The following is a 236,426-nucleotide window of genomic DNA, read 5'->3' on the forward strand; positions in this document are numbered from 1 at the left end:
TTTTCAGCATTTATATGGCATATTTTTTCTGGCAACTGTGCTTCAGTGGCTGCGACCAAAAAAACTGGGCAAACAATGCCTACAAGGTCAACGTATGGCAAAAAATGACTATTTTCAGCATTTATATGGCATATTTTTTCTGGCAACTGTGCTTCAGTGGCTGCAACCAAAAAAACTGGGCAAACAATGTCTACAAGGTCAACGTATGGCGAAAAATTACTATTTTCAGCATTTATATGGCATATTTTTTATGGCAACTGTGCTTCAGTGGCTGCGTCCAAAAAAACTGGGCAAACAATGCCTACAAGGTCAACGTATGGCAGTTGTTTAAAGAGAACAGTAGATTACTAGCCAGCAAAGCTACCTAAGCTAAAATGTCCCTCAAATCCCTGCAGACTTCTGTCCCTCCAATACAGAGCAGTATCAAGCAGATTACTAGCCAGCAAACTTACTATCATCTGTCCCTGAAATCACTAACAGCTCTCCCCCTACACTATCTCTTCCAAGCACACACAGGCAGATTTTTCAGATACATTTTTGCCCTTGATCCCCCTCTGGCATGCCACTGTCCAGGTCGTTGCACCCTTTAAACAACTTTAAAATCATTTTTCTGGCCAGAAATGTCTTTTCTAGATGTTAAAGTTCGCCTTCCCATTGAAGTCTATGGGGTTCGCGAACCGTTCGCGAACCGCTCGCGTTTTTGCGCAAGTTCGCGAATATGTTCGCGAACTTTTTTTCCGACGTTCGCTACATCCCTAAGGCTGACATACTGGTACAATTGGAGATGAAAAAGTGCATAAGGTAAGGCATAGTCAGTAGGGACAGGACTAAGCTAATTTTCTTCTGCTCCAAAAGGTAGGCTCTTAGTTTTTAGATTTAGAGAGGATTTCTTACAGAGGAATTCAGGGATAGAATACCAGAGGTAAGGAGCAGCAAGATAGAAGGGTATGAGATGAGAGGTGGCAGTGGATGTGGATGTTGTGAAGAGAAGGTGACTCTGAGAAGAGCGGAGAAGACGACCAGGAATGTATAGTGAGACGAGAGAAGAAATGTAGTGAGGAGCAGAGAAGTGAAGGGCTTTGAAAGTAAGCAGAAGGATTTTATATTCTATTCTTTGCTTAACAGTCAGCCATGCTAAGGATTTTAGTTGGGGTTGAGCAGGTTCCCTTTTAGGAGAGATCAGAAGGATCCTGGTAGCAGAGTTTAAGATTGATTGGAGTGGAGAGAGATGGGAGTCAGGAAGACCAGTTAGGAGGATATTGCAATAGTCTAAACAGGATAAGATAAGGTATTGCAGTATGAGACTGGGGTGTGAACCCCAGTCTGGGATTCTATAGGTAACAATAAAACAACACAATATTTCTTGTCTTTCACTTGCCAGTGAAGAATTATTGCCCCAAAATATCAGATCATAAAATTAGTCTTGAATCAGCTGCACATGGAGAATGGAAAGTCCCTCTCATCATCTACGAAGGAAAATCAAAGAACTAGACCATAAAACCTACACAGATTGTGTCTTCACATAAAGCAGCAATACATGGGCTCACATACCAGTAACATATATGAATGATAGGCCCATGGGATTTGAAGGAAGTAGCGTGACAGAACAAGGGCACCTTGGGCCCTCAATAATTCCCTCGTGGTTCCAGAGGTTGATTTGGGTGAAGTGCAGGGAGGCAGAGGTTTGTGTTGCTGCAAACCCCCTGTCTGGAATGATCTTTCACAGCGCCACAGCCCTGTCAAATCGCACAGCCTGAGACATGAATGACTTTGATGTTAGACTTAGACCTTGGACATTAATGGATTAGAATGTCAGTTCTGTGGTATGACATAATGTGCAACTGATCTCCACCCTCACCTTCTTTTCTAGCTTTTGAGTCATCCAGCTGCCTCTCCTTTGGTGATGTCATGGATATCCTGTGTCAGCACATGTGCACCTGGGACCTACAACTTAAAGGAGAAGGAAAGGTTAAAACGAAGTAAGTTTTATCAGAAAAGTCTATATAAATACACCAGTAAACACTCAAAGTAATGCTGTTCTCAGTCCTCTGTCAAAAGAAACATCATTTCTTTCCTTTTATTGTGTACTCATGGGCTTCTGTATCAGACTTCCTGTTTTCAGATTAAACCTCCAGGGCAGGGCTTGGGCATGCTCAGTTTGCTCCTGTCCCCCTCCCTCCTCCCCTCTCTGCTGTAATATAAGGTATGAGTGAGCAGGGAGAGACTCAAGCAAGAAGTGATGTCATACCAAGCTAATATGACAGCTGCTGTCCAAAACAAACAGAGAGAGCTTCAATAACTGTTTACTAAGGTATGGTAAAGCATTCTACAGACTAAATATAATGTTCTAGCTTGCACTATTGTGGCTAATCTTTTGACAACTGTCTCTGTAGCTTTCCTTCATATTTAAAGGGATGGTTCACCTTCAAGTTAACTTTTAGTATGTTATAGAATGACTAATTCTAAGCAACTTTTCAATTGGTCTTCAGTTTTTTAATTTCTATAGTTTTTTAATTATTGACCTTCTTCTTCTGATTCTTTCCCAATTTCAAATGGAGGACGCCCATCTAAATAACAAATACTCTGTAAGATACAAATCTATGGTTATTGCTACTTTTTATTACTCATCTTTCTGTTCAGGAGCTCTCCTGTTCATATCCTGGACGACTCTTGTTCAACTCAATGCATGGTCGCTAGGGTAATTTGGACCCCTAAAAAACCACAAATAATAAAAAATGAAAACCAATTGCAAATCGTCTCAGAATATCCCTCTCTACATCATACTAAAAGTTAACTCAAAGGAGAACAATCACCAGGTAGGTGATTGGCAGATGCAGGCTAGGAAGTGGAGCCTAACATCCAGACCTGAAAGGCATGCAAGCAGGGCTTATCTATACCTGTTACAGTCAGGGCCATTTCTGGTTAAGGAGCTGTCTGAGCCGGTTTCTTCATGGCCGCCCCCAGCCAGGGCTGGGCCGCGCCGCACAGGCGCCCAAGGCAAGCCGGCGGACGCGGCGCCGGCTTAGCCCAAGTGTGCATGCGCAAGGTGTCGCTCGCGTGCGCATGCGCAAGAAAAGTGGTAGTTTTTACTTCTTTTGCGCTTCTGCGCATGCGTAAATTGGCGCGAATGTGCGCATGCGGAAATTTCCGAGAAATACATTCGCGTGCATGCGCAGGAGCGCAGGATGACGTAAAAACCACAAAGAGTCGGGCACCGGACTGGGGGTAGCCGACAGAGGAGGTGCGTGCCTAACGCCCCCCCCAGCTTTGCGCCCTAGGCACGTGCCTACTCTGCCTACCCCTAGTTCCGGCCCTGCCCCCAGCACTTCCCTTTCTGGTGCCGGAGGTGGTCAGAGGGTGCCACATCTCTCGTGCAGAGAGCGCAATTAATCACATTTTCAATTTTAAAAAAAAGCATCTGAGAACAAAAATGTTCACATTCAGGAGTCCAGAGACCCAAAGCCAAACCCTAATGATTCACTGTCCACTGTCTTGCCAATAGGAAGCAAGTACATTAGAACCCCCATTTCACGTTTTTTAAGGGGACCAGGACAAAAAATGGTGTAAAAGACTGACCACAGTAAAATACGGTCAGACCCTGTTCGGGGATTTACGTTCTCTTCAACTGATTATTACAAGGATATGGAATTGAAGCAGGTATGGATTATAAAATTGATTCCTGTGGGGCTTTGTTCCAGGTATTTTCGGTGGCACAGCCTGAGGTGTATTAATAGATTGTGCTGCCTAAGATGTTTTTTTGGAAGGTGCCGCCTCTATGGGAAATATGCTGTAAAATCCACCCGTTCTAGACACACAAAGAAACCTAAGCCATATAGTTTAGAAATAAAATGAATTTATCATGCTGGTGTGACTATTTCTATGATAAACTGGATGTGTAGTTTGTCAGCAGATAGTGTCAGTGTGAGAACACATAAAAACCGCAAAAGATAAAGGGAAGTGCTACACATATATCAGTGGTGTCATGTGGTCTCTCTTCTTTTTTAGTTTGTAATCAGCACCCCCACTGGAATTAGCATATGAATTTAAATGCATATGTATTCAGTGCTGCTACCTGGTACTTACATTTGCTATCACCCATCGGGCTGACCCTGCCCAATTCAATTTTGTCCCTGATCCACACAGTTAGGGCAGAGACACACAATGAAGATTCGTGGAGATTTAGTTGTCTCTTCTTTGGGCAACTAATCTCCCCCAAAAGCTTTCTCGACAGCTAGAATCAAAATCGCCGGCGGGATGGCACTCGGAGAGCTTCGTTTTCCGAAGTTGCCTCACAAGGAAACTTTGGGCGACTTCAGAAAACGAAGCACTCTGAGTGCCATCTCGCCGGAGATTTAGATTCTAGCCAGCGGGAAGGCTTTTCGGGGAGATTAGTCACCCAAAGAAGAGGTGATTTGTCTGCAGGCGAGCAAATCTCCACAAATATTAGCATGTGCCCTTACCCTTAGGGGCAGATGAATGTCTGGATTTGCCCTGTCCCTCCCTAGAAACTTCCTGGTTCCACCCATGTCCCGCCCTGCCCCAACTCCAGATCCCTCTTCCCAACAGCCGAGCCCCTAATTCCCATGGGCACCGGGTGACTGCCTTGATAGGCAAAATGGGAATCTGCCACTGCACCCAATAATTCCCCTGACCCCATAGACTGCAATATATGTTCCTGCCAATTGCTACCACCATTGTATCACCCCCACAACTCTTTACATCACTTCCCCTGTCTCTTCAGGTCCAGGCCGAGGTTTCCACTTGGCATGCCCCTTATTTGTGCATCATTTATTGGTACAGCTGTGGAATGCATTATCCAGAAACCCGTTTTCCTGAAAGCTGCTAATTACAGAAGTGCCATCTCCCATAGACTCCATTATATCCAAATCTGTTATCCGGAAAACCGGTTATCCAGAAAGCTCCCAATTACGGGAAGGCCTTCTCTCAAAGACTCCATCAAATAATTCTAATTTTTATAAAATAATTTACTTTTTCTCTGTAATAATAAAACAGTAACTAGTACTTGATCCCAACTAAGATATAATTAATCATTATTGGGAGCAAAACCAGCCTATTGGGTTTATTTAATGTTTACATGATTTTCTAGTAGACTTAAGGTATGAAGATCCAAATTATGGAGAGATCTGTTATCCGGAAAACCCTAGGTCCCGAGCATTCTGCATAATAGGTCCCATACCTGTACAAGCAAGATTGCCCCTGGACACAAAGTTAATCCTTTGCACACCAGCCTGTATTAACTCTGGACATTAGTTTTCCTTTTAATAGTCAGTTGCAGAGTACAAATATGGACTTCTTTGATCATTCTGACTTGAAAGATCTGCCCTTTAGTAGGTGAAAGCATTTCAGCTTTATTAGTAAAATATTTATATGTGCTTAGATGCCCCTGGTTAAGTGCTTGTAAATAAATCCTATTTGTCATCTCTGCTCATGACAGATTCCCTGACCCATCGCTCATCTTTATGGCTCTTTCACTTTATCATAGCGACATGGGAGGAATCTGTTCTGCAGTTCAACTGAGCTCACCAGCTTTACTCTTGGCATCTAGGAGACTGGCAATGAGACGGATAAAGGGATTGCATCCAAGGGTAGGTCTACACAGGAGATTTTGTCAGATGTAGGACAACAGATCACGTTGTACAAATCAGATGTAGCAGCGCATGTTTAATTACAATGCAACTGCCTGGCTTATGATGCGCATGCTCTTGGTCGGGTCCACCGACACATCAACACCGGACATGTCACATCTAAAGATGGCTGCTGCCAACCCCACTGCTCAGTTCTGCATATGGATTCCTGGTACGGCGGCATCCAATTCGTACCATCCAAGCTGTAACTTTGCATAGGCAAAAGGGTTTATTGGGTGGACCTAACCTGCAGACATGCCAGCTCCCCTCACCTGGTCACCCACAGTAACAAGGCCATCACCCACTGTCAGTAATTTGCACCCAAAACAGTCAATCCATTAAAATGCACTGAATGGTCACCCAAAGGAATCTACATTTGCTACTCAATGCTTGCATTTTCCTTTGCCATGTTTATTATCCGCTGCCGTTTTTTACTACTGGTTTAGAAATCTCTCAGCAGGGTTGAACTGGGCCAGGTGGGCACTGGAAAAAACCCAGTGGGCCTCAGCCCTTTTGGGGACCTGCCAACCCAGATCTGCTCCCTGGCATTGACAATGAACAATGCTTTCTGACCTCCCACCTTGGCCCAATCTCACTGCAAGAGGAGAAGAATGAAGCCCTGGTGAGTCCTGGACCCCACATTCCGATACTGTCTCTAAGTGCCTGCCCAGTGAATATATTTTATATAGATATATATATAATACCCCCGTAGTGTCTGCACTCTCGAAAAATAGTTAATGTGCCTGGGTGCAGTATCCAACGTATCAATCTATTCCAATATATATATATATATATATATATATATATATATATATATATATATATATATATATATATATATAAACAGGTTATTTGTTTTCCAAGCTTTTGGAGGCATTTCTCTTTAAGTTTGATTCTGGGTGAGAAGGTCTGTAGTTACCTTAGTAATTCTGTGCTATCAGAGCAAATCTCATCTGTAGCTTTCACACGCCTGGAGCCCAATAGTTAATCAATAACCGCTTAACTCGTATTACCATTAAATACATCCCATACAGTGCTGCAGTATAATATGATTATAGGGCAAAGTGAGTTGCTTTGGAGAAAAAAAAGTGTGCTTTGCCAATTGCTGCCGTAGCATTTTACTGTTTAAGGGACCCTATTTCCAGCTATATTTCCTGCAGAACAGGTCAGTACAGGCGGGGAGCAGGGATTCCTAACCTGTGGATCACTGTGATATTAAAGATGGATCTCCATGATCCCGTTCAATCAAATGAAATGCTTTTCTATAAAGTCACAAGGTACATATTTGGTTCAATACCCAAGAATCGCCCAAGAGAATAGAAACACTGACCTTGGGAGTTGTCCCTGGTATAGAGAGTTCTATTTACAGTGCCAGTCAAATCATGCCACTCCCCTGGAAGCCTGGGCATTTCTGCCATGAGGTAAGGCAGCAACTTCACCCTTAGCTTTGAGGGAGGATGGGCTTCTTTGTTGGCCACATGCAAGACTTTGAGGGGCACTACTGTGCATAATTGTCATCCTTATAGTGCCAGCATAAAACAGAGGTTATACATCATTCACATGAGCTTACAATCCATGGACTCAAGTTGTACAAGGCTAGCCAACGGACATGGCACCTCCCTACTCCTAAAAGAGTAGGTAGGTATCTGGGGCAAGAAGGTGTTATAATGCCCAGTGCCGGATTTATGGCCCCAAGGCCATTATCAGCCTTCAGGAGGCCCTGCGCCACAGGGTCCTAGAGCCCGCTAATGGCGCGCCGCTGAGTTCTAGTGACCATAAATGTCATGCGCAACCCCTCAGGTGCGTGTGTGCACAGGCAGGTGGCTGCCCCTACAGTCTTGCCGCCCTAGGCCCGGGCCTATGTGGCCTCGCCACGAATCTGGGCCTAATAATGCCATATGTACCCAAGATTTTAATCTTCAAAAAAATGGGACAATCTAGAGACCAGTGGTCCCCAACATGTTGCTTCAGTGGTCTCAAAGTAGGTGCTTTATATTCATTCCTGGCTTGGAAGCAAGTTTTTGTTGCATATAAGCCAGGTTTATGGCCAAACAGAGCCTCCTGAAGGCTGATAAACCATATAGGGCTACCAAATAGCCACAGCCCTTTTTTTGGCACCCCCAGGAACTTTTTTTGTGCTTGTGTTGCTCCCCAATTCTATTTAGATTTGAATGTGGCTCATAGCTTAAAAAGGTCAGGGACCCCTTACCTAGACCATTCCTCAAATATGCCTGAATCCCAACCCAAATCTCTTGTCATTTGGGGATCAGGGATTTGGGACAGGCTTGTTAGATTGGGAATATTAAAAAGTATGTATGATACTTCCTATTGCAGCCATCTGATCTGAGCCTCCTGCTGAGCATCATCAGCTATGGCAAAAGGGTACCAACAGGCACCCCCAGTATTGTAATATAATTCTAACAAGTACATGAGACAGGACAGGACCGTTCAGGGTGACCAGGGGTCCCAATGCCTTGGCCATCTATTCTGAGATGTCTATCAACCCTACTGTAGTAATCCTTAGGGTTGCCACCTGGCCATTATTTTACTAGCCTGGTTGGTAAAAATGATGGTTGATCCCAATGTTATTAATAGGGAAAAAAGATAAATATATAGGAAGGCCAGTATTTTTTTTCAGAAAAGGTGGCAACCGTAGAGAGAGATATTCTGAGACACTTTGCAATTGGTTTTCATTTAGCTTTTTTTATTTAGAAGCTCTGCAATTTCAGCAATCTGGTTTCTAGGGTCCAAATGACCCTAGAAACCATGCATTGATTTGAATATGAAACTGGAATATGAATAGGAGAGGGTCTGAATAGAAAGAGGAGTAATAAAAAAGTAGCAATAACAATACATTTGTAGCCTTACAGAGCATTTGTTTTTACATGGGGTCAGTGTAACCCCGATTTGAAAGCTGTAAAGAGTCTGAAGAAGAAGGCACATAATTCAAAAACTATACACAATAAGTAATGAAGCCCAATTGAAAAGTTGCTTAGAATTAGCCGTGCTAAAAGTTAACTTAAAGGTGAAACACCCATTTAACCAATGACTTTTATACATACAAACCATTTATAACAATTATACTGTAAGTTTGTATTGTGATAAAAGTGCCAACTTCATGGGCAGCACAGATAAAACAGAACAGCTAGGCATAGTCTTCAGCTGTTGTTGATCGGTGGAACGTGCTACGGTCTCAGGGCACCTTCACGGGCAATGTTTTACCCTGGTTGCCCAGCAATAATCCTCTTGGGTATATGCGTGTGCATATCAACAGTGCAAACTGTCCTTGATTTCAGTTGCAGGATCCATTCCAGCTCCGTCTGTATTTAATCCAACCTGTGTTTATTTCGCTAAGGGGATTTGCAGAAAAAAAGTGCCGTAAACCTTAGGCTGGAATAGATTTAAAGGGCCAGCAACCTACACCAAAATGATGCACTGAAATGAAATGTCTGCATTGAAGGCAACATTAGATTGGAGTTAGGAGATTTTTAGAAAAGGGAGATTTTGTTTGCTAATATGTCGATACTTGTTTGTTTTATTTGCCCTTTATTCTTCCTCTCAGCATTGGGCTTGCACAGACACCCTTAAGCCTACCTAGGGCCTGGGTGCCATTAGAGCAGGGGTTCAAGGGCCGGGTGTAGGAATTTTTATGATTCAAGTCTACCCGATGGCTCTATATACTTCTACATTGACTTCATCCTATAAACATTAGCTGTATTGGATATTTGGGCCACTTTGTCTAAAAAGTTGCATAGCAGTGTCCTAGGAGCTGAATATGTTGAATAAAAAAATGGCTACCACTGATATACAGTGTTGCAAACTAAATATCTACTGTACCTGTAACTAACTGACCCAATATCTTGCTTTTCAGGTCACCAGAAATAATGGAGCACAATACATGGGTAGCCCCTCAACCGCCAGTGATGACTGTGCTCCTGGCACAAGTTATGTCTCTTTATGGCACTGGTACCCAAACTCTGAGGCTGAGATCCTTGGATGGGGGGCCCAGCTTGAAGACCAGTAGAGGTGAGATTTAGAATTGTTTTCCATTGGCCCATGGAAAAAACTTCCTCTCCTATTCATATTCCAGTCTCTTATTCAAATCAGTGCATGGTTGCTAGGGTAATAAGGATTCTAGCAACCAGACTGCTGAAACTGCAAACGGGAGAGCTGCTGAATAAAAAGCTAAATAACTCAAAAACTACAAATAATTAAAAATGAAAACCCATTGCAAATCGTCTTAGAGTATCACTCTCTACATCATACTTAAAGGCAATTTAAAGGTGAACGACCCCTTTGAAAATAAAACAATATATCTTCCTTGTTGCCGTGACATGAATAAACTGTCAGTTGAGCTGTGTAGAATCTAATCTCACCTGTCTGAGTGCCATTTCTTAAGGCTGGAATGCTGGTATTTGTGTTGCCTGAGAAAACATTCATTTCTATCCTATAGTCAGATCTACTCTCTAGTATATATAGTCTGTCTTTGGGGTGTTGTAGGGTGCCAGTCTGGGGCCTTGATAAAGCAATAAATCCTGCAGCACTCCGATATGTGATTCAATTATTTATTCATGCCATTAGCAAAGCAACGTTTTGGGCTATTCCAGCCCTTTAGCTATTCCCAACATTTGAAAAATAGAAAGAGGGAGAAAAAGATCTGCCGCACGCAGTCCGACAAAAATATTTTGACCATGCCCATTTTATGTCCACACCGCCTAAATACAGCATCCATTGTACAAAATTTGCCAGTTTATGGAAAGTTTCTGGACACATTCCTGGGGTTTTTAGGGTCAGGTTTTATGTGTTGTTACAGTTTTTCTAATGAAGTTGAATTGCCCTTTAAGCTGTAAGTTACAGTTTCCCCAAGAGACTTATCTTATTAGTTACAAAAGTGCTGGTGCTGAGTATTCTGAACTCTCTGCCAAAAAGCCTCTTATTTAATTACATTTCAGAAACATTGTATCTTTCTGGACGTTCAGTGCAGGAGATCAAACAGAAACTCGAGACATTTCAGTAACAATCCGGGACTGCCGGTTTTGCCGCGAAAAACGGTATATATGTAATATAGAAATTTTTGTGAGTAGCAAGACGCCAGTATAATCACCTGGGTTTCCAGCCGTGTAGCTGACAGTGACATCTTGTGTTCATCACATGTATGACCGCTTTGCTTCTCTGTTCCATGATTTAAAGGAGAAGGAAAGGCTTGGTGCACTTGGGGTTGCCAAATGTTAGGCACCCCCAAGTAGGGTTGCCACCTGGCCGGTATTTTACCGGCCTGGCCGGTAAAAATTATGGTTGATCCCAATGTTATGAATAGGGAAAAAAGATAAATATATAGGAAGGCCGGTATTTTTTTCCAGAAAAGGTGGCAACCCCGCCCCCAAGTGATTGTATTGACTTACCTGAAACCCTGGGCTGGTGCTCCTATCAGCAGAAAACTGTACCGGCCCAGGGTTATACCAGCGAGCACCACGGAGAGATCTTCTTCTGTCTTCCTCTTTCTTCGAGCAGTTGAACGAAAAGCCAAACTTTATCTAAAAAGTCGGCTATTTCATTCAACTGGGCATGCGTTTGTCCCGGGAAATTTGAAGAGAGAAGAAGACGATCGCTCTGTGGTGCTCACTGGTATAACCACGGGCTGGGCTGGTGTTACCCTGGGAAAGAATCCAGTGGGCCTCGGCTCTCATGGGCCCCCGCTGGCCCAGACATACTCCCCGTTTGGCTGGGCCCATAAAAAAAAAACAAATTGTGGGCCAGCATCCACACATATGCACTGGCATCTGTGCATGCGTGCCGGCGTCCGTGCATGCATGCATATGCAGCTGCATTCACGCATGTGCACACGTGCCATTGTTCGCGCATGCGTGACACCATGTGGGGGAGCCCCTGAGGTATGTAACCCGGCGGGCCCCCAAGGGTCCAGTCCGACCCTGTTCAGGCCCATCTCCTATTCATATTCCAGCCTCTTATTCAAATTTGGACCCTAGGAACCAGATGGCTGAAATTACAAACTGGAGAGCTGCTGAATAAAAAGCTAAATAACCCAAAAAAACACAAATAATAAAAAATGAAAAACCAATTGCAAATTGTCTCAGAATATCCCTCTCTACATCATACTGACAGTTAACTCAAAGGTGAACAATCCCCTTTAATATAGGGAATACTGTACCACTTGTCACAAGAGTCATTATATTTGATGTGACAGAAACATAATTTACAACATTTCTAGCTACTTCTATAATTAGGCTTTAGTTCTCCTTTAAGCGTTGAATCATACTGCCTGTATAGCTGGATTTGTCATGGAGACAAGCATAAATAAGCACATCTGTACATCTGTACAGAGACACATAGTTATTCTCATTAAAATAGGTGTAATAATAAATCAATATGAATGAGTGGTAAGTAACTGAAGCAGAGGAAGCATACACAGCACTGAGAACATTATGATTGTATCGCAGACACCATATACTGATAGATTCCTCAAGCCTTTTCCTCTTCACAGTTTATCCAGTAGCTTAATGTTGTCTTGTAGGCACTTAAGTGGGTGGTGATTTAATATCAAGGCCCTCCCCGCACCCCCTGCCTTGCTATAAACATGCAGCTACGGCATTCTACCTGCTCTGTACTCAATCCCAACACTATGGAACTGCACTTCTCTTTCCTCATGAGCTCCCTCGTGCTGGTGTCCTCAGGGGGCCCTCGCCAGGTAACGTTATTATACTAAGGGCAGACATCAAGCCCTAATGGGAACCAAATGATGAATGCAATTTATTCTTTTATTTCAGGTCCCACCTGAGAGAGCACCTGGTTCAGGTAAGTGCTGTCTCGACATAATAAATGTCACAGATTTTTGAAAGTCACTGGATATTCAGCCTCTTCTTTCACCCCAGCAGGTCAGACTGAGGCCATGACTGATGTGTTCTCTGAGATTCTAACGTCCAACCAAGGTAATAACCTTCTTGGGTACAGGTCAAACAACGGCTTTTGGCATCACAAACAATAGGGAAAGATAACGTGTGACCGGTCTTCCTAATGAATCAATATAAAAGAAACTAGAAGTGCTTGGGTTCCAGGGTTTGTCCCAATCCCAGCTCATCCTCAGTATGCAATTGGATGCAATGTTTAACACAAGACTGATGTCACTGTGATGAGGTCATTATCAAAAGGTGGTATGAGACTCCTACATTTATTTGCATCCAGTGCTACATATAAGGGATAGTAGCCCTCTTAAGTCATCAAAAACCCTACACAGAGATCTCTGATGTCTCTACCTTCTTTCTCAACAGGCACTTCAAGGTTTATGATCCAAGGTGACATCGCAGTCCAAAAAAACAGGAATGCTCTAAGGTGCCCTGGAAAGTCTTGTCTCTGGCCAAGAACTGGGAATGGACTGGTACTTGTACCCTACACCCTGTCCAACAACTACAGTATGTTTACCTTTATTTCCTTGCTGGTGCAACATAGATGCTTTTCAACAAGTGGTGGTGGGGCCAAGGGCAAATCAGACTTTAAATAAGGTAGAGCTCACCTGTTGTCTGTAGGTGCAGGGAGATGTACAACAAACCAAAGGGGTGGAGGGCTGTGCATTCAGTGGGATCTAAATTTACTCTTAACACCATCATAGTCCTCATTCCTTAAACTAGTTCCCCTGCAGATGTATTAACGTTTAGTCATTTGTCTGCTATCAGTTTGGTGTCTACCTGAGCATGGCCACAATCAAAAAAGCAGAAAAAAGGCAGGGAAGGGTCAGACAGGACAAAATGCTTTTGTGGAGAGCACGGGGAATCAATACACAGAGGAAAGTGAAGACCAACAGGGGTGGGTATGAGAAAACAGTAGAAGAAGTGGGGGAGGATAAAGAAGTAGAGACTAACAAAGAGGAGATCAGAAATGTAGAAAAGAAATGGGGGTAAAGGAGATTGTGGCCAGGAAGCTGGAGAAAACAGAAAAGTCAGAGTAGGAAATGAATAAAAAAAGAATTAGGAATGGGAATAAGAAGCAAAAGCACTGAAGAAAAGAGAAGCATACAAAACAGGATTACATATTAACTGAATGAAGAGAGAAGGTAAATGGAAAGAGGGGGATGAAGAGAGGTTGCTGAACCATGGGTCTAAGACACTAGACTCTTAGGGGATTATATCATAAAATGTGAAAATGTTCATACTGGTCCAGCATAATTACTGAAAACTAACATTAGAGGACATTATAGACCTAGGACACTTTATGCCTTTCATTTCATTATCCTACTTGGTTTCTTGGAGGACATCTGCCACCCCAGTCAGACACAGGACATACTGAGCATGTTATTGTTTGGCCATGTACCAGCCTCTCTCAAATGAGCTAACCCACTGTCTATTCCATTTGGGATTCTCCAGCTTGAGGTTGTGGTCCTCTGTCTCTAAACCCTTTCCCCCCCCATCCTTTGTAAACATACCTCTGGCTTGTGCTGCAGCTTCCACTGAGAAAGACATCATACGGGCAGCCATGGAAGAAGTGATGGGCCTCACCTGTATACGATTTGTGGCCCGTAATCATGAATACGACTACCTGAGGATCTGCCCCTATGATGGGTGAGTAAGGTGATTATTTTTGGGTATAGTGTAGATCAGTGGTCCCCAACCAGTAACTCGTGAGCAACATGTTGCTCTCCAACCCCTTGGATGTTGCTCTCAGGGTCCTTAAAGCAGGTGCTTATTTTTGAATTCCAAGCTTGAAAGCAAGTTGTAATTGCATAAAAACTGAGTATAGTGCCAAGTAGAGACTCCTGTAGGCTACCAGTCCACATAGGGGCTACCAAATAGCCAATCACAGCCGTTATTTTGCACCCCAAGGGACTTTTTTATGCTTGTGTTGCTCCCCAACTCTTTTTACATTTGAATGTGGCTCACAGGTAAAAAAGGTTGGGGACCCCTGGTGTAGATACTGTACCATGTATTATAACTATGTATAGCTTATTCTACATGCCATAAACATATCTACTGTTTCTTTTTTCTTGATGCATTGCCTGGGGGGCCCTACTTCTCCTTATTTGCCTATTATTATTTTTAGAATTATTAATTGATTTCAGATATCTTTAGATTGGCATCAGGTTTCACTGTGGCAATGAATAGGTTGATCTGTGAAGGGCAGTCTGGCAAACATCAGGGTCAGGCGTGAGTTCCCTTTGCTTCGCTGCTCCCTTTCTAAAGGACATGATGTCAATATCATTATATTAAGGGTGCGTGTCATTGCATCTCCATCATACAACAAAGACTCCCACTCACTCTGCCTTCCCCTCCCTTATGTAGGGTGGACGAGAAGGGTCAGAGCTCTCCTCTTTCATCCAGTTTAATAAACAGACTTTCATTTCATAACAGAAAATTGGATGCAATCATTGTCTGAAAGATTATTTTAATTATCATATGAAAGCAAGGCTGGTGGGCCCATCTGCTTGTTACAGATTCTTTCAAGGGACGGGGGTGGGGGGGAGGAAAAGTACAGGAGATCCAATCCATAACCAAAATGCATTGGGTTTGTCCAAAAACATATAAATCAGAACCAGGAACAAAGCCATGTATTAGTTGAGAGCTATGTTGAGCGATCAACAATCTGCCCTTTGCTCTTGGTTTAGTGACCTTGTTTTAGAACAGTAGTCATCTCTGAACTGCAGTTTTGTACTTTCAATTAACTACAGCTACAAACAGTGTCTGACTGGGGTGTCCGGGGCCTCCACCTCAAGAGCTCCACCATCCCCACACCCCATTGGGAACTCCTCCTCTCAAAAACTTGAAACCTCTTTAAAACCGTCAAGTGGGATTTGCAGATCCCCTGGCAAGCAGCAGTCCTTGGTCAGCAAGGCCCATGAGGACGGGAGCCACTAGGTTTTCTCCTGGTGTCCCGACAGTCCAGTCTGACCCTGGCCATATCCAGAAGATAGGATTCCAAAATACTCTACATGAGAGTGACATTAGTGTTTGGGGAGGCTGCTAATAGAAGGCTTTCCATTGGAGAAGATATATACTTCGTTATCAAATAATATATGGTTCACCATCAGAGGAAGGCACCGCCAGACCTTTAAACCTTCACAAATCGTAGCTATCACTCTGGGGAACCAATTTCTTTGATCACTAATCACTAGAGATCCTTCCTCAGGTGCTTATACATGATTGGAGAACCTTTATTTTTATATATATACCAGTTGATTTCTTTTAGTTGATGCTAGGCCTCCCTAAATCTTTATTATTCTCTGCTTATGCTAAAATGCCTAAATTATAGAAATACTGTAAAGAACACAGAAGTGCCATTGGAGTGCACAAGGGCTTCATCAACAGCAGCATTGGCCCACTGCTTGCACTTGAATGTCCATTTCTACTCTTAAAGGTGCTGGTCATACATTGGGCGGATTAGAGGGACCCAGGACGTGTCGCTTATGAAAACAGGCTGCCTGCACCATGGGGTGATACAGCATGAACTGCTTCATTCACTGGGCTTCCAACATGAGCAGTGCAGGAGCGACAGGGACAACTATATTCACATCAACTGGGATAATATCAGCCAAGGTAAGTAGAGTGCTGCTCGCATGTTAAATCCATTCATGTATAACAGTCTGTTGCACCTCCAAATTTACCCATCACACACAAGGAATCACCCATCCAGGCCCAGACTGGCAATCTGTGGGTTCTGGCAAATGCCAGAGGGGCTGCTATAAGGTCCCATAGAAAGTCAGTATTTAGTGGACTGGTGGGGGCTGTTTGGGCCTCTATGTGGGCTGTTTGGGCCTCTGTGTACCTGAAATGCCAGGGCCTATTTTAATTCTCAGTCCGGACCTGCACCCATCTCATCATGTTACAATAAATGAGACTTTCAGACCTGTACCACTTTTCTGCCTTGACTAAAAGGGTCATCCATCATCTGGTTACCCTAATAAATACAGAATAATCTGCTCACCAAGGGATCTAGGGAATGACCATTGCTGTTGCATTGCACCTACTGAAATAAATAGTAAATACCTCAATTTACCATATTCATGTAAACAATGCCCCGTCCGGTGCAAGTCAAGTGTAGACACATTGGAAATATCTCGATCCATCACATTGTCAAATAATAAATACTGAAACTGTAAATATAATTGACTGTAAACAATAATGAACAGATATATTTTCCTAGCACCAGGAGATCACTGCCAATGGTATACAGAAGTGAGTTTATATACCCTTGATTATATTGTTTAGAAGTAAGAGGGGTCTGGCCCAATGTAAGAATGCAAAGCCATTTTCCTGTAGTTCCCTGGATACCAAAAACTAGGAATCAGCATTTAACCTCAAATTTCACACTAAATGGCCTACTGACTGGGGCTGTGCTTTAACCAGTAGGGTTCCATCCATACAGTCTGGAAACAACTGCTCCATAACTTCCACAATGCAGGGATTAAAGGTTTCCGAATTGGTGATAAATAGTCTGATATTAATATGTTAACTGTGTAATAAGCTCTTCTAAAAAATGAATCGGATCAGCAACCTGCAACACCCTGATGACTATAAACCTGACCTTCAGTGGATCACACACACCCTAAACCAGTGGTCCCCAAATAGTGGCTTATGAGCAACATGTTACTCACCAACCCATTGGATGTTGCTCCCAGTGGCCTCAAAGCAGGTGCTTGGAGACAAGTTTGGTTGCATAAAAACAGGTTTATTGCCTCCCATAGGTTACCAATCCACATAGGGGCTACCAAATACCCAATCACAGCCCTTATGTTGCACCCCGGGGACTTTTTTCATGCTTGTGTTGCTCCCTAGTTTTTTTAACAATTAAATGTGGCTCATGGGTAAAAAAGGCTGGAGACCCGTGCCCTAAAAAGCATAACACGCTTATCTGTCTGATGTCTTCTAACCCAAGGGCAGGCCCAGACTGGGCATCTGCGAGTTCTGGCAAATGCCAGATGGGCTGCCATGAGATGCCATATAAAGTCACTATTTAGTGGGCTGGTGGGGAGCTGATTGTGTACCTAAAATGCCAGGGCCTATTTTGACTCCTAGTCCAGACCTGCCCAAGGGTATCCACCACCAGGCCACCGTACTAAAAACAGGCCAGTGTTTCCATATATTCCTCCTAGAGAACAAGTGTGATATTTTGTGACTTGGGCAACTTGACTTCTGGCCTCTGCACTGGTGGGGAAATCATGGCCAACTAAATTGCAGCCCCAGAGCCATCAGTGTGAACTAGTCCTAAGTCCTAACCTTACTCCTGGAGCAGGAGAACCAAGTCTTAGAGGCAGTTCTATCCCATCATTGCTACTATATTGTATTACAGGGCACGCTTCCCTGCTCTATGAACAAATTCATTGTTTTTATACCCAGTTGTTTCCCTCTAGATAAAGAGCGTAATTTCCTCAAGATGAACACACAGAATCTAGGGACACCATATGACTACCTGTCTGTGATGCATTATGGCAAGTATGTCTAGTCCAATCCCTTGCTTTTGTTGACTTTAAGTGGTCATGACCTGTACAAATTGGGGGGGGGGTAAAATGTATCCCTTTTTAATGGAAGCCAGGGTATGGCAGTTTCCACATTATCCCTTAATAACCTTTAGCAAGTCTAGGGGGTACTACTGATATTCCAGTCTACGGAGGATGTCCCAGGTGAGTTGAGTAGCGTTCCCCTAATGAACTATTTGACTATAAAATGACTATTATAACTATTTGCCGATGTCAGTATGTCCCCCCTCTTTCTCTTTGTTGCTCTCAATAACAGATTTGCTTTTGCTACTAATTCTGGCAAGCCCACGCTGGAACCGAAAAGGAATCCCACTGCTATGATTGGTCAGCGTGTTGGCCTGAGTTCCCTGGACGTGGAGAAGATAAACAGACTCTATCATTGCAGTTAAGTTTTAAGAGGATCAGGACCACCTTTTTTGGACAAAACACTGGCTTTCCTTCTTTTTATAGGTCTTTCCTATTAACAATATGGCAGTTGGAGTGGGCAGCTATTAGCATAGGTCGACTGAATGGGGCAGATCATTATTATCATTAGGATGCTGCGTATGGGACGCTGGCTAGCAGTTCCTGTGATTGGTTTGAGCATTCATGGCTGGATACATACCCCATCTTTGTTTTTGTTACACTGTAGGTGTGTGCGGTTACCTGTTGGCGGATCGACGGGGTGACTTCTCATGGAATTCCAGGCTGCATCCGAACAAGTCTAACTGTGTGTTGCTGATCCGTGTCCCAGAGGGCAAGGTATATAGAAACTAATAACAACACAAGCAAGCACAATGATGACCTGCCACACAAGAGGGGTCATTTAAAGGAGAACTAACCCCCTAAAAATTAATATGGTTAAAAATGCCATATTTTATACACTGAACTTATTGCACCAGCCTAAAGTTTCAGCTTCTCAATAGCAGCAATGATCCAGGACTTTACTGCTAAAGGGCTGTGGTTGCCTTGGGCTGGTACAGAAGCCCAGAACATAACGTTTCTAGCTACTTCTTTAATTAAGCTAACAGAAAAAGAACCACATTGTGCCATTTGTTATAACTTTGCACGCTGGCTTCTTCCCCTTATGAAGGACAGAGAACTGCGACTGCCCTGATAATTCCAGAGGGGTGAGGAGTGGCCTGTAATCCCTTACTGCCCCTACCCATTTTCCAACTTGCATATCAGACACCCAAGTTAGGGAGCGGCAGTGGTGGGTGGAGGCTGCTACGCTGTGCTCTGCACATTGCTCCAAATTTTATATCCTGCATGAGGTGCAATGATACCTGGGTAAGGAGTGCTGTGTAACAAGCATGCTCTTGAACCCCTTAGTGCATTTGCTCTTCTTTCCCAGGTCTCCCCAAAATGTAAATTCATATGAGTGGGAACTATTTACTATTATGCCTATGGGGTTAGGAACCTCATTAGACATCATGGGGCCCCATACTGTGTAGTTAGCAGCCCTGCATGGGGCATTTTAATCACTGCTATGCTCTGGCAAAAAAGGCAGCAGTCATAATGTCCATGCCATTCACTACTTCCCATAGAGATATATATAGGAATTATACTGTCTATAGCAGTGGTCCCTAATAGTAATGTGCAGGTCAAGAAAACATGGACCCGCACCTGTCCTCCCCCCTCCATTTATAGACCCGCACCGAGACACCCCGCAGATGACATCACAAAAGGGGCAGGGCATGTGAGAGTCTATAAAACAGGAAGCTGGAAGTCAGGAGCCGGCAGTCTAAGGTTGGGATGAGCAGGCAGAAGAGCTCAACCCAAACCTACCCACCCGTAAATCCGCAGGTACCATGGGTATCAGACTGGGCCACACATCACTAGTCCCCAACCAATGACTCGTGAACAACATGTTGCTCCCCAACCCCTTGGATGTTGCTCCCAGTGGCCTCAAAGCAGGTGCTTATTTTTGAATTCCAGGCTTATGCTGCATAAATACCATGTGTACTGAGAAACAGAGTCTCCTGTAGGCTGCCAGTCCACATAGGGGCTACCAGATAGCCAATTACAGCCCTTATTTGGCACCCTTGGAACTTTTTTCATGTTTGTGTTGCTCCCCAACTCTCTTTACATCTGAATGTGGCTCACGGGTAAAAAAAGGTTGGGGACCCCATGTCCAGTGTAAAGGTACAGGACCTGTTATCCAGAATTCTCGGGACCTGGGGTTTTCCACAATTTGGATCTCCATACCTTTCTATTAAAAAAATAATTTAAACATGAATTAAACCCAGTAAGGTTCCGCCTCTAATCAGGATTAATTATATCTTAGTTGGGATAAAGTACAAGGTACTGTTTTATTATTACAGAGAAAAAGGAAATCATTTTTAAAAAATTAGGATTATTTGATGGAGTCTATGAGAGACGGCCTTCCCGTAATTGGGAGCTTTCTGGATAACCAGTTTTCCGGATAACAGATCCCATACCTGTATGTGAAGCTCAGTATAGGTATACTAGTAGCTCGAATAAGCTCTTAAATAAGACCGACAACCTTTTCTCTCCAGGTATTCCTGCAGTTTCATTTGTTCAGCTTTCCCCCTTCCCCAGCCTGTGTCCATGGCTCAGTTACAGTTTACGATGGACGAAGCAGAGAATCTCCGGTTCTAATCCCAAAGATTTGCGGGAAAGCACAGCCACCGGGCATAGTGGCTTCTGGGAACATGGTTAGAGTTGAAGTTGCCACCGGTGCACTGGGAACGAATTTTAGGGTGCTGTACATTTCCGGTGAGTGGAAGAAATTCAACAATAATAAAAACAAGACAGGGACTGGTCCAGTTGGCCCTTTGTAATCCAGAAGGTATTACCCCTGTCCCCCTTACTCACAGACAACTAATTCTATTTTGCAGTAAAATGTGGTGGCTCCTTTTTTGAGCCCTCTGGAAACTTCTCGACTCCCAACTTTCCTGCCAAGTACCCCAACTCCACAGACTGTGTGTGGACCATCCTGGCACCCACTGGTTATAAGGTCATTTATAATATTAGCTATGTAACTGATGCTTGTGTACCCCCTACTTTAATGATAAGGATATTAGAAGTCACTGAGGGGTTCTGTGACCATATAAAGGCACAAGGCTGCAGGCTGAGTTATACAGGGAACTCTGAGTATCACTCATGTATTATAAGGGATAATGTACCCCCTACTGTAAATGATAAGGATATTAGAAGTCACTGAGGGGTTGTTCTGTGACCATATAAAGGCACAAGGCTGCAGGCTGAGTTATACAGGGAACTCTGAGTATCACTCATGTATTATAAGGGATAATGCACCCCCTACTGTAAATGATAAGGATATTAGAAGTCACTGAGGGAGTTCAGTGACCATATAAAGGCACAAGGCTGCAGGCTGAGTTATACAGGGAACTCTGAGTATCACTCATGTATTATAAGGGATAATGTACCCCCTACTGTAAATGATAAGGATATTAGAAGTCACTGAGGGGTTGTTCTGTGACCATATAAAGGCACAAGGCTGCAGGCTGAGTTATACAGGGAACTCTGAGTATCACTCATGTATTATAAGGGATAATGTACCCCCTACTGTAAATGATAAGGATATTAGAAGTCACTGAGGGGTTGTTCTGTGACCATATAAAGGCACAAGGCTGCAGGCTGAGTTATTAAGGGAACTCTGAGAATCACTCATGTATTATAAGGGATAATGTACCCCCTACTGTAAATGATAAGGATATTAGAATTCACTGAGGGGTTGTTCTGTGACCATATAAAGACACAAGGCTGCAGGCTGAGTTATACAGGGAACTCTGAGTCTCACTTATGTATTATAAGTTGTTGTCAGGGGTTGTTTGCTCATGTCCAATTCCCCAGAGAAGCCCCTTTCTTGTCACTTACTCTGGGATATTCGTACTCTTTGTAGCAATCCTAAATATCCCTTTCCATTGCAGATAGTACTCAGTATTGCTCAGTTTGACCTGGAAGCATCGCGGGGCTGCTCAGATGACTATCTTGTTCTCCGAGACAGCGGAAGACTACAAAAGAAATGCGGTGTTATCCCTCTGCTGAACTACACGTCGCATGGACGTTCTTTGACCCTCTATTTTCACAGTGATGTGTCAGTACAGGCTGGAGGCTTCCGTGCCAGTTACTACTTTAGTAAGTTATAACAGGACCCTCCAGCACACAAGTCATATATTTTTCATTATCATATTCATATCATTATATTTGTGAGATGGAGGGATATGGAAACCAAATGCAAGCCTTCTCCAGTTCCTATTTACAGGACTATAATGGGAGTTATTTAGCTTTTTATTCAGCAGCTCTTCAGTTTGCAGTTTCAGCAATCTGGTTGCTAGGGTCCAAATTAGCATAGCAACCATGCATTGATTTGAATAAGAGACTGGAATGTAAATAGGAGGGGATGTGAAAAGAAATATGAGTAATAAAAAGTAGCAATAACAATACATTTGTAGTATTAGAGAGCATTTGTTTTTTAGATGGGGTCAGTGACCCCCCATTTGAAAGCTGGAAAGAGTCAGAAGTAAAAGGCAAATAATTTAAAAACCAATTGTGAAGTTGTTACAACTAGTGCGGGTTGAGTTTTTCTCGACCCACACCTGCCCTGCAACCTCCCAACCCTAACCCAGCCCACCCAGCTAAGATCCGAAACCGCGGTGATGTCATGAAAGGGGTGGGTTTGAGTCTATAAATTGACAGGATGGGAGCAGCGAGAGGTCACGGGTGGGGATCGTGGAGAGCTCAACTCGAACCTGCCTGCTAGAGTCCTGCACTGAACCAATTTATAAGACTTATTTGAGGATAACTGCCGGGGTGTAACTATAGATATCCGCACCCGGGGGGTCGCAGATTGTGCACAAGGTGGAGGCGGGGGTATTTTGAGTTCTATTAAAGGGCTTCTCTCTATGCAGGGTCTGCTGCACCTCTAATTACACCACTGGGAACATACATACTACTTATAAACTCAATATGCTACTAATTAAAATGGGAATATGCAGTATTTTTTATAATGTATATGCACCCTTTATTGGCGTATTATAAATACTTGTTATTGATTATAATGTTTGGGTTTTTTTCCAGCTCCTTAAAAAGCATCCTTAGCTGCGTGTCCTGTTACTGAAAGCTGCAATATGCCCCATGGACAGTAGAGGGCAGGAAAGATCTCAGAGCAGCGGTATCAGTCAGGTTGTATTAGTGAACAAATGGTGAACCAGTGGTGTTAGCTGCACTCGTCTTCTTTTTCACAAGCCATTCAATGCCACCAGCACTTGTATAGAACCACACATTTATTAGTGCACCAATAAAAACAATGTAGACGGTACTATATGAGATGATTTGTGTTTTTTTGGGTTTTTTTTTAAATGTTGATGCTTTTTAAACACAGCACATGGGCAGGAGGTGCCACACTGTTCCTCATCCGAACAACTAATTGATCTCATACATAAACACAAGTAAAATAGTGATGGTGTGTCCCCCAATGTATTAAAGGGGTTTAACACTTTTCAGTTTCATATAGAGAGTGATATTCTGAGACAATGTGCAATTGGTTTTAATTTTTTATTATTTGGGGTTTTTGAGTTATTTAGCTTTTTATTCAATTTGCAATTTCAGCAATCTGGTTGCTAGGGTCCAAATGACCCCAGCAACCATGCATTGATTTGAATAAGAGACTGGAATATGAATAGGAGAGTCCTGGATAGTAAGAGGAGTAATAAAAAGTAGCAATAACAATAAATGTGTAGCCTTACAGAGCATTTGTTATTTAGATGGGGTCAGTGACCCCCATTTGAAAGCTGGAAAGAATCAGAAAAAAAGGCAAATAATTCTAAAACAATAAATAATGAAGACAAATTGAAAAATTGCTCAGAATTGACCTTTATATACCATAGTAAACGTTTAAACTGTGAAGCACCCCTTTAAATAATTCTCTGTATAATAAATCTCTGCAAGTACTGCAGCCTTACCATTACACATCCAAGTTCCAAAGTCCCCTAGCAAACATGCATTGATTTGTATAAGAGACTGGAATATGAATAGGAGGGGTCTGAATAGAAAGATGAGTAATAAAAAGTATCAATAACAATACATTTGTAGCCTTATAGAGCATTTGTTTTTTCAGATGGGGTCAGTGACCCCCATTTTAAAGCTGGAAAGTGTCAGAAGAAGAAGGCAAATAATAAAAAAAACTATAAAAAATAAATAATGAAAACCAATTGAAAAGTTGCTTAGAATCGATAATTTACTAACAGCTGAGTTCTGACATGGTCGGAGCAGTCACTTACAAGACTGGCCTGAAGATGGAGCCAAGACACTATGAAATGACAAGTTATTAGTCACTCTCTCAGGCTGCGCCAGGCTCTGGCGGGATATACAACAGGTAAATGCTCTGAAAGCAGCAAGATACAACAAGAAGACATCCGTGTTTAATCAGAACCATTCAGACGTGAGTACTAAAATAACATTTTAAAAAATGCTACTCCGAGCAAACAGGTAAAGAGAGAGAAAGAAACTGCTGTTCTGGGTAAACAGACAAAGACACTTTATTCTAAAGCGGAAAATGAGGTGGATTGTGTGTGTATCGTTGGTGGTCCTTAGGGGCTGCAGGCAGGTAACTAGGATACTATTTCAGCCATTGGATGTAACATTACTTCACTCACTTTAGTGCTCTCAGTTTCACTAGGGGGCGCCAATGAGAGCAGGACAGCAGCAGGCGAATGTAACTCCGATAGGCTACTTATAAACAAATTATGAGCATATAATCACCATTAATGAGTCAAGTACAGGGGGTTATATCTCTGTATTTAATAATAGTAATATAAAAAGTTTGGGCCAAACTAAAAAAAAAAAAAGAGATTTCATAGCTCCAGCAATAGCAGGACTACAAATGGACCAAGGGTTGCCATCGGGGGGGTTTAGGGGTTTAGTGGTTACTGCGGGGCCCAATGGCAGAGAGGGGGCCCCAAGATGTAAAAGCGTGATTTGTGAGTCATGAAGGAACAGGGATTGTGATGAGTGAATGGGTTTTGGTAGGATTGTGGGAGGGGTTTGGTATAATTGGGGAGTGGTCAGGTTGGGTCAGGGGAAGGGTTTGGAATAATTGGGGAGTGGCTGGGAAGATAAGGGGAATGGCCATGCATTGGGCATTTTTTTTCATTACGCCCAATTTTACTTGTTGACAGTGCCAACCACCCAGAGGGGGCCCAGGTAACCAGGAGGCATAGTACTTAGTAGTATGGGGCCCCAGGATTACTAATGGTGGCTATGAATGGACTACTTCAGTGGGGTAACTAGCATTGGTCGCCACCCTCCCCCCCCCCCGCAGATGTGCGAAATGTAGTGTGAACCCAGGTGTGCTCAAACCCTGTGCACCCTAGTAGTTACACCACTGCATTAATGACTTGATCGTCTAAAACAGGGGTCCCCAACCTTTTTCACCCGTGAGCAACATTCAGATGTAAAAATAATTGGGGAGCAACACAAGCATAAGTTCCTGGGGGTGCACTGCCAAATAAGGGCTGTGATTGGCTATCGGTAGCCCCTATGTGGACAGGCAGCCTACTTGAGGTTCTGTTTGGCAGTACAGCTGTTTTTTATACAACCAAAACTTGCCTCCAAGCCTGGAATTCAAAAATCAGCTCCGGCTTTGAGGCCACTGGGAGCAACATCCAAGGGGTTGGGGAGCAACATGTTGCTCGCGAGCTACTGGTTGGGGATCACTGGTCTAAAAAGAGCTAGGGAGGGTTCCATCGCAGCCCCATTTAGTAATAAAGTCGGATCACACACAGACCAAATCATCTTCTAAAACAATAGGAGGTCCATGGGCAGTGATATGGACAATGGCTGCCTAAGCAAGGTTAAAAAAAACCTGCATTCCAAAGACTGGGAGGAAAAATCAAAAAGAAAATACTACGTCAAGCTCTTTTGTGATGGGTTGGTGAAATTCACTTTAAGACCTCTTCCAGGTGTCCCCTTGAGTCAACAATACCCCGAGCAACACCCCTCCCCCAAAAGCAAAGACCACCATTTAGTAAATGTCTTTCAAAGTATAGAATGGAGTTGGAAAACCCTTAAAACGACACAAATCTTGAAAAAAAAGAGTTATGTTCCTTTAACTCAACAGACACAATAAAAATGAAGATTGCTAGAAGTTAGAACACTCATTATACATGGGCATTATAAATAAGGTCCGGGAAACAGGTCATGCCTTTTAGACAAAGGGAGGTAGGTTCATGGGAAAGTCCAAGCATGGAGAAGGTTCTTGGCAGGGTTGAAATCTCCGACTGAATGGATATATGGAATAATGAAACACTTAACAAATATCTGTTAAATATATGCACTAGACAGAAATTCCTCCTCTCCAATTGCCTTTGTCGTTGGCCTGCACCATGGTATAAAATATCATTAGAAAAATAACATCTGAAACCCCAGTCCTGTCAACACGAGCTTGATGAGCATTCAAGGCTCTTACGTGTGGTCATCCCAACGTCAGAAACATTTCTATGGCCATGAGCAGAGCTTCTGACTCTCCCACCAAGAGTCTTAGTCATTGGACCAATCTGATGCCTACAGAATGAAGCTGGCACTGGAATCACTGGGCAGATACGCAGGTCATCACGTGGTCCTGGAATTTGCTTCAGTATAAAAACATCTCCGGCGTCCGGCGTCCTCACACAAAGCCCGGTTTCACTGAGGAACGGCGGCAATTTGGGCAGGCTCGAGTTCCATTGGTCTGAAGGCACCTGTAAGGATGATAGAAGACACCTAAGTAACTAAAGAACAAGTGATGAGGGGATAAAAAAAGGGACTCACTAATAATTATTTAAAGTACAAGTCTGGTCTGGCTCTTGTGGTCTGCAATGCTGAAATATTAATTGGTGGGAAGGGACATAGATAAAAAGCAACAAATGAGCAGATGCACCTCATTTGTAGGATGCAACATAAACCTGCACCTTAAACTTCTTACAGTGCCCTGTACTGATACTTATACTTATACCTATACTTGCGCTGTCCATAAGTCCATAAAAAACAGTTGGAATGCTACATGCAGCCCTGGGGCTTCCAGTTGGAATGCTACAGCCAACCCTGGGGCTTCCAGTTGGAGTGCTACAGCCTTGTTCAAAATTAGAAACACCGAGGGCAGAGTGGCAGTCCAGTTTTCCTGGATTCTGAATTGTTATATAAAAAATGGAGCTTGCAATGTTTTCTTATGCCTTGGACCAGTGTCAGACCGGAGACCCAAGGGCTCACTAAAAAAACCTGACCTCCAGGGCACCTCCAAAGACCACCCCTTAATGTAAGCAACCACCCCTCCTTCCCTTCCAAAGGTGCAGCTCCCAACCACCAATAACATTCTAACATCCTCCACCCCCCCATCCCACTTCCACCCCTGTAGAGAAACTTGGCCCACTAGAGTCAGGGTCTACTTGGATTTCTCCCAGTGTCCTGGTGGGACATCTCATTGTTGCCTCTGGCGCTACCACATAGCTATTACTTAAATATTATGATGGTAAGCTTTAGTAACCACTCTTCTCGTCTGATTCTTAGACCACCTGTTGTGCTTCATGTTCTTTCCTTCTATCGTCTTCACCACAACAAGTAAATTGTAAAGAACTGGTACTTATTCCTCCGTGATTTGATTTAAGTATCGCTGCACCTTGCTTCCATCCAAAGCCAGTAATAGTGGTTCAAAAGTAATAGGTGTCGATACAAAACAGCGCAGAGGTTCTGCTGCAAAAGTGCCTTTATTAACACGACATGTTTCGAGCACCAAGGCTCTCGTGTTAATAAAGGCACTTTTGCAGCAGAACCTCTGCACTGTTTTGTATCGACACCTATTACTTTTGAACCACTTCACCACAACAAGGCATGGAGGGGACTACTGCATGTTTTTGGAATATGGAAGGAAATCTGCCCTCACTGGAATCGAACCTGGGACCCTAGCACTCACACCATGGGGCCAGGTAGAATGATCATGTAATCCAGGCCTCACTTCTGCTGACACGGCTGTAAATTGAGTTATCATGGCACCATCCTACTCACCGTAGATGAAATACATGGGAGCATGGAAGTGCTTGAAGTTGGCAGTTTTTCTCCCCAATGGACTCCCCACACATCCCGCAGTATAACTCCATCTCCTCCACACATTCATGAAATCGCACCACATGGGCGCGGAGCTCATGTTGCTGCTGCTTCGTCCGGTATATAATCTCACTCAGGCAGTGAACCTTCAGCAGGCAGAGCTGGGGATTAACAGATGGAAATTGGGTGACAAAAAGCAGGAATGTTGTGAGCAGGGAATGAGTATGGGGTGCCAGGGACTTGGATTGTATTGTGTGTGGACAATGTTCATTGTGGCCATTTGTGACCATGACCACAGCAATGCCAACCTGTAATATATACATAATATAAAATTCTAATATCCTTATAATTTACTGTAGGGGGTACATTATCCCTTATAATACATGAGTGATAATCAGAGTTCCCTGTATAACTCAGCCTGCAGCCTTGTGCCTTTATATGGTCACAGAACCCCTCAGTGACTTCTAATATCCTTATCATTTACAGTAGGGGGTACATTATCCCTTATAATACATGAGTGATAATCAGAGTTCCCTGTATAACTCAGCCTGCAGCCTTGTGCCTTTATATGGTCACAGAACAACCCTTCAGTGACTTCTAATATCCTTATCATTTACAGTAGGGGGTACATTATCCCTTATAATACATGAGTGATACTCAGAGTTCCCTGTATATCTCAGCCTGCAGCCTTGTGTCTTTATATGGTCACAGAAAAACCCCTCAGTGACTTCTAATATCCTTATCATTTACAGTAGGGGGTACATTATCGCTTATAATACATGAGTGATACTCAGAGTTCCCTGTATAACTCAGCCTGCAACCTTGTGCCTTTATATGGTCACAGAACAACCCCTCAGTGACTTCTAATATCCTTATCATTTACAGTAGGGGGTACATTATCCCTTATAATACACGAGTGATACTCTGGTATCGAGTTCTGGCCACAGAATCCCTTAGTGACCCCATTTGTACATTGTTTTGTGTTGGCTTTACCTTATATCCAATATCTTCCGCCAGCTCTTGGGTCTTTTGGAGACCATCCAGAGCCTAGAAACATAATACAACGTGAGGCAGAGAACCAACATCCAGGTCATGTAACTTTGTCACTTACCTCCATAATTATTTAAATAGGACATAAGCACCTACCTTGCACACTCCCAATCTATCGGCATAGAATTACACTATCACTAACTGCTCCCATATGATCAAGAGCACAGTCAGCACAGGTATGATCAGTGCAGCTACATGTTCTGCCTCTGAGGAGCAATACGAGAGCCTCCTGTTTGCAGGAACACGTTGCTTATACACAGACTTCAACAGATACTCTCATCAAAATTGAAAGGAGTCGATTGTGTTGGACAACTGCGTGTAGCACTGTGTATAGCCGGTCAGTTCTCCAACAGGAGTAATTAATCTTGTGCAAGACGTGTATGTATATATACATGCCTTCATTTATCAACACTGGGCATATTTTTCCACGGGTAGAAACCTATAGCAACCAATCAGTGATTGGCTGTTATTCAGCTAGCTCCGGGGAGAACAATGAATGCAACATTTGATTGGTTGCCATGGAGGAGGTAGATACACAGTGACATTACAACCTGTCCAATGGGAGGAGGTAGGTACATTGTGTCATTACAGCCTGAGTCATGGGAGGAGGTAGGTACATGGTGTCATTACAGCCTGTCCCAGGGGAGGAGGTAGGTACATTCTGTCATTACAGCCTGTCCCAGGGGAGGAGGTAGGTACGTTGTGTCATTACAGCCTATTCCAGGGGAGGTGGTAGATACACAATGTCATTACAGCTTGGGAGGAGGTAGGTACATTGTGTTATTACAGCCTGAGTCATGGGAGGAGGTAGGTACATTGTGTCATTACAGCCTATTCCAGGGGAGGTGGTAGATACACAATGTCATTACAGCTTGGGAGGAGGTAGGTACATTGTGTTATTACAGCCTGAGTCATGGGAGGAGGTAGGTACATTGTGTCATTACAGCCTATTCCAGGGGAGGTGGTAGATACACAGTGTCATTACAGCTTGGGAGGAGGTAGGTACATTGTGTCATTACAGCCTGAGTCATGGGAGGAGACCCTGAATATCACCAAGACAGACAACAATAAATCCAGGATGGAGGCAGCCATGTTCACCACTCACCTTGTCCATCTCTTTCTGGTGGAGCCAACATTTCGCCACTCCCATCAGCACATGGGTCTGACCCAGGCGATTACCGATCTCGGTCATGATACTCATGGAAGAGTCATACCGTGGAATAGCTTTCTGCAAAGAAAAGTCACAATGAATGCCAAGCTCCGCCCAGTCTGCCTACCTACAGTATGCTTTTTACCTTTCTATGAAGGTTGCTGGGCCCTACAGCAGGATCTTTTTGGGGGCCCCAAAAACATACAGCGAAATACAAGAACGAAGGAAGGAGGCCACTCCAAGGGTCATAAATTAGCTACATGGGTGCTATTCTAAGCATTTTTATGTTGTGCATTCATTATTTCTTTTATACCAATAATATGAAAGAATTTTGTTACAACATCGCCACCTGCTGGTCATTATCTGACCAGTCTGACCACCAAGTAGTCAAGGAAGTTGTCAGGAGAAAGAAAGAGGCTGCTCTGATGTTCTTCTGGTAAGGAAAGATTTGAGAAAATGTTCTAATTATTTTCCTAAGCAGAAGAACATCAGAGCAGCCTCTTTCTTTCTCCTGACAATTTCCTTGACTACTTGGTGGTCAGACTGGTCAGAAAATGACAAGCAGGTGGTGCTGTTGTAACAAAATTCATTCCTATTAACAGTACATGTATCCTTTAATATTTTGGAATTAAAAAATGTAAAGGTTTTAAGGTTTACTTATTATTAAAGTAACTTGACCAAAAAAACTCAATTTGTAGAAGGACCTCTATGACCTGGGCCTAGGAAAGCAATATTTTAGGGGTTGCACCTACTGGTTGCATCTGCACAGGTTTGGTAAATGTTTACCGTTGTTTGAAACATCACCCACCCACCAAGTCCCCATTGGAGTAATGTGATGGGATGGGGGGGATCGGTGGTGTGAGTTGGGGGAGAAGTTCAAGTGTGCCTAGGGCAGCACCACATTCTAAACAGGGTCACGTGAAGTTGCCATAGGGATCAGAACCTGGTTCTCCAACACGAGGTTCGTCACTAAAGGCAGATCATGTAACCGCACCTCCTCCTGGATTCATCTACAGATTCATGGGCTCACCTCAATGTCACCGTGACTTCTGTGGATGTCGGCAAAGTTGAGCAGACAAAGGGCTTGAAGTGGCCGGTCTCCATGTTGAAGAGCGATCTTCATTGACTCCTGAATTGGCCAACGATCAATAATGAAAGGGACATATACTATTAAGGGATAAGTAAACCTTTAAAAGAAGTGAATGTAAAATTGATGAGGGTGCTAATCTAAGAGTTTTTACAATTTACATTCATTCTTTATTTTCTTTTTTTCCCAAGATATTAAGGGATACATGTACTGTTAATATGAATGAATGAATTATGTTACAACAGCGCCACCTGCTGGTCATTTTCCCACCAGTCTGACCAGCAAGTAGTCAAGGAAGTTGTCAGGAGAAAGAAAGAGGCTGCTCTGATGTTCTTCTGCTTAGAAAAGTTTTGAGAAAGGTTTCTATTTTTTTTCCTAAGCAGAAGAACATCAGAGCAGCTTATTTATTTCTCCTGACAACTTCATTGACTACTTAGTGGTCAGACTGGTCAGAAAATGACCAGCAGGTGGCGCTGTTGGAACAAAATTCATTCATATTAACAGTACATGTATCCCTTAATATCTTGGGGAAAAAAGAAAATAAATAATGAATGTCTTAGAATAGCCCCCTCATCAATTTTACATTCACTTATTTTAAAGGTTAACTTATCCTTTAAAGCATAAAATAGGAATAAATCCGTATAATGATGATAGTATTGTATGATCTGGTCCTTACCTCACAGCACTCCATTGCGTCGGCTAAACGACTCAGTTTGCGGTAGGCAACCGCCATGTGGTACTGACTCATCGCTCTGTATTTCAGGCTCCACCCCTTCCCGTAATCGTTCACCAGCTCTGTTGCCTTGCATGGGAAAAAGAGTGCCTTCTCCAAATCCTGTGTAAAGAATGGCGACACGGGATTTATTTTCCCACAATTCTCCTGACTAAAGGACGCTGACATTATCAGATACAATTTTATCACTACTAATATAATGAATTTGAAACAACAGCACCACCTGCTGTCCAGTTCAGGCAAAGAGTGCTCTTCTGAGCACATTTGCAATTTACATTAAATGGGTTGTACACCTTTAAATTAACTGTTAGTAGGATGTAGAAAGTGATAGTCTGAGACAATTTGCAATTGGTTTTAATTTTTTTATCGCTCTGCATTTTAGCCGGCGGGGAGGCAGTTCGGAGAGATTAATCTTCCCCAATCTGCCTGTTTGCCCTGACCCTTACAGAGCATTTGTTTTTTAGATGGGGTCAGTGACCCCCATTTGAAAGCTGGAAAGCCTTAGAAGAAGAAGGCAAATAATTTTAAAAAACTGTTAACAATAAATAATGAAGACCAATTGAAAAGTTGCTTAAAATGGGCCATTCTATAACATGTTAAAAGTTAACTTAAAGGAGAATCACCCTTTTAACTAAGATTTCATGCTGGGTTTTTTACACTAACACAATGAATTTGAAACAGAAGCCCCACCTGCTGTTCATTTTGGAGGTCATTATACATTGAATAACGGGAATTATGCCACCTAGCATTTCATTGGGTATCTTGTTATCTAGCATAGGGGGAAGTATCTTGCAATTGGCTGTTTCAGAGAATCTTATTGTGTTGCTTTGCTTTAAGGTTACAGGGCTATGCTTCCCAACAAGCAACCTTTAGGTGTATTCTGCAAGTTGAAGTTCAGCAACTACAAGTCCCAGCTAAGTTAAAGCCTGATGGGAAATGTAGAGGGTTGGTCACCTGTAAGTTACCTTTTAGTATGTTATAGAATTGCTAATTCTAAGCAACTTTTCAATTAGCCTTCATTTTTTATATTTTTTGAATTATTTGCCTTCTTCTTCTTCTGACTTTTTCCAGCTTTCAAATGGGGGTCACTGTCCCCATCTAAAAAAGAATGGCTCTGTAAAGCTTCACATGTATTGTTATTGCTTCTTTTAATTACTCGTCTTTTCTATTCAGGCCCCTCCTATTCATATTCCAATCTCTCATTCAAATCAATGCATGGTTGCTAGGGTCATTTGGACCTTAGCAACCAGACTGCTGAAATTGCAAACTGGAGAGCTGCTGAATAAAAAGCTAAATAACTCAAAAACCACAAATAATAAAAAAATGAAAACCAATTGCAAATGGTCTCAGAATATCAGTCTCTACGTCATACTAAAAGTTAGATTAAAGTGATACTGACACTAAACATTTCCTTTTCAAAATATGGGCAGATTTACTAAGCTCGAGTGAATGGTTCGAATGTCAAAAAGTTCGAATTTCGAAGTCAATTTTTGGGTACTTCGACCATCGAATAGGCTATATTCGACCATTCGACTTCAGTTCGAATGATTTCGAAGTAAAAATTGTTCGACTATTCGACCATCGTTAATCAAAGTACTGTCTCTTTAAAAAAAACTTCGACTTCATACTTAATTACCAAATTAAAGCTACCGAAGTGCAATGTTGGCCTATGGGGACCTTCCACAGCACTTTTCTAAGTTTTTTTTGGTCGAATAGAAATTCTTCGATCCATATCTAAAAATTGTTTGAATCGTACGATTCGAACGATTTTTATTCGACCGCAGGATTGCCAAATTTGTTGAAAAAACGTCAAATTCGATATTCAAAGTTTTTTAATTCGATGGTCAAATTTCGAAGTTTTTTTGTTTTTTCGACCCTGAGTTAATCTGCCCCTAAAAGTTGCGTATGGGTCATGTTGATCGTTTTTCGATAATTGTCCTGATTTTGTAAGTAATTGCTATTTGAAGTTCCTAAACCTGACTGTTTTGCCAACCTGACTGTCTCTTCTCAGCCTGACAGTTGGAGATTCTAATGCTAACGGATTATTGCTGCACAAATATGGCAGCCGCCTCATAAAGGAACAAGGGGGTAAGAAAGGTAATGTATAAGCATCTCACACATATACTTTTATGGCAAAATTATAAATAGCATTCAAAAACAATGTTATGACAAATATAAATTTTTTTTTTTTTTCTGGTGTCTGGGGGTCATTTATAAAGACTGGGCAAATTTGCACCTGGGCAGTAACCCATAGCAACCAATCAGATGATTGCTTTCACTGCTCAACCTGCAGCTGGATGAAAAAAGCTAATCACTGATTGGTTGCTAAGGGTTACTGCCCAGGTGCAAAATTGCCCATTCTTTATAAATGAGCCCCACTGTATCTCTTTAAAGGTGAACTATGCATTGTGTTCCCTTTCCCCGGCCCACCGTCACTGACCATAAGCTGAGTGTAGAGACCCCCCAGGCTGCAGCACACCCTGCACTCCAGCATCTTGTCGTCGTTGTTGTGAGCGTAACGCAGGGCCTTCTCGAAACATTCCAGGGCTTTCTGGAAGACGCTGAGGCCCAGGTAGGCATTGCCCAGACTCAGACACACTTGCCCGTTTAGCTGGAGACTGACCGAGGTGCCCTGCATATTGAGACAAGTCTTGCAGTAAGAAATGGTCTTCTGGAACTCGCAGAGCTTCTCGTTGCTACGGGCCAGGTTCAGGTAACTCTCCGTCAGAAAGTCCGGCTCCTCCAGCTCCCGAGCCGTGTCGATCTGGATCACTGCAAACTGGGAACACACACACACGTGTATGAACATGCGTCCTGGACATACTCCATGGGTCATACGTGTAGAACAAGAAGATTCATTGACATCAGGCAAACTCTGCCCCAGTGCACCAATCAGAGAGTCCCTTATATCATAATTCCTGCATTCAGTGGATCAAAGCTAATTGCTAATTGGTTGCTATGTGTTACTGCAGCTTTAAATTGATTGGATATCACAGGGGCCCTTAGAAGCACAAAGGCATACCTCCCAACATTTTGGAAATAAAAAAGAGGGACAAAATGGGCGTGGTCAATTTTGTGACCATGCCCATTTTCGTGGGGATACCCCCTAATTACCAAACAACCAAACAAAATTTGGCAGGTTATTTCTGTGTTTTTTTCCCCAGTTATTACAGTTTTGCTAATGAAGGTGAATTGCCCTTTAAAATATATATATATATATATATATATATATATATATATATATATATAAATACAGTTGCCTAGCCAAACTGGACTGAAACAGTGATGGCCTGTAACGAGCCTGCAGTACGGTAATGGGGCCTTTTTGTGACCGTAACCCTCCTGCATGTTGGGGATTCTGCGGGTAATCTACGCACCTGACGCAGGAAGCTACGAAAAGTTACCAAAGACGCCAAAAAGGTGCCCCAGGCAAAATTCTTTTTTTTCTTAACCAGAATTCAGCTCTTTCGGTGCATCAGAAAGCCCCTGGATGTAGAACAGGGTTCCCCAAAAAACGTATGAAAAGGCGTTCAGTGTTGAGCGCAGTGCAATGAAGGCACGAAACGCGTTAGGCTTTGCTGTGATGTTTATGCCTAAATAAATACTTTTTTACTACATCAATCTTTGGAGTCTGGTCTGGAATGTGCAACCCTTCATTATCTATTCACAGGGTTCCCCAAACCCATGAGCCACAATCAATAGTATAATGGATTGATTGGATATATCCTTTATAAGGAGGCTTGGGGGTTTAGCCCTTTATAATTCAAAAAGGAAGAATAAAAGGGAAAATGCTGTAGATATTCCATTAGCCTGGAAGCCTGATGGGATATGAGTTAATTCCCCCCGTATACAGGACAGGAGCAGCATGTAGCCTGGGTATAGTTTCCCTTTAGCAGAGGAAGCCGTAACCTATAATGAGCTCTGATATGAAGGCAAATTGCGACATTGACAGACGGATCGCATTTCCATACCACAACAGATTTCTGGGATACTCGGAATGACGCGCATTGCTATTTGGGAGCAGAGGAAATGATTCAATAGCGCCCGCCTTATTGTCAGTCTCAGGGTAAATGGTTTTCTATGCTCCTGCCCCCAGCTGTTGTGCGGCGCTCTTTATAGAGTGTAAGCTCTGGGATCAGGACCCTCTCATTCTACTCCTCTACTCAGTAACCCATTGCCCTCTCCCTGTCCATACGTCAGACCATCCAATTGCTCTGAGCCTCATAAGGATGTCACAATGGGTGTAGCTGTAGAGTAGGGAGACCCTGCAGGGGAGAGGCTTACTCTTTGGGGTGTTACTCACTGGGTGTCCTTAAATCTTTAGGATTCGCCTGGGAGGTACTGGGGTCCTGATATAGGTTTAATATGTCTATGATATTATCAGCACCCAACATGCTTGGGTTCCAGTGTTGGACTGGCCCACAGGGATACCAGGAAAACACCAGGTGGGCCCAGGTGTCAGTGGGCCTCTTCCTTCTAACCATTTGGCCTATTTCAAGGGCATTCCCTATTTCTTTATGGGAACAAAGAGGTTTAATAATGGAAGAATAGAGTATAGTATGTAGAGAAAAGATACTAGGAGAATAAAGTGGTTTAGTTAGGAGAGGAGGTATACATTTTGGAAAGCGGGCCCTCAACTGGTGGGCCCCTGGTATCCCAGTCCGACTCTGTTGGGTTCACTTAGGCTTAGGCCCTGTGTGACCTTATGTGGCCCTACAGGTGGCATGCAAGGGCCAATAATCCTGGTTTCATGGCTGCAGGAACATTAGATTCTCAATGGCATTGCCCCACACTGATCCCTGGTTTAAAGCAAAGAAGAAATGGTGCCCTGGAGATGGCAGAGTCCCTTCTTAGATTTGGGAATCTAAGAGTCAGAGGTCCCATACTGATTACTCCCCCAAATGCAACGTGATCTTTAGAATATAAATGAAAGAATCACTGGTTTTAATGTGCCAATAAAATGCCCCTTCAGGCCTATGAAACACATGGAGATTGGTCAGCCTAATGCTCGGTCAGGCCTATGGCATACATGGTGGTTGGACAATATAGTGCCCCTTTGGGTTTATGGGACAGTTCATTGGTCAGCCTCATGTCCCTTTCTCTAAGGCTCTTTCCGCGTTTCACCGCCGGCGAATAAATATGAAAACTGCGGCGAAAATTCACCGCTTCAAAATTACTCGGATGCCCATTGACTAATGCAGGCGTCAAAATGTGCATTTTGAAAAATTTTCGCACGGGAAAATCACTAATTTTTCGGGCGAAGTGGGACAAATTCGCCCTTCACTAATGACAACAGATTAAGATGGTAGTGTCAATACCTATATTCAATCCATGGTTGCCACGTTTTTTTGAATTGGGCGTGTGTATCTAGGGTTATACTAGTAAGCTTTACATTGACAAATATCTAATTTCACTTTCATGTTGGGAAAATTGATAGTGTTCTGCTTCCAGGATTTGTCTTGCTGCGAATAAGATGAAATTGACTAAGAGTAACTGAGCCCAGGTTAGCATATCTGGTTTTTCTCCAAGTAGTTTTTCCTCAAATTCACATGCAGTACTGAAAATATTAGGTTATATACTCAAGCCCAGCATCGAATTGCCTGGGGGCAGGTCCACCATTTGTGTCCCATTGTGAATAGTTCAGGGCAGCCTCGAAAACAGTTGCCGGGAGCTGTTGGGGGGAATTTTACTATATTATAATTTTAATTAAATCAATAGATCTATGCTTGTTTTATAACAATATATCTGCAATGGTACTGTTCTTAGGGAAGGCGTTTGCTTTGCACCCTCCACTTCCTGTTCTGCAGAGCAAGACGCCACCTCCTGTTAGGGAAACACAACAAGGTATGGCTGGAGCCTAACGCATTCAAGGTATTATTTACCTTTAACATATCCTTGTACCTTCCCATCTCCGAGTGGGCCGTGATCAGGCAGCCAAGGACCCGGAACCGGCCGGCCGCATCAGTGGTCTTCTCCAAGACTTTAATCCAGATCTCCAAAGCCTTCTCTGTCTGGTTGGACTGATACATCTGAAGGCCCTTTTGGATCTGCTGCTTGGTTTGGTCCTGACCCATCGCAGCACCAGAAAGTCTCATATAATCCTGGGTATGCGGAGGCACCGGAGAGCCCGTGTGGCTTACAAAACATTAGGAAGCTCAGCGTCCAAAGAATGGAGGGTTTCACTGGAGGCTTGGCGTGAGAAGCATAATAACAGGTGGTCCTGTTTGGGAGATGGGCAGCTCAGGAGCCAGAGCGGTAATTGAATAGGGAAGAGAAAACATTGGGGAAGCCAGCTTGAAAGTCAGAAATTCACACTACTGGTTTGGGAGAGGTGTCCCTGCCCCCACCCATGGGCAACAGCTGCCCCTGCCAATCTCAGGCTCATCTCTTCAAAGGAATGCCAGTCCCAGTGACTCAAGGTCAGAGAGAGCCCACCCCTCTTCCCATTAACAGAAACATGCTGCAAGATCCAAATTTAAAAATCCCCCCATCCCGCACGTCATTTTGTCCCCCTCTCAGAGACACACATGGACCCCTCCCAAGGAAAGAGGAGACACATATAAATACCCAAGGCAGACAAACCATCAGCTGGAGAGGATGGAAGAATTTCCGGGGCTTAGATAACCCCCCTGTAGCAGCACCAACTGTCTCTCTTCTTTACGGGATACCAAGGAACTAATGATCACTACTGGAATTTATTTTTGGAAGGTTAAGCTTGCTTAAACCAGCAAGTAAAGAAACCGAGAGGGTAATGAATATTGTGTTTATTTTTCAAATACAAAGGGAAACATGATAAAACAATAGAATAGTTGCCCTTTCAAGGCCAAACCCTAAATATGAAAATATGGAGAGATGCTGAACTGTACCAGCCCAGAGGTTCAGGAGCCATGTAACAGCCATGGTTTATACCTCCCCATCATATTGGGCTGTCTTTAGAGTGTCAGTGACACTGCCATGTTGGCCCATTAGCAGTAATTTAAGATGCCGGTTTGTTGTTGGTTAGGAGGTTGCTGGTGCCCAGTCTGAAGGAAGCCTTCAGTCCCAAATACATATTGTACGTTGTGTAGTCAACCTTCCTACAGAAGTGCAAGGCTGTGACATTGCTACCACTAACCCAATTGGATGAGGTTCTTTTCCTAATGCCATCATTACACTAGTCCAGTGTTTTCCTGGATTCTTCAGCTCAAACCCACTTTGAGGTCCAACAACTGCCTAAGGCCTCCTTAGCCTACAAGGAGGTAAGAGCTACAGGAGAACATTGGTGTATCAACCATTGTATCAAGAGTAGAACTGACCTTTAGGTAGGGACCCCCCCCACAGCAACTGCTATATTCCTCCCTAAAGAGGACAAGCCCCACAGTTTGTGAACAATTGCCTTGATGTGCCCGTTTCCCAGAGTAGCATTCAATGGGTTGTGTTGGCTGAAAAACTCAAGCTGGTGATACATGGTAAGTTCTTTTTGCAAACGAGGGCATCTTTACCTGATATGGCCACCAATTTTGTTTGGCAGATCAGGATGATCCAAACATTCAGCTTCTTAGCCAGAAATCAGATCATAATGGGAAGCCTACAGAGATCCATTGGGGGAGGACCACTTTAACCCGACAATGCTGCCCTGGTCTGATGGGATTTGCAAACATGATGTTCAGTATTTGGCAGGACATCCCCAAAGGTCTCATCCAGTGACCAGTAAGCTACAGACTGAATTGTAGGGGTCATATATGAGCAGATTTATGCAGAGATGAGAACCTTTAAGATGTTTTGTGTATAGAGTTTGGGCTGGGTATAAATGTATGGATTGGGGTCAGTGGCACTGCACATGCTCAGTGTGCTCAATGCTCATTAAATATAACCTCAGCAGAAGGAGAGGGTGTCTTTAAGCAGAGAGTCCTGGACATTAATGGAGTTCTAGTTGGGGACAAAGGGCAGCTATTGCTTGGCAGCTGCCATGACACATGGGCACAGCAGATTGGACAGTATGACCAATGACACCTACCTCAGCTGTGCACCCATTGGAAGAGGATACCTTTTGTCTGGCAAGACCAGGAAAATGGACTTCTTAGCGCTTAGGCTCTGTTGCCTCCATTCAATTGCTTTGTTGAGCTGGTAGAAACAATACACATATATAGGAGAGCATAAGCCCAACTGGATTGGCCAGTTCATGCTTGAACTAGAGCACATTGAAGAATAATGGTTTGCCAACGTGATGCCCATTACATCAACATAGTTTGTAGTAGCCGAATTTAAAGCTACCCAACTGGTTTACTCAATGAATCCCTTAGGAAACAGCTGGTCCTTCTCCAGTTGTCCATCCCTAGACATAATGCCCTCCCTTCTAAACTATACAAAGGTTATGAAAGTCTGAGTTGAGTTAAGGGGTAGTGTTGCTCGAATGCACCCCCCCTCCCATTCAGCCCCATAGACTTACCTTTAAGGAGTGGGCATGGCTTGAGAATTCAACTGCATAGCTGACAATGCCAGTTTATATGGATGGGCAAATTAACTGGATCATTACTGTGTGAGCCCCATGCAGTTCCAGGTCTGCCAACAATCTCACAACCAAAATGAATCATCATAGGCAGATTGTCAGACAGATTTGGGGGTGACTAAGCAACATCGATTAATTTCCTACAACACCCAGGATGGTTATTTTATATTGATTAAGCACTGTATTTATCCTGCCATGTGTTCTGGGGTATTATATATGGAATTGGCGCTAGATTTGTGTTCTGGGGCATTATATATGGAATTGGCACTGTATTTATCTTGAAGTGTTCTGGGGGCATTGTATATGGAATTGGAGCTACAATTATCCTGCCGTGTTCTGGGGTATTATGAATGGAATTGGCACTGTATTTATCCTGCCATGTGTTCTGGGGTATTATATATGGAATTGGCACTGTATTTATCCTGCCCTGTGTTCTGGGGTATTATATATGGAATTGGCACTACATTTGTGTTCTGTGGTATTATATATGGAATTGGCACTACATTTGTGTTCTGGGGTATTATATATGGAATTGGCACTGTATTTATCCTGCTATGTGTTCTAAGGGCATTTCATATGGAATTGGCACTGTATTTATCCTGCTATGTGTTCTGTGGTATTATATATGGAATTGGCCCTGTATTTATACTGCCATGTGTTCTGGGGTATTATACATGGAATTGGCACTGTATTTATCCTGCCATGTGTTCTGGGGTATTATATATGGAATTGGCACTGTATTTATCCTGCCGTGTGGTCCTGGGGCATTATAGAATATAAATGGTGCTGTATTTATATTGAAGTGTTCTGGGGGCATTGTATATGGAATTGGAGCTACAATTATCCTGCCGTGTTCTGGGGAAATTATATATGGAATTGACACTATATTTGTGTTCTGGGGTATTATAAATGAATTGGCACTGTATTAATCCTGCCGTGTGTTCTGGGGTATATGTGAAACTGGCAATGTATTTATACTGCCATGTGTTGTGGGGGCATTAAATATGACACTGTTCATCCTATGTCTTTTGGGAGCATTATTATTATTAAATATTTTTTTTTATGACCACTTTCTATTCAGGCCTGTACTACTTCTCTTCCCACCAATAATCGTTTTAACATGTGGTTTTTACCGATGCCTCCCCCCGACCTCGGATTATGTACTTTTTTTTTATCTGCTTCCACTGCCCAGGAGGGTGTCGGGGTCTTTTTTACTAAAAACATAAGACCTGGTGAAACTTTTTTTGAGAGATCGCTTGCTTTCTGGCACGCTGCAAATAAAAGACAAAACGTACAAAAGTAAAAAAAAAAAAAAAAAAAAAAAAAAAAAAGACAAATCAGCTCTTCTCAAACAGTTTAATAGCAAACAAACAAAGGAAGGTACCACACTGTTTACAAAATGACTTCTAGTCAGTACGTGTGTGTGTGTGTGCGCACAATTAAAACATCGGTTAAGTACCGGAGGGACAGAAAAAGGAAAAAAAAATAAAAAAAATCAAAGGTTACAAAAAAGTTAATCATTTAAACACAGAGGCTGGTTTCAAACTTTAAACAGAATTATTTTTTAAATCCACAAACTGAGCGCTAAGCTATGCCGTAGTGGTTACCTTTTTTCTTTTCCTTATAAACCATTAAAGAAAATTCAAATTTTCTACAAATTACAACACAATTTCACACAGGAAAAAAAAACAAACAAACAAAAACTTTGCAAATCATAAACAGAGGGAAAAAACCCCCCCAAAAAAAATAAAGAGGAAAAAAAATCCATGATGGGTAAAGGGAAAGCGTCGGTGGAGGGAGGGTGGAGATATTAGAAGTCCTGTTACGGCAGCACAGAAGGACGACTTGGTCATATAGTGGCATTTTTTCATCTTTTTTGTGTCTTTTTTTTAAAATTTTTTTTTTTAAGTTCACATTGTGAAATAAATCACTTTACATGTTTCCTAGTAGAAAAAGGCAAAAAACTGTACAAAACCCTAGTGTTAACTACAATCAGTTTGTACCAATATAAAAGCCCACAGGTTTGTCTTCAAAAGTTTTTTTTTTTTCCGCTCTTTTCATTTATAGAATTATTCACAAAAAGCAGGCAGAGAAACAGGAAGGCGGAGGTAACAACATGGCAATGCGTTAAAATCACCACAAAAACGTCTTTAAAAAGTAGTCAGAAGAAAGCCATTTGGCATTTTTTTGTTTGATTTTGTTTTTATCCAAAGAGGTTTCTGCAGAAGCTTCTCGAGTGAGATGTGGGTTTGTGAGGAAGAGAAGGGAATTGTCCCCCTGTGAAGGCTCATACGGTTATCAGCCAGAGGTGGCGCTGTGTTAAGACTGTGCTCTTGCATTCAGACCGTTGGTACGATAAAAAATGGCCACACGTTGTGCGGTACCCTGTTAACAGCTTACCTACAGAAGGCCTTGGGTTCATCGTTGAATTGTCTACTACCTACTGGTGACCATGACCTAACCATCTGCCTACAAGACTCCCTCAAAGTCAAAACAATGTCCCTCTCTCTGGTGGCCTAAAGGTTTAAGCCTACGCCTCCCAGAATGCTTTTGGAAGAGTAATGAAAGAATATGATGGCTCAAGTTTTAAGTTCCATGAAAGGTTATAGTGGTTTTTATACATACCCATGGGTATTTCTATCTACATACTTCTCATTATCAGCCACCAATTTGCAGTCATTCTAACTTTCAGATCTTCTTACCATGAACTTGGATGTGCTTGTGAAATGTCTCTATCCTGCTCCTTAAATGAGCCATGAGCTCAAGACGCCTCCCAAGAAGTCTACGTTGACTGTCCACCATTACCTTTAAGGTTGAGGTTGCAGACGGTAGAGACTTCCGTGTTAAAGGGCAATATCTAATCTGAGAATCGTCTCTCACCTACTGGTGACCATGACCTAACCATCTGCCTACAAGACTCGCTCCAAGTCAAAACCATGACCTTCTCTCTGGTGGCCTAACGGTTTAAACCTATGCCGCCCAGAATGCTTTCGGAAGAGTAAAGAATATGATGGCTCAAGTTTTAAGTTCCATGAAAGGTTTTAGTGGTTTTTATATTTATACCCATGGATATTTCTATCTACATACTTCTCATTATCAGCCACCAATTTGCAGTCACTAACTTTCAGATCTTCTTACCATGCTCGTGAAATGTCTCTATCCTGCTCTATAATGAGCCATGAGCTCAAGAGGCCTCCCAAGAAGTCTACGTTGACTGTTCACCATTACCAAGAAGTCTACGTTTACTGTCCACCATTACCTTTAAGGATGAGGTGGCCGACGGGAGACACTTCCGTGTTAAAGGGCAATATCCAATATGATCCAGTGCCGAAGGCTTGTACTGAAAATGTGCTCCGTTTAAACAAAGAACAGCAAGTGCATTATGGTTTCATCTTTATCCCCCCCAACCCCTAGAAGAAAAAATAAATGCCCCAGTGTGCTATATTTTCATGCTATTCCCACTGATTATTGTGGGAAGCAACCAACTAACCTCTCTCTCTAGAGCAGGATCCCCAATCTTTAGAAGCCATGAGCAACATTCAGAAGTAAAGAAGTTGGGGAGCAACACAAGCATGAAAAATGTTCCTGGGGTGCCAAATAAGGGCTGTGATTGGCCATTTAGTAGTCCCTATGTGGATTGCCAACCTACACTTTGGCAGTACTGGTTTTTATGCAGCCAAAAATGTTGCTCACAAGCTACTGGTTGGGGATCACTGCTCTAGAGAGTTTTTAATGAAACAACTGCCCTGTGGGACATTGTCCTTATATAATGATAATGAGTTCCTATCTCCGCCCACCCCTTCTTGCAGGGATACCGGAGAGGAGATTATTATACAAGAGGGAGGAACAATCTGATTGAATCCCAAAACTGGAGGCAGGAATACATCTACCAGCCAGCTTTCGATTACACTGTTCTGCACGATTCAATCAATTAACAGCGCCGGCCTTACTGATTGGGCTCAGCTTATTTATAATAATGGCGGAGGACTTGAATTGCAAAGCACAGTCCAAACACACAGCCCGAATGCCTTAGACAGCATATCTATTCACAAAAACATTACAAATTAAAAAAGGACACGGCTAAACAAGCTTTAAAAAAAAAAAAAAAAAATGACGTTAACACCCCCTGCTTTGCACATTTACCTCTAAAACACGTAAATCGATGGTCTCAGCAAGTACCTGGGATGGGTAGACGTTGCGTTATGATGAACATACAAGACATGCACAATTTGGCACAAATAAAGTCATATATGAGAGGACAGACGGGTCACATTTTGCTGGGGAGATGATACGCGGATTTAGGCGGCAAAGTTTGACTTTATCCTGAGGCCAATTTTGGATTATGGAGGGGGGGGGGGGACATCTCCACAAAATACATAAAGAAAAAAAATCTTTCTTGAAATCAGGGCAGCAAAATGCGACTCTCTCTTTCATAAAGAGATAAATATTCCACGGCTGAATAAAAACTAACTGCAGTAGAAGGAGACCGACTTCATTTCGTAGATCGTGACACAGACATTAAACACAGTGCGCCATCTAGGCCTGCTCAAAAGATAGGTACAAAGTAGCGTCGTCCCAAAAATTAAGTGGTTACTATGAATTTCTAGAAAAATAGATTTATATCGTTTTTTGGTTTTTTTTTTAAACTTTTTTTTTTTTAATAATCGTGGTTTAAATAGTGTCCCTCTTCGCAGTCTTTGTAGCAAAACCAATTTGGCAACACACACACAAAAGGAACATATAGAAAGAAAAAAAAACAAAAAAATCATTAAAAAACAAAACAAAAACAACAAAAATACACATTAGCATCAAAGGTCAGCACAAAATTCAGAGGTGAGAGTTCAAGCATCAGAGAAGCTGAAGAAACAAGGATTTGGACGATGTACTTGAACGCCACACCGACATGCTTTAGAGGCACAATGATGGACAAATGGCAGGAAGGGATCTAGAAAACAAAAACAAACCAGAGAACCAGGAAAAGCACTGAGTTACACAACGCAAATACATCAAATCACAGAGAGAAAGACAATGCCGGGCGCAAGGCCCAGTTTAGAACAGACATGCGGACAATGAAGGTCCAAGGGGATGACTTGGAGGCCCTCAGTGTCTTGAAATGAGACAACAATAATGTCACACACATACACACATAACTTTGAGGTTCTGGAAGGGACAACACCCACAAAACATAAAAATTAAGAGACTGGAATCACCATGCAAGGAGGAACCCAATAGAGTGAAGGATGCGGCTCCGCACCCAACATGAAGACAGCTGAACACCCTAAGCATCTACTGAACGTGCCACCTCTCCATGGAAATGGGGTCTTATGTGGTGGAACTTGCTTTTTTTTAGCACCACTGAAGAACTAGTAATACATTATAAACATAAACCCAATTGAATTAAAGTCTAAACTCTCCTGCCGAGTATTTTCTATGTAGAGTTGCAGTCTCCCTAGAAGGGAACATGGGATGTTGGGTAAGGGCTTGTTCCTAAAGAACCGGCAAGACAGAATCTCGGGACCAAAGAACCAGAGCTGTGGAGTCGGAAGCAATTTTAGGTATTTGGAGTCGCCGACTTCATCTAACAACGTTAAGGGCAGAGACACACTGCTGGGGCAACTAATCTCCCCGAACTGCCTTCAGCCGGCTAGAATAAAAATCGCCTGGCGGGATGGCACTCTGAGCTCTTTGTTTTTTCGAAGTCGCCTCACGAGGAAACTTCGGAAAATGAAGCGCTGAGTGCCATCCGCCCGGCAATTTTCATTCTAGTGGGCGGAAGGCAGTTCGGGGAGATTAGTCGCCCTGAAGAAGAGATTTGTGGCCGGGCAACTAATCACCCCGAAATCTGACCGTGTTGTCTCTGCCCTAAATACATGCACTGGAAATAATCCAATCAGATTTAAGAGCTTCTATGGAGGAGGATATGGCAGAAACAATTTTGAGTCTAAGAACAATACTTTAGTTGATTTTGGATTGTATTTAGCAGCTATATGCCACATTACATTCATAATATATATAATATAATATTTATTTATTGTTTTTGGTTCATGTAGTTAGTAGCCAACCTGTTTTCCAGTGAGCAGATGGGAGAAGAGGCCAATGATATTGACCAAATAAAGGAGGTCAGGTTCTCAATGTAAGAAGAAAGATTTAACAACTCTTCTACCACCCGACTACATCAGATGTTTCCCCAATGTGGGTGTTACTATATATTTTACCTTCTGAAAGAAGCAAAAGTAGGTTGTTTTAAGTCTTCCCTAGTGGAGCACTTGAGTATTCAATCCGATAAGCGAATACCAAAGAGTCAACCACCTGACAACTTGGTCCTCAAAATGAGTAGGTCGGAGAAGGCTGCCCTTGACAGATTTTTAAAGTCCAGTGCCCAAATTGATTTGGTGTTATGTAAACGGTGGATCATATGGTTGTGACTACACGAGAACTATAGGGGGGGGGGGAAGAATATATAAAGTGCTTGATAATGAAGACATCATTCCTTGGCCTTGGTTTCCCTCTGAGGACATTAGCCGGCCTCAAGCAGTAGTAAATATAAGTAATAAAATGCAGCTTATCTCACAATGCTCTGATCAGTAACATGAAGATTGCAACTGTACATATAAAAATTAAATGGTGGCAGGAAAGTCCCATAGACATCTTATAAAGTTATCTCCTATTCTACATCTTATTTTGATGGCTGAAATGCATGAAATATGGTCATCCAATAAACAGAAATCAATGCTCTGCATCAAAGAAAGGGTAGCAATGAGCATGGGATGGGGGGGGAGGGCTCCCTTAAAGAAGAAGGAAAGGCTAAGATTAAGTAAACTTTATCAGAAAGGTCCAGTAAACCCTTAAAGTGATGCTGCTCTGAGTTCTCTGTCAAAAGAAACACCACATTTCTTTCCTTCTATTGTGTACTCATGGGCTTCTGTATCAGACTTCCTGTTTTCAGCTTAAACCTCCAGGGCTTGGGCTTGAGCATGCTCAGTTTGTTCCTCTCCCTCCCTTCTGTAATCTGAGCCCAGAGCTATGAGTGAGCAGGGAGAGACTCAGGCAGGAAGTGATGTCACACCAAGCTAATATGGCAGCTGCTATCCTAAACAAACAGAGAGCTTCTAGAGCGGATTACTCAGGTATAGTAAAGCATTCTGCAGAATAACTATAGTGTTATAGCTTGCACTATTGTGGCTAATCTATTGGCAATATTCTGCTTCAGTAGCTTTCCTTCTTCTTTAACGCCAGAGTCAGGTGACCTCTGTCCATTCAAAGACTGAGCAACATACATAAGTAATGCAGTCTAGTCTGTGAATAGAAAAAGAAACCATTCACCCAATGGGCATCCAAATACAGCCCCATGCAACCTGCTGCTTTAATTTAAGGCAGAACGATGATGGCGATGATCCCTTTAAAAAGGCCCAGATACACTTCTATTGCACAGCGGAGACCCTGGAGCTTGGGCCATTTCATGGTTCATAAACCTACTGTGTACAAGTGCCCCTACATAAGTGCCTGCTCTAGGAAAGGGTGCAGGTTCCACCCAACTTGGCAACTGATGACTACATTATGCAAATAGTGCTTTTTGCATAGGCGTAAAAGCCCAGGGGGTCCAAGTTGGGTGCTACATGTGCTTTATAAGTGATCCCCTGCTCTTCAGCGCTCTATGGCACATGCCTCAGCAAAAGAGAAAACAATATGGCGGCTTTCAGTCAAATGTACCAGATCAAGTAAACATTGGAGGAACTGTGGGTGCTTACAACACTCCAAGCTTCAGCAGAGACTAAACTGATTGTCACTAATAGAAACTGAAGCCTTGGGAATAATGGAAATATTGTTATTTATGATTGATTTGCAGCAGGAGGCATGTAGTCCATTCAAGCTGGTCATGTGCTAGCAGCAGGACGTGTTCTCCATGGTGGGACATTGAACTGATACGTGACAGCTTTCAATCATATCCCGGGGCAAAGGATTAGTATCTAAAGAGTTGCCCGAGTCTGAAGGCAGAGGAGGAGGTGTCGCTGAAAGTAAAACTTCCCCTTTAAGGAAAGGGGCACACGCTCAGATTCGGAGAGATTAGTCATCCGGAAACAAATCTCCCTTCTTCGGGGGTGACTAATCTCCCCGAACTGCTTCCTGCTGGCTAGAGTGTAAATAGCCGGTGGAATGGCACTCGGATCGCTTCGGAGAAAACTTCGGGTGACTTCAGAAAACGAAATGCCATTGTAGCCGGTGGGAGGCAGTTCGGAGAGATTAGTCACCCAGTAGAAGAGATTTTTTTTTCGTCGGGCAACTAATCTCCCTGAATCTGAGCGTGTGCCCTGACCCTAAAGGAATACCAGTGACCCCCGAAATCCTGATGATAAATGGTTCAGCCTGTGACGAAACAAACGCATTTACTCAGCTGCCATGAAAACAGTTGCTTTTTAATGGAGTGCTGGTGTTTGTACAAGATTGTGTCCAGTCATATATATATATATATATATATATATATATATATATATATATATATATATATATATATATATATATATATATATATATATATATATATATATATATATATATATATATTTATAATGTAACAGGTAATCAGGCCAGGGCTTGGTTAATTTTAATTTGAAGAACTGGGAGATCTGATACTGATATGAATAAAGGTGTTTACAAAGGAATACTATAATAGGTTACTACAGGTATTTATATATATATAAATCTATATCTATAAAGACGTGTAAACACGTTAAAGGAGAACTTAATCCTAAAAATGAATATGGCTAAAAATGCCATATTTTATATACTGAACTCACTGCACAAGGCTAAAGTTTGAGCTTGTCAATAGCAGCAATGATCCAGGACTTCAAACTTGTCACAGGGGGTCACCATCTTGGAAAGTGTCTGTGACACTCACATGCTCAGTGGGCTCTGATTGGCTGTTGAGAAGCTAAGCTTAGGGCTCGTCACTAATTATCCAGCAGAAAATGACCTTCCCTGGCTGTAATATAAGCTGATGCTACAGGTTTGCTGATTATTAAATTCTGATGCTAATTGCACTGGTTTCTGTGCTGCCATGTAGTAATTATGTGTATTAATTACTAATCAGCCTTATATTGTGACATTTCTATTCTATGTGTACTGTATATTGTGAGTGGCTCCCTAAGCTCAGTAAGTGACAGCAGCACAGAGCATGTGCAGTGAATCAGCAGAAAAGAAGATGGGGAGCTACTGGGGCATCTTTGGAGACAGATCTTTACTGCTAAAGGGCTGTGGTTGCCTTGGGCTGATACAGAAGCACAAAATATAATGTACAACATTTCTACCTACATATTTAGTTAGGCTTTAGCTGTCCTTTAAGAGGTCCTTTTAAAAAAAACCCCAAAAAGCACAGGTTGCACAGTAGCTGAATAAACACACGTGAGCCATTTTGTTACTGGCCCCTAAGCACAGATGCACAAGGCTGATGGGCCTTCAAAAGGGGTTTAGGAAATTGGGTGGGGGGGGGGAGCCTTAGTTTACCCCCCAAATAAGACTGCCTTCCACCACCTGAAGTCCCTTCCTTATAACATCATTGCAAGTCGCAGGTATTAATCTGTATAAAACACAAAAGGACCATCATTCCAATTCTACAAAATCTCTTCCCCGTGAAATAATTTAGGCAATAAATATTGCGAGTTGTATAAAACCTCTATAAAAATAGAAATGACAGGCTTTTTTTTTTTTTCGCTTTTTTTTTTACCCCCAAAAGAAAATGTTCATTATAGGAGCCTGGAAGCCTCAATACTTTTCACATTATACCAAATCAGCACATTTCTCTGAGTGTACAGTATTCAAGTTTTAGCAGTTCACCATTATATCACGGGTACACGTTATGTACATACGGGCACGTGAAATACACGGCTACACTAACACGCAACACCGGACCCAGTATGTAAACGTTAGAGAAGCCTGACTCCTGAACTTGTAAATGGGGGTTCTCTACTTAGCTTGCATTAGGGGGAGAAATTAGGTTCCAATTGCGACAGGCTGTTGACGTTGCCCCATATACGTGGTTTAGTTGGCCTTTATAAACCCTGTCCTTTAGCCTACAACTTCTGTATGTGCTTATAGCTGCCCAAAAAAGGAGTGCAGAATAGCAGCCACAGCATTATAACAGCAATACAAGTATGGGAACTGTTATCCGGAAACCCGTTATCCGGGAAGCTCCAAATTACGGAAAGTCCGTCTCCCATAGACTCCATTTTATCCAAATTTAAAAACTGATTTCCTTTTTCTGTGTAATAATAAAACAGAAGCTTGTACTTGATCCCAACTAAGATATAATTAATCCTCATTGGAGGCAAAACCAGCCTATTGGGTTTATTTTATTTTGATAGGCACATTTATCAAGGGTCGAATTTCGAATTCATGCGAGGTTAAACTCTCATGAACTCTAAATTCGACCAATCGAGAAAAAAAAATAGAATTTTGTAAACTAGGGTGAATAGGATTGACCCGAAAACTATAATCAAATTCTAAAAACTTGATTTGAGTTGAAAAAAACATGGCAATTCGTCAGGATTTAGGTGGAGAATAGTCGAATTTGAGTTCTTAAAGGGCCAGTTTAAGAGAAATCTCGAAAATCGAATTAAGAGTTTTCTGAAAAACGAAATCGAATTTGAATAATTCCTTAGCCGCATTTGACAGTTTTGACCATAAAAAAAAACGTGAGAATTCGAATTTTCAATTCAACCCTTGATAAATCTGCCCCTTAATGTTTAAATGCTTTTCTAGTATACTTAAAGGAGAATTCAACCGGAAAAAACCCTACCCCCCACCCCATGTAGACCCCCTTCCTCCTCCCCCCCCAGCATAGCTGCCCCCCGGGGAAAAAAGATACGAAGACGCAGAAGATGGCTGTGTGGAACTCTGATGCCTTAATCTGCGTCGAGGGGTACGTATAAAAATAGGGGCATTTCCTCGGGGGGCAGCTATGCTGGGGGGAGGAGGGAGGGGGGTCTACGTAGGGGTTTTCTTTGAACAAGCCCAGGTCCTGAGCATTCTGGATAACAGGTCATATATATATATATATATATATATATATATATATATATATATATATATATATATATATATATATATATATATATATATATATATATATATATATATATATATATATATATATATATAGATCTGAATTACTGAAAGATCCGTTGTCCGGGAAACCCCAGGTCCCGAGCATTCTGGATAACAGGTCCCGTACCTGTACACTGTTGAGAATGAGTCAGGACTCTCTAAGGCTGGTCAGTGTCAAATAAGCGGCTCCTAATCCTTTCCCTGGCGTTGGGGGACATGTCACACATTGTACAAACACAGCAAAAGTCCAAATAATAATAATAATATTAATAATAAAATTCACTGATATGGCACCTGAACTCCAAAATAAAACACTTGGAACAAAACAACAACAAAATAAAAATAAAATACAAGCTTTTCTTCCATAAAAAGCAAAATCCACAACAAAAAAAAAAAAATAGTTGTACCCAGAGTCTTTAGGAGGGAAATGAGGCTTGTGGCTTTAAAGCACACGGAGAGTCGGCATAGTCTGTGTGTTGTTACTAAGTGGGCTCCTCCAGCTACACATCCTGGTTTTGGACTTCCCACACTTACCAGAACATCCTTTTCGCTCACTTCCCGGGGCAGTAGGTTTCAGTAGGGTTTGCTGTCATTCTTGGAGCGTTTGAGTTGGACTTTCAGGCGTTTCATTCCGATTTGAAAGCCGTTCATGGACTGGATAGCAGCCTGAGCAGAAACGGGATTGTCGTAACTTACGAAGCCTGAGAAACAGAAGACTATGTTTTAGCCGAGCGATTTTCTACACCGTTCCCCGATTGCATAGACTAAAGTTCCCAACAAGGGAAAGTTGTGCTCACCACTAATTTTTAGAACCATTAGGTGGGGGTGCAATGAGGCTGTGACCACAAAATACATATAGGCAACTACAAGAGTCCTCTGCACTCAACCCATTATCAATATATTTAAGACAGAGATATTTGGTGCATACTGCTACTAAAAAATGCCTTACCCTTTAAACAAAACAGGGATTGTTTATCCATATATTGCAATATATTTAAGCTTTACTACGTCAAAGTCATCCCATATCTGGCCAGTCCTACGCTCAATGCACAAAATGTCTACGTCTTAAATATATTGATAATGGGTTGAGTGCTGAGGACTCTTGTATTTGTCTGTATGTATTTTGTGGTCAACTTTCCCTTGTTTGTTATAGTTAAACGGGAGCAGTAACCAGCTCCATGTTGTAGCTCCCACCCTTCCCAGCTATAGTCAGGTGATCCCACTGGTGTCTAATAAAAGGGCAGCCACGTTTGGGAGTTTTACTTTGAAAGCAGCAAGTAAGTTGCAGGTAAAACTTAGTCCCTTTTGTAAAATGTATAATGAAGCAATAGAATTCTTAATGAATCAGATAAAATTGAGCATAGGACTGGCCAGATATGGGATGACTGACGTAGTTGGCCAGCTTAAATATATTGCAATATATGGACAAACAATCCCTGTTTTGTTTAAAGGGTAAGGCATTTTTCAGTAGCAGTATGCACAAAATGTCTCTGTCTTAAATATATTGATAATGGGTTGAGTGCAGAGGACTCTTGTATTAGACTAAAGTCTCCCCCCTCCCCCACGGCACTTACCAAAACATTTGCTGAGGTTCGTTTGTTTGTCGATGAAAACTTTGGAGGACACAACATTTCCAAATGGCATGAACATCTGCAGGAGATCCTGGTCCCCAAACTCCTGGGGTAGGTGGTATATAAAAAGGTTGGCTCCTTCTGGGCCTGAAAAGAAATATATGAAAAGGCTCAAGCTAAACAATGGGAGGAGGAGGCTACGGATAACGCCTATAACTTCCTAATATCTATAAAGGACAGGCTAATACAATCCAGATGCCTCCACCAAACTCAAGTTGAAGAAATATGGCAGGAAGCAAGATGATTACTGTCCAAGGTGTTAATCCCCCAGGGCCAACTTTATTCACATGGCCTGGTCCATACAAGAATTTTGGTATTAGAATAATGGAAACCTTAGCAAAAGAACTGGACACACCACAGATAGTGGACTCAGGAGTCTGTTTGTTAGGAGTAATAGACGGGGTACTAGCCACTAATGCAGCTAGAGTTCGACTATGAATGCTCACATTCTATGCCCTGGAACTCTTCCCTCCCTAACCTGAAGACGTCTGGTGGATGGAGCTCTTCCCCTTATAAAGCGAACCTACGAGACAAGGGGAGCTCACGACAAGTTTGACAAAATTTGGGGGACTGGTGTGATCAAGACTCTGTTGTAATGTAATTAGCCCTCTCAAGTGTGATGGGACTTACTCTGTAAACTACTTATTAGGGATGCATCGAATCCAGGATTCTGCCTTTTCAAGCAGGATTCGGATTTGGCCAAATCCTTCTCCCCGGCTGCACCCCAATTTGCATATGAAAATTAGGGACAGGGAGGGAAATTGCCTTTTTTCCCAAAACAAGGAAGTAAAAAATGTTTTCCCATTCACATTGAATATACAAATTAGGATTCAGATTCGGTATCTGGCTGAATCTTTCACAAAGGATTCGGGGGGTAGGCCAAATCCAAAATAGTGGATTTCGGTGCATCCCTACTACTTATACTTACACACAGAATGTCAACTGGCATATCTAGCGATAAGATTATTTCACTAGTACAAACCAATACTGAACTTGACACCAACTACTACGTGATATTGTAATTGTTTGTTTTGTGTTTGTATTTTACCTTTAAAAAAAAAAACTCAAGCAATTCACACATGGGCCTAGACAGCTTAAAGGGGTACTTACACCACAGTATTGATTTAAAAACTAAGACATCTAGGAACCAATGACCTGGGTATGGCGCTTTCATCTATAAAAATTGCTGTAGTCAACACGCAGGTGTCGGTGATATAACGGGGTTGTTCACCTTTAAATTAACTGTTAGTATGATGTAGAGAGGGATATTCTGAGACAATTTGCAATTGGTTTTCATTTTTTATTATTTGTGGTTTTTGAGTTATTTAGCTTTTTATTCAGCAGCTCTCCAGTTTGCAGTTTCAGCCATCTGGTTGCAAGGGTCCGAGTTACCCTAGCAACCATGCACTGATTTGAATAAGAGACTGGAATATGAATAGAAGAGGTTGAATAGAAAGAGGAGTAATAAAAAGTAGCAATAAAAAAAGAATTGTAGCCTTAAAGTTATTGTTTAGTGTAAAAATAAAAACTGGGTAAATAGATGTAAAAATAAATAGGCTGTGCAAAATAAAAATGTATCTAATATAGTTAATTAGCCAAAAATGTAATGTATAAAAGCTGGAGTGAGTGGATGTGTAACATAATAGCCAGAACACTACTTCCTGCTTTTCAGCTCTCTTGCTTTCCACTGATTGGTTACCATGCAGTAACCAATCAGTGATTTGAGGGGGCCGCATGGATCATAACTGTTGCTTTTGAATCTGAGCTGAATGCTGAGGATCAATTACAAACTCACTGAACTAACTCAGAGTTAGAGAGCTGAAAAGCAGGAAGTTGGATTCTGGCTGTTTTATTAGACATCTGTTCACTCCAGCCTTTACACATTTCATTTTTGGCTAACTATTTTAGAAACATTTTATTTTGCACAGCCTATCCATTTACCCAGTTTTTATTTTCACACTGAACTATTCCTTTAAAGAGCATTCGTGTTTTAGATGGGGTCATTGACCCCCCATTTGAAAGCGGAAAGAGTCAGAAGAAACAGGCAAATAATTCAAGAACTATTTGAAAATAAATAATGAAGACCAATTGAAAAGTTACTTAGAATTAGAACCAATCCTTTAATAAGTCGTAAACAAGAACATTTATATATTCATGGAGGGCCATGTATTCAATGCAGCTCAGACGAGTGAATACCAGACATTGTTACTTAAAGGGGTTGTTCACTGTCCAAACACTTTTTTCAGTTCAATTTTCAGATTGTTCTCTGGAAAGACTTTTTTTTCCATTCACTTTCCATCTTTTATTTTTACAGTTTTATCCAAAATCTAAGTTTAAAGTTGAATGTTCGTGTCTCTGGTGTTTGAGTCTGACAGCTCAGTAATTCAGGTGCAGATTCTGAACTGTTACAATTTTACAACATTGAGTTGATACATTTCTCAGCAGCATCTCTGGAGTATCAGCAACTATTGTATCAATTCTAACAGCTGTCTGTTAGTGATGTGCAGATCGGGATTTCCCTGACCTGCACCCGACCCTTCCCTTAGCACGCGCCCGCATCGGACTTCCGGGTCCTTTTATAGACCTCCGGCCACCCTACCGATGATGTCACAAATGGGGTGGGGCGAGCAGGAGTAGCATCTATAAAAGAACAACCCGGAAGTCGGCATTTGACGCAAAGAATAGTGCGAGGTCGGTCCGAACCGTGGGTAAACCGGCGAGTATTGAGCCGGCCCGCACATCACTAATACCAGTAATGAAACCCAGGGATTCTGTTCAGCAGGGACAAAGATAAAAGTATCAACTCAATGTATCAATTTAGAACAGTTTACAGGGTCGGCGACCCCCCCCCTCAGAGCCACACACAGAAAATAGAAAGCAATTGGAAAAAGTCTTTATTTCTGGGGAACAATCTGAAACCAACTGAAATGAAAAAAGTGTTGGAAGGTGAACAACCCCTTCAACGTTTGTGAATACAAAAACGCCTACATAAATCTGCATGACTTAGGGGGTGCTCTTACCTTCTTTCTGACTCCCCGCAGCCCCCAAACCCTGTTGTGACAAAAGGCTCTGGTTATAGAGTGAAGGAAGTGCAGCGGCAGCATACTGCTGAATCCCAGAGTAAGCTTGACTAAGGGCTTCCATCGTACTGCCAGTGCCATTGGAGAGACTGCTGCCTAGGCCTCCATTAAACGCAGCCATACCTGTATATATAAAAAAAAAATGAAATGTTTTCACGCTACACAACAAATAGTTTTCTAACTGGTTTTGACCCTGAATGTTTTTATGTTGCACACTAAATAGTTTTAGAATTGTTTTTTTTTTACTCCGAATTTCACAATTCAGTGTTGATTTTAATGGGTGCAAGCTTATTATTTGGGGGAGGTTTTGGGTTCACAGTTTCCAAGGGGATAGTATATTTTACGTTCTGATTATGTGATTTATTCTCATCATTGTGTCACTGTGTATGTGATTATGTTTATGATGATACTAAGTGGGGGACGCCCGCCGCAGTGATCCTGTCCTTACTCTTGCCGGCTTTGCTACGGTGCAAACTTACGTCACAAACGTCGGGACGTCATCGCAATTGTGATAAATTTGAATATTTAAAGGGGCTCTGAGCACAAACTCATTGCCCATTGTTAGGTCTACTAGCTAGTATCCTGGGTGTGTTTCATTCGTGTTTGATTCCTGGTTTTGATCCCTGCCTGTGTGATTATTCTGAACTCTGCTAATCCTAACTCATGCCTGACGATTCTACGGATATTGACCCTTGCCTGTCTGACTATCCTTAAACTCGGCCTGCACCAACCCTGCACGTCTGACCTTGCTAGTACTCTGCCCGCACTGACCCCTGCCTGTCTATGCTTTTGTCTATTCCAAGAACTGTGCCTTCCGTCCAAAAACCTTGATGATCGTGCCCTTTTGCCAGTCCAGAACTCTTGCTTGGCTCTTCTCTTATTAAGACCTGGCGGCATCCGATTAGAAGTGAAAGGCCGTCTTTCACTCCTCCCGAAGTGAAAGGCGGCTGCTACAGACGGAAGAAGAGCCGAAACCGGATTTAGGGTACCGATCGTGACAGTTTTGATGATTATACTGGTGTTTCTAGAGTTTGCACGCTGGTGTTTTTTGTTTGAATGTGGTGATTGGTTCACGTCACTTCCTTTTTCCATGCCACTGGGTTCCCGCTATTTGAGTCAGTGTTTAGTATACTATAGCACTTTGACGTTTTGGCTAGGGATGCACCGAATCCACTATTTTGGATTCAGCTGAAAGATTCGGGCGAACACCGAACAGAATCCTAATTTGCATATGCAAATTAGGGGTGGGAAGGGTAAAAATGTTTTACTTCCTTGTTTTCTGACAAAAAGTCACGTGATTTCCCTCCCCACCCCTAATTTGCATATGCAAATTAAGGTTCGTATTTGGTTCGGCCTGGCAGAAGGATTCGGCCGAATACTGCTGAAAAAGGCCGATTCCTGGATTCGGTGCATCCCTAGTTTTGGCAGAACACCAGCCTTTCTCAGACACACACACACACACACACACACACACACACACAAGATCCCAAGTCTCATGGAGATAAAACTCCTAGCATGCTGTGCCAGCTGGTGAGCCAGCGTGTATGCGGAGGGTTGTCGTTTCATACGTGTCCTAGTGTTGCCTTGTTTCATTGCGGAAATTACGCCCATAGACTTGTATGAATTCGTGTGTCAAAAAACAATGACGAGCGCCAAAAAATTTTGCTGCGCATCAAAAAATTTTTTTGACGTCCATAGACTTTAATGGGTGACGCCAGCGAATTTTTGACGAAACAAAATGGGTCAAATTCGCCCAACCCTACTAGCAAGGTGACGGCAGCATGAGATAAATACAATACAGGGGGAAAATAAAACGTGTTTGTTAGATTACCTGCAAGCGAATTGACATTGAGACCAGCTGTGGCCCCAGCCAATGTCTGTAGAGCTCCTAGGGATGCCATGGTGTTGATGGATGAGTTATTTGAACTGGGGGAGGAACCTGTAGGGAAGAAAAAGACAAATAAATAACACAGACGGGCTGTAGACACCTGTAGAAAGCTAAACCCACAAATAGAGAATCCTATAGGAATCTTTGATGAAATTAGAAATGTCTACTTCTAGATCACATTCTTGCATTTCCCATTCAAATCAAGGGGAGCTCATCACATGCTAGTAATTAGTTCATCAAATTCTATCTCCCACTTTTTATGATATCCAAAAGACATGGTTGGACATCAGAAAGCAAAAGTGCTTCTAATTTCACTGTCCTAAAATCCTTAGATTTAGATCCTTAGCACTGCAGCAAAACATTCAGAAGGCAACGAAACATTCGCAAATAGAATTTCTGTTCCCTGGACCTCACAGAACACCGCTCAAAACCTGAATTTATACAAAATGTAACCTGCAACATTTTCGGAAGCCTCTAGATGTAATCCCATAATTATAATTAGTTGTAACAAAACCCATTCACCAAAGTACCTTGATCGTGTAGATCAATTAAAGGGGTCATTCACCTTTAAAGGGATTCTGTCATGATGTAGTTTTTATTTCTAAATTACACTGCAAATAATTCACTCTACAATATAAAATGTCATTCCTGAACCAGCAATTGTGTTGTTTTTTTTATTTGTAATATTGGTGTGTAGGTGCATCTCAGGTCATTTTGCCTGGTCATGTGCTTTCAGAAAGAGCCAGCACTTTAGGATGGAACTGCTTTCTGGCAGGCTGTTGTTTCTCCTACTCAATGTAACTGAATGTGTCTCAGTGAGACCTGGATTTTACTATTGAGTGCTGTTCTACCAGGCAGCTGTTATCTTGTGTTAGGGAGCTGCTATCTGGTTACCTTCCCATTGTTCTGTTGTTAGGCTGCTGGGGGGAAAGGGATGGGGTGATATCACTCCAACTTGCAATACAGCTAAGAAAGACTGAAGTTTATCAGAGCACAAGTCATATGACTGAGGGCAGCCGGGAAACTGACAGTATGTCTAGCCCCATGTCAGATTTCAAAATTAAACATGAAAAAAAATCTGTTTCCTCTTTTGAGAAATGGATTTCAGTGCAGAATTCTGCTGGAGCAGCACTATTAACGGATTCATTTTGTTTCCATGATAGAATCACTTTAAATTAACTTGTAGTATGTTATACAATGCTTATTCTAAGCAACCTCTCAATTGGTTTTCATTATTTAGCTTTTATAGTTTTTGAATTATTTCCCTTTATTCTTCTTCTGACTCTTTCCAGCTTTCAAAATGGGGGGTCACTGACCCCACTAAAAAAAAAACCAAACACTCAGTAAGGCTGCAAAAGTATTGTTATTGCTACTTTTTATTACTCATCTTTGTATTCAGTCCCTCTCCTATTCATATTCATTTGGACCATAGCAACCAGACTGCTGAAACTGCAAATGGGAGAGCCGCTGCATAAAAAGCGTAATAACGCAAAAAAAAAAAAAAAACAGAAATAATAAATGAAAACCAATTGCAAATAGTCGCAATATCACGCTCTACATCATATGAACAGTTAATTTAAAGGTGAACAACCTCTTTAACGTGCGCCTGACATAAATAGTGCCCACGGCTGTGGCTAGAACAGACACAGATAATTCCCAGACAATACATGCTACTCACCGGAACTGGTTAGGATGCTGAGGGGGCTGCTGGAAGAAGTGAGCGCTGCTCCTGCACTTGGGGTGTTCTGCGCAGCACTAGCAGCAGCCGCTAAAGCTGCCAAATTCTGTAACTGTATGGCATTAAGCCCTGTAATGCAACACAAAAATGAGCAAGACACATGGACAGAAATCTTTTTTCAAAGGAGAGGCAACATAATGATTCATCCAATAAAATCCCCTAACAAAACAAGAAAAATAGAAAGAAGTGAAAAACACACACACACCTGATGTCATTCCAGTGCCGTACTCAGCTCCCATAGGGTGGAGACCACTTAGGGAGTTGAGGTTCCCAGAGGAGGCGGTCTGCTGGAGGAGCTGCAAATAAAGCTAGACATTACACCAAAACAAAACAAGAAGGAGAGTGAGGGCTTGCTCTGATTTGGGGGGAGTAATGTTACACACCACAAATCCACAGGGTGTACAAGAACGGAAGGTGAAGAGTGAGTTAAGTGGGGAGAGGGTATATTAGCACCACAAAACAAAAACCCACAAGGGATTAAAAGTGGTTGTGCACCTTTAAATTAACTTTTAGTATGACAGAGAGTGATGTTCTGAGACAATTTGCCATTGGTTTCCATTTTTTATTATTTGTGGTTTTTGAGTTATTTAGCTTTTTAAATCGCAGCTCTCCAGTTTGCAATTTCATCAGTCTGTTTGCTAGGGTCCTAATTCCCCTAGCAACCATGCATCAATATTAGGGATGCACTGAATCCACTTTTTTTGCATATGCAAATTAGGGGTGGGAAGGGGAAAACATTTTTTACTTCCTTGTTTTCTGACAAAAAGTCACGCAATTTCCCTCCCGCCCCTAATTTGCATATGCAAATTAGGATTCGGATTCGGTGCATCCCTAATCAATATGAATAAAAGACTGGAATATGAATAGGAGAGGCCTGAATAGAAAGAAGAGTAATACAAAGAAGCAATACATTTGTAGCCTTACAGTGCATTTGTTTTTTTAAGATGGGGTCGGTGACCCCCTTTTGAAAGCTGGAAAGAGTCGGAAGAAGGAGTCAAATAATTTGAAATAGGGATGCACAGAATCCACTATTTTGTATTTGGCCGAACCACCGAATCCTTCGCGAAAGATTCGTCCGAATACCGAACCAAATCCTAATTTGCATATGCAAATTAGGGGTAGGAAGGGGGAAAACATTTTTTACTTCCAAAACGTCACGTGATTGTCCTCCCGCCCCTAATTTGCATATGCAAATTAGGATTTGGATTGGTCGGGCAGAAGGAATCGGCCGAATCCAAATCCTGCTGAAAAAGGCCGAATCCCAAACCAAATCCTGGATTCATTTATAATGAAGACCAATTGAAATGTTACTTAGAATGAGCCACTTTATAACATACTAAAAGTTTACTTGAAGCTGAACAACCGCTTTGAGAAGCCAATAACCCAGCACACGATAGCCTAGGACTAGTGAAGAATGCACCTTCTCTTGTGATTATGCAGCACAGCAAGATCGCCTACACTCTATTTGAAAGGATCGTTTACAGCTAATTTTATTGATTTATCACAGGGCAGTGAAAACATGATTCAATTAAAATCTCAAAAGCCTGCACTATTTAGGGTTAGTGATGCAATGGCTGGGTTTTCGCAGAACTGGACAAAGAAGAAGAAGGAGCTGGAAACGGTAAGTGAAGGTGCATTCTCACTTTGTACCTGTTTGCTGAGATTTTGTGGTTATTCATTGTAGATAAAACTCACAGAAGGGGCAATTTTTGCAAGAACACTACATGACCACTTACTGCTAAATACTGGGGTGCCAAGCTGTTCAGTCCAGTCAGGTTACCCCACATTGAGGCTGCATTGAGTTGCTGCATTTGCTGCTGAAGTTGCTGCGTCATGCGCTTCTGTTCTTTGTCTTTCTGAGTGTCTGCGAACTTTACCACTATTGGTGAGGAACAGCCCTGGAAATTCAAATGGAAACAGTGAGACATCAACAAGCTCAAGGATGCAGATACTCTTAATCGCTTAAAATCAGCTATACGTGTGAAGCACTGGCAGAACTGGAAGTGATGTGGGGTTGCAGCGCCCTCCTACCTTTGTCTAGATCTGTTTATTTGGGTTTGTAGCCAAAAAAAAGCCACTAAGTGCTGTTTGCCCAATTATGTGCAGAGATAAAGTCGACAATATCTGACTATTTAAAGGAACAGAAACACCAAACAAATAATATAATATAATGTAGTGTTGCGCTGCACTGGTAAAACTGGTGCTGTGTAGCCATGGGGCAGCCATTCAAGCACAGGATACACAGTAGATAACAGATAAGTACTACTATAGTTTATATAAACAAGCTGCTGTGTTAGCCATGGGGGCAGCCATTCAAGCACAGGATACACAGTAGATAACAGATAAGTACTACTATAGTTTATATAAACAAGCTGCTGTGTAGCCATGGGGGCAGCCATTCAAGCACAGGATACACAGTAGATAACAGATAAGTACTACTATAGTTTATATAAACAAACTGCTGTGTAGCCATGGGGGCAGCCATTCAAGCACAGGATACACAGTAGATAACAGATAAGTACTACTATAGTTTATATAAACCAGCTGCTGTGTAGCCATGGGGGCAGCCATTCAAGCACAGGATACACAGTAGATAACAGATAAGTACTACTATAGTTTATATAAACAAGCTACTGTGTAGCCATGGGGGCAGCCATTCAAGCACAGGATACACAGTAGATAACAGATAAGTACTACTATAGTTTATATAAACAAGCTGCTGTGTAGCCATGAGGGCAGCCATTCCAGCACAGGATACACAGTAAATAACAGATACTTTCTGAAGAATCCCATTGTACACTACAGAGCTTACCAGTTATCTGCTGTTTATCCTAAGCCTTTTCTACTTTTTCAGCTATAGTAGTAGTTATCTATCTACTGTGTATCCTGTGCTTGAATGGCTGCCCCATGGCTACACAGCAGCTTGTTTATATAAACTATAGTAGTACTTATCTGTTATCTACTGTGTATCCGGGCTTGAATGGCTGCCTCACTGGCTACACAGCAGCTTGTTTATATAAACTATAGTAGTACTTATCTGTTATCTACTGTGTATCCTGTGCTTGAATGGCTGCCCCATGGCTACACAGCAGCTTGTTTATATAAACTGTTGTAGAGTATCTGAAGCAAACACACCCGTTTTACTAGGGCAGAGCAACAGTACATTATATTTACTTCGAAGCACTTTTGGTTTTGGTGTTACTGTTCCTTTAATCGGGTGGAGGGGTCAAATGAATGGATAACGCAAAGTAAAATTGCAATACTTTAATTAGAAAGTTTTAGAGCTGGGTGGCCTTTGATTACACTGAGCAGTATATGCATAGCCTGTAAGATTTACGCCTGTCCATCAGAAAGCATACAGGATTTTATGGCCTAAAAATCTCAAATACATTATTTTATTGCAACGTTATTGGCCCAGTAGTTTCTGTGTGAAAAAGCCACCTTTAAGCTGAATTCTGAGAGACAAAGCTGCAGCATCAGGGCTTACCTCCATGGTTTGTGCTTGGTGCATGGATTTGATTGCCATCTGTGCCATGGATCTAGTTGTAAACGTAACGAATGCACATCCTGTAAAAGAAGAAAGAAATGAGATGTTCCGCATGGCCCCGGGCCCACAAGCTGGCCATAGACACAAAGATCCGATCGTAGGAATCATCGTACAAATGGACTTCCCCATCTCCCGACCTGCCACTAACCATTCCGATCAAATAAAGTAGTAAAAGAACAGATCAGCCGAAGTTCTGCCCCTGACATCAATCGTACGAAAGTTATGTCCAACAGAAATCTTTTAACCTGTCTGATCGACCAAACGACTGATCTCCGCCTGGCGAAAAATGTCGGGACTCTCCACACACGGTCGGAAAACCGTATGAATCTTTGCGTCTATGGCCAGCTTAACATGCACTTCCTTTAGCAAAGGTGACGGCGCATTCCCACTCACCTCTGCTCATTCCATCAGGGCCTCGCAGGATACGACATTCCTCTATCTGTCCAAACGGAGAGAACATGGCCCGGATATCATTCTCATTACAATTCTTGGAAACCATTCCGATAAATAGCTTTCGGTCTTCCACAGCTGGTTTGGGTGACGAGACATGAAGTTAATCAGTAGAAGAACGACACCAAGTATCGGCCCAGTGCCCACTAGTAAGTATTACTTAAAGGAACAGTAACGCCAAAAAAATTAATGTGTGTGCTTTAAGTAATGAAAATATAATATTGTGCTGATATAACTGGTGTATTTGCTTTAGAAACTCTACTATATGCTGTGTAGCCTTGGGGGCAGCCATTCAAAGGGGAAAAAGGCATAGGATACGCAGCATATAACAGATAGAGCTCTGTAGTATACAATGGGATACTTCAGAACATATCTGTTATCTACTGTGTATCCTGTGCTTGAATGGCTGCCCCCATGGCTACACAGCAGCTTGTTTATATAAACTATAGTAGTACTTATCGGTTATCAACTTTGTATCCTGTGCTTGAATGGCTGCCCCCATGGCTACACAGCAGCTTGTTTATATAAACTATAGTAGTACTTATCTGTTATCAAATGTGTATCCTGTGCTTGAATGGCTGCCCCCATGGCTACACAGCAGCTTGTTTATATAAACTATAGTAGTACTTATCTGTTATCTACTGTGTATCCTGTGCTTGAATGGCTGCCCCCATGGCTACACAGCAGCTTGTTTATATAAACTATAGTAGTACTTATCTGTTATCTACTGTGTATCATGTGCTTGAATGGCTGCCCCCATGGCTACACAGCAGCTTGTTTATATAAACTATAGTAGTACTTATCTGTTATCAAATGTGTATCCTGTGCTTGAATGGCTGCCCCCATGGCTACACAGCAGCTTGTTTATATAAACTATAGTAGTACTTATCGGTTATCAACTTTGTATCCTGTGCTTGAATGGCTGCCCCCATGGCTATACAGCAGCTTGTTTATATAAACTATAGTAGTACTTATCTGTTATCTACTGTGTGTGTGCTTGAATGGCTGCCCCCATGGCTACACAGCAGCTTGTTTATATAAACTATAGTAGTACTTATCTGTTATCTACTGTCTCTCCTGTGTTAGAATGGCTGTCCCCATGGCTACACAGCAGCTTGTTTATATAAACTATAGTAGTACTTATCTGTTATCTACTGTCTCTCCTGTGTTAGAATGGCTGTCCCCATGGCTACACAGCAACTTGTTTATATAAACTATAGTAGTACTTAACTGTTATCTACCGTGTATCCTGTGATTGAATGGCTGCCCCCATGACTACACAGAAGCTCATTCTTATAAACTATAGTTGTAATTATATAGCAAACAAACCAATTTTACGACCAGATGGAAACAGTACACTATATTGTCATTCTTTATAAACGGTTTCATTTTTTGGTGTTACTGTTCGTTTAAAGGGGTTGTTCACCTTTCAGTTAACTTTTAGTATGCTGTAGACAGTGATATTCTGAGACAATTTGTGATTGTTTCTTTTTTATTATTTGTGGTTTTTGAGTTATTTTGGTTTTTATTCAGGAGCTCTTGAGTTTGCAGTTTCAGCAATCCGGTTGCTAGGATACAAATTACCCTAGCAACCATAGTTTGATTTAAATTAGAAACTGGAATATGGATAGGAGAGGCCTAAATGACATATGTTACTTAGAATTTGCCTTTCTATAACACACTTCAAGTTAACTTGAAGTGAAACACCCCTTTACAGAGGAACTAAAGCAGCAGCAAAGGATACATAAAAGTTTATTTATTTGCAGTGCGCAGTGATGATTTCATTTGCTGGGTTCAGCAGGATAAAGCAACAAAAGGTGTGTCCTCCTCCTAACCTCATAATTATCTACCTGTAATAGTCCCCAACCAACTCCAAGTGTATGCCCACACTGCTGCCTGTTCATGCACACACTTGGTACAGGTATGGGATCCGTTATCCGGAAACCCGTTTTTTTTTTTTTAAAATAATTTCCTTTTTCTCTGTAATAATAAAACAGTTGCTTGTACTTGATCCCAACTAAGATCTAATTAATCCTTATTGGAGGAATAATAAAACAGTTGCTTGTACTTGATCCCAACTAAGATCTAATTAATCCTTATTGGAGGCAAAACCAGCCTATGGGTTTTATTTCATATTTACATTATTTTCGGATATGAAGATCCAAATTACAGAAAGATCCATTATCCGGGAAAACCCCAGGTCCCGAGCATTCTGTATAATAGGTCCAATACCTGTACATAAATCCCGAGCACAACAGAGCACACCATGCATGGGGAAGATAGATTTTAGGTGGCTCCATATTATTAGCTGTCAGGAACTGCATTAGCTGGAAAGCTATAAAGCAGGTCAGACACGGCAATAAACATTGACAGGATACTTTCTCTGGACAGTTCATTGCCTACATACAAAGTCCCAAAAATATCTAGAACAGCAAATATTCACCCCAAATATCACCCTAATGTACCTTCAAACTGGGGAGTATCAATAGAGTAAATAGACTTCATACTCAAATCTCACCCTTAAAGGGGTTGATGAGCTTTGATCATCATTTTAGTATAATGTAGAGCATGATATTCTGAGACAATTTGCAATTGGTTTTCGTTTTTTATTATTTGGGGATTTTGAGTTATTCATTTTTTTTATTCAGCAGCTCTCCAGTTTGCAATTTCAGCCATCTGGTTGCTAGAGTCCATATTACCCTAGTAACCATGAATTGGTTTAAATAAGAGACTGGAATATGAATAGGAGAGAGCCTGAATAGACGGATAAGTAATAAAAAGTAACAATACATTTGTAGCCTCACAGATCATTTGTTTTTTAGGAAAGTAACAGAAGAAGGCCGCAAATAATTCAAAAACTATAAAAAAAAAAAGAAATAATGTAAACCAATTGAAAAGTTACTTAGAATTGGCCATTCTATAACCTTCTTAAAGGAGAACTAAATCCTAAAAATTAATATGGTTTAAATGCCATATTTTATATACTGAACTCATTGCACCAGCCTAAAGTTTATCAATAGCAGCAATGATCCAGGACTTCAAACTTGTCACAGGGGGTCACCATCTTGGAAAGTGTCTGTGACACTCACATGCTCAGTGGGCTCTGATTGGCTGTTGAGAAGCTAAGCTTAGGGCTCGTCACTAATTATCCAGCAGAAAATGAGCTTCCCCTGTAATATAAGCTGATGCTACAGGTTTGCTGATTATTCAATTCTGATGCTAATTGCACTGGTTTTTATATTGTGACATTTCTATTCTATGTGTACTGTATATTGTGAGTGGGTCCCTAAGCTTAGTAAGTGACAGCAGCACAGAGCATGTGCAGTGAATCAGCAGAAAAGAAGATGGGGAGCTACTGGGGCATCTTTGGAGACACAGATCTTTACTGCTAAAGGGCTGTGGTTGCCTTAGGCTGGTACAGAAGCACAAAACATCATGTACAACAATTCTACCTACTTCTTTAGTTAGGCTTTAGTTCTCCTTTAAAGGTTAACCACCCCTTTAACTTGCCTTTACACACTGCTCTGGACCCCCCTAAGGGAACGACAGTCCTACGTTTTTAGAAAACACTGCTGCAGGGCGTTTCCGCCTTCCCCAAATAATGGACATTTGTTGTTAGCAGAATTTTAATGGCTCAAAAGCACTCACACGCAGGATGCTCTGGAAACAGCACTGTGTTTAACCCACCATTATTCTTTTCACTGTCGGCTGGCTTCATCTGTATTGGATGATGCATCTAAACACAAGGGAGAGAATGATTCGCTGGTTATGTTACTTAATGAGCCCGTTTGCCGATAAGTCACTGTAGATGGGAAAGTGCACGGCATTGAATACCAGGGCCTCTTCAGACAGAAATATGGATTACGTACCCCAGGGAGAACTTTCATGTTGTGCAAAGCATTCTGTGCTTCTAACGCAGCTTTTCTTGTGTAGAAAGTAATAAAACAGCATCCTTGAAAGACAGGAATATACATGTTTAAACAAATACATATTTTACTCCATGACATCACACATTACACTAGGGCTAGACAGTCAAGCTGTTGAACTATTACTGTCTGCACCATCTGTCAGGGGATAGTGGGAGATGTAGTTTTACACTAGATAAAGTGCAAACTCACCCCAAAGCAAAGCGTTATGTGACCATGGGTTGGCCCAACAGTCAATTTTAGATTTGAGTCCTGCACAGGGTTGCGTACCCACGAAAAAGCGCAATATGTTAGTGTTCTAAAAATACATAATAATAATAAAACCTGCAAGGTGTTTGGGGTTCAAGGAAAAAGTCCCGGATTCCCTGGCTGTGAGGCCAGTCCACGGGTAACCCAGCTGGTTACCCGGCAAAGGTGCAGGCTTGATAGCTTTCAGCCTCCCCTGTTGTCCCAGGAGCTTTATTCCGTTTTCCTGCAATTTGAGCACTGGGGTGATGTCACTTCCTGTCCAAAGTGCCATCAAAACCGGTTTTGCGTTTCCCCCTTCAGGGTAATTTGGGCTATTGCGGGTAGGGCTGGGTAGCAAATTTGCGGGTTGCTGGTATGGGTCGTGTACAGGTCTAACAAAATGGAACGCGCAGGTCTCTACCTTAGATTGGCTTAGAGCAGTGATGCCCAACCAATGGCTCTTGTGGAACATGTTGCTCCCCAACCACTTGGATGTTGCTCCCAGTGGTCTCAAAGCAGGGGCTTATTTTTAAATTATTGGCTTGGAGGCAAGTTTTTGATTGTATTAAAACTAGGGATGCACCGAATCCAGGATTCAGTTGGGGATTCGGCCTTTTTCAGCAGGATTCACCCAAATCCTTGTGTGTGGCTGAACCGAATCTGCATATGCAAATTAGGGGTGGGAAGGAGGGGGGGAAGGTTTCCACTTTTTCCCCTTCCTGCCCCTAACTTGCATACGCAAATTAGGGTTCGGATCAGTATTTACCAAATCTTTCACAAAGGATTTTGTCCAAATCCCAAATTGTGGATTTGGTGCATCCCTAATAAAAACTAGGTGTACTGCCCAACAGAGCATCCTGTATGCTGCCAGTCCATATAGGGGCTGCCAAAGAGACAATCACAGCCCTAATTTGGCACCCAGGGACTCTCTCATGTTTGTGTTTCTCCCCAACTCTATCTTTGAATGTTGCTCACAGGTAAAAAAAAGTTCTAGACACCTGTCTTAAAGGAGAAGGAAAGCTACCGGAGCAGTTTATTGCCAATAGATTAGCCACAATAGTGCAAGCTATAACACTATAATTATTCTGTAGAATGTTTCACCATAGCAGAGTAGACAGCTCTAGAAGCTCTCTCTGTTTGTTTAGAATAGCAGCTGCCATATTAGCTTGGTGTGACATCACTTCCTGCATGAGTATCTCCCTGCTCACTCATAGCTCTGGGTTCAGATTACAACAGGGAGGGGAGGAGGGAGAGGAACAAACTGAGCATGCTCAAGCCCAAACCCTGGAGCTTTAAGATGAAAACAGGAAGTCTGATACAGAAGCCCATGAGTTCACAATAGAAGGCGTGTTTCTTTTGACAGAGGACTCAGAGCAGCATTACTCTGAATGTTTACTGGTATATTTATATAGACCTTTCTGATAAAGCTCATTTAATTTTAGCCTTTCTTTCTCCTTTAAAGAAACAACTCACCTTTGCTCTGAGGAGGATTCTGGCTTCTGTCTCGGAGAACATTAATTTCATAGACGGCTCCGTACTGCTCGAAGAGTTCTCTTAGCTCTTTCTCTGACCAGCTTCGAGGAACCTGACCCACAAACATCTTGATGGAGTCCGGATCCGGATGGTCTGGGTGGTCCATTGTGCCATTCATTATCTTAGAACTGTATAAGGGCGGACAAAGGGAAAGAAGAGAGGCCGTTTCAGTAGAAGGACAAGACAGCAGAATAAATCTGTATCCGCTCTGTGAGGAAGAAGAAACTTCAGTACCGGCAAAGAAAAAGAGATGCTAAGAGGGAGCTCTAATACTCACTAATACTTGGGTAGATTAAAGGGATACTGTCATGGGAAAAACATTTTTTTTCAAAACACATCAGTTAATAGTGCTGCTCCAGCAGAATTCTGCACTGCACAGATTTTTTTTATATTTAATTTTGAAATCTGACATGGGCTAGACATATTGTCAGTTTCCCAGATGAACCCAGTCATGTGGTTTGTGCTCTGATAAAGTTCAGTCACTTTACTGCAAGTTGGAGTGATATCACCCCCCCCCCCAGCCTAACAACAGAACAACGGGAAGGTAACCAGATAGCAGCTCCCTAACACAAGATAACAGCTGCCTGGTAGAGCTAAGAACAGCACTCAATAGTAAAATCCAGGTCCCACTGAGTCACATTCAGTTACATTGAGTAGGAAAAGCAACAGCCTGCCAGAAAGCAGTTCCATCCTAAAGTGCTGGCTCTTTATGAAGCACATGACCAGGCAAAATGACCTGAGATGCACCTACACACCAATACTACAACTAAAAAACACACTTGTTGGCTCAGGAATGAAATTGTATATTGTAGAGTGAATTATTTGTAGTTTAAATAATTTAGAAATAAAAACTACATCATAAAAATCATGACAGAATCCCTTTAAGGCACTGCATATTATGACTAGAGCCTCTCTTAAGAACTCCCCAAACACACAAGTGGCATTAAATAGTTTTCACAACAAATAAAAACCCCTCAAAAGCCACAGGGGTCTCCTACACAGTTCTAATGTGGCAAAACCATGAAACTCAGAAACACTTACACAGGACTGGAATTCAGAGAGCAATGATCCACCATCATCTCAGGCAGGAAATCAAGTTTAAATGATGCCATTGTCTTTCTAATTATGCCCCCTGGAATAAACACAAGCAGACAGAGCTCAACTCCACCCGGTAGAGCGACCAGTTACACAATCAGACACGAGACACAGCAAAGCCTTTCCACAACACACACAGTCGGCCGGATACACAACCACCATAGTCCTCCACATAAGCGGCACTGGACAAGACAGACGAGTGGGACTGAGGGAGACGGAAGAGGTGCAATAAAGTTAAAGGTGCTGGGAGTTGAAAGGGGAGGGGTAGCATGAGACGGGAAGCACGGTTTGGGGCACAATGAAAATGCTGATGCACGGGGCTTGTTTTGTGTGTTTTTCCCTGGCAAAGCAATACCGAGAGTGGCATCAGATAAACAGAATGTCAGATTGATTTCTTCACGCTCTGTTGCCTCCCTCTATCTTCATCACACACACCCCATACTTCTGCTCAGGCACCCATGAGTGCACCACCCTACTAAACACACGGCTTAGCCACTTCCTATCAACCGGCCCCCTGGGGGTCCCTTTACTTTCTACGTAACCAAATCTCTCCTGTCGTTGAACCACAGAGTAACCCCAAGGTCATGAGGAAATTGTTTTTGCCGTTATGTAGTTACAGTGATATACAGTTAAACACCTTTAAATTAACTTTTAGTATGTTATAGAATGACTAATTCGAAAGCAACTTGTCAATAGGTCTTCATCATTTATTGTTATTTACCATTTACTTCGGACTCAAAATCTTTTTAAATGGGGGTCACTGACCCCATCTAAATACAAATGCTCGGCAAGGCTATACATGTATTGTTATTGCTACTTTTTATTACTCCTCTTTTTATTCAGGCCTCTCCTATTCATATTCCAGTCTCTTATTCAAATCAATGTATGGTTGCTAGGCTCTCTATATTATACTAAAAGTTCAAAGGAAAGGCTTGCAGCACTTGGCTATGCCATGTACATGTATAGGATCAGTTATCCAGAAAGCTGCAAATTATGGAAAGGTTGTTTCCCATAGACCAGTGCTGTCCAACTTCTGTTGTACAGAGGGCTGGAATTTTTCTGGCCTTCATGGTGGAGGGCCAATAATGGAAACCAGTGTTAGCCACTCCTTGTTTTTAAACCACACCCATGTTACAAGACCATGAACACATTAATTGTGGTAGCCCACCAAAAGACCGAATGATTGGTGCTCACGGCAGGGATATCATTTATCACTCATATGTGAAAAAAGTTAAGTCAGATTAAAGGAACAGTTCAGTATAAAAATAAAAACTGGGTAAATAGATAGTATGTGCAAAATAAAAAATGTTTACAATATATTTATTTAGGCAAAAATGTCATGTATAAAGGCTGGAGTGACTGGATGTGTAACATAATAGTACGGAACACAACTTCCTGCTTTTCAGCTCTCTTGGTTTCCACTCAGAGTTAGAGAGCTGCAAAGCAGGAAGTAGTGTTCTGTTCTATTTTCTTACATATCCGCTCACTCCAGCCTTTATACATTACATTTGTAGCCAACTAACTATATTAGAAACATTTTTTTTTTATTTTGCACAACCTATTTACCCAGTTTTTATTTTTATACTGAACTGTTCCTTTAATAAGACATGATATCCCTGCAGTGAGCACCAACCATTTGGTCTTTTGGTTCTTATTTTTACATTGAACTGTTCCTTTAAGACTGACCCTTAAATCCATATGCCTCCTCCTCCCCTGTGGATAACACAGCATCCCCAGCACAATTAACACCACCTTAGGGGCCCCTAACAATAATTTATTTTCAAATGCTAACAAACTCCCAGAACAAATACCAGGCTTATGTTCCACAGGCAGAGTATGGCACACACAGGCAGATTATAGCACACAGGGAGCATAGGGCAGGCAGAGTATGGCACACACAGGAAGCATAGGGCAGGCAGAGTATGGCACACACAGAGAGCATAGGGCAGGCAGAGTATGGCACACACAGAGAGCATAGGGCAGGCAGAGTATGGCACACACAGAGAGCATAGGGCAGACAGAGTATGGCACACACAGAGAGCATAGGGCAGACAGAATGGCACACACAGGGCAGGCAGAGTATGGCACACACAGGGCAGGCAGAGTATGGCACACACAGGGCAGGCAGAGTATGGCACACACAGGGCAGGCAGAGTATGGCACACACAGGGCAGGCAGAGTATGGCACACACAGGGCAGGCAGAGTATGGCACACACAGGGCAGGCAGAGTATGGCACACACAGGGCAGGCAGAGTATGGCACACACAGGGCGCATAGGGCAGGCAGAGTATGGCACACACAAGGAGCATAGGGCAGACAGAGTATGGCACACAGGGAGCATAGCGAAGGCAGAGTATGGCACATACAGGGAGCATTGGGAAGGCAGAGTATGGCACACACTGGGCGCATAGGGCAGGCAGAGTATGGCACACACAGAGAGCATAGGGCAGACAGAATGGCACACACAGGGCAGGCAGAGTATGGCACACACAGGGCAGGCAGAGTATGGCACACACAGGGCAGGCAGAGTATGGCACACACAGGGCGCATAGGGCAGGCAGAGTATGGCACACACAGGGCAGGCAGAGTATGGCACACACAGGGCAGGCAGAGTATGGCACACACAGGGCGCATAGGGCAGGCAGAGTATGGCACACACAAGGAGCATAGGGCAGGCAGAGTATGGCACACACAAGGAGCATAGGGCAGACAGAGTATGGCACACAGGGAGCATAGCGAAGGCAGAGTATGGCACATACAGGGAGCATTGGGAAGTCAGAGTATGGCACAAACAAGGAGCATAGGGCAGACAGAGTACGGCACACAGGGAGCATAGTGAAGGCAGAGTATGGCACACACAGGGAGCACAGCGAAGGCAAGAGTATGGCACATACAGGGAGCATTGGGAAGACAGAGTATGGCACACACCGGCAGAGAAGGCCAGGCCAAGATTATGACACACACAGGGAGCATAGGGAAGGCAGAACAGAGCAGGAGACAGTTTCCACTGATCAGAACCAGTCTAATATGTACTACATACAGTTACACCGTGCTGGTGAGTCATTAGCATTTTGAATAAGGCGTGAACAGGTAAACAATGTGGGCAGTTTCAGTCTGGAGGGGAAAAAACTGTTTATTCCTGGTGAAAACGGTGTTTGGAAGGTGAACAACCCCTTTAACAGCCCACAAAATATACTGCAGAATAAACGGGTGCTAAATAAGCAAAGTATCCACAGGAATCTCCACTGGAGAGAATACCGTTACTTGGGAAACAACTAGTCAAACGGCATTCTCTGTGAGGCCCAGTCGTAGCCTGAAGGCAAAAGGCAGCTCTGGGCATGGGGCCACCTCCCACATCATTACAGGACTAATCACACTTCCTCCAGCAGTTGGGAAGCTTTCACTGCTCCGTGCTAATTGCAGGGCATGGAAACGCCATTGTATCAGCTGAGCCAGCAAGCCAAGCAGCGCATTTAGATATCAGCAGGCTGCACGTAATCTTGTGTTGCACAATAATTCATTCCCTTTAACCGCGCTTTCTTTGCACAATAACAGAAAATTACATTCTAAACAATTTCCCAATTTCTTTGGCTCTTTGCTGCAGAAAAATGGTTGCGACAAATGTGGCAACGGGTATGAAATCTTTTTTACAAAATAATTATTGCTTAGCCTGTTAGGCTTTTAGGCAAGCGTCAGGCAGGGTGCAAGGGAAGAAAGTTCTACAAGAGAAACTAAAAACAACATGTTTATAATGACAAAGGAGTGTGATGTTTACATAGTGAATAAAGTACCCCCTTCTTGTAAATTATAAGGATATTATAAGTCACCGAGGTTACTTCTAATATCCTCATATTTTGCAACAGGGGGGTACTTTATTTATTATAATACACAAGTTTCATGTGACATTTAACAGAAATTACATCAGAACTCCCTGTTTTTAACTCATGACATCAGAACTCACAGTTTAAAAGGTTATAATTTACAAGATATTCATGGCTTTTGTGCATTATAAGGATATAATACACCAAAGCCATGAATATCTTGTAAATTATATCCTTATAAACGGTGAGTTCTGATGTAATTTCTGTCACATGACTCACTGAACGTGTGTATTATAATAAATAAAGTACCCCCAAGTTGCAAAATGTGAAGATATTAGAAGTTACCTCGGAGTTCAGTTAATAGTGCTACTCCAGCAGAATTCTGCACTGAAATCCATTTCTCAAAAGAGCAAACAGATTTTTTTATATTCAATTTTGAAATCTGACATGGGGCTAGACATTTTGTCAATTTCCCAGCTGCCCCCAGTCATGTGACTTGTGCTCTGCACTTTAGGAGAGAAGTGCTTTCTGGCAGGCTGCTGTTTTTCCTTCTCAATGTAACTGAATGTGTCTCAGTGGGACATGGGTTTTTACTATTGAGTGTTGTTCTTAGATCTACCAGGCAGCTGTTATCTTGTGTCAGGGAGCTGCTATCTGGTTACCTTCCCATTGTTCTTTTGTTTGGCTGCTGGGGGGGGAGGGGGTGATATCACTCTAACTTGCAGAACAGCAGTAAAGAGGGATTGAAGTTTATCAGAGCACAAGTCACATGACTTGGGGCAGCTGGGAAATTGACAATATGTCTAGCCCCTTGTCAGATTTCAAAATTGAATATAAAAAAATCTATTTGCTCTTTTAAGAAATGGATTTCAGTGCAGAATTCTGCTGGAGCAGCACTATTAACTGATTCATTAAAAAAAAAAAAAAAAAGAATGTTACCATGACAGTATCCCTTTAAGATTAGATTTATGGTGTATGTTCCTTGCATGAAAAAAAGAAACAAATTTTTACTTTCAAACTTCCTGGTTCTGCCAAGTCACTGCACAAATAAGAGAAGCCAGTCCACAGATAAGCTGTCTGTATAACAAGCTTCTCCTTATCTCAAAGCTAAACCAGGGCTGCAGTTTAGGTAAGGGATGGCTTGCTTATCCTGATCTGAACCACAACTCAGAGTGGGAAGTTCGGAGGGGAGAATTAATATTTCCATTAGTGCTTGATAATGGTAAAAACATTAGAAAAATATTGATTTGTGTTTTTTAAAAGGACTGGTATAGACAGTTCATTGTCAATGCTTCGTTTTTATTGTGATGATATGGAGCAGAGGCGTATACAGGAGTATAATTGGAATTTTAAGATTTTAATCTGCTCAGGAAATAGTTAATTAGTTTAACAGCACACAATGCATTTGCCATTAGGACTTCACAGCAGAAAAACTGCAGAAAGGAAAACTGGGCAACGAGAATTCCAGCAAACTTGCAATTATTGGCTAAAAAATTAACCGATTCAGATTTACAAAATGGTACTTGTAAAACTACCCCCATAGACAGATGCAAACCTCAAGAATATCCAATTTAACAGCCGTTAAAGGCAAAGCAAAAGTCAAATAAAACATAATACAGGCATGGGACCTGTTATCCAGAATGCTTGGGTGCTGGGGTTTTCCGGATAACGTATCTTTCCGTAATTTGGATCTTCATAGAAAATCATATAAACAGTAAATAACCCTAATAGGCCGGTTTTGCTTCCGATAAGGATTAATTATATCTTAGTTGGGATCGAGTACAAGCTATTGTTTTTTACTAGAGAAAAAGGAAATCGTTTTTAAAAATTTGGATTATTTCATTATAATGGGAGTCTATGGGAGACGCCCATTCCATAATTCTGAGCTAAACGGGTTCCCGGATAACAGATCCCATACCTGTAATAACTTAAAGGGGTTGTTCATCTTCAAACAACTAGTTGTTTTCAGATAGATCACTGCTTTTCCCAATTACTTTCTATTTTCTATGTGTCACCTTTTTTTCTAATATTGAAGTGTAATTTTTCACCTTCTAAAGCAGCTCTGGGAGGGGGGTCGCCGACCCTGTAAACTGTTCTAAATTGATACATTTCTTATCTTTGTCCCTGCTGAGCAGAATCCCTGGGTTTCATTACAGGCAGCTGTTAGAATTGATACAATAGTTGCTAATACTCCAGAAATGCTGCTGAGAAATCTATCAACTAAATGTTGCAAAAGTGTTATTTATTATTATAATTTTTTTATCCTGCTGAGGATTCCTGGTGTTTAGTATACGTCTCTTACTTTGCTTTCCCTAGCTTCATAAAGAATTTATTGACTCATTCGGCTCATATAAAGCTTTCACTACAGGTATGGGACCTGTATCATACTAAAACTTAAAGGTGAGCCGTCCCTTTAAGTGCCAAACGGCATTTTTTGTAGCCGCACTCTCTTACAGGAAACCCCCTTAGGATCCCTCTGGGGTTATTTATTAAAGTCTGAATGCCAAAAACCTGAATAAAATTTAGTTTTTTTACTATAAAATCCAAATTTTTAGTGGAGAATAAAAACCTCGATTTTTTTTTTAGGCTTTATTATACCCTGAAAATAGAAAAAGTCAGAATCCGAAAATCCGGCATCTCAGAACTGCAGAGGTTGTATATAAGTCCATGGGAGGAGTCGTGAAGATATCCTGATCTGCGCTGGGTTTTGTGCAATAATCCGTAATAGTGCGGAAAATTTGAAACATTTGTATGATCTGAATCATAATTTTCCAGCACAGGAAATTTTCAGGAAAGTTTCTTGATAAAATAAGGGGAAAGAAATCACGTGCGGATTTGGTGGGAGTAGTTTTAAGAAAATAAGATAAATTCGTCTTTGATAAATGGGCATCTCATGTTGCATACACACAGCAAATTTAGATTTGGTTAAAGGACCATTAACCATTTTTTTTTTCAAAATTTTTTTTCTACATAAATAAAAAATCACAAAAAAATTTAAAAAAAAAATTGGTTTCTACAGAACGGAAAAAAAACACCAAGACACATTTAACTTAAATTCGCAGAGTCTTTATTAATAAATAACTTACCGATACTCCACCTGCGCTCCTCTTCAGAAAAGGCGACGACCCATCGTGCAGCGCTTCATTTCTCGCGAAATCGAGCGCCACACGATGGATCGTCGCCTGGTCGCCTTTTCTGAAGAGGAGCACAAGCCGAGTATCGGTTTCTTCATAAACACTTTGCGAATTTAAAGTTAAATGTGTCTTGGTGGTTTTTTTTCCGTTATGTAGAAAACAAATTTTATTTACAACATTTTTTTTTATGTTACTGGTGCTTTAAAAAGTATTAGTTCTGGAACATTACTGACCGAAAGCCAAATCTCTGGCTATCATGTGGGAATGAGGACTGTCTCTGTAGATTTCCTACCCAAAAAAAAAAAATGCGGATAACTAGACCATGTGCTCGTTGGTCAGGAGAAAGAGTTTGGAATCAAAGGAAATATGAGCGAGACAAGAAAGAACAGCTACAATGTGGGATTCATTTACATTCATTTGCAAGACTTTACCTTTCATCTGCTCCCAATAGAGAAGGAATGCGACAGGCTCTGGTTCCCCATTGTCATCACCAGATTATAAATGTCCATGTGTTTGGCCCCCACTGTTACCAAATGATCATACTGAATGAGCCCCGCACTTCCCTATGTATTTATACTAGTTAGTTACATGGTGCTTTTTATGGTATTGCTGCTCACTCGTTTACAGAGCAACCATTTTTTTTTTTTTTTAAATGAAGGTTTAAGTTCCCCTATTCCTAAAAACAAAAGTTGGCTCTCCAGCACCTACTCATTATAGGGGTCAGGGCACAGCCTACATTTCTGGGAGCCCAATGGAAGTTGCAGCCCCAATACTAGGGATGCACCAACTCCACAATTTGGAATTCGTCCGAATCCTTCATGAAAGATTCAGCCAAATTCCAAATGACATTTGCATATGCAAATTAGGAACAGGAAGGTAAAAAGTGGAAAAAACATTACTTCCTTGTTTTGTAACAAAAAGTTACATAATTTCCCTTCCTGTCCCTAATTTGCATATGCAAATTACGATTTGGCTCGGTCAGGCACAAGGACAAATCCAGAATCGAATCCTGGATCTGGTGCATCCCTACCCAATACACTGACCGCTCACTGTTGCGAACTAGGTATATAAATCGAAGAGGGGTGGCAGGTTGATCAAATTTGAGGCTGGGTTTCCGGCCCATGCAACACACAAACACACAAAAGATTTACATATGTATGTACACAAACACAGTCAATATGTGTTTGTATTAAAGGAGAAGAAAACTTCAATTGATAGGGGACTGTCCATCAAAGATGGTCATGACTTACCGGATACCCTCCGTTAGCAGAAAACTGCACTGGCCTGGGGCTAGGGTTGCCACCTTTTCTGCCAGTGGAGACCGGGGCAGGAGGCGGGCCCGTGACAAGGAGAGGCGGGGCCATAACTGTGGGTAACTGGTGGGTACAGTTTTCTTCAGGAGCACTGGCTCAGGGTATAAGGCAAGTCATTACAATCCTTGGGGGTGTCCTAACATTTGGCACCCCACATCAATTGGAGCCTTCATTCTCCTTTAACAATCCTTTGAGTTAACTTTTATTATGTTAAAGGATGGCCAATTCTAAGCAACTTTTCAATTAGTCTTCATTACTTATTTGTTAGCGTTTTTTCTTCTTCTTCTTTCAAATAGGGGTCACTGACCCCATCTAAAAAATAATGGCTCTGTAAAGCTACAAATGTATTCTTAATGCTACTTTTTACGACTCCTCTTTCTTTCTAGGCCTCTCCAATTCATATTGCAGTCTCTATTCTAAATCAGTGCACGGTTGCTAGGGTAATTTGGACACTAGCAACCAGATTACTGAAACTGGAGAGCGGCTGAATAAAAAGCGAAATAACTCACAAACCACAAATAAAAAATGAAAACCAATAGCAAATTGACTCAGAATATCATTCTCGTCATCAATTTAAAGGTGAACAATCCCTTTAAAGTTTACAAAATTCCAAATCTGTGAATGAATAAAACACAGATCCAGCATCACCAAAAATAGACATTACTCTTTAGAACTTAAAATATCTTTTTTCCAGAGAAAGTGTCCTGGTTTTAATTAAGATACTTTGGATTATTTCATACTCCTTGGATAAACGAACCCCCGCCCATTTGAGAGCTAGTAACGGATACGTGGATGTGAATTCACTTGTGAGGTTACTGCAGCTTTCAGTGTAGAATGGATAAAAGTTCTGGGAACTATTTTATCGTGCAGCTGGGTATAAATGGTTCTGATCCGAATGTATGCATTTCAACAAGAGCACAGGTACATACATAGATATCGATTCATGTTAATTCATATGAACATAGAGAAAAAGACTTACATTTGCGTTTTCTCGATTTCCAAGAAGATCAGGTGACCCTGATAGTTACTTGCACCTATGGAGAAAGAGGAGGTGGTTGTATTTAGACATATTAAGGATATATTACATGCGGGCCTATAGCATACTAATGTTGGCAAAGGAAAGATATGTTTGGGTTAGTTTGGACCGTATTGCTTGGCTGCCTGGGCACACATATATAGGTTGTACACAGTCGTGTTTAGTTGGGCAGACCATTACCGGAATATTCAATGCAGATTTATAGAAATAAAGGATACAAAATGGACGGCTAAAAATGCTGTATTTAATAAACTGAAATAATAAGGTGAGCCTAACGCGTTTCGACCTTAAGGGTCTTCGTCAGGGGCACAAATTAAACAAAAAATAAAAAAAGGCCTTTTTGATTTTTTGTTTATTTTGTGCCCCTGAGGAAGACCCTTAAAGGTTGAAACGCGTTGGGCTCACCTTATTATTTGATTTTTTTTGTATATTTTTTTTGTCCGCCTTCTATCTCTATTTTGTGTATTTAATAAACTGAACTGCACCAGCCCGAGGTTCAGCAGCCCTATAACAGTAATGAGACAGGTCTTCAAATACGGCCTCAGTATTATGTCAGGCCATCTTGTGTGTGTCAGTGGCACTGCACATGCTCATTGTGCTCTGGGCTGCTGTTGCAAAGCTAAGCTTAGTAGTGGTGTGCGGGTAGGGTTGCCACCTTTTTAAAAATCTTTTACCGGCTGTTGGGGGGCGGGGACACAAAGGGGCAGGCCGTGATGTCAAAAGGGGTGGGCCGTGATGTCAAAAGGGGCGGGGCCACGCCACAGGCGCTAGAAGAAGTAAAAGAAAAGGTAAGTTCCAGGGGATTGGGGGCAGGCCGAGGGCTCCTTTTAATCGTATTACAAATTTACTGGCAGCTACATTGCTGGTAAATTTGTAATACCGGCCCCGTCCTTGGCAGATATTTTACTGGCCAGGTGGCAACCCTATGTGCGGGTCGAGAAATTACCAGCACCTGAACCTAAACCGCCCCTCCCAACCCTCGTCTATTAATAGACTCGCTCCCGCAATGTCACAAAAGGGGTGGGGCGAGTCTATAAATTTAGGGGACAGAAGCCAGCAGTGCTAGGGTGGGGAGAACAGGAGAAGAGGTCAACCCAGAACCCAGATTTTTTGCAGGAGCCGTCCGAACCCGCCCTGTAGTGACGTCACAAAAGGGGTGGAACAGGGAAGAATCTAAAAATGTAGGGGTGGGAAGCCGGCAGTACTAGTGCGGGGAGAGCAAGTGAAGAGCTCAACCCAGACTAGCCTGCAACCCGAAGATTTGTGCAGAAGCCATCCGAACATGACACACAATGATGTCACAAAAGGGGTGGAGCAGGGGGAGAGTCTATAAATTTAGGGGCGGGAAGCTGGCAGTGTTGGGCAGGGGGGCAAGAGAAGAGCTCAACCTGGACTGGCCTGCAACCCGAACATTTTGTGCAGGAGCCGACTGAACCCGTCCTGCAGTGACATCACAAAAGAGGCGGAGCAGGGAAGAGTCTATAAATTTAGGGGTGGGAAGCTGGCAGTGCTAGGGCATGGAGAGCAGGAGAAAAGCGTGACCGGGACCCGCCTGTGACCCGAAGATTTTGTTCAGGAGCCGGCTGAACCCGCTCCACAGTGACATCACAAAAGGGGCAGGGCAGGCAGGTTTAAGGCCTGACCAGCACATCAATAAAGCTCAGGGGTTAAGTAGAAAATTTGGTTTATTGGTCATAGAAGGCGATGCTACAGGAATGATTACTAAATTATGCTAAATGCACTCAATGATTTCCGAGCTGCCTTGTAACGAAAACCTGAATTACTAATTGCCCTTGTAGAATGATTTTTATATTATATACAGTATATTGTTTGTGGCTCCCTAAGCTCAGGCAAGTGGCCGCAACCCAGAGTATGAAATAAAATCAGTAAAATAAAATAGAAGATGGGGATACTGGGGGCATCTTTACAGATCTTCCCTACTAAAGAGCCTTATGTTAGTAATGAAGCCAAAAACATAAAGGCCTCTGTTTTTTTTGTTACGCTTCAATTCTCCTTTTATTTTCACGTCACAGCTGGATTCAATTTTAATGCTGGAAAGCGTTTCCCTTTCATTGCTCCATGAAAGCCAAATGCAAGTGTACGTGATGGGGAGTCTCTAGTTTTTAAAAACTGCCCTAAGCTCCCATAAATTTGAAATGATCAAAATTTATTAAAACACTCGGGTGAATTACAATCGACCCGAAGACTCTAATCCAATTCTATTTGAATTTCAAAAAAGTTTATCAGAGCACAAGTCACATGACTTGGGGCAGCTGGGAAATCAACAATATGTCTAGCCCCATGTTAGATTTCAAAATTGAATATAAAAAAATCTGTTTGCTCTTTTGAGAATTGGATATTAGTGCAGAATTCTTCTGGAGCAGCACTATTAACTGATTCATTTTGGGAAAAAAAAAAAAAATTCCCATGACAGTATCCCTTTAAGCAAATACAGCAGTTTTACCAGTGCAGGACAACACTGCATTATTTTCATTACTTTAAAACACTTATTTTTTGACGTTACTGTTCCTTTAAAGAGAAGCATTCCTAAACCACTATCAGTTCATTGTGTTGTAATGTGGGGGCAGAAAGGCCTAATTGTTTAAGTCTAATTAGACTGGAGGAAGGGGCAGAGGAAGCAATGACACCAGGATTACAGAACACTTTCCAGGCTTATATAAGAGACGAGGGCTTGTTGCTGGGGGGGATTAAGAGGAGCAAAGCCTGGGATAATAGATAAATAGGATAAGATTAAGACATAAAGGCAAAAGCACCAAGCAATGAATATCATGTGGCTCCCAGAATCCTCTGCCAGCCAACAGCAGGGAGTTGCAAGCGATGGTATGTGCAATGCTGGAGCACTTTTTTTAAAGGGATACAGTCATGGGAAAATTCTTTTTTTTTTCAAAATGCATCAGTTAATAGTGCTGCTCCGGTAGAATTCTGCACTGAAATCCGTTTCTCAAAAGAGCTAGCAGATTTTTTTATATTTAATTTTGAATCTGACATGGGGCTAGACATATTGTCAGTTTCCCAGGTGCCCTAGTCATGTGGCTTGTGCTCTGATAAACTTCAGTCACTCTTTACTGCAAGTTGCAGTGATATCAACCCCCCAGCAGCCTAACAACAAAACAATGGGAAGGTAATCAGATAGCAGCTCCCTAACACAAGATAACAGCTGCCTGGTAGATATAAAAACAGCACTCAATAGTAAAATCCAGGTCCCACTGCGACACATTCATTTACATAAGAGAAACAACAACCTGCCAGAAAGCAGTTCCATCCTAAAGTGCTGGCTCTTTCTGAAAGCACATGACCAGGCAAAATGACCTGAGATGCACCTACACACCAATATTATAACTAAAAAAATACACTTGCCGGTTCAGGCATGAAATTTTATATTGTAAAGTGAATTATTTGCAGTGTAAATAAACAATGTAATTTAAAAATAAAAATCATGACAGAATCCCTTTAACAATTGGTAAGCAACCCTGCAGAATTGAATGGCATCATGCTGGGGGGAATAAATCTATAGTGCACGTCAGGCCTTACGAGGCTTCCCCAGACACAATAGGAAAAGTAGGTCACCAACAATATCCCAGTGGTGCAGAGTGTAGCCTTGCTGAGCCAAACATTCAAGGGGGAGCCCATAATTTAAAGTGCTATGGGGAGACTTGGGGTGCTCATCTATTTCTTTTCCTAGACACATCAGTTCAATTAGATTGAGAATTGGGGGTAACGGCCGATTTTCTTTCTTAAGATACTTGACTATGACTGATCCAACAAGGTTTTCAGCACAGGGTATGGGACTGGTTATCCAGAATGCTTGGACCTGGGCTTTTCCAGATAACAGATCTTTCCATAATTTGGATCTTCAAGTCTACTAGGAAATTGTGTAAACATTAAATAAACCCAACAGGCTAAGGATTCATTATATCTTAGTTGGGATTGAGTACAAGCAGCTACCTTAGAAAACCATTTTTAAAAATGTGGATTATTTAAATAAAATGGAATCTATGGGAGACAGCCTTTCCGTAATTAGCTTTTTGGATAATGGGTTTCTGGATAAGAGATCCCATACCAGTGCAGAAAGCTCCGAATTACAGAGAGGCTGCCTTACATAACAATTGAATAATTAAAAAAAATTTTAAACGATTTCCTTTTTCTGTGTAATAATAAAACAGTAGCTTGTACTTGATCCCAACTAAGATATAATTAATACTTAATGGAAGCAAAACCAGCCTATTGGGGTTTTTTAATATTTATATGATTTTCTAGTTGACTTAAGGTATGAAGATACAAATTACAGAAAGATACATTATCCAGAAAACCTCAGGTCTCGAGCATTGTGGATAACAGGTCCTATACTCTTATCTGTAATCAGATTATCACCTAATGGGGGCTGAGCAAAACTTGGATACTCCAAAATGGGGCATAAGCTATACGTTCTAATCATGGGCAGTGAATCTCTACCAAGAAGGTTCACAACGTGTAGACTGGCCCTAAGAGAATGCCTGAGATACTCATTATTGGGTGAACAGTTCTATGTAATGTTAGAATATGAAACCACCAAACCAGCAGTGATTGGTGCGCCCAGGTCTCTGCAAGTCATATGCCGGAGCTTCCCGGCCTTGGGGCAAGTTCACATACACATGGGACGGGGTTAGTGAGTGTGAAAAGCACAAGCCACCTCTGAGTCTGGCTCTCACCACAGGCACAGCTGTCGCGGAATGCAGGCAATTTGGTCTTCACCCCCCTCCTGTTTATATTCTCTGCCCTGCTGGTTCTGACTTCTGAGACAATGTAGCAAGGAGAGAGCTGGAGGGCAGCAGGGTTGCCAGGTTTCCAGCCAAATTGGGCTACTAATTTAAAGCGCAGGTGGTTTTGAAAGTACAAACTAGCCAAGGTACGTATTTGGGCTACTTTCTGGGCCTTTGGCTGGTTTGTAATTTGGAAACCAGCCAAAGTTTTTCTTGCCATAATGTGTCAAGCCTGCGTCTCCCAATGCATGCTGGGTAATGGTGTTTTTGTTTAACAATTTGCCAAGTTTAATGGAAGACTACAGTACCCAGCATGCAATGGCACGGACTTGTGTAGAAGTCGGGAGTTACCAGATTTTGGGCTCTGTACCCCAATCTTCCGTCACTCTTAAGCATTCTCGCATTTTCCAGTGACTTAACTCAATTTCAGACAATTTGGTGCAAAAATCACTGGCCAACAAAACGTCTAAAAGTTGAGCAGTTTTACCATTATTTATTGAAATTGTCTATGAATTAGGGCCTCATGGGTCCCCCTATACCTCCTGAGCCCCCCTCTGTAGTTACGTCCCTTGGTGACAGGCGAATATTTCAGACTTTGCTTCAAGGAAAAATGTGCAAATCAGTGAAAATTGAAAAAGCTAATTTTCACATATATTAATTTATTTGTAAGATTTTTTTTTTTCACTGCACATATTGTGCTATTTTTGGGGCTACTTTTGAAGTGACTTTTGGCTAGTTTTGTAGCTGACTTTGGCTGGTTTTGAAAATTAGACCTGGCAACCCTGAAGTCAGGAGTTACCAGATTTTGGGTCTCCCGTCCCTCTTAAGCATTCTCGAATTTTCTGGTGACTTTCCTCAATTTCAGACAATTTTGGGGCAAAAATCTGCTGACCTACAAAATTTCTAAAGGTTGAGCAGTTTTACCAATATTTATTGAAATTGTATATGAATTAGGGCCTCATGGGTCCCCCTATACCTCCTGGGCCCCCTCTGTAGTTACGTCCCTGGTGACAGGCAAATCTTTCCGCTTTTGCTTCATGGAGAAATGTGCAAATCAGTGAAAATTGAAAAAGGCGTATTTTCACATATATTCCTTATTATTTGTTATTTTTAAGATTTTTGTTTTCACTGCACATATTGTGCTATTATTTGGGCTACTTTTGAAGTGACTCTCGGCTACCTTTGGGCTGGTTTTGTAGCTGACTTTGGCTGGTTTTGAAAATTGAACCTGGCAACCCTGAAGTCGGGAGTTACCAGATTTTGGGCTCTGTACCCCAGTCTCCCGTCCTCCTGGGGGGGGGGTACGTTTTATTTAGCAAAAGGGGTTCTTTCTCCTTTAAGCATTATCGCATTAAGCATCGACTTTCCTCAATTTCAGGGCAAAAATCTGCTGGCCAACAAAATGTCTAGAGATTGAGCTGTTTTACCAATATTTATTGAAATTGTATATGAATTAGGGCCTCCTGGCCCCCCCTATGTAGTTATTCCCCTGGTGACGGGCGAATCTGTCCCATTTTGCTTCATGGAAAAAAATGCAAAACAGTGAAAATTTGAAAAAGGCGCACATTCACATATATTCATTTATTTTTCACTCACATACTGTGCTATTATTTGGGCTACTTGTGAAGCGACTCTTGGCTAGTTTGGGGCTGGCTTTGTTGCTGACTTTGGCTGGTTTTCAACTGGCTACCCTGGAGGGCAGTGAAAGACAGGACAGAAAGGGACTAATGTCAGTCAGAGGAATCTTCAGGACAAGGAGTGTAGAAGTGCAGAAGTTGAAGAGCAGCGGGGTTGGTTTGTGGTGCAATCACATGGCAACAGGCAGGGGGTAAGTAACGCATTGAAGTTACAGAAGAATAGAATTCTACATGCGGCGCCGCAGGGAATGCTGGGACTTGTAGTGCAGCAACAGTGCAGCAGCTGAATCCCAAGGAAGCGCTATAGACGACAGAGAGAAAGCCCAGGGTAACACGTGAGCAGCAGATCACACCTAGTTCCGCGCCCGGCCCTTAGATCCCGTTACTCGGGTGGGGCGGAGATCCCGTTACCCAGCAACAACTCCTTTCAGATTGAGGTGAGAGAACCCCCCCTCCATGAACCCCGACTAACTACAACCTCTTACCGGGTGGGGGAGAGCCGCCCTCAGCTCCGATTTCCCGCTTGCCGTCCCCCGGGTCACGCTCCGCTCTCACTCTCCCTGTGCGTAGAGGATCCAAAATGGCGGCACTTCCGGGCGGATCCACCAAGTCGGCCTGCATGGGGGGGGTTAGGGGGAATCGACCAATAATGGGTCTGTGCTGCGGCGCAGGCGGGAGACTCAGCTTGACAGGGAACATCGGCCTCCTGCGGGTGATTGGTCAGAAGGCGATCCAGTCCACTTGTAATCACGATTCGGCTCTGGGAGAGAGAGAGAGCAGCGCTTAGTAATAGCAGGACTGGATCACCACTGGCCGGGAGTCACTTGTTTTCTGTCAGGGCTTGTGCCTGTGGCAACTTATGTGCAATAACAATGTCATCGTGAAAAATAAAAAAAAAGTTTAGTTTATAGAAGATATAAACATTAAAAAGCTTCTTTAAAAGAGTTCTTCTTTTTTCTCTATCTGACATTCTAAACACAAGTTCCATGTGGAAAATGACACCTAGAAACACCAATCAGCTGGTATAGAATTATATGTTGCTCTTATAAACCGTAACTGTGGCGTCACAACAAGGCCTTGGGTGCCCTGCGCTCCCTATGCCAATTGCCAACCAATGTAAAATTGTGGTTCACATGTGATTTAGAACACAGTGCGGGCGACCGGCAATTGTGAGTCACCCATGAACCCCCTTCATCTTTGCCCCGGGCCTAACCTTTGGCACCCCAACCCCCCAGTGATTATACCTAGTCAGGGCCGCCAATAGAAATCAAGGGGCCCCATATAACAACATTTTCGAGGCCCACTGGACCTAGGGTTGCCACTCGGCTGGTATTTTACTGGCCTAGTCGGTATAACACCTGCCAAGGCCGGAGCTGGTATTACAAATTTACCTGCAATGTAAATTTGTAATATTCCTAACAAAAGCCCTCTGCCCGCCCCCAACCCGCTCAAAATATGAATTTTTTGCTGCCTTCTGGCCAATCCCGCATTCTGGCTCTGCCCCTTTACGTCACAACCCGCTCCTTTCTACGTCACGGCCCGCCCCTTTGTTCCCGCCCCCACCACCAGCAGGTGAAAATGTTATTAAAAGGTGGCGGCAGAGCCGGGCCAACCCGGGCAGGCGCCTTAGGCAACCTGGCCGGCCACGGTGCCGGCTTAGTGTGTGCTGAATTGTGCATGGGCGAAAGTACGCGCCATTGCGCATGCGCGCATCTATGCACCAGCGCGCAAGCGCTTTAAACGCAAATTACCAGCGGCAGCCAGGGAGACACAGGACCGGACATGGGGTAGGCGAAAGAGCAGGTACGTGCCTGGTGCCCCCTCAGCTTTGCGCCCTAGGCACGTGCCTACTCTGCCTACTCCTAGTAACGGCCCTGCCTGGTGGCAACCCTACCTGGGCCTAGGGTTGCCAACTGTGCGGTATTTTACCAGCCCGGCCTGTACAAATTAAGCTTGATCCCAATGTTATTAATAGGAAAAATGCATAAAAATAAAGGAAGGCCTGTATTTTTTTCAAGAAAAGGTGGCAACCGTACCTGGACCCCGCCCATCCCAGCCCCCAAGCTCCACCCCACACCACAGTTAAAAGACCACACAGTAGCTATGTGCAGGCCGGTCCGATACCCACGGGTGGCGGGCGGGTACGGGTTGAGCTCTTCTCCTGCTCTACCCACCCACCACCGTAAAATGGCGTATGCCAATTTACGCTGGGCTGGTCTATAAAAGGAACCCGGAAGTCGGGTGCGGGCTGAGGGAGGGTCGGGTGCAGATTGAGAAAAACCCGACCTGAACATCACTACCAGACAGAAATCAGTGCTAAAAACTGTAATGCCCCCATACACACACAAGTTATCAAAAGCCATTGATGGTCAGGGACCCTCTATAAGTTAAAAACATAAAACTGTGGCGCCAGGGCCCCCCATAAAAGTTTTTTTTTTTTTAAACATCTGTGCCAGGGATCCCCATAAAAGTTTTTTTTTAAAAAATCATTGGTGGTCAGGGCCCCCCATAAGTTAAAAAAAAATGTTGGCGCCAGGGCCCCTCTTACAAAATGGGGCCCCAGAGAATTTTTTTTTTAAAAAAAACATTGGTGGCAGGGGCCTTTAGAGTATTAAAATAATACATTGGTGGCTAGGGCTTTACATTTTTTTTTAAAAAAACACACACATTGCGTTCAGTAGAACTGAGCCCGTGGCTCTTTTCATGACTTTGGGTCTTTCTGTGGCTTTAGTTCTTCAAGTCCTGATGGTGGCCCTGTACCTAGTTAGTTAGTTCTTTCTTACCATGTATATAAGTTGGGCACATCTCCCCCACACAAATAACATTTGTACTGAATATATCACATTTTCCTAAAACAAACAGCAGTTTCACCCAGAGGCCATTTTCTCTCTGACACATCATCACTGACAAACAGCACATTTGTGGCTTTGATGTTCTTTTAATGACAATTTGGAATGTGGAAATGTGAAGTAAGGATTGGGCGAAGCGCTGACCCATCTACGTCACATGCATGGGGATAACAATCTACTTGCTCATTATACGTATGCGTGTGCCCCAACATGGCTGCCTGCACCAGGAGCTAGAGGTGCCCTTTCATAAGCAGATAAAAGGTAATGAATTCTGCACTCTTGTAAGATTGTACCACTACAATTCAATTATTTTTATATTCAATTATTTTTATACTGGGGACCAGGGTCAGACTAGGCAGGCGGGACATCAGGAAAAACTCATTGGGCCCTTCCTACCCAGATCTGCAGAGTCTGCCATGCAGTTTAGCTCCGGAATAGACCACACGTCTCTGTGTCAGGTGGGTAGTAAACAGCAAAGGTGCTATTTTTGGAGGGATATAAAAAAAGCAAATGGAGCAGGACTCTTGTGAAAAGCCTTTATGGTTTCCTGCTTTAACAGCCCCGGCTATGCATGACATTTCCATGTACAGAGCCCTTGCCTCAAGTGCCGCTCAGGGGGCAGGTTAATAGGCCATCAGAACAACTGTATCCTGGTTAGTGATCAGAAAGCCTAATAACCAGATTGACCAGGGAAACAAGGAAAGAAGTAAGGGTATTGCCCACACAGGTGTCTCTGTGAAGGATTGTGCTTCTATTAGATCACGGCCTTTATTTCAGAAGAAAGAGTTTTTTATTAAGCATTTATAGTGCTTAATAATACAACATATTCCAGAGGTAAGGAGGTTGGTGTGGTTGGTGTGAAAAAAAGGTGTGTGAGTGGAAGAAAAGGCCAGGAACATGGGACAAGTGGGGAAGGACAAGATCAGAAGCTTGGAGAGAAGATCTGGAGAAGGGGTGCCTCTCTAGCAAAGATTTATAGGGGTGTATGGGCTTTATAGTAACATGTGACTTGAGTGATATAGAGAATACTTAGACTTTGAGACACTTTGTTTTATTATATGGAAGTGTGCAGTGCTATTTTAGCAGTGCTGTATTTGTTCCAAAAGCACAGGTCTTTGCACCCCAACTTGTTCCCACTCACAAAGGGTAAGGGTGCATAGAGCAAAATCATGACAGCTTGCACCTATTTTTTGCACTTTGCACCATCCCCAACATTTGGAAAGGAGCCCTTTTATCTGAATACATTGAACTCGACTAGACACATACTGGGAAAAGTATCGGTAAATGCAGGGTCGAACTGGGGTGCCCGGGGCCCATCGGGGCTGCTGCCTCAGGGCCCCCCTCCGGCCTGTGGCCCCGCCGATGCGCCGTCCAAGTGTGCAATCGCACAACGCCAGGAAAAACTACAGACGTGCGTGGGGCGCATCTGGGCCAGCGGGGCCCACAACAGCCAGGGGCCCACCGGGTTTTGTCCCGGCAGCCCAGTCCGACCCTGGATACATGTATGGCCAACTTCAATTCAGTTGAACTGAAGAAGCTGCTCCGATGAGTAGGTAGGTCTTCAATGATTACTCAGCAAGTCCAGTAGAATTACTTATTCTAGATATACCATGACCTGGATGAATGAAAATCTCCATAGTGATATAGAGGCTTCACACCTCAAAAAAAAAACAAAAAAATTGCTATGTATCAATATGTGATTACACGGCTCTTTCCCCCCCCTCCCCCACTGAAGTTGTGGGTTTATATAGAGCTTGAACTCCAGTTGAGGGAAACATTATTGTTCAGGCCACAAAATACTCCTAGCCTTTCAAACCATGGCTCCCTAGAGGGCATCATAGCACTCACTAGGAGCATTTTTATGCCCAAATTGTATTATTTTTTATACAATACTGTTAGTATTTGCACACCTCTAGTGTGGGAATCAATTTTATTATAACAGGTGCCCATTATAATTAATCCAGTTTATTCGCTGGACGGACTCCTCAAAGACATTACCCCTTCCTTGGGCATAACTTAAGTTCAGGAACACCTTTCAGCTCTGTATGGAAAATGTTTGGGTGTATGAGGACTATGTAGACTGGGGTAGAGTTTGCTCAGTAACTAATCCTCTAAAGTATTTCCCTGCAGATATTTTGCCTCATTTTTGTCCTAACAAAATATCTGAGAAACAGCCTGAAGGTTACAGCACAAAGCATTAGTGAAACTGCTACCGTGCTATAGTGAGAGAATTTTACTGCCATACAGGAATGTGTAATTGTAAAACTATTGCTACGCAACGTGGTAGAGCAGTCCCAGAATGCAGACTCAATTCATTTTAGCTTCCGTTCAGTAATAACTGGTTTAATCCTTCCCTGCAAGAAAGAATAAGGCAGAAAAGGAGCAGGTTGTGTCATGTAAAAAATAGGTTGTGTCATCCCTGACCTCCTACTCATCCTATATTTCTAGCCCTTTCATCTGCAGTTGGTTAGGAAGGTATAGTTTAGTATATCTGTATATCGTCTTAGATCAGGACCGAAACGTTGATCCTCCCTACTATGATTTTAAAAAAATTCCGATGGGCGCTGCCTACAAATGTGGATTTGATATCCTGGAGTGCGGAACATGTGCATTATATATATATATATATATATATATATATATATATATATATATATATATATATATATATATATATATATATATATATATATACACACAAGTCCAAGGGTTGCCAGCACTCTCGATAAAGTTGCTTGAATTTGCCTGGGTGCAGTGCCAATAAATTATCCATAACTACTACAAGAAGGTCCGCACTCTCAGGACTTTCTCAAAAGGCTAGGGACCTAGCCGAAACGTTAGTCATTTATGATTTTTATAAGTCCTGAGAGTGCGGACCTTCTTGTAGTAGTTATATATACAGTATATATATATATATATATATATATATATATATATATATATATATATATATATATATATATATATTTTTATATATATATATATATATATATATACACACACACCCTAAACTTGTTTAGCAACTTGCCCGGATGCTGGTAAATTAATTGACATAGTACCGCACACAACAGGAATACTTGTGGAAAAAAAGAGCACAGTTATTCCAGTTGAGTGTGGCACTGTGTCACTTATATATATATATACCTCCCAACATTTTGGAAATAGAGAGAGGGACAAAAATATTTGCCACGTGAGGCACAGTAAAAATATTTTGACCATGCCCATTTTTGTAACCCCCTAATTACCATTTCCAAATTTGGCAGGTTATGAAAGTTTGAACACATTTCTGTGGTTTTTATGTGTTGTTACAGTTTTGCTAATGTAGGAAAATCGCTCTTTAAGCTGTGAATTTCCCTAGAGACCTGCTTATCTTAAATTGTTACAAAAGTATGTATTCTGGGCTCTCTGCCAAAAGCCAATTAAGTTTCAGAAACATTGTATCTTTTTCTGGCTGTTCAGTGCAGGAGATCAAAGAGAAAGTTGGGACATTTCAGTAACAAAACCGGGACTGCTGGTTGAGCTGTCAAAATCGGGACTGTCCCACAAAAAAAGGGACAGTTGGGAGGCAGGCCCGGACTGGCAATCTGTGGGTTCTGGCAAATGCCAGAGGGGCTGCTATAAGGTCCCATAGAAAGTCAGTATTTAGTGGGCTGGTGGGGGCTGTTTGGGCCTCTATGTGGCCTGATTGGGCCTCTGTGTACCTGAAATGCCAGGGCTTATTTTAATTCTCAGTCCGGACCTGTTGGGAGGTATGCCTATGGTTCCAATTATGGAAATCTTTGAGAAGGAGTGTATTTCCCTATCTGACATGTATCCAACCCAAACACAAAATGGTCTACCAAATTTCAACCCAAATCCATACAACCTGCAGGTAAACCCACGGTTCCTGTGGATTTTGGGTACATTACCCATTGCAGACCAATCCTGCTTTTCTTGGCCATGACAGCAATTAACAGCAATAGGTTGAGTATACAATGTTCCTCAGCTCACCACATATCACATTTCTGTTTGTTTACACCAGAAACACAAGATCTGTTGTCAAACGCACTGTTATTTTAGCTCAGGGAGTGATCTTGTTGTTCAAGACACAGAAAGTAACATGATGCTGGAAACAGAACGATCTTGTCAGTATCTAGCTTGTTCCCCTGGTACCCTGTGATAAGTTAGAGACATCATGCTCTTTCGCTTTCTATTCTTCTACACCACTCACATGTATAGCAGACCCTTCCCCATGCAGTTGGTTTTCTTTTTTTTATTATTTGTGTTTTTTGAATTATTTAGCTTTTTATTCAGCAGCTCTCCAGATTGCAATTACAGCAATATAGGGTTTCTGACCATGAGAAATGACACAGCATAAAATCATAAAAATCCTGGAATTACTGTGTAATTATTGGAAAATATCTAACAATGACAAATTAGTCAGAGTGATAAACGAAACCACTTTTCTTCTTTGTGTCATTTCAATATGAATAACAAGGTGTCTCGACACAATTGGCACTCTCTCTTCTTTTACATTTCCTACTCTTTTTGGTTCCTTCACCTACAAAGCTCGCTCTTCATTTCCTTACTTTTATTTTTCTTTACCCACAAATCTTACTCTTTCTTAGTGTCTTCACCTACAAATCTCTCTCTTCCTTTTCTTACTCTTTCTTGGTTCCTTCACCCACAAATCTCTCCCCAGTTATTTCATTCAGGAATCTCTCCTATAATTCTTACTGTTTATGGGTTCCCTCACCCAAAAATCTCTCTCTTATTTTCTTACTTTTTCTGGATCCTTTACCCACAAATGACTCTTATTTCTTACTCTTTCTTGGTTACTTCACCCACAAATCTCTCTCTTCATTTTCTTACTCTTTCTTGGTTCCTTCGACCACAAATCTCTCTCTTCGTTTTCTTACTCTTTCTTGGTTCCCTCACCGAAAAATCTCTCTTATTTTCTTACTCTTTCTTTATTCCTTCACCCACAAACCTCATTCTTTATTTTCTTACTCTTTCTTGGTTCCCTCACCCAAAAATCTCTCTTATTTTCTTACTCTTTCTTTATTCCTTCACCCACAAACCTCACTCTTTATTTTCTTACTCTTTCTTTGTTCCTTCACCCAAAAATCTCTCTTATTTTCTTACTCTTTCTTTATTCCTTCACCCACAAACCTCACTCTTTATTTTCTTACTCTTTCTTTGTTCCTTCACCCACAAATTTCATTCTTTATTTTCTTACTCTTTCTTGGTTCCTTCACCCACAAATCTCTCTCTTTATTTTCTTACTCTTTCTTGGTTCCGTCACCCACAAATCTCTCTCTTCATTTTCTTACTCTTTCTTGGTTCCTTCACCCACAAATCCCTCCCCAGTTATTTCATTCAGGAATCTCTCCTATAATTCTTACTGTTTATGGGTTCCCTCACCCAAAAATCTCTCTCTTATTTTCTTACTTTTTCTGGGATCCTTTACCCACAAATGACTCTTATTTTCTTACTCTTTCTTGGTTACTTCACCCACAAATCTCTCTCTTCATTTTCTTACTCTTTCTTGGTTCCTTCGACCACAAATCTCTCTCTTCGTTTTCTTACTCTTTCTTGGTTCCCTCACCGAAAAATCTCTCTTATTTTCTTACTCTTTCTTTATTCCTTCACCCACAAACCTCATTCTTTATTTTCTTACTCTTTCTTGGTTCCCTCACCCAAAAATCTCTCTTATTTTCTTACTCTTTCTTTATTCCTTCACCCACAAACCTCACTCTTTATTTTCTTACTCTTTCTTTGTTCCTTCACCCAAAAATCTCTCTTATTTTCTTACTCTTTCTTTATTCCTTCACCCACAAACCTCACTCTTTATTTTCTTACTCTTTCTTTGTTCCTTCACCCACAAATTTCATTCTTTATTTTCTTACTCTTTCTTGGTTCCTTCACCCACAAATCTCTCTCTTTATTTTCTTACTCTTTCTTGGTTCCGTCACCCACAAATCTCTCTCTTCATTTTCTTACTCTTTCTTGGTTCCTTCACCCACAAATCCCTCCCCAGTTATTTCATTCAGGAATCTCTCCTATAATTCTTACTGTTTATGGGTTCCCTCACCCAAAAATCTCTCTCTTATTTTCTTACTTTTTCTGGGATCCTTTACCCACAAATGACTCTTATTTTCTTACTCTTTCTTGGTTACTTCACCCACAAATCTCTCTCTTCATTTTCTTACTCTTTCTTGGTTCCTTCGACCACAAATCTCTCTCTTCGTTTTCTTACTCTTTCTTGGTTCCCTCACCCAAAAATCTCTCTTATTTTCTTACTCTTTCTTTATTCCTTCACCCACAAACCTCACTCTTTATTTTCTTACTCTTTCTTTGTTCCTTCACCCAAAAATCTCTCTTATTTTCTTACTCTTTCTTTATTCCTTCACCCACAAACCTCACTCTTTATTTTCTTACTCTTTCTTTGTTCCTTCACCCACAAATTTCATTCTTTATTTTCTTACTCTTTCTTGGTTCCTTCACCCACAAATCTCTCTCTTTATTTTCTTACTCTTTCTTGGTTCCTTCACCCACAAATCTCTCTCTTCATTTTCTTACTCTTTCTTGGTTCCCTCACCCAAAAATCTCTCTTATTTTCTTACTCTTTCTTTATTCCTTCACCCACAAATCTCTCTCTTCATTTTCTTACTCTTTCTTGGTTCCCTCACCCAAAAATCTCTTTTATTTTCTTACTCTTTCTTTATTCCTTCACCCACAAATCTCTCGCCTTCATTTTCTTACTCTTTCTTAGTTCCTTTGCCCACAAATCTCTCTCTTTATTTTCTTACTCTTTGTTGGTTCCTTCACCCAAAAATCTCTCATTTTCTTACTGAAAAGTTGATTAGAATTAGCCATTCTATAACAGACTAAAAGTTAAGGTAAAGTTGAACCCACAAATCTCTCTCTTCATTTTTTTATGCATTCAATTGAATTCAATTCAAAGTTTTCCCAAAAAGTTAACCAAGTTCACCAATTGATTCTAAAATTGGTTCTAGGAGGTCCCCCAAAGGCTAAAAGAGCAATTGGTTGAAGTCGAATTTATAAAGAGACAGTACATGATAAATTTCGATATTCGAATTTTACAATTTTTTGCAAATTCAAATCGAATTTGGACTATTCCCTAGCCAAAGTACACAAAAATAGCTCAAAATTCTAATTTTTTCAATTAGAAAATTAACCTCGACCTTTGATAAATCTGCCCCATATTTTCTATTCAGGTTTATAATACTTGAAATATCCAAAGTTAACAACACAGAATGTCTTATGGTTGAAGTTATTAACACAGAGTACAGCATGTTCCTCGCGCCAGTCGTCTGGTATATAATCTTTTCTTACCGCTGTGCCAGCTCTGCACAAATATAGTCAGATGTAGAGATGTAAAGCAAGTTGTCATGGTGATTACACAATTAAAAGGCTGCCTGTATGATACAAGGCTCCGGCATAAAATCAAGGTTCACCCAATATCCTCTTTGTGTTCTGACTTCATGTTATACTAAAACCTTTTGTTAAAGGGAAAATGTGTCTTATTTAAATGTAGTGATCATATTCCATTTATTTATCTTTGACAGAACAGTATCGGAACATGGTTCTTTATGTGCAAAATATTTCTTTACTGTATATTTGTTCAAGATGATTCCCTGAGGGGACAATTCTGTTGTTTTGTTGCAGTCCATTTAAAGCAACAGCTTTGAGCCATACTTATTACTCTGGTATGCGGCAGAGTTCAGCACCGGGTCTGGTACCACAAATTACCTGCAGAAGAGCAAGTGAATAGAGTGCTGTGAAGTTTTTGAAAAACAGTGTTGACCTCTGTTTTTTACTATAAAATACGATTTTTTTGTGAAAAAAACCTAAAATTTTTCAGGATTTATTATACCCCGAGAATGGAAAAAGTCAGAATTAAAATAAAAATTCGGCATCTCAGGCCTGCCAAGGTTGAATATAGTTCAAAAGGAGAAGTCCCAAAGATATCCTCATCTGTGCTGGGTTTTGTGCAATAATCTGAAGATTTCATGATTTTTGGGGAAAAATCCGAAAAAAAAAATTGAATTTTTGGACAATTTTTTCAAGTTTTTTTTTTATAAATTCTTTATTTTACAAAATTTTCAAAGGGGGATCAGAAAAAAAAAACAGGGTAAGGGGATCAAGGGAAGAAGGGCGAAAAAAATTCTACGTCATTCTCCTTCCCTGTATATTTCACACATTTCTAAAACAACATTTAATAGAAAACAAAGAAGTGAGAAAAGAAAACAAAGATAGAGAGTATTTGATGGTTTCATCCACCAATACAGAAATTTCGTTATGAATGTACAAATTCTTGTTAAGGCCACCTATTTCCATATAATTCTAAATTTGCACAGATGTAGGCACTATCGCTCCTTTAAAGGATAAGTTCAACTTTAAAATAAGTGAATGTAAAATTGATGAGGGGGCTATTCTAAGAATGTTTACAATGTACATTATTTATTTTGTTTTCATTCCAAGATATTAAGGGATACATGTACTGTTAATATGAATGAATTGTGTTACAACAGCGCCACCTGCTGGTCATTTTCCCACCAGTCTGACCAGCAAGTAGTCAAGGAAGTTGTCAGGAGAAAGAAAGAGGCTGCTCTGATGTTCTTCTGCTTAGAAAAGATTTGAGAAAGGTTTCTATTTTTATTCTTAAGCAGAATAACATCAGAGCAGCCTCTTTCTTTCTCCTGACAACTTCCTTTATCCAACTGCGTCAAAGTCATCCCTGGTCAGTCCTTCATTCACTTTCATCTCATTCATTAAGAATTCTACTACAAGTATGGGATCTGTTATGCAGAATGCTCGGGACCTGGGGTTTCCAGATAATGGATCTTTTTGTAATTTGGCTTGTCATCCCTTAAAGGAGACATATAGGATAAATGAAAAAAAAAAAAACTAATTTTGTAGGCAAGTAATATATGGTGTTGCTTTTACATGGTGTGTGTCCTAACGGTCCCTGCCAGAAGCACAGTAGGAGGGGGACAGCCAATCACAGCCCTGCAGTCACACAAGCAAAGACAGGCTTCAGTTCCCTACTAGCTGCTGATTGGTTCCTGTCCTACAGTGCTGTGAGCTGAAAGCCGCCAGCTCCCCTGCTCCCCCTTCCTTGGGAATTCAGGGAGCAGGAAGTGGAAGAGAAGGGAGGGATTATTAGGGTTTTTGCAGAAATATTAAATAAATCAGCCTGAAACACTACTTTTTTAAGCACAAATCTTCTATATCTAAATGAGTATAACGCACTGATATGTTATTTTTTTTTTTTTTTACACAAAATGTCTCCTTTAAGTCTACTAGAAAATCATATAAACATTAAATAAACCCAATAGGCTGGTTTTGCCTCCAATAAGGATTAATTATATCTTAGTTGGGATCAAGTACAAGCAATTGTTTTATTATTACACAGAAATGAAATTATTTTTATAAAGTTGGATTATTTGGATAAAATGGAGTCTATAGGAGACAGCCTTTTGGAGCTTTCCAGATAACGGATAGTTAATTATACATTTTACACATGTACAGGTATGGGGTCCACTATACGGATACCCATTATCCAGGAAGCTCCAAATGAAGGAAAGGCTGTGTCCCATAGATTCCATTTTATCCAAGTAATCCAAATGTATACAAATGATTTCCTTTTTCTCTGTATTAATAAAACAGTAGCTTGTACTTGATCCCAACTAAGATATAATTAATCCTTATTGGAAGCAAAACCAACCTATTGGGTTTATTTAATGTTTACATGATTTTCTACTAGACTTAAAGGGGTCGTTCAGCTTCAAATTAACTTTTGAGAGGGATATTCTGAGACAATTTGTGATTGGTTTTCATTTTTTATTATTTGAGTTATTTAGCTTTTTATTCAGCAGCTCTTCAGTTTGCAGTTTCAGCAGTCTGGGTTGCTAATGTCCAAATTACCCTAGCAAAATGCACTGATCTGAATAAGAGACTGGAATATGAATAGGAGAGGGATTGAATCGAAAGACGAGTAATAAAAAGTAGCAATAACCATAGATGTATAGCTTTACAGAGCATTTATTTTTAGATAGGGTCAGTGACCCCCGTTTAAAAGCTGAGAAGAATCCAAAGAAAAAGGCAGATAACTAAAAAACTATAAAAAATAAATAAAGAAGACCAATTAAAAAGTTGCTTAGAATGGGCCATTCTATAAAATACTAAAAGTTAATTGAAAGGTGAACCGCCCCCTTTAAGGTATAAAGATCCAAATAATGGAAAGATCCGTTATCTGGAAAATCCCAGGTCCTGGGCATTCTGGATAACATTAGAAGCAGGTTGGCACAGTGCTTAGCATTGCTGTAATTTAAAGTACTGTACAATATGTCAGTGCTATACAATGATGCTATACAATGATTTTACTGTTCACACAGACAGAAGTCTCAACCACCCAATCCCCTTTAAACTCTAAGCTTTGGTTTTTAAATATCTGTTCCCATTCAAATACACAGTTGTAAGGACAGGAAGAAATTTTGCTACGGAATCCTTCCTAGGCGGCCCTTCAAACGATCCTCTTTTTGCACAAATCCATTTGTTTCCATGGTAACCTAAGCATGGAGCACTAAGAAGAGGCACTTAAAATAGAAAACATTTCTGCCCCCAATACGCTAAAACCAGAAGCAGAATATATTTTGCCGGAGTTTTCTGGATGTTTTCCATAAAAGAACGCAAAAAGGTAGACGTCTACGTATTAATAGGGAAAAAATGCCCCAGTTTATAATCTGTTCATTTTGATTGAAAAAAGCAGAAGGGAAGTAAAAAAAAAACTCAATAGTTGGGACCTACTGTATGGAAACCTCGTTATCCAGACAGGTTCAATATATGGGATGCGGGGCAATTTCCCACATTGGCCATATTTACCCCGTTTTCACGTTTTGACAAATCTGCTTTTTTTGTCTGTAAAAAAAAACCTTGTGTTGGATGGTGAAAAGCTAGCATGGATCCAATTTATTGAGCAGAAATCCAATTTTTTATTATAATGCTAAAACTTTTAGTGGATCGAAGGGATGGATGGTGCTCCACATTATCAACCTAATCCTATAACCTGGAGGAACCAAATCCAAACCCTAAAAAAAGATAAAAAAATTGTCACAGACACACATTGACAATTTCCTACAAATATTACTGCATACCTCCCAACTGTCCAGTTTTTTCGTGGGACAGTCCCGGTTTTGACAGCTCAACTCACAGTCCCGGATTGTTACTGAAATGTCCAGACTCCTGCAATGATGCCAAAAAAAGATACAAAGTTTCTAAAACGTAATTGGCTTTTGGCAGAGAACCCAGAATAGTGGCAGGTGCACTTAGATACTTTTATAACAATTTAAGATAAGCAAAGAAACAATTGAAACTATTAAAGATAAGCAGGTATCTTGGGGGAACTGTAACTTGCAGCTTTTTTCAAATTACCAAATTTTTCCATGAAGCAAAATGGGACAGATTTGCCCTTCACCAGGGGGGTAACTACAGAGGGGGACCCAGGAGGTATAGGGACCCCATAAGGCCTAATTCATATACAATTTCAAAAAATATTGGTATAATAGCTCAACCTCTAGACATTTTGGTGGCCAGACGATTTTTGCCCCAAAATTGTCTGAAATTATGGAAAGTCACTGGAAAATGTGAGAGTGTTTAAAGGACCAGTAACATCAACATTTTGTTTTAAAAAATTCGTTAGTACACATTAAAAAAAAAAACCACCAAGACAAATTATACTTTAAAAAGTCTTTATTAAGAAATAACTTTACCAAAACTCTGCTTCCGCCATTGAGTGGCGCTTTATTGCTCCTCCCTGGCTCTCTGTTGCTGGATACTTTAGCTCCAACTTTCTGTGCTATCTTTAAAGTGCAATGAACAGAAACATGCAGCTACATGTGGACACATATCCCACAAAGTGCAGCCGTTACTCACAGGCTCATTATTATTATTATTTGCTCCCAGCACTCTCATTCCCAAAGCCTTGCTCACCGGTTCATGACGAGCAGTGAGCAGGGGATAAGTAGCGGTCACCCAATTTATGTACGATTATCTCTGTATAGATATTTATAGGTAACAGACAGCTACAAAAAGAAGTTGATCATTTGTAGGGTTGGCACAGTGGCTCCAGTGCTCCATTACCTCTGTCCCCGGTTAGGCACCTGCATAATAGTGCTGGGCTCTAGGACTGATCGTATCCTCAGAAACCGGTGAGCAAGGCTTTGGGAATGAGAATAACAAACAGCCTGCCTGAAGCGAGGAGACACAGGCCACGCTCTTGCTCTGTGCTAGCAGTACCCAAGGTGCCCTAGCGAGCCGGCCCCGATCCGCAAAGAGTTCATGCTGGAAGCACCGCTGCACTTTAGACGGAAGCACGGAAAGTGGGAGCTAAAGGATCCAGCAGCAGAGAACCAGGGAGGAGAAATCAAGCGCCGCTCGATGGATCGTCGCCCTGTCATCTTTTCTGAAGAGGAACGGAAGCGGAGATTTGGTAAGTTATCTATTAATAAAGACTTTCGATTTTAAAGTATAATTTATCTTGGTGATTTTTTTTCGTTGTGTACTAAATTTTTTTTTTTGATGTTACTGGTCCTTTAAGAGTGACGGGAGACTGCGGTACAGAGCCTAAATTCTGTTAAAGGAACAGTAACACCAAAAACTGAAAGTGTTTTAAAGTAATGAAAATATAATGTACTGTTGCCCTGCACTGGTAAAACGGATGTTTGCTTCAGAAACACTACCATAGTTCCTATAAACAAGCTGCTGTGTAGCAATGGTGGAAATTGAAAAAAGTCTATATGGCACAGGTTAAATAGTGGATAAAGGATAACACCATTGTGTTCTACAGAGCTTATCTGCTGAGTAACCTGAGCCTTTTCTCCTTTGAATGGCTGCCCCCATGGCTACACTGCAGCTTATTTATATAAACAATAGTAGTGTTTCTGAAGCAAACACAGCAGTTTTACTAGTGCAGGGCAACACTGCATTATATTTTTATTACTTTAAAACAATTTATTTTTTTGATGTTACTGTTCCTTTAACTCCTGATTTCTACACTTCTAGTCCCATTGCATGCTGGGTATTGTAGTCTTACATGAAACTTGGCAGCATAACGACATTACCCAACATGCATTGAGAGACGCAGGCTTGACACATTAGGGCAAGAAAAAATGTGGCTGGTTTCCAAAGTACAAACAGGCCAAAGGCCCACAGAGTAGCCCAAATCCATACCTTGGCTATTTTGTACTTTCAAAACCCGCCTAGGCTGTGAATTAGTAGCCCAATAATTTAGCTGGAAAACTGCCAACCTGGCAACCCTGACCAGAACCCCACTAGCCACACCCCTATCTGATATTAGACCTCCCTGTCACATGGCTATGACATCATGACGTCCTATAAGCCGCTTCTAGAGTTGCGGCGCATGTTACCTACAAACACGTAATACCAGTCCAACTGTCATTGTCACACATCGAGTCATGCCCATACACATTAATAGCGACTTCATAAACTATGAATAAGGGCATTCGGCTTTCCCTTACTTAATATGGCGCCGTTCGTTATCGGGTCTGAGCAAGTGAGAACTAGGATGTGATGCCGATGCCAGTGAGAAAGATGGCGACGCCTAGGGACGAGACAGATTGCAATTGAAACCTGAGCTCAGAAACAAAAAGAAATGTCTCTCTTAGCCCGTGTCGCGTTTTATCCGAGCCTTCTCTACAATGTTCTCATGGAAAAGATGTCTAGTCGGAAATGGTACAACAGAATCGACGAGACGGTGATTCTGGGGGCGCTTCCGTTCCGAGGAATGAGCAGTAAGGTGAGTGCGCATGCGCATGACTTATAAACTTTTATTGACCTTAATAAGGCGAAACACCTGTGTGGCTTCTCCAGGCAATGTGTAACACATTCTCAGGCAGTCTTAGACTTAGTCTGGCGAGTGAAGTGGCTGCTGTAATTATAAGGGTAGTGGCACACGGGGAGATTAGTTGCCCAGCTACAAATCTCCCCTAATCGGGCAATTATGGCCCTGTCTGACACCACCTTAAATTTAAGGGCACACAGGCAGATTTGTGGAGATTAGTCACCTTTGCGACAAATTGCCTCTTCTTCGTGGTGACAATCTCCCCAAACAGCCATCCCGTCGGCTATAATGAAAAATCGCCAGTGGGATGGCACTTGCGGCTAGAGTTGCCACCCGGCCGGTATTTTACCGGCCTAGCCGGTAAAACACCTGCCGGGGCCGGTATCACAAATTGTAATTGCCGGTAATTTGTAATACCCTTTAAAAAAGGCCCCTGGCCTGCCCCCAATTTGCAAAGATCGCAAAGAACTTACCTTTTTTCCAGCACTGTGCGATGTTGCTCCGCCCCTTTTGTGGGATGCCACGTAGCTCCACCCCTTTTAGCATCACAGACCGCCCCCTTTTGGTGCCCGCCCCCCACTGGTCGGTAAATTTTTTTTTAATAAAGGTGGCAACCCTACTTGCGGCGCTTCGTTTTCCAAAGTCTCCCGAAGTGACAAACACCGCCAATGCCATCCCACTGGCGATGTCTCATTTTAGCCGGCCGGAAGGCAGTTTGGGTAGAGTGTCACCCCGTAGAATAGGCGATTTGTCGCCGGGGCAACTAATCTCCCTGAATCTGCGTGTGTGCCCTTACCGTAAATGTGTAGCCTTACAGAGCATTTGTTTTTAGATAGAGTCGGTGACCCCCATTTGAAAGCTGTAAAGAGTCAGAAGAAGAAGAATGCAAATAAATCAGAAAAAGTGAAGACCAATTGAACAGTTGCTTAGAAATAGTCATTCTATATAACATTATAAAAGTTAACTTAAAGGGCATGTAATGGCAAAACAATAAAATCCAATTTTTATTTTCCTTAATAAAAAAAGAAACCTTTCTACCTAATGTGTTTATAAGAAACCTGACTGTATGCAGTGAAATTCCCCCTTCATTTATTGTCAGACGGTCCCTAACTGCTCTGCAGGGAAACAATCATAATTATGAACAGCAGGGGGAGCCCCCACCTTACTTCACAGCCATGCAGAACTCAAGCAGCTTTGTTTGTTTCCCTGTAGAGCAGTCGGCGACTGTGTAGAGATTTGTATTGGATTTTATTTTTGCCTTTACATCCCCTTTACCGTTTCCAACTCCAGCTGCAGGGACAAAGATCATGGAGCCAGATTTAAACAGATAAACTGGGATTCTATTTGAAGGATTGTTTTGCTGCAGTCACTGGTTCTGCAGAGTTGGAGAAAGTTTTTATTAAACAATACAAAAACCATAAAATCCACATTAGATTACATGACAACACAGGACCCAGTGCAGTCTGCATATTCTCATTATTAACTAGTCTTGCTGTATCGGCTTCTGGCAGATATTATTTGGCTTGTGCTGTTTTGATCATTTATGACGATCCCTAAGCAGCCCAGACCACACTGAGCATGTGCACAGTCTTGGTCTTGCAAAGATGTTTAAAGGAGACGTTTTGTGTAAAAAATAAGAATGTACCAGTGCATTATACTCCTTTAGATATAGAAGAATTGTGTTTAAAAAGTAGTGTTTCAGGCTGATTTATTGAATATTTCTGCAAAACCCTAATAATCCCTTCCATTTCCTGCTCCCTGAATTCCCAGGCTGTGCAGGGGAGTCGGCGGCTCTTAGCTCACTGCACTGTAGGACAGGAACCAATCAGCAGCTAGCAGGACCGGAAAGGGAACTGAAGCGTGTGTGTGACTGCAGGGCTGTGATTGGCTGTCCCCCTCCTACTGTGCTTCTGGCAGGGACTGTTAGGACACACCCACCCCTCATTTGAAACACAGACAGGGAACAGAGAACATCTATAGGGAGCTCCAATAAAGGGGCTATTTTTAAAGATAATATGAATTTTTAGCATCATGTAAAAGCAACACCATATATTACTTATAATTGCCTACAAAATTAGGGTTTTTTTCCATTTATCCTATATGTCTCCTTTAAAAAAGTTACAAGATGGTGACCCCCCGTGGCCAACTTTGAAAGCAGAAATCATTTGTTTGATTAGGCTTGTGGTGCAGTGAGTTCATGTTTATGTTTAGTATACAAAATACAGCATTTCTAGCCTTATTCTATTTTAGACTTTACTTCCCCTTTAAAGCGGTGGTTCACCTTTTAGTTAACTTTAAGTGTGTTGTTATAGAGGGGGTGTTATGTTATAGAGTGTCAATTTCTAAGCAACTTTCCAATTGGTCTTCATTATTTTTTTTTAGAATTGTTTTTAATTATTTTTCTTTTTTCTTCTGCCCCATTCCAACTTTCAAAAGAGGGTCACCGGCCCCATCTAAAAACAAATTCTCTGCAAGGCTAACAAGTATTGTTATTGCTACTTTTTATTACTCGTCTTTCTATTCAGGTCTCTCCTATTCATATTCCTTTTTTTTTTTTTTTAAATCAATGCATGGTTGCTAGGGTAATTTGGACCCTAGCGACCAGATGGCTGAAATTACAAACTGGAGATCTGCTGAATAAAAAGCTAAATAACTCAAAAACCACGAATAATAAAAAATGAAAACCAATTGCAAATTGTCTCAGAATATCCCTCTCTACATCATACTAAGTTAATTTAAAGGTGAACAACCCCTTTAACAATGACCTACCTGTTTAAAGACAAGCGGTTGTAACTGAAATTCGAATGTAGTGGCTTTTTTTGTGCATTCCAATGCAGGAGATAATTGTAGCTAAATGGTTGCTATGGGTTACTAGGCCTGGGACTTTTATTTGGTTAACCCTTTTCATTGACATTTTCCTGTGCAAGAGCTTTTCAGAATTCACCTAAATCAAAGTTTCTTCTCTCAAAAAACAACTCTGCCTTTTGTTTGTAGGCACAAATATAATTTTTTTTTTTTTAATATATTTTTACAGTTAGTAAATGAGGAGAACGTCCACGGGGTGATCACTATGAATGAAGAATACGAGACCAGACGACTGTGTAACTCGGCAGAGGTAAGAGAGAATCTATAGGAGGCTTGGGGGAACATTTACTAAAGGGCGAAGTGGCTGTCTCTAGAGAAAATTCCCCAGAAATCCCATCCGCACGGACATGTCCAATCTACTAACAGGCGTAGAGGACTGTTCGCTAGCGAAAGAGACTTTCGCTAGTGCAGTTTCGCCCACTTTCACCAGACGCACTTTTGCGCAGTGCGAATTTTCCATTACATTTTAAGCTAAGTTTGCTTTTAAAGGAGAACTAAACCCCCTAGGAACAAGACCCCTTAACTGCCTTCCAATGGCCCCCTTCCCCCAACAGTGTTTTACATAGAAAAGTGCCCCTATTTGAAAACCTGACCCTAATGGCAGGGACACACGGGCAGATTCGGGGAGATTTAGTCGCCTGGCTACTAATCGCCTCTTTTGCGGGGTGACAATCTCCCCGAACTGCCTTTCGCCTGCTATAATGAGAAAACGCCAGCGTAATGGCACTCGCGTCGCTGGAAACTTCGGGCGACTTTGGAAATCGAAGTGCCGCAAGTGCAATGGTGCAGGCAATTTTTCATTTTAGCAGGGGTAAGGCAGTTCGGGTAGATTGTCTTCCTGAAGAAGAGGCGATTAGTTGTCAGGCGACTAAATTTTCCCGAATCTGCCCCTGCTTCGTTTTTCAGATTGGGGCACCTTTCTATGTAATACACTGTGCTGGGATGGAGAGGTGAGGGGGGCTGATGAAGGCAGTTAAAGGAGAAGGAAAGGTTAAAACTAAGTAAGCCTTATCAGAAAGGTCCATCTAAATATACCAGTAAACCCCCAAAGTAGTGCTGCTCTGAGTCCCCTGTGAAAAGAAACACTGCATTTATTTCCTTCTATTGTGTACTCATGGGCTTCTGTATCAGACTTCCTGCCTTCAGCTTAAACCTCATTGCCCTGGGCAAGAGCATGCTCAGTTTGCTCCTCTCCCCCCACCCCTCCCTTCTCTACTGTAATCTGAGCCCAGAGCAGGGAGAGACTCAGGCAGGAAGTGATGTCACACCACATTAATACTGCAGCTCCTATTCTAAACAAACAGAGAGTTTCTAGAGCTTTTTACTCAGGTATGGTAAAACATTCTACAGAATAAATATAGCATTCTAGCTTGCACTATTGCAGCTAATCTATTGGCAATAAAATGCCTCCGTAGCTTTCCTTCTCCTTTAAGAGGGTCTGTTGTTCCTTGAGGGTTTAGTTCTCCTTTAAAATGCTGGCTGCTAGCTAGTGTATTGTGCCAAAAATACCAAACAAAAACACGTGTCCCCAAAACAATATATATTAACAAATAAAGTATTACAGGTATGAGACCTGTTATTCAGAATGCTCGGGACCTGGGGTTTTCCGGACAACAGATCTTTTCGTAATTTAGATCTTCAGACCTTAAGTCTACTAGAAAATCATATAAACATGAAATAAACCCAATAGGCTGGTTTTGCTTCCAATAAGGATTAATTATATCTTAGTTGGGATCAAGTACAAGCTACTGTTTTATTATTACACAGAAAAAGGAAATCCGTTTTAAAAATTTGAATTATTTGATTAAAAAGGAGTCTATGGGAGACAGCCTTTCCGTAATTCGGAGTTTTCTGGATACCGGGTTTCCGGATAACGGATCCCATACCTGTACAAGTAAAAAAAAAAAAAAACCATTTATTAGGACATGAGAGACAAGGACCTAACACGTTTCGTGTCTGCTGGGGCACTTACTCATAGACTTGCTCATAGCCTATAAGTAAATGCCCCAAAAGGCCCTTGTCTCTCATGTCCTAATAAATGTTTTTTTACTTTTAATTTATTTGTTAATATTTATATTTTTTGGGGACACACATGTTTTTGCTTAGTATCATTTGCACCCTCAGACTGGGGTGAACTGTGAGCTTCTCCCCTTCTCTTATTTTGATTCATTATAATTATCATTCGATTGTGATATTTGGGCAGTGCTTATACATTATTTTTGGCATATTTGCACCATTTTTCCTGCTTTTTTTTTCTTTCCCTATTGTGGCAAAAAGCCAATTTCCATCGTGCGCCTTAAAATGAGGGTTTGCCTAGTATCACATTATCTCACATTCAGTTGACTGGGAACATCTATACAAAACTGTCAGTTGCTTACCTACAACCCTTAGGCCGTTGCTGAGAAATGCACTGGCCTGTTGTAGTATTCTTGGAAACACTGTGCCGCCATCTTTTCTTCAGTCCCAGCAATTTCTTTTGGTTACCTTTGGCCAAAGCTGCCCTCCTGGCGAGCACTGGCCTTTGCTCTTTGATATGTGACCCCTGAGCTCACAATCCCCCAAATGTAATAAAAGGAACTACGTTTGCAATAAACCATCGCAACCAATACGATGTTTGCTTTTAAACAGGTGACCAGTAAATGTTACCTGCTGATTGGTTGCTATGGGTTACTGCTTCCTAGCAAACTTAGTGGCTTTTATAAAATAACCCCCTACAGGTGGATGTTTACCTTTAAATGTTTCCACAATTCTATGATGAAATACAGGCTTGGGGGCAGATTCACTGAAGGGCGAAAAGTCGCCAGTGACCGTTTCGCACCCATCGCTACACTTCGCCAGGTGAAAAATTCGCTCAGACAACGCTAATTCACTTGCATGCAAAGTTTCGTTGTGGGTGCCGAACGCTGGCGACTTCAATTCAAATTCAAAGCGAAGATGCGCTAGTTGTTTTTTTTCTCCACTAAAAATATGTAAGTAACAGAAGATTGAGGAAGATCTATGCACTCCATTGCACTTCGTCTGGTCCATACCTCCCAACTGTCCCATTTTTAGAGGGACAGTCCCTCTTTTGACAGGTCAACCCTCAGTCCCTCGTTTGTACTGGAAAGTCCCGTTTTTCTCTGCACTGCACAGCCCGAAAAACAAAAAACAAAGTTTCTAACTTAATTGGCTCAGGTCCCTTGGGAAAACTTAGACTCACAGCTTAAAGGGCAATTCACCTTCATTAGCAAAACTGTAATAACTAAAAAAAAAAAAAAACTTTCATAACCTGCCAAATTTTGTAAAATAAACTGTTGGGAGGTATGCTGGTCTGAGCTGGCGAAGACAACTCTGGCGAAAGAGGTAACGTTCAGTAAAATCAACATTTTAGTGAATTTGCGGAGTAACGTCCATTCGCCAAAGCAAAAAGTCACCTGGCGATAGAGAGCGAATGAACGCTATCGACGGTCCCGTTCGCTGGCAAATTGGCGCCTGTTAGTGAATTGGCGATGTCCCTGCGGGTGGCAACGCTGTGGAAAAGCCACTTCGCCCCTTAGTGAATCTGCCCCTTGGTCTGTTCTGCTTTCTAAGGTCAGTGGATCAAGTCTCCTGTCGGGTCTGGCAGTAAATAAAAAAACTTGCTTGATTGATTGATTTTTCATCCAATTCTGTCGTTCTTGGCTTCAGCAGTGGAAAGCGATGGGAGTAGAACAGCTGTGCCTGAGCACCGTGGACTTCCTGGGGGTCCCCAAGTTGGAGCACTTGCAGCAAGGAGTGGAGTTCATTGACAAGCACAGGCAAAAAGGCAGCAGCGTTTATATTCATTGTAAGGCCGGCCGGTCCCGTAGCGCTACCATGGTCGCTGCCTATTTAATACAGGTGAGACCGTTTATCTGATGGTTCGAGCACTTTTCACTGCATCTGTATCCTCTGTTTATATAGCGCCCACTAGTGATGTGCGGACCAGTCAGATACCCGCGGTCGGATGGCTTGCAGGCAGGTTTGGGTTGAGCCCTTCTGCCTGCTCTCTCCACCCGCGACTGCTCTCTCCACCCGCGACTGCCAGCTTCCCACTTCCTGTTTTATAGGATCGCGCCTGTCCTGCCCATTTTGTGACATCATCGGCGGGGCACGGGTCTATAAACGGAGGAGGGAAGCGGGGTGGGTCCAGAGCAGGTTGAGTTTTTCTTGACCCGCACATCACTAGTGCCCACATATTCCACCGTGCTTTGCACAGAATATATATCATTCACATCAGTTCCCTGCCCCGCTACAGATTTAGCAATTTAGTATATAGAACATGTATACATATGATGAATACTTCACTTCATACACATGTAGACAGGTACATGGTTACACTGGGATCAGCTGATCATTTGTAACCAGGAAACCACAAGCGCCAACCTGATTCTATTAAAGGAGTGGTTCACCTTAAATATACAGTAACTTTTAGTATGTTATAGAATGGCTAATTCTACGTAACTTTTCAGTTGGTCTTCATTTTTGCCACTTTATAGTTCTTGAATTATTTACCTTCTTCTTTGGACTCCTTCCGGTTTTCAAAAGGGGAGTCACTGACTCCATCTAAAAACAAATGCTCTGTAAGGCAACACATATAGGGGCAGATTTATCAAGGGTCAAACTGAATTCGAGGGAATTTTCGAAGTAAAAAAAATTTAGTAGTAGTAATTTTTTGGATACTTCGACCATCAAATAGGATACTAAGACTTCGATTTGAAGTAAAATCGTTAAAATATTCGACCATTCTTTAATACAAGCCAAATTAAACCTGCCGAAGTGCTATGTTAGCCTATGGGGACCTTCTAGAGCATTTTTCTACGTTTTTTGAAGTCAAAGAAAAATCGTTAGATTGATGGATGAAATCCTTCGAATCGCTTGATTTTGCTTTGACCGCAAAACAGTCAAATTCGGTGAAAAAAACGTCGACTTTGAAAGTCGAAGTAAAGCCATTCGATGGTCGAATTTCAAAGTATTTTATCACTTCGAAATTCGACCCTTGATAAATCTGACCCTTTTTGTTATTGCTACTTTTTACAGGTTTTTTGTTTAACTTTGCGGTTCAATTCTCCTCAAATCAGGGCACATGCTCAGATTCGGGGAGATTAGTCGCCCGGCGACAAATCTCCTCTTCTTCAGGGCGACTAATCTCCCCGAACTGCCTGCCGCAGGCTAGAATGTAAATTGCCGGCGGGATGGCACTCGGATCGCTTTGTTTTCCAAAGTCGCCCGAAGTTCCTGAGCGCTCTGAGTGCCATCCGCCCGGCAATTTACATTCTAGCCTGCGAGAGGCAGTTCAGGGAGATTAGTCGCCCTGAAGAAGAGGAGATTTGTCGCCGGGCGACTAATCTCCCTGAATCTGAGCAAGTGCCCTGACCCTAAGGCTTAGTCCACACCAGGCGATTCATGGAGATTTAGCGCCTGGCGACTAATCGCCTTTTCTTTGAGGCGACTAATCTCCCCGAACCGCTTCCTCTTCTCCTGCGCCGGCTGTAATGAGAGTTGCCTGCGTTATGACACATGCCGTGCTTCGCCTTCCGAAGTTGCTCGAAGTTTCAGAGTCGCCTGTGTTATGACATGCGGTGCTTCGTTTTTCGAAATTGAGGAAACTTCGAGGAACTTCGGAAAATGAAGCGCCGCGTGTCATAATGCAGGCGACTCTCATTACAGCCGGCGCAGATGAGGAAGCGGTTCGGGGAGATTAGTCGCTTCAAAGAAGAGGCGATTAGTCGCCAGGGTGCTAAATCTCCCCGAATCGCCTGATGTGGACTAAGCCTAAGGGTGAAGACACACAGAGCTACTAGCAGCAGCTACAAAATAGATAATAATGATAATTGGATTGGTTTTAGCAGAGGCGATTCTCACTATTGTCTATGGGAGGGTATTTTGTAGCCACAAAGATTAACTGCTACTAGTGGCTCCAGAGCTACCAGTAGCAGCTACTTTTTGTATCAGGTAAAAATTAGGGTGAACATTTTGACAGTGGATGGGGGGGAGGCAAATTAGGGAGACCTGTAATGTCTGGTATGGGTTGCCGAGATAAAAGCTAAAATTACTTTTTTTTGTTTTTGTTTTTTTAAGAGGCACAAATGGAAACCCGACGAGGCTGCTGCTTTTATAGCAGAAATCCGTCCTCACATCCTGATCCGAAACAACCAGCGCCAAATGTTAGAGCGTTTCTACCAACTGGCGTTAACCTCCAGGGCACCGCAAACTGGAGGTTGAATGTTCAACAGTGTGATATTTATTTCTATGCCTCTAGGCATTAAACTTGCTGCATCAAACTTCCAATCAGGACCAATGGGTGCAGATAAGACTCCTCACGTTGTATTCCCGTCCTTGCTACAGTCAATATTTTTTGACAATCCAAACCCCCAAGGGCCTCTTCCACTACCCTCAGTTTGTATTGAAGCCAGAGGGGCAGCACGGACATTTACTATGCAGAATAAAGCATGCTGGGATTGTTTTGCAACTTTGCACACAATAAAGAATGCCGGCTCTTGCTGTTTTAAGTGTTGTTTACCTTTATATTAGGGATGCACCGAACCCCGAATCCTTTGCAAAAGATTTGGCCAAATACCGAATCCAAGTTTGCATATGCAAATTAGGGGTGGTATGGGGAAAATATTTATTACTTCCTTGTGAAGTCACGTGATTTCCTTTCCCGCCCCTAATTTGCGCATAAATTATACAAATTAGGGTTTGGTTCGGCTGGGCAGAAGGATTCGGCCGAATCCTGCTGAAAAAGGCAGAATCCCGAACCGAATACTGGATTTGGTGCATCCCTACTTTATATACACCGAGTTTGTTTAATGAACCCCCACTAGTCACTTCGCGACAGTTTGAATATGTGTCTTTACCCACCATGAAACTGTCATCTGAAACCGAAACAGTCAGCACTATGCAAAATATGTGCAGTAATGAACAAGAATACAGGTATAGGACCTATTATCCAGAATGTTAGGGACCTGGGGATTTCTGGTTAATGGATCTTTCCGTAATTTGGATCTTTATACCTTAAATCTACTAGAAAAACCATGTAAACATTAAAGGGATACTGTCATGGGAAGAAAAAAAAATTTCAAAATGAATCCGTTAATAGTGCTGCTCCAGCAGAATTCTGCACTGAAATCCATTTCTCAAAAGAACAAACAGATTTTTTTATATTCAATTTTGAAATCTGACATGGGGCTAGACATATTGTCAATTTCCCAGCTGCCCCTGGTCATGTGACTTGTGCTCTGATAAACTTCAATCACTCTTTACTGCTGTACTGCAAGATGGAGTAATATATCACCCCCCCCCCCCAGCAGCCTAACAACAGAACAAAGGGAAGGTAACCAGATAGCAGCTCCCTAACACAAGATAACAGCTGCCTGGTAGATCTAAGAACAACACTCAATAGTAAAAACCCATGTCCCACTGAGACACATTCAGTTACATTGAGAAGGAAAAACAGCAGCCTGCCAGAAAGCATTTCTCGCCTAAAGTGCAGGCACAAGTCACATGACTGGGGGCAGCTGGGAAATTGACAAAATGTCTAGACCCAAGTCAGATTTCAAAATTGAATATAAAAAAATCTGTTTGCTCTTTTGAGAAATGGATTTCAGTGCAGAATTCTGCTGGAGTAGCACTATTAACTGATGCGTTTTGAAAAAGAAAACATGTTTTCCGATGACAGGATCCCTTTAAATTAACCCAATAGGCTGGTTTTGCTTCCAATAAGGATTAATTATATCTTAGTTGGGATCAAGTACAAGCTACTGTTTTATTATTACACAGAAAAAGGAAATGATTAAAATGGATTATTTGGATAAAATGGAGTCTAAAAGAGACTGCAAAGATGAAATCCATGATGTCACCTGCAGCAGTCAGGAGTGGTCGAAAATGAATTCTGTTGCAGAGAAACTGTAAACTGGAGCCTTATTCCCTATACTGTAAGACGCAAGCAAAACGACCATTCGATACAGCCTAAAAAAGGTGACGTCAAGAGACCGTTTTGATTTTAAGGGGGTTATTAATCAAAATCCGAATTTATCTCATTATTTTATGAAATATACTCCGAGGTTATTTCCCCTTATTTATCAATACATTTTCACAAAAAATTCCAGTGTGGGGAAAAAACTAGAAAAAAATGTACAAAAAATTGGAATTATACAAATTTTTTCAGATTTTTGCCTGAAAACCACAAAATTTGGGATTTTTTGCACGAAACCCAGAACAGATCAGGATATCTTCGGGACTTCTTCGGCCAACTTATATACAACCATGGCAGGTCTGAGATGCCGGATTTTTGGATCCTCAGGGCAGGCCCAGACTGGCCATCTGGTAACCAGATAACAGCTCCCTAACAGAAAATCCTATAGAAAATAAATAATGAAGACCAATTGAAAAGTTGCTTAGAATTGGCTATTCTATAACATATTAAAAGTTATCTTAAAGGCGAACCACCCATTTAAGGGGTCATTTATTTTTTTTAACTATAAAATCTGAATTTTTGGTGAAAAAAAATCCTCAGATTTTTTCTTGATTTATTATACCTCAAGGCAGGTCTGGACTGATAATCAAAATAGGACCTCTGAATGCCAAAAACTTGAAAAGTTTGAGTTTATTATTTTTAACTATAAAATTTGAATTTTTCGTGAAAAAAAAAAACTTCACATTTTTTCTTGATTTATTATACCCCAAGGCAGGTCTGGACTGAAAATCAAAATAAGCCCTGGCATTTCAGGTACAGAGTCCCAAACAGCCCCCTAAATACTGACTTTCTATGCCAGAAGGGCTGCTATAAGTTGCCATAGAAAGTCAGTATTTAGGGGGCTGTTTGGGACTCTGTACCTGAAATGCCAGGGCTTATTTTGATTTTCAGTCCAGACCTGCCTTGGGGTATAATAAATCAAGAAAAAATGTGAAGTTTTTTTTTTTTTTCACGAAAAATTCAAATTTTATAGTTAAAAATAATAAACTCAAACTTTTAAAGTTTTTGGCATTCAGAGGTCCTATTTCGATTCTCAGTCCAGACCTGACTTGAGGTATAATAAATCAAGAAAAAATCTGAGGATTTTTTTTCACCAAAAATTCAGATTTTATAGTTAAAAAAAATAAATGACCCCTTAAATGGGTGGTTCGCCTTTAAGATAACTTTTAATATGTTATAGAATAGCCAATTCTAAGCAACTTTTCAATTGGTCTTCATTATTTATTTTCTATAGGATTTTCTCTTTATATTTTTTGCCATCTGCTGCTGATTCTTTCCAGCTTTTCAGATGGGGGTCACTGACCCCATCTAAAAAAAACAAATACTCTGTAAGGCTATAAATGTATTGTTATTGCTACGTTTTATTACTCATCTTTCTATTCAGGCCTCTCCTATTCATATTCAAATCAATGTATGGTTGCTAGGGGAATGTGGATCCTAGCAACCAGATGGCTGCAATTGCAAACTGGAGAGCTGCTGAATAAAAAGCTAAATAACTCAAGAACCACAAATAATAAAACATGGAAACCAATAGCAAATTGTCTCAGAATATCCCTCTCTATATCATACTAAAGCCACATCAGTGCTGTAAAGTCTACCTGCCAAGCTTCTGCCACTCCTTCTGCAGAGCTACAAGAAGTTCTATCACATTAATCCTATTGCAGATAAAGGAGACCATAAAATGCACCTTGACATGGTGATGTAATAGAATCACATGGACTTGAATCCAATAGCCCTTATTCTTATTTAATAAACTATAAGGCACTAAATTTTGGAATACAGTCCCCTGCCTTCCCCAGATCCCCGTCACAGAATCGATGTTCGGTTCTTTTCACCGATGTCTCTGTAGCTGATGTCAATCTTGGGAGGCATATTCCTGATAGGCTGGGGCATTGGCTTACATCTGTTCTCAGCCTATTAGAACTTTGACCCGCCTCCAAGTGCATCAGCTGCTAAGACATGAAGGATAGGAGACACAAGTCCATAGCGTGGGGTCTGTTTGAAGTTTATTTAAAGGGGACCCGTCACCCAAAAAAATTATTCCATATCCAATTTTATCATGTTAGTCAAGCAAAATGAACTTTAATTACACTGTATAAAGTATTTGAATCTTGTCTGGGAATTCATAATTATAACAAGCAGGCAGGAGCCATTTTGTGGACACTGTTATTAAGACAAGTCTTGTATCATCTGAGAATCTTGTTTGTGCACCAGAATGGGGGACCTGATGTCCATCCCCATGTCCTGGCTACACAATTAAATGGTGAAGAGAATGGGGGAATGTGGGGAGAGCAGTGACATCTAGGAAGTGCTGAATGGAAAGTGAAAGTAATTGCCTAATGCATAGAGGAGGGGCAGACAATATTTGATTGACAGCTGAGATTTTTAAAGGAGTTTACAACAGCTATGAATGCTTTAATAAAAAAAGAAGAATTTGGATTTCATATTTAATTTGAAAAGGACTTTTCTTATACAGCTTTTTATGTCTGGGTGACGGGTCCACTTTAAGGGATAGTGAAACATTCCTTATATGGAAAAAAATGTCCCTATCCCTTTAAATTTATTACAGGAGATTGCGGATACACATTTTTGGGTTTCGACCAGTGAGGATTGTGTTCAGAATCTATTACTCTTAAATCATGTTATGTAAAGTATGACGTGTTTTTATTTTTTAAACTTTACAGGGACAAAGCTTTAAAGCGACAGACACATTAATGATGTGGAAAGTGTTACTATCACTTTAATTTATTTCTACTCCTTCATGACATCATTTCCTGGCACTTATAAGCCAATCCCCCTCTCTTATTATTTTTTTTTTAATAAAGGTAGCATAGGTCTGTCAGCTGTTATTTTGAGCTCAAAAATTATTTAGAATTTCTAACTACCTGGAAGCTCCTGACTGGAGGAGAGCTCAACCAATCAGCAGCTAGTCAGCAATATTGTTTCAGATTCTGCAGACACAATGACACTAAAAAGAATGCAGCCCTTATTGAGTTTCTCCTACTTAAAGAAATGCTAAAAACACTAAAAATTGCTTTAAAAAATAAATAAAAACGTAACAAAAAATGAGTGTTTTAAAGGAATGACAATATAATGTAGTGTTGCCCTGCACTGGTAAAACGGGTGTATATGCTTCAGAAACACTACTATAGTTTATATAAACAAGCTGCTGTGTAACCATGGGGGCAGCCATTCAAGCACAGGATATACAGTAGTGGGAGTTCCATATTGTGGGAGTTCCATGACCTGTATAAAAACACTCGGCCTTCGGCCTCGTGCTTTTATATGGTTTTGAAACTCTATAACTTCTAATATTCCTATATTTTACAGTAGGGGGTACTTTATTCACTATAAATTATATTGTGAATAAAGTATCCCCTCTGGTAAATTATAAGGATATTATAAGTAACCAAAGAGTTTCATGACCATATAAAAGCACAAAACCGAAGGCCGAGTGTTTTTATACAGGTCATGGAACTCCGAGGTGACTTCTAATATCCTCATATTTTGCAACAAGGGGCACATTATTTATTATAATACACAAGTTTCAGTGAGTCGTGACAGAAATGACATCACTACTCAACATTTATAAGGATATAATTTACAAGATATTCATGGCTCTTGTGTAATATATATATATATATATATATATATATATATATATATATATATATATATATATATGTGTGTATTACTTTGGTGTTACTGTGTAGTTGGGAGTTTACCATGCCTGAGATTGAATAATGCAAAGCAGCAGCAGAATGCACAGAGGCATCAGGAACTGTCCAGTGTATTTTTTTTTTAAAGTAACAGGGCAAATAGATGATGTTTCAGTGACCAGCGACAGTTAAAGGACCAGTAACATCAAAAAAAAATATTTAAAAATTCGTTTGTGCACAATGAAAAATAAACACCAATACAAATGAAACTTTTAAAAAGCAAAGCCTTTATTAAGAAATAACTTACAGAAAATCCACTTCCTGTCCTCTTCAGAAACGGCGAAAAGGCAACCATCCACACTGCATCGATCGATTTCTCCTCCCTGGCTCCTCACTGACAGGCATCCTCCTCCCGGCGTCCAGCAGCAGCTGTGTATCAGGCTCTTCACTCCTTTCCCCTGGATCGGCTTCCCTGCTCCGCTCACCTCCCTCTCTGTCTTCCTTCCTCCCCTGCTCTACTACTCTGAGAGAGACATGCGGCGCCTGATTTCAACCCAGGCAGAACAGAAAGGCGCACGTTACAGGCAGTGTCACAGGCTCTCCTCTTCACCGTTCATCGGCAGCGATAGGGTTAATCCCAGGCCAGTTCCCACGTGGGAGGGAAGGGTTTAGGCAAGGATGGCTCACTGGAAGGAGAGCCTGTTACGTGCGCCTTTCCTGGATTGTAATCAGGCGTCGCATGTCTCTCTCAGAGTAGTGGAGCAGGGGAGGAAGGAAGACAGAGAGGGAGGTGAGCGGAGCAGGGAAGCTGATCCAGGGGAAAGGAGTGAAAAGCCTGATACACAGCTGCTGCTGGACGCCGGGAGGAGGATGCCTGTCAGTGAGGAGCCAGGGAGGAGAAATCGATCGATGCAGTGTGGATGGTCGCCTTTTCTGAAGAGGACAGGAAGTGGATTTTCTGTAAGTTATTTCTTAATAAAGGCTTTGCTTTTTAAAAGTTTCATTTGTATTGGTGTTTATTTTTCATTGTGCACAAACGAATTTTTAAATATTTTTTTTTGATGTTACTGGTCCTTTAACTGAATGACAGTAATTAAATAGAGGAGATGCCATTCTTTGGAGTGAATGAAGCCATCAGCATGTCACAGGCCGACATCGTGACTGGCGGGTTGAAACTGAACAACAGAAACAATCTGAACGTCCCATGGTTAAACTGTACTAAATATATTCCACTTGGATTCATTGTTAAATCTAGTGTTCTCTTCAGACACAAAAAAATGGTTTTGGAAAGAGTATTGGTTTCTCTGCTTATAATACTCAGGCCCCTGACTTCATACTAAGCAGCGTATAGTTAGATTAAAGGAACAGTTCAGTATAAAAATAAAAACTGGGTAAATAGATTTCCTGTGCAAAATAAAACATGTTTCTAATATAATTAGTTAACCAAAACTGTAATGTATAAAGGCTGGAGTGACTGGATGTGTAACATAATAGCCAGAACACTACTTCCTGCTTTTCAGTTCTTTGAGTTAGTCAGCGACTTGAAGGGGGGCCACATGGGACATAATTGTTTAGTGAGTTTCCATTGATCCTCAGCATTCAGCTCAGATTCAAAAGCAACAGCTATGACCCATGTGGTCCCCCCTCAAGTCACTGATTGGTTCCTGCCTGGTAACCAATCAGTGGAAAGCAAGAGAGCTGAAAAGCAGGAAGTAGTGTTCTGGCTATTATGTTAGACATCCAGTCACTCCAGCCTTTATAAATTACATTTTTGCCTAACTAACTATATTAGAAACATTTTTTATTTTGCATAGTCTATTTACCCAGTTTTTATTTTTACACTGAACAATTCTTTTAATGAAAAATAACGAAGGAGATTCAGGCTACCGGCTGGCTAACTACCTTTTACTACCCTCTGAAGCAATGCAGTTGGTCCCTTTAATTCTTTGGACATCGGTTGTCTTTATTTTCTCTTCACGGGAAGCCCTTTCATAGGACTATGGAATGGCCGTTACCACGGAGGTTGCTGGATTGAGCTTAAAGGTACAGGCACCGGAAGCTGCTTCCATTATTCAAGGTTATGCCAATAAGAACTGCAAGTTGGTGAGCAAGAAGCGGATGCCGCTGGTAACCGTTACCACGGAGGTTGCTGGATTGAGCTTGAAGGTGTTGGCATCTCCTTTTTTATAGTGGTCTCTGAAGACATAAATGCAGCCGTTGCAGCTGGCGATTTTCCATAAGGAAGGCCGGGAGCTCCAGGCCTCTGGGAGACAGAGCCGTGTGAAGCTGTCTAATAGAGGATTGTAACAGACCAGAGAGTCTCCCTCTGCAACAATAAATACCAGGTCTTTGTGTACTGCGGCGTGCATTCGCCCGGCAAATGGTAGGAGGTAAGGCTTAACGTGGCATTTTTCTGCTTTTGTATCAAAGCACTGAATAAGGCGTGAGGGTTTCGTGAAAAAGTCCAGGTCGTTCTCCTCACCCCCCATCAGGTAGATTTGCCCATTGAGATTAACACCGGCGGCACCGGAGATGGCAACCTCTAACTGACTCGTTTCTGTCCAGACATTGTCCTGCACTTTATAATAAATCACCACGTTAGACAGCGAGTCCTGCAGCGTTTTGCCTCCCAGGGAATAGATTGAATCCTTGCTGGGGACAGACACAAGCGTGTGCTGCAGGCGGTCGCGGGGAAGCGGGGCACAACGCTCCCAGTCCATGGTCTCCATGTTACATTTCCACATTCTCCGAGGGATTGAGCCGCCCACCACATATAGATCAGAGCCATGTTTGCAGGCGGCAGTGATCTGGTGGCACAGGCTATTCTGCCCACTTACACTGATGGAATCATCCTGAGCACAGTGCAGGGAAACCGCAATGGAATGAGTACGCGATTCCTCCTTTCCAATCAAGTAGATGTGCACATTCTCGCCAATCTCCTGCACGAGAAAAGGGTTTCTTTGTAAGAGATTCAAATATACCAATACATCATATTCACAATAAACTCAGGCAATAAACTCTAAATTGGACCAATCGAAATGTATTAAAAAAATCGAATTCTCTCAGCTTTGGAGAATTGAATAGACCCGAAAAATAAATTCGATTTTTTCTCTGAAAAAAACACGGATTTCAGGAAGGCTGCAAACATCTCCAAATTGACCTCTCCCTTTGATTTATACAGCAGGTTTAAGGTGGCAAATAGTCGAAATTCTGGTTTTTAAAGGAGAAAGAAAGGTTCAAACTAAGTAAGAAGGAAAGTCGAAGTTTCCGCACACGAGTGCTTTAAAAATCCAAAATCTTTAATAATGGGCACAAAGCACATCTAGCTTAAAACTAAGTAAGCTTTATCAGAAAGGTCCACCTAAATATACCAGTAAACCCTCAAAGTAATGCTGCTCTGAGTCCTCTGTCAAAAGAAACAATTTCTTTTCCTTCTATTGTGTACTCATGGGCTTCTGTATCAGACTTCCTGTTTTCAGCTTAAACCACCAGGGCTAGGGCTTGAGCATGCTCAGTTTGCTCCTCTCCTCCTCCCTGCTGTAATCTGAGCTCAGAGCTACGAGTGAGCAGGGAGAGACTCAGGCAGGAAGTTATGTCACACCAAGCTAATACTGCAGCTGCTATCCTAAACAAACAGAGTTCTAGAGCTTTTTACTCAGGTATGGTAAAACATTCTACAGAATAAATATAGCATTTTAGCTTGCACTATTGCAGCTAATCTATTGCCATATAGAGAGCTATGCACTCAGTATTCACTAGAATGGATGTCAATTAACTGACACTGACTATTCGTAAGAGTGTGTATTTGACACCCTCCACCTACTGTGGCTTTTTAATGTGAATGTTTTTTAAGGCAACAGTCCTGCACTGATGAAATTAAGGAATGAAGTGTGTTTGTAAATATTTGTGGCTATTAGTTTTAATAATATGAATTAAAAGTGAAGTTTTAATGCCAGTATAGTTTGTTGTCAGAATATACTTATACTTATCACCGGAACTGGTTTTCATTTGAACTAGGGATTGTGTCTCTGATTCTCAGGAGCCACAACCCATAGCTCTCTATATGGCAGTTGTATTTATGTAATTATAGACCTGCGGGTGTAACAACCTCTTTACTAAATGCTCTATTAGTTTATGAACAGCTAATCTATTAGCAATAAACTGCCTCTTAAGCTTTCCTTCTCTTTTAAAGGGCCAGAGTATGATAAATCTCGAAATTCGAATTAAAATGAAAATCGAGTTTGGACTATTCACAATTTGAGAGTTTTGACCAAAAAAAAAAAGCTAATAATTCAAATTTGAATTTTCACTTCGACCCTTAAATAAATTTGCCCCTAAAGGTGGCCATACACGGAGAGATCCGCTCGTTTGGCAATGTCACCAAACGAGCGGATCTCTCCCCCATATGCCCACCTTGAGGTGGGCAATATCGGGCTGATCCGATCGTGGGCCCTAGGGCCCAACGATCAGATCCTAACGATGGCTAACGGGCAGTCGGATAGCGGGACCGCATCAACGAACCGATGCGGCCGCGATCCGACGGGATTTTTAGTCCCGTCTGATCGAGATCTGGCCGACTTTCCTGTTGTGATTACCTGCCCCAATGTAGCCAGTAAACCTCATTCCTATGTGAACCCAGTCACCTGCTGTTGGAAAGATACAGACTGTTCTATCAGGCTTTTGTGCTTGAAGTCAAAACCATCACCAGGAATTCAGGCAGTGGGTGTGAGGGCTGCATCAATAAATTGCTGCGGTCCTTGATCCGACGAGTTTTTTAAACCTGCCTGATTTGGCCAGATATCAGTCAGGGCCCCATACACTGGCCAATAAGCTGGCAATTTGGTCTGCTTTATGTGTATGACACACAGTGGTTTTTACTGCCTCCCACAGCTCTCTAACTTGACGGGTAAACACACAGAACCATATGTGTGACCCAAAAATACTCTGTTAAAGGAAAACTATACCCCCTGAACAATGCAGGTCTCTATAAAAAGATATTGCAGTAAACTGCTCATTTGTAAAACTCTGCTTCATGTAAATAAACCGTTTTCATAATAATATACTTTATTAGTAGTATGTGCCATTGGGTAATGAAAAATTGCCATTTTAAAAAACAAGGGCCGCCCCCTGGGATCGTATGATTCACGGTGCACACAAACAAACCAAACATGTTAGGTCACATGCGCCAATTAACAGAGCTGCAGTTTTTCTGGTCAGGTGGTCTCTGTTGATCTGTTGCTTAAATATACATTTTGGGGGTAAAGTTTTCCTTACTTTACTTTACTTTAAAACACTTTAATTTTTTGGTGTTACTGTTCCTTTAAGACAGTGATGACCTGTCTTTTCCACTAGCACAGCCAGGAAAGACTGGGGACACAAAATAAGGAAAGAGCCACAAAACAACTGCTAACTCATAGCAAGCGAACATAATAAACATAATAACTGCATTCTTTCCCGGTACTTGTAGGGGGGTTCAAGAACATCATGAACCGTTCCCAAATTAGGATAACAAAGACATTTGCTGCATGTCAGCCAGTAAAAATGTCCTCCCCTGTAAAGCTTTTGTGGTTGCCGAGTATGTAAATGAGAGGAGAAAAAGGACAGATGGTATCTGGAAGTTGGATCTGTCTACAAACTTTCTGTCGCTTCCTCATGCTTCTCCGCTCAGAGAAAAGAAAATAATATTCAATATTTCCAAAGGGTTTTTTCTTCTTCTCTAACATGACTTTTATGGCAGAGACACGCTCAGATTCGGGGAGATTTAGTCGCACGGGACAAATCTCCTCTTCTTCCTGCCGGCAAGAATGTAAATCGCCAGCAGGATGTTTTCCGAATTGAGTCGACTTTGGAAAATGAATCGCACTGAATGTCATCCCGCAGCGATTTACACTCTAGCCAGTGGGAGGCAGTTTGGGGAGATTAGTCTCTGGGCAACTAATCTCCCTGAATCTGAGCTACCAAGGCAGTTAATTGCCAATAGATTAGCCACAACAGTTTCCATACCTGAGTAAACAGCTCTAGACGCTGTCTCTGTTTGTTTAGGATAGCAGCTGCCATATTAGCTTGGTGTGACATCACTTCCTGCCTGAGTCTCTCCCTGCTCACTCATAGCTCTGGGCTCAGATTACAACAGAAAGGGGAGAGGGAGAGAGGAGCAAACTGAGCATGCTCAAGCCCAAGCCTTGGAGGTTTAAGCTGAAAACAGGAAGTCTGATACAGAAGCCCATGAGTACACAATAGAAGGAAAGAAATGTGATGTTTCTTTTGACAGAGGACTCAGAGCAGCATTACTTTGAGGCTTTACTAGTGTATTTTTATAGACCTTTCTGATAAAGCTGACTTCATTTTAATCGTTCTTTCTCCTTTAATGGCTTCCACACCGTCACACAAGTATGCCAGGTCTTCATTTGCGTTGTTCCTTCTGAGCATCAATTCTCAAATGCTTTCGCTCTCTAGACTTCTACCAACATATCCAGCCTCATTTCCTTGTTGGCAGGAGGAGTGCAGTTAAAGGAGAACTGCACCATAAGAATGTTTATAGCTGATCCTGAATATCTGGCCCACCACCAAAACATCCTGCATAATTAGTGGCAATTCTTCACCGCAAATTACAACGACTTTTTTAAAAACCTGATTGCGGCATCTAATAGTGCCAACTTACAGTCGCTGCCTTCCAGCAGGATGAATTATGGGCTGTTTGCAGTATGACGGTTAGTTGCCGCGATTCGTTTCAAAAGTCGAAGTGACAAATCACCACATGTCTTAAACTTCAAAACTTAAAGGGGAACTATCGCGAAAATGAAAATTTAATTTAAGCTTCCTCATACTGAAGGAAGAAACTTTCTAATTACAATTACAATAATTTTTTTGTATATTATTTATAGTTTTTGAATTATTTGTCTTCTTCTTCTGACTCTTTCCAGCTGTCAAATAGGGGTCACTGACCCAATCGAAAAACAAATGCTCTGTAAGGCTACAAATGTATTGTTATTGTTACTTTTTATTACTCATCTTTCTTTTCAGACTAGGGATGCACCGAATCATCTATGCAAATTAGGGGTGGGAAGGGGAAAACATTTTTATACTTCCTTGTTTTGTGACAAAAAGTCATGCGATTTCCCTCCCTGCCTCTGATTTGCATGTGCAAATTAGGATTCAGATTCGGTTCAGCTGGGCAGAAGGATTCTGCCAAATCCGAATCCTGCTGAATCACGAACCAAATCCTGGATTCGGTGCATCCCTAATTCATATTCCAGTCTCTTACTCACATCAGTGCATGATTACCAAGGTAATTTGGACACAAGCAACCAAATGGCTGAAATTGCAAACTAGAAAGTTGCTGAATAAAAAAACAAATAACTCAAAAACCACAAATAATAATAATGAAAAAAAAATTGCAAATTGTCTCAGAATATCACTCTCTACATCATACTAAAAGGTAACTCAAAGGTGAGCAACCCCTTAATATATGCATATATTGCAAAGTCCTTTATCTTCCTGAGTGCTGATCACTTCACAACAATTTATTTAATCTCATATTAACCGCACAGATATCTAAATTCCTTCTATTAGTACATTTGCAGATTTCACATTTCAGTAACTCGCAACTGGTCTCAACTATAATACACTATAGGTTTTACCTTGCAACCTAAGGGGCATATTTACTAACAGCCATTTTTACTAACAGATTTAGGTCTTTACTTACTTTATCTAGCTGCTAGGCATCTTACCTTTAGGCTAGAAAGGAGCACGTCTGAGAACTCTTCCCGTTCTTCCTTGTTAAAGTTGATCCAGTTTTTGATTGCTGTCGTTGGATTCTGGGAACAAGGGACTCCATCTGTTATGAAATAGAGAGCAAGAGATGTAAAGGCAGCTTCAAAGGAATGTATTAAAGGGTACTGAAAATTAACTCGCAAACAATCATCAAGACCTTATTTTCTATTCACTGTAGCGTTAAAGGCACAGTGACACTTTACTGATTTGGCTGAAAAATGTCACTATGCCTTTAATAAACAACCCTGCTGTTCCATGGTACCAAATTGTTAGAACCCCTTAGGGCAGCGACCCACGGTCAGATTCAGAGAGATTTGTCGCCCGGCAACAAATCTCCTCTTCTTCGGGGCGACTAATCTCCCCGAACTGCCTTCCCTCCGGCTAGAATGTAACTCGCCGGCAGGATGGCACTCGGAGCGCTGCGTTTTCCGAATTCGCCTGAAGTTTCCTCATGAGGCAACTGGTTCTGAAAACGAAGTGCTCTGAGTGCCATCCCGCCGGCGATTTACATTCTACCTGGAGGGAAAGTAGTTGGGGGTGATTAGTTGCCCGAAGAAAAGGTGATTTGTTGCTGGGCAACTAAATCTCCCCGAATCTGACCGTGTGTCTCTGCCCTAACAGGATTGCCAGGATAGCTGAATAATAATACCATGCAGATATGATTTAAGCAATTAGAGTCACTGGGGAGGCTTGTCTAACAAATCGACACCCACCCCCCAGTTACTGACGCTCTCCTTTTCTTTTAGGATCTGGCCATACAAGTGCAGATTCGGGGAGTTTAGTCGCCAGGCGACAAATCTCTTCTTCCCGGCGACTAATCTCCCCAGTCTTCTGACGGCTAAAATTTAAATTTCCTAGGGGCAGGCACTCGGAACGCTTCATTTTCCAAAGTCGCCTGTAATTGCCTCATGAGGAAACTTCGGAAAACGAATCGTTCCGTGTGCCTGCCCCCAGGCAATTTAAATTTTAGCCGGCAGGAGGCAGATCGGGGAGATTAGTCACTGCGAAAAAGAGGCAATTTAGTGGCCTGCGATAAATCTTCACTACTGCAGGCGACTAATCTCCCCGAAATGCCTTCCCACCTGCAAGAATGTGACGCTTATGAAATCCCACCAGTGATTCACATTCTTGCAGGTGGGAAGGCATTTTGGGGAGATTAATCACCCGCAGTAGAGAAGATTTATCCCAGGCTACTAAATTTCCCTGTGTGCCATCACCCTAAAAGTATATATAAACTTTGAATATATTTAAAGGGGAAGTATTGCGAAAATTCAAATGTTCGATAAGCTTTGTCGTATCGAAATAAGAAACTTTGTAAGTACAATCTATTAATTATTCTGCATCGTTTTTTGAAATAATCAAGTTTATATTCACTATCCCTCTCTCAGCATCAGTTTCTCTTCATTCTGTCTTCATTCAGGAGTTGGGTGTCAGATGAATGGTCCAATATATCTTATAGGGGGGCTCCTTTTGCTCAGATCAATTAAAGCTCACTCAAATAACTGATTCCAATACAAACAAAATCTAACAAAATAACTGCCTTTTGCGCAAATCCTGCATGTAGAGAGATATGACGTCTGGTGATTTTAATAGAGTGAGCTCTAATGCATCTTCTAGGCAAAAAGAGCCCCCCTTTAAGATATATTGGATCATTCATCTGACACCCAACTGCTGCATGAAGGCAGAATGAAGAGAAACAGATGCTGAGAGAGGAATAGTGAAGATAAACTTGAGTATTTCAGAAACAGTACAGAATTTTTATTTGATTGTATATAGAAAGTTCCTTATTTCAGTATGCTGAAAAGTTATATAACATTTTCGCAATAGTTCCCCTTTAATTAGATATAGATTTATATAAAATACAGTCAGCACATAGTAAATCACCTTTAAAAGTGACATAAAGGGAAATAACTTTACACTACAAATATACAACATGCATAATTTTAAGACAGGGGTCACCGACCTTCAATAATATCTCTCAGCAGCCGCAAGGGCAAGTTAAGGAACTCCTCTGAATCATGTATCTGGGAGAGGTGGGTTTTGGCGCAGTGTTTGGCCGCCGTGTATAGCGACGAGTCGCTGTGCTGATCCGCCAGCCACATGATCTGCAGACAGTTCTTCACCTGGACCGTCCGAACCAGGAAGCGGGAGCATTCTTCAAACAGAGCCGTGAGCTGGTACATATCTGCCACCTCGTATGTCTCTTGCAGCTCCTCGATGCGCAGTTTCACCGTACCGTAGTAAATGTAGTCCACCAGCAGCTGAAATATGCTCTCACTTACGTCATGGAGCTGGATGACTTCATTCCTCCCCTCTTTCAGGTTGGAGGCAAACATGGAGCGGAAGAAGCAACTCTGGGAGGAGAGAATCAGCCGGTGGAGCTTGAACTCCTTTCCTTCTACAAGAACAGTGACATCGGCAAACAGCATCTCCTCCATGCACAGCTGTATGATGCTATGGGCCATCCGGCTGCTGTGGGTGCGGTCAGTGAAGGTGTACGTCACAAAATAATTCTCATCGGTGGAGTTAGTGAGGCTCTGAGCCTCCTCACAAGGTTCCATGCTTGATTCCAAACAGCACCCTGTAAAACAAAGAAAGTCCTTTAGAAACTGGATTTTCTTACAGTGTATCTGCTTGAGCCTAGTCCTATTTTATTGGTTCCATATTCATTATCCATAGAGAAACACTCCATGGGTTAGTTACAGAGGTCATGTATTTACAGTATGGTACTTTGTGTTTCAGGGCTACTCTATCTCTATGGTAAGTGTTAAGTGGGAACTGTAGCCACTAGAGGTTGCTACTCCACTTATAGATGCCCCCATAAACGGGTGGCTCACCTTAAAAAAGGAGGAGGAAAGCTACTGAAGCATTTTATTGCCAATAGATAAGCCACAATAGTGCAAGCTATAACATATAGTTATTCTGCAGAATGCTTTACCATAACTGAGTAAACAGCTCTAGAAGCTCTCTCTGTTTGTTTGGGATAGCAGCTGCCATATTAGCTTGGTGTGACATCACTTCCTGCCTGAGTCTCTCCCTGCACACTCATAGCTCTGGGCTCAGATTACAATAGAGAGGGGAGAGGGAGAGCAAACTGAGCAAGCTCAAGCCCAAGCCTTGGAGGTTTAAGCTGAAAACAGGAAGTCTGATACAGAAGCCCATGTGTACACAATAGAAGGAAAGAAATGTGGTGTTTCTTTAGACAGAGGACTCAGAGCAGCATTACTTTGAGGGTTTACTGGTGTATTTATATTCTATTATTATTATTATAAGTAATTCTTTATGGAAACAAAACCAGCCTATTGGGTTTATTTAATGTTTGTATGATTTTCTAGTAGAGTAGACTTCTAGTAGACTTAAGGCATGAGGATCCAAAAAAAACATACAAAAAATGGTGTGAAATGTAGGAAAACTTAAAATCAGGGCATGAAAAATTGAATTCTTACTGTATTTGCATTATATTTTAATGATGGAGTCTTTGGAAATTGTGTATAGTTTCCCCATACAATCTCAGGTTTATGGTTAGTGTCCAACAGCTTTCAAAGGCACTCAGGCATCATATTCACTGATGTATGTTTTTTTTTTTTTGTAGTTTTTAAATAATATAGCTTTATGTTCAGCAGCTCTCCAATTTGGAATTTCAGCATCTATCAGGTTGCTATGGTCCAGTTTATCCTAGCAACCAGGCTGAGGTTTGAATGAGATACTGGAATATAAATAACATAGGCATGAATCAATACCTAAGTAATAAAAATAAACAACTTTAAAATTGCAGCCTCATAAAGCATGCCTGCCAGGGTCAGTGACCCCGCCCCACCATTTGAAAGCATGAAAGAGGCAGAAGAGGAAGGCAAATAAATCAAAAACTATATAAAATTAAGGCCAAAAGAAAGATGTTAATTAAAGGTGAACTACCCTTTTAATTCAAATTAGTTTATAATCAGGACAGCCCATCAAACTGAATGTATTAGTGGGATGCCTAATTTTTTTGTAATCTAATGTGACTCCTCCTTAAAGCATAAAAGCTCATTTCCAGTTTCACTAGTGCAACAAAGCTGTGGTCAGAGCCCTATTTTCACTATAAAGCAACTCAGGGGCATGTGCCTAGGTCTGCAGCCTCAGGGTGCCATTATAAAATGCTGGATGTTATTCTTTTAGCAAGAGGTCTGTCCAATTGCACTCGCATAGATAGAAAGGCCTCAATGTCATGTTAGCCTTTTAAATTAAGGCTTTTATCGGAGTGTGTATAAGAATTAGTTTCCACACTTTAGGATGCAATTTAGGAGCCTTCAGTGCAGCGCGGGGAGAACTTGCCTCAGGTATCAGCTTGTGGAACTCTACAAGGAGCCCTCCCCAATAACTTAAAGTGTTGAAATTCAATTCTTTTAACAAGATATTTGGCAGAGAGATATGATCTACCCTTGTGTTCCTCTCTCGTCCCAGTTGGGGAGCAAAGGGGAGGTGAGGGACCAGTATGGAAACCTCCAGCAATAATAATCCCACAGTATTTCAGGGCACAGGGAATGTGGAAATAACAGAGAGAAAAGTAACATATTTACATATAATGGCACAGAATACAACACAAGCTTGAAGTGTTATTTATAAGGTGTGTGTGTGTAAGTGTGTAGTAAGTGTGTAGTAAGTGTGTGTGTGTGTGTGTAAGTGTGTAGTAAGTGTGTGTGTAAGTGTGTAGTAAGTGTGTGTGTGTGTGTGTAAGTGTGTAGTAAGTGTGTGTGTAAGTGTGTAGTAAGTGTGTAGTAAGTGTGTGTGTGTGTGTGTGTAAGTGTGTAGTAAGTGTGTGTGTGTGTGTGTAAGTGTGTAGTAAGTGTGTGTGTGTGTGTGTGTGTAAGTGTAAGGCATAAGAGAACCCCTGGTCTGTGCCTCTTGCTGTAGGGATAGGAAGCGATTAAAGGCCAAGTAGCACAGACAATAATACATCATTTCACAGGAATATGACACTGATATAACATCCCCATCCCCTGCACTATAATGGTGCTGATAACTAGTAATGATTTGGACACAAGGAGAGCACCCCCCCCCCAACATCACAAGCAGCCGCTGTTGCAACTCCCAGCCAACTCCCAACAACCCCAGTCTGGCTTTACTGTAGTTCAGTAGAAAGCAGAGAGCCCAGGGATGCCCAGCCCCATTGTTTACAAGGAATAGGAGACATGACAGACAGAGAGCAGAGTGTGAGGGGTAACAGTGTGGCCTGAGTCTGACACCGGCTTCTACTCCCCTCTGCCTCCTTTTGTGGCCAACCCCAGCTATCCCTTACGCTGTAATTCGATGCCCAAAAAGAGGGGTTCGCTGCCCTTGTTCAGATAAATACCGTCCCCCGCTGTTCGCTAGTCCTGCCCTCTGTGCCCGGAACTCTCCTGCACGTGCTCACACCCACCGGAAGTACTCGAGCCCGCTTCTCCGACGGACCTGACAGGAAGAGTGACTTCCGCCCCGCTGCTTGTCCTTGTCCTTCCGCCTGACCGGCGCTCAATCCATGATGTTGGCTGGGGTGCGGGCGGCCCGCGGGCTTTTCAGGGGAGGTGAGTGAGTATCAGGGACGATTTATTTGAACGTCTGGCTGTCACTCACTCTAGTGTTCAACTGTTGCTCTGACACTGTTTGCAGTGCACATCCGAGGGTCACTGTCTGTAGTGCCACTGTCACAGTCTGTAGGGTCACTGTCTGTAGGGTCACTGTCTGTAGTGCCACTGTCACAGTCTGTAGGGGCCACTGTCTGTAGGGTCACAGTCTGTAGGGGCCACTGTCTGTAGGGTCACAGTCTGTAGGGTCACAGACTGTAGGGCCACTGTCATTGTCTGTAGGGGCCACTGTCATTGTCTGTAGGGGCCACTGTCATTGTCTGTAGGGGCCACTGTCTGTAGGGCCACTGTCTGTAGGTCCACTGTCTGTAGGGCCACTGTCACAGTCTGTAGGGGCCACTGTCATAGTCTGTAGGGGCCACTGTCATAGTCTGTAGGGGCCACTGTCTGTAGGGCCACTGTCTGTAGGGCCACTGTCTGTAGGGCCACTGTCACAGTCTGTAGGGGCCACTGTCACAGTCTGTAGGGGCCACTGTCATAGTCTGTATGGCCACTGTCTGTAGGGCCACTGTCACAGTCTGTAGGGGCCACTGTCACAGTCTGTAGGGGCCACTGTCATAGTCTGTATGGCCACTGTCTGTAGGGCCACTGTCACAGTCTGTAGGGGCCACTGTCATTTTCTGTAGGGACCACTGTCATTTTCTGTAGGGGCCACTGTCTGTAGGCAATGTAATTATCCTACCGCACACCTGTAGTTCACCAATCCTGCAAACTGGTGGTGCGTTCCTTCCGTTGACCCGGCCGGGTCCCTTAGCAACCAATGTGTAAAAGAAACGGATCCGCACACACACTGATTAGTGCAGTCGGGGATTATCCCCTTTTATTCAGCCACCAAACATCGATGTTGATTGATGTTTGGTGTCTGAATACCTATACCGGTGTGTGTGCAGATCCGTTTCTTTTACACATTGGCCACTGTCTGTAGGGCCACTGTCACTGTCTGTAGGGCCACTGTCTGTAAGGTACAACTGAGGGCTGAGATTCACTTGCTGTATGTGACATGTTTAAGTAAACCAGAATACCCCTAGCAATGATTACCTGACTGTAGCCTCCCCTGTGATTTGTTTGTGCTAATTATCACTTTGAGGACACTGGGGACCAGTTCCAGTCAATGACAGAATATCTGTGTAGCTTCTGTAGTGGCTGTATGTTTTGTTTTTTTTCTTGCAGCAACTGCTTTCCGCTCACTTCCACAAGTCCGACTGGAGGGCACGACGACAGAGTCAAGACGTGAGTTCCAGCCTTTTTATAATAATGCTCTTTATTTTCTTGTAAACCATAAAGTAGCAGTTGCCTTGTGGACAGAATGCAGCACTGGGTGCCGTCATAGAATCAGAGCTTTAGGCTCAGGTTTAGTAATCCTTTACTTCATTTGTCATCTTTTTAATATAATCTGGCTCTTGAAATGATGTATGAGAAATACTGGGCCCACTACATGTAATAAATTGGACGGTACTGACCTAGAGCACTGGTTGTCTGACTTTCTTAGAGGGGCAATCTTTGGGCAGAGCCCCCTTATCCCATAACAAGGGAACAAGTATAAGGGAATATTGGTGTATCCGCTGTATTTCCAAGAGTATAATAAAAGTGTTCAAGACCAAATTTCTTTCAAATTGACTTCCCTACTTGGGCTTTCATGGTTCTATGAGCGCATTCTCCCCAAATCTTAAATTGGCCCTCAGCCCCCCCCCACCAGGGGTGCCAGCCCCACAGTTTTGAAACCAGCCTTTCACATGGTAGAAGATATTATTCTAAAGACACCTTTGTTCTTAATCCACTGGATGTAACATGCTATGAGCCCAACAATGCAGGGGTACAGCAGCAGATACAAAGACTGCATGAAAGAGGTGCAGACAGAGGTGCTTAAAGGGGTTGTTTACCTTTAAAACAAATTTTCTTTTTTTATTATTTGTGGTTTTTGAGTTATTGGGCTTTTTATTCAGCAGCTCTCCAGTTTGCAGTTTAAGCAATATGGTTGCTAGGGCCCAAATTACCCTAGCAACCATGCATTGATTTGGATAAGAGATTGGAATATGAATAGGAGAGTCCTGCATAGAAAGATGAGTAATACAAAGTAGCAATTACAATACATTTGTAGCCTTACAGAAAATTTGTTTGAGATGGGGTCAGTGACCCCCATTGAAAGCAGAAGAGAGTCCAAAGAAGAAGGCAAATAATTCAAAAACTATAAAAAAAGTAAATAATGAAGACCAATTGAAAAGTTGCTTAGAATTAGTCCTTCTATAACATACTAAAAGTTAACTTAAAGGTGAACCACCCCTTTAATGGTTTGCTAGGGCCTAGAGTACCAGGGAAGCTTGCACCACCATCAATGCCTGTAAGTAATACTAACATGGAATTTCACATGACTGTACTCAAGTGATTGATAAACAATTGCAGCAGCACTCCGATATGTGAAAAAAATTCTTTATTCGTGCAACAACGACTTTATATAGATTGTACTCAAGTGATTGAAATACCTTTATTTTAGCTGCTTTAGGGCACATAGTAGCAATGTTTCAAGCTAACAAGGCCCTTTATTGTTAAGCTAAAAAGCCATCCAGAGAATGAGTGTAATGTAATTACGCTGAGACCCTCTCTCACTACCTTAGCTACAGTGAGGCCAGAAAGCAAAGTCCTGCTGAACCAACTCTCGGCCTTCGGGGAATATGTGGCGGAGATCATGCCCAAATATGTGCAGCAAGTTCAGGTGAGTGCAATTCAGCATTTTCATGTAGGATATTTTAGCACATGCATTTATAGTACAAATGTTGTACAGGTACAGGACCTGTTATCCAGACTGCTCGGGACTTGGGGTTTTCCGGATAATGGATCTTAATGTAATTTGGATCTTCATACCTTAAGTCTACTAGAAAATCATATAAACATTAAATAAACCCAATAACTTGGTTTTGCTCCTAATAAGTTGGGAACATGTAAAAGGTACTGTTTTATTATTACAGAAAAAAAGGAAATTGTTATTAAAAAATTTGATAAAATAGAGAGACGGCCTTTCCGTAATTCAGAGCTTTCTGGATAGCACATTTTTTGGATTACGGAACCTGTACTATGCAGAAAAAGCTTCAAAGATGACATACTATTTTAAATACCATATCTGCAATGGAGCGGAGACAACCATTCCTGCCCGCACCTACTTACAGGTCTTGGGTACTGAAAGGGGAAAAGGTAATGTCCCAAGAAATATTCTTGATGTAATTGTCCTCTCAGTTCTTACGGACCAATTGCTTTGGGTACTTAGTGCTGCTAAATCCTTTGCCTTGCCAAAGCGGTAAGAGGGTCAATCAGAGATTGTTCACCAAAAATAAAAACTTTTTCCAATTACTTTCTGTTCTACATGTGTGACTGTTTTTCTTTTACCTTGTTTTGTCTTTCTAAAGCAGCTTTGGGAGAGGGGTCGCAGACTCTGTAAACATTTCTTATCTTTGTCCCTGCTGAGCAGAATCCCTGGGTTTCATTACAGACAGCTGTTAGAATTGATACAATAGTTGCTAATACTCCAGAGATGCTGCTGAGAAATGGATCAACTAAATGTTGTAACATTGTAACAGTTCAGAGTCTGCACCTCAATTACTGAGCTGCCAGACTCAAACACCAGAGACACGAACATTCAACTTGAAAGGAGATGTTTTGCGTAGAACATAAGAACGTACCAGTTCGTTATACTCATTTAGATGGAAAAATTGTGCTTTAGAAAGTAGTGTTTCAGGCTGTTTTATTGAATATTACTGCAAAAACTAGGGATGGACCGAATCCACTTTTTTGGATTCAGCTGAACCCCTGAATCCTTCACGAAAGATTCGGCCGAATACCGAACCAAATCCGAACCCTAATTTGCATATGCAAATGAGGGGTGGGAAGGGAAAAACATTTTCTACTTCCTTGTTTTCTGACAAAAAGTCACACAATTTCCCACCCGCCCCTAATTTGCATGTACAAATTAGGATTTGGTTCGGACGGGGAGAAGGATTCTGCCGAATCCGAATCCTGCTGAAAAAGGTCGAATCCCGAACCGAATCCTGGATTCGGTGCATCCCTAGCAAAAACCCTGATAATCCTTCTCTTCTGTTTCCTAATTTCCCAGGCTGTTCAGGGGAGCTGGCAGTCCTGCAGCGGGGTCGGGTACCTGCGGGTTACCCGCAAAAATCTGCGGTACTCTGCAAGTTGGGTTTGCAGGTCTTCTCAATAGCGAGTTTTACTCCTTTTTTTTCTGATCACGCCTACTTCCAATGATGTCACTTCCAGTTTACAATGACCGCACTTCCTGTTTCTTGATGGTCAGCGGGTTGTGGATAAGGTACTTGCAGGTCGGGTAGCGGGTCCAAGCCGGTAAGTGTGCGGGTTGCGGGTCGGGTTTGGGTTTAAGAAATTGGTTCCGCACAAGACTCTAGCCAGCGGCACTCAGCTCACTGCACTGGATAGGAACAAATCAGCAGCTAGCAAGACCTGATAGGGAACTGAAGCCTGTCTGTGCTTGTGTGACTGTAGGGCTGTGATTGGCCCCCTTCTACTGTGCTTCTGGCAGGGACCGTTGGGACACGCCCACCCTTCATTTGAAAAGGGGACCAGTGAACATCTATAGGGAGCTCTAATAAAGGGGCTATTTTTAAAGATATTAATTTTTAACACCATGTTAAAGCAACACCATATATTACTTATAATTACCTACAAAATGAGGGTTTTTTCATTTATCCTATATGTCTCCTTTAAACTCCTTTTCGTAAAATCTGAAAACAATTGAAAAAAGTGTTTGGAAGGTGAAAACGAAGCGGGCAGTAAGGTTGGTTATTGATTTGTTTCTGCGATACTTTTGCTCAACTGTTGAATCCATAACTCTCCTCCCAGGTGACCTGTAACGGAGAACTGGAGGTCATGGTTCACCCGGATGGCGTTATACCAGTCCTTGTATTTCTTCGTGACCACACAAACGCCCAGTTCAAATCACTGGCCGACCTGACTGCTGTCGATATCCCGGCGAGAACAAACCGCTTTGAAGTAAGTGAGATGCCTAAATGTCACATTTCTCCCCACTTTCCTATGCCCTTGTCCCCCTGTTGTAGTAGTTTTCTACCTGTCTTTTCAGATCGTGTACAACCTTTTGTCATTGCGGTTCAACAGCCGCATGCGAGTGAAGACCTACGCAGATGAGCTGACTCCTATTGAGTCCGCTGTGCCCGTCTTCCAGGTTGCAAACTGGTATGAGAGAGAGGTAAATCAGGCTAAGGTTACATACACTTCCAATCATTGACTGAATGTGTCTTATAAATACTTATAGGGCATTTTCATTGGTTTAACTTGCCCTTTAAAATTTGCTTATTTTTTTTTTCCTTAGGTTTGGGATATGTATGGTGTGTTTTTCGCAAACCACCCTGATCTGAGAAGGATCCTAACAGACTATGGGTTTGAAGGGCATCCCTTCCGGAAAGATTTCCCACTGTCTGGATATGTGGAGGTGGGTTTGCCTTTTTGTATAATAAATAAAAAAAAAAAAAAAAAAAAAAAGCTTGGGAAGGGTGCAGCTTCCACAGAAGTTGGTACAAATACATAATACATGTACTGTACGTGCTCTATTTAAAGGAGTTTTTTTCACCTTTAAATTAACTTTTAGTATGATGTAGAGAGAGAGAGAGATTCTGAAATAATTTGAAATTGATTTTCATTTTTTTATTATTTTTGTTTTTTGAATGATTTAGCTTTTTATTCAGCAGCTCTCCAGTTTGCAATTTCAGCAGTCTGGTTGCTAGAGTCCTAATTCCCCTAGCAACCATGCATCGATATGAATAAAAGACTGGAATATGAATAGGAGAGGCCTGAATAGAAAGACGAGTAATAAAAAGAAGCAATAGCAATACATTTGTAGCCTTACAGTGCATTTGTTTAATTCAAGATGGGGTCAGTGACCCCCTTTTGATTTAGCTTTTTATTCAGCCGCTCTCCAGTTTGTAGTTTCAGCAATCTGGTCTTTAGAGTCCAAATTCCCCTAGCAACCATGCATTGATTTGATTAGGAGAGGCCTGAATAGAAAGAGGAGTAATAAAAATTAGCCCATAGAAAGAGGCTGCTCTGATGTTCTTCTGCTTAGGAATAAAATTAGAAACCGTTCTCACATCTTTCCTAAGCAGAAGAACATCAGAGCAACTTCTTTCTTTCTCCTGACAACTTCCTTGACTACTTGGTGGTCAGACTGGTGGGAAAATGACCAGCAGGTGGCGATGTAGCAAAATTCATTCATATTAACAGTACCTGTATCCCTTAATATCTTGGAATTAAAAGGAAATAAATGATGAATGTAAATACAAAAGTGCTTAGAATAGCCCTCTCATCAATCATACATTCACTTATTTTAAAGGTGTACTTATCCTTGAAAACACTTTCATTTTTGGTGTTGCTGTTTCTTTAAGGGAGGGGGTAAAGCCTATAATTTTTGGCAGACAGTATTATGTGTGTAGCAGGGGGCATGTACATATTTTGAAAGACTTTACACTGCTGAAAGTGAATTGTATGGTATAAGTCAGAACGCTGTCTGATTGGATACGGTACCCTCTGATCTAGGTGCGCTATGATGATGAGGTGAAACGAGTGGTGGCGGAGCCCGTGCAGCTGTCCCAGGAGTTCCGCAAGTTTGACCTGAGCAGCCCATGGGAAGCCTTTCCAGCACATCGTCAGCAGCCTGAAAGCCCAAAACTGGAGCCTGGAGAAGCCAAATAAGCCTCCCGCAAGTTGCGCTCCAGATATTTACCAGTTATTTATGTACAATAAAGGCCTACATTTTGTGGTTTCATTGGACCATGTATTCTGATGTGATGCACACACAGCTTTATATATATAATCTCTTCCTTTCCCAGCCAAATTCAACAAAGAGTTTTTGTAGCCTGTGTCATTTTCCTTAAAGGGATATTGTCATGGGGAATAAACACAACACGCATCAGTTAATAGTGCTGCTCTAGCAGAATTCTGCACTGAAATCTATTTCTCAAAAGAGCAAACAGATTTTTTTATATTTAATTTTGAAATCTGACATGGGGCTAGACATATTGTCAATTTCCCAGCTGCCCCCAGTCATGTGACTTGTGCTCTGATAAACTTCAATCACTCTTTACTGCTGTACTGCAAGTTGTGATATCACCCCTCCCCCCCCCCAGCAGCCTAACAACAGAACAATGGGAAGGTAACCAGATAGCAGCTCCCTAACACAAGATAACAGCTGCCTGGTAGATATAAGAACAACACTCAATAGTAAAATCCAGGTTCCACTGAGACACATTCAGTTACATTGAGTAGGAGAAACAACAGCCTGCCAGAAAGCAGTTCCATCCTAAAGTGCTGGCTCTTTCTGAAATCACATGACCAGGCAAAATGACCTGAGATGCACCTACACACCAATATTACAACTAAATACACTTGCTGGTTCAGGAATGAAATGTTATATTGTAGAGTGAATTATTTGCAGTGTAACAGTGTAATTTAGAAATAAAAACTACACCATAAAAATCATGACAGAATCCCGTTAAGGCTTTTTAGATCTTGGATGGGATGGAAACGCTCTCTCAGCTTATCTGTGTAGATTTGTTACATCACCATAGAAGGTCACTAGAACCTGGTATAGACGTTTTTGGCTGTTAATGTGCAGCATCTCCTGCCGTCGCCATATTGATATTCATCCATGGGAAGCTCGGTGTTGTTTGTCAGTATCTGGATCTGCACCATATGCAGATCCACAACACAGATGGACATGTAGGAATTCTAAACCTGAAAAGAATTTTAATTATGCCAAACAACTCATTAGCAGCAATTCACTAATGGTGGGAGCTGTAGTTCAGTACTTAGACATCTGGGTTATTATGATATATACGATGTCCATAAGGTTGGTAGAGATATAGCACAGCTCCATTAGACCACTCTTCTAGGCAACATTAGTTGGTATTACAGGTATGGGATCCGTTATCCAGAAAGCTTCGAATTACGGGAAGGCTGTCTCCCATAGCCTCCATTATAAGCAAATAATTAAAATTTTTAAAAATGATTTCCTATTTCTCTGTAATAATAAAACAGTCGCTTGTACTTGATCCCAACTAAGATATAATTAATCCTTATTGGAAGCAAAACCAGCCTATTGGGTTTATTTAATGTTTACATGATTTTCTAGTAGACATAAGGTATGAAGATCCAAATAAAAGAAAGATCTGTTATCTGTAAAGCCCCAGGTCCCGAGCATTCTGGATAACAGGTCCCATACCTGTACCTTGTACTTGATCCCAACTAAGATATAATTAATCCTTATTGGAGACAAAACCAACCTATTGGCTTTATTTAATGTTTATATGATTTTCTAGTAGACTTAAGGTATGGAGATCCAAATTATGGGAAGATCCATTATCCGGAAACCACCAGGTACCGGGCATTCAGTATAACTGGTGCCAGGGATTCGGAATAACAGTTGCCGGGCCTTCTGGATAACAGGTGCCGGGCCTTCTGGATAACAGGTGCCAGGTCTTCTGGATAACAGGTCCCATACGTGTAGGAGTGTTCTTTTATTGCCCTGATCAAGTCTGACAAACCCCAGCGCTACCACTGGATCAGAGCAAAAGTAACAGATTTGTAAGTAAAGATATTTAGAAAAACAAAGTTACAAAAAAGGTAGAAATAAATGACCAATAAGATCACACTTGGGTTATGTACAACTTTCTCTGTGGCTTCTCCCCACTAGATGGCGCAAGTGTTACACAGTCCCAGCTGACAATCTATGTTTCTCCCTGGTGGATGTTTAATGAGAGCCGTGGATTTATCCAGAGACCCTTCATTTGCTGCACTCAGCTGGGAGCTCACACATTTGACCTTTTCATGTCATTATTCCAAGTGATTCACACAAAACCCTTCACCAAAGCCACGTCTTTCCTCTTCAGAGAAAAATCGGAAGGTCTAGGGGGTTAAAAGAAAAAAAAAACCCTTCTTTAAGGAACCTTGTCTCCAGGTCTGTTCACTTAAAGGGGTGCTTCACCGTTACTTTAAGTATGTTATAGAATGGCTAATTTTGAGCAACTTTTCAATCGGTCTTCATTTTTTACTTCTTATAGTTTTTTAATTATTTGCCTTCTTCTGAAACTTTCCAGCTTTCAAATGGGGGTCACTGACCCCATCTGAAAACAAAGGCTCTGTAAGGCTTCAAATGTATTGTAAATAGGGATGCACCGAATCCTGGATTCAGTTCGGCCAGGATTCGGCCTTTTTCATCATGATTCGGATTCAGCTGAATCCTTCTGTCCGGCTGAGCCGGATCTGAATCCTAATTTGCATATGCAAATTAGGGGTCACAAAACAAGGAAGTAAAAATGTTTCCCCCTTCGAACCCCTAATTTGCTAAATTAGGATTTGGTTCAGTATTCGGCCGAATCCAAAATAGTGGATTTGGTGCATCCCTAATTGTCATTGCTACTTTTTATTACTTATCTTTGTATTTAGACCCTCTCCTATTCATATTCCAGTCTCTTATTTAAATCAGTGCATGGTTGCTAGGGTAATTTGACCCTAGCAACCAGATGGCTGAAATTGCAAACTGGAGAGCTGCTGAATAAAAAGCTAAATAACTCAAAAACCACAAATAATAAAAAATGAAAACCAATTGCAAATCGTCTCAGAATATCCCTCTCTACATCATACTAACAGTTAATTTAAAGGTGAACCCTTTCATAATGTCCTGCTCTGTGGGTTCCTGTCCCGAGTTATCGCTGTACAACAGAGCTTTGCCATTAGTCTGAGCTGCGGATCTAGGACATTCATGATCATTTAAAAGGAAGGAACAGTAAAAAATCTGTAAAATCACATTGGCTCCCCCATTCATGCACTGAACGTGTATCATATAAAGGATGGACTACACCAGCGACGTCCAATCTGTTTTCAGCTGTTGTTTAACTGCAACTTGCAGGGGGATTCTGGGACTTGTAGTGCAACAACAGCAGGATTATAGCAGGTTGGATGCTATGAATGAAATGAATCCAGGATTCGGTTCAGGATTCAGCCTTTTACAGCCGAATCCTTGTGCCTGGCCATACTGAATCCTAATTTGCATATGTAAAACAGCTAGGGATTCACCAAATCCAGGATTCGGTTCAGGATTCTGCCTTTTTCAGCAGGATTTGGAATCAGCCGAATCCTTCTGCCCGGCTGAACCAAATCCTAATTTGCATATGCATATATTAGGGGCGAGAGGGAAATCGTGTGACTTTTTGTCACAAAAAAAAGGAAATAAAAATGTTTCCCCTTCCCTCCCCTAATTTGCATATGCAAATTAGGATTCTGTTTGGTATTCGGCTGAATCATTCAAGAAGGATTCGGGGTTCGGCCGAATCCAAAATAGTGGATTCGATGCCTCCCTAAAAATAGGGCAAGAAGGGAAAATCACACGACTGTTCGTCACAAAACAAGAAAGTAAAAACATTTTTTTTCCACTTTCCCCTTTGGTATTCGACTAAACCTTTCACGAAGGATTCGGGGATTCGCTAAATAGTAGATTCGGTGCATCCCTGTTGGAAGCCCTTGTGCCTTATAGACTGAAAGAAGTGGTGTTTATGGGTTCAGAATGCACAAGAACCTATAGAATATTTATTCATACTAGAGATGCACCGAATCCACTATTTCGGATTCGGCCGAACCCCCGAATCCTTCATGAAAGATTCGGCCGAATACAGAACCGAATCCTAATTTGCATATGCAAATTAGGGGTGGGAAGGGGAAAACATTTTTTATGCAACTTCCCTCCCCGCAATTCGGCCGAGTCTGAATCCTGCTGAAAAAGGCCGAATCCCAAATGAATCCTAGATTTGGTGCATCCCTAATTCATACACAAGGGACAAGAATAAGTGAAAGGAGTTGTGCTCAGTGATGTCATCAGTTGTAATGGGTGATTTGTGATGTCAGATGAATCACTGGCTTAAGAAAGTGTATCCTTGTAGCCAAATATGAGGATATCAATGGTCACCTTCCATCATCTGTATCGGAACAATAAAACCCCTTTGTGCCACTCCAGTCCCCTGCAGAAGCCTATGACCCCTCTCCTGAAATGGGCCACCAATTGGGGTCTGTTCCTCCAAACCTCATGATCAAAGGCAAAGCACTGCAGGGTTGAAGTCTACCATTACTGGATGCTTGACTTCCTCTTTGGTTCCCTACAGGGGAGGGGTATAAAGGCTTTCATTCTACACTAAATACATATATGGTCTTAGAATACTATTTGCCCGATTCCTATGATGAACTTCCTATACCCATATGGTGATGCCCTCCCAAGTATTTATACCACCGTGAAACGGTTTTGAGTAAGACGTATGTAAATTATGGAACCTGTATACGTTTGGGCCGATATCGCTCTGAAAACAAGAAACCTTTGTTCAATTCTTGCATTGACCTCCTGTTTATTGCTGCTTAAAAGCCACATTTTTTTAATAAAATTTGCCATCACCCACCCACCAACCAGTATTGCCATTACATGGTGTCTGTAACTCCGCCCCTAACCCGCTTCAATTTAAATCTGAAAAAGTCCCATCCAATCCACACTTAACGTTTTCATCACTGGGTGACTGGTTCTCGGGGAGGCACATTTATCAAGGGTCGACTTTCGAATTCATGTGAGTTTTTTAAAAACTCCCATAAACTTGAAATTCGACCGATTGAAATTTATTATAAAAATCTAATTTTTTATACTCGGGTGAATAGGATCGACCTGAAAACTCGAATCGAATTCGATTCAAATTTTAAAAACTCGATTCAATTTTTTTCTCGAATGTCAGGAAGGCTGCCAACAACTCGAAATTGATCCCTGGCCGTCTCCCGTTGACTTAAACAGCAATTCGGCAGGTTTTAGGTGGCGGATAGTCGAATTTGAGTTCTTAAAGGGCCAGAGTATGATAAATTTAGAAATTTGAATTAGAATTAAAACTCGAATCGAGTTTGGATAATTCACAATTCAAATTTGAGAGTTTTGACCAAAATTTTTTTTGGAAAATACTAATTTTAACTTCGACCCAAAATCTGCCCCATAGTGTTAGTCATGTGACTTTCCTGTTGTGATTACCAGCCCTAATGTGGCCAGTAAACCTCATGCTGCTGGCTATGCACATTGTATGATAAATCTTGATTAGAATTTTTCAAAAATTCTAATTTGAATAACTCCCTAGTCAAATTTGACAGTTTTGACCATAAAAAAATTTGAATTTCAAATTAAAATTTTCGATTCGGCCCTTGATAAATCTGCCCCTAAGTGCCACCCAGTACAACCGGCATGCAGAGTACGAGACAGAGACAAAGATATGTACAACGTGCTCAACAGACAAGGACGACAGTGCAAGCCTACATCTCCCACACTTGGGAATAGAAAACAGTGTTAGTCCTGCTCAGATCTCTTCTAATTTCTGATTGGTGGCGGGCGAATGTTGTTTGGGAGTCACGTCCTGGTACACAAGGAACCCGGTGAAAGTGATATATTTCCCATGATTGCTGTAGGCCCCATACCCTTCTTCACTGTGGCTGTAGAGCCAGACAGTATCTTCAGGATGGAGTGAGAGCATCATGCTCTGGCTCTGCATCTCTCGCTTCTTGGAATCGCTGTCATCATAAATCATGGCCTGGACTTCATTCTGGTTCTTCATCAGCTTGACCGACATAGTCTTGTAGGGCATTTTTCCTATGGTGAAAGCAAAGTAATAAGCTCCCGCCACCCTGCAATGAAATTCCCCCGAGGATAAGTTGAAGTCTTTCCCAATATTTACAAATTCGGTGTCAAAGGTGATGGCTTGATGTTGGGTTTTTCCATCTTCAGTTCCTACGATGCTTTCAGTGCGGGCAACGGAGAATGCAGACCTGGGATCTGTGTTTATTGAGGGCTGGTCAGCAGATGTGTGACTGACCTTGTTGGCCTCTAAAACCGGCCCTTTAAAAGACTGGACTCCTCCATAGTGCTGCATTGTGTAAGGGTCATTGGTGCTTTGGTAGGTGGAGGACACGTCTGGATAAATCAAATATCCATTAAAAGTTGTGTAGGGCCCAATGTTGCTGTAGATGGCATATTTGGGGTCTCCATGAAGACGAAGCCAAACGGTGTCCCCATAGTCCAGTTGCAGCATGGCGCTCTGACTTGCCACCTTCCTCTCTTTGTGATGATCCTCATCATAAACAATAACCTGGACCTCGTTCTTATTCTTCATCAGCATGACCGAAAGGTTCTTCTTGGGGAACTTCCCGACGGTGAAGGAGAAGTAATATGCGCCTGGAATCCTGCACCTGAACATTCCGGTCTTGGGCTCGAAATCTCCACCGATGTTCACGTAGACCTTGTCAAAGGTGATGACCATTTCTGGACCCCCTTCCATGCTGCTGGTGCGGGCAACCGAGAAAGCAGAGCGGAAGTCTGTTCCAAGAGCAGTAGGGAAGTTCAAGACCAATTGGGCCAATAACCAGAGGAGAGTCATGAGGCTTGGAGAAAACATTCTGGCTGTAGAAGAAAAAAGAAACAAGGAAGCACCATGATGACACACAACTAAGTGATCAAACCCAACAACCACTTCTACAACAAGAGCACAAACAGTGACCAAGCTCCTCCTTCTGAATGAAAGCGTTTTTTAAGTGGTAGTTCACCCCGGTCCTCATGGGCCCTGGTGACCCAGACCCGCACCTGTCTATGGCCCGCATTGCCCTCTGATTTTGCCTCCCTCCAGGTCCGATTACAGCAGCAACTACAAGTCAGGTACGTGTGGGGGCCTGGAGGGAGGACTGAGGCTGGAGACCTGTTGGGGGGTTGCAGCAGAGGCAGGGGGCCCGGAAGGAGGGTAGGGGCACATGTGATGGAAGTTCCAGTGGGCCTCCTACCTAGGGTTGCCATCTGGCCGGTATATAATGGTTGATCCCAATGTTATTAATAGGAAAAAATTATAAATATATAAGAAGGCCAGTGTTTTTTTCTGGAAAAGGTGGCAACCCTACTCCTACCCTCAGTCCAGGGCTGGCTCCAGTTCTTGCAGATGAGTAGTGGGGCCTTCGAGGCTGTGGTGGTGAGTCCTTAAGGTGGCAGCCCCCAGTTGGGTCCCAGACACCACAATCCGACACTGAGCCACTGTCGGACTGGCCCACGCCACCGGGATACCAGGAAAACTCCCAGTGGGCCCAGGTGTCAGTGGCCCCTCATGCTGCTAAACATTTGGACTATCTCATGGTCATTCCTTATTTCTATGAGAAAAAAAGCTAAATAGATGGAATAATAAATTATAGTATGTAAAGAAAAGAGACTAGGAGAATAGAGGATGAGTGAAGAGAGGAAGAAAATAGTACTAGTCTAAAGTTTTTGGTGGGCCCCTTGTCTAAGGTTTTTTTGGTGGGCCCCTGGTGTCCCAGTCCGACACTGCACTCAGCAATAAACACAGGTAACCAAATTGCAACAATTGTGCATTTATATCAGTCACCCGTGCATTTGCCTGTTGTGTCGGTCCGTATAGGTCAGACACACCCACCTAATTAAACTGTCATTTTATCCCATTTAGACCAATCAATTTTGGCTTGAGATTCCACCAGGAGCTGATAAGCCAAATCAATCCTTCTAAGTGGCCGCAAGACACGGCAGCAACCGTGCAGCTGAACGGCTAATGAACTGCATGACAAGTGTGTTCACTTGCCCACAATGGAATTGAGCAGACACCAGTCTAATAGCCGCGTTATACCCCGTCGCAGGATTGAGTTTTTTATATAATAACATGAATATTGCCGTCCAATAAAATGGCATTTAAGCTTCTCCTGGAGAAACAATAGACAAGAAGGAGTACATTGCTAGTGCATGGCTCATCCAACTGCCAGCCAGGTGGCACTTGCATTATACCCTCCTGTGTATATCTTGCTTGTCTATGAGTAAATACAAACAGCACAATGAGGGCATGAGGATCACATCCCAATTTTTCCCAGTCTCCCATTTATCCCTACATTTCCAGTTGCCCCATTCGTGCGTTACCTGTTCTGCCGACAGCCTCGTCCTCTTTATTCTTCTCTGTATTAAAGGTGACTGACAGGCAGCACCCCAGAGCAGCAGCACCCGCACAAGACAATCTCTTCCTAAAATGGTCAAATTTACAGCATGAGGACATCTACTCCACATTAAGAGATTAAAGCCATCATTTGTCACTTGAATCCCAGAACTGGGGTGGGTTGGGGAGAAATGGAAGGAGCACAGAGGGAGGGTTGTATCCATGGCAACAAGCAGGCTGCCCCCCCCTTTCCCGTCCAACAAGGAAGATACAGGCATGTTTAAAGGGGAAATAAACCTTTCCTAGCAGCAGTGCTCCACCCAGATGTTGCTGCCTGGACTCCAATCTATTATCAGGGGTTAATCTAGGCTGGAAGCTGCAGTCCATCACCATCAAGGCTGATTCTTAAAGCAATGCAGCCAGACAAAACTTTTACCTTCCTCGGGTCGAGCAGCCCACTTAAAGGCGGTTATATTCACCATTAAATTAACTTTTAGTATGATGTATAGAATGATATTCTGAGACAATGTTCAAAATTTTTTTTTTTATTATTTGTGTTTTTTGAGTTATTTAGCTTTGCATTCAGCAAGTTTGCAATTTCAGCAGTCTGGTTGCTAGGGTCCAAATTACCATAGCAACCATGCATTAAATGCAATAAGAGACTGGAATATGAATAGGAGAGGGCCTGGGTAGAAAAAAAACGAGTAATAAAAAGTATAAATAGTGACCCCCCATCTGAAAGCTGGAAAGAGTCAGAAGAAGAACGCAAATAATTTAAAAAAACTATTAATAAAAATAATATGGATGCACCTAATCCACTATTTTGGATTCGGTCGAACCCCCGAATCCTTCGGGAAAGATTCGTCCGAATACCGAACCGAATCCTAATTTGCATATGCAAATTGAGGGTGGGAAGGGGAAACATTTTCTACTTCCTTGTTTTGTCACAAAATGTCACGCGATTTACCTCCCCGCCCAAATTAGGATACGGATTTGTTTTTAGGACGAGCAGAAGGATTTGGACAAATTCTGCTGAAAAAGACCGAATCCTGGATTCGGTGCATCCCTAAAAAATAAAGGAAACCAATTGAAAAGTTGCTTAGAATTATCCTATATTCTATAACATACTAAAAGTTAACTTAAAGGATAAGTAAACCTTAAACATAAGTGAACGTTAAACTGATGAGGGGCTATTCTAAGCACTTTTACAATGTACATTCATTATTTATTCATTTTAAATTCCAAGATATTAAGGGATACATGTACTGTTAATATGAATGAATTTTGTTCCAACAGCGCCACCTGCTGGTCATTTTCCCACCAGTCTGACCACCAAGTAGTCAAGGAAGTTGTCAGGAGAAAGAGGCTGCTCTGATGTTCTTCTGCTTAGGAAAGATTTGAGAAAAGTTTCTAATTGTATTCCTAAGCAGAAGAACATCAGATCAGCCTCTTTCTTTCTCCTGACAACTTCCTTGACTACTTGGTGGTCAGACTGGTGTAACAAAATTCATTCATATTAAGGGCTCTTACACACGGCCGTTCCAACCTGCGCTCCCCTGCGTTCTGTTTTTTGGCGTTCAGCCGCAGGGGAGCGCAGGAATAGACGCAAGTCATTATTTGAAATGGGCCTGTACTCACTAAGGCGCGTGTAGGCACCGAACGCAGGAAAAATGCAGCATGTTGCGTCTGAACCTGCGTTCGGCGCCTACACGCGCCTGAGTGAGTACAGGCCCATTTCAAATAATGACTTGCGTCTATTCCTGCGCTCCCCTGCGGCTGAACGCCAAAAAACGGAACGCAGGGGAGCGCAGGTCGGAACGGCCGTGTGTAAGAGCCCTAACAGTACATGTATCCTTTAATATCTTGGAATTAAAAGAAAATAAATAATGAATGTACATTACAAAAGTGCTTAGAATAGCCCCTTCATCTATTTTATATTCACTTGTTTTTAAGGTTTACTTACCCTTTAAAGGTGAACCTCCACTTCAATGCAGGAAGGAAGGTGCTGCTTGCTCTGTGTACCACATTCCTTTCTCGTGCCACCATGTCCCTTTCATTTGTGTGAGAGTTAAGCAGAAGTGATACCCGGGCACAGATCAGATCACAAGCTGCTCGCCCCACGCTACTCCCTGCTCAACACTGAATCACTTTGATTAGGTGCAGCGGGAGCCCCGGCAACTGACATTTCCTTTGGTCACATGGGCAGGATGCAGGGTCGGACTGGGGGGCCCGGGGCCCACCGGGACTGCTGTCCAGGGGCCCCCCTCCGGCCCCCTGCACCCCTACTAAAATATGTCGGCCCAGCAACACCGGCGATTGGCGCGCATGCGCAACAGCGCCGGCGTTCGGCGTGCATGCGCTGGCGGCGCTGCGCATCGCCGGAAAAAAACATTTTTTCCGCGATCCGAAATATCTAGAGAAGGGTTCTGGCCCGGCGGGGGCCCACGAGGGTCGGGGCCCACCGGGTTTTTTCCCGGTTTCCCGCCGGGCCAGTCCGACACTGGCAGGATGGGACTGACATGAGCAGCGATTGTGCTCGATTTGTTAAGGTAATTAGCTCATTACTACAGAGAAAAGGCAAACAGTAACGATTGTTTCAATGGGAACGCTGTGGGTGGGCATTGTCCTGGTTTCAGGGATGGTTCACCTTTAAGTTAACTTTTAGTATGGTGGATGGTGGATTCTAAGCAATTTTTCAATTGGTCTTCATTATTTATTTTTTTAAAAATGATTTGCCTTCTTCTCCTGACTCTTTACAGCTTTCAAATGGGGGTCACTGACCCCCATCTAAAAAAACAAATGCTCTGTAAGGCTACAAATGTATTGTTATTGTTTCTTTTTATTACTCATCTTTCTATTCAGGCCTCTCCTATTCATATTCCAGTCTCTTATTCAAATCAATGCATGGTTACTGGGGTAATGTGGACCTTAGCAACCAGATGGCTGAAATTGCAAACTGGAGAGCTGCTGAATAAAAAGCTAAATAACTGAAAAACCACAAATAATAAAAAAATGAAAACCAATTGCAAATTGTCTTAGAATATCACTCTCTACTACATCATACTAAAAGTTAATGTAAAGGTGAACAACCCCTTTAATAGATTTAAGACCTTTTCAAAAATCTGAGCTTTGGTGCTGTCTCCAAAATTGCCTCTTCACAGACATCCATGGTAATTGCTCAGACCCTGTCTGTGATTTGGGCAACCTCAGGTGCCTCACTGCCAGCGAAGGTGAGAAAGCCCCTCGTGTGCCATCTGCCTGAGACATCCGCATAAGAAAGCAAAATACCCGCCTCCCGTGAAACGTGTGTTCTCACAGCTCACCGCACTGTGGGATATAACGAGGTTGCCTCGTTAGCAGCTCATGTTTCAATTTCAGGAATTAATGATAATGACTTGATTTTAACAGTTTTCAAGCTGCTGTCAGCGTCTTCCTGTCACCCACTCACATGCTGCGCAGCACCCAGACACCTACTGTATGATGCCACAATGTCTGACTGCACATGCAGCTGCCCAATGGGAAAGGGAGCCGGCCCGGACTGTCAGTCTGTGGGCAGTGTCGGACTGGGGGGTCCGGGCCCACTATATCAGGTGCCCACACGCACCTACTCTGGGACCTGACTCCCCCCACCCACCAACTTCAGGGTCCCCCTTCGAGAACCTTTATTTTCTTCTACTAGTCGGGAAGTGGCGTAACTAGATGTTACTTACTGGGCCCCACAGCAAATTAATTTTAGGGCCCCCAGCATACCCAGAGGTTTTCCTGTTTTACCAATATATGTTGAAATTGCTGATTAGTTAGGGCCTCATGGGGTCCCCTATACCACCTGGCCCCCCTGCAGTTGCAGGGTCTGCTTCCTTTGTAGTTATGTCCTTGGTTCAGGGTGGGGAGAAACTACCAGGCAGGTGGGAGCAGATCTTGGCAGGTGGGGCCCATGATGGCTGGGGCCCTATTAATAACATTGGGATCAACCATCGTTTTTACTGGCCAGTCTGGTAAAATACCGGAAAGGTGACAACCCTACCCACAGGGTTTTTTCCCCAGTGTCCTGTTGGCCCAGTCTGACCCTGTCTGTGGGTTCTGGCAAATATCAGTGGCTTAAATAGATGTTACCGGGCTTCTTAGCAATTTCAATTTAGGGCCCAAAGCATTGGTTGATCAGTTTCCCTGCACTTCTGGGCCCCTCTGCAGGAAGGGTAGACTGTCCAGTGTAGACTGTCGCTATTTCCTGCTTCCACTGTAGACTGTCCCTATTTCCTGCTTCCTGTGTAGACTGTTGCTATTTCCTGCTTCCACTGTAGACTGTCGCTATTTCCTGCTTCCACTGTAGACTGTCGCTATTTCCTGCTTCCAGTGTAGACTGTCGCTATTTCCTGCTTCCAGTGTAGACTGTCGCTATTTCCTGCTTCCAGTGTAGACTGTCGCTATTTCCTGCTTCCTGTATAGACTGTCATTATTTCCTGTTTCCTGTGTAGACAGTCACTATTTGGTGGGCTGGTGTTTGGGCCTCTGTGTAATTAAAATGCCAGGTCCTGTTTTGAATTTCAGTCCTGGCCTGAAAGGGAAACTCCAGTGACTTGGAGACTGTAAAATACAAACATACAACACACCTGGCAACCAGTTGCTATGGGGCATACAAGATGTCCTGTGGGATAGCGAGTAGCAATCTGAGCCACAGATACCCAGGAGAAGCTTGTCTGCCCTGTATATGAAGGGGCCACACCGTTGTCTGTGGGTTCTGGCAAATGTCAGAGTGAGTGGCACAACTAGATATTACCTCTTAGCAATTTCAATTTAGGGCCCCAAAGCATTGGTTGATCAGTTTCCCTGCACTCCTCTGCAACCACAGGGTTGGCTTCCTTGTAAGACAGTCACTATTTCCTGTGAAGACAGTCGCTATTTCCTGTTTCCTGTGTAGACAGTCGCTATTTCCTGTGTAGACAGTCACTAGTTCCTGTGTAGACAGTCGCTATTTCCTGCTTCCTGTGTAGACAGTCGCTATTTCCTGTTTCCTGTGTAGACAGTCGCTATTTCCTGCTTTCCTCTCTATGATCACTCTATGTTATGATGTATGAGAGTGATATTATGAGACCATTTACAATTGGTTTTAATTTTTTACTATTTGTGGTTTTTGAGGTTATTTAGCTTTTTATTAAGCAGCAGTTGCTAGGGTCATTTGGACCCTAGCAACCAGATTTCTGAAATTACAAACTGGAGAGCTGCTGAATAAAAAGCTAAATAACTCAAAAACCACAAATAATAAAAAATGAAAACCAATTGCAAATGGTCTCAGAATATCCCTCTCTACATCATACTAAACTTTAAAGGTGAAGAACCGCTTAAAAGGCACACTGCCATTATACTAAGATGCACGGCCTGCATTTCCTTTTTAAACCTCCAGCAGCTGTTGTTAAACTACAAGTGGATACTGGAACAGGTGAAGCAGCGCACTCACTTAACCCACGCTCTGCTGGATAGCCTGGGGCTCAGTGCAGGAGGATACGGCAACCTCCAGTAGGTGAACAAAAAACACTGGCACTCAAGGCAATGAAAAGCGTCCTTGATAAAGGGGCTTGCCCTGAAACGTTGCACTTCTGCACTAATAAACAGCAAGGGGTAACCCTGCTTTTCATTGCCTTGAGTGCCAGCATTTCCTCTTTTTGTTAAACTACAGGGGAGGCGAGGAAAGGAAGCATTAATCGACGCACACGGTGCCATTCTGTAGGATAATGATCCCCAACCAGTAGCTCGTGACCAACATGTTGCTCTCCAACCCCCTGGATGTTGCTCCAAGTGGCCTCAAAGCAGGTGCTTATTTTTGAATTCCAGGCTTGGAGGCAAGTTTTAATTGCGTAAAAACTAAGTATAGTGCCAAGTAGAGTCTCTTGTAGGCTGCCAGGCCACATAAGGGCTACCAAATAGCCAATCACAGCCCTTATTTGGCCCTGCAAGGGACCTTTTCAAGCTTTTGTTGCTCCCCAACTCTTTTTACATTTGAATATGGCTCACTGGTTGGGGACCCCTGCTGTAGGATAGACTGTGGTGTGCAACTGCGTTACCTGCTCAAGACTTGGGTGGGGCGGGGGGCTGGCAATCTCTTGTATCAGTAAATCAGTGGCCAGTGGCGTGTGTATAATTAAGCTCCCAGTCCTCTTGCGATTTGTCTTTTTATCCGGGTGATCCCCCCCACCTCTCTCGTGGGACCCAGGTGAATCCAGCAGCACCGCCTCCCCAGTCGCACCTACCTGTTTTGCTGCCGCAACTCGACTTGCCCTGGATCTGTAGTTAATATGGCACAGGGGAGGATTTGGTGCAGGGGCCGGGAGGGAGGATGGTGCTGGGGAGGAGGGGCAGTCACACTCACAGCACAAATTCATGGACAGGTAATGAGAGAGAATAGACAGATGCTAGACACAGACAGACAGAGCTAGAAAGAAAGAGATACATAACTGATGGACAGGTAGATTGATCAATATATAAATAGGTAGATAGATTATAGAAAGAAAGATTGATAGAGAAGGAGAGATAATTGATTGACAGACAGCTAGATAGTTAGATAATAGAGAGAAATATTGATAGAGAGGGAGAGATGAGATAGATGATAGATATAGAGATGATTGATATATCATAGAGAGAAAGATTAAGGGTAGAGGCACACAATGCTATTTGGGGGAGATTAGTCACCCAGCAACAAATCGCCTCTTCTTCGGGCGATTATTCTCCCCGCAATGCCTTCCCGCCGGCTAGAATGTAAGTCGCTGGCGGGATAGAACTCATAGAGCTTCGTTTTCTGAAGTCGACTCATGAGGAAACTTTGGGCGACTTTGAAAAACGAAGCTCTACGAGTGCGGGCGATTTACATTCAAGCTGGTGGGGAGGCAGTTCGGGGAGATTAATCTCCCCAAATCTGAGCGTGTGCCTCTGCCCTTAATAATGTTCTGTAAATGTTCCCTCCCCCCAGGGGCCAGACAATTACAGGGGGGCCTGTGACCTGACGCCCACTCAGTACAGTAATAGAGATAACTAAGGGGCACTTCCCCAAATCCCCAGCCAACCCTCCCAAAGGCAAGCGGAGCCTTTATTACAGCAGTTCTGGGATCAGAACGTAACCATGGCAACTGAACAGTTCCCGCTCAGGCAACAGAGCCATTTATGGGACAGGTACAGGGAGATAAAGGAAAAATGTCCTGCCGTGATTTCCCGGGAGGATTCCGGTGAGTGCGGCCAGAAAGAAAAACAAAAAATCCAGGGCTGTAACTATAGAGGAGGCAGAACCTGTGACTGTTGGGGGCCCAGTGGGACACGGCCTGATAAGCAGGACAAATATATGTTTAGCACAATTATATTATTCCTAGCATTTAGAAAATTAGGGTTGAGGGGATATTTGGACGAATCCTTTGGGGGGAGGGGGATACACGTTGCAATTATTTGCCCCCTACACACTTGGGCCCTTCCACCAAGCCCCACCCCAGATCCCGCCCACTCCACACAACAGTTAAAAGACCACACAGACATCAGTGCTAAAAAGGGTAACCACCCCGCACACACGTTATAAAAAGCTAATGGTTGTCAGGGCCCCCTTATAAGTTAAAAAAAAAAACTGTGCTGTCAGGGCCCCCCTTAAAAGTTAGAAAAAATTGGGGCCCCAAAGAATATTTTTTTTAAAAAAAACATTGGTGGCAGGGGCCTATAGAATATTAAAAGAATACATTGGTGGCCAGGGGATTAAGAAAAAAAAAAAAACAACACATTGGTGTTCAGTAGAATTTAACTCGTGGCTTCAGGACTTTCGCCTCCTTTTGTGACTTCGGTTCTTTTTGCTGCTTCCGCATTTCGGCTGTTCGGGACTTTGGAAGTGGCCGCACGGCTTCAGTGATGTCAAGGGGGGCCCGGCTCTTTCGAAAGTTCAGCACTTCTAGGCCCCCCTTCAGGCCCGGGACACTTGTACCCCCTGATGGCGGCCCTGACCCTACTGCATAGAAGATACCAGTGGTCCTGTCCTGAGCCGGGCCCAGAGATTAGGGTGCCCAAGACTGTCTGAAGCCACCCTCCAACCCCCTGCCTGGCAGCGATGGATTAATGCACAGGCTACAGCCTAGGGGCCCAGTTTTTCAATTATTTCTATTTTCTTTTAATTATTTTCATTTGTGCTGCTGGGAGGAGGGAGGCAAGGCACATGCGTGTACCCAGATGTGTGCAGTTCCAGTGAACACGCCAAACCCAAACCAGTGTAGAGAATTTGGGTGCCTGGATGTAGCTTAGGGGCCCCAAATCTCATTAATCCGCCACTGGATACTGGCTCATCTGATGCACCCACCTTTTATAAGGAGCTGAAAGGCCAAGGCAACCAAGAAGTTGTTTAACAATCCTCTGATTAGAGGGCACCCAAATATTACCGGATCACAACTGCCAGCGTACTCGAAGATATAAAAGAGATGCACCGTCAAAGGGTGGTGTCGTCACAATACAAAGGCCCAGCCAAATCACTGTACAACAGGTTTTCCAAACCTGCCCAGCACCTATCTGGCCTATCCTCAATCAGTGGGGGCCACTGGCTTTGATCCTATGCTCCGGCCAATTAACTGCAACTTGGTCAGGAGTCACAACAGGCCCATGTGTGGGCGCCTAGCCAATGTCTATTTGCATTTTCATTTAGCAGAATGGGCCCAGGTTAATGTATGTCATGTTTCTGTTCCTCTGACAGTTTGGTCGCAGGCAGCTGATGTGGAATCACAGCAAATCATGGATTTTGTTTCAGCTCTTAAAGGAGAACTAAAGCCTAACAAATTATGTTTTGTGCTTCTGTACCAGCCCCAGGCAACCACAGCCCTTTAGCAGTAAAGATCTGTGTCTCCAAAGATGCCCCAGTAGCTCCCCATCTTCTTTTCTGCTGATTCACTGCACATGCTCTGTGCTGCTGTCACTTACTGAGCTTAGGGACCCACTCACAATATACAGTACACATAGAATAGAAATGTCACAATATAAGGCTGATTAATAATTAATACAGATAATTACTACATGGCAGCACAGAAACCAGTGCAATTAGCATCAAATTTAATAATCAGCAAACCTGTAGCATCAGCTTATATTACAGGGGAAGCTCATTTTCTGCTGGATAATTAGTGACGAGCCCTAAGCTTAGCTTCTCAACAGCCAATCAGAGCCCACTGAGCATGTGAGTGTCACAGACACTTTCCAAGATGGTGACCCCCTGTGACAAGTTTGAAGTCCTGGATCATTGCTGCTATTGACAAGCTCAAACTTTAGCCTCGTGCAATAAGTTCACTATATGAAATATGGCATTTGTAGCCACATTTATTTTTAGGCTTTAGTTCGCCTTTAATAAGAATCTTGGAATTGAATCAAATGCCTGCAATGACACGTAGATTTCTGAAATAAAGTATACAGGCAAGGAGGGAGCCACCTTGTTGAATTTCTAGGTATTGCATTTAGCCTGTTACCCTGGGGAAAAGGACACATCTCACAAACGTCTGCTCATTTCCGATTGGCTATTGCTTTGATCAGCAAATAGGGGTTTACAACTGGACGCCTAGCTAGAGGATCAGAGCAGCTTTTTGGTTCTAAAGACACCCCATTTTTATGGCAAAGATCGGGAAACTGCCATGCAAACATTTCTGAACTACACCTGGTTTGGGAGTTTTAGTTCTGTATAAGCAGAAATGTAAAGGGGCTGCTCACCTTTAAATTAACTTTTAATATGACGTAGAGTGTAACATTCCGATACAATTTGCAATCGGCCTTCATTTTTTATTATTTGCAGCTTATTTATTATTCTGCAGCTCTCCAGTTTGCAATTTCAGCAGCCTGGTTGCTAGGGTCCAAACCCCCCTAGCAACCATGAACTGATTTAAATAAGAGACTGGAATATGAGGAGAGGCCTGAATAGAAAGAGGAGTAATAAAAAGTAGCAATAACAATACATTTGTATTGTTACAGCACCTGCAAGTTAACTTTTAGTATTTTATAGAATGGCTAATTCTAAGCAGCTTTTCAATTGCCTTCATTTTTTATAGTTTTTGATTTATTTGCCGCCTTCTTCGAACTCTTTCCAGTTTTCAGCTTTTTAGTTATTTAGCTTTTTGTTCAGCAGCTCTCCGGTTTGCAACTTCAGCAATCTGGTTGCTAGGGTTTACATTCCCCTAGCAACCATGCACGGATTTAAATAAAAGACTGGAATATGAATAGAAAAGACCTGATTAGAAAGATGAGCAAATAAAAAGCAACAAAAATAATTTTGTAGCCTGACAGAGCATTTGTTTTTATATATGGGGTCAGTGTACCCCATGTGAAAAAAGTTAGAAGAAGGCAGCAAATAATTCAAAAACTATAAAAAAAAATAAGCCATTCTATAACATACTAAAAGTTAAATTAAATGCTCTGTAACAATACAAATGTATTATTATTGCTACTTTTTATTACTCATCTTTCTATTCAGACCCTCTCCTATTCATAGTTCAGTCTCTGGAATGGTTGCTAGGGGGTTTGGATCCTAGCAACCAGATTGCTGAAAATGCTAACAGGAAAAAAAAAACCCACAAAAAATGAAAACCAATTGCAAATCGTCTCAGAATATCACTCTACACATCATACTATATTTTAATTTAAAGGTGAACGACCCCTTTCAAAACAGGTCAACGTGTAGTTTCCAACTGGCATTCACAAGTGCCAGAGAATTTTCCCAGTCTTGGACAATTCCCATCAGCCCTTTATTTTCTGCACAAACCTATATAACCTCTAATATCTCTATATTATCTCTATATTATCTCTATATTATCTCTATATTATCTCTATATTATCTCTATATTATCTCTATATTATCTCTATATTATCTCTATATTATCTCTATAATATCTCTATAATATCTCTATAATATCTCTATAATATCTGCTCGGGTCTCAATCTAAAGGAAGACCCTAGAGGTCGGGTTCTCTGGTGACCCTAGAAGCCCCAGTCCGACACCGCAACTCCCAACAACCACGTGCATTTTTTTTTTTAATTTCTCCAAAGTTTATTCTCTGTAATTTTCACTTTTTTTTTTTCTATGCATTTTTAAAAACAAAGGGCACGATTTTGCCCCAAAGTGGCCTGCGACGCTGTGCAGAGAATGAAGTTTGGAAGTGGGATCTAGCAGATTCTGCCGCATTTACTCCACCAATAGACTTTGGGTAGAAAGGTACAAACTGGAGATTTCGATGCATAGACAATGAAGAGATCATAACGTACGCTGTATGCTTAACCCTTTAGCTGCTTAATACTCTCCCTCCTCTCTGGCAGAGACTGGCGCGACTCTTGAACAGGTCAAACAGATTATACCAAGAAAGCATTGTGTTCTGGAGAATGAATGATCATTTAAAAAAAAAAAAAAATATTGTAAACAATCTATGAACATATTAAACGACTTTCCGCCTTTAGCCCCTCCCACGCGGAACAAGCAGGCCTGGTTGACCGGATCGAGCGCCTTCTACCTTCAATAAAATCTCTTGTGTTCTAGCACGTATCTCTTCCCTTCAGGCACCTTGCGGAAGAACAGGCTGTTGCCCCGATTTGTGTTCCCCTGAAATCAGAAGAAAAGCGAGGGTTAACTGATATTTTTAACCTCTATCAAGTCTTGGCAAGCGCTCACTTTGCTTACTTAACCCTTTCAGAGCCAGTGGTCTTTGATCACGCCATACAACTCACTCATTCTGTGTTAAAGGGGTTGTTCACCTTCCAAACACTTTTTTTCCCAGTTCTGTTGTTTTCAGATTGTTCCCCAGAAATAAAGACTTTTTTCAATTACTTTTTATTATTTATTTTTTTACCGTTTTTCCAAAATCTAAGTTAAGGGCAAGGCCAGATGTGGCGTTTTTAAAAAAAGAAACGCCGGGCGTAAATACGCCACTGAAACCACACGCGACGGTCAACATGCGTTTTTCATCACGTAGGTTTCTTTCCCCAACATGCACTTCTCATTGTTCTCCTTGAGAATTTGGACGCCATATTTAAAATACGCTGCGTTTACGCAAAGTGTGGTTTCAAACGTGAAGATCCCATAGAGTCTATTGTTTTGGTAGTTTCTTGACGTATTGGCGTTTCTGCTGAAAAACGCCAATACTGCCGTCCTGTAGTGGATTTCGGCTTGCAAGCGCCCTGTGTGAATTGACGTAGTGCGTTTTCCATTAGTTTCAGTGGTAGCGCAGTTTATGCATATTTACGCTTGACGGAGTTTTTTTAAAAACAGTGTGAAAACGCCACGTCTGGCCTTGCCCTTAAAGTTGAATGTTCGTGTCTCTGGTGTTTGAGTCTGACAGCTCAGTAATTCAGGGGCAGATTCTGAACTGTTACAATTTTGCAACATTGAGTTGATCCATTTCTCAGCAGCATCTCTGGAGTATTAGCAACTATTGTATCAATTCTAACAGCTGCCTGTAATGAATGAAACTCAGGGATTCTGCTCAGCAGGGACAAAGATAAGAAATGTATCCACTAAATGTATCAGTTTAGAACAGATTACAGTGTCGGCGACCCCCCTCCCCAGAGCTGCTTTAGAAGGTGAAAAAAATACACTATACACCAATATTAGAAAAACAGTGACACATAGAAAGAAATTGGAAATCTATCAATTGGAGATCTATCGGAAAACAACTAAAGGGGTGGGTCACCTTTAATATAACTTTCAGTATGTTATGTCAATTCTTCATTATTTATGTCTAATAATTTTAAAATGATTTGCCTTTGTCTGACTCTTTCCAGTTTTCAAATGGGGGTCACTGACCATATCTAAGAAACAAACGCAAAAGACTTTCCTCTGCTCAATAACTTTATTTTCTGCCAACACTGTGAGCATGTTATAGAATGGCTATTTCTAAGCAACTTTTCAATTAGCCTTCATTTTTTTCTATTTATAGTTTTTTTTTTCCCAACTATTTGTCTTTTGCTTCTGACACTTTGCAGCTTTCATATGGGGGTCACTGACCCCATCTAAAAACAAATGCTCTGTAAGGCTACAAATGTATTGTTATTGCTACTTTTTATTACTCATCTTTCTATTTAGGCCTCTCCTCTGCCTTTGTCTGACTCTTTCCAGCTTTCAAATGGGGGTCACTGACCCCATCTAAGAAACAAATGCACAAGACTTTCCCCTGCTCAATAACTTTATTTTCTGCCAACATACTGTGAGCATGTTATAGAATGGCTATTTCTAAGCAACTTTTCAATTAGCCTTCATTTTTTTCTTTTTATAGTTTTTTTTCAACTATTTGTCTTTTACTTCTGACACCTTGCAGCTTTCATATGGGGGTCACTGACCCCATATAAAAAACAAATGCTCTGTAAGGCTACAAATGTATTGCTATTGCTACTTTTTATTACTCATCTTTCTATTCAGGCCCCTCTCCTATTTATATTGGACCCTAGCAACCAGATGGCTGAAATTGCATACTGGAGAGCTGCTGAACTAAAAGCTAAACTAAAAAAACTACAAATAATAAAAAATGAAAACCAATTGCAAGTGGTCTCAGATTATCACTCTCTACATCATACTAATAGTTTAAGGTGAAGAACCCCTTTAAAGGCACACTGCCATTATACTAAGTTGACATTTGACATTTCCTTTTTAAACCTCCAGCAGCTGTTGTTAAACTACAAGTCTCAGTAGTTAATTTAAAGGTGAACAACCCCTCTAATAACAAGTGATGTGTCACCAGCCAAGCCCTGTATCAGATTCTCTCTAGAAATGAATGCTTGGAGCAAGTGTACCTCCTTGCTGAGTTGTGTCCAGCAATCTGTCCAAGAGGTATATGCAGCAGCATAAGGAGGCAGCCCCCCGGCCAACCTGTAACACAGAAAGAAATTAGTCAAGCACGGTCTGATCATGGCTCGCTAGCTCTTGTGTGTTCCAGACTCAAACAAAGATACTTACCCACAGTTATTCACAGCCATGATATTGGAAACCAGGACAAAAGGGTACGTCAGAATACTGGCCAGGAACTAAAGAATAAGATAGGAGATATGTGAGCGACAGTTGGAAATAGGAATGCACCGAATCCAGGATTCAGTTCGGTTCAGCAGGATTCGGCCGAATCCTTTTGCCCGGCCGAACCAAATCCGAATCTTAATTTGCATATGCAAATTAGGGGTGGGGAGGGAAACGCCTGACTTTTTGTCACAAATTAAGGAAGTAATACATGTTTTCCCCTTCCCACCCCTAATTCGCATATGCTAATTAGGATTCGGTATTCGTCTGAATCTTTCGCGAATGATTCCGGGGTTCGGCCGAATACAAAATAGTGGATTCAGTTTCCTGGGGATGATAAGACACCACACCCTAGGCCCAATTCAGTGATGGAAGTCAGCTTGCTGCCTGCTTCCAACCTCCTAAACACATCGTAGTCAGTTGGGACAGGGATTTTGAAGAACAATCTTCTATTTGCAGTAAAAAGTACTTGGCTGTGCCTTATCTCTGCACTATTCTTCTTTGGTCTATTCACGGCAGCAATTGGAGACATATATATACCCTTGGCTTGTCAGGATATTCCATCTATAGTTTTATAGGCAGGTAGAACTGTAACTACTACAATGCATAAAATTGACGGGTCACACACCATACATCTCTCATACAATGAAGAACTCACCCCAGTAAATGCCCGAGAATAACTTTTCATCTCTCCGCCTGCCTAAAGACAAATAAGAGAGTTTGTTAGTGGTTTGGCAGCATTACAGGGCCACAAAGGGTATACAAACACACAGGTTGAAAAAAAGGGTTTGATTTAGAAATAGAGATTCTCTTACCCCATTTTCCAGAGCGTACTTGTTTATGAGATAAGCTGCCATGTTGCAGATCCATAGGGAAAATATGTCCCCTAAAAGCCTTGGTATAAATCCCCTGGAGAATGAACACAACAAGAAAGATTAGATCAGCAACAAAGACTTAAAGGAACAGGTTAAGTGTAAAAATAAGAACTGGGTAAATAGATAGGCTGTGCAAAATAAAAAATGTTTCTAATATAGTTAGTTAGCCAAAAATGTAATGCAGGGATCCCCAACCAGTAGCTCGTGAGCAACATGTTGCTCTCCAACCCCTTGGATGTTGCTCCCAGTGGCCTCAAAGCAGGAGCTTATTTTTAATTCCAGGCTTGGAGGCAAGTTTTGGCTGCATTACAACCAGGTGTACTGCCAAACAGAGCCTCAATGTAGATTGACAATCCACATAGGGGCTACTAAATGGCCAATCACAGCCTGTATTTGGCACTCCAAGAACATTTTTCATGCTAGTGTTGCTCCCCATCTCCTTTAACTTCTGAATGTTGCTCACGGGTTCTAAAGGTTGGGGATCCCTGATGTAATGTATAAAGACTGGAGTGGCTGGATGTGTAACATAATAGCCAGAACACTACTTCCTGCTTTTCAGCTCTCTTGCTTTCCACTGATTGTTTACCAGGCTTTAACCAATCAGTGAACTAAAGAAGGAATAGCATTTTACACTTGGGGGGGCCAAAAGTTACGCACCCCCAGGTACTTACTTTTACTTACCTGACATCCCAGGCCGGTGCTCCCATTAAGAGAAAACTGCACTGGCCCAGGATTCTTCTAGCGAGCACCACGGATCGATCCTCTTCCTGCTTCTTCAGGTCTCCTCGCTGCGGCGCATGCACAGTAGAGTGAAAAGCCGAACTTTATAACGAAAAAGTAGACCATTTAACTCTAATGCACATGCGTCTGCCCCGGAAAATTTGAAAACCGAAGAAGTAGGAAGAGGATCTCTCCGTGGTGCTCGCTAGAAGAATCCCAGGCCGGTGCCTTTTTCTGATGATAGGAGAACTGACCCAGGGTGTCAAGTAAGTAAAAGTAATCACTTGGGGCACCCCCAAGTGTAAAATGCTATTCCTTCTCCTTTAACTGGAGGCCACGTGGGTCATGATTGTTTGCTTTTGAATCGGAGGATCAATTGCAAACTCACTGAACCCCCACAAGGGGGTCCCATGTTGACCCCCTTATAGTCACTGACTAACTCAGAGTTAGAGAGCTGAAAAGCAGGAAGTAGTGTTCTGGCTATTGTGTTACACATCCAGTCACTCCAGCCTTTATACATTACATTTTTGGTTAACTATCTATATTAGACACATTTTTTATTTTGCACAGCCTATTTACCCAGTTTTTATTTTCACACTGAACTGTTCCTTTAAAGAGAATAAAGCATCTAACAATAGTAAATACCTGTATCATATTCATTTACAATTATTTAAAGGAGAATTCAACCCTTTAGCAAAAAAACCTGCACCCCCACCCCACGTAGACCCCCCTCCCTCCTCCTCCCCAGCCTAGCTGCCCTCCCAGGGGAAATGCCCCAAACCTTTTACTTACCCCTCGGTGCAGATTCAGGCATCGGAGTTCACCGCAGCCGTCTTCCGGGTCTTTGGTGCGTTGAGATGGAGACTGGTGAAGCGGCGCATGTGCAGTTGGAGCAATTTAGCGGTTTGCAACAACTGCATGGAAGCGGAAAAAGAAGACACGAAGACGCGGAAGATGGCTGCTGTGAACTGCGATCCCTGAATCTGCACGAGGAGTAATTAAAAAGTGAGGGGTATTTCCCGGGGGGGGGTCCATTTGGGGTGGGGGTAGGGTTTTTTTTGGTAAAGAGTTAAATTCTCCTTTAAGCACGGAAATAAGAGAAATCATTGGAGGTAAAACCAACATATCACGAAGTTGGCCGAAGTGTCCTCCAGAGGCAACATCAGGTGACTTTGGAAGAATGAAGTGACGCATTTTTTTTTTTTTATCGCTGACGTTATTTCCAATGGAAACATCGCAATACAGATAACATTGGAATTAAGAATAAGTCATACATACGCAAAAAAGCCAAGAATGCCTTCCTCTCTGTATATCGTCGCAATGGATCCAAAGAGCCCACTGTGGGATAATGGAGTTTAGTTAGTACGTGTTTACAGTAAAAAATTAAATCATTGCCCCTTACAGTATGAGTTTTTATATGGACGACTGTCCTCCCGGGTGTGAAAGGCAGGAGGCACTCCTATCTCAATACAACGGTGCTTACTGACTGTCAGTGTAGAGCTCCACCTGCAGGCACTGGCAGCAGCACTTCCCAGCTCATGTGAACCCAAAGCAAGGGTTTCAACCCAAGGAATCAGGATAACACATACCGTGGATTATAAAGTCTATGGAGTTGCCTGTCAAGTAGCTGACTGTAAGCACTGTATACTTTATCTATGTCCCAGCCTTATCTTGCCACTGAGTGCTTTACCAGTCAGCAGAAAAAAAAAAGGAGGGCCTCATTGTTTTCTTAGATTTTTTTAACATTTCTGTGGTGGCTGCCGACTGAGTCCTAATGATATATAATGGTATGAAGTTCATGCTTAAAGGGATCCTGTCATCGGAAAACATGTTTTTTTCAAAACGCATCAGTTAATAGTGCTATTCCAGCAGAATTCTGCACTGAAATCCATTTCTCAAAAGGGCAAACAGATTTTTGTATATTCAATTTTGAAATCTGACATGGGGCTAGACATATTGTCAATTTCCCAGCTGCCCCCAGTCATGTGACTTGTGCCTGCAGTTTAGGAGAGAAATGCTTTCTGGCAGGCTGCTGTTTTTTCCTTCTCAATGTAACTGAATGTGTCTCAGTGAAACATGGGTTTTTACTATTGAGTGTTGTTCTTAGATCTGCCAGGCAGCTGTTATCTTGTGATAGGGATCTGCTATCTGGTTACCTTCCCATTGTTCTTTTGTTTGGCTGCTGGGGGGGGGGGGAGGGAGGGGGGTGATATCACTTGCAGTACAGCAGTAAAGAATGATTGAAGTTTATCAAAGCACAAGTCACATGACTGGGGGCAGCTGGGAAATTGACAATATGCCTAGCCCCATGTCAGATTTCAAAATTGAATATAAAAACATCTGTTTGCTCTTTTGAGAAATGGATTTCAGTGCAGAATTTTGCTGGTGCAGCACTATTAACTGATTCATTTTGAAATTTTTTTTTTTTCCCATGACAATAGTATCCCTTTAACTTATTTTCACATCTTTATTTAGTCAACCGGCACCTTTCAGTGTCACAAGGGACATATGTAAAGAGGAAAAAGGGTTAAAGCTAGAAACAAAAACACCTACCTATATTTGGTCTCTCTTCCTATAAACTGCACCATACAGCGTAGCGTGATCACTGCAAAGAGATACCACATACACTGATCTGTTATACGGCTATTATACAGTTTTTTCCACCCCTAACTTGGAGAAGCCATGATGCTTGCTTCTGCTATGTATCTGTACTCCTCTATAACAAAACAAGGGGCTATCTATAGTGCCACACCACTGCAAAGTCCCTCTCCATAACATCTATTCCAAATTTCCCTTCATGTGGACCTGGCATATAAAACTGCCATGTTCCCCTGACTGCCAGTTTGCCAATATGTATCTTGCAGGAGTGTGAGCAGTCAAAGTGGATTCCAGATGTAGATTCAACTGCGTATGGACCTGCAAGATACGTGTTGGCAAACTGCAGTTTAACGTCAAGTTCACACGAAGGGAAACTTTTTTAAATGGAATAGATGTTGTGAGGATGGATCTTGGGGAGGGGGGCTGGATGGAGGGGCGGCTTAGTTCTCTTTAGGACTAGCTCAAGCCAACCACACTGCTCCCCACCCCATGCCTGTAACAGAGGAGAGGCAGAAGGAAGGGCAGAGAGCAGCAGAAGGGAGTGAACACGGACTAGGGGTAGGCAGACCCTTTAAAGGAGAACTAAAGCCTAACTACAGATATAGGCTAGAAATGTTGTACATTATGTTTTGAGCTTCTGCACCAGCCCAAGGCAACCACAGTCCTTTAGCAGTTAAAGGTGCCCCAGTAGCTCCCCATCTTCTTTTCTGCTGATTCACTGCACATGCTCTGTGCTGCTGTCACTTACTGAGCTTAGGGACCCACTCACAATATACAGTACACATAGAATAGAAATGTCACAATATAAGGCTGATTAGTAAATAATACAGATAATTACTACATGGCGGCACAGAAACCAGTGCAATTAGCATCAGGATTTAATAATCAGCAAACCTGTAGCATCAGCTTATATTACAGACCAACCTCATTTTCTGCTGGATAATTAGTGACGAGCCCTAAGCTTAGCTTCTCAACAGCCAATCAGAGCCCACTGAGCATGTGAGTGTCACAGACACTTTCCAAGATGGTGACCCCCTGTGACAAGTTTGAAGTCCTGGATCATTGCTGCTATTGACAAGCTGAAACTTCAGGCTTGTGCAATAAGTTCAGTATATAAAATATGGCTTTTTTTTTTTTTAATATCCATTTTTAGGGTTTAATTCTCCTTTAACAGGTACCTGCCCAGCACCCCCCATAGTTATGCCCTAGGCAGGTGCCTCTTCTGCTTCCCCCTAGCAGTGGCTCTGGTTCTCCTTTAAACAAAGGACAAATGCTGAATCCACTTACGCTTGGAGACCTACCATGTAAGGGATGTGTAACAAGGGCAGCTGCAGAACGGGCAACCATCTCCTGAGTTGTCTGGAACAGAAAAACCTTTGGTCAGCGATAAAGCATATTTCTCATTTACATATTTCCAGGGAAGTAGGAAAAACAAATAGCCCAACACAGAATGTTACGCGAATGCAGATTTTGTTAATGGTCCCTATTTAGAAAATGGTTAAAGGAAGTTGTTCACCTTCAAACACTTTTTTTCATTTCATTTGGTTTCTCTAGAAATAAAGACTGTTTCCAATTACTTTCTATTTGTGACGGTTTTCCTAATATTGAAGTGTAACGTTTCATTTTTCAATGTTTCAGGAGGGGGGTCGCCAACCCTTTAACTGTTTTAAATTGATACATTTGTTATCTTTTTCCCTGCTGAGCAGAATCCCCGAGTTTCATTACAGGCAGCTGTTAGAATTGATACAATAGTTGCTAATATTCTACAGACACTGCTGAGAAATGTATCAACTAAATGCAGAAAATTATAGTAAATTGTAACAGTTCAGATGCTCCTGGATCACTGATCTGCCAGACTGAGACACGAACATTAACTTTAAACTTAAATTTTGAGAAACCGGTAAAAGATGGAAAGGAATTGAAAAAAAAAAAAAAGTGTTTGTTTATGGTGAACAATCTGAAAACAACTAAACTGAATGTTTTGAAGGTGAACAACCCCTTTAACGTATGACATTCCTTCCAATAAATGTTTGTTAAATAATGACTGTACAGGTTATTCTGCCTGGGGATATTTATTCATATCTGCCTTACTATTGTTCTGCAGAAAACTTTAGCCTGCAAGTGGCCAATCAGCATGGAATTAGCTTTCCCATTTAAATAGGCATGGTTATGGTAAGTAGAGCATCATGTATAATGTGTCTTTTAAAGGAGAAGGAAAGATACTTTACCAAGGCAGTTTTTTGCCAATAGATTACCACAACAGTGCATGCTAGAACATCATTTTTATTCTTTTGAATGTTTTTCCATACCAGAGTATACAGCTCTAGACACTTGTTTGTTTAGGATAGCAGCTGCCATATTAGTTTGCTGTGACATCACTTCCTGCCTGAGTCTCTCCCTGCTCGCTCTGAGCTCAGATTACAGCAAGGAGAGGAGGAGGGAGGGGGAGCAAACTGAGCATGCTCAAGCCCAAGCCCTGGAGGTTTAAGCTGAAAACAGGAAGTCTGATACAGAAGCCCATGAGTACACAATAGAAGGAAAGAAATGTGGTGTTTCTTTTGACAGAGGACTCAGAGCAGCATTACTTTGAGGGTTTACTGGTGTATTTATATAGACCTTTCTGATAAAGCTTACTTAGTTTTCAACTTTCCATCTCCTTTAAGGACATCAGCAACCAATCAACGGGAGGAACTTACTGGTGAGTTCTAACTTTATTGGTTGATATAAGAGGCAGCAGCCCCAATGCTGCCCCTCCTCCTGCTCCGCTCTTTTAACTTCCAGCTATTGCGCTCGATGCACTAGAAGAGCCGAATTTCCGTTTTAAAAAACGGAAATTCGTCTCTTAAAGTTACCAGAGGCGGCTTTTTGCCGCCCTTGTTAACTGGCCGCTCCGTGCCGCCTGAGGCAAGATTCTCACCTTGCCTCATGGCCGGAGCAGCCCTGAACCCGGGCAAACGTTGCATCTTTAAAAGTACAATCGTCCCGCAGTCCTTCAGCTGACCAATTTGCTAACAGTACAGATCCCTGGTTGATGTTAACATTATGAGGCAGACTCACCTCTTTGACAATGAGATCCAGTGAGGTTGAGCTATCTTTCTGTTCATTTTCCTAAACATAAACAAGACAAAGGGAAGATGAAAAAAAAAATACATGTCACGAGGGAAGCAGATTTAATGTCACGGTTTACTATTTTTTGCTCAGAGATGATGTGCCAGCTAAGAAGCACAGTAGCCTTGTGACAAATCACGTTTTAAGCCTACAAATTGTATCATGGGAGATAGGGTTGCCCAACTGATATATTGGTGGCAGAGGAGACTTACCCTTTGCTGTGCCACTGGTTTGTGTGGGCCCAATGTCACTCAGGGCCACCATCAGAATTTGCGGGGCCCTGTACAACATTTTATGGTACAAGTAAAGAAAAAACCCTTGTGGCCAGAGCCCCCAAATTTAACAGAGCTCCCCAAGATAAATTTAAAAAAATGAGTGCCCAAAGGTTTAAAAGAAAAAATTTGGTGTTTGGCGCAACTCAACTCAACTGCACAAATCGGCTGCTGCTTACGCCCAACTCGGCTGCTGCTTACGCCCAACTCGGCTCCTGCTTACGCCCAACTCGGCTCCTGCTTACGCCCAACTCGGCTCCTGCTTACGCCCAACTCGGCTCCTGCTTACGCCCAACTCGGCTCCTGCTTACGCCCAACTCGGCTCCTGCTTACGCCCAACTCGGCTCCTGCTTACGCCCAACTCGGCAGTTTAAGAGGAACCCCGGCTAATCCATGAAATGTGGCACAGCCAGGCCTCCTTCACGTATAGAAGCTGTCGGCCCCGGGAAAACGGTCCCCCCCCAGTGCCCCCCTGATGTCACTGACATATAATATATATAAAAAAAGTCTCTATGGTTTCCAGAAAATTAAAGGGCAACTTACTTCAGTAGCATCAGGATCCTGATAGCGCTGCAAAAACAAAAGAAACCACATAACACCATTAAGCACAAAGAGCAGTGAATGCATGATAATATACACAAAGATAGTACAGTTGCTAGAGAGTAACTTACCTGCAAGACATTACTGTGCACCACAGTCCCAATGGCTCCTGCACAGAGTCTGGGAACCAAGCCCTTGAAGAGGCCGCTCTTCCCATCGATACTAATGATGTGTTTGGCTGCAAAAGAGAAAGGCAGGACATGTTTCAAATGAGGCTTCTAAATCTTGATCATCCCCCCCCCAGTCATATTTAATTACCGTAAAGGGGTGGTTCAATCCTGTTTTTGAATTATTTGCCTTCTTCTGCTGACTCTTTCCAGCTTTCAAATGGGGTCACTGACCCCATCTAAAAACAAATGCTCTAAGGCAGGGGTCGCCAACCTTTTTTCACCCATGAGCAACATTCAGATGTAAAATGAGTTGGGGAGCAACACAAGCATGAAAAATGTTCCTGGCTGGTGCCAAATAAGGGTTGTGGTTGACTATTAGTAGCCCCTATATGGACTGGCAGCCTACAGGAGCCTCTGTTTGGTAGAACACCTGGTTTTTATACAACCAAAACTTGCCTCCAAGCCTGGAATTCAAAAATAAACACCTGCTTTGAGGCCACTGGGAGCAACATCCAAGGGGTTGGGGAGCAACATGTTGCTCACGAGCTACTGGTTGGGGATCACTGCTCTAAGGTTACAAATGTATTTTTATTGCTACTTTTTAGAGAATCTGGGTACAGGTATGGGATCAGTTATCCGAAAACCCGTTATCCAGAAAGATTTGAATTACGGAATTTTTTTTACCTTATGCAAATAATCCACATTTTTAGAAATGATTTCCTTTTTTCTCTGTAATAATAAAACAGTAACTTGTACTTGATCCTGGAAAACCCCGAGCATTCTGGATAACAGGTCCCATACCTGTACTACGCTATCATACTATGTTAGTGAGCCACTGAATGCTCTAGTGTGGGGCTGCCCCTCTCCTAATTCCTGGCAGCCCTTCCCGAAAGTCAATTACGCTGATGTTTTGGGTGACACTTTATTTCCACCCCTAGAATAAGGGCATAATGGCTGAAATAGTAATTTATTTTGTATATTTCTTGCCTTTTCATTGGGGGATCAAAAGTTGAACATGAAAGGGTTGGAGGGGGGGGGGAATCTAAATAACATCACTAATAATCACTGCTATAGGCTGAACCCACAAGTCACAATAGGGTTAGGGAGCATCTATCGGGCACATGGTACACTTGGAGGCACATTTATCAAGGGTCAACGTTTTTTAAAATTCCCATAAACTAGAAATTCAACCAAAATTTATTATAAAAATCCAATTTTTTAAACTCGGATGAGTAGAATCGACCCAAAAACTAGAATCAAATCAAATTTTGAATTTAAAAAGCTCAAATGTCAGGAAGGCTGGAAACAATTCAAAATTGATCCCTGGACCTCACCCATTGACTTAAACAGCAATTCGGCTGGTTTTAGGTGGTGAATATTCGAATATGAGTTCTTAAAGGGCCAGAGTATGATAAATCTCAAAAAAAAAAATATTTTTAAAAAACTCAAAATCAAATTTGAATAACTCCCTAGTCGAATTTGACAGTTTTGACCATAAAAAAAATTTCAATAAAATTTGACCATTGATAAATCTGCCCCTTGATCATCTCTTCCTATACATTTTGAACTACAGCTTTCAGCATCCTGCCAACAACTGGCACAGAGATGCAGTTCTACAAGTGCAACTGTATGTGAATAGTGGATTAACCAGACTTACCATAGGAGAAAAGACCTGGGAGTTGGTAGACCTGACGTCCAAAAAGGTTTCTTCCCAATGTTGGTGGTAGTGGCTCATGTCCCACCTAAAGCAAAAGGAAAAAAGGGGATGACTTGTTAATGAGCGTTCTACCTGTACTTCCTACACCTTGTTGAAGCCTCCCACCCCCAACTGCAAAAATCATCCGTGTCAGCACACGAAAAAATAAATAAATAAAAGGTGCAAAGTTTGCCCATGTATAGTCCAAATTCCCCTAGCAGCCATGCATTAATAAGAATAATAGACTGGAATATGAATAGGAAAACATGAATAAAAACATAATATTTGTTTTTTTAGATGCGGTCCGATTTAAAAGCTGCAAAAATTATTTCAAATTCAAAAATAAAGACCAATTGAAAAGTTGCTTAGCATTAGCCATTCTATAACGTACTAACAGTTAAACTAAACAGTAAATTGCCCCTTTAAAAGTCTGTAATATTGACTTTTTGAATCTCCACCACATCACCCTCTATTGACTCCCCAATGGGTGCAGCCCCCCCTTCCCCGGGGCATGGTTGTAAACACTGAGAATCACGCAGTGCCTCAAGCCCAATATATTGACTGCTGCCTTGTGATAAGGATGCATCCTGCAGCGAGTGACCCAAAAACAAATAATAGAACTAAAATGAAGCATTGGAAAAGGGAGAGGGAAGGGGTAAAAGCCTTTAGGATCACAAGGACAAACAGGAGAAACAAGAGAAGCACTGGTGCAGAAGGACAGCACTGACATCCAGAGGTTGCAGAATTCAGCCCTCAAGGGTTCCAATACTGAGGTACAGCTCATAAATGTATGTATGTTACACACAGGGCTAGATAGATAGATAGATAGATAGATAGATAGATAGATAGATAGATAGATAAACAGATAGATAGCTGATAGATATAAATAGATAGATATAGATAGATATGAGAGAGAGAGAGAGAGAGAGAGAGAGAGAGAGAGAGAGAGAGAGAGACAATGATAGATAGATAGATAGATAGATAGGATATGGATAGATGATAGATGATGATGATGAAGATAGATAGATAGATGGATCGATAAACAGATAGATAATCGGTAGATAGATAGCTGATAGATATAAATAGATAGATATAGATAGATATGAGAGAGAGAGAGAGACAATGATAGATAGATAGATAGATAGATAGATAGATAGATAGATAGATAGATATGGATAGATGATGATGAAGATAGATGGATAGATGGATCGATAAACAGATAGATAATCAGTAGATAGATAGATAGCTGATAGATATAAATAGATAGATATAGATAGATATGAGAGAGAGAGAGAGAGAGAGAGAGAGAGAGAGACAATGATTGATAGATAGATAGATAGATAGATAGATAGATAGATAGATAGATAGATAGATAGATAGATAGATAGATATGGATAGATGATGATGATGAAGATAGATAGATAGATAGATGGATCGATAAACAGATAGATAATCGGTAGATAGATAGATAGCTTATAGATATAAATAGATAGATAATAGGTAGATAGATATAGATAGATGATAGAGAGAGAGAGAGATAGACAATGATTGATAGATAGATAGATAGACAATGATAGAGATAGATAGATTGATAGACAATGATTGATAGATAGATGGACAACGATAGAGATAGATAGATAGACAATGATAGATAGATGATAGATATAGATTGATAAATAGTAGGTAGCTAGATAAATAGATGGATGATAGATAGAGATAGACAGATAATATGTAGATAAATAAATGATAGATAAATAGATATAGAAGGATAGATAGAAGAAAGAAAGAAAGATAGGCCTATACAGGTATGGGATCTGTTTTCCGAATAAGGGATATTTTCGTATTTTGGATCTCCATCCCATCAGTCTACTAGAAAATCATGTAAATATCAAATAAACCCAATAGGCTGGTTTTGCTTCTAATGAGGATTAATTATATCTTAGTTGGGATCAAGTACAAGGTACTGTTTTATTATTACAGAGAAAAAGGAAATTATTTTTAAAAATTCAGATGATTTGGATAAAATTGAATCTACCGGAGACGGCCTTTCCGTAATTCGGAGCTTTCGGGTATGGGAACTGTTATCTAGAATGTATGGATCTCCATACCTTAAGTCTATTAGAAAATCATGTAAACATGAAATAAACCCAATAGGCTGGTTTTGCTTCCAATAAGGATTAATTATATCTTAGTTGGGATCAAGTACCAGATTCTGTTTTATTATTACGGAGGAAAAGGAAATTATTTTAAAATAATAAATATTGGATAAAATGTAGTCTATGGGAGACGGCCTTTCTGTAATTCGGAGCTTTCTGGATAACAGGTTTTTGGATAACAAATCTCATAGCTGTATTTGATTGAAATGGAGTATATGGGACACGGCCATCCTGTCATTAGGAGCTTTCTGAATAATGGGTTTCCAGATAACAGATATAAAAATAACTCTAAAAAATAAATAAATTACTCTCGCCCATGGTTAAACCCAACGGCGGAGAAAAGGGGGGTAGAAAATACAGTCTTCTGTAGACTGGAAAGTCTTCTGACAGGCTGCTGAATATGCAACTTTTTAAAAGGTTTGTTTCACCCTTAACGTTTAGTATGTTACAGAATTGCTAAGAAACTTTTCAATTGGTCTTCGTTATTTTATTTTTTTGATAGTTTTTAAATTATTGGACATTCAAATGAGGGCCACTGACCCCCATCTAAAAACAAATGCTCTGTGAGGCTACAAATGTATTGTTATTGTTACTTTTTATTACTCATCTTTCTATTCAAGCCTCTCCTATTCATATTCCAGTTTATTACTAAAATCAATGCACGGTTGCTAGGGGAATTTGGACCCTAGCAACCAGACTGCTGAAACTGGAGAGTCGCTGAAGAAAAAGCTAAATAACTCAAAAACCACAAATAATAAAAAATGAAAACCAATTGCAAATTGTCTCAGAATATCCCTCTCTACATCATACTAAAAGTAGATTTAAAGGTGAACAACCGCTTTAATTGTGGCCATCAAGGCAATATGCAGTGAAAGTTCTATCTGTCTCTGCAGAAGGATCGATCGGATCAGCACCAGTACTGGAGTAGAAATGAAGATCAGTACGGGGATATGTCTGCTGAGTGCACTGTTTCTCCTATACCTACACACACACCACTGCATACGTCACAAACGAGATATTTCGGACATGTCGGAAGCCCTCTGGTGCTACAGAGAGAAAGTGCGTACCCCACTGTTGGGCATTAACATGTACGGCTGTTTTTGTGGGATCGGAGGGTCAGGGCACCCCCAGGATGAAGTCGATCGATGCTGCTTTCTCCATGATTGCTGCTATCAATACGCCAACTTGACTTTCAACTGTGATTCCTCCTTCCAGCCCTACAAGTTCTCATGCAAACGTTCCCAAATAAAGTGCAAAGCAAGCGGAGTGTGCGCCCAGATGTCTTGTGAATGTGACAAAAAGTTCGCTGAATGTCTGACAACTGCAAAACCTAAGGACAAACATTTCTTCTTTAATGGGGAAAACATATGCACAAAGCCCACCGAAATCTGCCCCGCCATCTATCCAAGCATGGCCGCCATTACTCGCCGGGCAGGCAAAGTCACCGGAGGCGAAGAGTTAAAAGTTTCCCTTGACTAAGATATGGGAATGGCAACTATGAGCACAAAGCTCTGCCCCCTTAATTAACAGGTATGGGACCCGTTATCCAGAATACTGGGTACCTGGGGTTTTCCAGATAACGGATCTTTCCAGATTTTGGCTCTCCATACCTTAAATCTACTAGAAAAGCATTTAAAAATTAACAGAGTTATTTAGTAAACTGCAAATTTATCTGGTAGTACTTTCTGGGACAAAACCTCAAATTTTTCTTGAAAAAAAAAAAAAAGAAATACACCCCAATGCTGCAAAAAGCCTGAATACGAGGTCCTGCAATAAATCAATGGGAGAGGCACCTATCTCAATCTTAAATCATCGTGGTTTGCACTGGGTTTAGCCCGAAAATCAGAAAAATTCAGGTGTTTTGGGCAAAACCCACCCAAAAAAATAGAGCGATTTGTGTTTTTTCGCTCAATTTTATTAGGTTTTTTTTCCCGACCCGATTAATTCGAGTTTTTAAATTAATAAATAAGGTCAAATTGGGCATGGGAGTTTGGTTGTGGTTTTTTAGAATAAAATATGAGATAAATTCTGAGTAAATAACCCGCTAAATAAACCCAAAAGACTGGTTTTGCCTCTAATATGAATTATATCTGAGTTGGGATCAAGTACAAGCGACTGTTTTATTATTACAGAGAAAAAGGAAATCACTTTTAACATTTTGGATTATTTCGATAAAATGGAGTCTATGGGAGACTTCCTTTACATAATTCAAGATTTCTGGATTACGGGTTGCCAGATAACAAATCCCATAACTGTACTGGACAGGAAGTCCGCTCCAATGAAAATAGAAAACTATATGACCGACTTCCTGTTTTAGAAGGAAAGCTTAGTATACTAAAGGGGGTGTGGCTTCATGCTAGATAAGGAAGTTGCAAATTTCAGCTACAGGTTTCAGCTGCTATCTTAAAAAAAGACTTAAGTCTTGATTTTGGGAGAGAAGCATATCATTTTGGGGCCTGTTTAGAGTCTATGTAGGGATTTTAAAATAAAAGTCTTATTGATCCTTTAAGCTGCTCATTCACTAGTGAAATAACTAGGAATGCTCTGAATCCAGGATTTGGTTTGGGATTCGGCCAAATCCTTGTGCATGGCGGAACCAAATCTCAACCATTTAAATCACGTGATATTTTGTCACAACGCAAGAAAGAAACATTTTTTTTAGCTGCTCGCACAACTTTCTTTTTCCCTCCCCCTCACCGATTTACATATGCAAATTTGGGTTCTGATACAGTTTGGTATTCGACCGAATCTTTCACAAAGGATTCAGGGGTTCCGCGAATTCAGCTGAAAACCAGAATCCTTTGTGAAAGATTCAGCCGAATACCAAACCGAAGCCTAATTTACATATGGAAATTAGGGGTGGGAAGGGGAAACCATTTTTTACTTCCTTGTTTTGTGACATCACGCGTGTTCCCTCCCCGCCCCTAATTTGAATATGCAAATTAGGATTCAGTTCGGCCTGGCAGAAGGATTCGTCCGAATCCAAATCCTGCTGAAAAAGGCCGAATCCTGTACCGAATCCTGGATTTGGTGCATCCCTAATCCCTAGAATTAACAGAGGGATAAACTCTGGGAAATACAACCCAGAGGCCAAAATCTTTATTGTTTAAACGAATCCAAGCAACAGTGACATTGTCGGACACCATCAGGCTTTACTGTACAAGCTTTTCTACATTAACACTGTTAAAGGGACTGTTCACCTTTGCAATTGGTTTTCATTTTTTATTATTGGTGATTTTTGAGCTATTTAGCTTTTTATTCAACAGCTCTTCAGTTTGCAGTTTCAGCAATCTGGTTGCTAGGGTCCAAATTATCCTAGCAACCATGCACTGATTTGAATAAGACTGGAATATGAATAAGAGTGGACCTGAATAGAAAGATAGATAATAAAAAGTAGCAATAACAATACATTTGTACAGTGTATTTGTTTTTAGATGCGGTCAGTGACCCCCAGTTGAAAGCAAACGGAAAAAATAATAATGAAGACCAACTGAAAAGTTGCTTAGAATTGGCCATGCTATAACATGCTAAAAGTTAACTACCCCTTTAAGAAATTCTGTCACCATTTATGGTTGAAATTGTAGCCATAACAGATCATTCGAATGCAATGGCACAGGGGGTGGGGATACCACCGGGTTTGCGGTATCACAGAAGCCAAGATGAAAGTAGTGTTGCCGCAGTCCCAGTATTTTAAAGGGCTGTCCGGGTCAAAACTGCCTGCCCGGTTTTCCCAAAAGAAAACTGGGCAGGATTCCCTGAGATTGACACGACCATCAGCCAATTGCTAATCGCCACGTCATAGCCCCACCCCTGAATGTCACATCCTGCCTCCACTACATCACAGCCCAGCCTCCCGCTACATCATGGCCCCGCCTCTAGTTAGTCGGAGGAAAGTCGCCAACCTTGGATGGTAGAGCAGACCTGGCTGCCAATGCTGTTGAGTTTCCAAGATAACTCTTACTTATGGTAACATCAAGAAGCTCAATAGTCAATAACAACTGAATATGGTTTGTAAAATAAAAGCTTATTTTTTCTGCTGATGCCTGTTAAAGCGAATCTTTATTCCTTCAACATATATAAAGCACTTTCACCTCTCTAATCAACCCACACAAAGCAACTGCATTAGAAGGTTGTCTCCTCCAGGTCATCTATGCGGTTTCAGGAGTCAGAACCAGTAGTGCAGAGGATGTAAACAGCCAGACAGATGGTGCTTGCAGATAAGGCTTACTGAACTTTGCCCGGAGTAAAGGCAAATGACTTTGGACTTTCACTTTGTCACGTTGCTAGTGGGTGCATGTACTGGTGTAATCATTAGCCCAGTATTTCAGTACAGTAGGTCACTGGTACAGCCCTGACCTCTCATAAAACGACACATTTTCGGACTAGATTTTATTCCTATATCTTGCCACCCCGACAATCCCTGCCTTCATTTGGCAAGTAGCAGAATCCAGAGGTCCTCTAGTAGGGTTGCCACCCGGCAGGTATTTTACTGGCCTAACCGGTAAAACACCTGCCAAGGCCGGGATTACAAATTTACCGGCAATGTAGCTGCCGGTAAATTTGTGATACCCTTAAAAAGACCCCCTTGGCCAGCCCCCAATCCCTTGTAAAACTTACCTTGTCCTTCGGTTCTTGTCCTGGCCGCGCCCCTTTGTGGCATAACCCGCCCCTTTGTGGCATAGCCCGCCCCCTTTGTGGCATAGCCCGCCCCCTTTGATGTCACACCACGCCCCCTTTTGTACCCGCCCCCACCAGCCGGAATTTTTTTTGGGAAAAGGTGGCAACCCTATCTTCTAGTCAAGACTCCAGTTCCAACAATGCATTGCATGTTGTGTGATTAACAGTGAAGACGCATTCAAAGCATACAGGGAACTGGAGTCTTGGTTGAAAGAGAGAGAGAAGTCTTTAGTGAGCAACATCACAGTCACTTCATTTTCAGCCGACTGCAGCCAGTCGGCAAAACTAAACAGCAACGGTCACTGCCAGAAGAAGCAAGGTAAGAGGATGACAGCCAATAACAGCCCTGCAGTCAGACAAGCAAAGACAGTCGTCAGTTCCCCATCAGGCCGTTTAGCAGCTGATTGGTTCCTATCCTACAGGGCAGTTTGCCAACGTATTATGTAGAAAAGACAGAACAGCAACGTACTGGAAATAGAACTTCCTTTTTCAAGCTTGTCCTTACATTTTACACTCCATGTGAAAGCAGTTACATATACTGTCAGGATGAGAAATAACGATATACAGCAGTTGTCTGTCCCATACATATATACGGGTATGGGACCTGTTATCCAGAATGCTCGTGACCTGGTGTTTTCCCCGGATAATGGATCTTTCCATAATTTGGATCTTCATTAACCTTAAATCTACTAGAAAATCATGTAAACATTAAATAAACCCAATAGGCTGGTTTTGCTTCCAATAAGGATTAATTATATCTTAAGACAGGCCGAGTCGGCAGCTTATAAACCCGTGTGTGGCGCCATCCAACGGGCTTCCCCGATCGATATCTGGCCCACAATCGGGCAGGTTAAAAAACCTCATAGGATCGCGGCCGCATCTGTGCATTTATGCGGTCCCGCAATCCGACCACCCGTATCGGGTGCATTATGATCTGATCGTTGGGCCCTAGCGCCCATGATAGGATCAGCCCGATATCACCCACCTCAGTGTGGGCATATCATGGAGAGATCCCCTAGTTTGGCGACATCGTCAAACAAGCAGATCTCGTCGTCTATGGCCACCTTTAGTTGGGATCAAGTACAAGCTACTGTTTTATTATTACAGAGAAAAAGGAAATAATGTTTTAAAAAAATGGATTATTTGGAGAAAATTGCTTACTGTATAACGGATGATTACATGATTTTATATTAGACTTAACGCATGAAGAGAGAGAGGATTCGGTTCAGTATTCTGCCCTTTTCAGCAGGATTCGGATGAATCCTTCTACCCAGCTGAACCAAATCCTAATTTGCATATGCAAATTAGGGGTGGGGAGGGAAATCGCATGATTTTTTGTCACAAAACAAGGAAGTAAAAATGTTTTCCCCTTCCCACCCCTAATTTGCATATTCAAATTAGGATTTAGATTTGATTCGGTATTCGCCCGAATCTTTCACAAAATAATGGATTCGGTGCATCCCTAATATATATATATATATATATATATATATATATATATATATATATATATATATATATATATATATATATATATATATATATATATATATATATATATATATATATATATATATATACATACACACAAACAAATCACTGGCCAAGAGTGCTTGAAATAACACATACAGTGCTTAGCAAATAAAATCAATTTCGCAGTGAAGTACTGCTATTGCAGAGACATTTATTTATAGGCAATCTAAGGAATGCTTCACATCACACAGTGCAACTGCCATCCATACATGGCATCTAAGCAATAGCACCTTGGCCCAGTGCTCTCAATAGACTCTGCACTACAATACCAGCACCTATTACTTATATAGCATAAGCCCCCCCCCCCCAAAATGTGTGGGCTCTTATGTCTCTCTCTACAACAGTGTCAAAAACAAAGAGCTGCATTAAAAACATTAAAAGCATGATGATCCGATGGAAACACTATTTAGAATTGATTTTGTAAGCAGCTCCTCTGTGCCATTAAATTTCTGACTTAGAGAAGGAACATCAAGCTCTTCCAGGAAGGTGTGTAAATGTAAAAAGCCACAATTGCACCAATACACAATCCTCTTTTATGACAACAGGTTTTTTTCTCTCTTTTTATTGAGACAAGGGCTCATGTTACTGAAACCATTATGCAACTAAGGGCAAGAACAACAGCACACAGGTCAATTTAGCACCAGGCATTTTTAGTGGCTTGGGAGGAGGAATCACTTCCTTTGGCCTATTATGGCAATCAGATTAAAGCAATGGTGCAAGCACTTGTTAGACAATTGTCACTTGAAATTGCTGCCTGAAAAGCTCCAGCACAAACAACACTGGCACAATCTTGTGACCATTGCAGACTGACTTTGCTTTCGAGAAACCATTTGCTGCACCTCTCATATACAATCCTATGTAGGATTAACAATAGAACGCCACATTCTTATGAAAACAAAATATTCCTTTCCTCTTCTAAGGGTGGATAGGCACACACACACACACACACACACACCTATGTACTATATCATACACAAAATTTGTATATGGAGATATGTGGAGATCTCTAACTTCACCCCTAGGAGATATGGCCTAGATCAGAGATGCCCAACTGGTGGTCATCTGAGAGAGGGCCCCACTCCAGAATTCTCACCTATATCATTGTTCAAGACCGATCCAATTGCCAGATGTGAAACAGTGGATAACTGTCCCATGGCATAGGAAATCATGGGCAGCGCCAGCCTAGATAGTCCATTTACTTTGATTTCATTTTAAACTGTATCTAGGGTTGCCAACTTTTCTGGAAAAAAATACTGGCATTCCTATATATTTATCTTTTTTCCCTATTATTAACATTGGGATCATCCATTATTTTTACCAGCCAGGCCGGTAAAATACCGGCCAGGTGACAACCCTAACTGTATCTCTGTTATTTTCATATTGTATGGATAGAGAAGGTTTTTACTATTTTTTTCACAATTTCCCATTTTTGTAGTCTCTATTGGAACAGCCCCACCTCTGCATCAGTATAACTCCCAGCAGTCAATTGGGACATATAAAAAAGTAATAAGGAAGGGGCTGCCCTGAAACTTTACAATGTTTCCGCCTCGCTCTCTGTAAGCCTTGTGCTTCTCTTGTTGCCCCAGTGTGCTGCAACTCCCTGCACCTGCGCAACTAGGGTTGCCACCTGGCCGGTATTTTAACCTGGCAGGTAAAAATGATGGTTGATCCCAATGTTATTGATAGGGAAAAAAAGATAAATATATAGGAAGGCCGGTATTTTTTTCCAGAAAAGGTGGCAACCCTATTCGCAACTGCTGTCAATGGAATGGTGGGCATCATGATTCAGCAAAAACTGGATTGCTGGACATGCCCAGATTATAGTATAAAATAATATACAACTATAGTCTGCCCAACTCTCCCCACCTGAAAATTATTGGAAGGGTATGGACAAAGAGGGGTTGTTCTAAAGAAATCCACCATGTGTTACTGCTCTCTTTCCTTAATTAGGCCATACCAATCCGACCAATATAATACGTAAAAGGAGAATAGGATGGAGCACACGATTCAGCAGACTCTTGCTGCAAAATATTTATTAATCCCCGACATGTTTCAGATCGACATGGATCCTTCTGGTTATTTGTATTTTACACTCGAAAAAGGATCCATGTCGATCCAAAACATGTCGTGATTAATAAATATTTTGCAGCAAGAGCCTGCTGAATCGTGTGCTCCATCCTATTCTCCTTTTACGTTGAGAGGGTATGGACCCATGATAGGAAGTTTTTAGGTACATGTACTTTTTTTTTTTTAAATGATTTTTTGACAATTAATGGGGTGGTTCACCTTTAAGTTAACTTTTAGTATGTTATAGAATGGCTAATTATAAGCAACTTTTCAATTAGCCTTCATTATTTATCATTTGTTTTTAATTATTTGCCTTCTTCTTCGGATTCTTTCAGGCTTTCAAATGGGGGGTCACTGACCCCATCTAAATACAAATGTATTGTTATTGCTTTTTATTGCTCATCTTTCTATTCAGGCCTCTCCTATTCATATTCTAGTCTCTTATTCAAATCAGTGGATGTTACTAAGGTAATTTGGACCGCAGCAACCACATTGCTGAAATTACAAACTGGAGAGATGCTGAATAAAAAGCTAAATAACTCAAAAAACACAAATAATAAAAACCAATAGCAAATTGTCTCAGAATCTCACTATCTACATCGTACTAACAGTTGAATCAAAGGTGAACAACCCCTCTAAGACATTCCCAATACTAATGAGGTGTTTATTCGCACTTCCCAGCTGAAATAGCAGCACTTTTATGTGAAGGCTCAGAACCCACCTCATCTTAGTGACCAATAATAATATAATAATATACCCACTTCCTGGGCACTGCCTTCCACACGAACACAGGCTGTTTGTGACACCACGCAGGACAAATACAGATGATAAACTGACAATTTAGACAAATAAAGGATCTATATTGCACGTCCCCTGCCCTGACAGATATATGACCCTAACCGGCTCCCGTAGTATAGCTACAAGCTCCGCTGACACGGGCAGTGGGCCTATTGACCCTTTGATAGCACAGGCCGAGCTGAAAGGGGCACTGACCTGCACCAGCACCTTTACATACATCATCGGGTGCGACAAAACTGTCAGGCCGGCGCCCAACATTAGCTGACTGCTTGTATCCGCCATGGTGAGACGTCACGTGAGCGGGTCGCGGCTTCAAGGAGAAAGCATTCCCCGGCGGAAGTCCTGCAAGGGCACGTGATCCTGGTTACCCGGCAACGGGGAAAGTTTGTGGGCGGAGATTCCATGGAGCGCTGGGACCACAGACAGAGCTGCCAGGTGAGAGCAGGACAAAGGAGGAGGGTATGATATATAATATATTGTGTCTATGTGTGACCCTCACTGGGATGTAATATCACTCAGGTACAAGTGTCCCTCACAGAGGATTTTGTCTCTTCCTACTGGGGGGTCAGATATAAATGCTCCTCAATAAAGGGGTGGTTCTCCTTTAAATTAACTTTTAATATGATGTAGAGAGTGATATTTTGAGTCAATTTGCAATTGGATTTCATTTATTATTTGTGGTGTTTGAGTTATTTAGCTTTTTATTCAGCAGCTCTCCAGGTTGTGATATCAGCAATCTGGTTGCTAGGGTCCAAAGTAACCTAGCAACCATGCACTGATTTTAATAAGAGACTGGAATGTGAATAGGAGAGGCCTCAACAGAAAGATGAGTATTTCTTAGGTACCCGTGTCCCTCACTGGGGGTCAGTATTAATCAGATGAGTGTCTCTTACTGGGGGGCAGTATTAATCAGATACAGGTGTTCATCAGGGCAGGGGCACACTAAGGGGCAGATTTATCAAGGGTTGAAGTGAATTCGAGGGAATTTTCGAAGTAAAAAAATTTGAAATTCTAAGTAATTTTTTGGATACTTCGACCATCGAATAGGATACTATGACTTCGAATTTACTTTGACTTCGATTCAACTATTCGACTATTCGACCATTCCATAATCGAAGTACTGTCTCTTTAAAAAAAACTTTGACTTCAATACTTCACCATATTTCTACGTTTTTGGGTTTCGAAGGAAAATCGTACGATCGGAATATGATTGTACGATGAATAAAATCCTCCGAATTCGAATGTCGGAGGATTCTATTCGATGGTCGAATTTCAAAGTATTTTCCACTTCGAAATTCGACCCTTGATAAATCTGCCCCTAAGCTACTGGGGAAGATTAGTCGACCAGCTACATTTTAAATCGCTGGCAGGATGGCACTCGGATCGCTTCGTTTTCCGAAGACGCCCTAAGTTTCCTCGTGTCGCGACTTCAGAAAACGAAGCACTCCGAGTGCGATCCTCCTGGCGATTTCGATTGTAGCCGGCAGGGAGGCAGTTCGGCAGATTATTCACCCGCAGAAGAAGTGATTTGTCCCCAGTAGCTTTGTGTGCCCCAACTGGGGTGCAGTATTACTCAGACACAAGTGTTCTTCACTGGGGCTCACTATCACTCAGATATAAATACCCCTCATCAGGCTACTAAAATACCCTCCCCTTTAAACAATAAATGGTGTTCCATGTACTGCAACAAATTTAAGCTGTTCTACTACTACTATTCTTACTGCCCCTTTAAAAAATATATTTCATGTACATTTTTTTAAGGTTGCCCACAGATAGATGGGACGTCTCCACCATGTGTCCTGCTCTGAGCACAGACTTAAAACAAGAGGTATGCAGATAAACTAAATGAATGTATGCACTAAAATAGATGATGAAACAATGGGCACATTTTCTCCTGGACAGTAAGTCATTGCAACCAGTCAGTGATACACTTTCTTTATCCAGCTGCAGGTAGAACAATTAAAACAAATATCTGATTGGGTTGCTGCCCAGTTGTAAATCTGCCCAGTGTTTATGAATGAACATTCCCTTATTCCTATTGTATTCTCTGTTTATTCTATGAAAACTGGACATTCATGATATTCGACATGGCAGAATTTGCTAATTTGCCTGGACAAATTAAAACACAAGGCTTTACATAAAAACTATTCATATTTTAACCTTTATGTTTTTTTCCCTAGGTCCTTACAGACCCATACGAAAATTTTATGCGCCATCATCTGCAGTATTATGGCTATTTTAGAGGTAAGATTAAAGGGGTGGTTCACCTCTGAGTTAACTTTTAGTATGTTAAAGAATTCTAAGCAACTTTGCAATTGGTCTTCGTTATGTATTTTCTATAGTTTTTAAATGATTTGCCTTCTTCTTCTTCTTCTTCTGACTCTTTCCAGCTTTCAAATGGGGATCACTGACCCCACCTAAAAACAAATGCCCTGTAAAGCCACACAATTATTGCTATTGCTACTTTTTATTACCTAGCTTTCTATTCAGGCCTCTCCTCTTCACATTCCAGTCTCCTATTCAAATCAATACATGGTTGCTAAGGTATTTGGGACCCTATCAACCAGATTGCTAAACCTGCAAAATGGAAAGCTGCCGAATGAAAACTTAAATAACTTAAAAACCACAAATAATAAACAGTGAAAACCAATTGCCTCAGAATATCACCAGTGATCCCTAACCCGTAGCTCGCGAGCAACATGTTGCTCACCAACCCCTTGGATGTTGCTCTCAGTGGCCTCAAAGCAGGAGCTTATTTTTGAAACTCAGGCTTGGAGGCAAGTTTTGGTTGTATAAAAACAGGTGTACTGCCAAATAGAACCTCCTGTAGGCTGCCAAATAACCAAACACAACCCTTATTTGGCACCCCAGGGACTTTTTTGTATGCTTGTGTTGCTCCCCAACTCTTTTCACATTTGAATATGGCTAACGGGTAAAAAAAAGGTTAGGGACTGCTGCTCTACATCATACTTTAAGATAACTCAAAGGTGAACAACCCCTTTAAGCAGATTTACTAAAGGGGTTCACCTTCAAACACTTTTTTTCAGTTCAGTCTGTTTCAGACAGTTTTCCAGAAATAAAGAATTTTTTCAATCACTTTCTATTTGCGACCGTTTCCTAATATTGAAGTGTAAAGTTAAATTTTTGACCTTCTAGAGCAGCTCTGGGACATTGATACATTTAGTTGATACATTTCTTATCTTTGTCCCTGCTGAGTAGAATCCCTGGGTTTCATTAAAGGCAAGCTGTTAGGATTGATACAAAAGTCACTAATATTCCATAGATACTGCTGAGAAATGTAGCAAATTGTAACAGTTTTGATGCTCCTGGATCACTGAGCTGCTAGACTTAAAGGAGAAGGAAAGCTACGGAGGCATTTTATTGCCAATAGATTAGCTGCAATAGTGCAAGCTAGAATGCTATATTTATTCTGTAGAATATTTTACCATACCTGAGTAAAAAGCTCTAGAAACTCTCTGTTTGTTTAGGATAGGAGCTGCAGTATTAATGTGGTGTGACATCACTTCCTGCCTGAGTCTCTCCCTGCTCTGGGCTCAGATTACAGTAGAGAAGGGGGGGGCGGGGGAAGAGGAGCAAACTGAGCATGCTCTTGCCCAGGGCAATGAGGTTTAAGATGAAAACAGGAAGTCTGATACAGAAGCCCATGTGTACACAATAGAAGGAAAGAAATGCAGTGTTTCTTTTGACAGGGGACTCAGAGCAACATTACTTTGGGGATTTACTGGTATATTTAAATGGACCTTTCTGATAAGGCTTACTTAGTTTTAACCTTTCCTTCTCCTTTAAGATACCAGAATCTTTAATTCTGGTGAACAATCTGAAAACAACTCAACTGAAAAAAAGTGTTTGGAAGGTGAACAACCCCTTTAAGGGTTGAATTGAAAATATAATTAGAATTTTCGATATTTTTTTTTATAGTGAATACTCTCAAATTTGATTTGTGAATTATCGAGTTGGTAAAATGAGTCAGAGTTTTAGATATTTGTTTTTTTTTTGTTTTTTTTTATAAATAACCCCCAGTCAAATTTCGAGCATATTCAAATTTTGTAGAGTTTAAAAAAAACAAAAAACAAAACATGACTTGAAATTCGACCTTTAATAAATGTGCCTCCCTATCTCCAGACTGATTCACTATTGTTGTGTTGTTAGGATAAATTACATGCAAGCTGTAGATGTGTTTTATGGATAAATAACAAAATATAACAGATACGATTCTTTATTCTTTCAGGTCTGGAACCTAGAGAAGAATTTAAATTGTCAGTCCAAAGACGCTGCAGACTGCAGCAAGAGGCCACAGACAGTGATTCTGATTTGCCGTCTTCACAGGAGGATCAGAAAAAGCTAATATGTAAGTGTGACGTACAGCTCATAGTGGCATGATTACCAACACACATCTGCATTGGGTTTTATACTCAGGTCCCTTCTTAAAGAGACAATATACAGGTATGGGATCTATTATCCAGAATGCTTGGGACCTAGGGTTTTCCGGATAAGAGATCTTTTCATAATTTGGATCTCCATACTTTAAGTGTACTAAAAAATCATTTAAACATTAAAGAAACCCAAGAGTCTCACCTCCAATAAGGATTAATTATATCTTACTTGGGACCAAGTACAAGGTAGTATTTAATTTTACAGAGATAAAGGAAATCATTTTTAAAATTTTGAATTATTTGATTAAAATGGAGTCTATGGGAGATGGCCTTCCCGTAAAGACCACCAAATTGAACGTGTTATTCTGCCTACTTCTTCTGCACTAATGTCTGCCTCACTAATGTCTATCTATCTATCTATCTATCTGTCCATCTATCTTTTTTTACACACTTCCTGGTTGACTTGGTCATTAGCAGGAATCATCAACCAACCATTGATTTTGTTTTTCTCTTTTTTTTTTGGATACATCCAGAGTGGTAATATTGGATGACTTGGTCAGCTCATGTGTGTTCATAAAAGTGGCCATACACTATAAGATCCGCTCGTTTGGCAAAGTCGCTAAATGAGCAGATCTTAATCCGATATGCCCACAAAAGGCAGGGCAATATCAGGTTAATCTGATCGTTTGGCCCTTAAAACAAAGGAAATGGGCACTATAGGACGAGGACCCCATCAACCAGCCAGTGCAGTCAACGATTGCCAAGAAAAATCAAACCCGCCCGATCAATATCTGGCCGATTTTTGGCCTGATATCGAACGGGGAGACCCGTTGGAACGCCCCATACACGGGCAGATAAGATGCCGAATTGGTCTAAAGGACCGACATTGGCAGCTTCGAATATCGAAGTCGAAGGATTTACCGCAAATAGTTAGATCAAACTAAAAATCGTTCGATTCGAAGGATTTTAATCGAACGATTTTTCTTCGACCAAAAAAACATTAAAAAGAATATGGGGACCTTCCCCATAGGCTAACATGGCACCTTGGTAGGTTTTAGGTGGCGAACTAGGGGGGTCAAAGTTTTTTTTAAAAAGACAGTGCTTCGACTTTTGAATGGTTGAAAATTCGAACGATTTTTAGTTAGAATCGTTTGATTCGTAGTCGAAGGTCGAAGTAGCCAATTCGATGGTCGAAGTAGCCAAAAAAATCATTCGAAATTCGAAGTTTTTTTTATTCTTTTCCTTCACTCGAGCTAAGAAAATGGGCCCCTTAGTATATACATCTCAGTAGACTGTGCAGTCTGCGGCAGACAGGCAGTGGTTAGGCTGCATTCCACCAGAGTACTCTTATTCACATGTTTATAGTATATGTAGTAATATCTCAACCATTTGTTTTTGTTAGATTCGCTATTGCTGGACAACCCTGTCTTTAAGAGCAGGCAACTTGTTTTTGAAGATCAGGAAGGCAAAGTCATCCCACGACTCAGAGAACCTAAAGATCTGTTTAGCAGTTGCAGTCAAGATGGCTGCTGGCAACAACCACGGTGGCCAAGTGAATGCGAAGTCATCAAGGAAGACATCAGCCACATTGGTAGCTGTTAAATAAACAGATATTCTGATTAAAACAAATGAAGTGTTATTTCTGTGGTAGTTAAAACTGAAAAAAATAACTACCAAGTCCACCAACTCTTTGTTCTAATAAACATTCAGTTCATCTAGATGAAAGTTGTCAGGGAATCTTTTGTGTGACTTGTTTAAAACCAGACATAGATGTATACCATAGTTCTCAGTCTTATACAGACACTTTAAGGGGCTGTTCAACTTTAAGTTAACTTTTAATATGACTTAGAGAGTGATATTCTAAAACAATTTGCAATTGGTTTTAATTTTTTATTATCTAGTGGCTAGGGTCCAAATTCCCCTAGCAACCATGCATGGATTTGAATAAGAGACTGGAATATGAATAGGAGAGGCCTGAATAGAAAGATGAGTAATAAAAAGTAGCAATTACAATACATTTGTAGCCTTACAGAGCATTTGTTCTTAGATGGTGTCAGTGAGCCCAATTTTAAATCTGGAAAAAGTCTGTAGAAGAAGGCAAATAATAAAAAAGCTAATAAAATAAATAATGAAGACCAATTGAGTTGCTTAGAATTAGCCATTCTATAACTTACAAAAAGTTAACTTAAAGGTGAACCACCCCTTTAAACAAAATACTAAGGAAATATAACACACTAGGGACCACACATAATGCTTGTAATGTGAGTGTGCCGTCCCTATTGTGTTATAGTGATAATTTGGAGCTAATTAAGGGTTGCCTTTGGTGTTCCAGCACTTGATTAAAAATAATAGCTACTTACCATTGTGCAGATACTCAGAAAATAGCAGACCTGCAAAGAAAGGAAATTACAGACTATACATTGTGGGGAAATAGAATCTTGGCTGGAAGAGAGCTGACTGATCCTACGTTGTTTCCATGGTACAAATAGTCCAGACAGGGTGCAGAGAATAACAAGGGACTGAAAATTAGTGCAGCAATTACATTTACAATAACTGTAATGAAACATTTTAATGTATATTGGATAGTTGCTTAGACATATATTATGGTGTATCTTTCATTATCGTTTAATTTCGGGGTGTTTTTTTTTTTCCCTGGAGTTTGCTTTTAGCATGCAGTGATGCACTTTATTGGAAAAGCAGAAATGCCTGCCCCGTTCATTCCCCATGTTTGTATGTATCCAGTTTGTAATACCATTAATGGGAAGAAAAGTTAATGGATTCATTTTTATATATTGCTGTTTATTTTATGTAATACATGACATGCAGTCCACTTTATGTCCTTCTTATGTTTGTCCATAGAGTGGAATCCACCAGATCCAGAAATCTTTTACAAGCCCACAGGAAGTGAGTCAAAGCCTCCAGTTGTTTCAGAAGGAACAGGGACTGTGGTATATGAAATCAGTCCAGGTAATGCATACTGTATAATAGACAGAGAAATGCAACTGATTTTTGTTGCACTATACCTGAATTCTGTGCAGTGCAGAATGCACCACCACTGTGTTTCCACTGATTTGTGATTTGGAGGTTGAATTTCTCTTCTGGTCTTGGAATAATGGCATATTATCTGCTTCCCAAACAATAACAAAAGGGTAGCAAGGTGTGGGAAATCATAAAAAATGCAAAGTTGGATCACACACTCTTAAAAGGAAAAGGTTTATTTACAAAAGAAAAAGTTACAAAATCATAATAATTTACCCTATGTGTTTCGACTGTGAACAGGTCTTCATCAGGGGCACAAAAATGAAAAATTAAGTAAGTAAAGGCCTGTTGGGCAGCCTCCGATACGATCAGCACTCTGATTTGATACTGAGTGTGCGCCTTCTTACCTTTTTATGGGAAATCATAAAGTTTTATGTAATACTTTATAATATCTCATTGCAGCTCATAAGGGGTCTTACTTTAAGGCCTCACGGACTGGTGGGCGCAAGTTTTCAAACAGAACGAACCGCAATGCACAGTCTAACAACGACCTGCAGTTTGAATCTCGGTTTGAAAGTGGAAACCTCCAGAGAGCAATCAAAGTGTGAGTAGCTGGTATTATTGGCAAGTCAGCGAAAGGAATACATCAGAAGATTAATAGCCTTCTTCCTAAATGAGAATTGCCCAATTCAGTGTCCAGAAATTGTTAGAGGCTTTATTGATTACTTTTATAGAAGATACAAAGAAGAGAACTATCAGATTGTGATAGTTCAGATCATATTGTGTCGCACCATTATAGTGTAATATCAGAAAGAAAGAAAATTAATAAATATATTTCTTGGTGAAAAATTGTTGTTGTGACGCTCAGAAAAAATTCATTGTGCATCAATTGCAATAAAATTAATTGTATCAAACATGTGTGTGTCATTCATGTAATCAAATTTTGATGTTAATTCATTAAATAAATCAGTGCCCTGTATTAATTCATTTCAATAACCACTTAGATAGTTCATGTTGAGCAACAATCATGTACTATAACAATTCTAAAAAAAAAAACAATTCTAAGTTTTAGACATGATCGTTGCTCAACATGAACTATCTAAGTTTATAAAAATAAATAAATAATGAAACCCAATTGAAATGAATTACTACAGGGCACTTAATTCACTGGAAGCACTTTATATTTATTTATTTCATGAATTATCATCAACATTTGATTACATGAATGACAAACATGTTTAATACAAATTAACAAAAATTTTCACCGTGAAATATATTTTTTAATTTACTCTCTTTCTGATATTACACTATAATCACAGGATATGGATGGTGCGACACAATATAACTCTTCTGTTAGTTCTCTTCTTTGTACAATTTATTAATGGAGTTGTCTGCACATCCATTTTCCTCCAGTTCTCTTTTTTTTTGGCAATGATGATGTGTAAGGAGGTGCGGAAAATAGAGATAAAATTGATACTTTTATAGAAGCTCCTGCTTTCAGAGTTCCGCACAGAAATTTATTATCTATAACATTAGTTTTGTTAAAAATTTAAAAATCAGACATATCTGATCCTATGGTGCATTGGCTTGTGGCTTGCCTGGGCCTGGCAGCTACTTTCAGTAATTTCTTGTGTGTTTTAATCTTCACACAGTGGCATGCATGAGTATGAGCTGACCCTACGCACTGACCTGTACACCAGCAAACACACTCAGTGGTTCTATTTTCAAGTGAAAAACACAAGGAAAGGTGTCCCGTACCGGTTCACTATTACGAATCTGATGAAAAGCAATAGCCTGTACAATGCAGGCATGAAGCCTTTGCTCTACTCTCAGCAGGATGCCGTGCACAAAGGCATAGGATGGAGAAGAGATGGTAAAGACATTAAATACTATAAGAACACCAGGTCCCAGGATGGTTGCTCTTTGTACTGCCTAACATGGACGTTTGAATTCCCACACGATGACGACATTTGCTATTTTGCTCATTGCTATCCGTACACGTATTCCGACTTACAAAGAGATTTGAAGAGCATGATTGGTGACCCTGCATTGTCACATTACTGCAAACTGCGCACTTTGTGTAAGAGTTTAGCCGGCAACAGTGTTTACCTGCTCACCATCACTTCCCCCTCCACAAACCTCACAACCAGTGCCAAAAAGAAAGCCGTAGTGGTGACTGCCAGAGTGCACCCAGGAGAGACCAACGGGTCATGGATGATGAAAGGCTTCTTGGATTTCATCCTAAGCGATTCCCCAGATGCCCAGGTTCTCCGGGATACTTTTATCTTCAAAGTTGTGCCAATGCTCAATCCCGACGGGGTCATTGTTGGGAACTATCGCTGTTCTGTGTCTGGAAGAGATCTAAATAGGAACTATAAAAGCATGTTAAAAGATGCTTTCCCCTGTATCTGGTATACTCGTTCTATGGTGAAAAGGTAAGAAACAGCTGAGCAGAGGTGCAGTTGTTTATGCATCTCTGCATGGCCATGGCTCTGAGTGTGGGGTTCTTGATGGCTTTTTATTTTGAATAATCCAACATCTGATCCAATGAAACAGGTGATCTAATGAGGCCACCACATAATTCTACCATTCCTCTGCTGAAGAATTGGCTCACATGAGAATCAATCCAAGCATGACCGGCTTGTGGTTGTTTTGGTTCTCTCCCTTAATTTACAATGGCAAAGGTAAATAACAGTTCAAGTGAATACAGTTTTACTCTTCCTCCTGTCCATCAGGCTTCTTGCTGAGCGAGAAATTATCCTCTATTGTGATTTTCATGGGCACAGTCGGAAAAACAATGTCTTCATGTACGGCTGCAATAACAAGGGTCATCCAGACACAAAACTGCACGAGAGGATTTTCCCCCTGATGCTTAGTAAGAATGCACCTGACAAGGTAATTGGGCTTCTGAGAAATGTGTATTTAAAGGGGTTGTTCACCTTCCAAACACTTGTTTTCAGATAGTTCACCAGAAATAAAGACTTTTTTCAATTACTTTCCTTTTTTTTTTTTTAACACTGTTTTTCCAAAATCTAAGTTGAATGTCCCTGTCTCTGGTATTTTAGTCTGGCAGCTCAGTAATTCAGGTGCAGATTCTGAACTGTTACAATTTTGCAACATTTAGGGGGACCATTTACTTAAAACAGTGTTAAAAAAAAAAAAAAGGAAAGTAATTGAAAAAAGGAATAGAATAAAAAAAACTTCGAATTTCGAATGATTATTTTGCTACCTCGACCATCGAATTGGCTACTTCGACCTTCGACCTTCGACTATGACTTCGAATTCGAACTAAAAATCGTTTGACTTTTCGACCATTCGAATTCGAAGGTCCCCATAGGCTTTCTAACAATTTTTAGGTCGAAAAAAAATCGTTTGATCGATGGATTAAAATCCTTCGAATCGAACGATTCAAAGGATTTAATCGTTCGATCGTTCGATTTTTCGTTCGATCGAACTATTTGCGGTAAATCCTTCGACTTCGATATTCGAAGTCAAAGGATTTACATTCGGCAGTCGAATATCAAGGGTTAATTAACCCTCGATATTCGACCCTATGTAAATCTGCCCCTTAGTTGATACATTTCTCAGCAGCATCTCTGGAGTATCAGCAACTATTGTATCAATTACAGCTGCCTGTAATGAAACCCAGGGATTCTGCTCAGCAGGGACAAAGATAAGAAATGTATCAACTAAATGTATCAATTGATCGATTTTTTTGTAACTTTGATAAAGTTATATCCTTTTCTTGACTTGGCCATACACATATTGGTCTGATTCAACCATTTAGCTCTTGAGTGAAGGATTGGAACCTATTGTAGGTCTATGCAGGTGTATGAATACCTGGACTGCATCAACAGTCAATGCTGTTATTTTCCAAAGACCTTATTGGATGTCTGGATGTCAGATGAAGAAGGCAAATAATTCAAAAACTATAAAAAAATAAATAATGAAACCCAATTGAAAAGTTATTTAGAATCAGCCATTCTATAACATACAAATAGTTAACGTAAAGGGATTCTGTCAAGGTTTTTATGATGTAATTTTTATTTCTTAATCTCACTGTTAACACTGCAAATAATTCACTCTACAATATAAAATTTCATTCCTGAACCAGCAAGTGTATTTTTTTTAGTTGTAATATTGGTGTGTAGGTGCATCTCAGGTCATTTTGCCTGGTCATGTGCTTTCAGAAAGAGCCAGCACTTTAGGATGGAACTGCTTTCTGGCAGGCTGTTGTTTCTCCTACTCAATGTAACAATGTGTCGCAGTGGGACCTGGATTTTACTATTGAGTGTTGTTCTTAGATCTACCAGGCAGCTGTTATCTTGTGTTATGTGGTTACCTTCCATTGTTTTGTTGTTAGGCTGCTGTGGGGGAAGGGAGGGGGTGAACTCACTCCAACTTGCAGTAAAGAGTGACTGAAGTTTATCAGAACACAAGTCACATGACTGGGGGCAGCTGGGAAACTGACAATATGTCTATCACCATGTCAGATTTTAAAATGAAATTTAAAAAATGTGTTCACTCTCTTGAGAAATGGATTTCAGTGCAGAACTATGCTGGAGCATCACTATTAACTGATGCGTTTTCCGAACTGCCTTCCGCTTGCTAAAATGAAAAATCGCCTGCGGCAATGCACTCGCAGCGCTTCCGGCAACTTCAGAAATCGAAGCGCCGCGAGTGCATTGCCACAGGTGATTTTTCATTTTAGCAGGCGGAAGGTGTGCTATAACCCTTAAAGCCTGCTGAGAGGGTATATTTGTCCTGCAGATTAGAGATTCTGAAAGCATCTTTTCCTCTAGTTTCTATTTAAGGGCTGTAAGTTTAAAGTGCAGAAAAGTAAAGAAGGAACAGGTCGAATTGATATGTGGAAACAGGGTATCCAAAATAGCTACACCATGGAGTCAACATTTGGTGGATCTACACTTGGTGAGTGCAAAATTTCTCATATCCCTATACATTTCTTTTCCTACTCTTGAAGCATCCCAGGGGGTTGATCATATCCATATATACAGCTGTTTGGAATGGCCAGTTGTTTTTATAGTCCTGATTTATACATTGACTGGTCTATTTGGGGTTTTTATTATTGTAATCATTTAATATATGCTTTTTTTTTTTAGGGAACAGAAAAGACACACATTTCACGACACAGGACCTAAAATCAATGGGGCATCATTTTTGTGACACATTACTCGATTACTGTGATCCTGACAGTTCTAAGGTAAGGATTTAGAATCTCAATAATAATACTGGATTTGCCTTGTGCAACTGCCCTGGTGATACATCACTAGTAATTGGGGCCTGCACTAAGGGGCACATTTACTAAGCTCGAGTGAAGGATTCGAAGTAAAAAAACTTAGAGTTTCGAATAGGCTACTTCGACCTTCGACTACGACTTTGATTCGTAATAAAAATCGTTCGACTATTCGACCATTCGATAGTCGAAGTACTGTCTCCCCATAAGTTTTCTAAGCTAAGGATTTTACTTTGAGGGTCGAATATCGAGGGTTAATTAACCCTCGATCAGGCCCGGATTTGTGGCAAGGCCACATAGGCCCGGGCCTAGGGCGGCAAAAAATAGGGGCAGCATGCCGCCCAGCCACATTATGGGGACGTGTGCGTCCCCATTCAATTACACCAGCTGCGCCTGCGTTTTTTCGCCGGCGCGCTGGGAATGGGAAGTGTAGGCGGGTGCTAGGACCGCACGGCCGCCTGGTCAGACCGCGCGGCCTAGGGGCGGCCGGCAAAGAAATCAGGCGATGCCCTCGATATTTGACCATTAGTAAATGTGCCCCTAAGTGTCATCTAAAATAATTCAATTGTATTTCTATATTAGTATCTGACTTCATGGTCTCTTCAAATGATCCAGTCTGTCATCAGGGTCTCATTGTCTCTCCTGCAGTTCAAGATGTGCTTGTCTGAACTACAAAGGTTAGTGCAAGAAGATATCAGAAAGAAGATGAAACAGCTTGGACGTGACCTGGATTCTGATTTCACATTAAGTGATATTTCCTTATCTGACCTGGAATCCAGGTGAGTGTTCCCTTTAGTTTAGTTTTAGTGTTTTCTTTAGTAATACACAAGCCAATGTTGGTGAGTCGCTGTGTAGCCGACTGCCAGAGAAAGGTAGAAGTGATGTTGTTTCCTTTAAAATTCAATTCAGCCATATAATTGGGTCCCACAGAAATTATAGGGGCGAGGGCCTCGGGGAACACCTTGACAGCAGTGCACAGTAAGTTGTTGTGCTCATAGTAAATACTTTATGCCTGACCCCTCACACACAGTAATGATCATTTCACAATTAGTTAAAGGGGAACTATCACAAAAATGAAAATCTATTATAAGCTTCCTTAAATTTCTAAATACAATCAATTAAAAATTCTGAATTGTTTCTAAAATAATCAAGTTTATATTCACTATTCCTCTGTCAGCATCTATTTCTCTTCATTATGTCTTCATGCAGCAGTTGGGTGTCAGATGAATGATCCAATATATCTTATAGGGGGGCTTCCTTTCCTAGCAGATGAATTAGAGCTCACTCAAATAACTGATTCCAGTACAAACAAAATCTAACAAAATAGCTGCCTTTTGCACAAATTCTGCATGTAGAGAGACATGATGGGGCAGATTCCCTAAAGGGCGAAGTGAGTAACGCTAGCGAATATTCGCCAGCATGACATCATTTCGGAACTTCGCCGATTCCCTAACTGGCGCAGGCGTCACTTTGCTATCGAAGGAGATAGACGCTAGCATTGCTTCGCACTCTAATGCAAGACGAACAGACGTAACTCCGCAAATTCAGTAAGATGCAGATTTTACTGAACGTTACCTCTTGCGCCAGATTTGCCTTCGCCACCTCAGACCAGGCGAAGTGCAATGGAGTGCATAGTACTTCCTCAATTTTTTGTTTTGAAGAGTTGAAGAGAGTCCCAAAAAACACTGGCGTCTTTTACTTTTTTCAGGATTATATTCTGCAAAAGACTGTCATTTTTTTTTGGGTACCCAGTTTCCTCCCTACATTTCCTAACATATGGAACATAAACTATACACTGGGCTCATGTGTAGGGCATTATAACAACTTTATTTTATTAAGGTTCCCTGGCCTTGTGTAATATAATGTATTTGCTGCAACATAAATATCCGTTCAACTTTCACTTCCCACTGTATGCAAATTAGCCAACGCTAGCGCAACTTCGCTTTGCTTGCCGAAGTAACACTAAGGCAACTTCGCCAGCGTTTGGCACCCTGACTGCAACTTCGCATTTTAGTGAATTACCGTTGTCCTAGCGAATTTACACCTGGCGAAGTGTTGCGAAGTGGGCCATGCAATCGCTAGCGAATTTGCGCCGCTTAGGGAATTTGCCCCCTTGTCTGGTGATTTTAATAGAGTGAGCTCTAATACATGTTCTAGGCAAAAGGAGCCCCCCTATAAAATATATTGGATCATTCATCTGACACCCAGGCCCGGATTTATGGAAAGGCCACCTAGGCCTGGGCCTAGGGCGATCCTTGTAAAATCTCCTTTCCTATTTTTTATTTGTTGCTTTTTACAAATACATTATCTTATTAACACAGCACCAGCGGATCCAATAGCTCAGAGTCAGATGGTCTGCCAGCCCATTTAGTGGACATTGCAGAAAAGGTGAGTTTCAGCAAGTCACAGAAAGGAACCCATTCATCATTCATTCAATTTTACTTCAGTTGGGACAATTAAGATTCATTGACCCCCTAAAGAGGCCTGTACTTACTCAAAAACAGGCAGGATTTCAGGTAGGCAAGGGCTGTGGCTAGGGATACATAGTCATGTTGGATCAAAGTGTTCCTCAAACATGGCTGATACTAATGACTAACTGGTTATTCTTGTGCCATGGGAATACATACACTAAATAGCTTTTTTTCTTAACATACGGTAAGTCATGAGGGAATCCTTATTGATAAGCTTACTTATAAATTCCATTCCTGAATGTTTTTATGTATACATATTAGGTAGAACTGGCTTTTTTAAACACCCTGTACAAGCAGTATGGCAGTTACAATTGAAAATGGAAATTTTAGTAGGAGGAAAAACCCTTCCACGATAGTCAAGCCAAATCCTGGTGGTATTTTGCTACCTTATCTGGCCTGCCCTATGGTTAGGGGACCATTTACTTAGCTCGAGTGAAGGAATAGAGGAAAAAAAAACGTTGAATTTCGAATGTTTTTTTTGGCTACTTCGACCTTCGACTACGACTTTGAATCAAATGATTCAAACTAAAAATCGTTCGACTATTCGACCATTCGATAGTCGAAGTACTGTCTCTTTAAGAAAAAACTTTGACCCCCTAGTTCGCCGCCTAAAAGCTACCGAAGTCAATGTTAGTCTATGGGGAAGGTCCCCATAGGCTTTGCTAGCTTTTTTTGGTCGAACAAAAATCGTTCGATCGATGGATTAAAATCCTTCGAATCGACGATTAGCGCTAAATCCTTCGACTTCGATATTCGAAGTCAAAGGATTTAACTTCGACAGTCGAATATCGAGGGTTAATTAACCCTCGATATTCGACCTTAAGTAAATTTGCCCCTTAGTATTCATAGTCAGTAATCCTTATTGTACTATTGTACAGGAATAGGATCCCTTATCCGGAAACCCGATATCCAGAAAGCTCCGAATTACGGAATGGCTGTCTCCCATAGACTCCATTTTATCCAAATAATCCAAATTTTTAAAAATGATTTCCTTTTTTTCTGTAACAATAAAACAGTAGCTTGTACTTGATCCCAACTAAGATATAATTAATCCTTTTTGGAAGCAAAACCAGCCTATTGGGTTTATTTAATGTTTAAATGAATTTCTAGTAGACTTAAGCCATGAAGACCCAAACTACGGAAAGATCTGTTATCCGGAAAACCCCAGGTCCTGAGCATTCTGGATAACAGGTCCCATACCTGTACTAGGTTGTATTAGGTCACTCTCTGTGATAGATATAACTAACTAAAGTCAGCCATTATATGGGCAGTACCAGCTGCTGCCTCTGCCCCTCCAGAATAATTTGGCATCTGTATCGGGCGCTCAGGACTGTCTGATTGACCAATATCTGTCCGAAGTGCATTTAAGTGAAATTAATCTGTCTAGTCTAGGATAAATGTGTTTCACTAACTAGCCAATACTAAAATAATACCTTTTCACTAGTTTTATCAGAAGAAAAAGAGGCGCCTCCGATCGAGAAAGGAGAGGAACAGCTCGTACCAAAAGCGCAGCGCCAGGCGAAAACAAAAGCTACATGATGGTGCGGTAAGTTGAACCCTAAACTCAGGGGCTATCCTGGCCCCTCCGCCGCCTGAGGCAGCAGCAGTTGCTGCTCCCCCTCCCCCGGAAATTCGCTCTTAAAGTACCAGGAGCTGCCCCTGGTACCTAGTGGGGCGCTGCCGCCTGAGGCAACAGCCTCAACTTGCCTCATTGGCGAAGCACCCCTGCCTAAACTGCCTTATTACATGAGCACTGGGCTTTATTTAGACCAGTGAAGCCCAACAGGAGGCCCAGGGGTTACAAGAACTGTGTGTGTGCTCAGCTGCACCCTCATGCAGGGAGATCTACCAGTAAGACTTCAACTATATGAGTGCTCTGAAATATTTGGCTGCAACATAAATTATCCACATTACAACTTCAACATGGTGTTCCTTTGCTCATGCTACACACACATTCCACAATATTTCTAAAAGCGGCATGAAAGGATTAGGAATGTTTTATTAAAAGTTATTATTCCATTGCACTTTTATAAAGGTAAATATTCTGGCTTCTGGGGATCCATTATTACGTACTGCTTGGGATACAGCTAGGATTACCAATCCCAAGTGGTAGTCTAGCTATATATAAAGGGCAATATTTATTTTCAGTCAGTACAGTGATCCAAGAACCCGAGTTCCATCTCATGCTTTTTGAATATAACAAATATAAACAAATAAATATAAGTCATTGTAAGATTACAAGGTGCAATCTTTTATACTTGTAGGAGGTTTCCGAACCAGTCGCTCAAATTGCCAGAAATGAACTCACTAAAACTTCTGGAAAGAGTAAGAAGGAACGGAAGGTTGCTAAGGTAAAGGGAATAGCTAAGCTGCTATATGGAATCTTTTAGTACACTTGGGGGCAACTCCTGCAGAAGTGTGTTCAGTATTAGAGGGCACCTGTGCTGGCATCATTTTTTTTTTTAATTTCACTCTGTATAGGCTATGAGCACCTTTATGGGGATGTTCACTCAACACGCACGCACGCAGGCACACTTCATAGCTTTGTGATATCTGCACAGGCTGTTGTTAATTTGCTGAATTGTGTTTAGCACTCTTCTGGTATAGAGTTATGGCTTCCGTCTGTACAGGTTATGATCAAGCTTAGGGGGCTGCTTCCTAAACTGTTTACCTATTGCCTGACTGCAATCTTCTTGGGCATAGACATGTCAACATAAAAACAGGCCATAGGGTAAGGTCAGGCCAAGTTGCAGCCCAGGCCCTCTCCTTCTCAGGAGAAGGCTGGCCCTGGGCTCATCATTTATTGCCATAAGCATGAACCTATTTAAAGGACAATAAATGACTGAAGTGAAGTTTTGGCTCATAGTGTGGTTTTTGTACAAGACAGCAGCTCTAAGACAATGGAGAGACACCCAGGTGTTTCCCCATTCCTTGTCTATGCATTGGAACTTTAAAGGTCACTGTCCGGTAAATGTGTATATACCTTATATATTTTTATAAAGTCCTTAAAAGGAACAGTAACAACAAAAAAATTAAAGTGTTTTAAAGTACTGTTGTGCTGCACTGGTAAAACTGGTGTGTTTGCTTCAGAAGCACAACTATAGTTTATATAAACAAGCTGCTGTGTAGCCATGGGGGCAGCCATTCAAGCACAGGATACACAGTAGATAACAGATAAGTACTACTATAGTTTATATAAACAAGCTGCTGTGTAGTCATGGTGGCAGCCATTCAAGCACAGGATACACAGTAGATAACAGATAAGTACTACTATAGTTTATATAAACAAGCTGCTGTGTAGCCATGGGGGCAGCAATTCAAGCACAGGATACACAGTAGATAACAGATAAGTACTACTATAGTTTATATAAACAAGCTGCTGTGTAGCCATGGGGGCAGCCATTCAATGCTGAAAAAGGAGGAAAAGGCACAGGATACACAGCAGTTAACAGATAAGCTCTGTAGTATACAATGGGATAATTCAGAAAGTATCTGTGGCTACACAGCAGCTTGTTTATATAAACTATAGTAGTACTTATCTGTTATCTACTGTGTATCCTATGCTTGAATGGCTGCCCCATGGCATAAACTATAGTAGTGCTTCTGAAGCAAACAAACCTGTTTTACCAATGCAGGGCAACAATGCATTCTATTGCCATTCCTTTAAAACAAATACATTTTTTTGCTGTTACTGTTCCATTAACCAGCACCAATATGTGGTATCCAAGAGAAATTCCAATTTCTTTTGTTTAATCTTTGCCTTTGCATCTTCCTTTTTTGTGTACTCACCCAAGCTTGATCTGATTTTAACAGATGAAGTTTCAGGAGGATTTGGTATCTCAGGCCGTGCCACCTGAAGAGAGTCCAACAACTGCAGCTCCAACAGGCAAGGCTTTCTATACGTTTAAAATGACTTCTCTCCTAATACAACCATTGAATCTCATTGATTTGTTGTTACTTATAGAGAGGCCATCCATGTCTTATTCACGTAAACCAGACTCTGTCTCCATGAAGACTCAGATGATCAACAGTCTCCCAACCTCCTACTTTGGTGAGTAAAATCTCCAATATCTTACTGCCCTGGGCGGGTATACATTGCAGGCACAGGTATGGTTCCTGTTATCCAGAATGCTTGGGACCCAAGGTTTTCCGAATAATGGATCTTTCCATAATTTGGATGTTGCTGCCTTAAGTCTATTAGAAAATCATGTAAACATTAAATAAACCCAATAGGCTGGTTTTGCCTCCAATAAGGATTAATTATATCTTAGTTGGGATAAATTACAAGCTACTGTTTTATTGTTACAGAGTAAAAGGAAATAATTTTTTAAAATTTGGATTATTTGAATATAATGGAGTCTATGGGAGACGGCCTTTCCGTAATTCAGCGCTTTCTGGTTTCTGGATAATAGATCCCATACGTGTAATGGCAAAGGAGAAGTTCCCCCATAATTAAATTTCGAATTTTACAAATACAAGCCGTTCAAGCACTTCAAGCCTAGAGTTACACAGCTTGTCATCCACAAAAATCTCCACATCCTTATCAATAAAGGATACCCTCCAACATACTGCCATTTGGTGTATAACTAATACTATTATGTCTACTAAATTGCAACTTTGTAACACAGAACCACTTTTGACAGTTTGCTGCCCAGTTTTCCAGTTTAATTAAATCGTTCTGAAAAGTGGCAGTATCCGGCGTGGACTTAGCACAATTTGATCACTATTAAAGGGATACTGTCATGTTTTTTTTTTTTTTAAAACACATCAGTTAATAGTGCTGCTCTAGCAGAATTCTGCACTGAAATCCGTTTCTCAAAAGAGCAAACAGATTTTTTTTATATTCAATTTTGAAATCTGACATGGGGCTAGACATATTGTCAGTTTCCCAGCTGCTCCAGTCATGTGACTTGTGCTCTGATAAACTTCAGTCACTCTTTACTGCAAGTTGAAGTGATATCACCCCCTCCCTTTCACCCCCCAGCAGCCAAACAACAGAACAGTGGGAAGGTAACCAGATAGCTGCCTGGTAGATCTAAGAACAACACTCAATAGTAAAATCTAGGTCCCACTGAGACACATTCAGTTACATTGAGTAAGAGATACAACAGCCTGCCAGAAAGCAGTTCCAGCCTAAAGTGCTGGCTCTTTCTGAAAGCACATGACCAGGCAAAATGACCTGAGATGCCCCTACACACCAATATTACAACTAAAAAATACACTTGCTGGTTCAGGAATGACATTTTATATTGTAGAGTGAATTATTTGCAGTGTAAATAGTGTCATTTAGAAACAAAAAGACACCATAAATCATTACAGAATCCCTTTAAGGCCACAAATTAAATTAATACATAGCCTTACGTGTTTCATGCCTTTAGGCACTTAATCGTAGGCTAAAAACAAAAACGCTGCCTAGGGTCAGACACATGTTTTAAATGCTAAACTGGAGTGGTGCAGAACTAAAAAATGTAATTAAAAATAAATACCGGTAAAGGTAATTTACAAGTGGTCTGAGACTTCCCTTCCGTTACTATAAGCAGAATGTGTAAATCTTTTTTCCACAGGAGACTTCACAGATCTCGATCATGTTTGTCACCGTCAAATGACAATAAGGTCCCGTCCAAGTGCCAGTGGGAACCGTCTGCCGCTAATTATAACCGTTATTCAGCAATCCACCTTACCTCCCGTTACCAGAGGCATTGCCTCACTGAAGCAGCACCCTCTTCCCTTCCAGAACAGTGATCAGCAGCCAGTTGCCGACCATGTTTTGAAAAGAGGTAAGTGGATGTGCAACAGCTGACACTCTATGTTTCCTTCAATTTAGTGTAAAGCGTGAGACACCTATATTAAAGGGGTTAAATTAACTTTTAGCATGATGTAGAGAGGGATATTCTGAGACAATTTGTAATTGGTTTTCATTTTGTATTATTTGTGGTTTTGGAGTTATTTAGCTTAGTTATTCAGCAACTCTCCAGTTTGCAATTTTAGCAATAGAGTTGCTAGGGTCCAAATTCCCCTAGCAACCATGTCTCCCCACCCCTAATTTGCATATGCAAATTCAGATTCGGTTCGGCCAGGCAGAAGGATTTGGCCGAATCCGAATCCTGCTGAAAAAGGCCGAATCCCGAACCGAATCCTGGATTAGGTGCATCCCTAGTGGGTACACTCTATACTCTCCATATTATTATTAATATGTAGGAGTGGAAGCTTCCATTTGGCAGATGAAAACTTAAAGAACAAGTAAATCTTTGCAAAGAATAAGGCTAAGAATGATATCGGTGTTATTTGAATAAGAGACAGGAATATGAATAGGGAACGAAGAAAAAGGGACCGCTACTGCTCACCGCGTTCAACCAACCAGGTGCTCCGTCAAGCAGTGTCCCCACTGCTAACTTCCAACAGAATCAAAACCAGCAGACGGCACTTCTGGAAAGGGTTTATTGGGGTTGCTGCTGCAAAACCTAACGCGTTTCGGGAGTAAATCCCTTAGTCATAGGTGGAATATGAATAGGAGAGGGACTGAATAGAAAGATGAATAATAAAAAGTAGAAATAACAATACATTTTTAGTCTTACAGAACATTTGTTTTTTAGATGGGGTCAGTGACCCCCATTTGAAAACTGGGAAGAGTCAGAAGAAGAAAGCAAGTGACTATAAAAAAAAAAAAAAATGAAGACCAATTAAAAGTTGTTTGGAACTGGCCAATCTATAACAAACTAAAAGTTAACTTAAAGGCAAACCGCCCTTTTAACAAACTACTAATGTAATGAAAGCATAACTCTTCTCTTTTAACATCTACTGTATCTGTTTATGTGACAACATAATAAAGAGAATTGATTATAATTTGCTCTGTATATTCATCCCTTGTCTCTTCCCCAGAAAAATCCATTGTTAAGCGAGGCTTGCCTTCTGCAGGGATGAAGCCATATAGGTAAGAGAAATATTATGACCACATATTAAAACTTACAAATATAAGACAATGGTATAACTAAAAGTTACCGGGCCCCACGGCAAAACCATCTGAGGTTCCCCCTACCCAGGGTCTGTTTTTCTGTAGTTACACCCCTGTATATTGGTCTCCTTTTTCATCCATAAAACAAAAACAGTGATGTCTTTGTTTTACATTCAGAATGTTCTAAGTATTTCTAACTAAAGGTGTGAGGTTCTAACTGATGTACCAACTCTGCAGTTTTGGACTTGGCGGAGAAAAACAGAAGCTCTTCGATGGCTCCGTCGTCCCATTGGATTTACATTTGAGCCTCAGCCCAGAGATGCACCGACGAAACAAACCACGGCAGGAGCCTCTTATCACTTTGGTCTCTACAGGTAGGACAGATAGTGCCGAGTCTCCAGGCAGATAAGCTAGAAAGCAGGTGTTTATTGAAATACAAACGGACGTTACAGCCTTACACGTTTCGTGCTTTCTACTATGATTAAGGGGCAGATTTATTAAAGGGAAAGTAAAGTCTAAAATAGAATAAGGCTTGAAATGCTGTATTTTGTATACTAAACATAAACATGAACTTACTGCACCACAAGCCTAATCAAACAAATGATTTATGCTTTCAAAGTTGCCCACAGGGGGTCACCATCTTGTAACTTTGTTATACATCTTTGCAAGACCAAGACTGTGCACATGCTCAGTGTGGTCTGGGCTGCTTAGGGATTGTCTTAAATGATCAAAACAGCACAAGTCAAATAATATCTGCCAGAAGCCGATACAACAAGACTGATTAATAATCAGAATATACAGACTGCACTGGGTCCTGTGTTGTCATGTAATCTAATGTGGATTTTATAGTTTTTGTATTGTTTAATACAAACTTTCTCCAACTCTGCAGAACCAGTGGCTGCAGCAAAATAATCCTCCAAATAGAATCCCAGTTTATCCGTTTAAATCTGGCTCCATGATCTTTGTCCCTGCAGCTGGAGTTGGAAACAGTAAAGGGGATGTAAAGGCAAAATAAAATCCAATACAAATCTCTACACAGTCGCCGACTGCTCTACAGGGAAACAAACAAAGCTGCTTGAGTTCTGCATGGCTGGGAAGTAAGGCGGAGCTCCCCCTGCTGTTCATAAGTATGATTGTTTCCCTGCAGAGCAGTTAGGGGCCGTCTGACAATTCCTATCCACAGCAGTAAATGAAGGGAGAATTTCACTGCATACAGTCAGGTTTCTTATAAAAACAGTACACATTTTTAATTAAAGTATATTGGAGATAGGTTTCTTTTTCATTAAAGAAAGTAAAAATTTGATTTTATTTTGTTGCCTTCACATGCCCTTTAAGGGTAGAATTGAAAATTCTAATTCAAATTTTCGATTTTTTTTCGCTCAAAACTCTCAAATTCAAATTGTGAATTATCCAAACTCGATTTGAGTTTTAATTTGAATACGAATTTGAATTTCGAGATTTATCATGCTCTGGCCCCTTAAGAACTCGAATTCGACTAATCGGCACCTTAAACCTGCCGAATTGCTGTTTAAAAGGGGTTTTAAAATTCAAATTGAATTCGATTCGAGTTTACGGGCCGATTCCATTCATCTGAGTTTATAAAATTTAATTTTTTTTTATAAGTTTCGATTGGTTGAATTTAGGGGAGTTTTTAAAAACTACTTGCATGAATTCGAGATTCAATCTTTGATAAATGTGCCTCTAAGGGGCAGATTTATTAAGGATTGAATTGAAAATTTGAAATTAAAATTTTCAATTCTTTTTTTTTATCAAAACTGTCAAATTTGACTAGGAATTATTCAAATTTGATTCAAGCTTTTTAAAAAAATTCAAATTAAATTTTCGTGATTTATCATACTCTGAACTTAAGTTCGACTATTCGCCACCTAAAACCTGCCAAATTACTGTTAAAGTCAATGGGAGAGGTCCAGGGATCAATTTTGAGTTGTTTGCAGCCTTCCTGACATTCAAGTTTTTTTCAGAGAAATTCTCGGGTCGATTCTAGATCAGATTTTAAAAAATTAGATTTTAATAATGAATTTCAATTGGTCGAATTTTCGAGTTCATGTGAGTTTTTAAAAAAAACTCACATGAATTCGAAATTCGACCCTTGATAAATGTGCTTCTAAGTGTAGTGAGAACATGAAAGGCTGTAACTTATGTTTGTACTTCAATAGACACCTGTTTTTTTAACTTATCTGCCTGGAGGACTGCTCTTTGAGTGCTCTACAGACATGTTGATCCAGAGTATCACCCATTAAAGGAGAAGCGAACCCAAAAGTTAAAAAACCTCTACCCCCCAACCCTACATAGACACCCCTCCCTCTTCCCCCCCCCAGCCTAAGCCTACCCCGGGCAAATGCCCCTAAGCCTTTACTTACCCCTCCGTGCAGATTCTGTCCAGCGGAGTTCACGGGTGCCATCTTCTTCTCTTTGGTAATCTTTGGAATGAGACTGTTGGAGCAGCGCATGCGCAGTGGAGAAATTTTCTGTTTTGCGACAACTGTGCTTGCGCCGAAATTTGCAGAAGCGTTGGTCTCATTCCGAAGATTACTGAAGCGGCTGAAGATGGCGTCCATGAACTCCGATGCCTGAATCTGCACCGAGGAGTAAGTAAAAACTTTAGGGCATTTGCCCTGTGTAACACTTAGGCGGGGGGGGAGGGAGGGAGGTCTATGTAGGGTAGGGGGGTAGGGTTTATTTTAACTTTTGGGTTTGCTTCTCCTTTTAAGGGTACATCATCTGGGATAGTTCCAAGAATGGGAAAACAAATCAATATTCACCCCAAATCTCACTCTTATTGGCCTTAAAGGAGAATTCAACCCTTTTATGAAATAAACCCATACCCCCTCCCTCCCCCCAGCCTACCATGCCCCCCCCTGGGGAAATGCCCCATACTTTATACTTGTCCCTCAGCGCCGTTTCTGGCATCAGAGTTCCACACAGCCACCTTCCAGGTCTTTGGCAAGCTGAGTGGGAGATCAGTATGTCGGCGCATGCACAGTTGGAGCAATTTGTCAGTTTGTGACAACAGCGCATGCAACGAAACTCACGAAAATTGCCAAAGACCCGGAAGATGGCTGTGTGAACTCCGATACCAGAAACAGTGCCAAGGGGTAAGTATAAAGGTAGGAGCATTTCCCGAGGGGGCAGTTAGGCTGTGGGAGGAGGGAGGGGAGGGTCTTTGTGGGGTGGGGGGTATGGGTTTATTTATTAAAGGGTTGTATTCTCCTTTAAGGCTAAACCTTACCCTAATGGTCATTAAGGCTGCAATGCCCAATCTTAGTGGGAGCCTCGAGAAAATGAATGAACTGCCTCAGAACTCGGTGTTTTCTCTATTTTGGAGAAAAGTGTCTCCTTGCATTCATATTTTACAGCCCCCCAACCTCTGGGTAGTACAAGGGGTGAGGTAGGTAATGTGCTAAATACCACTAGATTAATACTGTTGGAGAGTGCAGGAGAGTCCTAGTTACACCAGCCCTGATCTGGTTCTGGCTGAGACGAGGTGGATGATCCATAGGAAGGATAGTTCCAGAGCCAAAGTTTGTGGAAATGTGCCATACAGATTAGGGACGTACCAAATCCACTATTTTGGATTCGGGGTGAACCCCTGAATCCTTTCCGAAAGATTCGGCTGAATACCGAACCGAAACCTAATTTGCATATGCAAATACGTGGGGTCTGGAATGGAGGCGTTTGTGTGGCTCCGGTGCTGCTCTGGTGCAGTCTGATCTGCTCCATCTGTATTAGGGATGCACCCAATACAGAAATCGGTTCGATATTTGGGCTTTTTCAGCAGGATTTGGATTCGCCCGAATCCTTCTGTACGGCCGAACCGAATCCTAATTTGCATATGCTAATTAGGGGCTGGAGGGAAATCCATGACTGTCACAAAACAATCCCTGTACAGCTTTACCAGAACTTAAAGGGGAAGTAAAGTCTAAAATAGAATTTGCATAAGCAAATTAGAGGTGGGAAGGGGAAAACATTTTTTACTTCCTTGTTTTGTGACAGTGTCATGCGATTTCACTGCCCTTTACTCACCTTTGCATAAAACATTTGCAGACACAAAGAGTTAACAGCTCCACCATTTTTTTCCCCACTTAACAGAATATTTTGACGGCTTTCTACCAAAACCAAAAAAAGACATGAGCGACTCTTTAAGGAGATTTCCTGGGGTGTCCAGTTCGGAACCCTATTTCCCGACCTCTTCAGAAGATATAAGTGGAAGATACACGATCAAGTGACAAGTGCTGCTGTGGATCCAAGAATAATGGCTGTAGATTGATCATGTGACTTATTCCTGCTACACAATGGGCTCAGGGCCGCCGTCAGGAATAACGAGCCCTGTACGGCAACATTTTCTGGACCCTCTAAGTAAAAAAAAAAAAAAAAAGACCACCCAAAATTTTTAAAAATTGCTTGCCAGGGTCCCCCATAAATTTTGGCTCTTAAGGGGGCTGACCATGCTTCACTTACTTGATTAGCCGGGCCCCCCTGCTGCATGATTTTTCTCCTATTCAGACCTCATTGGTCGCTTAAGTTAAGTCCCGGTGAAGCTGCATTGGGATTGGATAGGCTGGAGGGGAAGCCCCTACTTCACCCATCCAATCCCTGTACAGTTTTATCAGAACTTAAAGGGGAAGAAAAGTCTAAAATAGAATAAGGCTAGAAATGCTGTATTTTGTATACTAAACATAAACTTACTGCACCACAAGTCTAATCAAACAAATGATTTCTGCTTTCAAAGTTGGCCACAGGGGGTCACCATCTTGTAACTTTGTTATACATCTTTGCAAGACCAAGACTGTGCACATGCTCAGTGTGGTCTGGGCTGCTTAGGGATCGTCATAAATGATCAAAACAGCACAAGTCAAATAATATCTGCCAGAAGACTAATTAATAATCAGAATATACAGACTGCACTGGGTCCTGTGTTGTCATGTAATCTAATGTGGATTTTATAGTTTTTGTATTGTTTAATACAAACTTTCTCCAACTCTGCAGAACCAGTGGCTGCAGCAAAATAATCCTCCAAATAGAATCCCAGTTTATCTGTTTAAATCTGGCTCCATGATCTCTGTCCCTGCAGCTGGAGTTGGAAACAGTAAAGGGGATGTAAAGGCAAAATAAAATCCAATACAAATCTCTACACAGTCGCCGACTGCTCTACAGGGAAACAAACAAAGCTGCTTGAGTTCTGCATGGCTGGGAAGTAAGGCGGGGGCTCCCCCTGCTGTACATAAGTATGATTGTTTCCCTGCAGAGCAGTTAGGGACCGTCTGACAATTCCTATCCACAGCAGTAAATGAAGGGAGAATTTCACTGCCTACAGTCAGGTTTCTTATAAAAATGGTGCACATTTTTTAATTGAAGTATATTGGAGATAGGTTTCTTTTTCATTAAAGAAAGTAAAAATGGGATTTTATTTTTTTGCCTTTACATGGCACTTAAAGGACAAACAAACCCCTTATTAAAAAAAAACCCTACCCCACAAATACCCTCCTTCCCCCCCAGCCTAGCTGTTACCCCGGGCAAATGCCCCTAAGTTTTTACTTACCCCTCGGTGCAGATTCAGGGATCGGAAGTTCACAGACGCCATCTTCCGGCGCTTTGGCAATTTCCGTCCATTTCGGCGCATGCGCAGTTGTCGCAAGCCGGGAGATTGCTCCAGCTGTGCATACGCCGCTCCGCCGGTCTCAAGTGAAGCATGGTTGGACCCCCCTAAGACAACTGTCCCCCCCTCATGGCGGCCCTGATGGGGCTACTTGGTAAGGTAAATGGTCATTTAAAGGTCAACTAACCAGCAGCAGCTGTACTGCTTCTAATTGCTGTGATTTGAAACTATACCAACAGCGCAGAAGTGTCATAAGAAGCATATTGCTGCTTATTATCCCATATGGGTGCCCACCCAAGATCCAGTTGGGTGGGCTCCAAGAAAGCAGTGGGTCCTGGGGTTGGCAATTCTGCCATAGTTCGACTTCTGAATATTCAGTTTTACTATCCCATTAAAATTAATGGGGAACTATCGCAAAAAAGAAAATTTAATATAAGCGTCCTTATACTGAAATAAAAAAAACTTTCTAAATACAAGCAAGTTATCAATGTATCCAGCTTTATCCATGCGCAGTCTTTGTGTGTGTGTGTGTGTGTTTTTTTTTTCTTAAAGGGGAACTATCGTGAAAATAAAAGCTTAATATAAGCTTCTGTAAAATCTGCAAATCCCCAGTTCCCGAGCATTCAGGTAACAGGTCTCACACCTGTACAAGATAAGTGGAAGGAGGTGGGTGCAGAGTAACTGCACCTTTTCCCCTTTTCTTTAGGGTGGTGTCCAATAACAGTACAGATATGGGACCAGTTATCCAGAAAGTCCGTCTCCCATAAACTCCATTTTATCCAAAAAAAAAAATTATTTTTCTGTGTAATAATAAAACAGTAGCTTGTACTTGATCCCAACTGAGATATAATTAATCCTTATTGGAACCAAAACCAGCCTATTGGGTTTATTTCATGTTTACATGATTTTCTAGAAGACTTAAGGTACGAAGATCCAAATTACAGAAAAATCCCTTATCCAGAAAACCCCAGGTCCTGAGCATTCTGGATAACAGATCCCATGCCTGTATTTATTACAAACAAATGTTTAAACTAGGGATGTGCCGAATCCTCTATTTGGGATTCGGCCAAATCTCCGAAACCTTGGTGAAAGATTCGGTCGATTAACCGAACAAAATCCTAATTTGCATAAAATGGAAAAAAAAATCTTTTGTGATGAAAAGTCACGTGATTTCCCTACCCGCCCTGAATTTACACATGCAAATTAGGATTCTGATATGGTTTGGCCAGGTACAAGGATTCGGCCAAATCCTGCGGAAAAAGGCCGAATCCTGGATTTGGTGCCTCCCTAATTAAAATGTAGGAAATGAAAGTCTGCCAGAAGAAGGGGCCATCCATAAACAGATCATTCGGCTCAAATATTTAAATCGAAAGCCGTCACGCTGGTCATTTATACAACTCGCACGCAAGTCTAAGTAAAAATGCAGTTTATTAATATTTACAAAATGTACAAGGAGGAAAACAAAACAAAAAAGCAATTTAAAAAAATACAAGTTCCTCATTCCCTTACAAGCAGCCACTGTTCCTGGCACAGATATGAAGCCTTTAAACCATTATTGATTCATCGTGGAAATGATCAAATGTACCATAAATATCCAAATGCACCAGTAGATGAAAACACCCCTTAAGTGAGCAGCTTAGTATAGAATGCAAATAATTACATAAATGGTAAAAAAAAATATTTTTCTCTTAGGGCAGAGACGCACTGTCAGATTCGGGGAAATAAGTCGCCAATCGACAAATCTCCTCATTGGGGCGACTTATCTCCCCAAACTGCATTCCCCTGCCATCCCGTCGGCTAGAATGAAAATCACCTGAAGGAAGACACAGAGTGCTTCGTTTTCCGAAGTTGCCTCACAAGGAAACTTCGGGCGACTTTGGAAAACAAAGCGATTTTCATTCTAGACGGCAGAAGGCAGGGAGATAAGTCGCCCCAAAGAGATTTGTCGGCGGGCGACTAAGGGCAGAGACACACGGTCAGATTAGGGGAGATTAGTCACCCATTAACAAATCTCCTTCTTCGGGGCAACTAATCTCCTCAAACGCCTCCTACCAGCTAGAAAGTAAATCGCCGGCGGAATGGCAATTGGTGCGCTTCTTTTTCCGAAGTCGCCTCACGAGAAAACTTCAGGCGACTTCAGAAAACGAATAGATTTTCCATCCGGCGATTTTCATTCTAGCCGGCGGGAGGCAGTTTGGGGAGATTAGTCCCCAAACACAAAACTTACTTTTTTTTAATTTTTTTTTTTAAGGTATTTTTTGAGTTGTACATGTTATCTTCGATTTGACTCCATTTTACCTTTGGGAAAGCCAATAGCCTCATTTATTTGTCCCTTTTCTCTACTGGAGGAAACAAAAAAAAAAAAAAAAAAAATAGGTTTTAGGAAATGGCTTTTCTATCCCATAACCTTAATCCTACTATACGGCTGTGATTTGAGTCTTTAAACGAAAACGTGTTCAGGAATAACTTTTCTCCTAAGAAGGTTTAGGATTTAAAAGAAAGCTCATAAATTGCTTAAATTGAAGAAAAAAAAAAAAGCAAAACCCCAAGGCTTTAATGTCACACTCAGCGGATTCTCCACTGGCAGAGAAACACCTCCGAATGGTTAACGCTCAGTTCAACAGGAAATGCATGGGAGCTCAGGTAGCAACACCGCATTCCGCATTTCCAACGCATTTCCCACTGAAGTCACGTTGCAGGAGGCAGACACTGGCGTTTCTCAGCTGGGGGAGAATTTACTACATGCGACGTGTGTTTGCTGAATCTGCACTAGAGCCCTGCAGCGGGTCAGGTACCCGCGGGTTACCCACAAAAACCTGAGGTACCCTGCAGGTAGAAGTTTCGGGAGCCGGTATAGACGAGGGTCGGTGGTTCCTCGGGTTTGCGGGTCGGTGGTTCCTCGGGTTTGCGGGTCGGTGGTTCCTCGGGTTTGCGGGTCGGTGGTTCCTCGGGTTTGCGGGTCGGTGGTTCCTCGGGTTTGCGGGTCGGTGGTTCCCCGGGTTTGCGGGTCGGTGGTTCCCCGGGTTTGCGGGTCTCTGGTCTTTTCAATAGCGAGTTTTACTCCTTTTTTTCAGGGCACTTCCTGTTTTACTCTGATCACACCCACTTCTAGTGATGTCACTTCCGGTTTACAATAACAGCACTTCCTGTTTCTTGATGGTCAGTGGGTCGGGTTGCGGATAAGGTACTTGCGGGTCGGGTAGCGGCTAAGTATGCAGGGTCAGGAGCAGAACAGTAACAACTGAAAAAAGCAGCTGTTCGAAACGGGATTTAACCTGTGGCTTTCCAGCGGCTGTTATCGCGTTACCTTTTTGCAGCGAAGTACAAACTGGAACTGAAGGAAAACCGCACAAGAACCCGGAAAGAACAGACAAAGTTGAAACATGATGTATAAACAAATGTAAGTGCTACTCCAACTGGAACAAGTGAACACTGGTAGAAAGGGGACGCAAGTTACAGTATCAGTTATGGGAATATACAATTGTAAACAACAGGAGGGTCACGAGCTCGGAGCCATTTTTCGCCTCTTCAGTCTCTCCCTCCAGTCGTCGGGCAGGGCTTCAAAATTTGCATTCTTCCCCGCCATGCCGCTGAAACACAAAGAAATACAGAAAAGTTAGGAAGCAGCCGCCAAGGGGCACATTTATCAAGGGTCAAATAGTAAATTTGAATTTTCAAGTGTCGGAATTCACACAGAGTTTTAATCCGTCTATTCGAACGCAAGATTTATCACGCCGTGACCATGGAAACAGTCCTAATTCGAATATTCGCCACCTAAAACCTGCCGAGTTCATGTACAAGTCAATGGCAGAGGTCTGGAGATGTTAATAGTAGGGATCCATCAAATCCACTAGTTTTGATTCGGCCGAACCCTTCGGGAAAGATTCGGCCGAATACTGAACCGAATCCACAATGTAAATTATGGGTGGAAAGGGAAAACATTTTGTACTTTGTTTTGTGACAAAAAAACCCCCAAAAACCACATGATTTCCCTTCCGTGCCCCTATATGCAAATGAAAGATTCCGTTCGGCCAGGCAGAAGGATTCGGCCGAATCCTGCTGAAAACAGCCAAATCGTGAACCACATCCTGGATTCGGTGCATCCCTATCCTTCCTGACATTCAAGTTTTTCGATACAAATCAAATCCGATTCAAAAGTTTCGGGGTCGGAACCATTCGGTCGATTAATAGACATTGCGAGTATATTCTAATTCTAAGAATTCACATGAATTCGAAATTTGTATAACGTTTGGTAAATGGGCCTCCCCGTGTCTAGGAGGCTGACTTTATATACAGTACATGTATTACAGTGGGACAAGCTGCATAGAGAATATTGTAATGAGCCGGAAGAATGGAACATTCCACTTGTGATGACGCGCCTGAGAGTCTGACCTGTGCAGAAATAAACCCGGAACTATAGTTCAAGGTTTACTTAGTGGCCTACAGTTGGTGCACTTAGTCAAGGGACTTATGTACTAGAACTGGTGCACCAACAGGAAGGGGGTATCCCCCAAAAGCTGACGCTGTAGTGCCCACTATTGTGCTGTATTTTCTGCCATAATAAATGGTTTGAAAAGCATTTTCCATCAGGTGTGCCCCCTCCAAACAAAGGTCCTAGATACGAATTGGTCTGGTCAGGAGGTGTGTGCACCCTTGACATCCAAATAAGTGGCGTGCAGAGGAACTTTGCCTTTGCACCAGGCTCATTCATTTATCAGAATAAGATTTATAGTTCCCTATGGCAGGTGTGGAGCAAGGGGACAAGAGAATATTACTCTACCCAGGTTCCAGAAAGTAAGGGTCCAGGTATGGAGTCGGCCCTTTAAGATGGATATAATAAAATAGTTTAAAGGACGGATTCTGTAACCTGTATAGAACAATCGTGCAGGTATATAAGGGACAAAAAGTCACGGGATTTCCCTCCCCTCCTCTAATTTGCATATGCAAATTAGGATTTGGTTCGGCCGAGCAGAACGGTTCGAACAAATCCGACTGAATGACCGAATCCCAAACCAAATCCTAGATTCGTTGCATCCCTAATATTTATCAGAATGCACAGAATACACAAATGTGCACCCGTGATTGGCCAAACACTAGATCTCCTTCCATACACACAGTCATATGCTAGAGCAATAATAATGATAATAATGATAATAATGAGAGGTTGCACAATACAGCCCCAAAGCAAAGCTTTCATGCGGACACTCCATGCATGGAGACATTTCATTGAAAATACTAGGGATGCACAGAATCCACTATTTTGGATTCGGCCGAACCCCTGAATCGTTTGCGAAAGATTCGGCCGAATACCAAACCTAATCCTAATTTGCATATGCAAATTAAGGGTGGGAAGGGGAAACCATTTTTATTTCCTCGTTTTGTGACAAAAAGACACGCAATTTCCCTCCCGCTAATTAGGAGTCGGATTTGGTCCGGCTGGGCAGAAGGATTCGGCCGAATCCTGCTGAAAAAGGCCGAATCCTGGATTTGGTGCATCCCTAGAAAATACGGAGACGTTTGTTTAGGAAAAGGGCTCTGCCAGATTCTAGTACCTGGTGAACTGCTGGATCTTCCATTCTTCAATGCGTTTATGGTTTACAACATCTCGGTCTTCTTCACTGGAGCTCGAGTTTTCCTCCTCGTCTAGTTCCCTCTGTATGCTCTGCCATTTCTGCACCAAGGACGGCATCTTGATCTTGCTCTTTTTAACCTTGCGTGGAGAAGAAACATTAATACTGTTGAAAGCACAAGAGAGAGAAGCAGAGCAAATCAAAGTCAAGAGTTAACAGGTCACCTTTTCTTTTTTCATCTTCTTCGGTTTTTCTGTGGGTTGAGATTTGCCGTGTGTTGTCTGAGCTGGAGGCTGCGGTGAAGCCGGTTGCTCCAGTGCAGCGGTTGCAGAGATAAGTCTGTGGGGCATTACATGAGGGAGGGCAGGTAGCAGGGCAGTGCTCTGCATGGAGTAATCTATAGAGCTCATCACTACAGGTGCAGCAACCTGAAGCGGGAGCCCCATGTAACTGGCTGGAAGGTTCATTGTTGTTACTGTGGGAGCAGAAACATAAAAGACACATAAAAGACATTGAATCAATACAGGGAGGTACAGTTAATTGGACATACTAGATTGTGGTTAGTAGCAAACCAACCTGCAGGCAGGGACTGCTGAGTATAAAGAACTGGGCAGCTGCCGATGGTTACGCTTTGCTCTGCAAACATGTCTGTGGTGACTGCTTTCCGCTTTGTGGCTTTGCCAGAAATCACAGAATCGCTTTTAGTCTGAGAAGAAGAGGATAGTTATTAGTCCAATGCAAACAGGTGCCACAATTATATATATATATATATATATATATATATATATATATATATATATATATATATATATATATATATATATATATATATATATATATATATATATATTTAGAACACATCATGTAAACAAATACTAACCACCAAAGAAACAGTAAGTTACTGGAGCATTTTATTAAAAAAGTGTCTGTGACACTCACATGCTCAGTGGGCTCTGATTGGCTGTTGAGAAGCTAAGCTTAGGGGTCGTCGCTAATTATCCAGCAGAAAATGAGCTTCCCCTGTAATATAAGCTGATGCTACAAGTTTGCTGATTATTAAATTCTGATGCTAATTGCACTGGTTTCTGTGCTGCCATGTAGTAATTATGTGTATTAATTACTAATCAGCCTTATATTGTGACATTTCTATTCTATGTGTACTGTATATTGTGAGTGGGTCCCTAAGCTCAGTAAGTGACAGCAGCACAGAGCATGTGCAGTGAATCAGCAGGAAAAAAGATGGGGAGCTACTGGGGCATCTTTGGAGACACAGATCTTTACTGCTAAAGGGCTGTGGTTGCCTTGGGCTGGTACAGAAGCACAAAACATCATGTACAACATTTCTAGCTACTTCTTTAGTTAGGCTTTAGTTCTCCTTTAAAGATAATAGCCCTTTACCTATTATCTGTAACCTTTAGATAGTATACTTTGTTTTAGAGTAGGTTTTATTTTTATACCTTGGAGGGCTGTAGTTCGGTTTCCACCAATTTCACAGGGGGCTCTTCTGTTCCCGGTGCAGGAGGCTCATTGCCGTTATATTCTTCCATTTCTACCTCTTCAATCTCACCATCCTCAATAGGAGGAAGGGGTGGGGGAGAGGGGGGTGGAGGCGGTAGAGGAGGCGGAGACTCTGGCGGTGGAGGGGGCGGGGGCAGAGGTACTTCTAAGGGTAGCGGTGGTAGCGGTGGCTGAATGAGCTCCCAGTATGGAGTCACTGGTACAGGAGGAGCAGCCATTGCTTTAGTAGGGACAGAAGCTGGAAGAGATTAAACAACATCATGTCAACAGGCTCACAGACCTGCTATACCTTCATTTATTTTTTACATCCATGAATGAGATTTTGGAGACCACTGGTTACCCCCTAAAGACTATACTTCTGATCACTACAACTGAGCTGTAGATATATCGTTTGAAAGGAGATATGAATAGACTTCTAGGAAGGCTGTGGAGAGATTAAAGTTGCACTTATACTGCATGTCTCTCTACCACCATCACATCTGCCTTTACAGACATGCTGTTACACCTCTTCGAGAGTGTTTTAAAGGGGAACTATTGCAAAAATAAAAATTTAATATAAGCTTCCTCATACTGAAGTAAGAAACTTTCTAAGTACATTCAATTAAAAAGTCTGCATTGTTTCTGAAATAATCAAGTTTATCTTCACTATTCCTCTCTCAGCACCTGTTTCTCTTCATTCTGTCTTCATGCAGCAGTTGGGTGTCAGATAATCATTGACAGTTAGATCCAATATATCTTATGGGGGGGGGGGCTTCCTTTCCTAGCAGATGAATTAGAGGTCACTCAAATAACTGATTCCAGTACAAACAAAATCTAACAAAATAACTGCCTTTTGCACAAATTCTGCATGTAGAGAGACATATCTGGTGATTTTAATAGAGTGAGCTCTAATACATCTTCTAGGCAAAAGAAGATCACCATATGATATATTGGATCATTCTCCTGAATGAAGACAGAATGAGGTGAAACAGATGCTAAGAGGTAGAGTGAAGATAAACTTGATTTCAGAAACGGTACAGAATTTTTAATTGATTGTATTATTACGTTTTCACGATAGTTCCCCTTTAATGAAACGAGGATGCAACTTGATTTGGGCAGTCTGAACGTCATCACAACTTTCTGCAACTATAGAGTTTCTTTCCCCTTTTAAAGTTTCTTCCACGTACCTGAAACGTTCTCTATTGGTTCCACAGGAAGAGCTGGGGCACTTTCGACCTTAATGCTTTCAGATTTGCTTTGGGATGCTGCACCCCCCTCTTCCTCTTCCACTTCAGGAAATTCCCACTGGGACTCTCCAGAGATTTCATGAACATAGAAATAACGCCTATGATCCCTGAATCACAAAAAAAAATAAAAAAAAAAATAACTGTAAATTTCTACCCCATGGAATTCATCCCCTCATTTGGGCAATCTCCTATGGAAACAATCAACTCATAGGAGGGAACCCATAGACAATTTTATGCACAAAAGCAACTGCATCCTGCAACAAATAACCGGTGCTCTCATTGCAATATATAGTGCTAAGGAACTTTGGTGCATGAATTTATAATTTTTTTATTTTTTTTTTAATAGCGATTTATAATTTTTTGGGGGGGATGTTTGAAAGCACCAGTAAGGGAATTCAGATTCTTAGTACTTTTCCCCCTTAAAAAGGGGAAACTAAGCAAGTCTGTATTTTCAGTGAGCTGAAAGATAAAAGTAAACAGCTTCAATTAAGCAAAACGGAAATAAAAGGACAAAAAACAAACTGATAAAAAGGCAAAAATGTAAAGAAATATTTCGGTCTGACCTGCAACAGGAGAAAAGTATCTTGTTCTTCGTGGACACTTGACACCCTGAAGCTTTCGTTAACCTCCTCTTGTTACACAGGCAAGGAAGGATCCAGAAATCCTGAAAAGTTCACAAAGCACGCGCATGCGCTTCCCCCCTCTCTCCCTCCCAGATCAGTGCACTTAACACCTTGCGTGAGTTTTAAACAAACTTTCTGTCCAATCAGGAAACTTTACAAGGAGACTATATATATATATGAAACTGTGTGTTTCTCCAGTGTGCCGGCACAAATAGTGCGTGCTGCAGGATCTGCCCACACAGAACCTTATTGGCAGCCGCCTTGAGTCTCCAGAGAGGTGAGGTCACGAGGTCAGGTGGTGATGTCAAAAAGTCATGTTTTTTTTTTTTTTGAGATGTCAAAGGTGAAAAATGGGGGAATATTCGTACCTGTCCCAGTGGCAGGACCAGCCTTTAGGGGTGGCGTTAATTTCATACTGTTTTATTTGTTCCGTTGCATCTTGGAGTTTGCGTTTCAAGTAGTTTCCACTCAGTGCTCCTTCTCTCCAGTCTGAGATCCGTGTCTGGAGGGAAGACGAAGTTTAATGAGCATTACAGTTGAATATTTAGCAGAAGTTACAGGCTAAAACAAATGTTTCAGCATTACAAAATTAAAACGGAACGGAGCTCCCAAATTTGTGTACGCAGAAAGCTGAATAACCCCTTTACCTCCTCTTTCTTCCCCAACTCTGATTTCCCCTCGCCCCCCCACCCCATTTCCTCTTCCCTCTCTAATTGTTACCACCCCTCACAGTCTACCTCCCCCACGGCACAACTGATGAAAGGTAGAACAAGCCTTCAACGGAAACATCCAAACTTTCATATTAACAGTACATATATCCCTTAATATCTTGGAATTAAAAATTTAAATGTACATTGTTAAAGTGCTTAGAATAACACCCACATAATTTACTTTTTTTTTAGGTTTACATATCCTTTAATGGACGCACTTCTAGCTTCCTTCCTCCCACCCTTTGAAGCCAATCAACATATACACCTATGATGTGCCCCTGGATTTCCTATAGCTCAGCTCCCCATCTATAAACAGAACACAAGTATATAAAAAGCATATTTACCTCTGTTTGAAACAGCAGTACGTGGAAATTAGACACAGATTGTCTGTTAATACCAAGGAATTCCAGTTTACTGATCAGACTGTTAGCCAGCTCTCCAATCTGGAACTATAAAGAATATTCATAAATTAATAATTAAATCACTTCCCAAGAACTGAAAGACAGAGCAAAACATACTCTCTTACTACTCATGCACTCATCCAAGTGCAGTTACCAGCTAATGTAGCAGCTTTACCTTCAAATCGTCATTTTCCTCTTCCTCTACTTTTGGAGGCACTTTTGCCTTTACGTCTCCATTCTCTGGCTCCTTTCCAGACACAGAGCCCTCCGGAGCCTCGGCACCAAGTTCTGCAACAAAACCATTAAAGACAAAATTACAGTGATGACAAAGGAAAAGGATAACATTTCATATTTTGATGTGAAAAGGAGGTAAAATATAATCCTGTAAACTGTATTATGTTGGCTCAAGGTATTCTCACAAAGGGGCTGATTATCAGTATATCAACTTATTAAAGAGATACACTTTCTTACAAAATAGGAGATACTATCACTTTATAACTTGCTGTGTGCAAGTGTATACATTCAACCAGGTCCTCCTGCTAAATGGAGACTTTGCTGATCCAAGCCCATTACTGATAATGCTAAAGTTGGGGCAACTCCAGCAGGCCCGGACTGGTAACCTGTCCGTTCGGGCAAATGCCCGAGGGGCCGCATCTATATTGTGTTCATGTGGGCCGCTCCTGATCATAAGAAACTCATGCCACTGGGGGCCCCGCACCCGACTGCAGCGCTGCCCTGCAATAATAATCCTCCACCTACTTGCTCGAAGCAGTGTCCCCCAGTGGCGTAACTACCAGGGGTGCAGCAGGTGCGATCGCACCTGGGCCCGCACCCAGCTGGGGCCCGCCGGTGTTATTACAGCTGGCACAGCAGGGGGACTTTATGGCACGCAACACGTCTTCCTCTCGCTTCCCTGGCACGGGCACCTCGGCTGGCACCGCAGACCCTTCCGGGGTTCCCCCGAGCAGGCTGTCCCGCATACCCTGCTCTTCCCCCGGCGGCAGGTTCTCGTCCTCCTCTGCTTCTTCTTCCATCGCTTGGCTCTCCTCCCCACTGCTCCCTCCCTTGGTCCCCTCCCCGGACCCTCCCATCCCTCCCGCCCCACTCTACCTGTTCGTCTGTTTTGCCCGCACTTTCCTTCAAAGCGCACTTAGCGCTTTTTTTTCTGATGCGGCGGATAGCGCGCAACGAGGTTCTAACAGCCCCAGACAGCCAAGGAGGGAGCCGCCGACTTCCACACGCTGTACTGTAAGTGCGCACTGCTCCCTACACATGCACTGCTTCCTGTACAGCCCACATGCTTGTCTACTGCACGTGGGGAATCTGCCTACCTCCTGCTGCGCTCTCTGCTCTCCCCAATCCCCAGCGCTGTGCAGCATCACTGAGGACTGCCCAGGAGCATGAGAAGAGGGACCCAGTGGTGACATATTACTGTGAGTGCTCCTTATCTACTGTGATGCCTAGGTTACACTAAACACTCACACACCTCCTGTACCTCTTATTCACCTTCTGTACCCGTCACCCACCTTCTGTCACTCTCACTCGCCCTCCTGTCCCTCTCATTCACCTTCTGTACCCCTCTCTCACCTAGTGTACCTTTTACTATTCTCCTGTACATTTCTCTTACTCCCTGTACCACTCACCCACCACCTGTAGCTCTTGCTCTCCTCCTGTACCTTTCTCTCTCCTCCTGTAACTCTCATTCACCTCCTCACTCTCCTCCTGTCCCTCATTCACCTCCTGTCCCTTTCACTCACCTCCTGCACCCTCACTCACCTCCTGTCCCTCTCACTTGCCTCCTGACCCTGTCACTCACCTCCACCCCCTCACTCACCTCCACCCCCTCACTCTCCTCCTGTCCCTCTCACTCATCTCCTGTCCCTCTCACTCAACTCCTGTCCCTCTCACTCACTTCCTGTCCCTCTCACTTACCTCCATCCCCTCTCACTCACCTCCTGTCCCTCTCACTCACCTCCTGTCCCTCTCACTCACCTCCATCCCCTCTCACTCACTCACCTCCAGCCCCTCTCACATGGAATTGTGACTGTGCCATCCTTCTATTAGTTTTGGGGTATTTATACATGGAAATACCACCGCCCCATCCTTCTAAGAGTTTCGGGTATTTATACATGGAATTGCCACTGTGCCATCCTTCTATTAGTTTTGGGGTATTTATATATTGAATTGCCACTCTGCCATCCCTCAGTTAATTTTGGGGTATTTATACATGGAATTGCCACTGTGCCATCCATAGTTTTTATGTCTGTATACATGGTTGTGGTCCTGGCTTTTTGCCTATTGTTTCTGGTATTATACATGAAATTAATGTGTAACAATATTTGGACTGTATACAAGAATACCATATAGAGTAAAACCTCAGTTTTACATACCCTTATTCCCAGGCTTATTTCACATTGTGAGTAATAGGCGAGTTGTAAAAATGTTTAGTTGTGCCTTGTCATAAAAGTAACTGAGAATTAATATCTGGCCACCACTAAAGGTGTTTACAGACCGTCCCTGCTTCCATGATTTTTTTATCACTGCAGTCTGTACCAGATTACCGTTAGTGTTATAAAATTTTAATTTTAGTTGTACAGCCCTTTGCCCTTAAAAAGTGTACCAGTTTCAGTAATTAAAATAACTTTTTAAATTCAGTTCTAGGACATTAGGTCAGTAAATGTTGGTAACTGCCCACAACTCGGGCTGGGGGGGGCCCAGTTTCAAATTTTTGCACCAGGGCCCCTAGGTGTCTAGTTACGCCACTGGTGTCCCCCTCTTTAATTTTTCACATGGAACAGTCCATTCTCATATATACGTGCTTGTGCTGCGCACACGTGCGCAGGATTTGACCCGTGATGATGCGACGCAGGCCCCATGCGTTACCAGTACCAGCCTCCCCCAGGCGCGCTCAGTCAGGAAGGACCGGTCAAAGAAAGTGTACCGCACCATCAGGCACCAGCTGCTCGCCGGTCGAACTGCCACTGTCTCATACTAGCCTGGCTGGCTGCAGCATCCACCACCATGTCTTTGGATAGGCTATTCGGCATTCGGTCGACTCCTCTTTTTCTCCAGTCAGCACCTGCTGCACCCAAGCCTCCTTCCAGCTCTGGGCCTCCATAATATCTTCCAGTAGTAAGTTAGGGTCAAAGATTCAGTCAGAGACTCCTCTCCTTACCTCACCCCCTGTAACATGACTTTCTACTGCTGTAATATCCATGAATCATTCATAATTCATGGATAATATACAGCATAGCATGTTAATTGTCTGATGATATTTTCTGGTCTGGTACTTCCCTCACACCTCCACCTGTTATTGCACAATAATTAGTTACAGTTTTTATTTTATAAAATTTTTTGTTTTATGCCTTATGTTTTTTATTCTGGCTATTTGTTGTCTTGCCTATGCCTTATATTGTTCTATTCTGCTCCTCTCCTATTCATATTCCAGACTCTTATTCAAAACAGTGTATGGTTGCTAGGGTAATGTAGACCATAGCAACCAGATTGCTAAAACTGCAAATGGAGAACTGCTGAATAAAAAGTCCATTGAGTGTTTACATGTGGGCTGCTTTGATTTGTTTGCCCGGGCTGCTTTTTACTCCCAGTCCGGCCCTGAACTCCAGTATTATCAGTAATGGGTTTGGATCTGAAAAATGACTGGACTGCTTGGTAGTTATTCAATTGATAAGGATACTACTAATTGCTCTTACTTAAATTAATGCCCAAATTCTTCAGACATACAAGGATTATTTATTCAATTTATAAAAAAAGGAAGAGGGAGAAAAAGAAACCTTGTTTATGACTCTCTTAATTGCCACCACCCACTTAATTTAAATTTGGTTAAAATCCTCTTCAAGACCAATTAATTACTTTCAGGGTGAGGCCACACTGGGCGTTTTGGGGAGATTTGGTCGGCTGGCGACTAATCCCCTCGTCTTTGCCGTGACCAATCCCCCCTTCCCTCGTTGTGCCGGCTTCAATGAAAAAAACGCAGTCGCTAATCACACGCGGTGATTTGTTTTCCGAAGTCGGACGAAATCGGCTTGTGTGATTAGCGCCAAATCTCCCCAAAACGCCCAGTGCGACCTTACCCTCAACTATCAGTTTACCACTTCTTTACCTCAATGGTTTTTTTACATACCCAATCACAAAACACACCATTAATTCTGTGTATATCAATAAATTTGTAAAACTCGAATTTAATTAATTCACATGATTATAAAGTGCAAGTGCTTTTCAATTAACTATATAATTGATAAGTAATTAATTTAGATACATTGTATATATCAATTAAATTAGCACATTATTAAATCTCTGTATAACAATTAATAAATAAAAAGTTAAAAAAGAAAATGAAAAAATTGGGTGATTACTTATAAAGTGCAAGTCCTTTCCAATTAACTATTTCACTCCAAATCCCATTTCAATTCATTATAAGAATTCATTAAAGTGACCAGTGCTAATAAGCAAGTATAAAAAATTAGGTCTATTGATTCCCGTATCCCAAGTTACATTAAAATTCAGGAAATTGAAAATAGATAGTTGGTGGAGTTACTCCCATAGAATCTAGTGTGTAATTGAGGTAAAGAAGTAATAAACTGATAGTTAAAAGTAATTAATTGGTCTTCAAGTGAATTTCATCCAAGTACTATTGAAAATTGTTGTTAAGTGGGTGGTGGCAATATACAAGGGTTTTTTTTTTTCTCTCTCTCTCTTCCTTTTTTATATGCTTGCTAGTCTATGTCCAGGTTGTAAACAAACTGCTTAGAGCAGAAGTTTGTTTACATTTGGTGGTAGAATTATTTGCTTTACTGTATTCAAGGTCTTAACTGTATTAAAATTGTGATATACAAAAGAAGTATAAGGAACAGCCGAGCAGGCTGGGAGCCCTAAAAACCCCTAGGATGTTCCCGTGTGTCTCGCTGGCCTCCAAATGAGCAGTCTCATCTTAGAATCAGAGCTTTGCGCTCACCTGTCTCAGGAGACTCTCGACCGGTTTTGCTGGAACTGCGGCTCGTTGACTCAGGACTGGCTGTGGGAACAAACACCTTCCACTTGCTTTTTGGTTTTGCTTTCTGAGCTTCCTCCGACTGACTGAAATCAGAGCATGGACTTGACCCAGATACACTCATATCTCCCTCTTCCAATGCTCGCAGTTCTGCCTATTGGAAAGAATCAATATGAATTTATTTACCAACATCCAGTTACATATTAATTCTACATTTTTATGAATGGCCTAGGAATGTAAATAAAAGCAGAGATTATAGATTAGGTACCCTCTTCCTTTCTAACACCATTTCCAGCTCTAGAGTGTCCTGCTCCTCAATCTCTTCATCACTCTCTCCTGACTGCACTGTGCTACAGAGGTCTTCTTGAGCAGCCTCGTCTGTATTCTGTCCAGGTAATGCTCGGTCTGTGCAGGTGGCGGCCAGCTCATCATCATCTTCTTCTGAAGCAGCTTCTCCGATATCCTCATTAAGGATAACTTTCCTGCGCCACCGTTCCTCCTCTTCTTTTATTGTATCCGGTAAGAGTGGAGCCAATAGAGAAGCAGCCACGCCCACTTTTTCCTCCTCCTTGTTGGAAATGGCCAGAACGGCCTCATTCACCTCCTGAAACCAAGAAGCTTATTACAGAGTGGAATCACTTACATCCAGATAGCATTTTAAAGGATGTAGGTTCACCTTCAAACAGTTATTTTTAGACAGCTCATCCGAATGGATATTTTTTTCCATTTACTTTCTATTTTCTATGTTTTTCTAAAATTCAAGTGTAAAGTGTCATGTTCCGCCTTCTAAAGCAGCTCTAGGAGGAGGGTCACTGACCCAGTAAACTGCTCTAAATTGATACATTTAGTGGATACATTTCTTATCTTTGTCCCTGCTGAGCAGAATCCCTGGGTTTCATTACAGGCAGCTGTTAGAATTGATACAATAGTTGCTAATATTCCATAGATACTGTTGAGAAATGTATCAACTAAATGTTGCAAAGTTGTAACAGTTCAAAGTCTGCACCTGAATTACGGAGCTGCCAGACTGAACACCAGAGACAGGCTTTATATTTTGGCAGGCTACGAAAAGTTTGAACACATTTCTGGGCGTTTTAGGGCAGGTTTTATGTTTTATTACAGTTTTGCTAATGAAGGTTAATTGCCCTTTAGGCTGTGAGCCTCAGTTCTCCAAAGAGACCTGCGTATCTTAAATAGTTACAATTGTATCTTTGCTTATCTTAAATGGGTTGTTCACCTTCCAACACTTTTTTTCAGTTCAGTTGGTTTCAGATAGTTCACCAGAATTAACGACTTTTCTCAATTACTTCTATGTGTGACTGTTTTGCTAATATTGAAGTGTAAAGTGTCATTTTACACCTAAAGCAGCTCTGGGAGGAGGGGTCGCTGACCCTGTGAAGTGTTCTAAATTGATACATTTAGTTGATACATTTCTTATCTTTGTCCCTGCTGAGCAGAATTAAAGGCAGCTGTTAGAATTGATACAATAGTTGCTAATACTCCAGAGATGCTGCTGACAAATGTATCAACTCAATGTTGCAAAACTGTAACAGTTCAGAGTCTGCATCTGAATTACTGAGCTGCCAGACTCAAACACCAGATTTTGGAAAAATGGTATTCCTGTGGAACAATCTGAAAACAATTGAACTGAAAAAAGGGTTTGGAAGATTAACAACCCCTTTCAATTATCAGAATTTAAAAAAAATGCCCTACTGGACAGTCAGATATACACACCTTCTTTACTTCTTTCTTAATGATCAGGGGTAAACTGGAAGCAATGTTCCCTACAGTTTCATCTTTGGCCTCCTTAGAAGACCCGCTGGAAACCTCAGACGCCCCAACAGTAGTGCTATAAGCAAATACAAACATCATTAAACCTCTACAGAGAAATAACAAAACAAATGGTTAAACTTAAAAGGGATACTGTTACTGAAAAACTGTTTTGTTTCAAAACGCATCAGTTAATAGTCCTGCTCCAGCAGAATTCTGCACTGAAATCCATTAAAAGAACATATTTTTTTATATTTAATTTTAAAATCTGACATGGGGCTAGACATGTCAAGTTTCCCAGCTGCCCCCAGTCATGTGACTTGTGCTCTGATAAACTTCAGACACTCTTTACTGCAAATTGGAGCAATATCAGCCCCCTCCCTTACCCCCCCAGCAGCCTAACATCAGAATAATGGGAAGGTAACCAGATAATAGCTCCCTAACACAAGATAACAGCTGCCTGGTAGATCTAAGAACAACACTCAATAGAAAAATCCAGGTCCCACTGAGACACATTCAGTTACATTGAGTAGGAGAAACAACAGCCTGCCAGAAAGCAGTTCCATCCTAAAGTGCTGGCTCTTTCTGAAAGCACATGACCAGCAAAACAACCTGAGATGCACCTACACACCAATATTACAACTAAAAAAAATACACTTTTGGAATTAAATTTTATATTGTAGAGTGAAATATTTGCAGTGTAAACAGTGTCATTTAGAAATAAAAACGACATCATAAAAATCATGACAAAACCCCTTTAAAGGGTAATATTGGTACCCGTCTGTGTAGCCTTGAGTCCCCTGAACTTGTGTGGCGAGACACTGGGGTAGTTCCCATGTCACTTCATTGGTCCGAGTGTTCCAGTAATAATAACAGCCAGTGTTTTCATCCCACGCTTCCTGCCAATCTCCCATCTCGATTTCAACTAGGAAGAAAGGAAAAGGTATATAAGCAGCAGTACCATTATCCCACAAATGATAAACTGAAAAGATTATATCACTTTGGATCGGTTCTTCACTCAAATGCAGCCATCCAATGATGGTCATCACTTCATGTGCTCCCTTATTGTCTTTTCCCCCACTATCCTTCTATATTGTTCCATTCTTTTCTAGTGACTTTACCAACTTTAGAAATAAAGGAGAATTAAACCCTAAAACTGAATAAAGGTAAAAATTCCATATTTTATATATTGAACTTATTGCATCAGTCTAAAGTTTGAGCTTGTCAATAGCAGCAATGATCCAGGACTTCAAACTTGTCACAGGGGGTCACCATCTTGGAAAGTGTCTGCGACACTCACATGCTCAGTGGGCTCTGATTGGCTGTTGAGAAGCTAAGCTTAGGGCTCTCGTCACTAATTATCCAGCAGAAAATGAGCTTCCCCTGTAATATAAGCTGATGCTACAGGTTTGCTGATTATTCAATTCTGATGCTAATTGCACTGGTTTCTGTGCTGCCATGTAGTAATTATCTGTATTAATTACTAATCAGACTTATATTGTGACATTTCTATTCTATATGTACTGTATATTGTGAGTGGGTCCCTAAGCTCAGTAAGTGACAGCAGCACAGAGCATGTGCAATGAATCAGCAGAAAAGAAGATGGGGAGCTACTGGGGCATCTTTGGAGACACAGATCTTTACTGCTAAAGGGCTGTGGTTGCCTTGGGCTGGTACAGAAGCACAAAACATAATGTACAACTACTTTAGTTTAAATCTGGAAAATAGAAAGAGGAACAAAAAGATTTTCCGTACGCAACGCAGTGAAATTATTTTGACCATGCCCATTTTATGGCCACACCCATTTCAGTAACACTCGGGGACTGCGGGTTGAGCTGTCAAAATTGGGACAGTTGGGAGCTATGCTAGTTCACGTTCAAGTTAACTTTTAGAATGCTGAAGAATGGCCGATTTTCACTTGGTCTTCATTTATTTGTTTTTTAATCATTAGCCTTTTTCTTCCGATTCTTTTCAGCTTTCAAAAAGGGGTCACTGACTCCATCTAAAACAAATAGTCAAATGCCACAAATGTATTGGTATTGCTACTTTTTATTACTCATCTTCCATTCAGACCATCTCTTATTCATATTCCAGAAACTTAATCAAATCAATGCATGGTTGCTAGTGTAATTTGGACCCTAGCAACCAAATTGATGACATTGCAGACTAGAGAGCTGCTGAATAAAAAGCTATGTCAGTTACCACAAATAAAAACCAATTGCAAATTGTCTCAGAATATCACTCTCTACATCATAATACAAGTTAACTCAAAGGTGAAGAGCCCCTTTAAAGAGGAAGTAAAGTCTAAATAGAATAAGGCTAGAAATGCTGTATTTTGTATACTAAACAAGCTATCTGCACCACAAGCCTAATAGCACAAATGATTAATACGTTCAAAGTTGGCCACAGCGGGTCACCATCTTGTAACTTTGTTAAACATCTTTGCAAGACCAAGACTGTGCACATGCTCAGTGTGGTCTGGGCTGCTTAGGGATCATCATAAATGATCACAACAGCACAAGTCTAATAATATCTGCCACAAGCCAATACAGCAAGACTGATTAATAATCAGAATATACAGACTGCACTGGGTCCTGTGTGGTCATGTGGATTTTATTGTTTAATACAAACTTTCTCCAACTCTGCAGAACCAGCGGCTGCAGCAAAATAATCCTCCAAATAGAATCCCAGTTTATCGGTTTAAATCTGACTCCATGATCTTTGTCCCTGCAGCTGGAGTTAGAAACAGTAAAGGGGATTTAAAGCCAAAATAAAATCCAATACAAATCTCTACACAATTGCGGACTGCTCTACAGGGAAACAAACAAAGAGATCTGCATGGCTGCGAAGTAGTGATGTGCGGGTCAGGATTTCCCCGACCCGCCCTACCTTAGCCCGCATGCGACTTCCGGGTGGCTTTTATAGACCCGTGCCGCCTGGTAGATGATGTCACAACAGGGGCGGGACGAGCAGGCGCATTGTTTATAAAAGACGAACCGGGAAGTCGGAAGCCGGCATTTGATAGTGGCGGGCAGGGAGAGCAGGAGAAAAGCTCAACCCGTACCCGCCCACGAAGAAGAGTGGGAGGTCGGCCCGAACTGCGGGTATCTGGCCGGCCCATACATCACTACTGGAAATTAAGGCGGGGGATCATAAGTATGATTGTATCATACTGCTGTTCATAAGTATGATTGAATCCATGCAGAGCGGTTTGGGACCATCTATTCCTATCCACAGCAGTAAATGAAGGGGGAATTTCACTGCATACAGTCAGGTTTCTTATAAAAACAGTACACATTTTTTAATTAAAGTATATTTGAGATGTTTCACTTTCATTAAAGAAAATATTTTTTTGCCTTTACATGCCCTTTAAGCTTTACTTCTTTTTTAAGTGTTCAATAGGAAATCTCACCTCCAGCCAGAGAGCACTGAGTATCAAAGTGCCATGCATGCCCTGCCAAAGTCTGGTCTCCTCCATTATGTGCTGCAGTGGATGAAGAATGGGAGTCTTTGGGATCCGGTCTTGGTGGTGTTGGAGGAGGTGCAGTTGATGTGACAGTGGCATTGCCATCAGGTGGGGGTGGAGCAGTAATAGCATCAATCTCCTAAACAGTAAACAAAGACCACAAAATATCAATGTCATGCTTACAAGTGCCCTCATACTACACACTTACCAAACGGTAATGACTGATTAACAACCCCACCCCAAAAATCCATCATTATGTTCGCTCTCCTTTAACCTTTACTTGTCCTTTGGTTCTTTTCCTTTCTCGTATGCCCCTCCATACTGCTCCCATTTTTCGAACGTCCTTCACGCCTATATTTCCTTTTTATAAAGTAACCCTTCCCGATTGTTCTGATACAAACACAATAAGAAACTGAAGAATAGTATGCTGTACAGGTAGAACAACATGGAGGTCCGTGTTGAATGCACCACTGTTCTGCCCTGTGAAACAAATGCAGCTACAACTACAGCTGTAGTACTAATAAAGGCACTTTAAGAACTCTACTAAAGAGATTTGGTATACACAAAAGAGCTGTTATTTGCTATACCTACTGCTAGATCTACTTCATACGCTTATGACAGCTTTTTGATAAGGACCAGCAGCTGTGATTACAATTATAAAAATGGTACATTCCAGTACAGCAAGGTTCCGTACCGCAAGGAAATTAGCCAAGGTGCTGTCAATATCTGTAGACGTGTTGGCCTTTGCAGAAGACCCTACTGCGGCTTTCACAGGAGAGTCGGCCTCTTCTTCATCGCTGTCTGTGTAAGCACCCAGCAAACAGAGGCCACCTACAATGAAAAAAGGCAATGATCTGTGAATAATTTTACAGGGATACTGTCATGTGAAAACGTTTTTTTTATTTTTTTTTTAAATGCAACAGTTATTAGTGCTGCTCCACAGAAATCCATTTTTTTTCAAAAGAGCAAAAATATTTTTTTTTATATTCAATTTTGAAATCTTTGACATGGGGCTAGACATATTGTCAGTTTCTCAGCTGCACCCAGTCATGCGACTTGTGCTCTGATAAACTTCAGTCACTCTTTACTGCTGCATTGCAAGTTGGAGTGATATCACCCCCAGGGCTGGAACTAGGGGAAGGCAGTGTAGGCACGAGCCTAGGGCACAAAGCTGGGGAGCACCAGGCACGTACCCTTCTGTCGCCTACCCATGTCCGGTCCACTCTCTCCCAGACTGCTGCTGCAAGTTCCCCTCTGATTGCGATTCTGAGCATGCATGCACAAGCCACAATTGGGCATGCGCCAATGCTCACACTCAGCCAGGTTGCCTAGGGCACCATCCTGGCCTGGTGCTGCTCTGATCACCCCCTGTTTTCCCCACCAGCAGCAACAACAGAACAATGGAACGGTAACCAGCTAACAGCTCCCTAACACAAGATAAAAACTCCCTGTTAGAGCCAAGAACACTCAATAGTAAAATCCAGGTCCCCCTCAGACACATCCAGTTACATTGAGTAGGAGAAACAACAGCCTGCCAGAAAGCAGTTCCATCCTAAAGTGCTGGCTCTTTCTGAAAGCACATGACCAGGCAAAATGACCTGAGATGGCTGCCTACACCGATATTACAACTAAAAACATACGCTTGTGGAGTTAAGAATTACATTGTATATGGTAGATCTAATTATTTGCATTGTAAACAGTTTAATTTAGAAATAAAAACGTCACCATAAAAACTGTGACGGAATCCCTTTAAAAGAAAAGGACAAAAAGATGTCCTATAAAAGTTTCTTACCGGTTGGTTTAACAACTGTGGGCTGCCGTTCAGGGATGCCTGTGGGAGGAGCCATTTTCTGGGCATCACCGTCGTCTAAAACAGTGAGAAAATAGAGCATGAAAATTAGTACTCTGAAAATTTTCATTCTTGTAAACGACAACAGAACATCTTTCTAATGTTGTTTAATAAGAGGGGGGTGTTGTGCCTTGACTGGTCTCAGAGTTAGCTGCATAGCTCACCCCCAGAAAGAGATGCACAGTGTCCAAGCACAGAGGCTGCATCAGTTCAGTCCCCTATACATTCCTATAACCCACAACTCTGTGCTCCATAGAGAAAACCCTAAATACTGGGCACCATGGAGGAATAGTGCTAAAAGGGCGGCATAATCGGGCACATGACGTGCTAAATGCCCATGGTTATAACAGCCCCTATAGGAACAGTTGGTCAGCTTTAAGATCCAAAGGCAAAGATGGTGCAGCACCGGTTCTACCTCTGGAGATTAGGAACAATTAAAGTAGAAGGAAAGGTTAACATTAAGTAAGCTTTATCAGAAAGGTCTATATAAATATACCAGTAAACCCTCAAAGTAATGCTGCTCTGAGTCAAAAGAAACAGCATTTCTTTCCTTCTATTGTGTACTCATGGGCTTCTGTATTAGACTTCCTGTTTTCAACTTAATCCTCCAGGGCTTGGGCTTGAGCATGCTCAGTTTGCTCCTCTCTCCCTCCCTTCTCTGCTGTAATCGGAGCCCAGAGCTATAAGTGAGCAGGGAGAGACACAGGCAGGAAGTGATGTCACACCAAGCTAATATGGCAGCTGCTATCCTAAACAAACAGAGAGCTTCTAGAGATTTTAACTCAGGTATAGTAAAGCGTTCTACTGAATAAATATAGCATTCTAGCTTGCACTATTGTGGCTAATCTACTGGCAATAAACTCTATAGCCTTCCTTCTCCTTTAAAGGGGTTGTTCACTTTCTAAACACTTTTTTTCAGTTCATTTGTTTTTAGATTATTCCCCAGAAATAAATACTTTTTTAAATTACTTTCCATTATTTATTTTATACTGTTTTTTTCCAAAATCTAAGTTTAAAGTTGAATGTTCGTGTCTCTGGTGTTTGAGTCTGGCAGCTCAGTAATTCAGGTGCAGATTCTGAACTGTTACAATTTTGCAACATTGAGTTGATCCATTTCTCAGCAGCATCTCTGGAGTATTAGCAACTATTGTATCAATTCTAACAGCCGCCTGTAATGAAACTCAGGGATTCTGCTCAGCAGGGACAAAGATAAGAAATGTATCAACTAAATGTATCAATTTAAAGCAGTTTAGAGGGTCTGTTGTAAGCTCTGCGCAAAGTCCAAATAGGTTGATAATTAGCAGCACCAAAGGCAGATGTGGATCCACTCAGGGCCGGAACTAGGGGTCGGCAGAGTAGACACGTGCTTGCTCTGACGCCTACCCCATTGTCCAGTCCTGTTTTTCACCGACTGCCATGTATAATTTCTTGTAATAGCGGTTCTGCGCATGTAGTTCTGCGCAAGCTCGTTCGAGCGCAGTTTCGCGCATGCGCACCCAAGCGTGCGATGAGCCGGCGCCGTGCCCAGCCAGGTTGCCTAGGGTCTGGCTCTGGATCCACTCAATCTCAACCAGAAATTATGACTTTTTCCAATGACTTTCTATTTTCTGTGTGTCACCCTTTTTCTAATATAGAAGTGTAAAGTGTCATTTTTCACCTTGTGAAGCAGCGCCGGGAACAGGGGTCGCCGACCCTGTAAACCAAAGATAATTTAAAAAGTTGGTGCGCTGGTGTTTAATGTGTGGATCTCCAGATACCTAAATGAAAAATGCGGTATATAGTGAGGTACGCTTCTTTCGGCCAGCTCTCGATCGGATGGGACAAAAAATCCAATCGGATCGCGGCCGCATCTGTTCGTGTTCTGTTAAGTGTCATAACCCGCAGGGCCAGCCAACAAGCTCCGACAATATTACGCCATTAAAACTACCCGGCGATATTCTGGTGAGAGGCAAATAACCAAGGGATCGTGTGTGAGTAGATCTGGTTATTTTGTGTTTATCCCCTAAATGAAGCGTACCTCACTATATACCGCATTTTTCATCTAGGTATCTGGAGATCCACATTTAACACCGGTGCACCAACCTTATAAATTATCTTCAGTTTACAGAGTCGGCGACCCCCGTTCCAGGAGCTGCTTCGGAAGGTGAAAAATGACACTTTACACTTCTATATTAGAAAAAGGGTGACACACAGAAAATAGAAAGTCATTGGAAAAAGTCATCATTTCTGGTGATCGCTCTGAAAACAACTAGTTATTTGAAGATGAACCCCCAGGGGCTATGGGGGGGGGTCGATATTCCCCTTTTAATACACCAGGGTAGGAGAGAACCGAGGAGCAGGAGCCTGATAATATTAAACAACTGCACCTAAGGTAATATCTATAAACAAGGGACCCTTCTGTTCTACCCTAAAACCAGCCAAGTATTTGAACCAGTCCCAGTGACTCTGTTCTCAGGCCTAGCCCTTCCCCCCATCCCCGAGTCTGGTTGAAGAAAACACCTCGAACAAAGGCCTGAAACTCTGCCCTCACCTTCAGATCCAGATCCGGTCCCTTCTCGACTCACAGCGCGCGGTCCCGGCGGGGAAAGCTGTAAAATGGGTCTTCGACCCGGCGCCCCCCGCGTCTTCTTCCCCATGAGGAAAAAAACCCACAGTCGAACGCCTCACGGACTCCGAGTGGAGGCGCACGCACGACGCAACTTCCGGCGTAGACCCTCACGTCACCAGGAAGTATAAAGCCGCGCAGCAGAGTCATACAGATAGTTCCCTTAATTACACTGTCGTGACCAAAACTACAGTACTGGCTTTTTATAATGAGCTAGAGGGCTGAAAACATCCAATTCCCTCATCATTACAAAGGTTTGTGAGAAGCCTAGTGTTTGGGAAACAAGCGGAAGTGACGTTGTCGCGCCACCCCAAGGTTGAACGTGGAACTGTAGTATTTTCAATAAGGCCTTGTCAAATGAAACCTGTCCCACGGAAATCACGTGACACAAAGAGCAGTTCTAGCGAGGAATAGACAAAACATATTTTAAGTGGGCTTTTCAGGGCTGCCGGGTTGGAGGGTTTCCAGCCAAATTGGGCTACTAATTTGAAGCCCAGGCTCGTTATAAAAGTACAAACTTGCCGAGGTACGGATTTGGGCTACTTTTTGGGCCTCTGGCTGGTTTTCAAACCAGCCAAAGTTTTTTGTTGACATAATGTGTCAAGCCTGTGTCTCCTAATGCATTGTGGGTAATGTAGTTTTTGTTTAACAATTTGCCGACTGCCAAGTTTAATGGAAGACTACAATACCCAGAATGCAATGGGACTGACTTGTGTAGAAGTCGGGAGTCACCAGATTTTGGGCTCTGTACCCCAGTCTCCCGTCACTCTTAAGCATTCTCGCATTTTCCAGTGACTTTAGTCAATTTCAGACAATTGTGGGGCAAAAATCTGCTGGCCAACAAAATGTCTGCAGGTTGAATTGTTTTATCAATATTTATTGAAATTGTATATGAATTTGGGCCTCTATACCTCCTGGGCCCCCTCTGTAGTTTTGTTCCTGGTGAAGGAGGCGATTCTTTCCTATTTTTTCAGTGAAAATTTTCACACATATTCATTTATTTTTTAGACTTTTTTTTTCACTGCACATGTGTTATTTTGGGGCTACTTTTGAATTACCTCTTGGCTAGTTTTGGCATGCCTCCCAACTGTCCCGTTTTGACAGCTCAACCCGCTGTCCCTTTAATTGGCTTTTGGCTGCGGGCCCAGAATACATACATACATACATATTTTTGTAACAGTTTTAGATAAGATAAGAACTGACTCACAGCTTAAAGGGATACTGTCATGGGAAAAAAATTTTTTTCAAAATGAATCAGTTAATAGAGCTACTCCAGCAGAATTTTGCACTGAAATCCATTTCTCAAAAGAGCAAACAGATTTTTTTATATTCAATTTTGAAATCTGACATGGGGCTAGACATTTTGTCAATTTCCCAGCTGCCCCTGGTCATGTGACTTGTCCCTGCACTTTAGGAGAGAAATGCTTTCTGGCAGGCTGCTGTTTTTCCTTCTCAATGTAACTGAATGTGTCTCAGTGGGACATGGGATTTTACTATTGAGTGTTGTTCTTAGATCTACCAGGCAGCTGTTATCTTGTGTTAGGGAGCTGTTATCTGGTTACCTTCCCATTGTTCTTCTGTTTGGCTGCTGTGGGAGAAAAGGGAGGGGTGATATCACTCCAACTTGCAGTAAAGAGTGATTGAAGTTTATCAGAGCACAAGTCACATGACTTGGGGCTGCTGGGAAATTGGCAATATGTCTAGCCCCATGTCAGATTTCAAAATTGAATATAAAAAAATCTGTTTGCTCTTTTGAGAAATGGATTTCAGTGCAGAATTCTGCTGGAGTAGCACAATTAAACATTTTGAATTTTTTTTTTTTTCCCATGACAGTATCCCTTTAAAGGTCAATTCGCCTTCATGAGGAAAATGGTAATAACACATAAAAAAAACCATAGAAATGTGTTCAAACTTTCATAACCTGCCAAATATTGTAAAATGGACATGGTAATTATGGGTGTGGGCACAAAATGGGCGTGGTCAGAAAATGTTGCCGCAGTACGCCTGGTAAAAATTTTTGGCCCTCAAAATGTTGGGAGGTATGTTTTGGGCTGGTTTTGTAGCTGACTTTGACTGGGTTTGAAAATTAGACCTGGCAACCCTGGGCTGGCTCTGACACACACACCATTTTGTACCATCCATATTATGCACATGTGCTTTTTCTTTTGTTTCTCACCGTTTTTTTTGTGTACAAAATGCAGTGTATATTAGGGATGCACCAAATCCAGGATTTGGTTCGGGATTCGGTCGGATCCTTCTGCCAAGCCGAGCCGAATCCGCAAATGCAAATTGGGGGTGGGGAGGGAAATAAACTTGCTATGATTGCCAATAGAGCAACTCAGTCCCTTATATTCCCTGCTGGAGTGTTGCTCACCAACAATAAAGGGTCACTGGTAACACTATTACACCAGTGTATTGTTTAAATAACAACACATAGAGTGCTGAGGTCAGAACATGATATTTATAACTTAAATCTCGAGCTATTTTTTGTGTACTTCGACTAGGGAATAGTGCAAATTCGATTCTAATTTGAAAAAAATTCAAAAATTAGAATATCGAAATTTATCATTTACTGTCTCTTTGAAAATTCGACTTCAACCATTCACCATCTAAAACCTGCCGAATTG

At 41.7% G+C, this 236,426-nt stretch overlaps 10 protein-coding genes across 17 annotated transcripts; 4 read left to right on the forward strand and 6 right to left on the reverse strand.

Moving 5' to 3' along the window:
- Positions 1-12,346: 12,346 nt before the first annotated feature.
- LOC108713791 (high choriolytic enzyme 1) lies at positions 12,347-23,308 on the forward strand. 2 transcript variants are annotated; one of them, XM_041589889.1, is made up of 12 exons: positions 12,347-12,458; positions 12,536-12,592; positions 12,932-13,072; positions 14,098-14,215; positions 16,005-16,183; positions 17,998-18,079; positions 18,380-18,507; positions 18,755-18,864; positions 20,622-20,841; positions 20,964-21,082; positions 22,020-22,227; positions 23,170-23,308. In XM_041589889.1, exons 1-12 carry the CDS (start codon positions 12,407-12,409, stop codon positions 23,175-23,177), a joined length of 1,422 nt encoding a protein of 473 aa, XP_041445823.1. In that variant the 5' UTR covers positions 12,347-12,406; the 3' UTR covers positions 23,178-23,308. The 2 variants fall into 2 exon arrangements, with proteins under 2 accessions (XP_041445823.1, XP_041445824.1); XM_041589890.1 differs by having other exon boundaries at positions 12,539-12,592.
- A 2,442-nt stretch (positions 23,309-25,750) lies between these two features.
- On the reverse strand, positions 25,751-41,063 carry rapsn.L (receptor associated protein of the synapse L homeolog). Its single transcript, XM_018257415.2, has 8 exons — positions 38,070-41,063; positions 34,628-34,966; positions 32,131-32,289; positions 31,398-31,496; positions 30,323-30,445; positions 29,161-29,214; positions 28,129-28,328; positions 25,751-26,828 (listed from the first exon to the last, which is right to left on the reverse strand). The coding sequence occupies exons 1-8, from the start codon at positions 38,280-38,282 to the stop codon at positions 26,756-26,758; spliced, it is 1,260 nt and encodes a 419-aa protein (XP_018112904.1). The 5' UTR covers positions 38,283-41,063; the 3' UTR covers positions 25,751-26,755.
- Positions 41,064-45,322: 4,259 nt separating this feature from the next.
- Positions 45,323-87,189, reverse strand: celf1.L (CUGBP Elav-like family member 1 L homeolog; the record flags this gene model as incomplete). The annotated part of the gene is given in 15 exon segments (NM_001090727.1): positions 45,323-45,620; positions 52,310-52,476; positions 53,350-53,493; positions 56,427-56,609; positions 58,318-58,425; positions 60,053-60,181; positions 60,318-60,408; positions 61,849-62,010; positions 63,600-63,679; positions 64,053-64,187; positions 67,797-67,845; positions 67,979-68,061; positions 69,737-69,924; positions 80,140-80,194; positions 87,079-87,189. Coding segments are annotated over 12 exon segments (1,470 nt in total). The 3' UTR covers positions 45,323-45,620; positions 52,310-52,348.
- Positions 87,190-102,872: 15,683 nt separating this feature from the next.
- Positions 102,873-112,683, forward strand: ptpmt1.L (protein tyrosine phosphatase, mitochondrial 1 L homeolog). Its single transcript, XM_018257416.2, has 4 exons — positions 102,873-103,264; positions 106,344-106,424; positions 109,841-110,032; positions 112,253-112,683. The coding sequence occupies exons 1-4, from the start codon at positions 103,121-103,123 to the stop codon at positions 112,394-112,396; spliced, it is 561 nt and encodes a 186-aa protein (XP_018112905.1). The 5' UTR covers positions 102,873-103,120; the 3' UTR covers positions 112,397-112,683.
- Positions 112,684-119,699: 7,016 nt separating this feature from the next.
- kbtbd4.L (kelch repeat and BTB (POZ) domain containing 4 L homeolog) lies at positions 119,700-131,087 on the reverse strand. 3 transcript variants are annotated; one of them, XM_018257419.2, is made up of 4 exons: positions 130,980-131,087; positions 127,545-128,162; positions 125,539-125,645; positions 119,700-120,747 (listed from the first exon to the last, which is right to left on the reverse strand). In XM_018257419.2, exons 2-4 carry the CDS (start codon positions 128,140-128,142, stop codon positions 119,887-119,889), a joined length of 1,566 nt encoding a protein of 521 aa, XP_018112908.1. In that variant the 5' UTR covers positions 128,143-128,162; positions 130,980-131,087; the 3' UTR covers positions 119,700-119,886. The 3 variants fall into 3 exon arrangements, with proteins under 3 accessions (XP_018112908.1, XP_018112907.1, XP_018112906.1); XM_018257418.2 differs by having other exon boundaries at positions 130,914-131,008; XM_018257417.2 differs by having other exon boundaries at positions 130,860-130,998.
- ndufs3.L (NADH:ubiquinone oxidoreductase core subunit S3 L homeolog) lies at positions 131,067-137,980 on the forward strand. Its single transcript, NM_001095028.2, is given in 7 exon segments — positions 131,067-131,124; positions 132,355-132,414; positions 133,797-133,894; positions 136,048-136,197; positions 136,286-136,411; positions 136,535-136,654; positions 137,755-137,980. Coding segments are annotated over 7 exon segments (753 nt in total). The 5' UTR covers positions 131,067-131,081; the 3' UTR covers positions 137,911-137,980.
- Positions 137,981-143,155: 5,175 nt separating this feature from the next.
- c1qtnf4.L (C1q and TNF related 4 L homeolog) lies at positions 143,156-152,570 on the reverse strand. Of its 3 annotated transcripts, XM_018257420.2 has the most exons (3): positions 152,444-152,570; positions 146,186-146,286; positions 143,157-144,682 (listed from the first exon to the last, which is right to left on the reverse strand). In XM_018257420.2, the coding sequence occupies exon 3, from the start codon at positions 144,675-144,677 to the stop codon at positions 143,586-143,588; it is 1,092 nt and encodes a 363-aa protein (XP_018112909.1). In that variant the 5' UTR covers positions 144,678-144,682; positions 146,186-146,286; positions 152,444-152,570; the 3' UTR covers positions 143,157-143,585. The 3 variants fall into 3 exon arrangements, with proteins under 3 accessions (XP_041445825.1, XP_018112909.1, XP_041445826.1); XM_041589891.1 differs by lacking the exon at positions 152,444-152,570 and having other exon boundaries at positions 143,156-144,682; positions 146,186-146,416; XM_041589892.1 differs by lacking the exon at positions 146,186-146,286 and having other exon boundaries at positions 152,444-152,532.
- A 4,636-nt stretch (positions 152,571-157,206) lies between these two features.
- mtch2.L (mitochondrial carrier 2 L homeolog) lies at positions 157,207-181,668 on the reverse strand. The gene is given in 13 exon segments (NM_001086339.1): positions 157,207-157,776; positions 159,960-160,035; positions 160,123-160,190; positions 160,835-160,876; positions 160,992-161,085; positions 163,050-163,109; positions 164,325-164,376; positions 165,671-165,728; positions 167,427-167,477; positions 168,293-168,319; positions 168,421-168,527; positions 170,117-170,201; positions 181,582-181,668. Coding segments are annotated over 13 exon segments (894 nt in total). The 3' UTR covers positions 157,207-157,689.
- Positions 181,669-181,680: 12 nt separating this feature from the next.
- Positions 181,681-208,118, forward strand: agbl2.L (AGBL carboxypeptidase 2 L homeolog). 2 transcript variants are annotated; one of them, XM_018257422.2, is made up of 21 exons: positions 181,681-181,821; positions 183,148-183,214; positions 183,567-183,630; positions 185,636-185,755; positions 187,183-187,371; positions 188,640-188,747; positions 189,222-189,363; positions 190,412-191,194; positions 191,495-191,654; positions 193,562-193,688; positions 193,880-193,980; positions 194,662-194,792; positions 196,335-196,401; positions 197,929-198,030; positions 198,749-198,835; positions 200,298-200,370; positions 200,449-200,535; positions 202,049-202,261; positions 203,364-203,415; positions 203,674-203,810; positions 207,547-208,118. In XM_018257422.2, exons 2-21 carry the CDS (start codon positions 183,179-183,181, stop codon positions 207,681-207,683), a joined length of 2,916 nt encoding a protein of 971 aa, XP_018112911.1. In that variant the 5' UTR covers positions 181,681-181,821; positions 183,148-183,178; the 3' UTR covers positions 207,684-208,118. The 2 variants fall into 2 exon arrangements, with proteins under 2 accessions (XP_018112911.1, XP_018112913.1); XM_018257424.2 differs by having other exon boundaries at positions 181,764-181,845.
- Positions 208,119-210,464: 2,346 nt separating this feature from the next.
- Positions 210,465-233,979, reverse strand: fnbp4.L (formin binding protein 4 L homeolog). 2 transcript variants are annotated; one of them, XM_018256471.2, is made up of 17 exons: positions 233,725-233,979; positions 231,138-231,212; positions 230,040-230,176; positions 229,292-229,484; positions 226,657-226,804; positions 225,844-225,958; positions 224,378-224,713; positions 224,074-224,263; positions 219,277-219,389; positions 219,045-219,149; positions 218,359-218,492; positions 217,308-217,474; positions 216,081-216,379; positions 215,200-215,329; positions 214,848-215,098; positions 214,606-214,763; positions 210,465-212,643 (listed from the first exon to the last, which is right to left on the reverse strand). In XM_018256471.2, the coding sequence occupies exons 1-17, from the start codon at positions 233,828-233,830 to the stop codon at positions 212,553-212,555; spliced, it is 2,748 nt and encodes a 915-aa protein (XP_018111960.1). In that variant the 5' UTR covers positions 233,831-233,979; the 3' UTR covers positions 210,465-212,552.
- Positions 233,980-236,426: the final 2,447 nt, after the last annotated feature.

Source organism: Xenopus laevis, chromosome 4L (genome assembly GCF_017654675.1).
Source record: "Xenopus laevis strain J_2021 chromosome 4L, Xenopus_laevis_v10.1, whole genome shotgun sequence".
Lineage (NCBI taxonomy): Eukaryota > Metazoa > Chordata > Amphibia > Anura > Pipidae > Xenopus > Xenopus laevis.

Bases quoted from the DNA above. Each gene is read 5' to 3' on its own strand.
- agbl2.L (XM_018257422.2), top strand. From the start codon at position 183,179: ATGTGTCCTGCTCTGAGCACAGACTTAAAACAAGAG. The intron at 191,195-191,494 runs GTAAGAAACAGC...CCTGTCCATCAG, and splicing joins ACTCGTTCTATGGTGAAAAG to GCTTCTTGCTGAGCGAGAAA. The intron at 202,262-203,363 runs GTAAGTGGATGT...TCTCTTCCCCAG, and splicing joins CGACCATGTTTTGAAAAGAG to AAAAATCCATTGTTAAGCGA.
- fnbp4.L (XM_018256471.2), bottom strand. From the start codon at position 233,830: ATGGGGAAGAAGACGCGGGGGGCGCCGGGTCGAAGACCCATTTTACAG. The intron at 224,714-225,843 runs GTGTGTATATCT...TCTTGGTTTCAG, and splicing joins TTAAGAAAGAAGTAAAGAAG to GAGGTGAATGAGGCCGTTCT. The intron at 215,099-215,199 runs GTTGGTTTGCTA...CTGCTCCCACAG, and splicing joins TCAGCAGTCCCTGCCTGCAG to TAACAACAATGAACCTTCCA.
- ptpmt1.L (XM_018257416.2), top strand. From the start codon at position 103,121: ATGTCTCTCTTAGCCCGTGTCGCGTTTTATCCGAGCCTTCTCTACAAT. The intron at 103,265-106,343 runs GTGAGTGCGCAT...ATATTTTTACAG, and splicing joins TCCGAGGAATGAGCAGTAAG to TTAGTAAATGAGGAGAACGT. The intron at 110,033-112,252 runs GTGAGACCGTTT...TGTTTTTTTAAG, and splicing joins TCGCTGCCTATTTAATACAG to AGGCACAAATGGAAACCCGA.
- c1qtnf4.L (XM_041589891.1), bottom strand. From the start codon at position 146,318: ATGTCCTCATGCTGTAAATTTGACCATTTTAGGAAGAGATTGTCTTGT. The intron at 144,683-146,185 runs GTAACGCACGAA...TTTCTTCTACAG, and splicing joins CGAGGCTGTCGGCAGAACAG to CCAGAATGTTTTCTCCAAGC.
- kbtbd4.L (XM_018257419.2), bottom strand. From the start codon at position 128,142: ATGGAACCTTGTGAGGAGGCTCAGAGCCTCACTAACTCCACCGATGAG. The intron at 125,646-127,544 runs GTCGGTGACCCC...ATTTCATAACAG, and splicing joins GCTGAGAGATATTATTGAAG to ATGGAGTCCCTTGTTCCCAG. The intron at 120,748-125,538 runs GTAAGATGCCTA...TTTCTCGTGCAG, and splicing joins TGCTCCTTTCTAGCCTAAAG to GAGATTGGCGAGAATGTGCA.
- LOC108713791 (XM_041589889.1), top strand. From the start codon at position 12,407: ATGCAATTTATTCTTTTATTTCAGGTCCCACCTGAGAGAGCACCTGGT. The intron at 13,073-14,097 runs GTATGTTTACCT...CTTGTGCTGCAG, and splicing joins CACCCTGTCCAACAACTACA to CTTCCACTGAGAAAGACATC. The intron at 16,184-17,997 runs GTAAGTAGAGTG...GTTTCCCTCTAG, and splicing joins CTGGGATAATATCAGCCAAG to ATAAAGAGCGTAATTTCCTC.
- rapsn.L (XM_018257415.2), bottom strand. From the start codon at position 38,282: ATGAGACTTTCTGGTGCTGCGATGGGTCAGGACCAAACCAAGCAGCAG. The intron at 34,967-38,069 runs GTAAATAATACC...GTGTGTTCCCAG, and splicing joins GGTACAAGGATATGTTAAAG to TTTGCAGTGATCCAGATCGA. The intron at 28,329-29,160 runs GTAAAGCCAACA...GTTAATCCCCAG, and splicing joins CGGAAGATATTGGATATAAG to CTCTGCCTGCTGAAGGTTCA.